Source organism: Zophobas morio, unplaced genomic scaffold (genome assembly GCF_036711695.1).
Source record: "Zophobas morio isolate AGI-343-1 ecotype UQ-CSIRO unplaced genomic scaffold, CSIRO_AGI_Zmor_V1 ptg000029l, whole genome shotgun sequence".
Taxonomy (NCBI): Eukaryota; Metazoa; Arthropoda; class Insecta; order Coleoptera; family Tenebrionidae; genus Zophobas; species Zophobas morio.
Genome location: NW_026972134.1, coordinates 2,919,716 through 3,193,711, shown reverse-complemented (window position 1 = coordinate 3,193,711; position 273,996 = coordinate 2,919,716). Strand labels below are relative to the sequence as shown.

Genomic DNA, 273,996 nt, shown 5'->3' with positions numbered 1-273,996 from the left:
AGTACAATTTTTTTTTGCTTTTTCTCGACCGTTCATGGCCCCTATAGTACCAAAAATTAGGTCCCCCGATCCATCTGTTTGTCTCTCTCTTTGTCTGTCTGTCTGTCTGTCTGTCTGCCGTCTGTCCGGATTTTTATTAGAGAGATAATCTCCGAAACTACAGAACCGATTGTTCAAAATTTTATATGTATATTAGGTATCGTGTATATGATATTTAGCACCCTAACCAAAATTTGGATAATCATTTCCAGAAACAATTTCATGACATCCGCTCATTATATTGCACAATTAACATTACCGATTTTGTATAAAATAATATACTGCTGTACTTGTGGTACACGAATAAATCTTGGTGTTGTTAATTATTACTATATTTTTTTATTATTTAAACCACCTTGTTCTTTGTTAATATAGAACGTGACCGTTTTGTAGCAAGTGTAACTCGGTGGTAGAGTTTTTGCTTCACAGACCCCGGGTCGATGGTTTGAACGCATGGGCGCATTTCTTTTTTTTTTTTGTTAGATAAGAGAATTACTCTCTAATTTTTTATTGATCAAATTAAGAACGTATCACCCCATTTTCTCCAAAATGTGAGAATAATACGCACTTCTTTATTTAATAATGATTAAATACGAATAATTAAAATTTTGTTCGATTTTCCCTCACTTAATTAATAATTTTAATCCTCTGTTTTGAGGCGACAAACTAATTTCTTCGTGACATTCTTCCGACGTATAGACATACACAACACTTTCAATTTGTTTTATTTATTGGGCGTAAGTGAAGAAAGTATAGTAATGGAGTCCATCGAGCAACTTGGTACTTTCAAATTTTCTCGACGTTTCATAACCATGACCGTGGATGCTGCGCCTCCCCTATGCTTAGACAAGTTCAAGTTATAGTTAACCAAATGTGAATTACAACATCGAAAATCATAATAAAATGCAATGTTTTATCTAATATTTGAACATTACATACATATCTTTGTTTTAACTTATAATCGCTGTCAAAAAAAATCTGAAATCATATCTTTTAATTTTTCGAAACAGCTGCATTTGGTGGGCGAGGGAAGTTCTATCGAAATAATCTGCGACCTAAAAAGCCTAAAGATTGAGTCAATTTATTTTACTACTTTATTTTGCCTACAAAATACTCAATGTCAATCTCAAAAATTATGAAATTTGCGTTTTTTGTATTGTGATAACCCTTTAAAGCATAAACCACTGGCGTCAATAACGCTTATGCATACCCTGGGCCTATTTAAAGCAAATAACCAACGGGAAACAATAAGTTCTTAATTTCTCAACACCTGAATGAAGAAAATGAAATTTTGTTGATATTGTCTCCTTAACACCGAGAGGACTAATTATTATTCATTCTTAATGGAAAGTTCCCCTTTTGTTTAGTATAAGAGTGAGTATGTATTTTAAGGATAGCCCAAAAGTAAAATGTAAAAGAAAATGAAAAATTAAGCTAAAGATGCAAAACTTTGCACTCTGTCTTGAACCGGCAAAATGGTACACCATAGAAATACAAGTCCATATGGCAATTTGTTTCTCGCACTATTCGTGCCAGTGGTCCTATGGAGCTGCATGTAAAAAAGTGGATTGCTTCGATCTTCGATGGATGCTGTAATCAATAGTACCATTAAATAATTTCTAGTTTTAGAAAATTTTTAATTTTCACGTAAGTATTGTTACGAATTAAACCCATGCGCCGCCCCGATACGACGCCTATGGGCTTTCTAGTATGTGTGGCGATGATGGGTGACTCATCATCAGTGACGACGGCCGGACAGTGTTCGCTAAAAAGACCTTTGAGAAGGACTGGGAACCACCGTCGGGAGCAGGCAGTGAAGTCCAGACAACTGGAGAAGTAGAGTCTAGTCAAATCTATTCCAGTCGAGTCGGAGTTATTCTGTACATAATCGTTGTATAGTTAGTTGTGTAAATTCGAGTTACTAAGAAATAAATTGTTGAGTTTAACCCACGCCGATTTTTAATCACCGATCATCGTAATAGCATATATACATATTCTCCTCTGTGAAATCCCAACTTCCAAACACAAGTAAGTAAAAAGAATTTTTGAACTCTTTCAATATTTTTGATGTCTGTTTATATATAAAGATGACCAAATAATGCAAAGAAATTCTAGATTAGATTTAAATAATGTGGAATAAACCATTTAATGAGTGTCAAAACCGAAATCTGACAGACACCTAGTAATTAAATTTAGCGTTTTAGAAGGGTTACTACTGGTTTGTTACATATGTTGAATTAAACTCAGGTAAGTTTCGAATCAAATATAACCCCTAAGCCCTTTATTTCGAATACCACTTTTAAAACTGTATTATCAATAGTACAGTAATTGAAGTTTCTGTATAGTTCTTCAGTCTGTAACATTTGTAAAGACTTAGCTTCATAGCGTTCCATTCATTCCATCGGTGCCAGTTGACTGCGCTCTGGATAATTTCACAGTCTTGTATAGGTGATACTGATCTGAAGATTTTTAAATCATTTGCAAATATTATCAGTATAAAATAAAAATATGAGACGTAAATACAGTTCACCATGTATTTATTTAATTATTTTATTTTTATTTTTATTTATTTTTTGACTGACGTGAATAGCAGCGCGTTCCTTGATATCTCATTAATTTATTAGAACTAGAAAAAAAATCAAGGTCAGAGTTGTACGGTTTTTTGAGGACTAGACTGTAAAATTATTTTTAACAATACAGAGTTTTTTGTTTTTAAAGCTTAACACACAACTTAGTTTTTTTAATCCTTATCTATACACATATTATTTTCATTGACCTCCTCTAGACTTTGCAACCACAGTTTATTTTTGAAACCACGATGTGACGTTACCACGTTATTGCAATTTTATTGAAATTTTTTAGGAACGGAATGGTTCACAGTAGGGTTATTTTAAAATCTGTCATAACATTATATAGAGAGTTAAAGAAAAGTACACACTCTGTTATAGTATAAATGAGATTGAATTTTCACATACAGTGTTTTTAAAAATGATTTAATTATTACAATTTTCAAATATCGAAATTTCAGTTTTTTTCAAATACAAGACCTATACTTTTATTACTGCGTCTTATTTTATTTTTTATTCTCTTCCGTTTTTGCTGAGTATTTTCTATATTTGAAATTGATAGTTCCTGCGATTTTTTACTTTTATAAAGGACACAATAGAGTAAGGTATAATAATAAAATACAGGGTGTTCCATTCGAAAAAACGAAATATCGATATTTGAAAATTGTAAAGTTCTAGATTTTTTTAAAACACACTGATTATTAAAATTTGACGTATTTGATACCACAACACAGCGCGTGTCTTTGTTTATCTTTCCCAAAATATTGTTAACAGATTTTAAAAAGAATCCTATTGCCAAAAAAATTCAAGAAAACTGGAATAACGTGGCAACGTCGCATCGGAATTTCAAAAGTAAACTGTGGTTGTGAAGACTAAAAAAAGGTCAATGAAAATATATAAATCAATTTAAGAAAAGTTCCGACGTTTCATCTACTTTTGTAAGGAAATGAAGGGCGAGAGAACTCAAAGTTCAGTGAAAAGAGAGAAACTGAAATTAAACCTCCTATGTCTTTAAGTCAGTGACTCTGGCCGCGAAAATCTCCGAATCCGTTTATATATACTTTCAACTGTAGCCAATATAAAGTAGGCCACTTGTCTTTCCCTAGTGTACCTTTCAAATTTTTATTGACGTTTAAATATCATTGTTAATGGATACCTTTCCCACTGAGTCCAGTTTACACAACTAAATTTATTGAAAAAATCCTTTCAAGAAGTGTCCTACTTTATCTTGGCCTCCACGTATATACTAAAAATTCGTAGTCATGTTGCCTCCAATACTATTGAGATATGTTGGGGTACATAAAAAAACGTACTTTATGCAATTTTTGGAAATACATACTTCTCGAAATCAATTTAGATCACAATTTAAAATAGGTTACTTACTTAAGTTAGTTGAATTTAGAACAATAAGCAAATACATAGTTGGCTAAATTTGTATGTCAGACATTCGTGTCACGAAACAGTGTTTCTAAAATATAATGGCTCGTTCAAAGGTAGCATTTCTTAATACAGTACCATGTAATTACCTATGTTGTATTTATTACTGTCCAGACACGTTTAATTCGGTTTTGTTTCAGCTGAAAAAGAATTTTTAGAAGAATATGACAAATATAATGCAACTGTATGGTTCTTGTTGATTTTTATTCTTAGAAGTACAACACCATTTTGCCTAGCGTTACAAGTACGTAATTCAAAACGTTTAAGTTGATTTTAAAAATGTCTTTTCACAGACAGGTTTATTCGAATACTCTGACGGCATTGACATGTATATGAAAGCATTTAATATACACAATATGTAGGTAATACTCCATTCATTAAAGAGTTTAACTGCAAACATATAAATTTAGCTCGTATGAGATTCCTTACTTTGCGTCAGCCTGTGATAAAGAATACTATTATAAAAATAATACTTTAGGAGGCAACTATCTTATGGTAACCATTGTTTCTTTGCGCAAAATGTAATTGTAATTTGTTTCTTACCGTTTATTAGACAGTCAAAAATTGCAAAAGAAAAGATCTTATTTTATGGATGGCCTTCATGAAGAGTGCAGGTTATTGCCTAGGAACAGTCGTGGGAGGTATTTTGTCGGATATGTAAGAACATGTGCCTTATTCTATTTTAAATTGCTTCATTAACAAATATTAAATCATCTAGCTTCGGACGACGAATTATTTGTCTCTACTCATGTTTCATTTGGAACATTTCATCTTGGGCTATAATATTTATTCGAAACATCGTCATATATGAAACGATATATGTTATTATCATTGCCAGCAGCAGCATTGTGGATGCCATTACATTTGTATCCTGTTAACTTTTTTCCATACGTACAACAATAATTCTAAACGATTTTGTTTACAGTTGGCGAAATTTCCAATAAGAAATATCGAATTTTGACTGCCTACACCACATTTTTCTGTGTACCAGGTTATATAATGTCGCAATATTTGACAAAGGCTCTTTGTATGTGGAAATATTTAGTCTTTTTTCTTGCTGCAGTTAACAGCTCTATAGTTTTTACCTGTTGGTACATACCCGAATCGCCGAGGTGGTTGATAAACACTAACAGAATACAAGCCGTATATCAACAACTAAACGAAATTTCTGGAAAAATTTACTTCTTTGGGGAAGAAAATGCAGCAGCACAACCAATAAGACAGATAACTTTAGCCAAAAACATGTTTGGTTTTCTGTTTAAAAATAAGATGAAAAATTTGATAGTAATTTGCTATTTAATGATATGTTCTTGCTTCAGTTATCACACAGGAAGTACAATTTGAAACATATAATCCATAATTCTTAACGAAGTAATCGTATTTTTTGGTTGTTTCAGAGCTTTACGCAATTCTTCAACGTGTCAATAACAGCCACAATGATTTTATTAGTCCAGCTGCAGAAATTTTAGGGTCAGATTTCAAATCGATAAAACAACGCTGTAAAAAAACTTTTCTAGATATCTTTTTCTTCTTCCGATTTACATCTTCTTGGGAAAACGTTACGGTTTATTGTTTCTCTTCGGATCAATGTCTGTCAAGTCTTTAGTTGCACTTTGCATACGTATGATAACAGTATTATCTGTTAGAGTTGATTCCCCCAGATTTTTACTTTCAGCCGCATCCGAAGAAATTTATTTTGGCATATTTGATATTGTGCTTGGAACAGCAGCAATGTATATAAATTGGCTTTATGTTTTGGAGATCTTTCCAACGTTTCTAAGGGCTACCACATTAGGATGTGCTTACTGGATTTCTGGCTTAGTTACCGCTGTCAGCACACTTATTACAAAAAATGTTGAGTCAAATAAATACATATAACAATAAGTTAAATATGTTAAAAAAAATATATTTCAGGTATATACACACTTTTATATTCATGCTGCTTTTTTGATATTTGGAATTCTGGGAGGAATTGTTTTACTACTGCCAGAAACAGCAAATCAGGATTTACCAAATTTTAAAGTGTTTTAGATGTATTACTATTATAACCAAAATAAATGAAGATATTTCCTTAATGGTAAAAACACCCTTCTTCTATCCTTACTATTTCCATTCTTTTATACTTAATTTAACTAATTGTAATATCCCGATTTAAACTTAAATTTTGCGCAAAGAACTAATAACAACGCTGTGAAATCCATTTGACTTATTTGAATTTACATAATAAATTAAGAAAAGTCTCCTACACTTAAGCACAGATTACGTATCCGTAATCTGTGACTTAAGTCTCTGTGTCTCTCAAAACGTCTATGTGTGGTTGTCTGACTAAGTCTCCTACACTTAGGCAGACAACCACACAAAGAGGTTTTGAGGGGCACAGAAAATTTTTTAATTAGGGAATGTCATTGCTTTAAGCTGGCGGTGCTTAGGTAGGCAGTACGATTGATAAGAAATTTACCTGAGTAGAAAAAAAAGTGTTTTCATCCATTATAATCTCACCTCTAAAGCCATCAACACATGTAGTGGAGTGCCGTAAGACATAAGAATGTAAAAACCTCGGAACCCGGTTCCACTGAATCGATTTTCGTGAAACCTTTTCGATTGCATTGTTAAAAGTTTAAATCAAAAAGTTTACCGATCAAAATTTGCCGATCTCTATTACAACAATTTATAACAACAATTAATTGAAGAATAAGAAAAATATGAAGGAAAAAAAATTTGTAGTAAAGATTTCAATTTTATATACAATAAATGATATTTGTATAGTCCCTTTAACATTAATTTATAATTTTTTAGCTAAAAATAACAAATTTACAAAAAAAAAATTGATATGGCAAGTTGCCCAAAATCGTATACATATCGGACCAAAGATACAAAAAATAGGTAAAATATACTGCATTAAATATTTATTATTTCATTTTATAAAAACTGAAAAATTTTCAGTCAATTATCTACATTATCATTGTCGTCATCCACCTTATTAACTTTGATGATAGGTGATGGATTAGTACAACTGTTGCCATTGCATTTTAAGCAAGCTACAGTGCATTGCAAGCCACTCTTCCTGCACCCACAAGATGCTACACATCCTGTTTAGTGTGTGTAAAAAATCATTTTTGCACTCATGACCTTTTTTGATAGCTTTCGCGCATTCACCAGAGTGCGGGAGGTCGAACTTCCCGCACACGTGCATTTAACTTCCCGTTGCCATGGTAACCTTAAAATACTCGGGTAGTGTCAACATTGTGACGTGTTGACGGCGCTGTCAATGGCGTTGTTTATAAATAACTCACAGTTAATCTCTTCAGTTTAAGGGTTTATTCGTCGCAAAAAATATTGTACACAACACGTTCGTGAGCCTGCTTCCCGCATTCACGCAAATGCGGCACTCCCTTCGGTCGTGCCTCAAACAAGCGTTCATGCGGGAAGCAGGCTATCCCGAACTAGTTGCGTAAATTACTATTTCAGTAAGGTCTGTGCAGCTGAGCTAGCTACGTCCTTATTTCTGGTATCAGTACTTCGCTTTCATATTTCCAACCCCAGTCTTCTGGTAATATTTCTCCTCCTAGCCATGTTTGAATTTGCAGGTATACTCTTTTGAAGTGCCCAAAAGCAGCATTTGCAGTAGGTACCAAAGACGGTTATTTAACGCAGCTATTTTGAGCGGTTGCTTTTACAAAAGTGTTGTAGCTTAAGATATTTAGATTTTTTATTTTTGAGGGGCAACGTATAAAGCAAGGGTACATGTAACACCAACGTTAAAAATGTTGTTGGCGTCTTTGCATTCATTTTCAAAAAGTGCTGCAGCATTTTGTAAGTGCAGTCGTTTCTCCAAATTTTTTTCAAAGACATTTTTTCCCCAATTTCTTCCAAAAAAAAGGACGTCGTGTCACAGCCACTGAAATAATCTAAAAAAGGGATATGCTGTTTACACTTTGGTAATACTGTTTCCAAACTTTTAGAGAATTATACTTTTTGTGGTGTTTTGCCTTTTATTTGCAAAATACCTAATGTCTAACGACATATCACGCATACATACTACCCCATTTACTATATTTTCAATCTGTGCATTTTTTGCTTCATTCGTAGGAGCCAAGTAAGAAGTATCAGTGAGACCGGCGGACTTTCAATAGCTCGTAAATGAAAAGATTTAGTAAAGTTTCCTAGAACAGTCTGTCTCTTCATAAAAAAATTTAGACATTTTTACTATGAAATATAGGTACAATACGGTATATTCCACTGTTTGTTTTCTTTGAGATACGACTAGTTCTTGTGCCGAAGTGAAACACCAAAAAGTCTAAAGTCCGGAAGTCAGAGTGAATTTTAAAACACATAAAACGACTTCTTTATTTATTTAAATATTGTCCTGTAACGTCCTGTGACGTGGAATGGAGTTTCTTAATGTACAAAAGTATGTTAGATAATAACCGAAAAATTTTCTTGATTAAAACTAAAGGAAACACAATTATTACTTGGAATAAAAATAAAGAATATCAAGAACTTGTGCTATGTATTAAAAATATTTAATTTCAAATAAGTAAATTATGTTAATAAACCATAAAACCACAAAAATCTTTTTTTAACACAAATTATATTTCAATAAATTTTCAGTAGCGAATTATCGATATACTCAATTGTATTTACATCATAATAGTTATTTATTATACAAGCGGTTAAAGTGAATGTTTAATGAGCGGCCAGTTTAAGGCGAGAGCGGCGTATGCCGCGAGCGCCTTAAGACCACGAGTTACACATTCATTTTAACCGCGAGTGTAATACAAACTTTTATTCAATTTTGACAACCCCAAGTCCCAAATTGTGAAAAAATTGGTGATTCAAAGTTCACATTCGAGAAACGTCAGAATTGACAGCGACCAAATAAAAGTTTTATATGCGTAGAATTTAGGTTACAATATCAGGTGTGTGTGTGTAGTATGTGACTCTGGCGACGGTGTTTGTTTATTTTAAGCAAACTAAAATTATCGAAAAATTGCAAAATCATGCAAGATTCCAACGGCAAAACTTGCTCCCAAAAAAGAGCAAATCAGAAAGTGTATCAAAAGTTCCTTAGATGGAAAGAGCAGCAAGGCATTGGAGAAATTACAGAAATGGTAACCATGGTTTTAAAACAGCAAAATAAAAATTTTATTTCGCTAGCGGTTTAAAAATTTTATGGTGCTACCGGATAAACCAAAGCTTTAGTGGCCTACTGACGGCAAAATAAACGTTTGTTTACATGTCAAAATTGAATAAAATTTATTTATTTTACTTTATACTATGTCAAGTTTGACGTTTTACTGGATCGAACGATTCCGGTAAAATCAAAAAAACGGACAAGTCCGATAAAATTGAGCCAAAAAGGACAAGTGTTCCATTTCCGGAAGCGGCCACTGACCCTTTTGGGTCTCTTTTGCTTTACCTGTTATTGTAAATACAAATGTAAATTTAGTATTTCTGTAACCGTCCTGTATTAAACATCGAAACCGAACGCTGTCTATTATCTCGCACGCAAGAAAACAAAGGTCCTTGGAGCAATATCAAAGTACAATTCGGTATCACATTGTCGTATCAACCAGATTACAAAAAATACTGGTAGGACGAGCCGAGTTGCACAAACATTGGTCCTTCGAGACGGATTGCACAAAACATTCGTCCATCGAGTCGGATTATACAAAACAATAAGTCCTGTAAAGTGTTATAAGTACTATGTGTTTAAACATATGATGCTGATTTGCACGAATAAACAAATTAAAACATTGACCAAAGAGCGGTTGCTAACGATGTCAGAAAAAGTGACTCGATTTGGATTTTTTCTCAAAATAATAATAATATTATCGAATAAAAAAGTATGTTGACAGTATGAAATAAAATACATAACAACATACGTCCGGTAACTCTTTTCGCAGTACTCGTTTCGAAATTAAAGACTCGGCTACCTACTCGTCCTGAAACATATCACTCGTACTGTAAAATTTGAGCTACCGGACCGGACCGTATTTAGAATAACTTTAATTACCATTTATGTTTTCATCAACACTAACAAGTATTTAAAATAACAAGTAATAATTTGTTTGTATTGTTTATTCATTATAATAATTCCATTTATTCACCAGAAACTTTTAAACGAAATAAAATCTAATCGACTAGAAATAACGGCAAAGTTGTGCTAGGCTCATCTGGCAACGTTGCAAATTATATAAATGGTTACTATGAGATTTTTACACATTGTTTTCGTCGCCCTCTGTCGAGTGGTAGCTTTATTAAATGTATTGTTGCTGCGATTTGGGTTATCTACGCGCGCGATTGGTGTCCAAGCTTTTCGCCGGCGTTTGACGGCCGACTGTTGGTGCGCCATCTCTTGTTCGCCGGCCGTTGGCCTGTTCGCTCCAAACAATAGCATGGGTCTATGTATATGTATTTAATCAATGGATTACGATAGTGTTTATAAAATTGGAAATTTGTACAATCTCGCTAAACTGATTTTACGATTGCTTCTAACGATTATCGTTTGGGAACGAGATCGTTCCGGAGCGATAAATTACAAAATAGACCCCTAAATCTCTTTTGTACATACTCATTTCTAAATTAAATATAATTATTCATTTAAGCAAAATGCATATACTTGAAGTAGTCCCTTTGTCCAGTCACTAGAATGTGTTACCATCATCACGAACCAGCCTACGAACAAATAAATAATATTTTCACTATATGTTGGGCACAAGGTCCACGACAAGAGTTTTACAGTTTTATATATAATAAATTAACAAAAGTTAATTTTGAAAATCTCCCAAGCCCGTCACACTGGTATGTTTTTTTGTTGTTTATAAATACTTGGCGTACTAGCCTCGTGCTTGCTTAAGAAGACGAATATCGTTCCTGAGGAATCTACTTAAATACAAAAGCTCTGGGAAACCTCGGTGGAAACACCCATGAACGCTTGCTGAACACGTGATTTAAACTTTTACAAGAGGGCGGCGTTTTCGGTTATTTTTGTTTAAATCTTTAATTTCTATTTTAATCCGTGACAGTAGAGAGTTTAGGGAATGCGGTTTCGTTAGAACATATTTATATTAGCTTCTTTATGTCGATAGTTTTTGGATGGCTATTTTGGAGATATTATTTGCATAACATAACTTTATCATACGAAAGTTAGAGCGAAAAACATGTGCGAGCCACCTTAGTAGAATTGATAATATCGTTAGAGAACATGTTCTCTGATATCGTCAACTGTGTGATTTACTTTGCGCCATTTTTATTTAGATATCATCACGCTGGATTTTAGAGATTTCAATCAGATCCCCGACTAATTTGGACCTTTCGACCGCATTTTATGTTTATTTCTCGTGTTTGTTTTTTTTTTTGTGTAAAGAGGAAACAGTTCGCGATATAACTTGTTGAATTAGATGTGGAATATCCAATAACTTGAATTATTGTATAATTTAAACCCTTTACTGATTAAAATTGTTGATAAAGTGTGACATAATTTAATATCATGTAAATTCTTTGTTTGAATTGTCGATAAAGTGTGGTACAATTTAACTTCATGAAAATTCTTTGTTGGTTGAAATCCTTGACTACGACGGAATTAAAGGTTCTGTTGATGGAAACGTGGAGTATGCTTTGCCTGTGTGTGAGAGTAGAATCATTTTCATTGGTTGTAGCGTCATTTTGATTTGTTGTTGCCCATATTTAAAGCTGAAGTTTAAAACTGCCACACAATATAATATCTGGGGTGTAGCCATCCTTTTACTTCGCTTAGAATTTAGCGGCTTTCACACTGTTTATATTATCGCTATTATTTGCGATGTTTCTAAAATTCGTTGTTTGTTCTTAAGTTCAGAATACAGATTTTTTTCTCTGGGAAATAATCCGTATGGGTTTATTTCTCATTGTGTTTTTTTTTTATTTAGAATTTTTAATTCCTTCACTCTCCCCACTCCCGAGTGTGTTAATTTGAATGAACGAACCCGTGCCGCCATTTTTTCAAAGTACAATGTAGGTTCCGCTTTTGTCGACAATCACAGTCGAAGACAAAATTTGGAAATTTGCAATTTACGCAAGGGTAAAGAAAATTTAAAATTTAACATGTCTCGCGAAGAAAATTCTCGTATTAAGAGCTGCATTAATAAAAGACTTCCAACGACATATTTTAAATTTAAGGAAGCCAGAAAGTAGCAGGTTTACAGTTATCACATAACAAGTAACTTAACTTGGCTTTGTTTTTGTTTTCGACTAAAAATTAGTTGCCATTTTGCCGTTCATGTCATTATTTAAAAAAATGGTCGAAGAAGTTCCCTCACTTGTAAAGTACAGTACGTCAAATCCAGCTGTTTTGAAAAATTAAAAGATTTGAATTTGCGAATTTAATTTTTTTATGATAACCTTTATAAGATATGTATATAATGTTCAGGGTAAAGTACCGTGCTGCGGGTTTGCTTCAAGTGAGTTCGACAGCGAAGAACGTAACCTATATACTAGACAAAGAGAGCGCAAGACTAGTAATTTTTTTTTACAAATACCTAATGCTTAGCACCCATGAAAGAACTCTGAAAGAAAGTTTGCTTTTACGATTTGAGTTTATGACAGACTATAAACTAACTCCAGTCCTATACAACAAGAAAGCGTCACCGACAACTGGCAAACAGTCGTGGAGGACGTGTTACCAGCAAGACACTTGACAACCAAATGACAGTAACAGGATCGCCATACTGGAAACAAAAAATACCTGCTGTCAAAAACCCGGAGCGTAAGAAGGATAGAGATATATTTCTATCTCATAAAAGTTACTGTTTCCCACACATTTTAAAATCGAGGCACATTATCACTATACGCTACTTGCGCCCATCTATTAATAATAAACAATTGCACTTAATAATTTTGATAAATTTTAACCTGACTTGAAATTATCAGACCCCAAAACGCCTAATTGTACAAGTGTCGCTCTTTTTAACATATTTTCCGTGAAAACTAGATTGACTTACAGCTTTACACAGAGTCTTGATCCGACGGAGGGTCAGAAAATTATAACACCGCATAAAGTAATTCACTGCGTTTGCCTGTAAGTTTAGACATAATATACTTTACTCTATTTCAAACGTATTTCACACACGAAACGCATAGTTTACCTACTTTCTACAGATCGTAAGAAGTTTGTTTACAAAAAAGACAGTTTTTGAAAAAAAAAAGCAAAAGAAATCACCTTTATTACTCTTGCGTTTTAAATATTTTTCTACTGGAGATGTCTGAATATTCCGAGGAATATTCAAAATTCTGTAAGGAAAACAAGGTTTACTGCAAGAAATAAAGAAATATTGTTGGAACGGCCTCTTTTTCTAGATGAAGACTTTTTCCGCTAAATTTTATGCATCCTTCATCAAAGCGATTGCTATAGAATAATGTGGTATCTGTTACTTCCGGTGTATTCACAGGAAAAGATAATTTATATATTAAAATGTAGCTGCAGTTTATTGCATATGACCTCTGTAAAAATTCAAACTTTTTACTTCTAGTAGCGGGTTTACTAGGCACTTGAAAAAATGAGGGATTTTCCTTTTTACACAGAAAGCTAATTCTACTCATTTTAAAGCCGTGGTTTATTATTTCCGATTATTTCGTTAGTGTGAGTGAGTTTGTTCGTTTCAGAAAATTTTAACAATTCCTTTGCCGCTTTTGAATGTTCAGGAAGTTAGTGCTAGATTAGTCAAAATTATTATTAATTATAATTATTATTGATAGATGACAGCAACTAGTGTACCTCTTACCTCTTGGACCTTTATGTTAGTGGCCCATGACACAGACCAGTAAAGAACACCATGATGAGAGCAAATCGTCTATATTACAGTTATCTGTAGTAGTAATAGGACAGTTGACACACGTGTCATATATTTGCCACATCAAATAAACTCCTGTCAAAAATTAAAAATGCGAAGGGTCAATTTTGAACTAGGTGAACCATGTAAGCAATGAACTTCTATACAACTAGAACTTATTGTCGAGTAACTCAAATTTCAAAACTACAGATGTCACATTCCCAATTTGAGTGCAAACTCTGCTGCATAGTTATAATTTGAAATTGAAGTTGCTATCTTAAGGTATATAAATTTTTCGACATTAATCAGCAATATTCTCTAGCGGAAAAAGAATATTTTGAAGAATATGACAAATACGCCACAGTATACAGTTGGTGGTTTTGCTTAATTTTGATCCTGAGATGTTGCATACCGTTTTGTCTAGCTCTGCAAGTACAAAATATACACACTACGAGACACATTTTACATAAATTAATTACCTATGTGTCTAGGTAGGCCCTTATGAATATTCTGATAGCATTAAAGTATACAGACGTGCCTTCCTAAACAAGTAAGTACTGTGACGATGTAGAATATTTCTTACTAAAATGGAAACTTTGTTATACTTTGTATGTGATATTGTAGACAGAATCATCAAAATATCACGCAAATTCAAGTGGTGGTGAGTTGCTATTTTTTTCACTTATTCTCACTGTCAGAATTTCCCTACATACATATATCTAATAGTACTATATTGCTAACTGGCCTCAAAAGATTCCGAAAACATAACGGCAGAGCAATATATCGGACCTCTCTGTCTCTCTGTGGTACTAAACAGTACTGCGCATACACTCGTATTTGGTTGATTTGTAGTCGATAGCGTGATTGGATGCGTTTTGACACTTCGTACTTTCGCTTCTATTTTGTGTACATGCGCACAGACCCTCGGTACTCTTATAGACAGAAAACAACATCTTCTGTCTCTCTCTGTCCGTGAACACCGTTTCTATGTTACTTCTGAAGAGTTAGCAATATAGTAGTATTAGATATATGCCTACATACAATGTTAAAAATTTTAAAACTGCTCTTTTATAGGGTGGTGAGTATAATGTGCAAAAATCTATTATCTTGCAAATGATAATCTTCAAATCTGCTGGATTTGGCGTGGGAGCAGTTCTGATTGGAGTTTTTGCGGACGTGTAAATCCATTCTATCTGCAAACTATGTTTTTAAATATAGTTGGTTATAGAATTAACAAATATTTCAAGTATTTACTTTTGTAGATATGGAAGATCGGTTACTAGTTTTCTAGCTTCCATGCTATGGGCCACTACTGCAGCTATTTCCGTCCTATTTCAACATGCAACGTTAATACAGGTATGGTACTCAGTAATTACTGCATGTGCTAGTGCAACTTGTGTCGTCACATTTGTAAGCTGTAGGATTCTAAAACTTTGTTCTATACCAACGTAAATGACACAAAATTCAGTTGCAGAAATTATAAACAAAAAGCAGAGGGTATTAGTTGTTTACACATGCTTAGGCTATGTCGTTGGAGACATACTCCTCACTTACATCGTCGACAACTTACAGACTTGGAAATACACTATTACTTTCGCAGCAACTGCAAGCACATGTGCAATTTTTGCAACATGGTACATCCCAGAATCACCCAGATGGTTATTCAATAAAAACAAAAAAAGACAAGTTTATGATCAACTAAATGAAATATCAGGCCTGAAGTATGAGATTACACTAGCAAATGCACCGCCTGAAGGAGATTCTCATCTGCGGATCTGCTATGATATGTTTCGATACATCACAAGAGAGAAGTTAAAACATATTATCATATGTAACATATGTATAGGAGCTGCCGGTGCAAACTTTTCTACTGCAAGCATGTATTCTTCCAAAAGCTGATTTTGATGTTTGGCCGCTCAAATGCGATATCGTTTCGCACCTAGTTAGGCCAACAAAAGTATCAGAACTAATCAATTTTTTAACAATTTTAGGACTTAAAGTTACTTTGTATTACAATAATGCTGACGAATTCAAACACATTGCAAATGTTGCGGAAGTACTTGCTTACTTACTTTTGATTCCGATGCTAATTTTTCTTGGCAAACGAAATAGTTTATTTGCCTGCTTCTGTTTGTTGTCGACATCGGCAATGATAGGGATAATACTGCCAGGTGAGTCATTACTCCAACTGAAAATATTTACTACAGTCAATGATTTTTTAGAGAACACACAGATTTTTTACAATATTTTCGCAGTGCTGCTCGGTCAAACAGGTTTATGCTTTTGTTGGTTTCTCTTTTTGGATCTTTTTCCCACATTTTCAAGAGCAACGGTAATGGGTATTGGGATTTGTACTTACAACATAGCTTCTGCTATCACAATAGTAACAGTGAATCTAATAGATGTGCGTATATAACCATTTTCAAGGTTATTGATAGTATAACAAAATTTGTTTCAGGAATTTAGTTATTTCAATTACTGTATAATGTTTTTTCTAATATCGCTATTAGGCATGTCAGTTTTGAGTTTGTCTGATTACTCTTCGCAGGATCTGTTAAATTTTAAACTATATCGCTGAAGTTTAAACAAAAGTTGATATTTTTATTAACAATAAAATTATATTAACCCGTGGTATTTGCTATGGTCTTACGAAAGAAGGGTAATGTTACTTACAGTAACACACAAGTCAAATATGCGTTTCATTTGTTCCACTGATCTGCATTTGTTGATTCATCAACCAGCCCAAAATATGTCAAGGTATAATATAATTGTTCCTTTGAAATTTAAGTATTATGTTTTATAAACAAATTTTACACATCATCGAGGTCTAGATAAATTTAGAAATGAAGGAAGAGAGATTTCTCAAAATTTCCAGCAAACAAAAAAAGAAACACCTCAAATAAAGACCAGATAACATTTTAATAAGCCTTTTATTTCCCGAGCGTACGAGTAAACTAGTAAAATATAGTAATAGAAATTATTTGACGACTAGCTTATTTCATGCTTCCCCGGAGTTTCATAGCTTCTAGAATATGTAAAATTAAGTCTCCCATTTCCATTTGTTTATCTGTCCTCAATTCGCGATTTTATTAGACAAATAATCTCCGAAACTATTAGAAAATTAATGAAATTCTAGATGTATCTAGTTTAATGTTACCACATAGATAGTAATGTGGAAACAACACGTTTCCCAAAAAAACACGTGGAGCTATCTGAGTGCATGCCAATTTTTAGTACAATGTAAGTGCTTCCGTATCTAATCATCTTTTGTCTACCTGCCCTATGCTTCCAATTTCTAGAACTTCTAATTTCTTTTCTTTAGGTACCTCCTTCCACTTCTCCAAAATTGAACCCAGCTATCAACAAATTCAAACACTCTTCCTTCTTCTTCCTCGAGCGCTCGAACAGTACGTAACGTACTAAATCTCTAAAGCATAAACGTCGCGTTTTCTTAAATCACTCAACGATACCCACAATAATAAAATTAAGCTCGACTGTACTTAACTGTTCTTTTTACACAAATTCTTTTATTTATTGGAATATATAAAAATATTACATTTCTCAATCTCATAAAAATAAAAAAAAATTCAAGAATACAATCGCAGCCAAAAAATCATGAGATGCCATTCAGCTGTAATAAATTGTGAAACACTTTTACGAATAGTGACTATTTTTTTGTTTTGATATTTTTGGTACTGCGGGCTTGCTGACGCTGGATGCAACTTCAAAGTGACAGAAAAATAATCTCTAAGATTTTCTGGCCCCGACTGTACTTTTTAACAAAACACACTTAAATATTACACTAAGTTTAGAATATTTGCAGCGTATATATGTATACTGATGAGGTGAGTTAAGAATGGAATAATTATAAGAGACTGCTGATATACTTGAATAATTCTACATGTGCCTATCCTTACTTTTTTGTTGTCTAGAAATAACTTTATTTCCTAAATTATTATGATGATACATACATACGATATGTTATAAAAGGCTTATAACAATTTATTTGTTTTTTTTTTGTTATGTGACTGTAACGTCAAACACTGTTAGTGCAAAAGTAAAATAGTATTTAAACTTTTATACTAATGGACAAACTAAACTTATGAATTTTGCCTACAATACTTACCACATGTCTCTTACTGACATATTTATTTTTCGTTGATAGTTAAAAATTTGGGAGTTACCTTTATTAAATTCAACAGGACTCCCTGCAGTTGGGGTCATTGAAATTATTAAATATTTTATAAAAGTTGTGAAAACGAATTTTCGATCTCACGTTGGGACTGCAGTGTGTTAAACAGAAATAAATAGAGGACGGTAATTTGATGGTTAGGTACTGTGGCGTCACAGTACTTCCTATCCATGACAAAATTGTTCTTCTATGTTGTGTATGCTGTCAATCTGAAGTATGAAGAAAACCGGCGGTGTTGCGATTACTCCTATTTCGGACTAGTGTTCCCGTTGGGGTCACCAATGGAGAAAACCAGGAAAAATGTCACGACAGGAGTGAGGCTCGAATCCACATTTTCCCATTTGCCGGGCGATGATTATTTTTTCTCATTCTCCATGATTATACTGTGCAAACACAATAAACCAATAATGATTAATTATTATAATACTTAATATTTTTCCGTCATCTATCGTAGTACAACATGCACTTATTCATCACTATTTGAACACATAGAACTATTTTCTGGCACATTTGTAAATTGTGTAAATTTTATTGATTCCCAGGTAAACAGAGAGGTATTCAAATTCGGTTTTTCCTTAACATATTAAATCGCAGGTACCTAAGGGGGATCGTTTTCTGCAATATTTTATAAAAAATAGTCATCCCAATAAAATAAATTATAAAGAGAAGCAACTGATGGGCAATTTTTAATCTAAAATGAAAATTATTATCAAATAAAAAAATTCGTTAATATAACTGTGGATACCTTTTTGCTTTAATTCTAGCACTAACAAGATTCTGCCAAGGCTCTTTCGCCAAATATGATCTGATCCCTTTAAAGTAATTCCTAAAATATAGTATCCAATTAAATGGTTTTAAATCAAAGGGAAATATAGCTTTGTCCGCTTCATTCATTTTATTCCATATTGTTTTTACGTTCGTATTAGTGAACGTCCACTCGTGAGCCATAAAGTATTCCATCTGGTAACGCGAAGTATTAAATTTTCTGTATTTCGATATCATACGCGGCTTTTTAAAACAAAGTACTGAAACTGCGTCTACCAACAATGCTGGAAGGTAGTGGTATGTCGTATTTAACAAAAAATTCACAATTGTGGATCTCCTCAGTACTGTCGCTCTAGGCGTCCATAAACAATTGTTAAAAGGATAACGTTCAGTATGAACCATAACGTTTAGCTTGATAAATTCATCGTAAGTGATTGGATTGTCCACAGACGAGACGTAATTGTAGATGGGGATGTTATTCTGTCTGGAACGAATTAACTATATTAGTGTAGAAATTTTGTTACAATCTGTATATACCCTTGCTTGTAATTCTGATGTACATCCCAAGCACTTGCTAATAGTGCTGCCACCGACATATCCACTGGTACTAAATCAACCACAAACCTAACGTCGCAACAAAAAAATCGTAAAAAGCCCGAAGCTATGGTGGCCACGAGAATGTTGGGTCCTCCAAGGCTGTCAGTCCACCCTTCCAAAGGTTCCTTATACGTGGAAATGACTGAAATTTTCTTTTACGTTTACATGTATACGTTTTAACTCGAAAACCAACCTATAGAGGGTCGAAATATTCCCGTAGGCAAATTATTGGCGAAGTCTTTAATCACGAGTTCCGCAAGAGCTTTAGTGAAACTGTAAGTATTTGGCCACTTCTGCAAAATTCTACAAAACAGACCAGTGTGAATGAGTATGGAACAAGCGTTTTGTATACTTTCTAGTTAGTTTTTCTGGTCCGTCTGGTTCATTTAGTATACTTCTTACTTCCTTATAGTCGAAACCTAAATTATCGTAAAATACTTCATCGATGTTCTGAAGATAACAGTTAGAATATGCTGTTGACACATACATGAACGACTAAAAGTTATCAAATTTAAAACATATCGTTTTAATACGTAATTTTACACTTACCTTTATGTTCTTCATCTGTTTGCATAAATCTATAACTGCCATAGTCATACCTACGTTCGTGTCATACGCAAATTTGATCTCTTCTTGAAATCGAACAGTTGCGGCGACGTGAAAAACGATGTTCACTTTAGATATAAGGGTTTGATAATCACTAATTGATATCCCCAAATTTGGCAAGGTGTTATCGCCAACTATTACTTGTATGCGGCGTTTAAAATCAGCATCTTGCTCCTTTAATTCATTAAAAATCTACATGAACAACAAAGATCATATTAAAATATCAAACGATGGCTGAGCGACGGATACCTCATTTTTCAACAACTCTTCGAGTCGTGTATACACATCTTTTCCTTTTTTTGTTCGCATTAGAAGATAAATAATTGCCACGTTCGTACTCCTGAGAAGTTTTTCTACAAGAATTTTGCCTATGAATCCATTACCTCCAGTTATGAAGACGTGCTGACCATCGTAGAATTTACATATCTGCGACTGTGTCATATTTTTTCTGAAGGTACCTAAAGTAACAACAAATAAATATGAAAGAATGTTGACGGTTTTAGACATGTAGAATCGTACATGTGGTGTAACAATTAAATAATGGAGATGAAACCACTTTGGAAAAAATTAGTACCTTTAGGAGGGTTACCTAATAAATTAAATTTGTTTCGAACGCATCTAACAAATTTTAAAACACCCTCAAAAAATTTATTAAATACAATAAAGAAATATTAATACTGATTCATAGTAAATAGAAAGAACACTTTCTGGTCACAAATGCAGTAGTACCACGTTCACTGGGGACGAAATCCAAAAAATATTAATACTGTGTTTGTAAAAACAGCCCGGTTTACTTCTCTGTATTGAGAATCTTCTGAATTCCCTTTTTCAACAGGACAGTGATCATCCTCATATTGCCCACAGAACTAAATATGTCTTGGCCCCCTCGATCTCTCGATTTCGACCCCATAGAACATGTGTGGGATATGATGGCCCGCGGATTAACAAGTTTACAGACTTTGGCTCGATTTCAGCAGGAAATTCAAGCTGCCTGGAACGAATTACCCCAAGTAGACATTGACCACCCAATTTTATCGACGCCCGAGTTGAAATTGTCGAAATTGATTTTAGGGATTTTATGAGTTTCATACTTGTTTAACTGGACATAATATTGAATGGATATCTCAATGATGCAGTGGTCAGGAATAAAGATTGGGGCACAGTAATTAATTTCACCGAGAAGATTGGTGTCACTAGTCAGGATTAAATCAATTAAAGAAGGGGTTTGATGCAAGTTGTTCTAAGTTTGCGTCTAGCAACACGTCTGTAAATAGGGTTTGGGCCAAGAAACTTTGGGGAAGTTAAAATCACCAAATATTAGTAGGTTAGGATGAAGGTTACAAAATGGTTTAATTTGATCAAACAGCAATTGATCATCTGCAAGATGATTAACTCCGAATTACCAGTTTTTAGTGAAGCTTGTCACAACAAATTTCGTGAAAAATGCTCTTATCAGAAAAATAAGACTCCTCTCCATGGGAGGTGCGATCGATCCGATAAAGATCATAATCGTTGGGGGCAATCACAGAATTGGGAATAAGAGACAATTGTCAAGTTTCAGCAATGTATAGAATAAGATCATCTAATATGGCTAACAAAAATGCGTTGTTTTGTACACAATCGTGAACTCTGAAACTTTTTTTCAGGGTCGTGTAAGAGAACATTTGGAGTTCGATTTGAGGAATTAAGAACCATTAGAAAAAAAAATCAGTTTTCAGCTTTTCTAGAGCCCATTGCGTACAGGGCAGGCTGATCCCATATTGGATGAACAGTGTCCATTTCTTCACATTTACATTTTAGCTTTTCAGCTTTGCATTCACTAAGTCCATATTCGCCGCTGCATCTTCGGCACGAGAATTTTTCTTTGCAGACACAAGACGAATGGCCGAAACTATTACATTTGAAGCATCGATTAGCCTCCAACCCGTCAAATACAGTGCAATAATCATATTCAACTAGCAGAGCACCAGATGCCATTAATCGTAGGTATTTTTGTCAACCTCAAGAAGGTCTTAGTACACTTGTTTTTTTCTTCGTAGGCCAGTATTTTAAAATTATTCATCCTGATTTAGTATCTATTACAGATCTTAAGTTCAACCTTTGTTATGTTATAAATTCTGAAAGCTTATTCCATTCATTTTCTTCGTATGCTTGAGAAAATCCAATAAGTCTAACACCTGGAAGTATACCTTCAAATTCACGTATAACATAAGATTTAGCAAGTTTTTCTTCAGCTAATCGTTTGAAACGCAAATTTTGTTCCATACCGCCATTTTTTGTACCGACCACTTTATCAAACTGAATTTGAACTAAGGCACAAAAACCCTTGTCTTGAGCAGTTGTTGTTGTCTTAGTGAAGTTTTCTTCAGGGTTTTTGGTGCGATTAATACAGCTGGTTCGGTTTTATTCTTTAGTAGGTACAAAACAAGCAAACAGATTTAGACTTCAGGAAGTGTATCTTCAGTTTGAGATTTGACACTTTTTACAAAGTCCGTTTTAAGCTTGAAAAAACATTTTTCACACTACTAATCATTTCATCGAAATTTTGTCCAAGGAAAGTGTTTAAGTCGGAATCTAAACAGAAACATTTTTTTTAGACTTCCAGCTAAGACCTGGGACTGACTCAAGTTGTTCATGTAGGGTTTCGGGAACGTTGACGCATTCGTAATGAAAACGCTTGCTAGGTACATAATCCGGAGAGTCAGATAGTTACGAGGTTGGGTGGTTTTTCATAATTCTAAGGCATGTACCACAAACGGACAACATTGTGACGATTAGGTGACGTCACTGCTGAGGAAAGTAGGAAAAATCTCAAATGTTCGGTTTGGAGGTCAACGGATCGTCAACAAAAAAAAACCTGTCTCTGGCCAAATCAGCGACGAAAAACGACTTGTAGTTTTCAGCTGTTCTGCACTAAAAGCTTATGAGTCGAAATCTACAAACGGCTGTTGCTGTTTCACAACTGGCTTCTCTCCCAGAGTGGAGAGAAATTGAGAACGGTTCTAATAGTATAAATTCAATATCTGTTTTCTAGTAATTACCTTAAAATCGACGATAAACTGCAAAGCTCGCGAACAACGCACTCCACTCCACACACCCTGTTACACTTTGTCAATGTCATGGTTTAAAGTTTGAAAATCAAATGTGCAGCAGAAAGTGCCAGTCATAAAAAACAAAAAATCCGACGGTCACTCATTTAAATAGTAGGAGTAATTTTTAAAACTATTCAACAAATTTAAATGTACAGTCATGCTCACATAAATCCCGTACATAATGGCAGTCTGAATTTGTATCCATGCTATTGATTTTGTATTGATTTTGACAGAACGTGAAAGTGAGGTTGTATCGGGATTTATATGAGAGGAATTGTATGTCGGTATGAAAAATGTTGTGGATAGCCGTCCAAAAAATATTTTGCTAGTATTCGTGTTGCTCGACTAGCGTCTCGGTTTACAATATCACTCAAACACTAAAAACTGTATTTTCAAGCAGAGAGAGTATAATATATGTATATTTGGAAAAAGTAGGTTGATTATAATTAAGAACAAATTTACTTATGTAGACTTAGCCTTTAAATCCGTACTCTTTGATAGGAGTGACAATTATTACTTACAACGAAATGAGCAACATTTTCAACATTTAATGAATTGAATGTTGTTTATTTAATAAAATTCATTAACCTTATGACAATTTTCCGTGTATTTTCACACTTCTTTTATTAAAAATTTTAGTCGCCATTTTTGCTTCCGCATTTATCATTTTTGGACATCTATGAGTGTAGTTTAATTACCAACATGCAAAATCCCTCCTCCAAGGTTGACTCGATTGTAAAATATGTATATTTCATGTCCGATATACTGGTGCAAACAAAAATTATTATCACTATTGTCAGTAAACAGGGACAAATGTCATATTACGTCTTTTAGCCGTAATGTTAGCATAATCATTTAGATTATAATATTGAAAGTACGCCACTCACAACATGTTCCAAATGAAAAAATTTATTAGGTACAATTATGCACAGTGTGTTGTCATTAGGCCTGATATTAATACCATCAACGCGATGCAAATGTTAGTTTTTATAATTAGAAATACTTGAGACTTCTTAAATAACTGGATTGTACAGGGTGGATAAAAAAAAGCTAAAAACAATTCTAAAAAAATATTAATCCAGTCTTAAATTATATTTTGTACAATCTCGATAGAATTAATTCATTAAAATTTTGAGATGACGTCATCAATTTTTTGGAGGGGCTAAGCAAATATATTTTGATTAAAAATTTATTCTGCTTACCACAGCTCTGTAGGATTTCAAAGCATTCGGTTTGAACTTTCAAAATTAAATTGCAAAATGTTGTCTTATAATTTTGATTTTTTTTCCAAAAATCTGGACGTTTCACAGACTTCACACCATTCAGTTTTACAATTCCTGAATTAATCGATAAAATCAATTGAGTCATTCTTTAATTTTTTTGAGTCACCCTGTATAAGCAATTCCAAAAAATGGAAAGCAATGATAGAAATAACGATCATAATCTATGCACAACTTTAAAATAGCAAAATAATTAATTTGCCTATCTCCCAATTCTGGAAGTAATAAATACAATTAACCGTCTCAAGAATACAAACTCTGTTATTAATAGCTCAGTCGAACTGGGGCAATATTCTGAAGATTTAAAAACAACAACAACTGTGACACCGGTATTAAAAAATTGAGATTGCACTAAATTAGAAAATTATAGATCCGTGTCAGTAACCAGTATTGATTGTCTCTAAAACAATAGAAAAGTGTACTCATAATAGTGTTTAATCAAAATATATTTGCTTACCCCCCCCCTAAAAAATTTATTACGTCACCCCAAAATTTTGCTGAATAAATCATATCTTATAATGTGCAAACTATGATGAGTCTTGTGATTTATCACTGCATTAATATTTTTTAGATTTGCTTATACAGGGTGCCTCAAAAAAATTAATGAGTGAGTCAATTTATTTTATTGATTAAATCAAGAATTGCAAAACGAATACTATGAAATCTTGCAGACATTTTGAAGTTATTGTAATCATGGTAACTTTTCAATCAAAATGTACCTGTTTATCAGCCCCAAAAAATTGATGGCGTCATCTCAAAATTTCGCCGAATAAATCTAAATGTGCATAAATAATCAGTCTATACTTATAATTTATCACTGCATTCAGACTTTTTAAATTTGCTTAAACAGGTCGTTCAAAAAAATTAATGAATAAATCAATTTATTTTATTGATTAAATCAGGAATGGCCCACTCCAATTTCCCAGAAAAATTTGGGAACACAATATCGTTATTTTTAGTGTTACAATTGACAGCATCACAAAATTGTGTAAAGAAAAACTCAATTCGAAAATGCTGGATATGTTTCGTTGTACTTTAGGTGCGAGGAAAGTTCTGACGAAACAACTTTCGACAAATTTTTTTCATTAGGTTACACACGCGTTATTATCTAATGCAATGTTTCCCTTTGTTTATCTGCTTTAAATATATTTCATCTTGTCCGCATTTGTACAGGCCGTGCCCCCTTGGAATTTGCGCTCTAGCGACGCAGGGGCTGAGGGGATGTTATTTGCCCCACTGGAGCTAGGAAAGTTCTGTCGAAATAACCTTCGACCAATTTTTTTTACGCTGCATCTACAGAAACTAACGTAAACGTAATATAAATTATTCGAAAAATAAAAATATGTATTTATTAAAGCATACTTAGTTCAAAAATATTAAACTCAGAGAAAAAGACACATTAATAATTGTGTTAAAAATTCGGTTAGTCGGTATAGAAATTTAAAGATATTTTAATAGGATAGACAGTGGTATATACATATTTTTAGCTTACGTAAATTAGCATTAATTTTACCTTTCATCACATATCCATATCTCTGCTAATAAGCGAACGATTGTGCGTTACGAGTTCATGTTTAATTAAAATCGGTTTCCTTTAAATTGAAACTAATGAATCTAGGCGAAATGACCCAGTAGCTTTAAAATAATAAAATCAATTTGGGCAGATATTAATGCAACACATTTTAGCTGTCGAATAAACACTGCAGTTAAACATTAGACTAACAATTGAACCCAAACTATTAGTTATTTCTGCAATAGATCAATCACATCAATCCCCAATACAAAACATGGTAATCACTTGATCAGATAAAACTACAAGTGTTTACTAATTCCACGCACACCTAACACTTACAATCATATTACCTACCTAAGGTAAACAATCTCACACTAAACACACATCACTGTACAAAAGACAATCTATTTCCACTGCGGTTAAACCTATTGAGAACTAATAATAATATCAGAACTTTATTGATCAGAATACTTGGTACTTAATAATTTACTCCCCGTATACTTGGTACCCTACTTAAACAGTTTTATGGCATCCACAAATAAACTGTCCTATATCACGGAATCATATTCATAGCATGCAGGGGCGGCTTCTGACGTACTAGTGTAAATAATTAAACAATTATAACCATCATTACGCATCGCTATAGACCTGTTAGAAATTAACGTCCACAAAAACATTTTTTCTGGTATTTTTACTTCCCGAGCGTAGGCTAATAGTAATAAGGAACCATAGTAACCGAGTCTATCGGACGAATTGCCACTTTCATATTTTCTCGGAGTATCATGACCTACAGAGTATGAAACAAGTGGCCTCTGAAGTTATAATAGTTTTTTTTTTTTTTCGATTTTATAAAATAAGATTATCCTGAACATGTAGTGTGTGAATCCGTTGACTAGACATCCAGATTTTTAGAAAAAAAATCAAAATTGTATAACAATATTTATTTTGCAATTTAATTTTGAAACTGCAAAACTGAATACTCTGAAATCTTGCAATTTGGTTGATCATACCCACCTACAATTTGATGACGTAATTTCAAAGAATTCTATTTTCTCGACCTTTTATGACCCCTAGAGTACGAAGAAATAGGTCTTCCGTTTCCATCTGTCTGTCTGTCTGTCTGTTTGTCCGTCTGTCTGTTGTCCGGATTGTTATTAAACTGATAATCTCCGGAAGGACTGGGCCGATTGTTATCAAATTTTGTATTTATATTAGGAGTATCATGTAGATGGTAAAACGCTGACCAACATTTGTCTAATCATCCCCACCTCAATTATATGATGACGTTACTTCAAAATTGTGTATAGTAAATGGGTTTTAAATTGTATAAAATAACATTGTTCTTCACAGGTAGTTTATGAATTCGTATTGAATTTTTACCCGAAACGACCAAATTTTTGGAAAAAATCAAAATTATAAAACATTTTGCAATTTAATTTTGAATCTGCAAAACCGAATGCTTTAAAATATTGCAGATGTTTTAAAGTTATGATAAGCATGATACATTTTTAATCAAAATATATTTGCTTATCCCCTCCCAAAAATTGGTGACGTTAGCTCAAAATTTTGCCGAATATATCGTGTATAAAATTTCCAAAATATGATGAGTCTATACTTGTGATTTATCATTCCAATAATATTTTTTAGATTTGCTTATACAGAGTAAAATCGAATGCTTTGAAATCTTGGAGATGTTTTAAAGTTTTCATAAGCATAGTAAATTTTTGCTCAAAATCCTATATTAAATATACAAAATATGATAAGTCTATGTATATTTGTGATTTATCACTATTATCACGTTGACAAGCAATTTATTGCAAAAAAACTGAATGTTAATGTGCCCCATTAACATTCAATTAAAATAAAGTGAACAGAAATGTCAATGTATTGTTGGTTGCGTACTACACTCGTAAAATATCTGCGGATGTCACCTTAAGTTTTAAATTCAGTGGAATGAACAGAGCTTTCTTTAAAAAAAAATATCGCGTGAAGAGCTCACTTTAACTCCTCCAGAGATTCTGTAAACCGCAAATAACGCAACGGCGAATTTGCTTCCTGAAAAAAGCAGACCTCTATATGAGAAAACATACAAAGCATTTGTCATAGCATTTATAGCAATTTGTACCTTGGTGCGAACAAAAAAATAGAGTGTGTTACTCAGAGTCCGTTCTTTGGGCTTATTTTTCCGAAATTGCCGAAAAATGCCTGATAAGTATGCTGTCACATCTATCACACAAAAACAGATTTTAATAAGTAGTTATGTATGTTTGGTTGCATATCACACACATCAAAAATAATCTGTAGCTTTTTATTGAAAATTACGATTGTCGAAAAAATTTTGTAACCAACACGTAGTGTAATGGCGACTAACGACCTCGGCAATTAATTAGGCGCGAGGAAAGTTCTATCGAAACAGATTGTTATGATATCAGCATAAGTCCACAATGGACAATCATTCTGCAGACCTATATCCTGCCACGTGCAAGATGCGCTTCCACACTTGCATCAATATCAACATAAGAACCCCAATTCAGCAGTTTTCCTCCTTATAAAAGACATCGGAATAAATCATTTTTCAGTTCAAAAGCATCCGCCATCCGCGTAACTAAGTTCAGAAGCATCCGTCATCCGCGTAGTTTAGAAGCCTGTCATAATCGCGCTCTCCCAATAAGTTGTAATTATTTTGAATAATTGTGAAGTAGAAATAAGTGAATAATCAAGTAATCGTGAATAATCAATCAATATAAAATAATCCAATAATTAATAATCAAGTGTAATAACAATAATTGTGAATAAAAGAAAAGTTCTTTTTAAAAACAAGTTGATTAAACCAATAAACTTAACTAGCTTTCGACCAATTTTTTTCTCTCGCGCTGTGTATTATCTATGTTTATGACGACATAACAAATTTGTATTGATCAAATTAAGAATAGTTCACCCTATTTTCTCGAAAAGGTGAAAATGCCCAAGTCTTGATGTGTTTTGAGGCGCCAAAATCATTAAAATCAAACAAATTTATACGTGACATTCTTTCGATATGCAAACAAACATTTAAAGCTAAAGCTAGTTATTGCTGAGAGGCCATTTTTCCCGTTTTGGTTATCTGCTTTAAATATATTTTACAGTGTATATAGAGTATAGAGGTTATCACAAAACAAACATCTCAAAATGTAATTTTTCAAAGAAGCGGGATTTTTTGGACTTGTGCTTCAGGAGCGAGGGAAGTTCTGCCGAAATAAACTTCAACCATTTTTTTAAAATTCTTTAATATAGGTGCTCATGTAGTTGCAAATTTTTTACGTTAAAAGAAAGATCTATATAATGTTAAAGTAAATGAAAAGAAGCGTGCTACACGTTTGTTTCAAGTGAGTGTTTCCATTACAAAACAATAATGTATTCCCAAATTTTTGGGAAAATGGAGTCGTTCTTGAATGAATCAATACAATAAACTGCCTCATTAGTTTTTTTTTAGTCACCCTATGACTAATGTGCACTAATAAACCACAACTATAAGGCCATAATATTTTTCATACTTCAGAGAGGATTTATTCCGCAAAATTTTGAGAGAACATCATCATTTTTTTGGGAGGGAAAACGAATAAATTTTGAATAACCATTTGCCATGCCCACGATAACCTTAAAACGTTTTGCAGTTTCAAAGTTAAGTTGAAAAATGTTAAATTTCGATTATTTTTCCAAAAATCTGGACATCTAGGGTGAAAACACAACACTGATTCTTACACCACAAGTGCAGGAGTATCTTATTTTATAAAATTAAAAAATATATTGTAAATTTTAGAGATGACGTCATCCCATTGGTGCTTTTTGTTAGCGTTTTACCATCTACAAGATATTCCTAATATACGTATAAAATCTGATAACAATTACGCCGGTAGTTTCGAAGATGATCTGCCTAAAAAAATCGACACAGACAGACGCACAGACGGAAACGGGAGACCTATGTTTTCGTACTCTAGGAGTCAAAAACGTCGAGAAAACATGAAATTGGCAAGTTGACCGTTGGACTCTATTCCTTTTTACTTCCTTAGCCTACGCTGAAGAAGTAAAAAATCAGCAATTTTATAAGTGAACCCCTATCTCAAATACCTAATCAGTGCTTTTTAGATGGTTCCTTTCAAAATGAGTTAAAACTCATATAAAATTGTGAAATCTCACATAACTATTTGTTCTTAGTATTTAGCTGTTTCGTACAATAGCTCCACCACCATCTGGAAATACTGCATCGTCATGAAGAATAATTTCGTTTCTGCTATTGGAATTTTATTAAAATAATGATACAGAATGCAAGATAAGTATATGACAACGTTGTGGCGATCTGAATTTTGAAATTAATTCCAACGAATTGCACAAATTTTAATTCAAGATGATTCTTCGCGATTACGTTTTCGTTTTTCGAGATCTTGCCTCTAATTTTCTTAAACTTTACGTAACCTATTGTAAGCTTGCGTTTTCTCAATTAATCTTCGCTTTTTTTCTGAGGGTATTATTCTCTTTAAAAAATTTGTTTAGTTTATCAAATGATTTGATTTTTAACAATTTGTTTAACTTACCAATGAATTTTTCCAAAGTCGAATTAATCTTGATCATGACAGTTGCAGTGTTCTTTGCCAGTCTGCGAAAAATTTACTTTTCACTGCAAACTGCATCATACAATGTCAAAACGTCAAAATATCCAAGCCGATAGAGAACACTTTTTGTTTGATATAATCAATTCCTCCATAACCCCTGCTGACTAATAATTCCATTACCTATTAGCGATACCTTTAGAGATGGAGGTCGCCGCTGTTTTAGGTAGCCACAAATGGAAACGATGCTAAGAAAACTAGTCCCATGCACAAAATGGTTACTCCGCCTCCGATAAACAACATAGATAATCCTACAACTGTTTCGTCAATTTGGTGTACAGTGTTTGATGTTCAAACCTACATTTGCAAGGTCCGCCGTCTCAGCAACGGGAGAACATTTTGCCACATGGAGTGTCGTACATCATCAGGCTCAGATTCTAGAAATCTGTAGATATTCTAGCTTCGATGACCATGATCTTGTCCTGCAGGCTTACATTCAGCTCTTTGATATTTTCTAGCTGCAAATTCAAGCAACACAATCTTGACAGAAGGTGTTTTAAGAAAATTTTGTCTTGTTCTTTTGGGATTAGATTGCTCATAAAGCTAGAATTTATTTAATCTTTTATGTATTGTATTTCTTTTTCTATTGGGATTCTTGGCTTCTTTAAACTCGTTTATAGACTTGGTTTCTCAAGACTTGTTGAAAATGTCACGATATAGTTCCTTCCTTCTTCGATTTCGCCCTGTTCCAAGTAGAAATCTGCCAGGTCAAAGGCTTAATAAGGATTGTGATTGATCTCTCCACGGAAAGACGTCTGAAACATAAAACGCCCAAAATTGTCTCTCCGAACATATACGTATTTTTTCGAATTAGGAAACTGCAACTGTTCTCTGTACAACTTAGCGAACAATGCGTACAAAGTATCTTTAAAATATAGCTCTTTAACAAAATTCTTTCCCATTTTTTCTGACCTTTTCACTTCAACGTAATCCCTGTCATCCTTGATTGAGCCATGTAAACCGCCGTTTCTTTCTACAATTTTGTCTGTTTTAAAATTTGTCACCCTGCCTGCGATATTTGTAGTTAATAGATATTGCCGACTTTAACCCTTTCTTGCGTTTCGGCAGCGCGTTCTTCTCGATAATAAAGTCGAACTCTAAACTGCTCATCTACCAAAAACTGTAGGTTGTATTCGACAGTCATTAGATCTTCTTCTGATTCGAAAACAACTAAGTAGCTCTACCGTCATCGATGAACGAAAGGATTTCCACAGTTATTCGATCAGTCCATTCGTCATCCTCGACTACGATTCCCGGAAGTTCGCGAAATTGTTTTGCTTTATACGTTGGAATTTTAACGAAATAGATGTGGTATATCCTAAAAAGAAGGTCTTGTTCAGCTTCAGAACCGAGCGTACCTATCATTCCATATATATGTACGTGTTCATATATGTTAACGTAGCCGAGGTTAGAAAAAAAACTAGTCGTGAGCGTTTCGTAGGTGAGCTCAATATTTTGCTTGAATTGCACAAATTGATGCAATCCTTTACTCCCAACTGTGTTCATCATCGCTACACCTGTATTTTGATGCTCGATTAGTGTCATTTTTTTCCTCTATTTTCGTCCATTATCAGACGATATTGTATATGCTCATGACATTGATATTTCGCGTGTAGCGCGCTTGTAAGTTGCGTCTCTAGTTGGCTAGTTACGTACTCCTTTAGATGTTTTGGTAGGAACAGGATGTTCATCGGTTCGGTTTCTTTGATTTTTCCTTTAAAGATTTTATTTTTGTCATTGGATTTGTCTTCCAGATACTCCTCGTAAAGGATCTGAACCTCCTCGGTGGGATTATTCAACACAAATGATTTGATTTTCTATTTCGACTCGTCAGCGTACACCTCTACTTGGCATTCTAGACACTTATCGAAGTTTTTGGTTCAGTGAGGCAGCCCCTTTGGCGTTTAGTTTCTACAACAAAAACAATATTTTACTGATAAGTATAAACAATTTGAAATTATTGTCAGCTTAGGTGCATGACATAGCTGAAAATTAAAATTAAAAATTTATTAAAAAAAAAAATGGTTAAACAGAAAAGAGAAACGAACATATTTATTGAATGCTTAAAAAAGTGCTTGACATGAACCTCTTCAAACTCTTAACGGGAATAAAACCTGTTATTTTTTTTATTTCAACTAAAAGTGTTCGGGAAACACGGTTTGCACATAATAAGGTCCTTTATATTATTTTACCGATTTTGTCAAATTATTTGTTTTTTGCTCTTTTTGCATGTGAAATTTTTCACTAGTGATTACTGTAACAATGTCCACAGAGCTGTTAGTGAAAACTATCACAACTGTCTGGTTCAGAACTTCATTAATCACTAACAAGAAAACCCACTAATACTTACTTCGAGTGATATTAGCATCTAGCATCACGTTATGTCGAAACTGTGTGGTTGGTGATTTTTTGTCTACTGGAAACAATTTTGAGACAAAGGTCTGAAGATATAAATTTTCAACTATAGATGAGTCTGTTGCAACAGTAAAAGACGCTGTTGTTTCATTAACGGTAGGTAGCTAAGTATTTATTTACATCGTGAGCAACGCTATTTTTGTTGATTTTTGTCCTATGCAGCCAAAAGTTAAAAACGAAAATCTGAAATTCAGAAATTGTTAGCTATAGATTAAAAACTTACCACAAACGACTGTTCTGAACAAACCAAATTGGCTAAAACTAACCTACGGATGAGTTCTAATTTAAGGAAACTAGCTATGGAGAAAACTACGCCGTTATAAGGTGAGAAATTAAGTCAAAATTGTTTGGAATTTTTTTAGGCAGTGTTGGTTCAGTGATGAAAAGGACTGACTGACCAAGAACATTTGTATTAGAAATGACAACTACGTTTTGCGCATGGGACAACAACCTACTTTAATACACAGCCTTACCGAATATTTGTTAGAGTTAGAAACTGGTACTAGAAATTTTGAAATTACATAAATCTCTTAAAAAATTTAATAAGAAACGTCAAAGTTTACCATGGCTACGATTGTAGAATAGATAGGTTGATACACTAGCATTAATATCCGTATATCCCTGGTCAGCAACGCTAATTGCCGATCGGATCGCCTGGTTTTAGAGGACCAAGAGACTCCACTGGTGCTATGGACCACGACCTATTATAGTAACCAGTTATTAATTGATTTGTACTAAATTTCATTGTTTTTTACTCATTTTACGACTCCCTGTTGAGTTTTACCCGAAACGTCCAGATTTTTGGAAAAAAAGTCAAAATTATAAAATAATATTTTGCAATTTAATTTTGAATATACAAAACCGAGTTCTGAATGAAATCTCTCAGATGTTTTAAAGTTATGATAAGCATAATAAACTTTTAAACAAAATAAATTCACTTATCCCCTTCAAAAAATTGATGACGTCAGCTCAAAATTTTGTACGATTGATTTTGTCTATGTATTAAGAAATCTCATGCACCTAGATGGTTAAATGCTAACCAAAATTTGGATAATCATCCCTACTAATAATTTGATGACGTCATTTCAATGAATGGTATTTTAAAATGATTTGATTGTTACACACAAAAATATATTTGTAGTGTCCGAATCCGCTTTCAGTTGTTTCGCTAAACGTTCAAATTTTCACAAAAAAATTTGCAAGGTTGTGGTGACCGAATTTGAATCAAATTTTCGCGCTGAAATTAATTAACAGCGGCGCAAAATCACATTTGAATAATTTCCGATGATGACACAGTTTTCTCCCAACATGTGTACCTAATTCTTGCGGCCTTTTAATCGGAAAAAAGTGCGGACTTTCGTTCAACACGTGATCTAGATTAGTTTTGTTGTTTGTAAATTCACCAATCAAGTTAGTTTTTTTAATCGTCAGCTAGTGCTAACATAATTTAACAATCAGGATTATTTAAATAAACCACTTGCTAGAAGATTTCATGAAATTCGCTTAGTCAGGGTAACAATTCTTTGTTTAGCAAATTACGAATAAGTTTCTGGATGCATATACGTAAGTGTTACATTATAACAATAATTCTTCACACAAGATTACTAATAGTTCATTTACGGCAGTTAAACTAACTAATTCATACCGCGAACTGACGGGGGGTTAAAATGATTTCTTCCCTTAGGCGGTTATCATCGTTATTATCATCGTTATCATGATTACATCACTGAGGCATGTCCTCACAACGCTAAAGATTGATTACATCATCGAGGCATTTCCTCGCTACGTTAGAATTTACATCATAGAGGCATTTCCTCGCAACGATAAAATTTACATCACCGAGACGCTTTTTCCTCGCAACGATGACTGGATATTTTGTGTTTATTTATTATGTGTTTTGTTGGGGTAACCAGTTCGCGGTATTCTAAACTCTCAAAGTAAATTGTTTTTAAGTAACCAATCACTTGGATTATGACATAATTTGGCATAGAAACATTTTTTTTTCAAGGCCATAAATTCACTAGAGAGTAAATGGCGCAAGTGCGTTGATGTAGGCTAGGGGGTGATTATATAGAAAAATAAAATTATGCACAAAATCGTATGTCTTTTGTTTCATAGTCAGGTAGATAATATATTTAGTGGCCCTCGTACTATAGCCTTCGACCAAGTTTCTATTGATCAAATTAAGAACCCCATTTTCTAGAAAATGTGGGAATAACTCACGTTTTTATTTAATTATGATCAAATAAAAATAATAATCAACATTCAAAACTCACTCAAATTAAACAAATTTCTACGTGACATTCTTTCGATGTATAAACATAAACAATCGAAGTTAAGGCTGTACGACACCGCGAGAAAATTTCATCTCCGGGAAATATGCAACTTGTAAAACAACCACGTTATGATAGCTGCCACTCATCTCTAATGGTTAAAATCGTTCGCTTCGTTAACAATAATTTTATTACTGCTATTGTAAGCTGGGCACAGTGACGTAAGTAGCACCCCAGCAGACCCCTCAATGCGGGGGGGCGCAGACTGTAACTTTACCGATATATTTTTTTAAAATGTGCAAAGGAGTAAGTACATATTTATATTACTTTTTAAATTTGGTGTATGGGGGCGCTTACTACATATAAACTGCGGGGGGGCGCAGTGGAAGTTAGCTACGCCACTGGCTGGGCAAGTGTAGTTCTCGGCTTGAAGGTACAGCAGGGTAGGGAACTAAATTATTATGAAAGAAAACAAACAATATTTCTTAGCTTACGCTCGGGAAGTAAAAACGCAAAAACACATCGATTAGTATATAACAATTGCCATTTTGTAACATTTGTTTCAAAATTTTTGAGCCATTTTTGACAGATGTATGACGTCATCGATAATTTTTTTAAATAGCACCTCCTATTTTTTAGCATACTCACTAGTCCTATAAAAGAGAAATTTGTGATATGTGGTTTAACCTAATTTACTGTCATAAAAAATGAAAAAAAGCCAAATGTGTGTTCTAAAATAAATTAATAAATTCATTGTCAGACTCTAATGAGATCTTTACTTGCAATACACGTAAGAAAAAAATGTTTGTTCATATACATAATTCTCCGACCATAATTCTTACCACAATTCTTACTCTTATTTTTAAACTCCTGTTTCCTCAAAAACTGTATGTGTACATTTTCTGTAAGTAGGTAGAAAAGCAAAATTTGCAAGAATATTTTATTGTAGGTAGCTTGGTAATCTTACGTTTTTCCAACCCAAGTTTAGTGGTAAATGGTCATCGAATTGTTGACATAGGGTTATAAAACTTGTTCATTCACTGTTGCTGGCATAATTAATGAAACACGTTTGTTTTCAAAAGTATTTTTATTTAGATATGTAAAATTGTCGTTTGGTAGAAAAATTTAGCACAGAAAATTGCAATATAATTATTTAAAATTCAGAACTGCTATTGTGGAGGCAATAAAGCATCGCAAAAATGAAAATGTTCCTTTTCTCCAAAAAGTAGAAAATTTAAAAGCAGATATTTTAAGTTGCGCCTCATAGTCTTGTCTAAAATTTGGACAAATTGAAAATCCAATAGAATATTCCAACTTTTTGAATAGTGATTTATATTCTCATTTTATGGCAGCGTTAAGAAGAATAGCAAATTTATCAAACAGCCGTTTATATGACGTCGATAAAAATCCTGTTGAATCATTTAATTCCATATACCTAGACAATAAATTTGTGAGGAACAAAAGAATTAACTTTTCATTAAGGGGTTCCTACCTGGGAAAATGCTTTGCTGCTGCAGTAAACTATAAAAACAAGAAAACATTTTATTTAAGTTACTGCAAAATATTTTAGGAGTAAATTATGTAGGCACCTACACAATAAAATTTTCGGAAAATGTATTTAAAAAAAATTAGAACGAAAGACAAAATTAAAAATATTCGTGTTGAGCATACGAAAATCAAATTGTAGAGAATGAAATTGTTGACATGCTTGCTGAAGAACATGAGAAAATTAAAGCAGATTTTTTGGACGATATTAATAAAACCAATGTTACAATCATTCCACATATATAACAGGTCAACGCGACAATGATGAATGGAACAAGCATACTCGTAGAAACAAGAGACTAATAGCTAGCACTTTTGGTACAGTGACCAAAATGAAACTTACGACTAATACAATAAATAGATTAAAGATTTATTAAATAAAGTTGGTCGTTCAAAATTTAAAAAACTGCCCAATTCACTCCAATGGGGTAATGACAACGAAGAAGTAGCAAGAGAAAAATTTATACAATCTACAGGTGAACCAATTTTTTTTTATAAAGGAGGTTGGATGCAACATTAGTTGCATACTTCTAATGCATGAACAAAGTATAGATATCATTATTATCATTCAGAAGGGACAACTCACTATTTTTACTGACCCGTTTTCATGGATAGTCGTTTGTCTTGTGAGCATATGAGGGCGCGCAACGCAAGGTACTTCTCTTTCTTACACATTGTACTGCGGTACTTTGATGATCTAGTGACTTTAATGTGAAATATTTGAAATTTGGCAGTTTAGTTGCATGGATTTTGATGATTTAAGGCTGATCTGCCGGTGTAATTATTGCAGTTAAGTGTAATTTTCACAGAGACATTTTAAAAAGCATTGTTCATGTTTTGATAGGACCATTGTTTACTGTTTAATTTTCTTGTAAAAAATTAAATGTACGTATATTAGCGTTTTCTAATAACGTTGAATTATACAACCATTTACAGTCATCATGAAAAAGAAATTAATGAAAAGTAAAATTCTAATCAGAGAAGCGGGGCCAAATCTAAATTTCAACACAGCATCTCTGTTATAGGGCGCTTAATTCATTATTTATTATAATAGTGTGATAACCCAAACTTCCCGCCTTAAAATTTTGACCTTGAAACAGTTTGAAAGGCCCGCGAAAAATTCAAAAAAATTCAAAGTTTGGCCTTGGCTATGATCGTCTAACAAATGAGAACCTACGTTGTGTGTTTTTTTTTTTTTGCTTTTGAAAAATGGCGGGAAGAAGTTCTTTCATACAAGTGCATACACTGTCGAGAGCGCAAGAAATAATTAACAGAAATTGTTTTGGAGGGGGGGGAAACGGCACCACCCTCACAGGGGGAAATACGCTGCGAAGATTTACCCCTCAGCGCAAAAACCCCCTTGGTTTTATTCCCGGACGACATTTTATTACATTTCAAACACCTTAAGATATGTGAAAGAAAAACACTCGCGAATTGACTGAAAGAAAAACACTCGCGAATTGACTGGAAGAAAAACACTCGCGAATTTACAGACATACACATACGAAAAACGAACAAACGGAAATTCTGTACATCTGTTTGGAATCAATGCAAATATTGGAATATCACAAGTTTAATAAAACAAAGCAAAAACCGAATCAAGTAACTGGATGCAAGTACACAAGTTATTACAGGCGTGTGGCGGCCGACCTCTTTTCCCTTTTTTTTGTTACGGCAGTTAACAGGAGCACAAGAAAAGTACCCCTGGAGCGTTGTGGCATAAGCGGAGTCTGAGCTACCGGTCTGGAACTGTTCTCCCCCCGCGACGGTGATTCTATCTATCGCAAAGCCTACCCCACACGCATATCCCATGACGAACTTTGCCCTGCGGAACTAGGCCATTACGGTCGTCCAACCCGCAAGAGATCTAGGCTATGTACAGGAGCCTAGAAATTTACATATTTTACATTTTACATTTACATTCAATCTCTTATAACTCTGATGTTAACAACAACTGAACAAGTGTTAAAGTTTCAAAGAGCAATAAACAACATTTAAATTCGCCATACAATCTTGTGAAATCTTAAACAACAAATAATTCTTATGTGGGATTAAAGTTGGACATCAAATAATTTATATGATAGAAAACATTCATCAACAAAGTATTTACAAAACAAAACTTAGCAAGGATTTATGAGACGAAAGATCTGGTGTGAAATAAACTTGTACAAATAGAAATGTTATGTGAGGTTAGAACTGTAGAACATGAAATTTACGTTCAATTAAATTTATACAACAAATAAAATTACTGAGGTTAAGATTGTGAGATTAAGAAATATAGTATGATGTGAAAAATTGCAGAGTTAACATAATTTACAGGAGATTAATATTTGCCACACTTTATCAACGGTTCAAACAAAGAGTTTACATTATGCCAAATTATATCATGATCTAAATGATTGGTTACTTCAAAAATAATTTACTTTGAGAAGTTAAAATACTACGAACTGGTTACCCCAACAAAACACATAATAAACAAATACAAAAATATCCAATCATCGCTCCGAGGGAAAAAGCGTCTCGGTGATGTATCCAAAATCGTTGCGAGGAAAAAGCGTCTCGGTAACGTAAATTTTCTGTAGCGTTGGGGGCATGCCTTAATTAATTAATCAATCTGGCGTTGCGAAACATGCCCCGATGAATTAATCGTGATAACGATGATAACCACCTAAGGGGAGAAAATATCATAACCCCCCGCCAGTTCGCAGTATAATGAACTTGTTTAACTGCCGTAAATGAACTATTAGCAATCTTGTGTGAAGAATTTAGAAGTGTTATAATGTAACACTTACGTATATGCATCCAGAGACCTATTCGTAATTAAACATAAGGTGTTTTTCCTGACTAAGTGAATTTCATGAAATCTTCTAGCAAATGGTTAATTTAAATAATCCTAATTGTTAAATTGTGTTTGCTCTAGCTGAGTATTAAGAAAAAGTAGCTTGATTTGTGAATTTTCAAACAAAGAACAGATTCACAACACGTGTTCGCGTCCGACCGGAAGTCTGCAATTTTCGATTTAAAAGGGCGCAAGAATTTAACACGCGGGTTGGGGACAACTGTATCATTATGAAAAATACGTTTGATCGTCGTTAAACAAAGGCTTCCTCCCGTTTTATTAACTACCAAACCAACTAATTTAAACCTAGTTCTTACCACGTGGTCACACACACACAGCCACATTCATAATGAATCTACCATGCGGTTTTTCTACCAACCCTCTAACTGAAATTACCCTAGCGCTACGTGCTGCCACCTACTCAGAGATCATGCAAACTAACTCCTAAGCGCTACGTGCATTAGACCATCCATGCATATTTGGTTGCCTATGTTTAAGGATTTCCTTTTTGTGATTGAACTCTTTTTTTTTTTTCAAATTAAAATTATTCAAATGTGATTTCGCGCCGCTGTCAATTAATTTCAGCGCGAAAACTTTGATTTAAATTCGGTCACCACAATAGATTGTGTGGTTTCTAAGATCAACTAGTTACAAAGTGTTATTGTTATTAGTATTACACTATTTTAAATTCTTTTCCAACAATTCATTTGCACAAAGTGTAGTAAATTGTGTACACGAATCAATTTTAAAATGAAGCGTTTGTGATACTTTTTAAATTGGGTAGCGACATCTAGAAATATTTTGTGCAACGACCACCGCTGACGGCTTAAAATTCGGGTAAGAAAGATGAAAGGCGCCGACACGAGTTGTCCCTACTGATTGATCTCTATACTGTGGCATAAATGTGTGTTTTTTTAAAACTGGACACAGAGATTAAACCCATACAGAGGGTTAATAGTGTCCCGGTATATTTTCGTTGAAAATTGTTCTTTTTTTATAAAATCTAATTGCTAAAGGCTGCTTTGAGGCCCTTGGTTACTATTAAAAAACCGTTAACGGCGCCGACCGTAAAAATTAAATCACAATAATGAATACAATAATCTAACATAAGTTATGATATAACCAATTAAAACCGAAATGCATAACACTTTTAATAAACAACTGTTAACAATGACAACGTCCTGCTTACACTTAATCATTCAGTTTTTTTCAACAGTTTTGAAATTAAAAATTAATATGAACCTATGGCAAGTACATTACAAAAACCATTGTCCAATTCACTACACCTACACTGCTTTTATGTAGATGAATGGATAAAATAACAAGAATTTCATCAACTACATATGAAAACACGGGCAAAATTTATTCAAAATACAGACAAATTTTACAAATAATAACCTAACTTAAAAAACTGACACATGTGAAATACCTTATTTATTCAAGACCACAAAAAAAAATGAAAATGGAGTATTCAACAAAAAAAATCCTAACTTTAACGACCAATAATCAGTGACCATACCTGCAAATAATCCATAATTATTTCCATCAATACCTACTTAAAAAAACTTACTTTTGGAACTCCCATTCTCTATTATCTAAAGGACAAACCTGTCTAGTCTTCAGCCATCGTGAGATGCAGTGAAAATGAAACGCGTGCTAGATAATCAAAACAATATTAAAAAAATTAATCTCACTCCAAACATTAGAACACTTACATTGCAAACCCCCCATGCCACTGTGCACTCTTCACTAGTGGCAGACGCTTGATTGGCTTGACACTCAATGCACAAGTCCATTATGTGGTTTCGACAGATCGCACAGTTGTCAACAACAATATCTAAAATTATTAAATTGTATAAAAGTAACACAAAGTAAATGGTTCACATACCCCATGCCCACAGTGCCACAGCATTCCACTAGAAAAATGAAAATCATTACGAAAAGTCAGGTTATGTTTAAGTATTTACCTTTTTTACTTCGAAACGTTTCTTCTCGCCCTTGGAACTGCTGGAGGTTGGAACTTCGACTTCGTCTACATCTACATCCATTGCCGATGCCATCGTTATTTAAAAATACGTCTTATTTAAGCAAAAAGTTTTTTCTGAAACCTAAATTTTCTTTCAAGTTGACAGTTCAACTAGGGAATTTGACCAATGACTATAATGAGTTGCTGTAATGCTAACAGTGACGCGATATGCGACAGTGGCGTAGAGATGCGAACATCGCATAAAAAACGTTATATTGCCTTTCTGATGTCATTGGAAAAAAGTATTGACGTTCGATACATCCACGTTTTTTATTTAATTTATGAGCAAATAATATGGAGTATGTTCTAAACATTTTGAAGAAACATGCTAGAGTACTGGAATAGCCTATGGCTAGACTTCGCCTATTATTATTTAATAAAGTCCTATTATTATTATTATTATTATTATTATTATACTTCCCTCGCTGTCGGAAACATGATGACAGCATCCTATTTTTTTTTTCTCATTACATTTTTGTAGCGGGGCAATTTAAAAAAAAATTGCAAGGACACGTATATCAGTTTGGATAGATGTAGTGTAATACTAAAAATAAAAGTACTGTATTGACCCTTTTACTGTAAGCAAAGTGAGTAGAGATTATATAAATTCCAGTGATACAGAGTGAGACAACATCGCGCAGGCGAAGTCAGATTTTTGGAGCGCCAAGTTAAAATTAACCAATGAGCGACAGGTTACGTGTGTTTCCGGTTGCAGTTTGTCAAAGCGGTTTGTCGTCACAGACCTTTGCTCTGCTGCCGGAGTGCCGGATACTATTTCCAGCGTGGTTTTGAAGATGCGTGCGCACGAAAAGTCACTACGGAAGTTTTACGATCTTACAGGAAAAAGGTCAATTCCCAAATTTTCGGGAAAATGAATTGGGTTGTCTTGAATATTGATTTATAATAATCAACAGAAGGACACACAGACGGGCAGACAGACGGAAACGGGGGACCTATTTCTTCGCACTCTAGGGGTCATGGAAGGTCGAGAAAACGTAAAAGTAGAGAGTTGGTCGACGGACTCGATTACAATACTTCCTTAAAGTAGTAAAAAATATGAATGGAATGATAAATCACAAGTACAGACTCACATTTTGTCCATTTTAGATAGGACATATTCAGCAAAACTTTGGAATGACGTCATCAATTTTTTAGGGGGGATGAGCAAATACATTTTGATTAAAAATTTACCATGCTTATGATAACTGTAAACCATCTCCAAGATTTCAAAGTATTCGGTTTTGTAGTTCCTGATTAAATCACAAGTACAGACTCATCATATTTTGTACATTTTAGATAGATTCGACAATCTTTTGAGGTGACGTTATCAATTTTTTGGAGGAGCAAGTAAATATATTTTGAATAAAAATTTATCATGCTTATCATAACTGTAAATCATCTGCAAGATTTCAAAGCATTCGGTTTTGCAGACTCCAAATTAAATTTCAAAATGTTGTTTCATAATTTGGATTTTTTTTTCAAAAAATTTCGGGTAAAACAGACGGACAGACAGACGGAAACGGAGACCTATTTCTTCGTCTTCTATAGGGGTCATGAAAGATAGAGAAAATGTAAAAGTAGAGAGTCGGCCGACGGACTCAATTACAATACTTCCTTTCCTGGTCTTATCATAAGTTAGTAAATGTAATAACTTTTGGCAAGTTTTTTTAGATCCTTTACAAATATATAATTACTACATCCTTCATCAGCAGGCACGTGTTCCTTGTAAGATGGCAAAAATTACTTTCAATTCCCACTACTACAATTCTCTATCATCTACTAGATTTGTATTTGGACATCTTTGATATATTGTTACACTTAAATAGTACAATTAAGTACCACGTGATGGCGGTCATCCTTCTACAATCTACTACGATATCAGTTTTAGAGCGCCCGTTTTAGGAGTGGAGTTGAAACACCTGAGTTATACCACCGTGGTCATTATTCTGATGCGATGTACCAATTCGGCTATCTAACTTTGGAAGTGTTGTAGAAATCAATCTTGTGTCCTCATAATGGCTGATGGGAAAAAAGTGTTTACAGATAGTGAATTCGTAGAACTACAGATCGAACGCTACAGACCGCGATATCTGAAAGATGAAAGTGAGTTCAAGAAATGCACAACTAACGCTAAACGAATGAATTTTTTTCTAAATAACGAGAAAGAAGTTGCACATATAAAATCCAAAATCCAGCAAATTAAACCCCACGTTACTAAATCTGATGTCAGGGCATCCGAATTAAGAAAATTAGGGAATGTTCAATTCCAAAACAAAAATGGTAAAGATGCACTGAAACTTTATACACAAAGTCTCAGTTTCGCTAAGAGTGATGAGGAGGTGTCATTTGCATATGGCAACAGATCTGCAGCACTTTTTGGTCTGGGTTTATATGAAGAATGTTTAGAGGTGAGTCTTTAATTAATTTGCTGTGTACTTTGATCATGCCTGAAAATCATAACATGTAGTTGTGGTCAATAAATTTGTGTACTTACCGCTCTTATCAGTGTTTGTAATATGAAACTGTTGGGTTTTATTTAGCTTTTTTTGTTAACTGTATTTTTACAAATGTTTTTGTTGCGAATTTTTATAAAAAGCCCTAGAAAATTGTTCAAAAAATTGTAGTGCTAAGTGTGTCCGATTAAACTGCTTCAAAAATGTTTCCAATAATAATTAAATGCGTAATTTTCCGCCACCAGCCGACTGATTGATGCTGGAGGCCTTCATTACGTGTATCCATAGAAAAAAAACTCTTTCTCATAAGTCATGATCTTCAGATTTCCACCGTTACTAAACTTAACTTTGATAATATCCGATGGGCTTTTCATATTTGAAAGATATATTGGTAGTCGTCATTAGGCCCATAATCGGTGTCGGGTCTTTAGACGTTTTATACTACCCATAATTTTAACAGGTGTTTTCACTGCACTTACAACTCGCTAAACGAGAAGTGCACACCAAACACATGAATAAATAGGTGCCTTTTTGGCATTTTCCACGTCTTGTCTTACGAAATTCCATTTATCTACCAGCCTAAGTGTGATCGCTATTCTCCCAAACGCACTGAAACATGGGTGATTGTCTACGTTACTGAAATTATTTTCAATTTTTCTTTTCTTCCTCAGCGCGAAATTTAAATTTTCAACTGAGGACACCAAAATACCTAATATCAGTGAATTCAAATAGATTTAATCAATTACAGGAAGTAAGTGACATCATTAAATTCATCAATAGAACAAAAAAAAAACGGTTGAATGCTATTGTTAGAAGGGTTAAGATCTAACTTAACTAATGATTTTATTGTAATTAAATTTTTATTGTAAAAATAAAACTATATGTAAAAACATCTTTTCTTATAAGTAGCAAAATTCTTTAATTTAAAGAATTACAATTTTCCAAAGAGGGGTGCATGTTTGAATCATTTATATAGTATAGACTCATTATGAAGTCGCGTAAAGTTTTAAAAAGGTTTAGGGGTGGTTCTATACTTTGTGAACGCCTTATGTTAATTAAAAAATATATGCAACTACATATTTAAGAAACTGTAAGAAAAGATATTGAAACCAAAATTACAGACCTTTATGTATAAAGTCTAAAAAACAAGCAGCTAATAAAATATCTGTAAGATCTGTATAAGTATTTGAGTGTAGATTTATGTGCGAAAGTTAGATTTTTTTTCTTTTACACACTGCGGATTATTGACCAGACTAGAAAGCAGAGTAGTTATTTGGTCTCGTTTTTGACTTAGATTTTGACTCGAAATTTGAATTTTCGCGAATGCACCGGTGGGAAATTGATCAGTTTGCAAATATTAAACAAATACAAGTCAAAGAATTATCATACGAACGGTAACAGCAATGAATCTTTTCTTGGAAATATATAGCGAAAATATATCCACCCTCCATGGTATCGGTAGAATTTCCCGTTTCCAATAGAAAATCGAACGCAATGTGCAGCGGAAATGCACAAAACCTTTTCTAAAGATATAAAGTAGAACACTAAAATGTAAGAATGTAACTGTATTAATTTTTGCAGGACATCGATAGAGCCTTCAAGCATGGTTATTCTGAGAGTCGAAGTGCCAAACTCTTCAAGAGAAAGGAGGATGCGACAAAAGCATACAGTAGTCGGAAAAAAGTCGTTAAAGTTAAAACATATGAAATTCCACAATCGGAAATGAATCCCTCAATTCAGTCGGCAAGAAACTGCATCGAAATACAAACGAACGAAAAATACGGTCGTCACATAGTAGCTTCCAGAGATATCGCAATTGGCGAAGTCCTAGCCGTTGACAAACCATATGCGGTTGAATTACAAGCTGATATTTCGTCTGATCCATTCTTGTTTTGCTGTGAGTGCCTTAAGAACTGTTACAATGTAATTCCCTGCCGCAATTGCAACGAAGCATTGTATTGTACTGAAGCATGCAAAGCAAAAGCTTTTCAAAATTATCATAAGTACGAATGTTTAATTTTGCCTTACGTAGAAGAACTGTTAGGAATCAAATTTGATTTCTGGTTGTTTTCTTTAAAAATCACTCTTTTGGCAATGACCGAAGAGAAAAACGACGAAACGATGTATCGTTCTGACAGGTACAAAGAGATTTCAGAATTAGAAGGTCACAGTAATGCAGATCCACCAGAAAAAACATACGTTTGGACTTTCTTAAGTGCTAGCATTTTTATTTTGATTAAAGAAAAAATTAAAATATTTAAAGAGTTTGAAGTATTTGAAGAAAAGTTTAAAGAGCTGTTTCTTTATCATCAACAGGTGTTGAAAGTAAATAATGTAACAATCTTCAGTTGGCATAAAAATGGTAAATTTTATACTTCTGTGACTGGACTTGCGTTATACTCTTTATATAGTTTATTTAACCATTCATGTTATCCTAATACCTTTTGGAATACTTGTGGATCAACGATGGTAGTTCGAGCCAATTTACCTATTAAAAAGGGGGAACAGTGCTTCATCTCTTATGGGTAAGTTCACTTTGAAGCGTATAATTTAAATAATTTTTCCATGTAAAAAAATTGGTCTAAAGAGTTTAGACAGTACTTCCCTCGCTGTCGGAAACGTGACGACTGCATACCTATTATGTTTTTTTCTTGCACATTTAAGATAGCATCGCATTTGCACCGGTCTGCAAAACGATGATGGAATTACAAGGAATAAAGTAGGCAATGTCAAAATTTATTGTAATAGATGTACAACTATTGCTGAACAACGTACAGCATTACCACAGCTATTTGATAACCTAGCCAAAGACCTTGTTAACAAACTTGAGCAAAAAATTAATGCCTTCTAATCCGGAATTGTTTGAAGAAGTTGAGAATGAGGCAGTTGAACGAATTATTCGCTCAAAAAATGTAATTATACGCGGTCTCCCTGAAAGTGTTGGAAACGTGGAAGCTAAAATACAAAACGATACAGTCAAAGTTAGTAATATCCTAAAAACAACATCTACAAATGCGATTCCTGAAAAGGTGATTCGTTTCGGTAAACCTAGGGCGTCAGCACGTCCCATTAAAGTTGTTCTCCCTTGTGATGCTATTGCCAAGAATGTTCTTAAAAACAAAACAAAAATATTCAACACTGGAATTATTGACAATATTTCTATCAGCGATGATAGGACACCAAAACAAGCTGCGTACCTGAAATCTCTCAATTCTCAACTGAAAAACAGGCGTGATGATGGTAAAATTACCATAAAATATGTTAAAGGTATACCCAAAATTGTTAAATCAAAAAACTAGATGTTTCTTTCTCATTAGTGTACCAAAATGTCGGTGGTATGAACACAAAGCTCAATGATTTTTATAAAAATGCCTCCTCATCTGATTGTGACGTTATTGCTATTCGGGAAACTTGGCTTTCGTCTTTAATATTCTCTATTGAAATTGTCGCTAGTAAACAGTATAACGTGTATTTCGTTGTGACAGAAATTTACAACAGTTAAATCTTACTAGAGGTGGTGGTGCCATGCTTTTGACACGCAATTCATTTCAGTGTGAACGTTTGAATCTTCAATTCATATGTGAACTTTCACCTATGATTGATGTGGTCGGCTGCAAAGTGAAAATAAATGTAGCAACCTCAGTTTATGTATTAGTTTTTTATATTCCTCCGCAGATTTCTGTTTCTGATTTTTCTCTTGTTTTGGATTGTATTGATCAACTAAATGTTCTGTGCGAGTCTAACGTTGTTTGTGTGGGTGATTTTAATGTTCCATGCTTTAGGAACTTCCGTTCCACATCATACAAATTCAAACTCTCCTGCAAAGTGTGACATTTTTCGCTATAACTTCAAGAAGGCTGATTTTACTGGTTTATATAATACCATGATTGAGGTGAACTGGGATTTTTTAAATAATATTAACTCTGCCGATGAAGTTTGTGAGTTGTTTTATCTAAAATTATATAAACTATTCGACAGGTTTGTTCCTAAAACAAAACCTAAAAAGGGTTATTTTCCTGTTTGGGTCACAGCTGATTTAATTCAGAAAATCAAATCAAAAGACAAACTCTTTAAAAAATACAAGAAGTTTAAAACTCAATCTTGTCTTGAGGAGTGTAAAAACTATATAGATAATGTCGAACAAAAATTAATCAATGATTCCAGAAAGTTTTGGATGTTTGTCAATAACAAACGTAAGGATATGAGTACTCCGGCTTCTATGTCTCTAGATAATGAACGCTTAGAATCACCACAAGAAATATCGAACGCTTTTTCCAGTCATTTTTCAAAGTCTTAGGTCCAATCTTCAGGTGGTTATCAGGGTCAGTCTTCAGACTCTCGCATTTTTGCAGGCGTTAGTGTAAGAACAATTTCTGAAAGTGAAATACTAAAAGCTATTAAGAGACTTAGACCGACGTTTTCATTTGGTGATGACTGTGTAACTTCATTTTTTTTGAAAGACTGTGTTAGCGTATTAGTACCTCCACTTCGGAAAATTTTTAATTTGGTAATTGATACGTCCGTCTACCCTGTAAGTTGGAAAGTTGAAGGAGTATGTCCCATATTTAAATCGGGAGACAAAGACAAGATTGAAAATTATAGACCTGTAACAATTCTGTCCAACATCTCTAAAGTCTTTGAATCTATATTATATAAACAAAAATATTAACCTCATGCATTACACAAAAAATCTGTCAAGACTGTTTTAACTCTGACATCATTAATAAAGAACAGAAAGGATGTATTAAAGGATCCTTTGGTTGCAAAGAGCAATTAATCATAAATTCCATCATCTGTGAACAAGCTAGAAAAGAAAACCGAAACATATATACTGCTTTTATTGATTATAAGAAAGCTTACGATTCTGTCCCTCATTCCTGGCTATGCAAAATTCTAGAATTATACAAAATTGATACTAAAATCTGCACTTTTCTCAAATGTTCCATGGAATTTTGGAAGGCCACCCTCCAAATAACCTTAAATGAACAAACAATTCAGTCAGATCCAATAATGATCCGAAGAGGAATTTTTCAAGGCGATTCTCTTAGCCGGTTATGGTTCCGCTTAGCAATAAATCCCCTCTCCGATATCCTGAACAGCTGCAATTATGGGTTCAATATAAGAATTAACAAACAAAGAGGAAACAGAATAAGTCACTTGCTGTATATGGATGACATAAAAATATATGCAAGTACACAAAATCAGTTAACAAACCTATTAAATCTGATTGAACAATTTTCCGGTGATATTGGTGTGTTTTGGTATTGAGAAATGTAAGACCCAAGCAATCAGAAAAGGCGTCCAACACCAAGTACCACATATAACCCAGAATAACGAAATAATCGAAGCCCAAGAACGAAATGATACATACAAATATCTGGGTTTCTGTCAATCCTCCCACATCAATCATACCAAAACGAAAACACGGTTGAAAGATCAATACCTAGCGAGATTAAAATTAATATTGAAGACACAGTTAAATGGAAAAAATTTAAAGAAAGCAGTAAATACATTCTGCGTTCCACTGCTAACATATTCTTTTGGAGTGATTAAATGCTCCAAAACTGATCTTGAAAATTTAAACATCGCAACAAGGAAAATCTTCACACAGTATAGAAGGCATCATCCAAAATCGTCGATTGAAAGATTCTCATTCCCAAGACAGAACGGAGGAAGGGGTTTCCAGAACCTAGAAAACTTATGTCAGAGGCAAATCTCAGATCTGAAGAAGTATTTCTTGAAACGAGCAGAAACAAATGAAATGTTTCGCACCATCACAAGAGCAGATTTGAACCACATACCCTTAAATCTGTCGAACACCGAAGAAATCCACACCCCCCACACAATAGACAAAATAATAAGTGGGCTAAAACAAAAACAACTACATGGAAAATTCTACAAAGACTTAGAAGAAACTCATGTCAATAAGAAGATGTCATTGATTTGGTTAAAAAAATCAAGTTTGTATGCCGAAACAGAAGGATTTGTGTTTGCTATTCAAGACCAAGTAATCAATACCAAGAATTACAGAAAATACATCATCAAAGATTCGAATATAAGAAACGACTGCTGTCGCCTCTGCAAAGCAAAACCTGAAACGATCCAGCACATAATCTCCTCCTGCAGCATCCTAGCACAAACTCACTACAAAGCTAGACACGACAACGCAGCCAAAATCATTCACAAAGAGTTAGCAACACTTATGAACTTAATCGAAGATACGACACCCTATTACACTTACATCTCCGTTCCTTGAAAATAACAAATACAAATTATACTGGGATCGCACAATACTTACAAACTTAAACATTAGAGCTAACAGACCAGACATCATACTTATCAAGCAACACACGAACGAAGCCATTCTCATTGACATTGCTATTCCTAAAACAAACAACATTATTCAAACATAACACACCAAGATTTCAAAATATCTACAATTATCGATAGAAATGAAATCCATGTTGAATCTTAAAAAAATTTCAATTCTACCCCTAGTTATCTCTAATGTAAGTGTAGTCCCAAATAGCTTAGTTGAGAATTTAAAGTCTTTGCATTTGAAGTTAGGAACATGTCATATTGTTCGTAAGTTTCTCGAACAGTCTGATCATGTCAGTCAGATTAGATTAGCACCAGTAGGTCAGAGTAGTCTAGGTCACTTTCCAAGTGATGCGCGGATAAATGATCGGTAGTTACGCTAGACTTTTTGGGATGGGGTGAGATTAGAGAATAATAGCAGACTAATTTGTATGCTGTAATTCTAGAATCTCGAAAGTTGTTTTGTTAATTTAATCAATGCATATCATTACTTGGTCTTAGTACCCGTAATGATAGAAGCCTTGCCTGAATGCCGGTCATTTCCGGGTCAGTGGTGGGTCTTAATAATAAAACGTCTGCAAGGTTTCAAAGTATTCGGTTTTGCAGATTCAAAATTCAATTGCAAAATGTTGTTTCATAATTTTGATTGTTTTCCAAAAATCTGGACGTTTCGGGTAAAAACTCAGTTCGGAGTCATAAACCATATGTGCAGGACTATGTATTTTATGCAATTTAAAACCCATTTACCATGTACAATTTTGAAGTGACGTCATTGCATTAGTGGTGGGGATGATTAGACAAATTTTGGTTAGCGTTTTACCATTTACATGATATTCCTAATATACCTACATTCACATTAACCCAAGAATGTAAAATCTGAGAAATACCATCTATGCGACAATTTTTTATGCCAAACTTTTATAGCTTTGTGAAAATTTGTTAACTTTGTTAACTCTGCAGCTACATTATCTATCTTTAATTTAAATTTCTATATCCCACAATTCTGCTGCTATGTATGTATTGCAGCGTCTTAAATTAACACCAATTACTGGATAAGACAGTGTTACTGACTCATCCAGTAACTTCCATTGTCTACAAATTTACCAATATTTCTTTATCCATTTTGTGTTCTAGCCCCTACTTCGCGGATGATGACAAAACTGAACGACAAGAAAGATTTCAAACGCTGTATAGGTTTACTTGTGAGTGTAGAGCATGCCAAGAAAACTGGCCAAAAGTAACGTTTTCTCCAGCTATCGTCGATCGTAAATTCATCAAACAAGTAATTAAGAAACTTACTGAAAATCAAGCACTCCCGCCTCCAAGATACATATTGAGTCTTCGTAAGGGGCTTGAAATAGCTTATGGAATTTTGGATGGCACCTCTTAACTTTACTTTAATTTTAGCAGTTACAGATATATGTAGATAGTACATATACATTTTTTTAATGTATCTTAAAGCGTGTGTTGTTTCTAGCCAAATTACCAAAGACATTCAAGAAACAGAGAATATATAGTTCTGTGTCATCTAACGTTCCAGTCCATGTTATATTAAAATCAGATGTACACATTATAGAGTGTAGTTGAAATTTTGCACTTTAATCTCTAGAGTTCACGCTTTAGTGAGCTGTATAATTCTAGATCACTACGTCCTATGGTACTTATTCAAATGTAAATAAAAGTGCAGTAAATACTGAAGCATATGCATTAAAGAAACAAGTTTTTTAATTTAAAAGTTACATGTTTTTATATTAAAGTTTAGTTTTCGAATTTTGAAAATGTACTTTGGTGGTTTCCTGCACTAAAAATATTGTAGGAAGTTACTGTGGCCATGGTGCTTTAAATTACAATTGTTAAATACAAGTTTCCAGACCAATTTTTTTTTGTTCTTGCCTTTTTAATTAAGAGTTTTACTTATAACTAGCTGACCCGGCGAACTTCGTACCACCTTAGAACAGTAATTGCGACTTCATCTATTGTTCCAGCGAGTCGTTTATCTGCTCTGATCACGACTTTATAGTCATCACTTGGCATATGATCCAATGCAGTTTTAAACGACCAAATCAATGCATGATGTTCATGAAGTATTTGTTGCAAATCTTGAGTAATTTCTTTTTTCATTCCGTTATTGATCGTTTGACGCCGATCAAGTTGATCCTACGTATTGCCCATGAAGTAAATTTGTAAGAATTTCTGCTGTGAGTCTTCAACCGGTTACAATGATCCAGTTCTATGGAGAAAATGAAGATTATTCTCTTATTAACAAAAATTACCTTAAATGTCGGATTGAATCCACGTTCTTCGATAATATTTGCTCCAAATAAAATTCATTTGGAAACATATGGTACGTTGTATCTTTGAGCGTTCGAATGAAAATGTTGTGATTCTTGAGTTTCGCCATGAAACAATGAATGTAATGGTTCAGGTGGCGGAGGCAACAGTGGCAATTCAACTTTCCACTTAGACAGCACAATCCAGGCGTTTCTCCAGCGAACTTAAATGCACCGCAATGGACACACATAACCTCTTCCTTCTTCTTCTTCTTATTCTTCTTCTTCTTCAATTCGAACGAAAGGGTGCCAGCAAATTAACACTTGACGCATTTCTTTTTACGGCTCGACGTTGTTGATCACTGTGTTCTGCTCGACGATTTCTCCTTGCCAACCGAGGCGTTTCAAGTATGGCCTCTCTGTGTTCTTGTATTTGTGAAGCACGAAGTCGGGCCTCGATTTATTCTTCATCTGCAGTGGATTAATTCGCATTATTCCGCAGTCTAATTGCATTAAAGCTTCATTGTGAAAAACTTTTTCTTCTCGCTGGCAGCATTGAAAAGAACACTGTGGCGGATATTGCTGACTTTGCTTCTATTATAATTAGAGAGCGGATATCTGGCGGGCTAGACAAGGCCAAACTCGGTACGGCTCGTACGGGATGGGAATTCATTGCAGTTACCGGCTGCACTTCGTTTATTTGAGATTAGAATAACGCTGCTTCGTTGCACTCTGCTGTTAATTCAAGTTCTCATTTACTTAGCCGTTTGATTAATAAATCGTTAATTGTATTTATGGAATCAAGTGACAATTAAATTCAGTGATTACCTATCACCCGCTACTGAGTCCCGGCGATGCAGCGCGTCCCCACCTATAATCGTGACGTAGCCCGACAGAAATTCGCTGTCTAATTATAATGCAACATACACAATCACAAATGTCATAATCTGAATTGTCTTTGCGCGCAGCGTGACAACCGTCATAACCTAACAAACCAAACGTTGTCAATTTGTTTAATCTTTTTTTTTTTTTTCTTAATTTTCCAAATGTTTTAATACTTATCATCGTATTCCCGAGGAATGCAAATCCAAAAATTGATCTAAAGAGTTTAGTTTCCAAAAATCTGGACGTTTCGGGTAAAATCTGAATTCGGAGTCTGGCGGGCCAATTTCAAGTTGGTTTGCAATTAATTGCCGTTGCTATGGTGATCTCGTAGAACTCTTAATACAAACCATTATATTTTTGCGAGGTTACCATAGCAACGCAGCTTGCAATTAATTGCAAACCAACTTGAAATTGGCCCGATAAACTACATGTGTAAGACTATGTTATTTGATACAATTTAAAACCCAATTACTATGTACAATTTTGAAGTGACGTCATCACATTAGTGGTGGGGACGATTAGACAATTTGGTTAGCGTTTTACCATCTACATGATATACCTAATATATGTAAATACAAAATTTAACAACAATCGGCCCAGTACTTTCGGAGATTATCTGTATAATAAAAATCCGGGACGGCAGACAGACGGACGGACAGACGGAAACGGGAGACCTATTTCTTCGTCCTCTAGGGGTCATGATACATCTGGCCCTAACAATGTTCCGTCCTTTGTAATTAGAGAGTGCGCTGATGCTTTTTCGGAGCCGTTAACTGTTTTATTCAATTTGGCATTAAGATTAAATACTTTTCCGGATATGTGGAAGTCTGCAGTTATTATACCTGTTTTCAAGAAAGGCGATCGTACAGTCTTGGAGAACTACAGACCAGTGTCCTTAATTAACAATTTTTCCAAAATTTTTGAATACCTTCTATCTGAATACATTTCATATTATCTGATACACAGCATTTCTGATTATCAACATGAATTTATTGCAGGTAGGTCCACGGTTACTAATTTGTGTTCTTTTACGCAATTCCTTGCTACTCACCTAGACTTAGGCTTACAGACTGATACTATATTCACTGATTTTTCAAAGGCCTTTGACAAGATGAGACATGAGGTTCTTATTGAGAAACTTGGTCGTCTAGGATGCTCTAGTGATTTTTTAAAATTCCTCTTGTCGTACTTAAGTGGTCGTAAACTTTGCGTTTGTGTTCATGGACATTACTCGGATGAGTTTATCGCTTTCTCAGGTGTGCCGCAAGGGTCTGTACTGGGACCGATACTTTTCAATATATTTATTAATGACATTGCTTCTGATATATCAGTCCCGTGCTTGCTGTATGCTGACGATATGAAATTGTTTTCTGTCATTAGATCGGTTGAAGACTGCAGAAGTTTGCAGCTGAATATCAATAAGATAGTTGCTTGGGGCGATGTTAATGGTCTACCACTTAATGTCAATAAATGTGTTGCATTCACCTTCAGCAGTAAAAAGAGGGATATTTCATACGATTACGTAATTGACACATGTATTTTACATAGACCTGAAACTGTCGATGATCTTGGAGTAACTTTTGATTGTAAATTAAGTTTTTCGAAGCATATACTTAAGATCTGTAAAAAGGCATATGCGGTATATGGTTGTATCATGAGGAATACGAAGGATTTTAATGTTAGTACGTTATTGCATTTGTTTAGGACATGTAGGTATTAGAAGCATTATAGAATATGCAAATATAGTTTAGTTTCCGCACCATGCTAAATATATTGCGACTTTGGAACGCATACAGAAAAGGTTTCTGAAGTATCTTTGTTTTAGGGAAGATGGTTTCTACGCTCCAGTTGGTTACGAAATGTCTTTATTGCTTGAGAGGTTTTCAGTTATCAGTATTTCCGATAGACACAAAATTTCTGGTATAGTATTCCTTTATAAAATTTTAAATTCTAAAATTTACTGTCCTGAATTATTAGGTCAAATTAATTTTAATATTAGCAAGCGTCTTATTTTATCCAGAAATCAACAACTGTTTTATGTGCACACACCGAAGACCGAGATCCTAAAATTAGGTAACACAGCACAAAAAATGGTTGATTTATTTAGTTCAAATATCAAAGTAATAAGATTAATTGATGTACGTGATTTATAAAACAAGTTTCTGAAGAATTATTAGTATGTACGCATGTTCCGTAATTGGGTTCTCACCTGTGGAACATCGCAACTTATAATAATAATAATAATATTAATAATAATAATAATAATAATAATAATAGATAGACTGAGAAAATACAAAAGTAGAGAGTCGGCCGACGGACTCGATTACAATACTTCCTTTGCTTACGCTCGGGAAGTAAAAGTGTTTGATATTTTTAATTCAAACAAATGTGTTAGTCAAAACTTACTTTAGATTTTGTAAATAAAACAAAAAAAGGATTGTTTAAATTTTATTTTAATAAGCTACAGCTGGTTACACAAAAAACGGGAAAAGATGAGCTAATCAGGTTCTCATAGATCAATGTAAAACAATGGGAATATGACGTTCATGTCACTGTCATTTTTCCCGTTTTTTTTATGAAACTAGCTGTATAATTTGCTACTTTAATAAGAATTGTTATTTCGAGTGTATGGAAGTAATAATATCGAATGAGCACGTAAAACCCAACAGGAAACCTTGATATCAACAAACGCAACTGTCAAATGTCAAACGGTTCTTGTGCTCAACATTCAAACTTGTATAGTTCTTTTGCTGCAAGTATTAATTAAAGTTTTACTAGCGGTAAGTTTTTCAAACAAAAGCGCGATAGCAGTCATTTTATTGAACACTAATTTACAGAAATGAAGAGTGACAGCAACGAATTAAACAGTACCTACGCCACCAGAGGCACAAATGAGAGCACAAAATGCACGAGCCGCCATGCATTTCAGTACAATCGAGTCATCCGCTTCATTGATGACACAAAATTTAATAGTACCGTCTTTTAGAGCTGCTTAAATTTTTTTATTCCGGATAGAAAAAGTACACTTAATTTCTATAATTGAATCATGACTGATTACTCCATCTGAAGATACTCCCAAAAATTTTTTTTCGTTATTTATGAATGGCCGGGAAAAAAATTGTTGAAAATTAGTGTTGATGTTCGGGAGAGAGGTATACTATTCATGTTTCAAAATAACACATATATAAAGCGTTTGATGGGTTTGACATAGAAAAATACTCTAAAATATTGTTACGAAATAAACCCATACGCTCCCTCGGTACGACGTCAATCAGTTCTAAGCGCGTACGTGGCCGATGGGTCATTGTCGGTAGCGTAGGTCGGAGAAGAGCCCGGAAGCGGAAGTCGCGAATGGGTGCTCCAGAGAAGTCTAGAAGCGGTGACGTAGGCGTTTCGAGAAGGACCGCGTGCTGTTTAAATGGGAACCGCTGTCAGGAGCAGTTAGTGAAATCCGGGCAATGGGAGTAAAGTCTAGTCAAATCCATTATTCATTCAATCAAGTCCACGAGAGTACAGTCAAGTTGCGCCGGAATTATTTTGTACATAATCGCTGTGTAATAATCAGTCGTGTAATTTGAGGTATCGAGAAATAAATTGTTGAGTTTAACCCACACCGATTTTAATCACCCGTACAACTTAACAATTTTAAAGACTGTTAAATTTTCTGCTTGTCAAGCTATTGAAATCTAGAAAACAGCTCAGCGATAAGTTAAGGTTGGAAAATTAGACTCCTTTTAAATTTTAAACTGCTTTTTAAAGATAAAAGGAACATTAGTTTCTTTTTTTATAATTTTTACTTAGATTTATTAAAAAGTTTGAAATTTCGATCAACTATTTACGTTAATGTTTCAAAGCATGAAAATATTATAAAATCTATTAAAATAATAAGAAATATCTAGCGAACTACATTATAATTTTGGTAAAAAACAAATCTGAAAATAAAAAAATGGCCATTTGGAAGTAAAAGTGGGAGATTTTAATACCAGTACACTTAAAGAAACTAAAAAAGCCATTAGAAAGACCAGATATTTGTCTTTACAACAGAGTTATGAAAATCTTCATGAAATTTGTTTTGTAATATTCTTTTTTGGGCAAAAAAGAAAATTGTTCAATACCGAAATTTTTTATGTTAACAAAATCAACAATTCAAAAAATAAAATGATGGTAATATTCGGTGTTGCCACCCCTAGCTCTAATAAACCGCTCGCATTCGTCTATTCATGGAGTCAATTATGTAAGGTGACGACAACTTTTTGCGGGATATTAGCCTATTTTTCTTCAATGGCTATTCTGAGTTCTTGGGGAGAATCTGTCATTTAACGTATCACAGGAATGCCCTACATAGTATGCCCGTCCACACCCCCATCCCTTAAATTTTGAAATTTTTTTCAAACCATAATTCGTTATAAATTCTAAAGATCTCCCACACTAAATTTCATCGTAACACAAACACTGATGTGCGTACCTATTACAAACGTGCCGTGAATGTTATAAGCCTGTACACACCCTCATCCCTATATTTGACTTTTTGTTTTAACTATATTTTATAGTAAAGGGTAGATAGCTCACACACGTAATTTCATAGTGTTATAACCATATAACCAGTAATAACGGTATTTTTGAAATATATTTTTGTGTGTGCCGCCTGCATGAAATCACGGTTGGAACTAAAATTGTTGCTATCTTCACACCGGTATGATATTATCAGGAGTAAATTCGCAATTATTCTTTTAGAAAGTACATATCTAATATCTCCTTACCTACACTTTCATCCTTATTAAATTTGATTTGGGAGTGAAACTTATTCTACGTTGATCCATCAAATAACATTCTTAAAAACGGTTAATATGGATTCAAATTCTGTTATTACATTTATTTATCAAAATTTCTTGAAGATTAATCCAAAAAACACGATATTGAAAGTTCAGGTAAATTGACCTGTAATTACATTGTTAATTTCTAATTGATAGTTATTATAACTAAACTGCGTTTGTATCAACGTTTTTGGCTAGACTGACCGCCAGAAGGTATCTCAATTCTTCCACTCTTTTCAGTCTTTTTCAAGACATTGAAGAAACACGTAAAGTAAGATTCTTCAACAAAGATTTCATTAAATTGGCTAGACTTCATAACAGACGAAATTTTTTCATTAAATATAAACATTTGGGTGTGATGCCGTTGCACTTAAAAAATCATTTTAATTGTACAAACGAAATTTTAGCCGTACAGAATCCCAAAAAATGAAGCGGACAATTATAAAGTTAATTGACCAAATAAAACTTAATATTTTAAAAACAGAATTAAGAGTTTACACACTATGAATTCGGGCGAAAAGAAGAAAGCATTAACAACCCAATTAAATTGATTATATATGTAGTAAGGTTGTCTACAACGAGTTATTTAGAACATTTGCTATAATGGTAAATTACATTGTGAAGAATTTAGAGTCAAACAACGTCTTATTGACAAATGAAAGAGTTTAATTAAAAAACAAAAATCATTGGACACCATTTCGAAACAAATAAGAAAGAAAATATAAACAATAAGAACAATAACAACAATAAAAATAATAATGGTTGGATTGAAAATTTGTCCAGCGTTAATATTCCAGAAGATATTTTTGACTTTCTAAGTTTAGGGCCTAAATTTCCTTTGCTCCAAGCTCATAAAAGATATTGAAAACGATAACGTTTCATAAGAGCCGTACATAACCGTTTTGAAGAATGTTATTTAATGGATCAACCTACGTTGATCCATTAAATAACATAATATTGTACATGTTTCACTCTCAAATCCAATTTAATAATTATGAAAGTCTATCGAGTATTGCTCTGATGAATTTTATGCTAAATATACGAAACTAGTCGTTAACTTCATTAGAAGTTTGTATTAGTGTCCCTTCTACACCAGCAATAAGTCCTTCCTTGTACATAAAAAATTAATAATAATAATAATTAATGGTTAGTTCTTTTAGTTAACAAAAAAAATTCTGTCTATACGCTTTAGAATTATAAACCCCATTAACATAATATGTTCGGATATCTACTGGTACCAAGCTTAATGAATTTACTGCTATATTTTTCTAAAGATAAGTATGCAGTATTTGGTGCTAGTGCTTTGAAAAACAAAAAAGTGGCTGTTTGAAATTAAAATGGTTATTGTACTTTTTTTAACACTATACTATTTTTTTTACAACAAGTATTAGAGTAAAATATTAGGCATTAGAATCATGTAAGTATTTATCTGGTCGAAAATATTAAGACAGTTGTTCCATCATAAGTTATTGGGTGCTCTCTAATCTCATACGAAAAGCAAACGATGTCAACAAAATAATACCGTACTTATAAACTAAAAACCGATCGGATACCCACACTTAACAGGTTTAAGGAAATTATGGTGTTAGCTTCAAATTAAAGATATTTAATTTAATAAAGATAAGTTTGTAGTAGTGATGCGCATGATAGAATAACAAGACACTGAAGAAAGGGGCTGTTTAAAACTAACATTTCATGAGAATATATCTATATAGGTTAATGAAAAATGATATAGATTAATAATAATTTATAATTTTTAACACAAAAATAGGGGTGTTATATAAATAGCTTTGACTCCTTGGTCTCTCTCTCTCTGTGTGTGTGCGTGTGTGGCACCGTAGCTCCCAACCCATTTTAATGCGTTTTTTTGTTTGAAAACTGGTTTAATCGGGATGGTTCTTAGTTATATTTGATGATATCCTCAGTTATTTCAAAATTATTTACTCATTAAACAGTCGGTGTAGGAATCCACTTCATACGCGCGAAAATGGAGACACCGCGTCGACCGTCGCAGCGAATATTAACCAATTTTTAGGGTTCATTTTTTTTGTCTGGGTTTTTCAAGTACTAACACCTGTTCTGTACAGTTATGGAGTTATTCCTTTGTGACAGACCAATTTTAGCTATTTATATACCCTTAAAATCTTCTGCCAACAAACAGCAAATTTTTATTCACTTATACGTTTGCTATAAATAATGTTAAGAGCGTGTTGCCTAAAATTGCGTTCACTGCTTTCACAAAGATTAATTCCACAATTTCACTCTCTGGATCTCCCCCAATTTTCAAACATGCTTACTTCGAATTGCCTCAATAGTCCTTGTGCAAACTTTTATGCTGCCATGATTACGAGTCAATCCTTTCAGGAAGAATAATAATTTGAGATATTCCACCCTCAATTTTTTAATATGATCTTGTGAATTGCCTCAACCTCGTGCGTTATGATGTTGCAAGAATGTTCCTTTCAAAAAGACTGATTTCAGATATACCACTCTCTGTTTCCAAAATAAGAGAGGCTAATTCTCAATTTTTAATAAGTTAATTTTGAATTGCCTCGGCAGCCTGTATCTAATCGTCATTTTTTTAGTAAGTTATTCTGAATTGCTCCAACAGAGTGTGTGCAAAATTTTATGATGCTGCAAGTGTACTGTCTTTTAAACGACAGACAACTTTACTAATATCACCCTCTGGATTTCCTAAACAAGAGAGGGCTAATCCTTAATTTTTTAATATATTATTTTAAATTGGCTCAAAAGCATATATGCAAAGTTCAATGACGCTTCGAGTATGCTGACATTCTTTTAGGAAGACTAATTCCGACTGACGGTAGACAGACAAACAGACGGAAACGGGAGACCTATTTCTTCGTACTCTAGGGGTCATGAAAGAACGAGAAAACATAAAAATAGAGAGTCGGCCGAGGGAAATAAAAAAATATTTGGAGTATAAGGCAAAAAAGTACGATTAAGTCATAAAATGTGTGTTTTTTTAAACAAATTAATAGCAGGTAGATTTTTACCTTGGCAATCCTGATAAATGAAATGTAATATGTATTAAGTACTGGAGTTACAATATAATTACTTGTAACTGATGCTAAATTCTTGTAGCTACATATTGTTTAAATGATTAATATGATACAATTTGAAGGTTATATAAAATAAAAACAACTGCTTTGTTAACTCAAAGATGTGGTTATCACTAAAAGTTTCAAAATCTACGAAATGTTCATCCAAACATGAAAAACCGAATTCTGTAAATTTAAAAAATACTGTTTATCAATGGTAGTAAATCTTCTTGAAATGTGTTGGTCTTATCATTAGTTAGTAAATGTAATAATTTTTGGCAAGTTTTCTCAGATCCTTTACAAATATACATATAATTACTACATCCTACATCAGCAGGCACCTGTTCCTCGTAAGATGGCGAAAATTGCCTTCAATTCCCACTACCACAACTTTCTATCATCTACTAGATTTGTATTTAGACATCTTTGATCTATTGTTACACTTAACTTAAATAGTACAATTAAGTACCACGTGATGGCGGTCATCCTCCTACAACCTACAACGATATCAGTTTTAGAGCGCCCGTTTTAGGAGTGGAGTTGAAACTCCTGAGTAATACCACCGTGGTCATTATTCTGATGCGATGTACCAGTCCGGCTACCTAACTTTGAAAGTGTTGTAGAAATCAATCTTGTGTCCTCATAATGGCTGCTGAGAAAAAAGTGTTTACAGATAGTGAATTCATAGAACTACAGGTCCAACGCTACAGACCACGATATCTGAAAGAAGAAAGTGAGTTCAAGAAATGCACAACTAATGCTGAACGAATGAATTTTTTTCTAAATAATGAGGAAGAAGTTGCACATATAAAATCCAAGATCCAGCAAATTAAACCCCATGTTACTAAATGTGATATCAGGGCATCCGCATTAAGAAAATTAGGGAATGTTCAATTCCAAAACAAAAATGATAAAGATGCACTGAAACTTTATACACAAAGTCTCAGTTTTGCTAAGAGTGATGAGGAGGTATCATTTGCATATGGCAACAGATCTGCAGCCCTTTTTTATATGGGTTTTTATGAAGAATGTTTAGAGGTGAGTCTTTGAATAATTTGCTGAGATTTTGATCATGGCTGAAAATCATAAGATACAGTTGTGGTCAATAAATTTGTGTACTTATCACTCTTATCAATGTTTGTAATATGAAACTGTTGGGTTTTATTTAGCTTTTTTTGTTAACTGTATTTTTACAAATGCTTTTGTTGTGCATTTTTCCATAAAAACACTAGAAAGTTGTTCAAAACAAAACATTGTATTGCTAAGTGTGTCCGATTAAACTCTTCCAAAAATGTTTCCAATAATAATAATTAAATGCGTAATTTTCCGCCACCAGACGACTGATTGATGATGAAGGCCTCCATTACGTGTATATAAATTACAAACTTTTATGTACAAAGTTTAAAAAACAAGCAGCTAAATAATATATTTGTAATATCTGTATATTTGAGTGTGGATTTATGTGCGAAAATAATTTTTTTTACACACTGCGGATTATTGACCAGAATAGAAAGCGGAGTAGTTATTTGGTATCGTTTCTGACATAGATTTTGATTCGAAATTTGAATTTTCGCGAATGCATCGGTGGAAAATTGATCAACTAAACAAATACAAGTCAAGGAATTATCATAGGAAAGGTAATAACAATTAATCTTTTCTTGGAAATATATAGCTCCCTGGTATCGGTAGAATTTTCCGTTTCCAATAGAAAATCGAACGCAATGTGCAGCGGAAATGCACAAAACCTTTTCTAAAGATATAAAGTAGAACACTAAAATGTAAGAATGTAACTGTATTAATTTTTGCAGGACATCGATAGAGCCTTCAAGCATGGTTATTCTGAGAGTCGAAGTGCCAAACTCTTCAAGAGAAAGGAGGATGCGACAAAAGCATACAGTAGTCGGAAAAAAGTCGTTAAAGTTAAAACATATGAAATTCCACAATCGGAAATGAATCCCTCAATTCAGTCGGCAAGAAACTGCATCGAAATACAAACGAACGAAAAATACGGTCGTCACATAGTAGCCTCCAGAGATATCGCAATTGGCGAAGTCCTAGCCGTTGACAAACCATATGCGGTTGCATTACACACTGATATCTCGTCTGATCGATTCTTGTTTTGCCATGAGTGCCTTAAGCATTGTTACAATGTAATTCCCTGCCTCAATTGCAACGAAGCATTGTATTGTACTGAAGCATGCAAAGCAAAAGCTTTCCAAAATTATCATAAGTACGAATGTTTAATTTTGCCTTACGTAGGACAACTGTTGGGAATCAAATTTGATTTCTGGTTGTTTTCTTTAAAAATTACACTTTTGGTAATGACCGAAGAGAAAAACGACGAAACGATGTATCGTTCTGACAGGTACAAAGAGATTTCAGAATTAGAAGATCACAGTAATGCAGATTCACTTGAAAAAACATACGTTTCGGCTTTATTAAGTGCTAACATTTTTGTTTTGATTAAAGAAAAGATTAAAATATTTAAAGAGTTTGTAGTATTTGAAGAAAAGTTTAAAGAACTGTTTTTTTCTCACCAACAGATGTTTAAAGTAAATGCTGTAACAATCATCAGTTCGCATGAAAATGATAAATTTTATACTTCCGTGACTGGACTTGCGATATACTCTTTCTATAGTTTATTTAACCATTCATGTTATCCTAATACCTTTTGGAATACTTATGAATCAACGATGGTAGTTCGAGCCAGTTTACCTATTAAAAAGGGGGAACAGTGCTTCATCTCTTATGGGTAAGTTCACTTTGAAGCGTATAATTTAAATAATTTTTCCATGTAAAAAAAGTTGTTAAAGACCCAAGAAAGTAAAATCAGAGATCCTATCTATGCAATAATTTTTTGTGCCAAATTTTCATAATTTTGTGAAAACTTGTTAACTTTGTTAACTGCAGCTATATTATCTATACATCCCACAATTTTGCTGCTATGTATTTATGTATGTATGTATGTAACTGTTTATTTCTTTCCCATTCGGGACTTGAAAGAAGTCCGGTTTACATTTTTCCCTTAATATATCTATATATGTACAAATATATATCAATTAAACATATTTTAACTTAAACTAATATTCTTTCTCGAAATGCTTCCTTATTTTCGTTTCTTTTCTAATATCATTTTCATCCATTCCAGACCATCACCTGTTTCGTTCAATAGCTCATTCCTATCTTTCTCGACTTCCCGTAACTCTTCACAATCCTTTAGCCAGTGTTCAATCGTCTCCGGAAATTCCCTACATAATCCGCATCTTTTATCCTCTTCCTCTTTCCAGTAACAGTTTTCTCCTTCTTCATTTCCCACCCTAAATCTGGCTATTGTCTTTCTGTCTTCATTCTTTCTCCCTCTTATTAGATACTCTGGTAATTTTAGACCTCCTATTATTTCTCCATATTTTGGATTATATCTGGACTCTGCTATTTTTTTCCTTTGCTCTTTTCTTTGTAACTCTTCATCTAGATTTAAAATTTCCTTCCTAGGCTCTGCTCCCTCTATCCTTTTTCTCTCTACTTCTTCTGCCGTTAGACCTCTTACTTCGTAAAATTCTCTTCTTTCTTCCGCTGTCTTCTTATAATTTACCCTTATCTCTTCCCACATTTCTTTCATTATTTTGCATTCAACGTTCTGCCTAATCTTCTCTTCAAATTTCATTGCCCTTCGTGCTGCTTCTATTCTTAGTTTTTCTCTCTTCGTTTCCTCTAATACAATGTACTCTGGTGTCACTTTTTCCAACCCTAACGTCCATTTCAAATACTTTGCCTGTACTCGTTCTAGACTCTCCCTTTCCTTCCATCCCCAGATTTCAGCACCGTACATAATAACACTTTTTATTAAGCTGTCGAAGAGCCATATTCTTCTAACGAAATCGTTCTTCAACCTTCTCTCTGCCAGTCCCCATACCGCCTTCAACAATCTATTTGCCTTCTTTACTGTATTTTCCAAATGTTGGGTTCTTCTTCCATTTCTTTGAAATGTATACCCTAAATATTTAAACGTCGCTACTTCTTCTATCGTCTTTTCTTCCCATTGCCAAACCTCTTTCTTACTTCTCCCTACCGCCTTTCTGAAAACCATCATTTTCGTTTTTTCTACATTCATTTGCAGTTCTCTCCTTCTTACAAATGTTTGTAGGGTTTTCATCATCTCTCTTATTTCTTTACCCGTTTTTGCCAGTAGGACGATATCGTCTGCATACTGTAGTGACCAGATTTTTGTTTTCCCTAAAGTGACCCCTCCCATCTGTGCCTTCCTAAAATTTTCTTCTAATTTTGCTATATACAAGGAAAAGAGCGTTGGACTTAATGGACATCCTTGCCTAACTCCTTTCTTCGTCCAGAAATTCATCGACGTTTCTCCATTAACTCTGATTCTATTTTCTGTCTCTCTGTAGATTTCTCTAATTCTCTCTATTAGTGTTTTACTGATGCCCATGTCTTTCATTATCTGCCATAGTCTTTCCCTATTAACCATATCAAAAGCCGCTTTCAAATCTACAAAGAGCGCGTATACCTTTCCTCCTTTTTCGTTTAATTCCCTTCTTACTATGTGATCCAGGGTCGCTATGCATTCGATTGTTCCTCTTCCCTTTCTAAATCCCATTTGCACCTCGCTGCTATGTATTTATTACAGCGTCTTAAAGTAATACCAGTTACTGGATAAGACATTGTTATTGTCCAGTAACTTCCATGGTCTACAAATTTACCAATATTTCTTTATCCATTTTGTGTTCTAGCCCCTACTTCGCGTATGATGACAAAACTGAACGACAAAAAAGACTTCAAAGACTGTATAGGTTTACTTGTGGGTGTAGAGCATGCGAAGAAAACTGGCCTAAAGTAACATTTTTGACAGCTATCGTCGATCATAAAGACATCAAACAAGTAATTAAGAAACTTACTGAAAATCAAGCACTCCCACCCCCAAGATACATATTGAGTCTTCATAAGGGGCTTGAAACAGCTTATCGAATTTTGGATGGCACCTCTTAACTTTACTTTAATTTTAGCATTTACAGATATATGTAGATATAATTCTTTTTTAATTTGTCTTAAAACGTGTGTCATTTCAAGCCAAGTTACCAAAGACATTCAAAAAACAGAGAATGTAAGTATAGTTCTGTGTGATTTAACGTTCCAGTCCATGTTATATTAAAATCAGATGTACAAATTATAGAGTGTAGTTGAAATTTTGCACGTTAATCTTAGAGTTCACGCTTCAGTGGACTGTATAATTCTAGATCACTACGTCCTATGGTACTTATTCTAATGTAAATAAAAGTGCAGTTTCATGTTTTTATATTAAAGTTTAGTTTCGAATTATATATAGAGATAGGTTTTCGAATTTTGAAAATGTGCTTTGGTGGTTTCCTGCACTAAAAATATTGTAGGAAGTTACTGTGGCCGTGGTATTTTAAATTACAATTGTTGCATACAATATTCCAGACCAACTTTTTTTTGTTCTTGCCTTTTTAATTAAGAGTTTTATTTATAATTTAATAAGTATTATAAATGAACTAGCTGATAAAGAAGTGTAAAATATATAAGTAAAATCCACACAAGACTTGTAAAATTTTATGTTTTATAAATGTTGTTAAATTTTCAGGGTTTCAGATGTATCTGTTAAAATATTACTGTTTTGATAAATTTTAGCCGTAATAAAAAGTATAACTTTTGTGCTAAGGAGCGCTTCTAATTTCAAATGAAATAATTAGAAAGTTGTTAGTCGGAAGTCAACATTAATATTGCGTCGTATTTAATATACGATTTTCAACCTGTGTACACAAAATCTATAATGCAGGGTTCGTTATGTACAATTGTAGTGTTATCTGTGATCTTATTCAATTTAGTAATCTTCTTTCTCTCATCAATGTTGGTGTACCTAAACTTAAAATCCTTGATCTGACCACTTATATTTCTACTTGCCGAGCGTCAGCTAAGAAAGGACTGTAATTCGGCGACTGGTTGTTTTCAAATTTTCTTGATGAGCCATGACTCCCAATTCCGTCTGTCTGTCTGTCTGTCTGTCTACCGTTTGTGTCAATTATTGTTAGACAGGTAATCTCCGAAACTACCCAACCGATTGTTGTCAAACTTTGTGTGCGTTATCTTATGACTATCAGGTAGATGGTAATAGGCTAACCACACTTTGTCTAATCATCTCCACCAACAATGTGTTGACGTCATGTCCAAATTATACATAGTAAATGGACCTTGAATTTTGTAAAATAACATAGTCCTATAACGTGTAGTTTATTAAAATCCGTGTTGAGTCTTAGCTGAGATATCCAAATTAAAAAAAAAGAATGAAAATTGTATAACAATATTTTGATATTTAACTCTGAAATTGCAAAAACCGAATGCTGTGAAATCTTGAAATATTTTAAGGTTATTGGAAGCATGCTAAATCGTTAATCAAAATTTGTCCTTCATAATTTTTCCAAATTAATAATGTGAATATCCTCGTCATCTCCGCCAATGGTCATGATTTTCATTGCATACTTTGTGAGCGCCCTCAGTTACCGAGAAAATTAATGTTTTTTTTTTATCTAATAGTTTGAACAAAACATTTTTTTTCTCGTTACTTTAGAATTGCCAATATTTAGCTTTTCATCTGAAAATACAGAATTCAAATTTCGCGTAGGATTTTGGATTTGGAAATAATTTTCTTTTTTTTTTAACATAAGTTTCATTTCTGCACTGCGTCTGAATTCCGAATCCACTGCCCTTTTTTATCTTCTTTTCATGATCTTTGCATCAATCGAGATCTCCTAAGACGTAATTAGAGAAATTTTCAGAAAAATATGGTCTTTTCTAAATCCAGAGTTACAATAGTACTCGCCTAATCTAATAAAATTAGATTAAGGTTTGGAAAAGCACCGTATGTATTAAATTTCAAAAAATGTATACTGTTACAAATCTTCTTTGTGAGCGCCCTCAGTGACCGAGAAAATTAATGTTTTTTTTTTTATCTGATAGTTCTAAGATCACACTTTTTTTCTCGTTATTGTAAAATTGCCAATATTTAGCTTATCTGAAAACACAGAATTCAAGTGCCCACACTACCACGTACACGATGCAGAATTACAGATGCAGATTGCAGAGTTCAATTCAATACTCAATTTGATTTTCGGTGCTAAACACCCGCTTCAAAGGTGCAGAAGAAGGAATTGTATGTTGTATTTGTATTTTTTGACAAAATGATGATTAATGATGATGATTGGGTTAATTAAAGTAAATATCCATGTATTGTCAATCGTGTAATAATAGCTATTTAACGAACAAGTTTGTTAATAAAGGCGATTAATAATCGAGATATTTTAACGTGCGAGGAACGAGCGCGTTAATGGTCGAGATTATTAATCGCCTATTAACAGTCGAGCTAGTTACAATACTTTTAAAAATTTAAATTATTGAAAATTCAAAATATGAGTTATGCAACCAAACATACAAGTGAAAATTTTTCTGAATAAACATTAGTTGGATAGGTTCAAATCATGATGGATGCATAAAGTGGATCGAAGCATAGAATACTTTGGCCACAAGCGTGCTATTGAGCCTTTTTGGGAAATTTCGAAGAAGGATGTAAGTAACACGAATTCCGAATACCTTACAACCAGCTTTCCGACGCACCAAGCAACAGACTCATCGTAGGTTTTTTGGTAAAGCATCTTGGCTCTTTCTGGAAGTAAATTTAGTGACCCCACATTTGCGTTTTTCTACTTCCGGAGGAGTTAAAGAATCCATTTCCATGCAATTTCCCATTTTGAATCTTGACTTGGGAAATATTTGACATTTAGAATTATGACATTTCACATAAGGACGTGTATATCTGGTTGCCTAAAATCATGCATTAATAGCCCTTATTAATAAACGATTTTCGTACATAAATCATGCATTAATCGCCTCATTAATAAACGATCACCAGAAAAACTAGTAGATTGTTTTATTAGGATTAAAAGTGCCATTTTTTGCGACGAGCAAATTTTGCATTTGCGAGGCGGAGCGAAGCGAAGCCGAGCGGATGCAAAATTGCGAGTCAAAAACTGACTTTTAATCCGAATGAAACATACTACTTTTTCGCCAGCCAAAAAGTAAATCTCAAAAAAATTTTAACTTTTCAAGGCTAGGATTAAAAAAAACAATTAATGCTAGGATTAAAATGGCAAAAATGACGTTGTTACTTTAGTAACGCAACTTTTTTTTACTCTCACAAAAACGTCAAGTTTTCCGTCCAAAATTGACGTTAAAAGTGACATCTTTTAAGACGGCTGGCGAAAAAAAGATTTTCCATTGCTTCAAGCTAATAAAAGATATTGAAAACACTATCGCAGCGTCAATTGGTCGCAGCGACAACTGGTCGCAGTCACAATTCATCGCAACACAATTCGTCGCATGCGACAATCCGTTTATAGAGAAAATAAGTAATTATTATGAATGAGGAAAATAAAATGAAGTGCTATATTCTCAAAAATTTCATTATTTTTAAAAAAGTCTCAAAATTGTCACAAAAGGAATAGGCATAGCATTTTATTATGGAATATAAAAATGTAAAAAAAAGAGAACAATAACTATACGTATTAATTAAAGTCCAAGTACTTTTGCATACAATGACATCAAATGTTCAAAATGTACCTACTCTTTCGGTGTTTTAGCAATAATTATAATTGGTCATTAAAATGTCTCAAGGTTGAATTTTTTTTTATGTCAATTTTTATAGCAACAAAACTTTTTATTAGAGATGTACCGACTACAGTCGGCCGACTGTTTATAAATGCAACAGACAGTGGTTTTTTTTTTCTATTTCTCTGACTACCTTAAAAACTTGTTTTATTTTAATAAAAGGAATAACTGAAGTTTCTTTTTTTGCCAAAAAATGTGTTAAATTTTTTTGGATAATTTTAACATTTAATTTTTTGTAGTAACTCAGTACAAAAATAAAGAATAACACAATTTAGGGCAGTTTATACAATACTTAACCAATTTTAACCACTTTTTTGGAAAATGTTTGGAAATTTTGAATTCGCTTTGCGTGGTTATTGGACCATATATCGTGACGGCGATTTCAGAATCGTAACTAGCCGAAGATTATCTACACTTTGACACCAATTTTCGGTCGATTAAACTAATTTTAACCGGTTTTGACAAAGCCGACTAGTCGGCCGACTGCAGTCGGCACATCTCTACTTTTTATAAGTGTTAATATTTTATTGGTTATTGTGTTCTTAAATACACATGAGTTCCATAAAGACAGTAACTATTAGGTTCATGTCCGACTAAACCAAAGTGCAAAAAAGTGAAAAAATTGTAAAATAATGTTTTTAATGCTGACATTTTGTCGGTATGCTACTGTAATGCTCATTTTCATTATTCGTCTTATTAATTAGACACTTAAGTAAGTGATTCATGCTTTTTTTCTCACAAGTTTAAAGTTTGTCGATTAAACGAGTGAAAAAAAATAGCATTCACGTCATTTTTTTTTTAATAAAATAGCTATTTTTGCTACAAGTTGCGAAATGGTAGTGTTTGACGCACTAGACATGAAGTTTGTGCAACGAGCCCGTCCCGTAGGGCGAGTTTGGACAACAGGTCATGTGCATAAGATCCATTTCGCACGTGTACCAAACAAGATTTTTTCTTACAATATTATTCCATAATACGTATGTAGCACTGTGTTAAAATATACATTAATTACTTGTAACCTTAGATCATATAATAAATAGATACCACCATGCCGTGTTCTTTCCCTAGGACAGCCTGTGACGACATCCTCCTGTCACACATCTCTCTCGTGCATGGAGGAATTACAATGAAACTATCCTTGCCTGATCACTATTTGAATTTTGCGCGCCTAAATTTTAGGAAGTAAGTCTGAACTAACTTCGGAAGAAAGATGTTGACAGCTTGATTTTATAAATAATTCACAGTAGATAACGAAAGAAATAGTAAATTATTGGGCAGCAATTGTGATCCTTTATGACTACATCACTTAAAATAGCATTTTTGTTCTAAATTCTAAAATTGTTTTTTGTACAACAACTCGAAAGAGAGGTTAGAAAAAACATCTGTCAAAAGCGATTTGTTGCGCTGGTGCGGTACAAGGATGGAAGTGAAATAGACATATACTGATGAAATGCATATAACAAAGATGAACATGTGGTGATCACACAAGGATAGCATTATACTACTCCCCTTGACGTAGAAAACGACAACATACACCTTCATGTCTAGTCACAGCTTTCAGTTTGAGTATTGGTATCTATTTATTATATGATCTAAGCTTGTAACTGATGCAATTATTGTCTGACGTTAAATTCTTGTAACTACATATTGTGTAAATTATTAATATGATAGAATTCGATGGTTATCTATATAAATAAAAATGAATCTCCGAAATGTATGTACTCTCATATCTTCAGAACGACTGTACCGAATTGGACGATTCTTTTTTTTACGTGTTCCTTATTGTCAGGAGAAGGTTTATATGTAAGAATATTTATAAAAAATAAGACGGCTAAAAGATAAAAAAATTTTAACAATTTTGCATGGGAATCGCCACTTTGAATGAATTTGAATAGTTAAGTTCCAGACGGACCTGTCGCCTAACTGACGTGTCATACAAAACTATTTCTTCCGTGCGATTGTGAAAAGTATTATTGCATTTCAAATCGTTTTTTGTTTTTTTTTTTAACAAAAAACGTTGTTTATTTTAAGAAAAGTGTTCGTTAAAGGGAAATTAGTTACTCATTGCGAAAGTTTCTTATTAATTTTGATCTGTCGTTCTATTTACCTATATTCACTTTGTTGGTTTCGACAAAACCTCAAACTTTACCGTTATTCGAGGATTTAATTTGAAGTTTTCAATATTTTAAAATTCTCAAGACAAAATTTACAGATTTGATTGACTGTGAAAATAATTCTGTGTCGTTTTATGAAGTTCATTACAATGCCAAGAAGACGACAAGCTGGTAGAGGTCCACGAAGTCAATCAAATGTGCGACGAACTACCTCAGGTGCAAATCGCAATGATTTATTTCATGGGTAATTCGGATACGGAAGTTGATTAGCGTTGTGCTCATAATCAACATAATCAAACATTGAAGCGAGACATTGGGTGGTATGACTAAAACTGAGTAGATACTCATATTCGAAGTACGAAGTACCTACTTTATTATTACTCTTACATACCTGAGCATCTACTCTATGTACTGAGTACCTACTTGGAAACATTGTATCTTCCCGGACACAAATTGAATATCTACGCGTTTTGTGAGCATTTAATCTAAAAATGAGCATCGGCGTGGCAATGACTATTTGTCCTTATAAATGATAAATTAAATGTAATTTTTTTTTTTTCCTTAAGAATATAGAGTTAACAAAGTTAGTTGAGTTACAAAAGTCTCTTTTGCTCCACGTTGGCCACCAACAAGCGATTTTCATGATTTTTGTGAAACTTTGCTGGCTTTGAATTTGAATTTTCTGTCCTCGATAGTTGATGCTCAACAAGAACCACGGGAAGGTTGGAGCAGATCTCGCTAGGAAAGGAGAGGACTAGGAATTGTTAATGAAGGATAGAACGTTATACAGTACAATGCAACGGAAATACAATACAGGTACCTACAATCTAGCTACAATACAGAATACACTACAGATACAGATACAATTTAGATACAATACAAATGCAAAGTTAGTATCCAATACACCACCGGAAGAAATTGCACCAAAAATTGAGAATGTTGCAAAATGAAAACCCAAGCAAGCACACCGATGGAATTCGGGACGAAATCTATTGGTCGCAGCGCTCACACGCCCAAGGGAGAACGCAGCCGCATAAATCCAAGGTCGTCTTACCTCATTCTCAAAGAACGATGCAACCCAGCGTCTAAGGGCCAAAAAACCCCCCCAGGCCAAAGCGTCTGACGACATGGAGAATTCAAACCCGGAACCAAAGAATGCACTGTTGCAAAATTAATACCCAAGCAAGCACACCGATGGAACTCGAAACGAAATCTATAGGTCGCAGAGCTCACACGCCCAAGGGAGAACACAGCCGCATAGATATAGGGCCGACTGACCTCATCCGTTTAGGATGATGAACCTCATCCGTTTAGGATGATGACCCAGCGTCTAAGGGCCAACAGAACCCCCCCAGGCCAGAGCGTCTGACGACATGGAGAATTCAGTCTCGGAACCAAAGAATGCACTGTTGCAAAATTAAAACCCAAGCAAATGCACCGTGAAAACAAAGCATTTGCACCACTGGAGCTAAATTGGCAAGACCCAAGTTAAGTTAATAACACATACAATATACAGTACAAAATGCTTCAATTACAAAAGTTACAATATACAAATTTCTCCACGTTTGCCAACAAAGAGCGATGACTCTGCTCGCTCGTTGCTGTTGCCCAGCAAGAACCAAACAATACGAGGAGGTCTGGAGTGCGTCTTGCCATTAAAAGAGAGGACTAGGGTTTGATAACATGGGTGAAGGACACCGTATTTTGTAAATTTGGACGCCGTAGTTTAAAAATGATGCATACGGTATTTTGTGAATTATGAACGCTGCACTTTGTATATTCCAAAGCCGTACTTTATCATTCCTGAATGCATGTTATTAACAACATATTTCAAAAAAAATCGGGCATTTTTGGAAAAATTTCCACTTTCCTTCGTGTTCACAGCATGTAACACAAAACATTTTCGCTAATATTTATTAACAATAAATTAGAAATTCGCGAACACGTGCTACTTTTAAGCCAAAACGGAGCTCCAGTGTTGCTGCTACCAGACCGGAATCAAAACTAAACACAGAGGATGGAAAAATTGACCTTTTATCAGGTAGCTCACGTGACAGTGACGTCATCGTACGTCACGATGAGATTGCAAAAATTATTTTTCATATTTTAGATCAGAAATTGTACATTTTCGGGGTTAATTTAACAATGTTTAAACAAACTAATTTGTTTTTGCTAACCTCGTGTTCTTAGGAAGATGGATTTCGGTTTAATTATCATATATTGATAGTTATCATATTTGAACATTATGAATTCTGTTAATTATGTTTAAATTTTATTTAATTATATCGCGAAAATGCTTTACCCACCAACTTCAATCGTTTCGAAAATTTATACAAAATGTAAACATTGACGACCAAACGAATCACGGAATCCGATAAATTAAAACTGAAGTCGTACTTACCCTGTTTTCGGTCTTTTTCGAAAAAATATTCATTTTCGTCCGTGTTCACAGCACTAACACAACAAATTTTCCTTAATATGTATTAATAATAAAATTGAAATTCGCTAAAACGCTCCACTTTTACGGCAAAATGAAGCGACGACATTGCCGCCATCAAACAGAAATTAATACTGAACACAAAGGACCGTAAAACGTGGCCTTTATACAGGTAGCTCACGTGACATTGACGTCATCGTACGTCACCATGAGACTGCAAAAATTATTTTTCATATTTTGGCCGGGAAAATGCACATTTTCGGGGATAATTTAACAATGTTTAAACAAATTGATTTGTTTTTAATAATTGTGGGCTTTTAGGACAACGAGTTTCGGTTTAATTATCATATATATTTATGCTTATCATATTTAAACATTATAAGTGATATTAATTATGTTTAAAATTTATTTATTTATATCGTGAAAATGTATAGCTTCGATCAACCGATTTCAATCGTTTCGAAAATGTCCCCAAAATTTAAACAAAGTCGAGTGAACGAATCACGGAATCCGATAAATTAAAACTGAAGTCGTACTTACCCTGTTTTCCGTCTTTTTCGGAAAAATTTCCATTTTCGTTCCTGTTCACAGCATTAACACAATATATTTTCCGTAATATGTATTAATAATAAACTAGAAATTCACTAAAACGTTCCACTTTTACGCCAAATTGAAGCGACGATCTTGCCGCCATCAAACAGAAATTAATACTGAACACAAAGGACCGAAAAACGTGACGTTTATACAGGTAGCTCAGGTGACAGTGACGTCATCGTACGTCACGATGAGATTGCAAAAATTATTTTTCATATTTTGGCCGGGAAAATGCACATTTTCGGGGATAATTTAACATTGTTTAAACAAATTGATTTGTTTTTAATAACTTCGGGCTTGTAGGACAACGAGTTTCGGCTTAATTATCGTATATTGATACTTATCATATTTAAACATTATAAATGATATTAATTATGTTTAAAATTTATTCATTTATATCGTGAAAATGTATAACTTTGATCAACCGATTTCAATCGTTTAGAAAATTTTCCCAAAATTTAAACATAGTCGACCGAACGAATCACGGAATCCGATAAATTAAAACTGAACTCGAACTTACCCTGTTTTCGGTCCTTTTCAGAAAAATATCCATTTTCATTCGTGTTCACAGTACTAAAACAACACATTTTCACTATTATTTGATAATAATAAATTAGAAATTCGTGAAAAGAGCCCTACTTTTAAGCCAAAACGGACTCTGATGTTGCTACCACCAAACCAACATCAAAAGTAAACGCAGAGGACCGAAAAATGTGACTTTTTATCAGGTAGCTCACGTAACAGTGACGTCATCGTACGTCACGATGAGATTGCAAAAATTATTTTTCATATTTTAGATCAGAAATTGTACATTTTCGGGGCTAATTTAACAATGTTTAAACAAACTAATTTGTTTTTGCTAACCTCGTCTTCTTAGGAAAATGGTTTTCGGTTTAATTATCATATATTAATAGTTATCATATTTAAACATTATGAATTATATTAATTATGTTAAAATTTTATTTAATTATATCGCGAAAATGTATAGCTTTGACCCACCAACTTCAATCGTTTCGAAAATTTTTCCAAAACTTAAACATTGTCGAATAAACGAATCACGGATTCCGATAAATTAAAACTTAAGTCGTACTTACCTCGTTTTCGATCCTTTCCGGAAAAATATCCATTTTCGTTCGCGTTCACAGCACTAACACAACATATGTTTCGTAATATTTATAATAATAAAGTAGAAATTCGCTAAAACGCTCCACTTTTACGCCAAAATGAAGCGACGATCTTGCCGCCATCAAACAGAAATTAATACTGAACACAAAGGACCGGGAAACGTGACCTTCGGACAGGTAGCTCAGCTGTCACTGTCACTGTCATCGTACGTCACGACGAGATTGCAAAAATTATTTTTCATATTTTGGCCGGGAAAATGCACATTTTCGGGGATAATTTAACAATGTTTAAACAAATTGATTTGTTTTTAATAATTGTGGGCTTTTAGGACAACGAGTTTCGGTTTAATTATCATATATATTTATTAGGGTGATTAAAAAAAAAAAAATAATTTTTTTTTTCGTGTCAAAGAGGTTCAAAAGTTTCTTTTCAACGTAAAAAAATACCAGTTAAAAGTTGAGCTCTTAATATTAATATTAAGACCGTCCGCATCGCGTTTTTCTATTTCCCATAAGAATAACATGGGAAAATTTTTGTTTGCACCTTCTGATTTTTATTGCTAGCCCGTCGTGTGTCGTGAAAAAAATTCAATCACATATTTTTATAGAGAATTGAACGCTCTACAAAAAGTGTCTCTTATGATTTTGCGAGAAACCTGACTATGATTTTTTAACCCACTGATGCTGAAAATGTTCGGAAAGAGTTTTACTGGCCTTATTATAGCATAAAATTATAAACAATTACTGTTTAAAAAACTAAATTTAAAATGTGTATAAATTTTTGTGGTGATTTATTCCAATAAGACCATCAAATTTATTGTAATGCATCAAAAACGTCAAAATTTGGATAAATTTAACTTTAGCCTAAAATAACTCTTCAACTATCAGGTTTCTCGCACAATCATAGGAGACACTTTTTGTAGAGCGTTCAATTCTCTATAAAAATATGTGATTGAATTTTTTTCACGACACACGACGGGCTAGCAATAAAAATCAGAAGGTGCAAACAAAAATTTTCCCATGTTATTCTTATGGGAAATAGAAAAACGCGATGCGGACGGTCTTAATATTAATATTAAGAGCTCAAATTTTAACTGGTATTTTTTTACGTTGAAAAGAAACTTTTGAACCTCTTTGCACGAAAAAAAAAATTATTTTTTTTTTTGAATCACCCTAATATTTATGCTTATCATATTTAAACATTATAAGTGATATTAATTATGTTTAAAATTTATTAATTTATATCATGCAAATGTATAGCTTTGATCAACCGACTTCAATGGTTTCGAAAATTTTCCCAAAATTTAAACATTGTCGAGTGAAGGAATCACGGAATACGATAAATTAAAACTGAAGTCGTAAGATAATTAGCTTTTATTTATGCATAAATTGTACATTGCGTTCTTTCTAACACTGACCATAGAGATTCCCAACTCAAGGTGTCTACCCCATACTAACTTATATTTTGGTGACTCGATTTTTGCCTTGATGGTTGAACACTGTCACTGTTTTCCGTTTTTGTTGTATCGAGATACTACTTGAGCATCAACTGTTACCTACTGAAGTATTAGCATCATCTAGAAAAACTAGAAATATTTTGATTTGATATTCGAGTAGATACTTCGTATTTCGAGTATGAGCATCTACTGAGTTTTATTTATATCAACCATTGTCAAAAATTTGATCGAACGTTGTTTCGACAGAACTTCCTTCGCACCAAAAGTATGATGAAACATATTCAGCATTTTCGAGTTGAGTCTTTTCTTCATACAATTTTGTGATGACCTAATCAACATTTACGATCAACAGGTATACCACCTTGGATTGGTGCAGTGTAATACGAAAAATAACTGTATTGTATTCTCAAAATTATCTGCGAAAATCGAGTGGGCCGTTCCATCAATTTTTTGGGGGGAATAAGTAAATATTCTTAACAAATTACCATGCTTACAATAACTTTAAAACGTCTGCAAGATCTCAAAGAAGTCATTTCTTCAACTCTTGAGTTATTCTCTAAAATAAATTGAATGATCCATACATTTTTTAGAGTCACTGTAAAAACAAATCTAAAAAATATGAATGCAATGATAAATTACGAAAATATACTGATGATGTTTTGCACATTTTAGATAGGATTTGTTCGGCACCACCAAGATTGAGATGACGTCATCAAGTTTTTGGGCTTGATAAACAGATATATTTCGATTAAAAACCTACCATGTCAAACAGTAACTTCAAAACGTCTGAAATATTTCAAAATTAAGTTTTGCAATTCTTGATTCAATCAATAGAATAAATTGACTCAGTGATTAATTTTTTTGAGACACCCCCTATAAGAAAAACCAAAAATTATGAATGGAATGATAAATCACAAGTATTGTCTCATCCTATCTTGGACATTTTAGAGAGGATTCATTTGGCAAAATTTTGGGCTGACGTCATCAATTTTTTGGAAGGTATAAGTATGTATATTTTGAATAAAAATTTATTATGCTTATCATATGTTTAAAACATCTGCAAGATTTCAAAGCATTCGGTTTTGCAGATTCAAAATTAAATTGTAGGTGAAACGAAGTTCACGGGGTCAGCTAGTATAAAATAAAAACAACTATTTTGTAAACTCAAAGATGTGGTTATCACTAAAAGTTTCAAAATCTACGAAATCTTCATCCAAACATGAAAAACCGAATTCTGTGAATTTAAAAAATACTGTTTATCAATGGTAGTAAATCTTTCTGGAAATGTGTTAGTCTTATCATTAGTTAGTAAATGTAATAATTTTTGGCAAGCTTTCTCAGATCCTTTACAAATATACATATAATTACTACATCCTACATCAGCAGGCACCTGTTCTTCGTAAGATGGGGAAAATTGCTTTAAATTCCGACTAACACAATTCTCTATCATCTACTAGATTTGTATTTAGACATCTTTGATCTATTGTTACACTTAACTTAAATAGTACAATTAAGTACCACGTGATGGCGGTCATCCTCCTACAACCTACTACGATATCAGTTTTAAAGCGCCTGTTTTAGAAGTGGAGTTGAAACACCTGAGTTATACCACCGTGGTCATTATTCAGATTCGATGTACCAGTTCGGCTATCTAACTTTGAAAGTGTTGTAGAAATCAATCTTGTGTCCTCATAATGACTGATGGAAAAAAAGTGTATACAGATACTGAATTATTAGAACTACAGATTCAACGCTACAGGCCACGATATCTTAAAGATGAAAGTGAGTTCAAGAAATGCACAACTAACGCTGCCCGAATGAATTTTTTTCTAAATCAAGAGGAAGAAGTTGCACATATAAAATCCAAGATCCAGCAAATTAAACCCCACGTTACTAAATCTGATGTCAAGGCATCCGAATTAAGAAAATTAGGGAATGTTCAATTCCAAAACAAAAGTGATAAAGATGCACTGATACTTTATACACAAAGTCTCAGTTTCGCTAAGAGTGATGAGGAGGTGTCAGTTGCATATGGCAACAGATCTGCAGCCCTTTTTTATATGGGTTTTTATGAAGAATGTTTAGCGGTGAGTCTTTAAATAATTTGCTGTGACTTTGATCATGCCTGAAAATTATTAGATGTAGTTGTGGCCAATAAATTTGTGTAGTTATCACTCTTATCAGTGTTTGTAATATGAAACTGTTGGGTTTTATTTAGCTTTTTTTGTTAAGTGTATTTTTACAAATGTTTTTGCTGCGAATTTTTCCATAAAAAACCCTAGAAAATTGTTCAAAAATTTGTATTGCCCAGTGTGTCCGATTAAACTGCTTCGAAAATTTTTCCAATAATTAAATGCGTAATCTTGCGCCTCCAGACGATTGTTTGATGACGAATGCCTCCATTAGGTGTATACATAAAAACCTCTTTCTCATAAGTCATGATCTTCGGATTTCCACCGTTACTAAACTAAACTTTGATAATATTCGATGGGCTTTTCATATTTGAAAGATATATTGGTAGTCGTTGTTAGACCCATAATCGGTGTCTGGTCTTTAGACGTTTTATACTACCCGTACATATAGTTTTTTCAGGTGTTTTCACTGCACTTACAACTCACTAAACGAGAAGTGCACACCAAACACAGGAGTAAATAGGTGCCTTTTTAGCATTTTCCACGTCTTGTCTTACGAAATTCCATTTATCTACCAGCCTAAGTGTGATTTTTTGGCTATTCTCCCAAATACACTGCAACATGGGTGATTGTCTACGTTACTGAAATTATTTTCAATTTTTCTTTTCTTCCTCAGCGCGAAATTTAAATTTTCAACTCAGGACACCCCAATATCATAATACCTAATATCAATAGAGCAAAAAAAAAACTGTTGAATGCTAATATTGAAAGGCTTAAGATCTAACTTAACTAATTGATTTTCTTTTAATTAAATTTTGATTGTAAAAACATCTTTTCTTAGAAGCAGCAAAATTCTTTAATTTAAAAGAATTACAATTTTCCAACGAGAGGTGAATGTATGAATCATTTATATAGTATAGACTTATTTACGAAGTCGCATAAAGTTTTAAAAAGATTTAGGGGTGGTTCTATACTTTGTGAACGCCTTATGTATAATTAAAAAAAATATGCAACTACATATTTCAGAAGCTGTAAGAAAAGATATTGAAACCAAAATTACAAACTTTTATGTATAAAGTTTAAAAAACAAGCAGCTAAATAAGATATTTGTAATATCTGTATATTTGAGTGTGGATTTATGTGCGAAAATTAATTTTTTTTTAAACACTGCGGATTATTGACCAGAATAGAAAGCGGAGTAGTTATTTAGTTTCGTTTCTGACCTAGATTTTGACTCGAAATTTGAATTTTTGCGAATGCATCGGTGGGAAATTGATCACCTTGCAACCACTAAACAAATACAAGTCAAAGAATTATCATATGAAAGGTAAAAGCAATGAATCTTTTCTTGGAAATATATAACTAGAATATATCCAGCCTCGTATTGGTAGAATTTTTCCTTTCCAATAGAAAAGCGAACGCAATGTGCAACGGAAATGCACAAAACCTTTTCTAAAGAATGAAATGTAAGAAAGTAACTGTATTAATTTTTGCAGGACATCGATAGAGCCTTCCGGCACGGTTATCCTGAGAGTCTGAGTGCCAAACTCTTCAAGAGAAAGAAGGATGCGACAAAAGCATACAGTGATCGGAAAAAAGTCGTTAAAGTTAAAACATATGAAATTCCACAATCGGAAATGAATCCCTCAATTCAGTCGGCAAGAAACTGCATCGAAATACAAGCGAACGAAAAATACGGTCGTCACATAGTAGCCTCCAGAGATATCGCAATTGGCGAAGTCCTAGCCGTTGACAATCCATATTTGGTTGAATTACAAGCTGATATGTCGTCTGATCCATTCTTGTTTTGCTGTGAGTGCCTTAAGCATTGTTACAATGTAATTCCCTGCCTCAATTGCAACGAAGCATATTATTGTACTGAAATATGCAGAGCAAAAGCTTTCCAAAATTATCATAAGTACGAATGTTTAATTTTGCCTTACGTAGGACAACTGTTCGGAATCAAATTTGATTTCTGGTTGTTTTCTTTAAAAATCACACTTTTGGCAATGACCGAAGAGAAAAACGACGAAACGATGTATCGTTCTGACAGGTACAAAGAGATTTCAGAATTAGAAGGTCACAGTAATGCAGATCCACCAGAGCAAACATACGTTTTGACTTTATTAAGTGCTAGCATTTTTATTTTGATTAAAGAAAAAATTAAAATATTTAAAGAGTTTGAAGTATTTGAAGAAAAGTTTAAAGAACTGTTTCTTTATCATCAACAGGTGTTTAAAGTAAATGCTGTAACAATCGTCAGTTGGCATGGAAATGATAAATTTTATACTTCCGTGACTGGACTTGCGTTATACTCTTTATACAGTTTATTTAACCATTCATGTTATCCTAATACCTTTTGGAATACTTCTGGATCAACGATGGTAGTTCGAGCCAGTTTACCTATCAAAAAGGGGGAACAGTGCTTCATCTCTTATGGGTAAGTTCACTCTGAAGCGTATAATTTAAATAATTTTTCCATGTAAAAAAAATGTTAAAGACCCAAGAAAGTAAAATCAGAGATACTATCTATGTAATAATTTTTTATGCCAAACTTTCATAACTTTGTGAAAACTTGTTAACTTTGTTAACTGCAGCTACATTATCTATCTTTATTTTAAATTTCTACATCCCACAATTTTGCTGCTATGTATTTATTGCAGCGTCTTAAAGTAACACCAATATCATGTTACTGTCTTATCCAGTAACTTCCATGGTCTACAAATTTAGCAATATTTCTTTACTTATTTTGTGTTCTAGGCCCTACTTCGCGTATGATAACAAAACTGAACGACAAGAAAGACTTCAAAGACTGTATAGGTTTACTTGTGAGTGTAGAGCATGCCAAGAAAACTGGCCAAAAGTAACATTTTCTCCAGCTAGCGTCGATTGTAAATTCATCAAACAAGTAATTAAGAAACTTACTGAAAATCAAGCACTCCCACCTCCAGGATACATACTGAGTCTTCGTAAGGGGCTTGAAGTAGCTTATCGAATTTTGGATGGCACCTCCTAACTTTAATTTAATTTTAGCAGTTACAGATATATGTAGATATAGATTTTTTTTAATTCATCCTAAAGCGTGTGTCATTTCAAACCAAGTTACACATGTTATTTAATGTAAAAGTTACATGTTTTTATATTAGAGTTTAGTTTCGAATTATGTATAGAGATAGGTTTCGAATTTTGAAAATGTACTTTGGTGGTTTCCTACAGTAAAAATATTGTAGGAAGTTACTGTGGCCGTGGTGCTTTAAATTACAATTGTTACATACAACTTTCCAGACCAACTTTTTTTGTTCTTGCCTTTTTAATTAAGAGTTTTATTTATAATTTAATATATATTATAAATGAACTAGGTGATAAATAAGTTTAAAATATATAGGTCAAGTCTACACAAAACTGGTCAAATTTTATGTGTTATAAATGTTATTAAATTTTCGGGGTTTCAGATATATCTGGTAAAATATTACTCTTTTGATAAATTTTAGCAGTAATAAAAAATATCACTTTTGTGTTAAGGAGCGTTTCTAATTTCAAATGAAATAATTAGAAAGTTGTTTGTCGGAAGTCAACATTAATATTGCATCATAATATACGATTTTCTTGCAATGGAACATGCAGGCACACAGAATCTATATATAATGCAGGGTTCGTTAGGTACAGTTGTGATGTTATCTGTGATCTTACTTTTATAATTGTATATACAATTTCTTATTTAAAATGCATTTCGTCAATGAAACTTGTTTATGTTGCGTAATTATTTGTTTCGTCTTAGCAGGTAATAAAATACACACCTTTTTGGTTAACCGAACAGTGAATAATAAATAACAAAAAAAGAATCTTAATTTAAAGATTTTTCAGCTCCTCAAATACGGTGTTTTGCATTTCGTGATGTTTGAAACTTGTAATGTATAGTTTGGGGTTCGATAATAATAATCCATGTTTAAGTTATCATGTAGGTAAGTGTTTCACAACCTTCTCTGTTGCGTGCCCCCCTATCTAGTGCACCAATTTTTGTCGGCGCCCCCCTCGTAATGTAATGTATTATTTGAGCTATAGTCTACAAAAAAAGTTACTTTCAAGACACTATATTGTTTTCAAACTTTTTGTGAATATCAAGTTAAATCGAAAAATAAATAATAATAAGTTGATGCTTGAGACTCATGTTCTGTGTATTTGATTTCAAAATTTTCGTGTTAAATTTGGAATACTTTGAACCAGAATAGGAGCAATTCTAAATCACACCTAAAATTTAAAGGTTGTTAAAAAGTAAACAACCAATCAGATTTACGAATTTAAATAGTTATACTATGGAAATTTGTTAAATTTAAGTTTTTATAGAATTGCCCCTTATGGGTCTTTAATACGCTTTGTACTCTTGTAGTAGCCAATGATTCGCTTATCTATAATCTGTGGTTTATAATACCTTGCCCGACTGCGTCTGTCCGAATCCTCGCTCAAATTTTGAGGCTGTTTAAAAGTACCGATTTTCTTTGCTAAGAAATTTTTCTGCTCGGTCAGTAGTAATATTTTATTTATTTAATATATGGATCGGCACATTAAATACGTCAATAGTAATAACTAAATAACTGTAGGTACTATTACTGTGAACATTCTATGGATCAGTTTTTAATTGGAAAGCGAACATTAAACGACGTTGAACTTCAGCACTAAAGCAGAGTACCACAGCTGGACCATGGGTGAAACTAGGAAAATATTGTGAAGAACTTAATAGATATTGGTTTTACAAAAAGAAAGTAAATAGTGAATAAAAACCATTATGTGTTGTTATTTGTTTAAAAATATTGGCCGCTGAAAGCATGAGACCAAATAAACTTAGGCGACTTTTAGAAACACTTCATAAAGAGAACGTGAACAAACCGAGAGATTTTTTTTTAATTTAGTTCCAAATTATGATATTTATTTACCTTTGCAGAACAGGCTCTAGGGAGTCAATATAACTGTTTTTTAACTAAGAATGTTAAGTTTAAAAAATATAGATTTTGTATATTCTTTATTTTATAATATTTTGAATATATTTTTTTTATTTTTGTTATATTTGAAATTCTCGCGGCCGCCTTCTGAATATTAGGCGACCCCAATCAATGATGTAGGTAATGGCCTTATCAAAACTGTAGAAAAATATGTCGACCCCGGAGCCATTATGCATAGTAACTTCAAGCAAGACTGATACCAGAAATCAGGACAGCAGAAAATTAATTCATAAAAACAGTTGATAATAAAATTGGACCACTTTTTATTACATTAAAAAGATGTTATAAACTTACTAAGAAATTATGGAACCAGAAATAAAATGTACGTATTTTTTCATAAAAAATTATTTTTTAACTCTCACGTATGGGACATATGTGAATTGTGAATTAAAAAAAATCTAATTCAACAATTTTAATAACTGGTAAACACAGAACACACCATAATGACAAAACTAAACATAAACAACAACAAACAAATAAATTACTACAAACTACATATATACATGACTTTAATATTTTTTTGAACTGTCATACCTGAAAAAAAAACAAATAGGATTCTACGACAACTGGTCACAAACAATTGATCGCAAACAACTTGTCGCAGCACAATTAGTAGCACGCGACAATTGGTCGCACGTAAATTTATCGCAGCATCAATTGATCGCAAGGTAAAACTCATCGCGAAGTATTTTCTTTTATTAAAACTAAATATTTTGTATTCTGAATTTTTAGTTGCAATAAATTTAGCAAACAGGTAAGGTGTAAACATCGCATTAAAAACAATTTGATTGTAGCGAAGTGATGAAAGTTGTTAAAAAATACAAGCGTAAACCACTTGTTACATGCGATTTTTTATTAATAAATTGTCATTTTATTTATTTCCTTTTTTTAAGAAATTGTGGTATGGTTGCTTATTTTACCCATTATTATAGGAACTAACTTCATTATAATAAGTACTCAACAAAAAAAAGTAGTTATTGTTCTTAACTAGATTTAGTATACAATTATTAATATATATATATATATATACATGATACTCACAGTTTGGGTTCACGGAAGCAAATTTATTTAGTTCCGGCTTTGTGATTTCAAAGTGTACAAGACCGTTTGGAATCAGTACTGTATTTCAAAAATATCTGTACAGTTGGTTGTATGCCAAGAAAAATTGCTATTATGCACATTACGCTATAGTTGTAATACATTATTTAAGTTGTTGAGTTTTTACTAGTCGTTTTTACTGTGCATTTTTTTAACGCTAGCATAGAGATTTACGTGCTAAAAATTTGAGTCGTGTTAGTAAGTTGTTAGGAGACATTTTTAAATGAAATTTGGATAAGATTAGTCTAACATTTTATAAATCAATCTGAGTTTTGTTTATCGTAAAGAACAAAATATTATAATATAAAAACATTCAATTTGTTACATATTGCTTGTCAGAAGGCCATGTGCCAAAATAATTGTTTGCAAAGCAATATGTAATGAACTTAACATACATTTTACTTTCTGAGCATAAGATAAAGAAGTATAGTAATCGACTTTATGAGGCCACTTGCCACTTTCATGTTTTCTCCACGGTTCATGACCCCTAGTGCATGAAAAAAAGTGGTCTTCCGTTTTCGTTTGTCTGCCGTCTATCTGTCTACCCGTCCGGTTGTCTGTCTTTCTAGTCGATTTCTATTAGACAGTTCTTTTCCGAAACTACTGGACCGATTGTTGTCAAATTTAGTATGTATATTGGGATTATCATGTATTTATGACAAAATGCTAACCAAAATTTGATTAATCACCCTCACCACCAATGGTATGATTGTGTATGTCATGTCCAAAATTTATAATATATTTTTTTAATTTTATAAAATAAGATATTCCTGCAATTGTGATGTATAAATTCGTCTTGAGTTTTCACTTTAAATAAATTCAAATTTTTAGCATTGCTGCACTTGTAGTTCAGGTGCGAAGCAGTTCTGTCGAAGTAACTTCGACCAATTGTTTTATTGTATACTGATTGTATGTTGTTATAATTCCGTAATTTTTTTGTTCTGTACGATAAAATAAACTGGAATTGATTTTTAAAATACCAACCTGGTTCCTATTAGAAAACTTAACATGACCTAAGTAAGTTTTGTAGTAGTAGTTTATCTGCTCAATGCAAAGTCTGAGGTCTTCGAACGTTTCAAAGAATATGAAGCCATGGTCAACAGCCACTTTGAAAGAAAAATAAGCAGATTTCGATGTGACAATGGGCGAGAATATCTTTCAAGCGAAATGATTAAATATTTCAAGAACAGAGGCATTCAGTACGAATTAACCATTAGATATACTCCACAACAAAACGGAGTAGCGGAGAGAAGGAACCGCACTCTGATGGAAAAGGAGAGATGTATGCTACTTGGTTCTAAGATGGAAAAATACTTGTGGACTGAAGCCATCTTAACAGCAGCGTATCTAATAAATAGGTCTCCAACTTTAGCCTTAAAAGATCAAGTGCCTGCAGAGCTATGGTACGGTAAGAAGCCTAATTTGAACAAACTTAGAGTGTTTGGATGTATAGCATATTTACGACTGCCAAACGAACTCATAAAGGGGAAGCTAGACTCTAGGACCAGAACCTGCTTCATGCTAGGATATTGTTCAAATGGCTATCGGCTCTGGTGCTCAGAAGAAAAACGTGTTGTTTTTGGTAGAGATATTACATTTGATGAAACGAAGTCTGCAGCCGAAGAACCAACATTCTATGAAGAACAGAAGCCTGAAGAAAAAATCGAAGAAGTTGCACAAGAAACTATTGAGGAAGACATGGAGCAAGCCACTGAAGATTTCGAAGAAACATCAGAAACTGAACGTAGACACAGTAGCAGGAAGAAAACTACACCAAAGTATTTGGAAGACTACGATACTTCCACAGTTGCCCTGGGTGCATCCGTTGATGATGTACCACTGACATATGACGACATCCAAGGAAGACCTGACTCTGAGAGCTGGTACAAAGCAGTTAGTGAAGAAATGACATCACTATTGAAAAATGAAACATGGACACTTGAAAAATTACCTGAAGGAAAAAGAGCAATAGACTGCAAATGGGTGTTCAAAATAAAACAAAATGGGCTTGGAAGTTTAGGCAAATATAAAGCAAGGCTGGTCGTTAAAGGTTGCTCCCAGCGACCAGGTCTTGATTATGGCGAGACGTATGCGCCAGTAGCTCGTCTGAACACTGTGAGAATATTGTTGTCACTAATAAATGAAAAGGGTTTAGTGGCTGAACAACTCGATGTGAAAAATGCTTTCCTACATGGCTACATTGATGAAGAAATCTATATGAAACCTCCCCCAGGACTCAACACTGCCTCAAACTCAGTGTGCAAGTTACAAAAATCCCTGTATGGGTTGAAGCAAGCCCCTCGCGCGTGGAATTCACGTTTTGACGACTACATAAAAAAGCTGTCGTTTAAAAGGTCAGAGAACGACAAGTGCCTTTATATGAAGAAGACTGACCAGAATGAAATTTATCTTCTTCAGTATGTTGATGACATTATCCTCGCGGCAAACGACTATGAATCTCTGATTACTGTTAAGGAAAAACTTAAAGAAGAGTTTAACATGACAGATCTTGGAAAACTGCGAATGTTTCTGGGCATTGAAATAAATCGATCTGATGACGGTATGTTCCTGAGCCAGCAAGTGTACACTCGACAAATACTGAAGAAATTCGGGATGGAAGAGTGCAAAGCAGTAAGGACTCCCATGGTAATAAAACCTGGAGATGACGGTGGAGAAAATGAATCTGTTCCAGAGAAGCCCTATCGAGAGTTAATTGGAAGTCTCATGTTCCTCATGCTAAACACCAGACCCGACATCAGTGCTGCGATAAATTTCTACAGCCGATTCCAAAGTAATCCAAAACGTTATCATTCTGCGATATCTCCAAGGTACAGCAGATCATGGTCTCTTCTACCCAAAAGAAGGGAGACCACCATTAACCTGTTATGCAGAATCCGACTGGGCAGGAGGAGCAGACCGGAAGTCCACCTCAGGCTTCCTAATTGAAGTTTTTGGAGCCACCGTTTGTTGGGCAACCAAGAAACAGACCACTGTCGCCCTATCATCTACGGAGGCTGAGTATGTAGCCCTAGCAACTGCCACTACTGAACTCCTGTGGTTGAGAAATATTGCGAGAGATTTAGGCAACATGTGGAAGAACCAATTGTAGTGTACGAAGATAATCAGTCCTGTATTCATACTTTGTGCAAGTGGGAACACCAACGTCTGAAACACATTGACGTGAAGTACAACTTTTTGAGAGATTTGTACCAGAACAAAACCATTGATGTTCGATACATCCCATCCGAAGATCAGAAGGCCGACATCCTTACTAAGGCGCTGGGAACGAATCAATTTAGTAAACTTTGTACAAAAATAGGTGTTAGGCCGCGGTAAACGCAATTACGTTTCTTTTTGTTTGTCTTAATTTTAAGGTTAACTGTTAACGATAAAATGACATGTAAATATTATTTAAGGTTATGAAAAATCAAATTGTGGGAGGGTGTTGACAGGTGCATGTTTGGCGCCACAATTTGAATTTCTGTATTTAGGAACTTTAGTAATAAGTAACTGGTGTAAGGATGCCCTGTGATCGGCACCAATGAAATTACTTCCCTCTCTGATATATGGTCCGTTGTAGAAAGAAGATGTAACGGGTGAACTGCTAAATTCTGTTTCTTACTAGTATATTGTTCTTTTACAATTCACTGCCTCTGATTCTTATCAAAAACTATAATATCTATATTATAATATATTGCAAGTAAATTGTTTCATATCTACCAGCGGCTGCAGGCGAGGTAATGCTCATTCTTCAATTATGAAACCAACAGATTTGCAAAAGCAAAGAACACTAGTTTTGCATTCTAAACAATTTTTAGTTAAAAAAAAACAACAAAGTTTAAAATTGCTGTTCTTCTGTTTCGAACCATTATTCGAAATTGGTTTAAAAATGTATGTATGAATCTTCATCAAATATGCATTATATATTTTGCCTCAACGGAAATTTCCATAGTAGACTCATTTGTAACCAACATTTCTTTATTCATGTCATGTCATGTCATGTCATATTCCTATGAGTCTTATGACATTTCTGCAGGCGAGGTAATGCTCATTCACCAGTTACGAAAGCAACAGATTGACAAAAGCCGTGAACACTAGTTTTGCATAACATTCTAAACAATTTTTAGGTAAAAAAAAACAAAATTTAAAATTGTTCTTCTGTTTCGAGTCATGATTCGAAACTGGTTTAAGAAAATATGTATCAATCTTTATCAAATATGCATTACATGTTCTGGTACAACAGAAGTTTTTACTCTAGACTCATTTATAACCCACATTTCCTTTTTCATGTGTTCTTATGACATCTTCTTGCAAAATTTATTGTTTTATAAATCGTATGCTCTGAATAAATTATATCAATCCCTCAGACGCTGAAGGTGAAGTAATGGTAATTCGCCAGCCAAAGACATAGTTTCACAACAGTTGTGAATACTAGTTTTGCATTACAGTTTTTACAATTCTTGTAACTAGTAAATTTTTTTTCTGTTTCGAAAGTGTGTTAAAATATTGGATTGGATTTCCTGATGCAACAGAGGTTTGCACAATAAATTTATTTTTTTATTCCATGTTTTTCATTTGATGTGTCCTTCTGACATCTTGTTGGAAAATTTATCGTTTTCTAATAAACATACTCCAGCTAAATCGTTTCATATCCATCACAGGCTGAAGGCGAAGTAATGGTATTTGTCAGACATTAAACAAATAGCTTTACAATATTGCTGAAAACTAGTTTTAGATAAGATTCTACACAATTGTTGGACAAGGAAGACATCGAAATCTAAAGTTCTTGTTTTTCAGTTTCGAGTCATGATTCGAAACTGTATTTAAAAAAATATATGTCAATCTTTATCAACTCTGCATTACATGTTCTGATAGAAAAGCAATTTGCATAAAGACTCATCTTTAATCCATACTTCTATTTTCGTGTGTCCTTATCACATCTTGTTGGGAAATTTGTCTGTTTCTAATAAATATGCTTTAGGTAAATTATTTCATATCTACCAGAAGCTGAAGACCAAGTAATGGTCATTCACCAGTCATAGAACCACAATCTTTAGAACTCAGGTGAATAGCAATTTTGCGTAACAGTTTGAAGAATATTTGCGCAAAAAATATGTATAACAATGTAAAATTATTATTCCTCCGTTTCGAGTCATGATTCGAAACTGTATTAAATAAATGCATACGAATCTTTATCAAATATGCGTTATACATTCTGATGTAAAAGAGATTTTTACACGAAACCTATTGAAAAAAGTCGTAAACACTAGTTTTGCATAACATTCTAAACAATTTTTAGGTAAAAAAAAACAAAATTTAAAATTGTTGTTCTTCTGTTTCGAGTCATGATTCGAAACTGGTTTAAGAAAATATGTATCAATCTTTATCAAATATGCATTACATATTCTGGTACAACAGAAGTTTTTGCTCTAGACTCATTTATAACCCACATTTCCTTTTTCATGTGTTCTTATGACATCTTCTTGCAAAATTTATTGTTTTATAAATCGTATGCTCTGAATAAATTATATCAATCCCTCAGACACTAAAGGTGAAGTAATGGTAATTCGCCAGCCAAAGACATAGTTTCACAAACAGTTGTGAATACTAGTTTTGCATTACAGTTTTTACAATTCTTGTAACTAGTAAATTTTTTTTCTGTTTCGAAAGTGTGTTAAAATATTGGATTGGATTTCCTGATGCAACAGAGGTTTGCACAATAAATTTTTTTTTTATTCCATGTTTTTCATTTGATGTGTCCTTCTGACATCTTGTTGGAAAATTTATCGTTTTCTAATAAACATACTCCAGCTAAATTGTTTCATATCCATCACAGGCTGAAGGCGAAGTAATGGTATTTGTCAGACATTAAACAAATAGCTTTACAATATTGCTGAAAACTAGTTTTAGATAAGATTCTACACAATTGTTGGACAAGGAAGACATCGAAATCTAAAGTTCTTGTTTTTCAGTTTCGAGTCATGATTCGAAACTGTATTTAAAAAAATATATGTTAATCTTTATCAACTCTGCATTACATGTTCTAATAGAAAAGCAATTTGCATAAAGACTCATCTTTAATCCATACTTCTATTTTCGTGTGTCCTTATCACATCTTGTTAGGAAATTTATCGTTTTCTAATAAACATACTCCAGCTAAATCGTTTCATATCCATCACAGGCTGAAGGCGAAGTAATGGTATTTGTCAGACATTAAACAAATAGCTTTACAATATTGCTGAAAACTAGTTTTAGAGAAGATTCTACACAATTGTTGGACAAGGAAGACATCGAAATCTAAAGTTCTTGTTTTTCAGTTTGGAGTCATGATTCGAAACTGTATTTAAAAAAATATATGTTAATCTTTATCAACTCTGTATTACATGTTCTAATAGAAAAGCAATTTGCATAAAGACTCATCTTTAATCCATACTTCTATTTTCATGTGTCCTTATCACATCTTGTTAGGAAATTTATCGTTTTCTAATAAACATACTCCAGCTAAATCGTTTCATATCCATCACAGGCTGAAGGCGAAGTAATGGTATTTGTCAGACATTAAACAAATAGCTTTACAATATTGCTGAAAACTAGTTTTAGAGAAGATTCTACACAATTGTTGGACAAGGAAGACATCGAAATCTAAAGTTCTTGTTTTTCAGTTTGGAGTCATGATTCGAAACTGTATTTAAAAAAATATATGTTAATCTTTATCAACTCTGCATTACATGTTCTGATAGAAAAGCAATTTGCATAAAAACTCATCTTTAATCCATACTTCTATTTTCGTGTGTCCTTATCACATCTTGTTGGGAAATTTGTCTGTTTCTAATAAATATGCTTTAGGTAAATTATTTCATATCTACCAGAAGCTGAAGACCAAGTAATGGTCATTCACCAGTCATAGAACCACAATCTTTAGAACTCAGGTGAATAGCAATTTTGCGTAACAGTTTGAAGAATATTTGCGCAAAAGATATGTATAACAATGTAAAATTATTATTCCTCCGTTTCGAGTCATGATTCGAAACTGTATTAAATAAATGCATACGAATCTTTATCAAATATGCGTTATACATTCTGATGTAAAAGAGATTTTTACACGAAACCTATTGAAAAAAGTCGTAAACACTAGTTTTGCATAACATTCTAAACAATTTTTAGGTAAAAAAAAACAAAATTTAAAATTGTTGTTCTTCTGTTTCGAGTCATGATTCGAAACTGGTTTAAGAAAATATGTATCAATCTTTATCAAATATGCATTACATATTCTGGTACAACAGAAGTTTTTGCTCTAGACTCATTTATAACCCACATTTCCTTTTTCATGTGTTCTTATGACATCTTCTTGCAAAATTTATTGTTTTATAAATCGTATGCTCTGAATAAATTATATCAATCCCTCAGACACTGAAGGTGAAGTAATGGTAATTCGCCAGCCAAAGACAGTTTCACAAACAGTTGTGAATACTAGTTTTGCATTACAGTTTTTACAATTCTTGTAACTAGTAAATTTTTTTTCTGTTTCGAAAGTGTGTTAAAATATTGGATTGGATTTCCTAATGCAACAGAGGTTTGCACAATAAATTTTTTTTTATTCCAAGTTTTTCATTTGATGTGTCCTTCTGACATCTTGTTGGAAAATTTATCGTTTTCTAATAAACATACTCCAGCTAAATTGTTTCATATCCATCACAGGCTGAAGGCGAAGTAATGGTATTTGTCAGACATGAAACAAATAGCTTTACAATATTGCTGAAAACTAGTTTTAGATAAGATTCTACACAATTGTTGGACAAGGAAGACATCGAAATCTAAAGTTCTTGTTTTTCAGTTTGGAGTCATGATTCGAAACTGTATTTAAAAAAATATATGTTAATCTTTATCAACTCTGTATTACATGTTCTAATAGAAAAGCAATTTGCATAAAGACTCATCTTTAATCCATACTTCTATTTTCGTGTGTCCTTATCACATCTTGTTAGGAAATTTATCGTTTTCTAATAAACATACTCCAGCTAAATCGTTTCATATCCATCACAGCCTGAAGGCGAAGTAATGGTATTTGTCAGACATTAAACAAATAGCTTTACAATATTGCTGAAAACTAGTTTTAGAGAAGATTCTACACAATTGTTGGACAAGGAAGACATCGAAATCTAAAGTTCTTGTTTTTCAGTTTGGAGTCATGATTCGAAACTGTATTTAAAAAAATATATGTTAATCTTTATCAACTCTGCATTACATGTTCTAATAGAAAAGCAATTTGCATAAAGACTCATCTTTAATCCATACTTCTATTTTCGTGTGTCCTTATCACATCTTGTTAGGAAATTTATCGTTTTCTAATAAACATACTCCAGCTAAATCGTTTCATATCCATCACAGGCTGAAGGCGAAGTAATGGTATTTGTCAGACATTAAACAAATAGCTTTACAATATTGCTGAAAACTAGTTTTAGAGAAGATTCTACACAATTGTTGGACAAGGAAGACATCGAAATCTAAAGTTCTTGTTTTTCAGTTTGGAGTCATGATTCGAAACTGTATTTAAAAAAATATATGTTAATCTTTATCAACTCTGTATTACATGTTCTAATAGAAAAGCAATTTGCATAAAGACTCATCTTTAATCCATACTTCTATTTTCGTGTGTCCTTATCACATCTTGTTAGGAAATTTATCGTTTTCTAATAAACATACTCCAGCTAAATCGTTTCATATCCATCACAGGCTGAAGGCGAAGTAATGGTATTTGTCAGACATTAAACAAATAGCTTTACAATATTGCTGAAAACTAGTTTTAGAGAAGATTCTACACAATTGTTGGACAAGGAAGACATCGAAATCTAAAGTTCTTGTTTTTCAGTTTGGAGTCATGATTCGAAACTGTATTTAAAAAAATATATGTTAATCTTTATCAACTCTGCATTACATGTTCTGATAGAAAAGCAATTTGCATAAAGACTCATCTTTAATCCATACTTCTATTTTCGTGTGTCCTTATCACATCTTGTTGGGAAATTTGTCTGTTTCTAATAAATATGCTTTAGGTAAATTATTTCATATCTACCAGAATCTGAAGACCAAGTAATGGTCATTCACCAGTCATAGAACCACAATCTTTAGAACTCAGGTGAATAGCAATTTTGCGTAACAGTTTGAAGAATATTTGCGCAAAAGATGTGTATAACAATGTAAAATTATTATTCCTCCGTTTCGAGTCATGATTCGAAACTGTATTAAATAAATGCATACGAATCTTTATCAAATATGCGTTATACATTCTGATGTAAAAGAGATTTTTACACGAAACCTATTGAAAAAAGTCGTAAACACTAGTTTTGCATAACATTCTAAACAATTTTTAGGTAAAAAAAAACAAAATTTAAAATTGTTGTTCTTCTGTTTCGAGTCATGATTCGAAACTGGTTTAAGAAAATATGTATCAATCTTTATCAAATATGCATTACATATTCTGGTACAACAGAAGTTTTTGCTCTAGACTCATTTATAACCCACATTTCCTTTTTCATGTGTTCTTATGACATCTTCTTGCAAAATTTATTGTTTTATAAATCGTATGCTCTGAATAAATTATATCAATCCCTCAGACACTGAAGGTGAAGTAATGGTAATTCGCCAGCCAAAGACATAGTTTCACAAACAGTTGTGAATACTAGTTTTGCATTACAGTTTTTACAATTCTTGTAACTAGTAAATTTTTTTTCTGTTTCGAAAGTGTGTTAAAATATTGGATTGGATTTCCTAATGCAACAGAGGTTTGCACAATAAATTTTTTTTTATTCCATGTTTTTCATTTGATGTGTCCTTCTGACATCTTGTTGGAAAATTTATCGTTTTCTAATAAACATACTCCAGCTAAATTGTTTCATATCCATCACAGGCTGAAGGCGAAGTAATGGTATTTGTCAGACATGAAACAAATAGCTTTACAATATTGCTGAAAACTAGTTTTAGATAAGATTCTACACAATTGTTGGACAAGGAAGACATCGAAATCTAAAGTTCTTGTTTTTCAGTTTGGAGTCATGATTCGAAACTGTATTTAAAAAAATATATGTTAATCTTTATCAACTCTGTATTACATGTTCTAATAGAAAAGCAATTTGCATAAAGACTCATCTTTAATCCATACTTCGATTTTCGTGTGTCCTTATCACATCTTGTTAGGAAATTTATCGTTTTCTAATAAACATACTCCAGCTAAATCGTTTCATATCCATCACAGCCTGAAGGCGAAGTAATGGTATTTGTCAGACATTAAACAAATAGCTTTACAATATTGCTGAAAACTAGTTTTAGAGAAGATTCTACACAATTGTTGGACAAGGAAGACATCGAAATCTAAAGTTCTTGTTTTTCAGTTTGGAGTCATGATTCGAAACTGTATTTAAAAAAATATATGTTAATCTTTATCAACTCTGCATTACATGTTCTAATAGAAAAGCAATTTGCATAAAGACTCATCTTTAATCCATACTTCGATTTTCGTGTGTCCTTATCACATCTTGTTGGGAAATTTGTCTGTTTCTAATAAATATGCTTTAGGTAAATTATTTCATATCTACCAGAAGCTGAAGACCAAGTAATGGTCATTCACCAGTCATAGAACCACAATCTTTAGAACTCAGGTGAATAGCAATTTTGCGTAACAGTTTGAAGAATATTTGCGCAAAAAATATGTATAACAATGTAAAATTATTATTCCTCCGTTTCGAGTCATGATTCGAAACTGTATTAAATAAATGCATACGAATCTTTATCAAATATGCATTAAACATTAAGAGTAAGTAAGAGTAAGGGAGGTTTGAACAATAGAACTATTTTTTAGCACATAATTTTCCTTTTATGTACTCTTATGATATATTAATTGTAAAATAACTATACCATAATATATTATAATATACTGCAGGTAATTTGTATCACATCTACCAATGGCTGCAGGCGAATGCTCATTCACCAATTACCAAACTAACACATTTGCAAAAATCGTGAATACTTGTTTTGAATAACAATCTAAACAAGTTTTAGATAAAGAAAAAACAACAAAATTTAAAGTTGTTCTTCCGTTTCGAGCCATGATTCGAAATTGTTTAAAAAAAATATGGATGAATCTTTATCAAATATGCATTTATAGATTCATGCCTTTACAACAGAAGTTTCCATAGTAGACTTTAACCTACATTTCTTTTTTCATGTATCCTTACGACATCTTGTTGCGAAATCTATTGTTTTCTAAAACGTATGCACCGACTAAAAAAATAAAATAAAAAACAGTGATGAATACCTACTAGTTTTGCATTACAGTTTGCACAATTGTTATGCAAGAAGAACAATCATTGTAAAATTGTTATTTTTTTGTTTCGACTCATGATTCGAAAGTGTTTGTGATTTTTTATCAAACATTTATTAAAAGTTTGAATTTTTTATTCATCTTTAACTTATAATTCTCTGTTCAAGTGTTCTTGTAATATATTCTTGCGAAATCTATCTTTTATAATAAATAAGTATACTCTGGGTAAATTATACCATATCTATCAGATGCTGAAAGCGAAGTAATGGGAATTCGCTATCAAAAACCTATAGTTTTACAATAGTGGTGAATACTAGTTTTGTGTAACAGTTTGTAAGTAGAATTTTTAGGAAAAAAACATGGAAACTTAAAATTGTTGTTTATCAGTTTCGAATCATGATTCGAAAAGATATTAAAAGAATATATAAATCTTTATCAAATATGAATTAGATACTCTCATGTAACAGAGATTTGTACAATGGACTTATCTTTAATCCAAATTTAATTTTTCATGTGTTCTTATTCCATCTTGTTACGAAACCTATCATTATTAACAAATATGCTCCAAGTATTTTATTTCATATCAACCATCGATTCAAAGCGAAGTAATGATAATTCACCATTTATAGAACCAAAATCTTAATAACTAAGTGAATTGTATAAGAGTTTGAACACTACTTAGACAAAAAAAACTTCAACAATTTTAAATTGTTATTTCTCCGTTTCGAAATTGTATAAAAAATATCTTTGAATCTTTATCAAAAGTGTATATGTCACTTTTATGTGTTACGAAATCTATTTTTTTAACAAATATGACTTGAATAAATTATTTCATATCTACCAGAGGCAAAAGCGATCCAAAATCCTTATAGCACATGTGAATACCATTATTGCACAACAATTTGGACAATACTTAGATAAACAAAAATATTCAACAATTTAAAACTGCTATATCCCAATTTCGAGCCATGTTTCAAAATTTTATTAAAAATATCTTTAAATCTTTATCAAATATGCATTGTAGAGAGCGAGTCACTAAGCGCGCGGTCCTCGACTTCTCATTAATTTTTAGAGACAGAAAAAAATTAAAAGGCCATAGTTGTACAGCATTTGAGGATTCTAGACTAAAATTATTTTTAACAGTTTTGAATCATGATTCGAAACTGTAAATAAAATCGGTTCCTTACTTCCTTATCAACTATGCTTTTTGTATGTTGATAAAATATAAATTTACAACGGACTCAAGTTTAATACAAATTCTTCATAATACATATTTAAAGTATTACTTCTCGTAACAAAATCTATCTGTCTTAGATAATATTACTTCCACTAAACTACGAAGGAAAACGAGAAAATAATATTTTCTCAGTCATAAAACTGATATCTTCGTGATACCGCTGAATTAATTCAGATTCTGATATAATGATTCGAAATTGCATTAAAATAAGTTGTGGTGCTTTTCTTTTAGCTGCTGACCGGAAGTTATAATGCGTGAATTGTTTACCTATCTCTCTCTATCTAGGTACTTATTTATTTTATTTTTAATTTCGCTTGATCTCTCGGCCCGTGTACAAACCATGTTTCATGATCTGCAACCAGTATTACAGCTGAGAAGATGGACCGGAAGTACCGGAAGTTATGGGTGGGGCTAACGTGTAGATGAAGCCAAAATGTAAACTCGTAATTTGTTTCGTGATGCAAAACTGTTAGTATAATATATATATACTTTCGCCTCATGATGTAGAACTGTAGTTGTGATGTCAAACTGTATGTAAGATATAAATTTTGAAGCAGAACTGTAAGTATAATGTATATATATGTATATATATTTTAATAACCTTTAAATTTTAACATTTTTGATACAGAATTGTCCCTATTGTCTACTAAAATACCTTGCCTTTATACATATCACCAAAGAATAAAATTTATAAACTAATAGTAAGTACATCTAGAGTATCCATATGCGGCGAATGTAAATTCCACTGGACGGATATAATACTTATTTTAATCTCTTGTAAATTGCAGCGGATCTTTTACAGAGTTCGAGAAAAGTTTACGTGTATTGTAAATATACAAGGTGACTGCGAAATACATGCAAAAAAAATGGGGAATAGCTCACAATATGATTATGTCACTGGCAAAAATTCACGGTCCTAAGTGGTAGCAGTGTCTAGAAAAAATTATTTGAAATTAAATGTAAATTGTTATACGCGCCGCTGGTAATGTTTCGTGACCTACATAATTACTGCAATGAATGGGCAGGCGACTCGGATTAAGAACCAAAAAACTAACTTTATTAGGCACTTTTTTAATCGCAGCGTGAAAAACACGAAAAGGGCCAGTCATTATCGAGCGGTCGTTGAAATCGGTGTATGGTCCAGTTTTCCAATGCAGAGTGTATTGATATGGTAATTGGTGTGCGCGAACATTTGCATCAGTGGTACAGCATCTCCTATGTCATGGTACCTTCAACCTCAAACTCACGATCGTGGTCGTGATGGGGCAGAAAGAAGTAGTTGGAGTTTCACAGGACAAAGTGCAAGGTTTGGAGGCTGCTGATTGTCCACGTTGTGTAATTTTCTGCAAATGGTTGCTACCGCAGTTTCGTGAACGCCCTAACTTTTAAAAGTGCATCATGTTTACGAATGAAGCAGAATTCAAACGTAATGTTGTCTTCAACAGCGACAACACTCACTTTTTGTCCGATGAGAGTCCACATGTTCGTCAACAAGTACGATTTCAAGAGACGGTTTTTGATAAATGTGTATCGGTTGGATGAAACAGTTAGTTTGTGGAAATCAACAGTGTCCAGAAATTATTGAAGAGCTTCAACAACAAGTGAAAGTGGCAGCCGCTACTCCGGTGTTTTTTTTACCCATCAACAAACATGGCTAGTCAAGGACAACATTTTCAACATTTCTTGTAAAAAGGTAGTATAGTAGCATTCTAAGTTGCTCTTATTTTTGTTCCAATAAACAATGTAAAATCGTTGTGGCAAAGACCAAACATCCGTCAGAATCAAAAGTCGGTCATCATGAAGCATTACCAAAAAACTTTCGAACTGACCTTTAACGATGAATGAACGAATGATAAGCAGCAATAAGTCGGTTTTACTTTTAATTGAAACTGAAAGTGTTTAAGTCGTTTTTATTCGAACGTTTTCCCAAGTCTGGTTACAAGGTGGCTCAGTGCAATACAGGTTATATTATTATATTATTTTTTGCATATTTCTGTCAATCCTTATCACTTGAAACTGGTTTGGACACAATTCAACGCCCAAGACAGAAGAGTTTCAGATAGACAGATAAAATCATATGGACAACAGTGTATGGAATTCCGTCGTTGTATTAATTTAGTATTTAGTCCTCTGACGTGTTCATAGTAAATCAGTATATTGGAATGATAAATAATATTTAAAGAATTATTTGTACAGATAGAATATAATGAAGACGAAAGAGTACTGCCTGAGAACATCTGATTATAGACTTGGAGGGTATTTACAGTGGTAATGTCCTTGTCCGAGGCTTCAAGACCTGTTGATTGCTACATGGGTAGACCAAATATATCTTGCTTGATTTTATTAACCGCTTAATTATATGCATGGCAGCTGTTATAATCCCAAGCAGCATAATTTATATCAACGGCTTTTACTATCCCGTGTTAGATTTAAACAGTTAGTTAAACACAAATTTTCTACTTTACAATCTTATAATATATGTTTATCAGAACACTTAGGACAGGATAGTTCATTGTTACACTTAGATGACGCAGTATACATATAGAGCAACCATCCAGACCTATGAGACAGTGATCCAGGCTCAATGCCCTTTTGTATGTAGGAATATCCACTTCTTTTAATACCTGGAAACGATCCTCTTTATTTTTTATCTTAGAGAATTTTACTTCCCGAGCGTAAGCAAAGGAAGTATTGTAATCGAGTCCGTCGGCCGACTCTCTACTTTTACGTTTTCTCGATCTTTCATGACCCCTAGAAGACGAAGAAATAGGTCTCCCATTTCCGTCTGTCTGTCCGTCTGTCCGTCTGTCCGTCTGTCCGTCTGTCCGTCTGTTGTCACGGATTTTTATTAGACAGATAATCTCCGAAAGTACTCGACCGATTGTTGTGAAATTTTGTACTTATATTAAGAATATCATGTAGATGGTAAAACGCTAACCAAAATTTGTCGAATCATCCCCACTACTAAAGCGATGACGTCACTTCAAAATTGTACATAGTAAATGGGTTTTCAATTGTATAAAATAACATACTCCTACACATGTAGTTCACAACTCTGAATCGACTTTTCACTCGAAACGTCCAGATTTTTGGAAAAAAAATCAAAATTATAAAACAACATTTTGAAATTTAATTTTTAATCTGCTAACCAGAATGCTTTGAAATGTTGCAGATGTTTTAAGGCTATAAAGAGCATCATAAATCTTTAGTCAAAAAATATTTGCTTATCCCCTCCAAAAACTTGATGACGTCAGCTCAAAAGTTTGTGGAATAAATCATATCTAAAATGTACAAAATATGATGAGTCTGTACTTGTGAACTATCACTCCATTAATATTTTTTGGATTTGCATATACAGGGTGACTCAAAAAAATTAATGAATGCGTAAATATATTTTATTGATTTAATCAGGAACTACAAAACCGAATGCTCTGAAATCTTGCAGATGTTTTAAGGTCATAAAGAGCATAATAAATGTTTAGTCAAAATATATTTGCTTATCCCCTCCAAAAACTTGATGACGTCAGCTCGAAAGTTTGCCGAATAAATCATATCTAAAATGTACAAAATATGATGAGCCTGTACTTGTCATTTATCACTCCATTCATATTTTTTGGATTTGCATATACAGAGTGACTCAAAAAAATTAATGAATGCGTAAATTTATTTTATTGATTTAATCAGGAACTACAAATCCGAATGCTTTCAAATCTTGCAGATGTTTTAAGGTTATAAAGAGCATAATAAATTTTTAGTCAAAATATATTTGGTTATCTTCTACAAAAAACTGATGACGTCAGCTCAAAAGTTTGCCGAATAAATCGTATCTAAAATGTACAAAATATGATGAGTCTGTACTTGTGATTTATCATTCCATTCATATTTTTGGATTTGCATATGCAGGGTGACTCAAAAAAATTAATGAAGGCGTGAATTTATTTTATCGATTTAATCAGGAATTACAAAACCGAATGCTTTGAAATCTTGGGAATATTTTAAAGTTATTATAAGCATGGTAAACTTTTGTTCAAAATGTATTTGTTCATCCCTCCTAAAAAAATTGATGACGTCACCCTTAAATTTTGCTGAATAAATCCTATCTAAAATGCAAAAAATATGATGAGTTTGTACTTGTGATTTATCATTCCATTCATATTTTTTAGATTTTCTTAAGAGGTGGTTCAAAAAAATTAATGAAGTCAATTTATTTTATTGATTAAATTAAAGGCAACACTTATTATTAGTATTACACCCCAACCAACCCAATTTGGTAGACACAAAATTTGTTAAAGGAAAAACTCGGTTGAAACATAGGGTAGCACGCTTATATACATCGACTTTAACATTACAGACCTGCATTTGTTTTATGCGTTCACTTGATTCCGCGAATGTGAAATAGACATGTTTATAATCAACCAATTGTGAATTTCACCGTCAAGAATTAAAATAAAACCCAATGTTTTATATAATAAGCGGAAGTCGAAGCAATAAAACCGACGGTCGTTTTGTTTACAGTTTCTGTGTTTGGCTCTCACGTATGCTGTTACGCCTGTCATCTTAAATTAACAATGTTTATACATACACGATTTTCAGTTGCCTCTGATACGTAGGTATACGTGAGTAAATTGTTTCGTTATTTTATTGATTATTACAAATCAATATTCAAACGACCCAATTCATTTTCCCGAAAATTTGAGAATATAATAATTTTATTCTTAGTATTACACTACATCTATCCCAACTGATATACGTGTCCTTGTAAAAATGTTGATGACGTCATCGCAATTTTTTTTTAAATTCCCACTACAAAAATGTAATGAGAAAAAAAACACAATAGGCATGCAGTCGTCAAGTTTCCGACAGCGAGGGAAGTACTGTCTAAACTCTTTAGACCAATTTTTATAAACTTATGTTAGCTGTCATTATCAAAAATTATTTCATTCTGCTTAATCAAATAAGTTATTTTCATCAACACTATCAGAGACTCTTCGCAATTCGAATACGGGGACGCAAGGTTTTAACTTCTTTAAAATCATAGTCAGTGCATAATTTGTTAGTTCTTGAAAGATGTTTAAATTTACTGATGTCATCACAACCCAGTAAAACGCTTCCATTTTTAATATTTTTAACCCTCCGATCTGGTTTTATTAATAGGTTGTTTTTTGTCTTTCGACTTCACAATCACAATTTTTTACAATCTCATCTGCGTAAGACGTTTTTGTATTGACACCGGTAGGAATATAATACAAGGTGATTGCGAAATACATGCAAAAAAAAAATGGGGAATAGCTCACAATATGATTACGTCACTGGGTAAAATTCACGGTCCTAAGTAGTAGCAGTGTCTAGAAAAAATTATTTGAAATTAAATGTAAATTGTTGTACGAGCCGCTGGACTGTTTTGTGACCTACATAATTACTACAATGAATGGAACAGAGCGAGTCGGGTTAAGAACCAAAAAAGTGATTTTATCAGGCACTTTTTTAATCGCAACGTGAAAAACACGAAAAGGGCCAGTTAGCATCGAGCGGTCGGTGAAAACGGTTTATGGTGGAGTTTTCCCATGCAGATTGTGTCAATATGGTATTTGGTGTGCGCGAACATTTGCATCAGTGGTACAGCAACTCCGAGATCATGGTACCTTCAACTTCAAACTCACGATCGTGGCTGTGATAGGACAGAAAGAAGAAGTTGGATTTTCACAGCTAGTAGTGCATCCTACATTAAAAGAATACGGCCACATCCATACCATGTTGACAAAGTACAGGGTTTGGAGCCCGCTGATTGTCCACGTTGTGTAACTCACTTTTTGTCCGATCAAACTCCACATGCTCGTCAACAAGTACGATTGCAAGAGACGGTTTTCGAAAAATGTGTATCGCTTGGATGAAACAGTTAGTTTGTGAAAATCAAGTGTCCAGAAATTATCGAAGAGCTTCAACAACAAGTGAAAGTGGCAGCCGCTACTCCGGTCTTTTTTTACCTATCAACAAACATCTTGCGACGCTCTGACGCCTGTATGGGTAGTCAAGGACAACATTTTCAACATTTCTTATAAAAAGGTAGTAACATTTTAAGTTGCTCTTATTTTTGTTCCAATAAACAATGCAAAATCGTTGTGGCAAGGACCAAACATCCGTCAGAATCAAAAGTTGATCATCATGAAGCATTACCAAAAAATTTTCGCACTGACCTTTAACGATGAATGAATAAATGTATGAACGAATGATAAGCAGCAAAAAGTCGGTTTTACTTTTAATTGAAACTGAAAGTGTTTAGGTCGTTTTTATTCGAACGTTTTTCCAACTCTGTTTACAAGGTGGCTCAGTGCCTTCGTATCGAGGGTGGTTCATGGGGGTTTTGCCCCATTCGATTTTTAATTTGTTTTTTCTATATTTCGACTCTACTAGGGTAGGGGATGCCGTGATTAAAATATTTGCACTTATTTCGCAGTCACCCTGTATATAATATAATATAATATATATAATATATATAATATAATAATATATATTTCCTTCCAGACTTACAGTCTATAGCGGAACTTAAATACAAATTAGAATTCGCTATAATAATATGTAACTAATAATTAATAAATGACGAATGTATAACAAAAAAATAAAAAAATACAACAGGGTGGTACACAACGCTCTAATTAAGCGTGCATCATATGGCCATCATACAAAATCGCAAATAATTTTTTCCTTATGTTAGCTTTACAGAAGTTATCATAAAATATGTCTACAACTTTTCCTACACTGATATTATAAAGCCTAAGACTAGTTATTAGTGGACTGTTGAAATGATGTTGTGTTCGCGGAATATCAAAATAAAAAGTTATTGATGTTCGATTATTTGTTCTTGGGCAGACAAAATGTAATAAATCTAAAAGCACTGGGGAGTTTATTTGGCCATGAATAAGTTTTTGTAAAAAAATTAGAGATGCAACTTTTCTACGAGCCCATAGTTGGTCTTCATTAACTGCACTGCATAAAATATCAGTTTCACAATGAAAAGGGGGATACAAATGAAATATTTTTAAGTGCAAATATTTGCAAAATTTCCGCAATACATTTTCTAACATAGTAATATAAACCTGGTAATAGGGTGACCATATAGTACTACAATATTCTAACTTAGATCTTATTAATGTGTAAAACAACAATTTAATACAATGGATATTTTTAAATTCACTGGTGTTTCTTATTATAAAACCTAGATTTTTTAAACATGCTTTTACAGTTGCTTCAATATGCGGTATAAACGTTAGCTTCTGATCAAATATAATACCAAGATCCTTATACTGATTGCAATGCTCTAATGGTATACCGTTGATATTATAATAGTAGTTATGGCTTATTCATTTCCTCGTATAACTCACTTGTTTACACTTATCTATATTGATTTCTAGAGCATTATCAGAACACCATTCAATCAATTTGTCTAAACTATGTTGTAATTGCAGGCAGTCATTAAAACAATTAATTACATTTATGATTTTTAAATCATCTGCATAGATCAACGTTTTGCAGCCTGTATGTCTTGCATCATCATTGAAAAATATAACAAAGAGCAGAGGTCCAAGTGTGGAGCCTTGTGCGACACCACTTTTTACATCAACATCAAAGGATTTAAAACCACCATATTCAACAAATAGCTTCCTCCCCGTAATAACAGATCTTAATACTGTAGCGGCACAATAACACATGGGTAAGCAGAGCAAAGATAAGTTGTCTTGTGGTGTAGCGGTTAGCATACCAGCCCAGAATGCTTGGAGACGTGGGTTCGAATCCCACCGAGGCACAACATTTTTCTCTGCTTACCTATATTGGTGACCTCCGACAGGCAACGCGCACGCAACATCCTTCTGCCACCGCCCTGTGCCCGCTGTGTTCGGGGTCCGCAGCACCGCCAGGGTTCGAACAACAACCGTAAGAGTGGTAGGGGCGACGCCAGCATCTATCTCCTTCGCACCCCAGCACGACCGCGCGCTGTGTCGCTGGGGGGGGGAGTACTGTAGCGGCACAATAACACATGGGTAAGCAGAGCAAAGATAAGTTGTCTTGTGGTGCAGCGGTTAGCATACCAGCCCGGAATGCTTGGAGACGTGGGTTCGAATCCCACCGAGGCACAACATTTTTCTCTGCTTACCTATAATACAAACAACAAATTTTTACAAATACCGTACATTTCTAATTTTCTCAAAATTATGCAGTGGTTTACCCGATCGAAAGCTTTGGTTAGATCAGTATATATTACATCCACTTGCATTCGATTATCTAAAGCTGACGAAACAAACTGCGTGAATTCATATAAATTAGTTGCCGTAGACTTTCCTTTAACAAACCCATGTTGCTCCGGTGTAATATAGTTAATCACATGTGAGCAGATCTTATCTCCTAATATAGTTTCTAGAACTTTCGAGAAGTTTGACAAAAGAGCAATCGGCCTAAAATTACGCACGTCAGAGTTGTCACCAGATTTAAAAATTGGACTTATTTTAGATTTTTTCCAAACAGCCGGATAATTACAGGTGGTAAGTATTAAAATGTATATAACGGATCAATAAAACAGTTAATACAGTCTGCTACTAGAAAAGCAGGGATGTTATCTGGACCGCAGACATTATTGCACTTCAGTTTCTTAGCGGCTTTTATATATCTTCATCATTAATTCTAAATGAATGCAGCACAGCCAAATTATCACATAAATTAATCGGACGAGCAATACAGCACGTTTTCCTACAAAATGTGCATCCTTCATTATCATTATCACAGTCTTGATCAAAATCCTCGAAGAAAACAAGTTTCAGCTGTAAGATTTCGAAGCTCTGACTCCATAAGATCTATTTTATTAATTGTAGCGTTTAATTTAGCACGAATAATTGATTTTACCAATTGTTTAAATTGGTCCACCAGGAGGTTTATATTTTGGAAGCTGCTTAGAGTTTGTATCAGAAGGTGCAGTTTTTTAATTTTCAGAATGTACAGTTCCATTTAGTAAGTATATCACCTTCTTGGATTTTATCAAGTATTTCATCAATTAATCCTGCACATACTAGATGGTAATTGTATTTACACTGCTTGCATCTCCCGACTGTACGTGAACCTTGTTGCATTTAACCGCCATTCTAATTAAACCAGCAAGTTATCAATTGGAAATAATAAACGATCTTCAAGAGGAGGTAGCACAAGAAAAAAAACCACTCCGCGAAAGCACTTCAGATAGTAAGTACTCTGATAAAAGACAAGGTATAAACGATGACTAACTGTAGACCAAATTGTTGAAATTTTCAACATTGACCCAAAACATCCGAACCCAAAGTAAAAAAAAAACAACTTACCGACACCGACCCCCAAAGGGGTCAAACCAATCACTCAATTAGAAAAATCTGAAATTGTTTTGCTCAAAACAACCCAAGCAGAAACTTAACACATCCGTCACATTCACTCAGTGAAGTTAAATAAAAGAAGATAATTGTTGAAATGACTTTAATTATATTTAATAATACAAATTTAAACGTGTTACATTCCTTTTTAGTACGCCTACTAATATTGCCATTTCCCATTTTAGACTATTAACAATATTAATTAACAATTAACATAACAATTTTAACAAAACCTGTCCCCTACATTTGGATAAATCAATCCCAAATTGTTCGATTTCATTTAAAATTTCTCTTTCAAGTCCTACTGCAGTACAATCGGCTGCAGATCTAGGCCTCAAAAAGCACTCACAGATGTTAAATTCCGTAGATGTACATTGTTTTCTGTTATCGAGATATGTAGAACAACTACTGAAGGTTGCTCAGTTTTTGATAGATCTTTTGTTGTGTCCAAAATAATCGACAAAAAGGAGCTTTATGAATTTCAAAACAATATTTCTCCTAACATTGGTTCCAAGCAAATGAATATATTTTTTAATTAATTTCACCCTTGAATTGTAAAAGGAGTTTTTTTAAGACAGGATCAAAATCAGATAATAAGTGTAAAATTGACATGAAATTTTCGGATGTGCAATCATGGACTCTTAAAGGTAGATCGCACGACCCTAAAGTAATTATAACATTAATCAGACCAAGCAGTACATTTCGCCAGGGAGCAGTTCACTTTCATTTTCCAAATAAATATCAACCGTATTGCCTTAAAGCCAATTATTATAAGTCACAACCGAGTTAATATGTTGTGATTTTTCATGGCCAATAATAGTGTAAAATTGCTTCTGGTGGAAATGCCATTAATCCATGCGGCAAAAGTGATAACATGCTTGGTTTAAAATCATAAAGAAACCAGCTACAATTGAAACGAATGCCTTATTTAAGAGTAATGGAACTTTCAAAATCATGGCTTTGTTTCTGGATTCTTTTTGGAAATGGTCCTTCAGGTTTAAATGAGTCCAACTTAACAATTAGTCTTCTCTCATTTTCTGCAAGGAAATCCTCTCGTTGAAGAAAATATATAATCAGATTTTTGCTAATTTTAAGGTGATTTCGAAAGTAATTCAAAATGAGTTGCTTGATTTGATAACTGCTGTTTGTCAAGAAAAAACTGGTCGAAAGTTTTTACGACAGAACTTCCCTTGCTCCTGAAGTACAACGAAACATCCAGTATTTTCGAGTTGAGTCTATCTATCCTATCTAAAATATACAAAGTATTATCAGTCTATCATTGCATTCATATTTTTTAGATTTGCTTATACAATAGGGTAACTCAAAAAAATTAATGAATCAGTAAATTTATGACGTATACTTTTACTTTGAACTCTTGCAGGCATTTTAAAGTTAATGTAAGCATGGTAAATTGTTAATCTAAAAATATCTGTTTATTCCCCCTAGACAATTGATGACGTCATCTAAAATTTTGCCGAATAAATTCTACCCAAAATGCACAAAATATGAGTTTTACTTGTTATTTATGATTGCATTCATATTTCTTAGATTTGCTTAAACAACAAATGAATGTCTCAGTTTATTTTATTCATTAAATCAGAAACGGTTGACTCCATTTTCCCAGAAAAGTTTGGAAATACAGTATTGTAATTTTTAGTATTACACTGCACGAATCCAAGTTGATATAAAAAGTAAAGAAAAAACTGAACTCGAAAATGCTGGATATGTTTCATTGTACTTCAGTTCTGTTGAAACAATTTTCGACCAATTTTTTTCTATGTCCAATAATTGATTAGATATCGAGGATCGCACGCTCAGTGACTCACTATGTATATAATACCTAAATAGGTAACAATATAAATATATGTTCCTGATAACAAGAAATGTAGAAATTCAATTAACACACCAGCGTTTGATAACAAATTACAACTGAGAAAGGTGAGAAAGTTGATAGTGAGATGGAATAAATCCTTAATACTTATTAATTCTGCCAGGGAGGGCAGAATAGAGGAGAACATATTCTCCCCTTCCCGGTTTCGCACGTTGCTTTGTTCGCAGTCCGCCTGCGCGAAAAACAAGTATTGCAGTCCCTGTTCCCTTGTTGCAGTATTTCACATTTCAGTCAGGGAGGGTATTCTATGATTTCAGTCTTCAGCTTCAGTATTTGTGCTATGCCGTTGGCTTTGCCATTGATTGTTACGACGAAATCGTTGGTTGCTACAGAAAACGTATGTCGATATACATATTGCGGATTTCATTCACTGTTATTAACCTGTGTTAATAGCAATAATCGATTTTGCAAGAACGGGAGACGAAAAAAGCATCGCAGAACAATTTTTTAGAAAAAAAGAGACGATAAGCTCTACGTGAATTAATTAATGGCTTTATTCTGTTTAACATTTTGGGTACCTGTGTTAGAAAGGTATTGTCATAACTTTTGTGACACTGATGAGATCGTATTTTTGTAGGTAGCGACATTTTATCAATCAAACAAGCAAGGAAACTAAGCTATTGAAATTAAAGAACCAAAGCCTGTTACAGAAATCAGTCTTGTGTCCTCATAATGACTGATGAGGAAAAACTGTATACAGACCGTGAATTAATAGAACTACAGATCCAGCACCTTAGACCACGTTATCTTGAAGATGAAAGTGAGTACAAGAAATGTACAACTAACCTTGAACGAATGAATTTTTTTCTAAATGATGAGGAGGAAGTTGCACATATAAAATCCAAGATCAAGCAAATTAAACCCCACGTTACTAAATCTGATGTCAAGGCATCCGAATTAAGAAAATTTGGAAATGTTCAATACCAAAACAAAAATTATAAAGATGCACTGAAATTTTATACACAAGGTCTTAGTTTCGCTAAAAGTGATGAGGAGGTGTCATTTGCATATGGCAACAGATCTGCAGCACTTTTTGGTCTGGGTTTATATGAAGAATGTTTACAGGTGAGTCTTTAAATAAAATGCTGTGACTTTGAACATGCCTAAAAATCGGGAGATGTAGTGTGTGAATCTGTTGAGTTTTATTTAGTTAACTGAATTTTAACTTAGTGTTTTTGCCGAAGAAAAAACTTGTAACAACAAATATGCACAGGTATTATCTGCTTTAAAACAACATTCGAATTTTTTTATTAAAACTGCAACCGAGAAAAACGATTTGTCTTGCACCTACTTACCGTAAAACGATCCACTGAATGAATAATAATATATATTGTTCGCGGTCGTGGACGGACGTGTGTTGAGTGTCTGTGTCAGAAGTTTCAATTTTTTTATTGTTTGAATCCCTATGGGCCAAGGATCATGCCATAAGCTACTCCAATAATTTTGTCGTATCTCACACATCTAGTGCAATGGCGAGCTCGCTATTCAACTATAAATGCTGTGGTAAACCTCTTAATCACAATTATATCGGTATCAATTGTTTAAGTGTCTTCCATAAAAGTTGCTTGCCTCGAATTAAAGCAAAACAATTTATAGAAGGCAACAAAATAATGTGTTGCCCCACTAATGAGGTAACTAATATTAGTGAGAGTAGTCTTAACTCTAGTACGGATTTAGATTTGTTAAAGAACCAGATTAATGAGACAAAGGCTGACGTCATCCTAAAAGATAAACAAATCCAAAGAATGAAATCTGAGTTTGAAGTTTTTCAAAATGAAGCCATTAAAATGGAACAAGATTTGAATGTTCTTTTGTCTGAACAAAAAGCTAAAATTGACGAATTAACATGTTTTGTCAATAATTTTAACGCTAACTCTAATACTGTGGATTCAGGTAAAAAAGATCTTTTTACACAAACTTTTAATACACAAAAATTGCAGCTAATTGAAAAAGCAACTAACACAAATGCCAATAATCTCATATCGACTTCTTTTATTGATTTTAAAAGTAACGATTTTTCAAGTCACTACGTAGCCGATATCAGCTTAAATTCTTTTGTTTCCAACAATGGAATCAATGACACCTACCCATTACATGGGAAAACTAGGTTTGGAGATAACGTAGAGAAATTTTTACTTTTTAACGAACTTAGACTGAGCCTATCAAAAGACAGTAAAAATAAAATTTTAGACAATCAATTATCTCCCAAATTAAATCGCGATAAAATCTTAATTCTGTCCGACGAATCTGGGAAATTATTCATAAATAAAATGCGCACATTTGTAAACAACTCGTTTGAAATCATATCACTCGTCAAACCAGGGGCATTATTAAATAATGTTATTTGTGATATTGAAAAATTAATCAAAGACTTCACAAGTAATGATTTTGTAGCATTATTTGCAGGGAAAAATGATTTTCAAAATAACCAATACCCAAAACTCGAGAATATACTACACAAGTTGAAACTGTGTTCAGCAACTAATATCATTATGACATCAGTCTCTACAGGTTGGTAATAAACCTCATTTAAATAAGAAAACCATAAATTTTAATCGCAAATTAAAAACTCTTTTGGACATGACCAATAAGAGATTTCATAACTCTGTTTCTTTTGTTAACCTTGTTAAATGTGAAAATGGTAACCAAATACATAGAATAAAGACAGCTAAAGGAATTCTAGAAACAATCCACAAGGAACTGTTAAATGTAAATATTAATGGTCTTTTTTTATCTTAAAATCTCATCTAAACCATAATAAGTCTTTGATCTCAAATTGTATAAATGTTTTGTCCCAGAACTAAATCCTCGCTAGTTCTCTTCTATATAAATATACAATGTCTTAGAAACAAAATGTACGAGCTTGAAATTTTCTTAAAGGAGAATAGTGTTGATGTCTTATGTATAAGCTAGCACTGGCTAAATTTCGAAGAAAGAAACCTTTATAATTTTGAAAACTTTTTGATGAAAGCGTGCCACTGTAGAGTGTCCATGATTCACGGTGGAGTGTGAATATTTATAAAAATCTATACTTAATATTAAAGATATAGAACCAGATGCGTAGTGTGAAGAACTACATTTTGAAATTGCTGCCATTCATTTAGAAAAGATAAATACAATTGTGGTTGTCATTTATCGGTCACCCGATGGAGACTAAAATATTTTCTTTAATAAATTAACAATGTTTCTAGAGTCATTAACCTCTAAATACGGAAAAAAACATCTCGTTGTATCTGGAGATTATAACATAGATCTGCTAGTTAGCAGTAATAACAAAAATACATTTATGGACATAATCAATTCCTTTTACCTACATATTACTATTTTAGAACCAACAAAAATTAATTCAAAAAGCGCAACGTGTTACGACAGTATTCTTACTAATCAAATAAATGATTCTTCTTCACAGGTGGTGAAGTAAAAATTTGGAGACGATTTCGGCATTATGATGTACTTACCATACTGGGTTCAGACAAACCGCTAATTAAGTTTAGACCTATTACAAATCGGACGCTGTATCTTTTTTGTAAAAAGGTTTCCAGTTTTGATTTTTCCGGAATTTACTGTAGTAATTTCTCAGGGGAACAAGCGTTCGAGTTGTTCCTAAATTTACTACGATCTTTATTTTATGATAATTTCCCAGGAGTTAATAAGCGTTGTAGCGGTAAACTTAAGTCTTTTAAATGGTATACTCAAAGAACAAAAACGTGTTATAGACGCTTTAAGGGTTGTGCAAAATTGCGTAAATGATGCCGAAACCGGCCAAGTTATTAATCTGTTAAAGAATGTTTATAGGAAAAATCTAAGGAAAGCGAAAATTTTTGCTAATGACAACTTTGTTATGTTGGCAACTAATAGGTCTAAAGCTGTATGGCATATTAATGTCGAGAAAAAAAATCCACTAACTGCCAGAACAACATTAGTCCAAATTTTACAATAGACTTGTCAGATGATACCTACCAACCTCAGTTTTGCCAATTCCGGATACATAAATAGCAGCCCTCGTAGTAGTTCCAAACAAAAGCTCAGCTGGACTGTATCCAGTAACTATGTGTTTTATACTGTTTAAAGACAACTGGACCTCACCCAAACTATCTTACCAATTTTGCTCACTCGCGGTTTCTAGAGTAGTCAGAACATAACTGGGAGCCATCAAGAGCTGTCGAAATGTCAGAAGTTTTTAAGTTTTTTCAGTAAGGCTCTGCTAGTGCTGTAATTTCTTCTGAAACCAAACTGAGGTGAAGGTAGAACATTATATTCATTAATGTATTTCATAATTCTGCAGGCTGTAATATTCTCAATTATTTTTTATGTGAGTGGCAGTATACTAATCGGACGCAATTCTGTCAATTTAGTCGCTTTCGTAACTTTGGCCAGCGGAACAACAACTGCTTTTTTCCACACTCTAGGAACCAAAGCTGATAAGAAGGATGTACTAATTAAATGAGTATTTCTGTCACCACAGAAAGGAAAAATAAGTTTAAGCATATGCAGACTTATGTTATCTAATCCGGTGGAGTTAGATTTTATAGATAATAGAGCATTTTTGATTTCTTCCGTAGTTCTTAATGTAAGTTCTAAAGTTTGATGTGGATTGTGGTATTTATTGCAGTTAAAGAATTCCACGAAATTGGAGTCAATAGAGGTTGAAGAAGCGTTGCTAAAGAAATTGTTTATGCGATCTGGATCAGTAGTTCAGATGCTATTTCGTTAGATTTTCGTTGATGTACGCCAAGATAACTAAACGTGTTTTGTCTTTGAGTTATTATTTCTTTTATCGTGTCGGTTATTTAAGGTTTACCAGCTCTCTTAGTGGTGATGGTTTTGAGAGGAGCATGAACGTCGAAGAGGGCTATTATTGCTGAGTTAAAAAAAAAATAAGTTTTCGTCAGTAGATTCAAGGTTAATAATATGATTCCAGTTTATAAGGGAGGCATCTCGGGAAAATTCATTTGTAAAGGGGAAAGGTAAATCGCTTCAACTCCTATCTTTCCCTTGATGAAAATTTGCAGCCCTAGGCGACTAGATCAAAATTATTTTGAAACACGTATCAAAATACTTAAAACTTCTCTAGGTAACCGTATAAATTTTATGGTTTGGAAATTGCAAGTTAATTTCACAAAAAGTTAGCATGTGATCCGTTACATCTTGTAAGTCTACAGTATCATGATCTAGGAGTTCTCTGGATGTCTTTAGGCATATAATATCAAGAACAGTTGCTGAATGTTTATTAATCCTTGTAGGTGAATTGATCACTTCTTTGAGGTTAAAAATATCCAAAACACGATTTAATTTTTGTAATCGACTACTTGAAACTAGGAAATCTAATATAGACTCATAGATGAGTAAAATTTAGCTCATACTAGGTCGACAAGTGATTATTGTCCTTGACTTACTCCAGTTATAATCACTAGTCTTGAATTAATGATTGTATGGAACTTCATCAATACTTTAATTTTTGAATACCTGTTATCGCTATAAAATACCCAATATACGTAATGGAAGTCATATAAAAGTTTTTCTAATCTTTCATGACAAAGTTATTTGCCAGTAATATGTAACGAATTTCATGTATATTTTTGTTAGTAATTCCGTAATTATTTTGTTCTGTCAACTGAAATTGATTTATAAAATACTAGTAATATTCTGTCAAATTTCAGAAAACTTATTTACACGACTCAAAACTAAATCCCTGTGACCAGCGTTAAAAAAATGCACTGTATATGTTGGTATTGATAGAGATGAGTTTGGTATTTTTTAAATCTAGTTACTAGCGCAGTCGTGTGAAAGTTTTCGAAATATTTAGGCGTGGTTGCATACCTTTATGATCGTCTTATCAAAAATTAAGAAAATTTTGCACTTATATATTTATGAAGTTACATATAAGAAAATATGTTAAAATCAAAATTGCAAACTTTTATTTATAAAGTTTAAACAATACGCAGCTAAATAAAATACCTAGGAGGAACATATCGTTTTTGTCAATTTAAAAAACTACCACGTGTTGATTACAGTTGTTAACACAAAAACCGTAAGTGATGATTTTCATATTCTTCGGACGGCATTATGTGTTATACTTAGATCATATAATAAATAGATACCACCATGCCGTGTTCTTTCCCTAGGACAGCCTGTGACGACATCCTCCTGTCACACATCTCTCTCGTGCATGGAGGGATTACAATGAAGCTATCCTTGCCTGATCACTATTTGAATTTTGCGCGCCTAAATTTTAGGAAGTATGTCTGAATAACTTCGGAAGAAAGATGTTGACAGCTTGATTTTATAAATAATTCACAGTAGATAACGAAAGGAATAGTAAATTATTAGGCAGCAATTGTGATCCTTTATAACTACATCACTTAAAATAGGATCTTTGTTCTAAATTCCAAATTTGTTTTTTGTACAACAACTCGAAAGAGAGGTTAGAAGAACACGTGTCAAAAGCGATTTGTTGCGCTGGTGCGGTACAAGGATGGAAGTGAAATAGACATATATAGATGAAATGCATCTAACAAAGATGAAGATGTGGTGATCACACAAGGATAGCATTATACTACTCCCCTTGACGTAGAAAACGACAACAGATAACTTCATGTCTTGTCACAACTTTCAGTTTGAGTATTGGTATCTATTTATTATATGATCTAAGGTGTTATACCATTGAAACTTCAACGAACGCCAAAGTTGTTATCACAAAACATGCAAGTATAAATAAATTATAATTCAATTATTTTAACGTTACTTGAATTTGAGTTTATTCTCTTTAAAACGTTTTGAAACGTCAACACTTCCAAAATCTGCTATTAAGTCTGCCATCGGTATAAGTTAGTTGCAGTTTCCCCAGTCCTAATTCGGTTTTATGATAGTACCCTATTGTGTAAAAGTTAAATTCCTTAACAATAGATTGCTACTGCCAGTGATGGGACAGTCATAAATAAGGAGTTAACCATTATACAGTATACGGTTAAATCCTTATTTATGACTGACAGTAGTAATCTATTGTTAATGAAGATATCTTTTACATATCATAAACTTTTATGATGTGTAAAAGATTATGATGTGTAATATGATAGATTCTCCAGTTCTAATTCACTTGAATTAGAACTGGAGAATCTTTACCACCTATCTTGTTTGTTCCCCATATCAAACTTCAAATCTAATAATGTCGGTAATATTTTCAAGGTAGAATGCAGTGTTGGTTGCGTTTTAATTTTGGCAAATACATATTTACTATATTTGAGTGTACAACCATGTGTGAAAATTAGATTTCATTTATTTTACACACGGTAGATTATTAACCATAATAGAAAGCGGAGTTAGGTGGTATCGTTTCTGATTCACTTTTTTTTTAATATGATGTCACTGGGAGAACAGCTTGCAACCACTAAACAAATCCAAGTCAAAGAATTATTATCGCCGAAAAGGTGACGTGGTAATGAATCAGTTTCCAATGAAAAAGCGAACGCAATGTGCAACGGTAATTAATAAAAACTTTCTAAAAATACAATGTACTCGTATAAAATTAAAATGGAAGACAGTGTCTGTATTAATTTTTGTAGGACATCGAGAGAGCCCTCAAACATGGTTATCCTGACAGACTGAGTTCCAAACTCATCAAGAGAAAGGAGGATGCGACCAAAGCATACAGCGGTCCGAAAGAAGTCGTTAAAACATATGACATTCAAGAATCGGAAATGAATCCCTTAATTCAGTCAGGAAGAAACTGCATCGAAATACAAACGAACGAAAAATACGGCCGTCACATAGTAGCCTCCAGAGATATTGCAATTGGCGAAGTCCTAGCCGTTGATAAACCATATGCAATTGAACTACAAGCTATTCGCTCAAAGAACCCATTCTTCTTTTGCTACGAGTGCCTTAAGCATTGTTACAATGTAATTCCTTGCCTCACCTGCAACGAAGCATATTATTGTACTGAAATATGCAGAGCAAAAGCTTTCCAAAATTATCATAAGTACGAATGTTTAATTTTGCCTTACGTAGAACAATTGTTAGGAGTTATTTATCATTTGTGGTTGTTTTCTTTACGAATCACACTTTCGGCAATGACCGAAGCGAAAAACGACGAACCGATGTATCGTTCTGACAGGTACAAAGAGATTTCAGAATTAGAAGGTCACAGCAATGCAGATCCACCAGAAAAAACGTATGTTTTGGCTTTATTCAGTGCTAACGCTTTTACATTGATTAAGGAAAAGACTAAAATATTTAAAGATTTTGAAGTATTTGAAGAAAAGTTTAAAGATCTATTTTTTTGGCATCTACAAATGCTTAAAGTAAATGCTGTAGCAATCACCAGTTGGCATGCAGATGATAAGTTTTATAGTTCCATACATGGGTCAGCGTTATATTCGTTATACAGTTTATTTAACCATTCATGTTATCCCAACGCCTTTTGGAATAATAGTGGATCCACGTTGGTAGCTCGAGCCCTTTTACCTATTAAAAAAGGAGAACAGTGCTTCATCTCATATGGGTAAGTACTTTGAAACATGGTAATTTAGATAATTTTCTATAGTAAAATGTACTCATAAGTTGTGAGAATCCCAAGAAAGTATAATCAGAAATACTACCTGTGGAATAATTTCTTTGTGCCAAATTTTCATAACTTTGTGAAAACATTTCTATTGTTAACTGCAGCTAAAATTTGATACTTCTGCACCCTACAAATTTGCCACTATGTACTTATTACAGCGTCTTAAAGTTGTTACAATATAATTGTGTCTGTTTTACGCAATAACTTCCATGGCCTATCATTTAACGAATATTTGTTTTGTGTTCTAGCCCTTACTTCGCGGATGATGACAAAAGTGAACGACAGGAAATACTTCAAAGGCAGTACAGGTTTACTTGTGAATGTAGAGCATGCCAGGAAAATTGGTCAAAAGTAACGTTTTCTGCAGCCATTGTCGAGCAAGAAGTCATCAAACAAGTAATTGAGACACTTACCAAAAGTGAAGCAATCCCCCCTCCAGTAAATATATTGAGTCTTCGTGAGGGGCTCAAAAGAGCTTACGAAATTTTGGATGGCACCTCAGCTTTCTTTTAGCGGGTACAGGTATATAAATTTTTTGTAAAAAATCTGATTATCTCAAAACATTTTACATGGAAAGTTAGATAAACTGTCAAGTGTTTCCGTAAAGGGAGAAAAGTCTGTATGATCTCCGTATTCACAATGTTAGAGACATTACTTTTTTTAGGATCGTATTTAATTTACATATTACTTAATACTATAAACAGGTTATAATAGGCTTTGTTCTAAAAGAAAAAATGGTTCTGTTGTAAGGAAAAGGAAATTATAGTTGTTGTCAGACAAAGTAGGAATAAAAATATGAGCAATAATTTTTAGATTCCTAGTGTGGTATTCATGGTGGCATCATATCGGCATGTATCATTTCAAGCCAAGTTACCAAAGATATTAAAAGAAAAGAAGATGGAAATTACGGTCCGTCCCAACCGGTCCCCTATTATATTAAAAACAAGTAGAAATAAACTGTGAATGCATACACTACAAATTTTTTAATAATTATTTAAGAATACTTCAAGTGCCAAAAATGCTTAAGTGCAGAAAGAGTGTAGTTAAAAATTTACAAGTAATCTCTACAGATTGACGCTTCAGTGGACTGCATAATTCTAAACCATTACGTCCGAAGGCACTTATTGTAGTGTAAATACAAGTGGAGTAAAATCTATACGGTCGGCTCAAGCATGTGCATTAAATAAAGAAATTATTTTATGTAAATATTAGCAGGTTTTTATATTAAAGTTTAGCTTCGAATCATAGAAATAGGATTTCGTAACAATTACCATTGTTACATACAAGTTTCCCGCACAACTGTTTCTTGTTCTTGCCTTTTTTAATTAAGGGATTTATTTATAACTTAAATGTTATCAATTAATTGCTGATAAATGATTGTAAAATATGTAGGTGAACTCTGCACAAAACTTATAAAATTTTGTTTCATAAAAGTTGTTAAATTTTTAGAGTTACAGATTTATCTGTTAAATATTACTACTGTTTTGACAAATGTTACCAGTGATAAAATTTCACGTTTATGTTAAGAAGGTTTTTCTAATTTTAAATAAAAGCAACGGTTAAGTTCAAGTTGTTTTCCTGAAGTCGACATTAACATTGCACTTTAGTGTACGATTTTCTTGCTATGGAACCTCCACGCACACATAATTTAATGTAGGGGGTCGTCATTAAAGTACAACTGTCACGTGATCTGTCATTTTACATTAATATATAATATAATACATAATTTTACATACAATGAAACTTTTTTATGTTCATAATAATTGTTTTGTCCCAGTAAGTAATAAAAATCAACTTTTTGATAAACTAAACAGTGAATAATCATAAAAAATTTAGATCTTAATTTAAAGATTTTTTTACTCTGCAAACACGGTGGCTTTAGAAACTTCAAAATATAAAATTTAATCCACTTTTCTCGCGGGAGTAAACTTGCCAAAATTTATAAAATCACTTGCCTAAACTTCCTTCACCTCTGAAGGAAAACAGCGGTACGTGCTTGAATTAATTTTTTGGACATCAAGTGAGTGATAAATACAGGGTGTTACTGAAAGGTACGTACAACAAAATTGACAGTCATTCGCAAAGTCTAAGAAGTCTGAAAAACTTATTTTGTGTTATCAAAATTATAAGGGGAAAATTAACCCTTATCTGACCTTTTTAGGCTCTACTGAAGGATAAATAGGTAAAATTAATTTATTTTAGTAAATCATAGCAACTGTAGCTATAAAACTTTTGTCAAGACTAAATGTTGCTATAGAAACGAAAGATGATCTTTTTATCAGAGACGTACAACGAATTTGGACATAAATTTTAATAATTTTTATCTCTAAAAGGAGAACACTTTTTACGTGTACTTTTTTTACTTTTAGCACCCATACTTCGAGACCAATTGCCGATTTTATTTTGTACGTACCTTTCAATAACACGCTTTTATTTTTTATTTATCAATTCAAAGTTTGCGTAGTAGCACGAGGGAATTTTTGATACAAAGTACACTTAATTGACAAAATATCGTCAACGACTTTGGAAGTTCCCTTCCACTTATTTGCTTTTCTTGTTGTCAGGAGAAAAATCAGCGGTTTTACGTATGTTTTTAGACGTCTCATCCGAATATGTCAAAATTATTATGTGAAAAGGCTTATAAAGTTTTTCCTGATTGGTGTAAAGAAAAATGTTAAGAAAACGACAAAATATGTACTTATTCTGATCTGTTGTGGAGAAAAAGCTAAAATTTACAAAGCCTTTAGTCTTTGGAGTGCCTTTTCAATGGTAAAATTAACTTTAATGTTGAATGGTCTCGATATTAAGAAATTCTCCAAGTAAGTTGCCGTTTTTAAAGCAAACAAATGTAGGTTTTCAACGTAAACAATTGAAACTTTTTTCTAGAAGTGGAAAAATCTTCAGACAATTTCTTCTGATGAAGGTCTATACAATAAATTCGATTTTTATTCATTTTTGACAATATGTACGTATCAGTTTCTAAATAAAATTCTGTTGTTGCCATGTATATTTTGATTATTTTGTGAGATTTCAAAAAATTAGCTTATTTTCGATTGCATATACTACTGTAACTGGAACGAGTGCGGTAAAATCTTTGTAGTGCTAGAATATTACGGCAATGGTCAACTTTCTTGAGACTTTCGTGACGGTTTCAGGAAAACTGTTTTATCGTTAAATCTAGTAATTCGGTCCTCTTGTAAACGATGTTTCGATAGGGTCGGAGGTGGCCTGTGGAAGACTTAGACGAAACTAGTAGTGGTATAATAATAAACTTTATTAATTTCCAGAAAACATATATACACATACAGGGTTAGTCAGGAGAGAATTACTTCTGAAAATTATTTTTACGCAACCCAAAATACTAATACCCTGTACCACTTGATATTATCTAAATTTAAAATGAAATGCCTAATCCATGATTGCTTTGACTTTGGCAGTGTCACTTTGACGTTAATTAATTTTTAACGTTTTTTTTTTCATCGTTGACTCGCCTCTAGAGCCCCATTGGATCAACGACATACAGTCAGATCAATCTGGGCCATACTGAAGCCGTAAGTGCTCTACCAATGTTGTTCGCCGCTAATGTGCATGTGTTAATTCGCCATCTCTGCGTCACCTAGAGCCTCTTTGAAGTGCAAATCTGTAACCTCTGGACTTCTTCGGCCATCCATTTACAAAAAAGCCGTAGCATCCCCCCAAAATGCCCAACATTTTCAACAGATTAGTAGTTAAATTATTTACTTACTTGTTTGAGTTTGTGTTGTAACCTTTGAATAAAATGCTGTAAAAGGAATTTTTAGAAATAATTTTCTCGTGATTAATCGGTTGCAAAAGATCAAGAGGCACACTGACAAATTTATTAGCGGCGCCGGAGGAGATTTCCGACTGGCTCCGGTACCACCATGGACACTCGCGTAACCTTCTTTTCCACAATTGTCAAAATCAGATTGCCAAACTCAAAGCAATCATGGATTAAGCATTTCATTTTAAATTCAGTTAGTATCAAATGGTACATGGTATTCGTATTTTGGGTTGCGTAAAAATAATTTTCAGAAGTAATTCTCTCGTGACTAACCCTGTATATATGGAAAAATTTTCAACATTACAAAGAATGAATAAATAAATGCACAGCATGGATGTTTGTGAGTCAAACATCACAAAAGAACTCATTTAATGTACAATAACTTTTTTGGCAGCGCATTAAAGAACTTATCTCCGTTATAGAAGCCAGCTTTCTCATACATTGATGTTGAGTGTTTGTATGGTAACAAAGTCACATTCTTATGTCTAATTCGATATTGATACTTAGCTCTATTGATGGTAAAGTTTGAAAGATTTCTATGTACCATACAAACAAGTTCGTAAATGTTATCCGTGATGGATGCTAAGAACTCATTTAATTTTTCAGAAGCCTCTTGATCATTTACGAGTTTTATTGTTGTCGGTCAGTTTTATTATCGTAGTCTCCTTTTTGTTTGGTAGATTAACCGTTTTATTAACCATTTTCCCAATTGCTTTATTTTTATTAATATGTTTGAGTACAATATTGTTGAAACTGCGTTTTAGCTTCCGTGTATTTAGTTTTAAATTCCGCATGAAGTTGCACTTGTTCTTTAACCTGTAGCAAGTAAGGAAATCTTACATTAAAATATAAGAAAGCTTTATTGATTACACAGCCCATGCAACAAGAATTATCACACACACACACACACAATCTATATCTAAGGGCGGATGCTGAGCGGAACACCCGTGGATGATGTCTAACGGCGGAAGGGAACGATGAGGTTGGTGCAGTTCCTACACTACATCAGTGCCTAGTAAACTTTTACAACGGCTACTTTGAGGGGTTGTCGGACAATGCAGGGGGATAATGACGCCAACAAAAGGAGCGTGCCACCAGTGTATAGTGGGCTAGAAACACCCAGGGTTGCATTGAATTTGTAATTTATGGTTTTGGGAATCCAACCTTCATGGTTAACTTTGAAATACCAATAAAATTTTATTAGGTACTGATGTGGTGTAGACCTCACCAAAATTTCAAAGTATCTAGAAATGAAGCCTCGTCGGTTACCTGTTTCCTAAAAATTAAGTGCTTATGGCCTATACTATAGAGTAATGGATACGAATTAGACGCATATTACAACATGATCGAGTGTCCTATTGGGGATAAATGCCTGAGCTGACAGAGTGAGGTAGGTAGAATGAGATATCTTAGCTTGTTTGGAATTGTTATATCATTCATAATACAGATAGTGTAAAGTAGTAAAATAAGAAGTAGATAAAAAATAATTAAGAAAGTTGAGTTTAGGTAGAATTGCAGAAAAGTTGTAAAAGTGTCGATTAAGAAATTATTTGGATAAAACATTTTAGATTATTTGAAAATAAAAAGAAGAGCCTAATGGCTCCTTTATTATAATTATTACAACATAGCACGGCTCCTCCATCATATGTAGTTTATTAGCCCGGCTCCTCCACCATATGTAGTTTATTAGCCCGGCTCCTCCACCATTCGTATCTGTCAACCTGCATCTCCGCCATTTATGCCTGTTAGCTCGACACCATACATATCTGATGATTCCATCAGTTGTGAATTTTTAAAGAGATTATAATATGGTTGGAAAATGGAAGTGTCTTTAGGGATTCTAATAGAAGACATAGGAGAGAACGACGGTATCGCAACGACTGTGTTGAAGTAATACAGTTTTTTTTAACACGGTTGTTTAATATAGTAAATACAGATAAAAAAAGTCAAATTATTCAAAAAGAGAGGTAAAATGCTGATAGATTAAGGGTAAAGCAGGTCAACTAGTGCACCGGATCCGATTCTTTCGTTATTTATGTTGTAGGGTCTCTCCCTCTTCTTCTTTCAAAGGCTCCATTATAGAATGTACGAAATTGATTGTATAAATCCTCTTCCAAGAGGAATTGTTCTAGGGTGGTATTAAATAAGGGATCTCAGGATCTTTGGTCTTCTTACAACGGGAATTCTATGAGCACATAGTAATAAACGTCTTTATTTCAGTTATATGTACAGTACCTCTGCAAGGCGAAGTTTAGCTTACACATAACCTCTGACAAAAATAACCTGTAATTTAGACTACATAAATATACAAGAAATTATAAGAAATGAGATAATGTTTATAAGAGAAAGCAAAAGTTATGAGACAAAAAACAATTTTACATTTAAAGAAATTTACATAAAAAATAACCAAATGTTTCATAAGTATAAGATAATCCAAAACTTATGAAACCTATAAATATATACTGGGATGCAGGTTAAAGTTTAAATATAATAAGTAATCTAATAATTTAAGAATTCTGTTTTAATAAGTTAATTTGCCCGATTTAATAAATACTTATTTCTTAAATCGGGCAATGGGAGGATTCTTAATGTTATGGTCTAAGCATTGTATAACTTAATAATTGGATTGTAACCAAAAGCTGGTGTATGTTTGTGGTTTAGGTATAAGATGTATGTTTTATGATCATGACGAATCGGTAATGGTTTGAATTTCTCAATCAAGTAATCCGGCTTCCGAGACTCAAGGATATGATGCATAGAAGTTAAAACCCGATAGTAGTAGGTGTTCTGGACGTTTAACCAACATATTCTTTTAAATTTTTCTCCCAAATAGTCATATTTTCTAATATTAAACACATGGTTATATTACGACCTGAAATATATTTGTTGAAGGATCTATGACCAGTAATAACAAATGACTGCTCCAGCGTTGGTTGGAACCAAGGAATCACTTTACTAGCACTCACAGCTGGCAAGAACTTATACGTGACCCTACCCTTGTTGACCTCGTCCCAGTTGGTTTGCCATTCTTCTAGACATCTCCTTCTAATGTATGTTTTTGCCTCGGATTTATTCAGACCTTGTACCTGTACGTTGTCGATCGGGAGATTCTCTGGAATACTAATTCGTCTCCCGACGTTGTATCTGGTACCCAACTCTATGGCTTCATGTCTCCAGGGGATCTCGCCCAGGATCACCTACATTGCGACTGTCTAGAAGCTATCAATCATATTTGTGTCTTATGCAATTATCCCATCCAAACAGCCGCGCCATATATTGCAATAGCAGAAAAGAGACCAGTCCACCATGTCCTTATTAAAGAAAGGCAGAGGCCCCATCTTTTTCTAAGAACGCTTTCGGACGGAGCAGTTGTTTTCACTTGTCGTTCTTTGATGTCCTTAAAGTGTAAAATAAAACTTAATCTTTCGGACACGGCGATTCCTAGGTACATGATATTCTTCACATACGGTAACGCTCCATTTCTTATCTTTATCCAAGGAGGACGGGTCGTCGACAGGATACCCTTGAGGAGCATACAACCACTCTTGGATTTGGAGACTTCCAAACCTACACTCACGGTCCGCCTCAATTAATATTAGCAAATCGTCTGCGCAGGCTATGCAAATGCCCCCCTGGTCGCAGAAATTTTTCAGAAGAATGCTCATGAGGAAATTCCAGATAATGGGTCCACAAATCGAGCCTTGCGGGCACCCTTGACTCACACCTCTTGTTACCGACTGTGTGTGTCCAAATAAGGTAACTTCTCTCTCTAAAGTATGAACTCCAGAGCCCTATGTATCTTATACCTAATTCGACCAGTCGTCTTAAAATTATTGTCCAAGAAGTGTTATCAAATTCACCGGTGAAGTCTATGAAGAGGCCGAGAACATACTTTTTGGAGGATCTTTTAGTTTCAACCATCCAAGACGAACAGATCACAGGATCTAGATATATTTTGGTTACAGTCATCTTTCAGGCGAGCGACCTAACACCTTGCTCCACGCCGGGAGTGGGCATATAGGTCTGTATGATTTGACGAAATCACTTGGTTTATCGGGACTTTTGAGCAATGTACTTGCTTTGGCCGTTTTCCACTTCATCGAATTCGGGAGCTGCTCTGAAAAATTCTATTATCATACTACCGGTGGAGCCGTCTAATCCAGGGGCCTTCCGACCCTTCAATCCACTAATAATACCTGAGACTTGATCTAATGTGAGTTCTGATTCGTCATGGTGTATGGGTTGAATTTCGGGGTATATGATCCTCTCCTCCTGATATTCCCCAAAGAATGTGTTAAGGAGTGCCACTGCAGATGCACTCCACATGGTATAGTCTCTCCTATTTTGATTGCAGCAACATTCGTGTTACTCTTTTGCCAGTTGCATATTTTGTAAACACCACCCCATAGATCTCTGTTGTCCCTGGTTGTGTTTTGAACATAGGTGTGTCAGTGCTCGAATTTAGTAGATTGAAGTTCTTTTTTGTAAGTAATCAACCCTGCACCTTCTTCTTGATTCGTTTACTTCACCTTCAACACCACCCAATCTTAGTTTCCATTAATAAATACGTCTTAGTCTCCGTGCTTATTGTCTGCTGTTGCAGGTTTCGCGTCCACCATCGTGGTTTACGCTTTGGCGTATAATTAGGAGAGATTTAATAAGCTGCTTTTGTCCATTGCTTTACGTTGTCCACCATCTGCTCTAGGGACAGTTCGCGAAATGACTCTATTCCGCAATCTTCTACACTTCTCATAACGGTAGCGCACGTCTACGTCTCTATTTTTAGAAGGTCCCGCAAAAGCAAAAAATATACTGGATTCATTGAGCACAGCCAGGCCCTTTCTAACGACGTATTCCACTAGGTTATCACCTCTAGTATCCCTTTCTCTAGAGGCCGACAGCTTTTTACTATGCCACAAAGCAGAAGAAGCATTAGTTAGCATCCATCCCTGTTAAAAATGGCATTCTTGCAGCTCCCTCAACCACCCTATTAAGAGAATCTAGATCTTGTTTTATGTCGCCAGCGCATTGAATATAAAGGCTTACAACGTATAACGATGTATTATTTCCGGAAATATGTATTACACACATAGATTCATGAAACCATTCATACCTAAGAATAAAAGCTTTTGGAAAAGCACCTACCCGGTACGTGTCTAAGGTATTACCCAGATCGCAAATGTGTCCAAATGTGTGTGGCTCCTGGAGCAGATACACATTACCCCACTCTAGATGTCAGCCATAAGATTTTGCGACCTTTGACAATTTATCTGCATCATTCTTACCATCACATCCCCTTCTGAATATCTAACCTTTTTCTTTTCGATTTGTAGTTTTCTTTGGTAAAGAGGGCATTCCGATCGTTAGCACCATGTCTTCTATTTCCAAATTTAGGTACCGCCTGCAATTAGTTAAACAATTACGTGCATGAACGTGGCCTTTCCAACAGGATTCGGTTTTGGTCTGGGACGTGTTTTATTTACCCTATACATATCTGACGTAAGTTACTCATTAAAATCCAATTACTGTTTCTTTGTGGACGACCTTGAAGTGCCTAATAAACCTAATAAGCATTATAACATCCTGACCAACGATATAAATACGTAATTAAACTGGTGCCAAATTTGGTTGGTTTCAGTTAACAGAAAAAAGTGTGGAGTTCTACATTTGGGCTCCAATAAACCGTATTGAACTTATCAGATAGATCGTGACCTCATCGACCCCGGAATCTTTGCACACAGTAACTTCAAGTTTCCTGAGCAGATTAAAAAGGCTAATGTTAATACCATAATATGTCTACGATCAACAAAATTGTTAAAAGTACAGAGAGATCGAAAAAGAAATTAGTTAAAGTTGGTCATGCCCGCAAAGCCGTTTGTCTTAGTTCAAAATATTTTTTTATTAAACGTCACCTTGACAAAAGGTTGACAGAAGTAATTTGCATTTTAAACTGTCAATTTGACATTTAATAAAAAAAAAATAATTACGACAAACAGCTTGTCGTGCATGCCACCTTTGACTAATTTCTTTTTTGCACTCATGACCTTTTTTGATGGCTTTCGCGCATTCACCAGGGTGCGGGAGTTCGAACTTCCCGCACACGTGCATTTTGACTTTCCGTTGCCATGGTAACCTTAAAATACTCGGGTAGTGTCAACATTGTGACGTGTGACGGCGCTGTCAATGCCGTTGTTTATAAATAACTCACAGTTAATCTCTTCAGTTTAAAGGTTTACGAGCCCTAACAACTAAATGTTCGGACACGTATTCTTTTATACAAAAAAATGTAATTTAATGAAAAAAAATGTATTTTACAAAAACAAAACTAGAGTAATATATAAGTACGTATCTTTAATGCAATATTCTCAACAAAAATTGTAATATTATTAACTTAACAAGATTATAACACAACGAGAAGCTGATGTGAACGAATAAACTTGGCAACTAAATATTCGGACATGAGTATTTTTTTTTACTTAGTATGGTGTAACATCTCCTTTTGCTTTGATTACTGCGCGTATCCTTGCAGGCATAGTACTTACAAGACTTCGCAGTATTCAGGAGTAAAACTTGCCCAAACTTCGTCGATTTTTGCTTTTAAACCTAAGAGTGTTCGTTGGGGGTTGTTGCGCAAAACGGATTTTATGTCGTGCCAAAGTGTCTCAATGACATTTAAGTCAGGGCTGTTCGCAGGCCATGAAAGGACTCTTATATCATGATCCCCAAACCATTTCTTAGTACTTTTTGCGGTATGACATGATGCACCGTCCTGTTGAAAAATATAATCGTTGTCCGGATACAGTTTTTCAACAGAGGGCAACAAACTGTTTTCTAAAATTTGTTGGTATTTCATGGCGTTAATAGTCGTTTCCAGCAATTCATAATTCCCCAACCCTTTAGCTGACATGCATCCCCACACCATTATTCCTTTAGGAAACATTACAGTTCGTTTTAAACAGTCTTTATTGAACGCTTCACTTTTTGATCTTATCACTCTTCTCCGCAAATCTCCCACGCACACATCAAATTTTGACTCGTCACTAAAAATGACCTTTGATCAATCTTCCATGGTCCATGCCAGCTTAGACTTTGCCCAGTTGTACCTATTTTTCTTTTGATTTGCCGTTATTAAAGGTTTTTCTTTGGCCTGTAACGGCACGGTGGAACAAATGTAAACCAAAAACTTAAAAATTACCTTATAAAAACTTAATCCTGACTTGTGAATCCATTTCCTACAACATTCTCGTGACAGCTTATGCCCCATTTCATCCGTCCATTGTGCTGTTATGTCCCGCAATGTGTTTCTTCGATTTTTTTTACAAAGTTTTACAAGGAGCCTTTGACTTCTTTCTGAAACTAATTTCGGTCTTCCCGAACTTTTTCCTTTAACGTCTAGTCCACCAGTTTCGCGATAATGTGAGATTATATCCGCTACAGTGAACTTTGCTAAATTCAGTTCTTCACTAATTTCCCGAATTTTTTTACCTTGGCAATACTTCTTTACAATAAGTGCACGTAATGATTTTTCAAGTGGACGTCCACGAACCATTTTGTTAAAGAATATATATATTTTTCTACGGATCTTACAACACAGTTAGGTAAAGCAGGAAGAGGAGAATGATATTTATTAACAATCAAACAATTCACACCGCCTACTTAGTGAAAATTAATTTTTTTATTTATTTGTCCGAATAATTAGTTGCCAAAGTGTATTCACTTTTTCTGAAAAATCCACAGTCATATTTGAAAATTCTATGTAAAGTAAAACATTCAAGTTTTTTATTAAAAACTATTCTTTGAAATCTTAGCTTCCTATTTTTATGTGATTTGATAATAAAAATTAGAAATTAATTCATAAAGAGTGGTTTTTGAACGCTCCGGTTAGTTTGTCCGAACATTTAGTTGTTAGGGCTCGTATTCGTTGCAAAAAATATTGTACACAACACGTTCGTGAGTCTTCTTCCCGCATTCACGCAAATGCGTCACTCCCTTCGGTCGTGCCGCAAACAAGCGTTCATGCGGGAAGCAGGCTATCCCGAACTAATTGTGTAAATTACTAATTTCGATTTCGCGGTATAACTCATTTGTCCTATTCCCATAGAGTGTCGGAATTAAAGATTTGTCCTCTTTCGGAAAGACACGTGACAAACGATTTTATATGTGTTCCGGCTCGATATGGACCAATGTTCCGGCTTGAAGTGCCAATGTTTCGTACAATCCGAATCGTAGTACCAACGTTTTTTGTAATCCGGTTGATACGACCATGTATGGTCTTCCGAATTGTACCTTGATATTGTTCCAAGGACCTTTGTTTGTTATAATTGAAATAATGGACAGCGTTCGGTTTTGATGTTTAATGTAGGACGGTTACAGAAGTACTAAAATTACAGTGATATTTACAAAAGCAGGTAAAGATACCCAAAAGAGTCAGTGGCCGCTTCCGGAAATGCAACAATATGGATTTTCAAAATTTTAAAAAAGCACTTAGGAATTGATTTAACTAATTTATTTGACACATCACGAATAATATAAAACTAGAATATGTGAAAACTGTGGTTGTAAAACCTAAGAACAGATCAATCAGAGTACGTAAAAACAGATAAGGTATTTCATTTATGTGTGTTGTGTGCTACGCCTTAAAAACAGAACACTCGTATACACTAAAAAATATGTAACCATACATAAATGTAATAATTACCCATAAGGTGAAATTTTATGTTACCTTAAAATTAAGGTAAAATCACATGTTTAATATCGGTAATTAAATTAGTAATTACGTATTATATTTACATACGGTAATAGTTAGTTACGAGGTAAGCCCGTTATGTAAAACTTTACGTGGGTTTGTCATCTGTGCGAACACGTCAAGTTCGATAACGGGCGAGCTTTGTATAATGTTTTATAGTATACTAAATTGCATAAAAATTCTTACATTTTTTGGATCAATGCGGAGTAATTTGTTCAATCAAAGTAGCAGTTGAAAACGTCTGACGAATGTTAGCTTGACAATGAAACTTGTAAAAACAAAACAATGTTTTGGTGTTGTTGGTTGTGTTTATGGTTGTGTTTTTGTTCGAATTATCGAAAAATGGATCTTCCCGATGAAATAAAGCAAGCAGCAGAAGAAGCGAAGGGTCATGTAGGTTTTAAACACATACCTATTACGATGTTATTAATGATTATTGTTAAATCGTTAAAAAAAGTGATAGCCTGGTAATTTTTTTATCGTTCACTTAATAGGCATGTTGGCGATGGCCGATTAGATTGAGCAACTAGTTCAAGGTGTTTTTTTTTGATGCTGCACCTTTTCGTAAAATCCACATCATCATACAGCTCAAATGGATTCTTACGAATCAAAATTCGCCTTGGACGGCGCATTCTTACTGCTTGCAATCTCCTTTCTTCATCACTGTTTTCACTTAGCGAAGATGAACTAAATAGTGATATCTTCTAAAATTTGCATGAGCAATTATAATAAATACAACCATTACTACCCAATTACGTTTCCGTTATTTCAAAAACCTAAGAAATCTTGTCCCTAAAGCTTTATACAAACACGAAGTCGGAACTTAATTGATGGCGGATGACTGATTAGCTGACAGAAAGTTAACTAAGGTTTGACATGATGTTAACATTGACGATAGCTTTATACAATCCAAATCTAGAGTTAACACAAGTTTGACATATTGTTAGTTAACACGTTGTTAATCGATTGTCAACTGATTTATACAACACTTGACATTAGCAAACGAATTTAACATTGATTTGACAAAAGCTTTATACAACCGGGCCCTAATGTTGTATAAAACAGTTGACAATCGGTTACCAGCGTATTAACTAACAATATGTCAAACCTATGTTAACCCAGGATTTCGGTTGTACAAAATTATCGTTCGACTTAACATCATGTCAAACCTTAGTTAACTTTCTATCAGCTAATGAGTCATCCATCATAAAACGCTAACCAAAATTTGTCTGATCATCCCCACCACTAATGCTATGACGTCACTTCAAAATTGTACATAATAAATGGGTTTTAAATTGTATAAAATAACATAGTCCCACACATGTAGTTTATGATTCCGAATTGAATTTTTACCCGAAACGTCCAGATTTTTGAAAAAAAATCAAAATCGTGAAACAACATTTTGCAATTTAATTTTGAATCTGCAAAATCCAATGCAGTTATAATAAACATGATAACTTTTTGTTCAAAATATATTTACTTATCCCCTCAAAAAATTGATGAGTTTGTACTTGAAATTTATTATTCCATTCATTTTTTTTTAATTTGCAGAAAGAGGGTGACTCAAAAAAAATAATGAATGCGTGAATTTATTTTATTGATTTAATCAGGAACTACAAAACCGAATGCTTTGAAATCTTGGAGACATTTTAAAATTATCATAGGCATGGTAAATTTTTAGTCAAAATGTATTTGCTCCTCCCCCCTTAAAAAATTGATGACGTCACCTCAAAATTTTGATGAATAAATCCTATCTTAAATGTGTAAAATATGTTGAGTCTATAGTTGTGATTTATCATTCCATTAATATTTTTTGGATTTGCATATATAGGGTGACTCAAAAAAATTAATGAATGCGTGAATTTATTTTACTGATTTAACAGGAACTACAAAACCGAACGCTTTGAAACCTTGGAGATATTTTAAATTTATAAGCATTGTAAAATTTTGATCAAAATGTATCTGCTCATCCCCCCTAAAAATTTGATGACGCCGCCGCAAAATTTTGTTGAAAAAATGCTATCTTAAATGTGTCTAAAGAATGATGAGTCTATGCTTGATTTATCACTGTGTTAATATTTTTTAGATTTGCTTATACGGGGTGTCTGAGAAAAATTAATGACTGAGTCAATTAATTTTATTGATTAAATCAAGAATTGCAAATCTGAATACTTTGAAATCTTCCAAACGTATTTGCCTTAAATTACAAGTACTATACAGGGTGTTCCTTTTATCTGTTCATGCCTGACAATTTTTGCATAGGCAACATATTATAGACCCCAAAGACGACTTCGTCCAATTTTATTTTTTTTAATAAGGAATCATAACAAACGCAAAAAAATGACAAAGATGTCGATGCCAAATAAAGACAAAATTGAAGAAATTAATACTCAAATGTGAAATAAGTCACAGCATTAATAAAAACATTTCCGCACAGAAGAAACTATTTCAGCATTTGTAAAAATGAAAGGGCAATAAATAATGCAATTTAGAATTATTTAATTATCTAGTGACTTTAGGGAAACCTACAAGTGAGAATATTCGATGGCCAAGAGCCAAACGAAAACGTGCTTGATTCCGCTAGTGCGCAGGTGCACTGAAGTGATTGGTAGTCTTCGTAGGTTTCGTTTGTGTTGTGTTGTGTTCCACAGACCACACACTTTAGACAAGAAAGTCTTATGGAGAGAGCGCAAACAAAATTTCAGTGGTTTGCGTCTCTACTAAATGTTACTCTGGCGTCCGATATGGGGCGCTGTTGCTAATTAAAATTGCACAGTGAGCAATACGCATGTCGATTTTGGTTGATGAATCATTTTAAACAAGCCAATTTGGAGAAAGTTCTACTGAACGGTATTTTGTCTTTTCGTCTTGTGATTTCGTTTTGTGATTTCCCAAAGAGGAACAGCTCCTGAAAAAATGGATTGAAAATGTCAACGCGTCTCTTTTTAGTTCCATGGAATCAAGCGAAATCTATAAAAAATATGTGTGTGATAGACATTTTTCTACCGATTTCAATGTTCCTGGAACAAGACGGGGACTTCGTAGAGATGCTTTTCCGAATATTTGTTTATCAGCAGGTATGTACAAACAATTACAATTGTATTACAAAGTGTCATCAGTAATAAGTAATGAGCGATAAAAAATATACACTGCCGAGCATAAAATTCGGGTCACCCGTAATTTTTTTCCGATATAACATACTCTACGAACTGATTGCTTTAAAAAAATGTTGTTGTTTCGATAAGCGTTTGACAAAAAAGGAGTCCTCCAGCCAAATTCTTAAAAACCATTATCAGCATTGTTTTTTTTGGTGTTATCTGTCAATTGCAAATTCATCTGCAAAAAGTGAAAAATGTAAACATAAGCGAGTGGACAGTTCAGATTTAAATCCCATTCAACATGTTTGTGATGAGATAGGGAAACGTTTACGCAGACATGTGCCGGCCCCCAGAAATTCTAGAGAGCTTCGCAACATAGTGGTGCAGAAATGGAACAATCTTCCGCTGAATATAATCCAAAATCTTATCCAAAGCATGCCTCGTCGTTTGCAATTTCTTTTGTTTCATCGAAAAGCATATCAGCGTAAAATTGTTCACTTTCATTACTTTGCATATCAAAGTAAATTTGTTCATTCCCATTACTTTCAATAGACTTTGAACAACAACTTTTTGTATTGCAGTTGTCCTACAAGGGAAAGAGAAAGATGACGTCCATTTGACGTCAATGGTTGAAGAAGCAGCCTCAGTAACTAGTGATTTTATTCAATCACCAGTAATCCCAAGTGAGTAACCATGAATTACAATTTTATTGAATCTAGAAATACCTACTCATTATCTCATTATTTATAACATCATTTCATTGTTACAGATGTAGAAGATGAAACTTGTTTCATTCAGCAACAGCTAAGAAACCAGAAACTTAAACCCAAAAGTCGCAGATTTACGTTAAAAGAGAAATTATTGTCTCTAACACTTTTTAAGGCCAGTGCGAAAGCATACCGCTTATTATCCAAGATTTTTTGTTTGCCGTCACCTGGGACATTAATTAATTTATTAAATAAAATTCCACTCCGCCCTGGCTTGAATAAACGTCTAATGGACAGTTTCAAGCAGTCAGTGGCAAAATTAAAAGAAAACGATGAACAAGATGAAGGTGTCATTGATGGCGCAAGTGTTTAGTTTTAAAGTGGGATCCTTGATGAAACGCATTTCACAATGGGGTAAGTAATATTGTATTTACCAGAAAATCTTAATACTAATAATTTTTCTTTTCTTTTTTTTTTTTCTAGGTCTTCAGTATGACAACAGCTTACCTGCTGAAGCAGTGCAAACTGCAGATTTCATCTTGTTTATGGATATGTTATTTGACAGCCTCAATGGTAATGCAAAACAAGCGCCAGTAAGTAAACCATTTAAAGGAGGGGTTTCGACTGATTCTGGACATAAAAAGTGGTGGGAAGAATCTGTGAAAGTAATTAAATCAATGCGTTTTTGGAATAGTAAAAAGGGCATATATGTAAAAGTCCCATCGACCAAAAATTTAGTTAAAACAATTGAAGGTTTCTTGTATTTACGAACAAGATTGTTGACGCGAGTAAAGTACTTTTTGCCACGTGCTTTGAATCAAGAACACAGATTTGTGATCTTGAAATGTTATATTATGTTGATATAGTTCAAAAGAAAAATATATTTGTAATCAAAGTATCGACGCGGCGGCACTGGATCGAGCGTCTGAAACATCATTCCGCCCGTTGATAATAAGACAAATTTGATATTATCGTTATCTCTTTTTTATTATCAACTTTTATACAATTTATTTCACAATAAATTAGACTGTATTGATTTAATATATAGTTCTGTTTTATACTGATTCTAGCCGTACAAACATCTCAGTTTGCTTTTCAGTTTCGGCTATATCAAATTTATTCAACAAAATTGCACATTTATATGATATTAATTTAGATTCTAGTTGTAGTATTTGTAATTGCATTGTAAATTTGGTTTAATGTTTAATTAGTTATAAATACTTTTGTTTTTTAAATATTTATACTTTTTAGTTGCTGTCATGAATCAGTTTAGTTAGTCTGATATTATTCCTGTAATTGGGTGTTACCTGTAGGAATAAATATTATTGTCTGTGTGATTTAATTAGATTAAGTTTTAATTAAATCGTTTCAATAAATATTATTTTTTTAACAGAAAAGTTTCATTTCAATCTTCAGTAAAAAATGTTCATTATGGTTCAAGCTATTGTCACCCTAACAATATTTCGGTGACAATAGCTTGAATCGTAATGAACATTTTCTACTTCACTTTCACATGCTTTTATTAATAGCGATTCCTTTAAAATTCGCGCAATTTTTGATTTAGTTGTCCCCACCTCCACTGGCGGCGCGCTATTTCTATTACCATTGGTAGTACAGTAGATTCCCATCTAAAGTGTGTGGTCTGTGTTGTGTTCTGTGGTTTGTGTGTTATAGGAGACGTAACAGAGTCGATCTAGTTCCCGGTTTCCATGTGACAACAAACTCGTTAAAAATATCCGAAATAAAAGTGTAATACGAATGGATGAATATGCTCCGGCAGGTCCAGGTTGGTGTGCTCCACGACTATTCAATAAAAATCAATCCGAATTAATACCGAACGTAACGTGGTGTGGTTGAAACGCACACATTCGGAAAACAAACAACAGCTGATCCGGTCGAATTTTGGATATAAGTGTAAGTTTTGTAGATTTTGCTATAATTTAATTTTGGTAATGAAAATAGCGGTTTGAGCATTTTTCGACAATTTAACAAAAGTGTCAAATCGTTTTTTAGCCTAAAAAAATGAAAAGTCGCCACACAATGTCAAAATATGCCTACCAATCCTACCATATCATCGGTAAAAACATTCATAAATTTTATAAGAGAAACAGATGAATTTGATAGATTCGGATGCTAATTACCGTAAAAATCGTTAAATAATTCCATCACGTACAATTAAAAAAAAAAACAAAAATTTCATCCACTCATTATTGTTATCGCCTTGCAAAAAATATGATAGCCTTCCATTGGTACATTTGAAGTGCGTTGCACCATTCAGATGTTTGAGCAAGTCAAAAATGAAAAAGTAGTGTCAAATTGAAGGCCGAATCATGAGCACCACAAAAAGTTCAGGAGAAAAAAATTAATGCTAACTTTTGAGGAGAAACGGCAACGATTTCATAAAGATTTTTATTAAGTGGATAAAAATATGTTTGTTAATTTATAAAAAAATACAGAATAAGTAGCATTTTTCTTTAACCCTTAATTACTCGCATGCGTGTATAAAATACACGCAGTTGACGTTTTTGTCGGCCATTTGCTAAAAACTATTTCAATGCGCAAGCGCTTCTAGGTATTCCTCATTTATCTTTCTTATAAGCATTTGAGGTTAAGAACAGCGACCGTACAGTGTGTTATTGCTAATTAAATTAGTTTGATTTTGTCCTGTGTACAAATTACACCGTGCGACTTAATATGTAAGTATTAATTGTGTAAAGTATAAAACATACATCGAATAAAATTTGATCAAAAACTGATTACAAAAATATTTTTTCACTTGAAAACAGGTTTCCAATCCAAGTGAGGAATCCCAATTGTTTGACTGATGAAGAATTAGCTGCTTTTCATGATGAAGATCTATCTGAAGAACAAATAGTGGGTGGAGACGATTCAGCAGATTCCGAAGAACAATTCGAACTTAGTGAACATGAAAGCAATTCAGAACAAGAGGCTAGTGGCGATAACAATGTCGATAATTTGGTAAATGAAGATGAACATTCAGATTATTCAGTTACGGCAACAACAGCTCTTCAAAATGCAAACGATGGCGATGGTCCAGTTTACAAAACAAAGCATAACTTGGAATGGAGCAAATTGCCTCTGAAGAAAAAGTCAAAGACACCTGCAAAAAACATTTGTAAAGAACGTTGTCATCCCCTCGTCCCAAAAAGTGAGATATCAAACGAAATATCTGCTTTTGAGAAATTTATAAATGCTGCGATGGTTGAAGAGATTGTAAGATGTACAAATATTTTTATCAGAAGAAAACAGGAAAATTATGCGCGAGAGAGAGATGCACGTGAGACAAATAAGGAAGAATTTTTGGCATTCTTGGGACTGCTGATTCTCTCCGGTGTAAAAAAACAAGGTCATACCAATTTTCACGAATTGTTTAGCGCCGACGGAACGGGAATAGAAATATTTCGAGCTTGTATGAGCGCAAACCGTTTCTTGTTTCTTCTTTCTGTAGTCCGATTTGACGATGTGGGCACTAGAGAAAACAGACGCATAACCGACAAAATGGCAGCAATACGACATATATTTGATGCATTTGTTGCAAACTGCAAGGGCTCTTATTGCGTTGGAGAGTTTATGACAATTGACGAGATGCTGATTCCTTTCCGAGGAAGATGCAGTTTTATTCAGTATATGCCAAACAAGCCGGCAAAGTATGGACTAAAAATTTTTGCTTTATGCGATTCCAAAACATTTTACTTGTCTAATTTAGAGCTTTACTGTGGCAAGCAGCCAGACGGACCTTATGTCTGTGAAAATTCTCCACAAGCAGTTGTCAGTAGGTTGACAAACGACTACGTTGGAAAAAATAGAAACTTGACGACTGACAATTGGTACACGAGTTACCCACTTGCAGAGGATTTACTAAACAAAAAAACCACATTAGTTGGCACATTGAGAAAAAATAAAAAAGAGATACCTGCCGAACTATTACCTAATAAATCACGACCAATTCCATCTTCAATATTTGCGTTTCGGAAGGATATGACGCTAGTATCCTATTGCCAAAAAAAAAATAAAGCTGTGATACTACTCTCGACTATGCACGCCGACGATATTGTCGACAGATCTTCAAATAAGCCTGATATCGTTTTGTTTTACAATTCTACTAAAGGCGGAATTGACACCGTTGACGAAATGTGTGGTAATTATTCGGTACAAAAACGAACAAGACGCTGGCCTCTGGTTCTTTTTTTCCAAATGATTAATATTGCGGGAATAAACTCTAACATAATTTATAAATACTTTCACATAGACTCCAATAAACAGCCACGACGTATTTTTCTGAAAAACGTTGCATTGTCTTTGATGAAGCCTCATCTGGAAACTCGAGCAAACATTGAGACGCTTCCTATAGATATAAAAGGCTTTCTTTCTAAATATAAAAAAACTTCAACGAACATTGAGAGGAATGTTACAAGAAATCGAGGTAAATGTGTCTTTTGCGAAAGTAAGAAAAATCGCGTTACAACCATCACATGCGACTTGTGTGGTAGACTAGCATGTAAAGAACACGTAGTAAAAACACAAGAATGCGTAAGCTGTCGTAAAAGTAGAACAGAAGAGCAAGAATAAAGTCTTATTCTCATTGTTTTAGAATTGAATTTTTGTTTTTTGTTTCTCATTTTTGTGAATTTAAAGTTATTTTATGTTGTATGTTCTAAATTTAAATAAAACCCTAGAGTATTTTTGAATTTGAATTTTGAATTGTTGAATTTTTCTTATTGTACAAGTTGGTTAAAATCATAAAAATTATAAAACTGAAATAAAAGAAAAGCTTAAAAAGTCCAAAAACGTGATGGTGTATAAAATACACTGTGCGACCAATTAATAAACAAGACAAAGCGCGAGTAATTAAGGGTTAAAATTGTGTGCTTCTTAAAATTTAGTTTTTCGTAGTTTTGTCCAAATAAATCTTACGTGATAACAAAAAATGAAGTACATATCCGTAATGAGGAATACTTAATATGCAAAAACATCGTTAAAACAGAAACAGGTTTTTAACATTTAAATTTTGCAGGTCTGTTTAATGTTTACATAGGTAGATGCAATAAGATCCGTAGTATCATACTTAATTGTTACTTCTACAGTCAAATAATGTTTAAAAATTGTTTGCTGTTTCAACAGCAAAACTGGAATTACCCAAGGGTTACATGATCAGTAGAAAACTAGTTTTGAAGCTTTTTTGCATTTTGAAAGAAGAGTCAATATTCATATTTTCTAAGTATGCATTCCTGAGCGTACGATAATCATCATTGTAAAAGTACAAAAGTGAAATAATTGTTTACTCTAAATACCGAATATTGTCATAAAACGGATAGTAATAGCCTAATAGCTGGCTAAGTAAATTTTAATTACCTACTGAGGGTGATCAACTTTTTTCTTTTTACTTCCCAGCCAGCGTAAGCTTCTATGGCGTTATTAAGAATGGCATTCTAATTTAATATCATCAATTTCAATTTTATTTTTTCGATGGACAAAAATTTTGTACATACCTACTTATTTAAGTACTAACGGAACCCACCTCCAGAAGATATAATATCAAGAAGCTCTTTTGCACTTTCGTCATTTCCATCATAAATTTGGTACAAGTCATTGTGCTTAATCATAATCGCAAAGTTCCAGCGTGACAAAAACTCTTTCAGCGTTTCTCCTTTGGCAAAAGTGCACATTTGTAAAAAAAATACTTTTGAGGACCACTCGAATATGTACATTCTCATATTTTAGGAATATCGTAGTCACATTAAAAGTATGACGAAGGTTCAAATGAACTAGCGACTTCAATCAAAAAACAAACAAAACAAAGTCAACAGTAATTTTATATGGCAGCTGATCGTAAGACAAAATAACCACACACAAAAGTATCGATAAATGAAACAAATAAATTCGCTGGAAACTATTACTCTATAAAACCTTCTTAATTAACCCACAATGCAATATATGATTTGGCGATTAAAAGTTGAATCGGTAGGTTTAACTGAAATCAAAGGTAGTACGAACCCAAAACTCTGATTCTACATTTGTTTTGATAAATGAAAGAATGAGGCGAATTTGCATATCAAAGAGTTGCGATTTAGTAGATATAATTGTTTTTACTTCCCAAACGTAAGCTAGAGTACGAAAAAATAGGTTTTTCGTTTCCGTCTTCATGTCTGCCTGTCTGTCGGTCTGTTTGTCTATATGCCTATGTCTATATACACACAGAAGAGTATAATTTATGCTTTCATGAACCTAAAACGTAACGTGCCAAGGAAGTACACTTGCTGAAAATAAAGCAGAAAACGACTTATTTGATTTATACGAAAACGTTCCATGTGTAAAACAAGTTTTTTTGTTCAAAATTACAAAATTCCATGTCGACAAAGATTAGTTGTTTTAAGTAATTGTAAAGTGTCTTGGAATAATACAATAACGTTTTGTTCAGAATTTTATTCAAAAGAAGGATCTAGCTTTAAGACATGATTTCTTCAAGTTTGGTAATTGGACTTGACATAAGAAAACTTCATAGGGCTAAGATTATTTTCTTTTCATTTACAGATGCTGTGGGACGTTTTCCAGTTTGAGTCTAGGTGAGTCCGTAGTAGAATTTAAAGTTTTTGTAGTTTAAAACCCCATATATGGGGGTTTTGCGTACATTGTGTGTACAATTAAATGGTTAAAATGGACAAATTATCCTAACTTAAATCTTTAAAAATTTAATATACTGACCGGCAAAAAAACGACCACCTTTCGCAAAGTCGCTTTAAAAAGTATTAATTTATCTTGTAATGGTTATTTTATTTAGAGAACCATTCGCTGTACACAGGATGTACAAATTAGCTAAAAAAAGAGACAAACAAATACAACCGCTAGTTAAAATATGATTTTTAAAGTGGTTTTTCTTTTTCCGGTCAGTGTATGTATAAAGATTATTCGTTAATTGTAATGACGGTCTCAAATTTTGTAATTTTGGCATTGAATTTTGTAAGTTGGCGACCAAACCCCAAACTAATTTTTTTCGAGATTGTAGGCTTTTGATTGTCGAAACAATACATTTGTTGAGCGATGTCTCATATTTTGAAATAAAATAAATTTTCACTATTTTGTCCTTTCAACAAAATTTTTGTTTTCATTGTAATGTTTCATCCTACGTGGTTTGAAGTGATCTCCCTCTTTGCGAATCCTCTTATTCAGTTTTTTATTGGTCGGTCAGTCATTTCGAGTTTAACATTTTATTTAACAGGACGTTACAATTCCATATAAGCTTTACGGATTTCTTAATATTTAGAAAGTTAATAGTTATTTATAGAATATTTATTTTTATGACAAACAAAACGATGAATGATTACGGGACAAAGAATTTAATCTTTGAATTCACAAATAGCGATAAATCTAGTGATGGAATAGATGCAAACATTTGAAGAATTAATATTTATAAAAATGGACAATAACAGGAATTAATATACTATATAATTCGTATCACATAAAATATAAATGAATCATGAATTGGTGCAGATGAATGAAAATTTCATTTATCTTTCTCGATGGGATCTGCTACCTATCTATATCTTTTATTATTAATCAAAGTGTGTGGTATCACAGAATTTGGAATAGTTATATATCAATTTTGGATAAATTTCGGTAATTAATATACAATTAACAATGGAAAAGTTACAATTTACAGAATCTTTCAAAGACATCAACGTATCTAACAATAGTACATTTAGTAGATTTAGGATACGTCTGGAACACCTCCCATCTACAGAATTTTGATATAGGGGAGATGTGTGTAACACTATTGCCAGTAATTTCATACTTTGTATTTTCCATTCCAATAAGTGCAATTCAAAGCACTGGAGTAAACAATAATTATTATTTCAATTTTTAATTTTCTAGAAGTTAGCGCTTCTGGATATTCCGCTCCACATGCTTTAACTAGACATCTTAAACTTGAATAACCATCTATTTATGTGTATTTTTTCACTGTAGCAAGTAAGAAAGAATTTGTTTCTGGTACACATTTTTTTTGCCATCAACAAATCAATGAATTGTGCAATTTCTTTGGAAATAAGAACTGGAACGGTTTTGTGACATTTTCCTCTAATGCGAATTCTTTTTTTTTTCAGTCACAGTTTTTCCCTGTGTTAAATTTTGTTAAAATTCTTCAGAAATGATATTATTTTCTTGTAAATATCTCTCCAACTGAAGCCTCTCCAACTCTTCAACACATCATCGATTTAGCGTTATAAGCAATGTGTAAGAACATTTTTGTAAATCGTAAATCTTGGTTCTATTTCAAATTCTATACGCATTGTTTTACTTTTGCGTGCACAAAATTATTTAGCTTTTTAATGTCTGAACGAAAAGGGGTTATTGTTCGTTTATGCCACTGATTTTCAACTAAATTTTAATTCTCCACACTGTTGACTTCCGCGTCAGCATGATGAGTGTTTATAAAATGTAACAATTTTGGTAAAGAATGTTTTGTATACACTGTTGTGTGCCGGAACGGAATAATTGTCTTCAAAAACTACTAAATTTAATGCTGCTTGATGGAAATACAATGTTGGACTCCTTTCATGATAGGAATCAGCCGTCTTAAATATGTTGGATGGCTTTTGATAATGAAGAATTGTTTACAGTTCTCATGGAAAGCGCAATTATTGATATTTACGAAAGAATGTACATTCCGATGATTTCGGCTGTATGCATATTAATATTATTGATATTTGAACATGATAAAAGAAATTATGCCAATACATATAACAATACATAGCAGAATACAAATACAAATATTCGTCACATTGGTGTACGTAACAACACATTGGCACTTATAGCTTCACCTCTTGCACGCCCTACGCAGGGTGCAGACATTCCAGCGTTGGAAATGGCACACCAAAAATTTGTCTTCAAACTTCTTTTTTTCTTTGAATCATTCATTTGGATAGTTTTCCAGGTCGTTCGTGTAGAAACCCTCATTCCCCTTTATTTCTGAATGAGATAATGTAATAGTATATTCTTTAACGAGCATGTAATGAAGGCTATTACGACACGAGGATGAAGAGTTTCACACGAGCGAAGCGAGTGTTCGAATTCATCCGAGTGTAATATTAGCCCATTACATGTGTTTGGTTCTTAGTCGTTGAAAATAAATAAGCGGACTGTATTTTTACTTTGTTTTATTTTAACTTCCTTCGATGGTTACATTGCAACGATCCGACTTACACTGCTAATGTCCACACAAAAATGTCATGATATTAGGGGGGAAATAGCCCGTCCAAACCCCGCCGCCAGAGGTGGTGCGAGCCGCACTTCAGACGGCGGCCGCCTTACAAGGTTGAGGGTCCGCACACGTGCAGCTGCCTTACAAAGACACCGCCAACACGTGGAGGCCGCACCGACAAAATATAAAAAATGTCTTAAACAACATGCGAGTAAAAGACACTATTTTAATTACGACTGAATAAAAAGTTCTGCAGTTAAAAATTTATTTTTTATTTTCCAACATTTATTAATTACAGTTAGTAATATTGATGCAACGGGGAGATGCAATATTAACATCATTATTCACTTTTGAATTTGATATTCCAGCTTCAGAATTAGGTCTTGATTCTTCCGATTGCGTTTTACCCAAAGAGCAATGTGGGTCTAATTGACGTATAATTTTTGTGCACTGGATTGTCATCCCCCATGCATTTTTAAATCTATGATATTTGGTCCTCCATCGGTAAATATTGTTGCTGAAGATCTTCACAGGCAATAGCCCATATATTTTTCAGGATTTGGTAAATTTAAATAAGTGGTTATTTGTTTGCTAAACGATCTAAATTTATTAATTACAATTATTTGAACGGTGCATTTGCCAAAGGAAATTTAAAAAGATTGAATTTGTAGTTACTTTTGATGGTTGCAACGAAATGTAGTTTTTAACAATACCATAAAATGAACTAGTAATTGAAAACTGGCGTGTTGCTTTATTTTTTGTTTCCGGAATGTCAACGAGAAACGCTGTTTGATGGTCATGAACATAATCTGTTTTCATTACATAAAGATCAATGGAACAACCTATAACTCCCATAATCAGGGTAACCTTCAAAATGAAAAACGTTATTGATTAATTATTAATTTTTAGTTTTTGAAAAGTTGCTACCTTAATGGCCAGGTATTTATCATCAGGAGCTTTGTCAATGAATTTCCGTATTTCTTCCGTTGTGAAGCTTTCTTCAATTTGTTCTTTTTAAAAAGAAATGGAGCTTTCTGTAATTTTCCATGTTCACGTCCTGATGGATACTTAACGTTGCCTTTAACATTGAGTATGTCTTCCACAGCAAAGAAGGCTTGTATTTTTTTTTTACAAATCAATAAAATACGCCAAGATAAATATTATTTTCCGAAAACGAATTGGTGTTTTTGTGAGTTCTCCAGTTCATAAATGTATTGGAAGCGGCTTCGTAGTTTTTTTTTTTTTATTAATTTTTTGGGCAACAAATTTAAAATAGCAGTTGAAGCACCTTCCCTAATTTCAGGCGGTGTACAAATCATCACTGTCGTTCTCCATTTTCACAAAAAGACAGGGAAAGAAAACACTTAAAATACCATTTGAAATAATCTTATTTGTTTGTAAAGTAGCTAGATTATTATAAGAGTTTTAATTCAGAATGTTTTGGGAAGAAACGAAACTTAACAAATTATTTACAAGCTATGTATAACTATTCTTTGCACAATAAGCAAAGGTAATGTTTTGTTATCTGGGACGGACTGAGTGTACTCTTTATTATTGTCCCGTACATTTTGTTATTTTTAACTTAAGTAATTAATTCCTAATGTAAGGTGTTACCTCATATTTTTGTATGTATTTACATTTTGTTGAATAATTTATTAAATTGTTACTTATAGACCTATGCGCGTTAATTGTATAATAACCGTTTGTGGTGTACGACGTCCAGCTTCTCCTCGCGGATGCGGCGGACGAACTCGCTGTTTCTGTTTGTGGCGTAGAATTTCTTGGTGTAATCCTTGATGTAACTTCTAATCAGTGATAATCCCGTGGCTTCTTGGAGTTCCCTTATTCTTGTGTATCGCGCTGCCCACGTGATAGTCGCATGCATTTGTTTTGTAGTATTTCTAGTGGTTCCATGGCATAATTTGACGAGTGACTCCAGGCTGGGACTCCATATGTTAGCAAGGGGCGGCTTGTCTGTTTGTAAATGATGAGTTTATTCTCTTCAGAGTTCGCGATATTTTTGGCCAATAGCAGGTATAGTGTTCTTATCGCGATGTTTCCTTTGGTTACGGTCGCTTTCCTTTCCGATTCGGTCCAGTTCTCGTACCAAATCTGCCTCAGCCTTTCACGTATACAATTACGCCTTTGTTTTGGAGTGGTACTCTGCAGTTCATTATCACTTATATGTCTATTCACCGGAAGTTGTCTGTTTTTCTTTAGAGCAAATGTTAAGCTCCACTCTATTGCTTGTAGGTGTCATGGGAGTTCACCCAATAACACCTGCAAAGCCTCAGTCGACATGGTACTACACACTGGGAGAACTGTAAACATCATTGTTCTTTGGCATCTGTCAATAGTTCTTCCTATATACGCCTTCTCTAATTCTTTGAACCATACCTCTGCTCCATACAATACTGTTCAAGCTAAGAGTCCACTCCGCCAGCTCCGGACTGTCACAAGTGAAGGACCCCATCATTGACCCGTGAGCTTAATTAGGCGAAGTCTCAGTTCTTTGAAATGAGGAAGAAAGCCCAATATTTCAGAGCTCGCAATCCCTAAATACTTGGTAGTGTTCTTATAAAGGGGGTTTTTATCATCATTTGGCACCCAAGGTGATCGGGTATCGGATAGTATCCCTTTCAGCAGCCACAGCCAAACTCACTCTTCTGGCTCATTCTCTCACAAGTTCCATACTCTCGTTGCCTTTCGGCTCTAAACCTATTCTGCTGTTTGCGTCCACCATAATGAAGAGATCGTCGGCATATGCAACGCATACCACACCACGTTTTTCTAACCGACGCAATAGAGATGGATCTTTGAGGGCAGCCTCTGCTGACCCCTCTAATGATCGATTGAATATTGCCCTCCGTTTCTCTAAAATAGGATTCCCAGAGCTCCAAATCTCTAGACCCTGCCTCTACGAGCCTCCTAAGAATGGAATTCCAGGAGACATTATCGAAGGCCCCTGAGACATCAATAAAAAGGGCGAGTATATATTTAGAGGGACATCTCTTCACATAGATCACCACTACCTTCCAAGCATCCACCGTTGATCTGCCTTCTATAAAGCTGTGGTGTATTTGGGAGATAACCGTGGCATTGTTCATGCAATCTTCTCTCAAACATGTCACTATTATTTTTTTTGACAGAAAGTAAAGCTGCAATTTCTCCCCAATATAGATCTATACAATTCACGATGCTTTCGGACCATCCCAATTAGTTTATCGACTTCATCAACGCTCCATGCTACATCGATGCACGAAACCGCTGCCATATTATTTATTAGTTATTACCGGATCGAATCTTTCGCAGTGACCCCTTCAAGAACTGCTAGATAGTGTTTAATCGACACCTAAAATTTTCGCTTTTAATCACCAGTAGGACATCTGGATAGTTCACAAACGGCTGTTCAATTATGACCGGTACTATTTGTTAGGTTATCGGCAGTAATGAACACAGGAACGGCGACCTACTTCAAGTGTAGCGCTCGGTTCTCCGATTACCGGGGACACTCCGTCGGCGAGCCCTCATATTATCGCCTGTGACGGTTTATAATCAACCTAAACCTCGTCAGCTGTGAAACGAGCTTGTACCGTGATCGTCCAACTTCCGGCCTCGACATAACCCCGTGTCGCACAACCATTTATCTTACAGTCAGCAAAATACATACGCTGGCCACATTGTCATTTTGCGTGGTCAGCACCTTTTTTCCTTTGGTACTTCAGTACAAGTTTCGGCTGTATGTCCTAAACGAATGCAGCGTTTATACTCTACCTTGGCTTTCCGGCGCTTTGCCGCTACATGATCCACGCTATGAAAATTGTAAGATCTTAATCTCTTGATTGTAAACTTAAGATCACATCCGCTTATCTTGGTACGTTCCCCTCGGAAGTGCCTATTCGGGTCAACACGACTCTCTTTTCTTTGCCAATGCATCTTATGTTTCTCCCATTTGCTTTCGTTCGTTTCATCTTGGACTGGAGACAGATATTCTTCGTATGATACTTCTAGCAGATCATATCTGCCCGCTCGTGCCTTATTTTGTAAACTTAGGGTTGCCAATCCGTCTATTACACAAGAAACGGCGTTCTTTGCCGAGATATGGCGACTAGTAACAACTCCATTTTGTTGTAATAATACTATGGGTTCGTTGGGGTCGTTTATCCGTTTCAGCATCTTATGCAACGAGGACGCATAGTCGGTGTGGTTGGGAAAAACTCTCAATAGGAGGTTTTTCCACTCAGCCCACGGATAATTAATATTACCGAGGCTATTATATCAACTTTTGGCTACACCATGGAATCCATTCTGCATGTGGTACCCCTTTTCGACCTCCCCTATCCTCGATCAGCCAACGGGTAATTGACATATTCGGATTGCCCGGAACAAATTCTGGGATACGGTCGGTCCTAGTAAATATACCTGATATGGTTACCCAGTCCCATGTTCATCCCTTTTTCGACGAGATCTCGACTGGTAGGTTTTAATCATAATCTTACTTTGTGCATTTTTTTCATTTAATTTTTTTCTCGTACTGTCAAAAAAAAGACTCCTACAAAATACTCACCTCCCTCTCTATTATCGAACGTACGCTGATAAAGCAACCGTTTTTTCCCACTATATTATTTTTTTTACCCTAGAAAATACGCTCCTCTCTTATTATCGAACGTAAACTGACAAATAAAATAACTTTTTTTCAACTATGTACTCGTACATATATTTTGTATCACAATCATACATCGAAATACAAAACTGGTTTTTTATTTATTTTGTCAAATCGTATATTAATCATAATTATAATCGTTATTTTCTCTAAAATAGGTAATCCTATTTTGCACATGGTCTCTAAAAGTTTGAGGTAACTTTAAAAATATTTCAAATGAGACACGACTGCTCTTACAACGATTAGTGATGATATCCAACACGGTGTCGTCAAATTTTTTGTCATCGCCACCACCGTTCTCAATGATTTCTAAGGCTGCAATATGAATAAACACATCATATATCGGAAACACTTCGCAGAATGGAACACTGTTCTAATAAACTTTTGAAAAAATCGCTCAAACTTACAAGATTTAGACCACTTTCTACACTTAAATATAAAACATCACACGCGTGTTTAGCCATGCGGGGTTGACACTGTAACACTTTGTTTTTACACACGTAAACATCGTATTTGGTTAATTCGCACAAAAACACTGCATTTTCAATGTTCCTCACTAACTGTATAGAATCCTGCAATTTTTTACTAGTTCATCGAGCTCGGTTGTCGTAAACGTGGCCACTCCTGTTAATTACGGGTTGTAACATACACTTGATAGTGGTGAACGGACACAAACGCGTGCTTGTATTTACTAACTTTATTTACAACTATGTACAGGAATATTATATATGTATGGTATGATCTAACTCAAAAGACGGCGCGGCGCGAAGAAAGGCGGATGGAATCTCCAAGGTCCAATATCGGCCGTATTCACAGCGCGCTTATCGAAGCCGAGGGATTATTCCACTTCAAAGCCCAGTTCGACTACTGCCTTTTCCAAATAAAACCTTAGGTCGACCACCGAGTAGTGCAGTTCAAGGGGATGGAGCGAGTACGGGTTGAATTCCGCCTGGTGGTCGTTCCGAGGCCCTCTTCTAGTCCGTTTGAATTCTACGCTGCGTGCGCGGTTGCCGAGAACGTCATCATTCGAGCGTAAATGGCACTAAGCGCTTGGGTAGCGGACACAGTGTACTAACGAATACGCGCGGAGTGAGGCCGTGGTTGAGCTTCAGCGTGGCGTGGGATGATGGCGTTAGGTGTTCCGTTACATCCTCCCCCTCAGGATCAAAAGTATCGTCCCGATCATTGGTTCTGGACCGCGGGGTTTTTCCTAGGACGGCCCCGTTTCCGAATGGGCATGATGGGTGCAGGCGGCGCGCCTTCCTGGGTGGTACTGAGGTAAGGTCTTAGTTGGGAGCTATAGTATGTCCCCAGTAGTTGCGAAGGATCTGCGTCTTCTACGATCTCGTATGAAGTGGGACCACGGGCTTGAAGTACTCGATAGGGCCCATCTCGCCGAGGTGCAAATTTAGAGCTTATTCCAGCGCGGGTTTTGCTGAGAATGTGAGTTGTTACAAGTACTAAGTCACCGGGGTTGTACTCTGGGGCGGGCCTTCTTCCTTTGTCAGCCTGACACTTTTGACGAAGCTGTCCCTTTTCGTGAGTTTCACGGGCTTGACTGAGGTCGTCGGCGAATCGTAGAAGACGAGGGGTGATTTCTTCAATAAAAGTTTCGACGACGATGAGGCCCCGTAGGTCCTGGGTGACGTCGCCGATGGTCCGAGGCTCGCGTCCGAACATTAGGTAGGCAGAGTTGAATCCGGTGCTGCTGCAAATGGCAGTATTCATGGCGAATCGGATTGCGGGGAGCTTATCGGGCCATTGGGTATGCGGATTTTTCCCTATCTGAATGGCAAGGAGTGTTTTCATATCCCTATTCTTCCTTTCTATTGGGTTTGCCTTCATGACAACGGGGGATGCCCAGGGGCTATCGCACTCCCCTATGATGTCTGCCTCGAGCATTCCGTCGATTTCGGCCTTAAGCTGCACCTTCTTTGCTGGGGTCAGCCGATATGGTGGCTGGGAGATGGCAGTGTGTTCCCCAGTGGGAATACCATGCTCCATATACGGGGTTGGTGGTCCTTGATCTCGAAAAACATCTTCGTACTCCTCGAGTATTTGGCTTAAGTTTCCGCGCTGTCCCTCTGATAGCGACTGGGCTTCGTTTGCGCGGAGGTGTACGGAGAACAGGTGAACTCGTGTAGTTCTACGGGGTTTCTCTGGGAAGAGGTAGTTCTGTTCGGTACTGACTGCGTCCCAAGCTAGGCATGCATCGTGCATCATATACTCAGTGGCGTAAGGAGCCTGATACACGTGCCAGCGACCTTGTGGGGATTTCTTAGCAATCGGCGGCGGTGGACCAAAGCAATCGTCGTCATCGTCTACGTCCATTATTTCTGGCGCCATCTTTCGAGGGTTGGGTGACCCCTCCAGAGAGTCGAGTGGATCTGGAGGTCGCATGGACGCTAGGGCAGTTTGTACTTTGGCGTCAGTGGGCACCTTTGTATCGTAGACCGCTTGCTCTACGAATGGAAATTCTCGTTGGGGTTCACCTTTGACGTGGTAGCTTCGTCCTGCTAGGTCCAAGACTAAGCGTGCATCTTCGATGAAGTCGGCGCCTAGCAATGTCTTCGTACCTTCATGACCCGAAATCATGGCGAACGTGGTAGGAATATTTCGGCCATCTAGACTGACCTGCGTTCTTACCGGTTTTTTTTTAATATAATTCCTTATAATTGACTTTTTTGTTTACGTTTCTCGTTTTTTCTAATCCTAGTACGGCGCGATGTCCTGGCTCTCGTCTCAGGCACAGGCTGAGTGACTGGTACACTTTCAGGATCCGAATGAGGAGTCGGTTGAGATTGAGTACCAGAACACCCAGGAATAATAATCTATACGTACTACAGTAATAAATGTGTTAATGAAGATATTACACACTTTGGAGACTAAAATATGCTGTTACCATCATGAAAATAGTTCGCAGCATCATCGAAAAAATTTGGTAAAGGTTCCACTTGGGCTTCTATTATCGCTAAAATGTGAGCGCTTGTTTCATCTAATTTCGGCTTACAATTGCCTCCACCGGTTCTATTAAGTTTGCGCCTGTCTTCATCAACCACCTTTGCCTTTAAATATTGTTCTTTCTGTTAACAATAAGTAAACGGGTAGTATGTTTTTTTGAGAATATAATTCATGTATCACATGACCCCATTTCTTCCAATAAGATTTGTTCATGCCCTTAGTTACATGTCTATCACAGCGATAATAAATTTATTGCCTTATTGTGGTCTGTTGCTACCTAAATTTAAAAACTGTCAAGTTGACAGATTTTAGAATTTCATAAATTTTTTCGTCTTTTATGGCTTGCCAACGTTGGAGGCAAGCTCAAAACGACGAAATCAATTTTATTATCAAAAAATGTGTTCATTTATTATATTCTCATGTTGAATATAACTCGTGATATGATTAATAATCGAAGATATGGCTCGTGAAACCGAAGCAGCACATTCAACTCGTGCTTCGCACTCGTTAAATCTGCTCGGTTTCACTCGAAATATTATCGATAATAATCATATCACTTGTTATATTATAATTGATAATAATTTAGTTTTTACGTGTTCCTCGGCAACATCTTTTCGTGTTTTCGGTTTTAAATTAGCGTAGAGCAATTTCAAATGCTTTACGGTTCTGCTAACTTCAGTCTCTGCATTAAATTCATTTGTTATATTTTCCCACGCTCTGTTTTTTTTCTAATCGGTAACACGTGACGTGTCTTTATTTTCAATAATAGTTTTATACCTGAATCAAGGAAAGAGGAGTGGATATAGCAGACATGTAAAACCGTTGAACGAGGTTATACTTACCTTTCAACTATGTCCAAAAATGTAATTTTTTTCTTAGCAGAAAAATTAGGGGTTCTTTTTGTTATATCTCGCATTTTTCCTTCCAAAAACGGCAATACCACACAATGCAAGTTGCAAATTGAAGCTACGCTATAGAGAAAACGTCAACAACGCTGGAACTCTTACCAACATAATTTGGTAAACGCGTTCGAACGTGATTCGATGTTAATTTGTTGTCAAACGTTTGTTAGTTAACTGGCGTGCGCAAATTGTTTATACAACCGCGTCACAAACAATCCAATTTTAACAAGCGTTTAAAGTTGAGAGAGTGTTTGCCGACATGCAACTTGCTTTCATACAACCGGGCCTTAGTGCGTGATTTCGTCAGAGGAAATATTCGCTCAATCAATAGACGGTATTGTTCATTTTTAATTTTCTTCAATTCACCAGCTCTCAGGACTTCTTCTAATTCAGCGGCATCATACATCTGAGCCTCCAACAGGGTTTCTTCTTCTTCTTCTTGCGATTTATTCGTTGCTGCACACATCTGCTCCCCCGTCAAGTCTCTTTCTCCTAGTTTTTCTTTCACTTGTCCATAATATTCTCCCGATACCTGGTAAACTCCATCTCCGGAGGAAGTTTGTTGCGTTATTCCACCAGTAGGGCTTGCGTCGGCAGTACTCACTTACTTGGAAATCTTGCGACTCCGATAGACGAAGTTTTTTGTGACGGTGTTGTTCGGATACATCCGAAATGTTTCTGTTTGAGAGAGATAAGAGAAGTGCACGACGCATCTTATCTAATAATATAATAATATAAAATCATCATTAAAAAATTTTCTTTTATTTACATTAAATTTTGTTGTAAAACACACTGGTTAATCACAAGAACACTTATACTTTTGTTTCAAATTTGACACCACTTTTACACCACGAAGGGACAGGAAATATACACCTGCGCACACAAAAGACAGAAACAAAAGTAGAGGAATGCTTGCAAAAGTAAGTAGACATCAGTATGTTTCCCATTGTCTGTTACTCATCAATCATCATCAACAATGCTGCATTGACATTGATTGTTGAAAAGTTAGTCCGCGGGAGTTTAGAGAAATTTACTTGACTTTTCGAAAACAGTTGGTTTTTGTATTCCATAATGAACAGACTGTGTGTATTTGTGGTAATTGAAATTAAGGTTGAACAAAATGTGGTTTTGTGAATGTTTTAACAATATTGGAGAAGGTGAGCGCTGATGTTGCAAAAATGTAAGTGCATTAGGACATATTAAATATGTTTTTGTGTAAATACATTTTTTGTTTAAAAATTAAAACAGAATTGTGCGTATTTTGAAATGCGTGTTTTTTTCTGAACGTAGGTAGGTACATACCAAATTCACATTTTTGCTTCTAACAATTATTTTTTTAACAATTAATTATTATATTGAAACCTTGAAATAATTTGCCTTCTCCATTTGGTAAAATAGTACGGAAGGAAGTGCCTTCATGGCGTTGAAATTAACTTATATAAAACTTTAGTAGATTTTCTAAATTTAACCATTTCAAAAAGAAGATTGAAGATATCGTGAAGGTATAAAAATTTTAAGGATCTTGAACTGGGTGAGCGCTGATATTCAAAATGTAAGTACAATAGTAAATAGTAAATTTTTTTGTTTAAATACATTTTTTGATAAAAAATTAGGACATAGAATTTGACATACTTTAAAATGCGTATTTAACGTAAGTGCATACTAATTTCACATTTTTGATTCTAACAATTATACGAGTATTTAAGCAATATTTTTGTTTCAATTATTATATTTGCTTATAAATTCCTCATAGCAGTTCTTGGAATTTTGAAATGCATTTCTCTTGGCGACACTTTGGTCAGACAAATTATCTGCAAATATGCAGACATCAATTAGTTCCCCATTATATATATCTCTGGGGTTAAGACTGCTAGTCATCATCGACAATATTGTATCGATATTCGTTGTTGAAAAGTTGGTCCGCCGTAATTTTTACCAATAATTACCAGCGCTTCCACTTTCATATTGCTCTGACGTCATCAAATGAAAGTGCAAGTGGAAATTGGTTGAAACTTGTCACGAGTGCACGTGTGATATGATTATGGTAATTTAAATAAATTTTGGCTTTTTGTGAATTTAACAATCTTGAAAAAGAGGCTGCGGTTGTATTACATTTTGCTTTCGCGAAGTCCACCAAAAATATATTTTAGCTGTGTGTATATTTGTCGTAATTAAAGTTAAGGTTGAACAAAATGTGGTTTTGTCAATATTTCAACAATCGTGAAGATGTTGAAAAATGTAAGTGGAGTACTACATATTCAATATTTTTTTGTTTAAAAATTAGGACATACAATACGGCATACTTTGAATCGTGTATTTTTTCTCAACGTAAGTGCATACCAGTTTCACATTTTTGATTCTAACAATTATGTTTAACCAATATTTTTCTTACATCTGTTGTCTTTGTTTATAAATTGCTCATAATAGTTGTTGAAAAAGACAAATTACTTGCAAATATGTAGACCTGATTTTTGAAATTCCATTTACGCCACAAAAATTACCAGCGCTTTCACTTCCTAATGCTCTGAAATTATGAGTTGAGGCTTTGCTTAAACTTGTTGAAATTTGTTAATGAGGGGAGGGGAACTTTACCGAAAGTTTTAACTGTAGTTCTTGTTCGGTCTTCGTGAGGTGTTGACGTGCGATGTGTGATTTTGGTTTTTAAATAAATAAATGGGACTTTTATGTGTTTAACAATCTCGAAAAGGGGGCTGCTGTAGTATTCCATTTTGCTTTCGGTAAGTGCACCAAAATTATAATGTAAGTAATAATTTTAATTATTCCAGAAATTGTTTTCAAAATTCTGCTAATTTCAATCGTGATAACACTTATGTACCGAAATTCGAATCGCCTAGAAATAATATTTTAATTTGTAATTGTTGTAAAAAGCCCGGGCACCACATCAATGAGAGTTCTAATACCTCTAATTCTCGAAATTTTAATAACAGAGCGCAAACTTCAAATTCGGGATATCAGAATAAATCCAATGTTTTATATTTTCAAAATTTAACCAATGATCACTTATGTTAAAACTCGGAATCTTTTGAAAGACCTTGTGATTTTCTAGTGGACTCTGGCGCGGATTTAAACATAATAAAAATAAATGTGGTAACCGATCCCACTGTTATTTACAGTGAAAGTACATTTTTAGCGGATATAAGCAAATATCCCGTACCTACCCTCGGTTATATTGAGGTAAATGTCAATAATCAAGCCGATAACGTAAAATTTCATATAGCCAAACCATCATTTCGGATTCTAAAAAATGGTGTTGTCGGTAAGAAATTTCTTAACCATAATGATGTGAATTTAAATTTAAAAAGGCAAATTCTTTTTGATAGTAAAGGTCTCGATAAACTGGTCACGCGCAAGGGTACCACCCAGATGTGAAAAAGTTTTTAAAATTGACGTAGTAATCACGGAAAATCGGTTTTAAATGCCGTATATACGAGTATAAGATATCTTACATGGTCTTGTTCAGTCCCTCAGAGTAAGAAGAAAGAATTAATGTTCTAGATTTACAAGTGAATTCTGATAATTTATATAACTGTTTACCGTTAAAAGACACCAATAATTCTCATAATAATGAGAATAATTTAATTTCTAAAAGGCAAAAAGTCATGGAAAATTTGCGCTTGGATCACTTAACTTCATAGGAACAAAGGCAATTAAGAAATAAATATTTGTCCAGATTATTGGGATTTATTTACGTTTAAATCTGAGCCATTATCACAAACAGATAGCGTTAGTCAGACAATTCCCATGTCAGTGAAACAATTTCTAATTAAGGTCAAACAATATCATCTACCCCATTCTCAACAATGTGAAATTAATACTCAAGTAAAAGCAATATTATGTAATGGGTTGGTATGGGATTGATAACTAGACATTACACTAACTGTAGTTTATTTATCACTTTTGGTTTTTATAACAACACGGTAAGAATGACTATATCATGGTCTCTTGCTCTAATATTTTTTATTTATGACTTACTAGATTCAAATTTTCCGCGTTCAATTTATTTAGCGTTAGTGGTGTTACGAAAATGTTTTGTTCAAAACCACATCTGGAAAAGTAAAGTTTCGAGTTTGTAGTTTCGGTAAAATATGAAGATAAATGTTTTTTGTGTAGGATTGTTGGGATTTTATATTAGTATGATGAGTGTATAATTTGTAATTTGGTGCTAGTGTAAGAATTCCGGTGTATTTTAGCTTAAGAACGATGGATGATGTCTTGTCTGTTGTTGTGGGGTTTTTGGTCGAGAGATAATGAGGGCAGCTTTTAGGAGTTTATTAGCAACGGACGAATGTACAATTGTTCTCCATTATGAAAAATAGCATGCTTATATAAGTTGGTGATAATGAGACTGACCAACGAGGGGTGGACGATAACATGATGATTCTTAATACTAATGGGTTTACAATGAGATTACACTGCCGTATTAAGAATTGCAGTGACGAATAAGTTATTACCATCAACTTTTATCAAACTTGGGCAGATATGAACGCCCTTTAATAGATTTAGTTTAGGATAAATGCCTTCTTTGATTTCTCCATTCAATGCATAAGCTTTTACTATAGTTTCCCAACGTGGCTCTAACTGAAATTTGACATTAGGATTAGAATGTGCAATTGAATTTGAGGTTGAACTTAAATTTGAATTTAAAATTGAGAATGGGTTTGAATTTGAGCTGAAGGATTGACTTTGTTGCGCTCGGCGCAATGAATAATAAAAATATTGCCGGTCTGGTCATACTACGTTTATTGTACGAGCAAAATGAGGTACCTACTTGTTGTTGCTTCGGCGTTTATTTGTATTCTATCGTCTATTTACAAAATACTTAAAACTAACCCGGCACTCGGCCGTCCGAAGGTGGTGGGGTGCACATCCCCAATAGTTACTGCTGCGGAGACGCAACAGACTTAATTGTTTATTCTCTTCTATAAAAGGCTCAGTGTGATGTAGCTTAAAAAAATTTCTTCCGACATAAAAAAATCGTTACCTAAAAGATACCAAGATACAAGGAACTTGGAAAGAATCAGGCACTACATAGAATATATGTCCTATTGGTCTCATTGGTTTGTTCGGATCTGAATCGATTCCCTTTAAAGTTACTGGATCATCAGTATTGCACCAAACATCATCCCTAAGTTTAGATAATTTTACTAATGAAATATCAGCAGCAGAATCTATGAGAAATTTGTAATTATTGTTTAGTAATTGGTTAGACTTCAAATAAACATAAGAAGTTGAAAAAAGATTTAAGGTTGAGGTTCGGCCTGAAGATGGGTGTGTTTCAGGGCGGCCGTTTGAGTCCCTGAAATACCTGTTAAGTTTAAAGAATCATTTTTAAATTGCTCTTATTTTGATTATTGTTAGTGAAATTTTGATTTCTTTGATTATTATATTGTCTCTTTCTACATTCGTGAATTAAATGACCTGGTTTTTTGCAGTAATTACAAAATTTAGATCCAGGAGGAGGAGGGTTATGTTTTTGCTGATAAGAAAAATGGTTCAAACTCGATTGTTTGGAAGTGTTTTTATGAATATGATGGATGTTTCGATCATAATTTGTTAAATCATGTCCCGTTTTCCGACAATTTATTGTATGAATTACTTGCAAAGTTATTAGATTGAAATTTCCGGATTTCGTTTTGAGATTTCAGTTCTTGCTCTGCCGACACAGCCAAAGTTATTGACTGCTTCTTTAAAACATTCTGGTTTTTGACATTTGACTAACAATTGCAGATTCTTGTTCAATCCGCTTAAAACTACGTTTAAAACTTGATCTTTTAAGAGTTGCACGTTGGCTTGTCGGTTAAATTTGAATCTAGGCAGCTTATTAATTTTACATAAAATTTTCTACTCTAGTAGAGAATTCGGAAGATAATTCATTTGTTGTGGGCCGGAGCGGAATAAAACTATTGGCTTGAAAAACTACTAAATTTTAATGGTGCTCGACGAAAATACAATATTGGACTGTCCTTTCTGATGGGAATCAGCCGTTTTTAAATATGTTGATAATGGAGAACTGTTTACAGTTCTCTTGGAAAATGCAATTAAGTATTAATATTTACAAAAGAGTGTACATTCCGATAATTTCGGCTGTAGGCATATTAATATTATTTATAAAGGAAATTATGCTAATACATAATATAACAATACATACAAATACGAGTATTAGTCACGTTGGTATACGTAACACATGATTTTCTTGAGGACACGAGTTTAGTTTGAGTTGCCACTGTCCCATTGTCCTTTTATCTCTGTATAGATCAATTAAATAAGATTTTAAATCTTTCCAATTAGTAAATTCACGATTTCGTGTTAGGGCTCTGGCATTTCCAATCAATTTAATTTTGATTAATTTAAATAATTTATAGTGATACTCGTTCTGAATTAGTTCCATGGCTTGATCGGAGTAATCTATGAATTCGTAAAGTTAATCAGATGAACCGTCGAATTTACAAATCATACATATCGCGAAGAGTTTCTGGATTGCGAGGAGTTTCGTTACTCTCTAAGTTGATTTCCGGCGTGTTGTGATTTGCAGTTTTCGACCGTGTTTCGACCATGAGTAGTAAGAAAAGAAAAACAGCAGTATGTTGGCGTACTAGTATCCTATAATATAACTAAACACCACACAATTTGTTTTTGGAATCATCTTTTTTTTTCGTTATCCCACCGCTGCCACCAGTTCTTGTAATGGCTTGGTATGGGATTGATAACTAGACGTTACACTAACTGTAGATTATTTATTACTTTGGGTCTTTATAACAACACGGTGAGAATGACTACATCATTACAATGCACTTATTGTTATTGTTGGTTTTACATTTTTATGGTTCCTTTTTATACTTTTTTGAAAATGCGTTTTTAATGGTAAAAGTATGTACGTCACTGAACAGAAGGTCACATTAATTGACTTTCACACTAAGTGGATCTTAATAGCTCTAGATAGGTACATTACAAACGTATACAAAATGCAATGACTCTTTGTAACTTTGTAAATGTTGAAAATTTAGTCATCAGCGGCCATTCCCAAAGCGAGTCGATCAGTTACACAAGTACCGACACGAACAACAGACGATCGCATGTTGATGTTTATCGTCGTTGGAGGCGCTACTCCAAATTTTTCAAAACTACGTTGACATTTTCAATATTTCACAGGTGCGTACCTTTTTAGGAGCCAAGCCTGTTAACGGATTCTTCCAGTTTATTTAACTTTCTTCGTTCAAAGTACAATATTACGTATCTGATTATAACGAAAGAGAAAAAGCATGAATTTTTTGTATGTTTACATTTGTGTTGACGTTTGCGATGCGATATCGACAGTGAGGTGGGAGATTAAAGAGAAGGCATGACCACTTCTAAACAGGTAAAGCTTGCGCGCAACTTGGATCGACGAGGAGCACCGATATTTTCTATCTCAACAAGTTTTCGTCGACTAAAATGGTCGTGAATGTACTACGGTCCAATCAGCAATGTGCGCGGGTCATTTAAAATTGAATCAGAAATATATATAATTGATTAAAACATCTGAATTTGTAATCGGTGACAGTTTTTATGTTCGAATAATAATAATAATTAGTGAATAATGTAACAATTAAATTGCAAAATTTTATAGGTGTTGTTTCAAGTTCATTAACACTGTTTTCATATATATGATAAAAAGCAGACTTATCATAAGACTTGTCGAATACTTACATATATATTTTATTTATTTTATAAATTGCGTGATTTTTAGTTATTTCTGCCCCAGTTTTTTTTTTCTTTGCTGCAATGTTTATCACTTCAATGTTCAGACATTTCTGGTGCACATGAAGCTCAAACGTTATTCTACTTTTCTAATTTTTCTCCATTCTGAGACTGTAATGCCTACACCATAACCTGTTGCTATCGGATAATCCGGAGTAATAGGATAGAAAAAAACAAATAAAATTTTAAAATTCATATGTACAATAATATTTATTTCTACACTTACACAATACTTATATTTACTACTCATTTGAAAATAGAACTAATTTATTTAGTTTCTGCCGAATACCACTTTTTTTTTCTTGAGTGCGCGTAATGTGATGCAATCTCACATTTAAAAAAATTGTATAATGTAATTAATCAATAAATTTTTGTGATTATCCACACTGTTTTGGTCTAAAATATGTTGATCCAATTCTGCGAAAAGAGTACAATCTTTTAAACTATTGTTTACATTAATAGTTAGTATCAATAAAATACGTGGGTGAAAAATATTTACAGCCTGTCTTATATGTTTTTCTGCCGTCTGACTTATTTTAAATACGGATTTAGATGGCTTAATTAAACCGCCCCTATTTTTTAAATTTATTAAATGATTATTTGTGTATTTTGTTTCCAACGCTTGGAAACATACGTCACAAATAATTTTCGTTTTAATTTTTTTCACAACAAATCCAGCTATATATTCCACCACGTCGTCAACATAGATGGTGGAGGAATATATGCTATGAATGTAGTCATGATCGATGGGCTGGCAAATAACTGGGCCGTCAACTATCCCACCAGATGTGCTGGGATTTGCATTTTGAATGGAAACGGCTGTAGTACTGTATAAAACAGATATATTTCCGTTTGGTGACGCAGAAATTTGGTTTTGTTTCAGCAGTCTTTTATATGCGGCTTGGAGCTGTACGCAGTTCGGGTTGTTGTTAAAACCGCCCCTGCTTGTAATGCACCCAAAAAACATTTCCAAGTGATCTTGCGACAATTTATATGTCAATAAAAATGTAATTATATTCTTTCCGGAAAGAAATTTAAATATTTTAATAGAATTTTCTAAACCTACAACCATTCCTATAAAACCTGTTTGTCGTTGTGATTTCACTACTTGTTTTCCATCTGCCATTTTTAACTCTGAAATATACTTCTTTATCTTTTCCGTGCGTTCTTCATAATAATTAACTGTTCGGTCACAAATCGGTTTTTGATTAATTTGGTTACTGAACTTGCTGCGGATATTTAATATATCAAAAGCCATATTGAAAATTTCGCAGAATTCAGCTGTGGCACCTGCACCTCTAAATTCAACAAAATTATGCTCGCAATATCTTAAAGCCTTTGCCACACTATCGCTCAAAACTTGGACTGCCAAACGCACATTCATTATATTATTTTTAAATTCAATATGACGTTTAGTCAACCTTGTAGCCAGTTTCAAACTTTCAGCACATTCCCATTCAAATAGCTGTTTAATGAAAGCCCAGTTTATTTTTTCATTTTCCCCATTAATCAAAAATGGTGACTCTGCCAGAGTGTTCCTGATCAGTTTCATCATGTGACAAATATCCAAAATTAAATACACTGGATCATTTGATACTGGATGCTTAATACAAGCATTCAAACTAAAAAAACTGAATGATGCCCCTAACAGTGTGCACATTGTTTTATTGGTACTTGCCCCATCAAAAGTAATGGCACAAATTGTCACTCCTGTTTGATGTACTATCGTTAAACATTTTATAAGAATGTTTTTACGTTCACGGCCCGCTAAATTTGAAATGAAGAAATAGGCAATAGGTAATTTCCATCTCTTGTTAAGCCCAACAGCATAAAAACCAGAGCATTTTTTGCCCGTGGCATTTCTTCACTGTTATTCGGTACATTGTTGTCAGTGCCTGAATTGACAAAACCAACATATGTTTTGCCTATCCAAATTAAATACTTGCTCCCTTAGAGACATTTCATCCACAGAAAGACTACAGGCCACTACATCTTTTTTGCCATTTCCTTCAAGGTATGGAAAGCTTCTTTGGTAAAACCGGGAGGCCCATCTACAGTTAAATACCAACGAGACAGTGTTCTAGGGTGCGGTAACACATTTTTCCCAAAAATTTTTCTTACATAATAGTAACCTCTAGTGGAATAATACTGCAATGTCAGAGCAAATCTCTTCAATTCTCGGTTGAAAGGTACTCTTTTTCCTTTGAGTTTTCTTCTGACTAGTTCGCCAAAGGTATCTGTTTCTAATCCCTAATATAACATAAAAAAAGTAGTGCTCATACAATTAAAATGATTGATAGTTTATAAACAAGGAATACAAGACAGTAAGTTCTTTGAAATAGAAATTCATGAACTAACAATCAAATGTAATGTAATCTCCCATTTTGTTTTTTTTTTTTTTTGGTGGAGGGGAAATGTCTACGCAGACCACCGTAATGGTTCTTGGCCTCTTCTGCGGCCTACGGTGGTACTGGGGGAATGGTTACCGCCCTAAAACCCCTCCTTCTTCTGCTCGGGTACCAGGACATTGTCCCTTACACCCACAACGCGCATCCCGGTAGACACAGCGGGGGCTGCGCTACCGAGCTCGGTTGAGCTATTGATTGCCTAGGAGTTGGCCCCCATCGTCGGCTCTTCCTCGCGGTCCTGCGGCCGGTGGAGAGATCTGAAACAGAAAAAATGCGCTATGCGCTGGCGTTAGATGTGCAACACCTTGGAGGCGATGCGGTCGGGAAGTTGGGAAGGCCGGGAAAGGCCGGTCGGTGGAGGCGGCAGGTGGTGTTACTTGCCGATTCGGTCTTCAAGCACCGCCCGTAATCTCCCACCTCACTGGATATCGATATCGCATGAAGCCGTTGCGTAGTGCGCCCTCTGTGTTGAACCTGCGTGCGACATCTTCTTGAGCTTATTTGAAATCAGAAGTATACATTGAGTGGGAGGGACGAATCTGCGATGTACGAAGAGTATAGACGAGTCAGTGGCGGACCATTAGTTGTTGTTATTGGAGTTTGTTAAGTCTGTTAACTCATTACCAAGTGATATTGTCAGGAACGAAATTAAACAGTGCATATTATTTTACAGTGGTAATAAAATATTCCATGTTCAATTTTGTACCGCATTTAAATTTTTGACAGCTACAGTACGTTTTTTCCATACGGTGACATTTGTAATATGTAAATTGTTGTAGCGAAAATGTTAAAAGAGTAAACTTGTTTTTTATTAATAACACTACATTAATTAATGAAAATCTGAATCATAAACTGCAGAACAACCTAAATCATAGCCGTCATCACTTTCTGATTTATCAGAAGATGTATTTACAATAGCATTTAAATTGCGACGAAATTCCGGATGAGAGGGACGGACGGTCCGGTGACGGTCCGGAATCTCGCCGATAACGTATGGGGTGGCGGCGTACTTGGGTGCCAAGCTTTGGGTCGACTAGTATCGCTGATATCAGAAACACGTCTGGTCGACCAAGCTTATGCGGCTACCTTCACGCCGCCGGGGGTGGCGCCTTCGGTCAGGAGCGGCGGTCGCTCGGGCGCCAGCTCCCTCTCCGGGGGAGGGAGCGCCGGGGTGCTCTAAAGCCGGAGACACGGAATTCAGGTGATGAGCCGCCGCGAAAACTCGAGAATACGAAATAAAACGGCGAGGATGTGTTATAACAAAAATAGGGTTTATTCCCTGCCACCAGCTACACGGTCTAAGATAATAAATCTTACGGCTAAATAACTTAAATAGCTAACAAAACGGTTTTACAACAAATTAAATTAAATGTCCGGCACGGTCGTTCCTCCTGGGCGGCGACTTCCTTCAGGCCGGGCTCCTCTTGGCTCTGGGGGCGGCGACCTTGAACCTGGAAATCGCGCGAAGACGATACGGCGACCCGGGAGGGGAGCGCGGTGACGATAACGACGCGTGCACGACGGTGTCGACTTTCGACGGTGACAAAAAAAACGCGGTGACGGTGACACGGTCTTTCGCTCGGGGGCGGCGATTCCAAAACCGGTACAAAACAGGCAGGCGACCCAAAAAGGTACTTACGGAGGTCGGAGGGTCGAACTGCACACTTCTACCACACTTCTCAAAACTAAAAAACAGCAGCCACAAACTTCCGCACTCTCTGGAGTTTCAGGCAAGAGTCCTCTACTTCCGCCGCGGCGGCGCGGCGATCGCCAATTTACCCCCGGCTTTCGCGGTACGCGTCACGGTTTCCGGCCCGCGAAAATTCGCTTCGTTACAAAATTATTGTCATCGAAATTGTCGTCTATTATGTTTTTTTTTATAAATTACTCCTTTTCCTCTTTTTTATACATATTCACGGTTTTGGCGTAATTTCCTTAAATCTATTATTAAAAATAGGTAGATATTACTAATAATTGCACATCATATAACTTACTTGTTTCAGCCAGTTTCTTAACTTTGGACATTTTGAATGTGACGCGACTTTGGACCACATATTTTTTCACCAAAACCCATATCTTTTCGATTGGGTTAAGTTCCGGGTGGTACGCTGGTAACCGCAACACAGTGTGACTATAGTCTTCCAGTATCTGATCCACCCTAAATTTTGAATTCCTATTTTTATTTCATTTTACAACAGTATGTAATTCTGGTTTGGTCATTGCAGTATCGTACTCTATGTTTTTTGACCTAAACCACTGTTGCATTTCGGCCTTTTTAGTGCCGCTAGTGGCCCCCTTCTCAATTTTAACCGTATGGTATGACGCGTTGTCCCAACACAAATACACAATTCGGGGGCAAATTTGGCAGACACATTGTTGTTAACCATATATACTATATCCGCGGCATTATCACTCGAACGAACATGATTCCAGTCATCTCGAGTACTGTAACCTTGTATTTTAGCAACGCGATTATCCACATACTGTTTCCAATGATGTGGAGCTTCTGCCAACCATGCTAAAACTATAGGGCAAGTCCGAGGTAATTAGCCATAGTTTTTTTAGGATTTTTTCTAATAGGATCAACTTTAAAAATAATAAAATTTAAAAATCACGGCTGGTTATCTCTTCCAGAGCGTCCAAGAGACATGGCCAGTATTTTATGTCTACTCTTTCTCTCTCTTAACCTTCCAATTTTTGACTTTCAGCTCTTTTTTTTCTTTGCATTCTGAACACATGTCATCAAATTCAGTGCAATGTTCATGCAGCCAAACTTGATACATGTTACACTGAAACCAGTCTTTAATAAGATGTGTTTCGGAATAATTATCTCCACAGCCTACGCAGTTACATTCTTCATTTCCTTCACCATCTTCATCTGATGAGTTCGTCAACGTTGCTACCATCAGAGGTCCTTCTTAAGGCTTTTATCTTTCTTGTTTTGTGTTGTTATGTTGTTATAGCTCTTGGAGTACTTTATAACTATGTACTCGTCTATGTATTGTACTAACTATGTATTCGTCCGCAAAGACATAAAAAGCCAAGGAATCCAAGAAAAAATTAAAAATTTACATATATTTCTGAAGGATTAAAAACAACAAACAACACGCTATACATCGCGATAAGTTAGGAATGTTGACTGGAGGGCCACAACATTAGTTTGGTAGCAGTTTCAGGCCTACGATAGCAGCCTTCTGTCTCAAATACCGATTGGTATATTCCCGAAGGGGAAGGGTGTAATTTAGTAGCATCCCTTTAAATACTTTTTCGGTATGGCTGCAAAAATACCCATGTAAAAACTGCCCAGTCATTTTTTTAAATACGAAAATGAAAAAAAAAAGTCCTCATACATGTTCTGAGGGGACGTGTGCTAGTATCGTATCATTTTTTCTAATTTATATCTCGCAAAGTTTGTTAAGAGAATTTGGCTCCTTGCAGTTTACTTCTTTTTTATCGTTCTGTCCTGTCTTTGTTTATCTCCGTCGGGATTTCTATAAGATTACAGTAGTATTATCATTTTACTACTCACCACGACCTTGTCTGGAGATCGTTCTTACAGCTAGGGTTAACAAGGTATACCTATCCAGATGGGTCCAGGTATAATTAAAGGTGAATTGACAGATGTTTTTTATACGGAGTGACTATTAGTACACACAGTACATACGAACTACAGCGCTATTCATACACACATATACGCTCACACATGAATGATTCTAAGAATGGGATTTTAACCACGAAGACAAAATTATTATTATGAAAGAATGAAATTGTTGACGCGACATCAAAGATTAAATGAGAGTGTTCCTCCTCATCGGATGTTGTTGGAACTTCTAAGCCGGCTGGTACGTTTTTTTGACTCGATTTTAATTGAGCGACAGTCTCTGTGGGTGATAATATGAAAGGGTGTAGACAGACTACCACGGCGAGCGTCAAGAATTGATTGCAAAAGCGTTAGAACATCGAAACTGTATTGACTCTAAGAATTTACCGGTAACTTATAGAGTTTCGTTAACTAATGCTGACATACCCTCGACTTGAAAAATAAATTGTGGAAGGGACGATTTATCACCGTCAAAAGGTGGTATCAAGTGAATATAAGCAATGATATCTTTGTTTTCCTTGACCGTTGTAAATGGTAGAGATAAAAATAAAAAGGGATTTCGATTTGTACAAGTTTGTCATAATATAAAAGTAAAATTGTAAATACCACAAAAATGCGTACGAAAATTTGGTACTCAACTCAACATTTCTTCTATGGTCGCTGTTGTAAAACTTAGTAGCACTGTGTGACCAGAATGTTGTGGTGTTTTTTTTTTTAAGTAATACTCAAGGCAACTTCTCAGATGCGTATTAGAGAGAGATGAAGAGAGCACAAAACATTTCATGCCAATGGTATGTGTTTATATAAACTCGGACGCTTGATGATAATGAAAATGACCTATGGGGGGTGGATGATAACGGGATAATTCTTAAGACGAACAGTTTACATTCATGGCAGATTTTTACAAGTGCTGCACAACTTTTATTTTTTGTTGTTATTGGCAGCTGGTCCCAGGTTAATAAAATTGAGACTTAAAATTAAATTTGGACCTTGTGGCAGGCCTTGTCTTTTTCAACAATCGCCTGTTGGGTTACAAAATGAGTTAGAAACGACATATAATGAACAACTTTTTATAATAACATAGTCGAAGTATAGTTATCCTCTTACTAATTTATAGCTAGAGATCGCTAGATCCAAGTGACAAAGAAGAAATAGTCCATCTAATGCAAATGAAAGCCAATTCGAAAGATGTACAAAACTATATTATGTAAAAAACAAACAAAAACGTAATCCTGAAAGACATTAGAAATAAACCTACGGTAATAGCAGTCTTCACTTTTATTTTTAATTCAAAATAAAATTCTTCAAAAAACTGAACATTAAAACAAAACAATTGAACTTTATAAGAACAAATAAAAAAAATTTAATTATTAAAACATTTTCAAGTGTTCAGTACACGTACTAAAGATTCTCGTTTTCACCGCAAACGGTACCTTTCAGCATTCGCTTTATACTAACGCATTTCTGATTACACCGGGACAGTCATGACGCTCAAGAAATAGTACTGTTTCTACTCGAGGTCTTGTTGCAAATTTTGCAGTGCCAGTTCTTAGTTTTCTTCGCAATTATGAAAAAAGGAGTAGAGCGAAACAACCGGGAGCGGAAAAATCTTCCTGAACTAAAGATATATTCGCTTCATTTTCAAACATTTCTGATTTGACTAATTTTGTTGCTTTTAATTGAAATTGAAACAAGAGTTCTTCATTCACGTTGTTTTTGGACGATGGAGCAGTAGTTCTTTTTGGCAGAGGACACTCGTTCGTTCTTTAAAAAGAGGAACTAGGTAAAATATCATATTTTTCATTTTGATTTTACGAGATGGTACTACTAGTAGATTTTTGTGTATTCAGTTCATTGTTAGCAAATAATTTTTCAGTTGTTAGTTGAATAATATTACCTACGCCATCATATAGGTGTCTAACAGTCTTTATTTTTATTCTTTATTCATTTGTGTTTGTTGCAGTTTCTTGGTGTTCATCATGTATTACTGCACTTTTCATATTGGTTTCGCGTATTTTCTATTAATTTTTTACTGTTATTGTTTACTTCTTCTACTGCATTATTTTGATTGTCATCAAAGTCTTCATAGTAAATAAATTTGCTCCTCCATATTATTTTGACTACTGGAATAACCCGCATCATGCATTTTGTTTTGTTTAGTGACTGCATTTTCATACGAACTTGCCACTCCACATATAAGTACTGTTACGTCACCCTTTGTGCCGACCGACCTATGCTCTGGTGGAGATGGGGTATACAAAAATATGACGGTAACTTTCATACATCTAATGTGACCGGAAGTACAAATGGACACGACACAGCGCCCTTCTAATCACAGATTACCAGAATACACTCTTACACATCTAATATAACATAAATACAGATGGTCGCAACACAGCGCCCTTCTCGACACAGATTACCACAGTACGGTGTTTTATTTCCTCCCTCCTTTTCTTTTGTATGCAAGTCCTGCGGGTGGATTCGTGGGGGGGGGATCTGGCGGCTCCTCTCGTCTACGATACATTGTATAAATTTCACAAATTCGGAGTGAAGCTCCGGGTGTACGACTCACCCAGTAGATTATAGTACTACCACACTGAAATTTCCTCCCTCTTAACCTAACTTAACCAAGTAAAAGATGAAACATTCGAGGCCGTTCCGGAAGTTCCTCCAAGTGCGCGCTAGTCGCTAGGGCGGCAACTTCTCGATCCGTCAGAGGCTCGATCCGTCAACGACTTCCTCGCATATAGATGGTAACGACGCGTCGTGGTCGGTCGCTGACGTGGATGATCTCCCCTCGAGGAATCGAGACAGCCTCCAATCTCCACGCAGACCTGCTTCACACCCAGATTCTCCACCAGCCGACACCCCTCCTGCCTCACCAACCTCTACTAAACAAAATATCACGAACTGATCCAGACCACACCCAGACATCGTGCTTCCCCTCAACGCCCTTCAGCGCGTCCTCGCACCCGCTCTTTCAACCACTCACACCACAACTAAACCGGACCATGCACCTCCCTGGGTCCCCCTCTGGATCACTCCGGCCCTCGCCAAATGCAGGGTCTTGCGGCCTCTTAGGACCTCACCGTCGGTAACCTCGTTGGAAAGAACACCGGAGTTTATCTGACCTTTTATTACGCTCCTGTCTCCTTCCACCAATTGTCAAACTCAAAACCATCAGTCTAGATTCACTCTCGGTTCTCTCTCAACAAAAAAAGTCTATCGGCAGGACACAACGCCCCGCTACGTCTCCATCCGATAACTGTACAACAAATTAAGAATTTATCGAGGTCTGTCGATATTCCGCTTTCACCTTAGCTGGTGACCATGTTGGTCGCTGCTGAACAACTTATCCGCCAAAATCGCGACTGGCTCACCCATTCCTACGTCTGTACCACTCTCTCTCTCTACAGGTCCCCGACGTCTGCCCTCATGAACCGTAGTCATTCACACACCCCTTTCTGCGCTTTGTCTCTCGCCCTCCTAACCCGAACAACAATCCGCTTTCGCGTAACGGCATCACGCCTCCCGTCCAGGCCAGCGAGCAAGCGGGAGCTGCACGTCCGGACAGCCTCCTTCCTTTTACGTCATTTCCGAGTTGTCATCGCCGAGTCGTCATTTCCACGTGTCAAATCCGAGTAATCAATTCCGAGTCCTCATTTCCGAGGGAGTCGTTCGACGGACTTTTACCGTCGCCAGTACCCGGCCTTGGAGTAGTCTTTCGCCCCGCCCAAGAGAGCACCAACTCGCCTCCGAGTACTCTACTCTCTCAACTCACTGAGATCGGCCGATGCCCTACCTTCCTAACCCGACTGATTAATCCGCTTTCGCGTAACGGCATCACACCTTCCGTCCAGGTTAGTGATTCCTCCAGAGCTCCACGTCTCGGCCCTTCCTCAATCACGTCGCCTACGCCTGGTCGTTAGCCCCCTTCACGAGCGCTTAAACCCCCAACTGCGCTAGTCGTTCGACGGACTTTTACCGTCGCCAGTACCCGGCCTTGGAGTAGTCTTTCGCCCCGCCCAAGAGAGCACCAACTCGTGGTAATCACTCGGATATTTCTTCAAACCGCGCCACGAAGAAACTAACCCTCTCAGAAGACCCCTGCTTACACTCCCTCAGAGTTTCCAACACCCCCTCTTCGTAATCATCCGGCAGGAACTCCTGCTTTAACCGCTCCTTCAATTCCCGCCAACTACTCACACTGTCCCTCACGCACTGTCGATACCATGTCAGAGCCGGCGGCTCCAGCAATTGAGCAAACCCCCTCCGCATTCTCTCCTCATCGATCCCGTTCATCGATCGACCCTCCTCCACTCGTTTGAGGAATTTTAAAACCGCCACGGGTTCGGTTTCCTTCCCTGAGAAGGTGACTCCCCACTTGGAGATCGGTATTGCGTCCGGGTTTTCTCCCACCGCTCGTGCTCTCTCCCCGCTATCGCTTGACTCTGGCCGTTGAACTCCCTGTACCGCACCCAACCGTAACCGTTCCCGGTACCACCGCTTGCTCTCCCTTAATCGTAGCTGCAACTCTGCCCTGTCACCTTGTTGTCCCTCCGTTAGGGCCGAAATCCGGTGAACCCGGCCGGATAAGTGCCACAAAAGCGCCTCGACACGGTTAATCAAGTCGTTCGTTAACCTGGCTTCCCGGAGTAATTGCCTCAGTCGGTGCTCCTTGAAGCTACACGTCTGCAACTCTCTACCACATTCACGCTGCCCACATTCCTCCAACTCTACCCCTTGTCTCTCAACAATCATCCGCTCCCTCAGGAACTCACACAACTCGTCCGTCGAGTCTAGATCGCTCGCTATTGCCCCCCTGAGCTGTAGCTCATAAATGATCTCGTCCCTCTCCAGGTATTCCACCATTACGCTATCGTTATCCATCTTACCAACAAAACAATTTTACCAACCTCAGCCAAGTTTTCTCCTCTCCTCTTTTTTTTTCTTTTCTTCCTCTTCTCTCTCCCCGATAGTCGCCCTGGTTCCTCAATCTATTACGTCGCTCCTACCTCTCAGGTCCCTCCAGCTCCCGCCTCGTCTTCACCGCTAGAGATCGATCCTCACATTCCAGATTTCCCCTCCATACTATAACCACAAGTAAATCACTATCGAATACAACAACAGATACCCGACCCGATCTCCTCCAGCTCCACGCTAGGTCGGATTTTCCTAAATCCCGGTTGAGCCCCCAAAATGTTACGGCACCCTTTGTGTCGACCGACCTATGCTCTGCTGGAGATGGGGTATACAAAAATATGACGGTAACTTTCATACATCTAATGTGACCGGAAGTACAAATGGACGCGACACAGCGCCCTTCTAATCACAGGTTACCAGAATACACTCTTACACATCTAATATAACATAAATACAGATGGTCGCAACACAGCGCCCTTCTCGACACAGATTACCACAGTACGGTGTTTTATTTCCTCCCTCCTATTTTTCATTACCAGACTCGAATATAACAAGTCTAGAACATAATTTTGTAACTTTTGCGTATTTTTTGTTGGTCTGCAGGTGTTCGAGATACGAAATCCAATAATGTTACTTTAAGTTTTGAAGTTTAGTAATGGTTTAATTCGTGTAGGGACAGGAAACTCCGTCAGACCAAAAAATATATCTGCTGTTTTGATGGTGTGTTTCAGTGAATGGCTTCAAGCGTTGCTCTTTACGTTGCGTTGAATAAATTTCTGCGTTTAGGGCACAATTTGCTCCTAGCGAACTGAAATCCCAACCGACACACACAATATTTTTGTCTTGTACATAATAAGGTTTACTTGAAAACGTTCTGTCGTTTTGTAAAGAAAAATAGCATTTATCATCATAAATGATCTTTTTTGCCACTGAGTTTGATACCACCAGAAACTAAGGCATTTAGTTTGGCTCTTTGTCGTCTTGTTGTTCAAGTGTCGATTTTGGTGCATCTGTTTTGTTATAACGCTTAATTCTCTGTGACACATGATATTTCTTTACCAACTTCGATGCAGTCGTCCCATTTTTTTTGAAAGTTTAATAACAGTCTTGCAAATTTCCCCTTCTGTTAATTTTCTTCTTGTTTTTCCAGACCCTTATTTCCTCTCTATTCCACCACCTCCAGCCAGCGTTTCCCAAAGTCGATACACAGTGGTTTTCCCAATTCCCTAACTTTTTAATTCCTTAGCCGCCAGATATGAAGTAATCTTTGGTTGCCCGTCGTACATGTAGTAATTTTCTTTTTTCAAGTTCTTTTAGCGGGGCCATAGTTGACATTGACAGTTTTACTTAAAAAACATTAATAATTAAATCATAATTAAATTAAATTATCATCTTAACCAAAACCTTATATATTATGCAACTTGATTATTTTGACAAAAACCGTAGAAATTAATTATAGACCCGATTTTAAGTTCGCATACCTTATAGTTATTAAGGTATTTAGGGCGTTATGAAATAAATAACGTACGAGGTCGACAGTGTACTCGCGAGGGCGTCCCGCGTTTAACGTGCAAAACTATTTTTGCACGTTAAACGCATATCACAGACAGTACATTTTATTTTAATTTTTAATTGAAATCTTAAAATGTCATCACATAAACAAAGATATTATAGCTAACCTAATCTAATTAGCTTCTATAGTCGTATGGTAGAGTATCAAATCTGCCCTGTATGCGGCGTCTTTTGATGTAACTCATACCATAAGTTTTATGCGCAGTTTGGCTAGGTGCATTATTATTGTACACCGAGCAGACATTATGAAACCTATTTTGCTCAAATTAACGTTGCATGCAAATTTAAAAACGATCATCTTCATGTTTTCTATTATTACGTCCTGTTGATTGTCACACACCTACCCGCGATGTGGAAGGCGTGACTGGTACTTCAAAATCTGATGCGTCCAGCTGGCCACGTTCTAAGCTTCCTCAATTTCTGTTTCTGGACTGAGCATCGTGGCCATGGTCGACCACACTGAGTCGTTCGCTGAAGTTGAGGCCATCGAAAATGATCGGCTGTCCCTTTGTTTCATATTGGACAACGGCTTTCTTGGTTTGATGGGTATCTCGACAATCAATTCGTCTGCTGCATACTATTAAGACGTTGCATTTAGAACAAGACACCCTGGTCAATGTATGTATGTGCCCTATCCACATAGCACCCTTGTAGTTCTTTGCGCAAAAATAGCAAAGAAATTTTTTTCGCAAGTCGTTCCTCGACGGGGTTTTCCGTCTAATGAAAAATAATATAAGACATTGATATAGAAAAAGAAAAAAACTTTTAAGAAATGAGAATAAATTACATTCTTAACAACTTACTATGGGCCATCTCGTTCACACGAATAAAACAGACTACGTCTAGATGAAGATAAACGTTAAAACAAGAACGTACGCATTTCGTAAAGCATAAAGTAAAACTAATTTTTCAGAGGGATGACTGGGGGTAACGACAGGTACAGTCGATGCCTTTAATAATGACCGCCTCCCGTGGCCATGGTGCTAGCTATGGACTGCCGAAAGTACCCGAGCCCGTAGAGAAAGCTGAATTTTGATAAATGCAGGTCTGTGTTTGCAGTTGTAAACCAACTTGTCTTTCTCAAACCGCTCGGATACTTTCGGCAGTCCATTGCTAGGACCGGGAGGCGGTCATTATTAATGGCCTCGACTGTACCACCCTTAAAATTTTAGGGTAAGTTAAACTTTCTTAGTGAGCAACATCGGGGTGCCACTCTGCTAATACCTTGTCGTAATAATCACACAGAGTATGTTAAGCCCTCTAGAGTCTTGCAGAGAAAATTACCTATGTATTTAAAGAAGTACATGATTTAAAGTTAAGATAATCTTTCTGTCTACGCTAATGAAGAACTAAAACAGGTATGACTTCGTGTTGTTATATTCATATAAAAAGCACTTACTATGTTTTTTATCCAGTAAATTTACTAAAAGCAATAATTTCAGATACCATTTTTTAAAATTGTTATTTGTGCAGGAAAATGACAACAGAAGCATAAAAGACGTTTTGACAGAAAAATCGTTTTGTTTAATAAACATGTGTTTCAACTTTGATTTATAAAGATGCGTTTCAACGACAGAAATATGTGTGCTAAAAATAATCTTTCGTATTTAACCATACTTATTTATACAAAATAATACATATACATTTTAATTTTATATACTTAGTATTTCAAATTAGGAAACTGCACAAGAATCCCTGTACGCCGGCGGTGTTTTAGGGATGGCATCTTCAATTATTTACTCTATTTCAATCTGTCGAGCTAAAAATATCGGGGAAGATTTTTTTTTATTTTTCCGCTAAACCAAAATCTTGATCACTTATTAAAACTTTGTGGTCAATTTCTTCTACTGAAAAGAAATCTGATGGTACAATGTAATTGCATAACAAGGTTATTTTAATGTTCCTGTTTTGTCTTCCACATAGATCTGAATACATGTAGCTTTTATACAATTTCCGAAAAGTCACAACGTTGAGGTGTTGTAACCAAACGATTGCTAAAAGTTCCTTTTCGGTCGTACTATAATTCAAGTCAGCCTTGTTAAGTGATCGCGATGCGTACGCCACTGGTTGATTGCCCGTTTTGGTTTGTTGTGACAGAATGCCAGTACCGCTTGCAAAACAATCCTAAATTTCTTTTCTCCCGAGGAATCTGGTTTTTTCGCCTCTAAGAGAAGTGGGGAATTCCAGAGGCTATGGACTTCAGAGTTCTATGAGACCTTGATCCAGCAGACTTTGCACTTGTTTATTAATTTCGATCTTTTGCGCTTCTGGAAGTCGATACAGTCTTATCTTAATGGGCTGCTGCGTTTTTGACGTTGGAATTGCGTGACCAATGGGCTATACGCGCGGACGTCTTCGTTTTTATTTTGCTTACAAGAATTTAACTGAAGCTGCAAAAATAAGATTCTTTTCTTACCCCCAAAACTTTCTTCTAACATGAATTTTAATTCCTCCCATTTAGATATTTCCCTATATTTAACAACATCAAGGGCTCTACCGATTAATTTCGTAGTAACATCTTCTAGAAAAATAGATATTACGTAAGGTTTAACGCGATTTAAAGCGAATTCGCACTTGTTCAGGACAGAGTACAGATGCGATGGTTGTCCATCGTATTCGGCAACGAGACGCAGGGCGTTGGCAAAAGAAAGTTCGGCCTCGCTCATGGTTGATAGATTTTTGTTTGAAGAATTTCTCAAGTTTGTCTAAACTGCGGTTAAAATGTGTGAAGTGTTTGCAAGCAATGATCGACTTAAAGTGCAGGCAAGAGTCCTATCTTCATGTTCTGGAGTTGACCTGGGTGTTTGCCTTTTTCTCTCGAGAAAAAGATGACGAGTGCTTCTGTCGAAGTGTTTTTCCAAAAAATTTTGGAATCGATCTTTAATCGGATCCCACCGCTGCCACCATAAATGTTATTCCTCGGCACAACTTGTTACACTTTTTCGAAATGAAACGCAGCACAAATACTATTGACAGGTTTTATTAAACTGAAGACAATTAGGATGTTTTACATAGTGTAGTCGATAGCGGAATCACTTTAGAATCACAATAACTTTCCGCAACAAGACTTGACTATATTCTTAATGAATTAATGATTACTCCTTTATATATCAAAATTATAACAAAGAAACTAGATGGTTCAATTTAAATCGAAAACAAGAAGTATTAAAATCCACCCAGAATCTGATCAGGTGAACTTACTATACTGTCAGATAGAGGGTAGTATTTTATTTCAACTGGCGAAGCAGTCTATTGACTGTTCCGCTGACACATTTTAAAAGGACAGAATTTAATATTTTGTTTCTTAACATACATACTAATAATAACAATAGTAAATGAACCTAAATGTAACAATTAAAATCATTAATTTGATTATTATTACAACGGTATATGTCACGGTATTGTTACCGGTCCCGGTCGGCGGCAACATCACGGAGAACACTTGGGGGTCGAGCCGTGAAAACGGCTGGTCCGAGAGGTTGCGAAATATGATGGTCGCGGTTCCGTGAAATAACACAACGGTTTTTTGCGGAAAAGGGGTTCCCTCGACCTCGGTGGAGTCACCGGCAGCGCCAGTAAGTACTGCTGGATGCTCCTGCCCTGGTCTGCTTCTCGGTTCCGACTACCGCGAGTCTCAGCTTTAGCGTTCTTTTACCTGTGCGGTCGGGTAACGCCTTCCACGGTCGTTACTCGCGTTTCTCAGCGCCCGGTTGGTCGCCGCACGTAGAAGAGCTGAATCCAAGCCGCCGATTGGCTGGTATGACTACAACCGCAACTTCTTTCGCGTTTTATTCCTCCGGTAACAGTATTTGATACATTTGGTATTAGAGAACTAGTTTCAATTAACTTATCAGCTTTTTGCATGAGTAAATTTAATTTATGGCTGACCAGATTTAAACTTTCTTTCTTCTATGCAGTTAAACTTATTTGTGTTTGAGGAAACGTTTCAGCTAGCTTTGTATTACAAAAGGTAATATTTTGGAGTTCTAAGCTGGTATTATAGGTGTGTGTGGACTTTCTGTATTACTCTTTGCTGAAATTATATTGGTATGGGATGTCTATAATTTACAATTTTGTGATAATGTAAGAATTTCTGTATTTTCTAATGTAACAATTTTGGGTGTCATGTTAAGACAGTCAATCGTTGCTCCACTATTTGGCGGTACCACATAGACCCAACTGTTAGCAGTTGCTAATTTATGCCATACTTCTAAATATGTTGTTATTACGCGTATACATCACATGTTACAGGTATTTGGTTCAAATGTTTAAATAGCTATCCTTGCATTTAACGAAACGTCCTCATTAAATCTTTGTTTACAAGAGTTTAATTCTAGTTGCCGTTGCGCCTGTGTTCTCCTATCAGCAACAATTTCTACTAAATGGTCTTTTAATGAATTTCAAGTTCTCAATTGCCTACTTTGCGTTAATTGTCTCGCTTTGCCTGTTAATTTAGTTTTAATTATCGAGAATAAAATTGCTTTTTTATTGTAGGGCCTATCACAATTAACAATAAATTCATACAGTAAGGACCGAGTACCGTTAAACTTAATTAACATACTTTCCGCAATTTCTAATGGGAGAGCCATTATTGGGTTCGAACGAGAACTTTCTTCACTTGTTCTTAATGAGGTGAAGGGAACAAGACGCCTAAAACTTATACATTTGATGATATTTTGACGAGTACAAGGAAAATACCGAACACCTATAAGAAGAGAAAGACAATCGTGTTTAATGAAAAAACATATAAAATTACGAGTACATTACAACACGTGCAACTATTTTCTTTTCTGCATCCAATCCAAGCACAGGAGGTTGCCCAATTCGCCTCTTTATCAAGTTGTTTGATTTTACATAAGTTCGTAATTTTTTTTCTGAGATGTTAGCTTTCGCTGCCCCTCGTATCGACGCCCCGTTAACCACTGATCGGGTCGCATTTCGTAGGTCTGTCTCCGACCATTTGGCTCGAATTTCTTTCGATTTATATTGACTAAGCATATCTGAAAAACGCGCGTCAAACGGAAGAAATATATTGCACGTAAGCGCTAAAAATCTTACAATAAAACTTCAACCACACTTACCTACAACTGAGCTCTGAACACAGAACTTTTTCTCCACAATGGACGACACCATACTAAAGGTAAATGGCGTAGCCTAGTGACAGAGACAGGAATTAACAAGCACTAACAAGTCTAACGTTACCCGAGGTATGGTTCATGAGAAAATGGCACCACGGCATATTCCTCGATTACCTTATTAATCTTTTTGATAGTGAGGTTTGCAATTGCATTTGCTTTGACATTGATTCATGGGTTACAGATAATGTTTTAAGAGCGTGATCATAGCGCTCGTCGTCGTCTCAATCTAATCTAGGGTACCAAATAATCATTTTGAGCTTGTACCTATTAAATTTATCAAGCCTCTTTTTTGATGATGTGGGGTTTAATGTTGTTTAGTTTTCTTCTGGATTCTCGAATGAGGAAATGGGCATGTAGTAGTAAGTTTCTCAAGAAGCTTTTCAAAGGTTATTTGAGATTTCGCGGATGGTTGTAAATGTAGTGTAGCGTTTATTGCATTGAAGTAGGAAATGGTGTTACCAAGCAGTGATATTAATTGGTCGATTTCGACGTAGTGGATAAACGTATGTTTTGTTTCTATTACTTTACCAACACATAGATGGAATGGGAAAATCTGTGAATGGATAGGGGTGATAGTGATTTCCTCCACCGCATTGCTCAAGGTTGATCTTATGACTCGTAGAAAGAGAGTCCTAAGAATTGGTGTCATCCTGCAACAATTGCTTATCGTAAAACTTTCTAGGTTTCTTAGTAGTTGATTTATGATAAAAAATTGTCATCGTCGGAGATTATTTTAGCAGCGTGAAATTTAAGCTTTGCTTTATTCCGTTCTTTTGATTTAATATAAGCTGTTTCATTTGGGCTATAGTTGATAGCATCCTCTCTTTTAGAATTTGACTTGGCGTTTTCTTTATGATTTTAAATGTAATTGGATATGATCTTAAATCGAAAAGGTTTATGCGAGCCTTAATTATTTTGAAAGGTGTATGTCCCGTCACCGAGTGGATGGAGTTATTGTATCCTTCAATCGCGTGTTTTATTAGCGTTGTGATTTCTTCACGTGGTTTTCCTAATTTCAAACATCAAATTTCTTCTGCTAGTGTAGAATGAAATCTTTCAAGCGGGGAATTTCTATTGCAATTTTTGGAGTTGTATAGTGGAATTCCATTTTATGTAGTTTGCAAAAATCGTCTAGAAGGTTATTTTTAAATTCGCCAACGCTATCGGCTGTTATTTTGTAAAGCATATTGTAATAACCCAAACCTGCCGCCGAATATTGCGCATGCGCGCTCTGGAGACAAGAAAACCGCGCAAATTCAAACGAATAATTTGGCCAATGCTCACGAACGTCTAGCAAGGTTAGGACCTACGTTGTGTTACGTTAATATGGCGGCAGGCGGTTCAGATCTATAGCGAAGTGAGCAAACCAACGAGTGACGGAAGAACTCAGGTATAAACACACATACATTTTTAACAGGAGGGCGCCTTTAATGTTTAACAATCACACAATAAACGAGTTATACACATTCCAGATTACAATTACAATTATTATACGACACATTTCATGTTGTTTACAAAGTTTAATATCATTGTGGTTACAAATTGGTAAAGCAAGGTTCGGGTCCAAACCTCCCAGAAAGACACCTAACAGGCCCATTAAATCACGCCTTTTCCAACAATAAACTTTACGAATAATTTTTGCATGCGGAACAATGACTCCCATTCGCATCTTCGCCGTGAAAAACAAAAAAAACGTAGCGCTTCGGAGAGAGAGAGAGAGAGAGAGAGAAATTTCTCCAGTATGTATATCTTGTAATGTTTGGAAAATGGATTTAAAATTTTGATTAAAAATTCTTAAAGACTTATACTTTGCCGACCATCGTGTCTCACACAACATAGGAATATTAGGAATTAAATTGCGTCTAAGTACGCTTTCGCGGAAAAAATTAATAATGTCTTTAACAGTTCCTATCGTGTTTCTAATTTGAGGATCTTTGTTAATATCATTTATTACCAGATTTAATTTATGAGAAGCACAATGATAACATAGGGCTTTTTTGTATTTACTGCTTATAATTTTTTGTACACCATGTATTTCTCCTGCCATTGTTGCACATCCATCGTACCCCTGTCCTACAAATTTGTCCACATCTAAACCGGAATTTTCCAAAAATTCGATCAATTTATGGGCTATATTTTCCGCACACAGTTTATCCAGTTTAATGAAAGTTAAAAATTCTTCTTTATTAAATACGTCTCCATTATACATTTTGACAAAGCGAATTCCTACTGACAATTGTTCAGAACCCGAAATGTCCGCGGTTTCCTCCGCTAAAATACTGAAATAGTCGGATGCATTCACTTCTTGTATTAGATCTCTAAACAATACATTGCCACATGATACTACCAGCTCATTTTGTATTCTGTGAGATATATATATTTTGATTTCCCACCCGAATTGTCTAAATGATTTTTTAATATTATATCTCCAGAATGTACCCTAAAATTTAATAGATCCGTAATAAAATTTCCACTATCACCTCTTTTGCCACGTAGTGGTAAATCGTGTGTCCCGCAAAAAACAATGGTTTTAACAATTGGTTCTAACTTCAATCTGTTTTGTTTTATTGGTTCTTTTGCGAATGAATCAACTGAACTTAATACATCATTCTGTTTGTCAGACATGACTTTTAAAAAATTTGTGGATTTAATTAAAGCACTTGAGTGCCACTTAGATTTTGCATGAGCTTTGGCGTGTATATGGAAATCTCTGAATTTTTTAAAAGGGGACACAATAAATGCACCTAACATACTACCGTGACATATGTTTGGCCGAAATAAAACACAGTTTTTACATAAAGCGCCTTTAAGTTTCAATGAGTAGCTCAGCCAATCGTACTGATCCAACCAGTTATAGATAAATGGTCTTTTATTTTTGTCTACATCATTTTTAAAGTTATAACTCTTTGGTGGCCGATATGCATTCACGAGTAGTTGATACCTAATAGGGTCAGGAACCGACTTGTCAATATAATTACCTAAATCTAATTCATGATTTACTTCTAATAATAATTGATTAGTTGTGATGTGCCGTTGATCGCCCGCTGGTGAAACAGTTCTTGAGCAACCGAAATTTCCACTAGAAGTCGATGGCTGCTCTAAAAAACCGTCATCAGTAGTAATTACACCACTAGTGCACATTGTTACGTTATTACCACTATCACGATCAGCCTTGTCACTTATTTTATACTTCTTATTAGCTGAAGTATCATCATCACTATTTGTAATTTTTCTCTTGAAGAAATTTCGAATATCCATATTTCTCCGTTTCTAAATAAAATATTGAATTTAAAATTTAAGCAGACATTTAATCAAGAGTACTTACGCTCGAAGTTTGAAATAAAGGAATAATAAAAATTATAGTTAATAAAACGCCGGTTCAACAACTGTTCGTCTTTACACGTCACTTCACCACAGATAAGAAGTGAAAACTGAATAAATTTTTGGGCATAAGCAATAAAATGTTTGCTCTTCTAATATAATAACTGTAAAAAGCAAATAACGAAACAACCCGCAATTCAGTACTGCTAAAAAAGGATAGATTTATGATGTTTCCAGGCAAATCTGGGCCGAACGAGGGTTTCAAAACCAGATGGTCTAAGTTTGTCACATTTCTGTGTTTGTGTGGCAATAAAACTGAAAGTGTAGGGCATGTACCTACTCTTACAAATGTGCTGAAGTTTAATTTTGGCAAATAAAAAGGAAATTGACGCAACATCTCAGGGGGGGGCGTCGCCCCCCCCCCCCTGTCCTCCCCCCCTTTGGGCGCCCATGCCCTTGGAGGTAGTCCTACTCTAAGTGCCCTCTCTCCCTTCCTTTTCACCTCGTATCACCGCATCCCCCGGTACGTCTCGTACCACCTAACAGATGGCGTAACAAGTATCGTCCTGAGATAAATTCAGATGTTGCTTTGGTGCTGGTTTTGTTTCTATACAAATTTAAAGCGGGCTATTTCAATACCATGCCCATGATGTGAAACGAAACTTAATAATTATTCTATCACATTTATCTGATGTGAGGACTTTAGGGGGTATGCTTTGCCATATCTAGAAAAAGAGTCAATTATAGATAGAAATGAGTTATTTAAAATTTTGAATACGTCTATATGAACATGCTCGAAGGGTTTACTGGACGTTGGCGTTAGATTGAATTTTATAACAGGTGGATTCCGTCCATATTTCGCGACTTGACATATTTTACAATTATTCACATAAATAGTAATATCTTCGATCATTTTTTGCCAATAGGTACCAGTTCGGCGATAATGAGTTTTTCATTTCATTAATACCTTTATGACAAGTTTTTCCTTGGTGGTGATACTCTGGTAATTTTTTTTTTTTGATATTTTAACGTTATGACATCAGTTACAAAGTTATTACATTTTATAAATTTGAACGATGTATTTCTTAAATTCATTTGTACTATTTATATAAGAGACGGGTTCGTTAGAAATTTATCGATCATTTCGATGTTGGGAACTACGGAAAATGAATCGTCGTAATTTTCAATCGCGATAGCGCATTACCGTTCATATTTTGCTTTCCTTTTTTGTACACGATGTTATAGTCAAATTCTTCAAGTTTTACCTCCATCATACTAGTCTAGAGTTAGGTTGTTTTAAGCTGAATAGCCATTGTAACTACTTTAGCTAATAATTCTTTTTCGATGGTAATTACATTCGGCCGGGTTTAGAGTTCTGAACTGCTCCTATTATAGCAAAATTCGAAGCGTCTGTTTTGAATTAAATGGTTTTGTAGAATATGGGTTTTGAAGAATGGGTTCATCGCATAATATTTCTTTGCAATATTGAAAGACTTTAATAAATTCAGGAGTATGTTCTATCTTTTCTCGCTTTTTTAAACATTTAGGAAATGGTTTTTAATGAATCTTCTGTAGTAATCTAACAAGCCTAAAATTGATTTTATTTCTTTAGCTGTTTTGGGAATAGGAAATTTTTTTATTGCTTTAATTTTTTGTGGATTCGATTTAATGCCTTCAGGAGTAACTACATGACCTAGAAATCCAACTTCGTTTCTAAAAAATTCTGACTTATCGAGTTGGATCTTAAATCTGGTTTCTCTTAGGCGATCAAATATTAATTTTAAGCTAAAGATGTGTTTTTGTAAGGATGTTGAGAATATTATTATGTCGTCCATGTAAACAAAACAAATTTTACCTTGCAAGTTTTTCCAAATTTTATCCATTACTCTTTGAGAAGTTGCGGGTGCGTTTTGAAGGCCAAAAGGCATTCGCACGTGTTCGTAGTGACCGTTTTCCACATTGAAAGCTGTTTTCGAGATGGATTGAGTATCCATCTCGATTTGGTGAAAACCTAAAGCTAAATCGAAAGTAGTGAAATATTGGCATTTTCCTAGTTTGTCGAGTATATCTGTGGTGTTAGGTAGTGGATACGTATCATCTATTGTTTTGGCATTTACTTTTCTATAATCTACAACGATTCGCCACTTTTGTTTACCGCTAGCATACATTTTTTTGCAACTACCCATATGGGAGACGACCATGGGCTTTGAGAAGGTCTGATTATCCCGTTATCTATAATAGCATTTTTTTCTTCGTTGTTAAAGTGTTCTGTTCTAATTAAATTAGTAATGTTTTAAATCTTTTTGTTCATTAGAAAAAGTCTCGAAATGGAAAATTTGTTTTTTCGTTTTCCTTATGGTTAAAATGGGAAACTTTAATTGGTTTGTTTATCGTTATGGTTATATATTTCGACAATGGCAAAGTAGTTTTCCCCAATTGTGAGTGTTTCTAGAATATAGAGATCATTAATTTTGAGTTCCGGTATAATTAGTTCGGCAGAATAACAATTTACAGGAAGTTTACATTTTGAGATTTCATTACTGTCAATATTAAGGGTGACTGAGGTATCGCTTGGTTATCTATAGAGAAAGGAGATATCAGCAGGATTATTTTTTAGTGTATTATTTACCAATTCTATTTGGAAATTTAGTTTCCTTAGATCCCTAACACCTAAAATTCCATCGAAAAAATCGTGAAAATCGTACAGTAAGCAATTAAAGCGCTGTTTATGTTTTAATTCTTTAAATGCGGGAATGTTTGCTTGATATCTTAATTGTTTTTGATGGGTAATATTATTCTGCGATTGGGGGTCTAATAAATTGAAGTATAGCATCCAGTGTCCATTAGCAATTTCATTGGAGGGTTATCAATTTTTATATATGGCAATTGTAACATACACTTGATAATGGTGAACGGACGCAAACGCGTGCTTGTATTTACTAACTTTATTTACAACTATGTACAGGAATATTATATATGTATGGTATGATCTAACTCAAAAGACGGCGCGGCGCGAAGAAAGGCGGATGGAATCTCCAAGGTCCAATATCGGCCGTATTCACAGTGTGCTTATCGGAGCCGAGGGACTAGACCAATTGAACACCCAGTTCGAGTACTGCCTTTTCCAAATAAAACCTTGGGTCGACCACCGAGTAGTGCGGTTCAAGGAGAATGGAGCGAGTACGAGTTGAATTCCGCCTGGTGGTCGTTCCGAGGCCCTCTTCTAGTCCGTTTGAATTCCACGGTGCATGGGCGGTTGCCGAAAGCGTCATCATTCGAGCGTAAATGGCACTAAACGCTTGGGTAGCGGGACACAGTGTACTAACGAATGCGCGCAGAGTGGGGCCGTGGTTGAGCTTCAGCGTGGCGTGGGATGATGGCGTTAGGTGTTCCGTTACATCCTCCCCCTCAGGACCAAAAGTATCGTCCCGATCATTGGTTCTGGACCGCGGGGTTTTTCCTAGGACGGCCCCGTTTCCGAATGGGCATGATGGGTGCAGGCGGCGCGCCTTCCTGGGTGGTACTGAGGTAAGGTCTTAGTTGGGAACTATGGTATGTCCCCAGTGGTTGCGAAGGATCTGCGTTGGTTTCGATCTCGTATGAAGTGGGACCACGGGCTTGAAGTACTCGATAGGGCCATTTCGCCGAGGTGCAAATTTAGAGCTTATTCTAGCGCAGGTTTTGCTGAGAATGAGAGTTGTTACAAGTACTAAGTCACGAGGGTTGTACTCTGGGGCGGGCCTTCTTCCTTTGTCAGCCTGACACTTTTGACGAAGCTGTCCCTTTTCGTGAGTTTCACGGGCTTGACTAAGGTCGTCGGCGAATCGTAGAAGACGAGGGGTGATTTCTTCAATAAAAGTTTCGGAGACGATGAGGCCCGGGCCCGTAGGTCCTGGGTGACGTCGCCGATGGTCCAAGGCTCACGTCCGAACATTAGGTAGGCAGGGGTGAATCCGGTGCTGCTGCAAATGACAGTATTCATGGCGAATCGGATTGCGGGGAGCTTATCGGGCCATTGGGTATGCGGATTTTTCCTTATCTGAATGGCAAGGAGTGTTTTCATATCCCTATTCTTCCTTTCTATTGGGTTTGCCTCTAGGTGATACGTTGGGGTGAAGGACTGCGTGACTCCCAGACGGTAGAGGGCTTTCTGGAGTATAGCGCTGACAAATTGGGTGCCGTTGTCGCTGATGATGCGTCTGGGCACGCCATACCTCACAAATACTTCGTTGATGAGGGTCCATGCGCACTTTTCAGCAGTAGCCTTGGTGAGGGCGAATAAGTCGACCCACTTGGTTGCGTAGTCGCCAATGATGTATATCCACCGGAAACCCTCTTCGGAGGTAGGAAGTGGTCCGAATAAATCTATGGATGAATTATACGATTCTAAGGTGTTGATTTCACAAATTATGTTGTCTGATCTAATAGGTTCATTAAGCGTGGATTCTTGTTCGAAATAGTCTTCGTCGTTATGGTTTTGGATTTGATTTCTTCTGAAATAAAGTTTCTGGGGCCTGAGGCCTGAGTTTAAATGATGATTGTTGATGTTTTATTTTTGGGACTCTAAAACAGACAAACATAGGGCTCGGGTCTGTAGAGGGTCTGTGACCATTAGGCTTAAAATCATTTTTTGGATTCTTGGACGTTAGAATTTGTTGGGAATTTTCGTTGAGGTGGATTTGTGATTGAAAATTATTAGGGACGAATTTGTTTGGCATACAATTGTAATGTTTAGTAGTTATACCAGTGGATCTGTTGTTTGTAAATGCTTTTTGTGGAGATCTTTTGTTGAAGAGGTTTGGTAAATTTTGGGTATATCTGAGATTTTCCTTTTCAATTACGTAAGACATTGCTTGCTCAATACTTCTAGGGTTTCTTAATCTGATAATACTTTGCAGATTACCTGTAAGTCCGCGAATAAATGTTTTTAAAGCGACATTATCATCTTGTTTAGAGTATATTAATTTTGTGGCTTCTAATAATTCGGGGGATTCGTTTCTATTAGGGTAAAGAGTAATAAGGTCTTGTTCTAAACAGTCTAAATTATGTTGATCCCCAAAACTAAGTTTTAATGAATTTTTTATTGATATCCAAAACTATTAAGATCAGTTCTGGAAGCAATTAATATCTGAGCTCTCTGATTAAAGGTTAATAATAGAAATTAAAGTAAATAATTCATCGCAAACTGATATAAAAATTTCGAGAGTATCTGGATCGCCATTATAATGAGGGACTGTGTTTACGTACAGTTTTAATAATTCGTAATTAACTTGTTGATCTAGCATGCTTGACAAATTAATATTGTGAAATGCGTTAGTTAGAAAATCTAAGCTCATCAAACGAGCGTGACGATTATTATTATTATTAAAAAGGGGTTTATGAAGGTAAGAACGAATACTCGGACCAACTTGGGTATTGCCTGTCTTCTGTGATGTCTTCGATAGACTGTCCAATGCAAGTGAAAATGAAATTCTTTTAGGTACCGCCAAAAGAATTAAAATTCCAAATTGCAATTTGTACTTTGCAACTGCGATATCCTACCGACTGCGCCAATTAAGTTTATTCACGAATAAACAACTAAATTGTTTATTATTTCGACCTGTTACACTTTTACACTTTTGTTACTTATTAATGTACTTAATAATACAGCTGATGATAGGTTGTTTGACATTGGATCATCGAAAGTCCATCATTAGGTTGTTTGGAATTTCCCTAATATAACTCGGGCACCGGCTTCATTTGTGGGGAGTAAAAAAAATATTTCCGAGATTTTATTACGAAACAAATTAAAAATTTGCACCAGTATTCCTAGCACAATTGAGGTGGGCACCAGGGTGGATCTCAAGTTTTTTGTTGGGCCAATTCGGTTTCAAGATTTTCATCAAAGGTGACTCTTTTAGCACATAAATATGCTTTTTTGGAGCCAATCATGTGAATATTCTGTCACATTATCATTTAACAAAGCAATTCTTCAATTTATCTTTATATGAGGGTAGGGGAATAAAATCTACTGCAGATATATGTGCACTGACCCAGTCCAAATCAGTTGGTGGCGGTGGCGGGTTTAAGTTTGTGATTTTCGGTATGCTACCATAATTGTTTTCGCATGCTGTTTTAGGCGAAAATACAACATCTTCAATTTTGCTGACTCTCGATTCTTCCCCAGTTCCCTGAATTTTTCGGATAATGTCTTCCACAATTGTGTGTTTTTTAAATTGATCCGCGGATCGCTCGCCTTCGATTCTAAAATATTGGTATTGTCTACCAAAAACTACACGAGGAACGTTCTATCCTTCTCTGAAAAATTTCCCCCTCTAACGCTCTTATCCTTGTTGCCGACGTCTAGGTACATTAAACGGAAACGTGGCCAATAAATACCTATGGGATAATAAACTACCATACATAAACAAGGTAGGCAATAAAAATACATATGAAATCCTTGTTTAAAACAGGTACGTTTTGACAGAACTTCATAACATTTTATTTATTAGAACAAGAAAGCGAAAAATGGCACTTAGAATTGCAACATACATTGTCTTTTTGCATCTACAACCGGAATTGTAAATTTTTTCTCACTACAAATTTTCATTTTTGTCTTTGTCTGCTTTAAATCGTAAGCTTTGAATCTGTTGAATATTATAATGTCGGTGCCTTCCAAATTTAACGTGTATAACATTTTGCCTTCTTCGTGCCCCACGTTGGGCGCCACTTTTTATAACACGCGGTTTGCTCAGTGGAAACTTTATTCAAGAACACATAATATGTACACTGCATGAGACATAATAGGGTTTTACACGACTTCGTAAAACAGTCACTCCACGGATAGACAGTCCTGCCGTACTTATGGTAACTCGTTCACTCGCGATCAACCGGGGTGTTTTCCAATGGCCGGACCTGCGGGACCCCTCGGATGCGCCGCTGATACTCAAGCCGTCTTGCCGCTCAATCTAGACCTCCAAGACCCCGCGGATACAAGGTGATACACAGATGAGTGGCGAAGTTTCGTAAATGGAAAACTTGCCGACTCTGGCCGCTCGGGTCCTATGTAAAGGCGGCCGGAAATGCGTCGCGTGGGAGTGAGAGGGCGCACCGCCCTCTGGTAAGGGAGCGAGCGAGTACCGGGGTGCTGCTGCATGGCAGTGGTGGTGCGTGGGCGTGACAGAGGGCGCTAGGGGTACTGATCGCGCTACAGTCTCCCCCTCAGGACCATAGGGTGCGTCCCTGCCTATTGGTCCTGCTGGATTTTTCTTGGGCGGCCTCGTCGTCGCAAGGGTTGCACCGGTGGCATGGGCTGGGTGGCTTCCTGCGTGGGAGGCTGGTACGGAACGAGGTCAGAGGCGTGATAGAGCCCTAACACTACATCGGGCTGTTGGTGGGCGGCGATCTCGTAGCTCGTGGGACCGTGCCTTCGTAAGACCACGTACGGTCCGTCTTGCTTAGGGGCGAATTTTGACGTGAACCCCTGGGAGGCCTTACTCAATCGGTGTGTTTTTACCAACACCAAATCTCCGGGGGCGTAAGTAGGGGAGACCGGGGCTAGTTGGCGCACTTTTTACTTTAGATCTTTTATTTCCGTTTTGAAACCGTTTATGGAAGGTTTATCAGTGTTAGAAGAAAGGTGGAAGATCCAGCAACATTTAGACACTGCTAAACCACGTCTACATTTATGTAAAAATTTGTTTTGATTTTTTTTAAAACGCCTTGCAATTGCGCCAAATTACCCCATTGCCGGGGCAAGTAGGCGCATGTTAAGAGGCATGTTGGCATATGACTAAATTGATAGATAATTAAGTCACAGAAAATTTATTAATAGATAAAACAAAAACCAAGGTTTATTCTTTGGTAAAAAAAGCAAAAACAGCAAAACACAAAATTTTTTCTAATTTACTGACTGAAAATGTCAATCTTCGTCAGATGTGCAATTATGGCACACATAATGATTATCACCATCGGTGCACTTTTCATGAGCCCACATATGGCATTCAGTACACTGGATCCATTTCTCTTTTGAAGCGCTGTTAGAAAACCTATCTAAACATACAAGACTGAAAGTATCTTCTTCATCGGAATCAGTTTCCTCGTCAGCAACTATATGCTTCTTAGTGTTAACGCTTTTCATTTTTTTTTTTTTTTTTAAAGACATTTCTCTTTATTCCTTTTTCTTTGGCTCCACTATTGTTTTTTTTCCTTTTGTTTTTCTGCTCTTCTTCTAATGTGTCTTTAATTGGCGTATCTGTTAATATGGCTGTTACTCGTCTTTTTCTGCTAGTACTTTTTAGCTTTTCTGGTGCTGCTTTTGGTAGCGGTCGTATATTTTCTGGTGTAGGAGGTGGGGGGGTATTCGATGGAGATCTGCGAGATGAGGGACCAGGTTGTGGCTCGCTAAAGTTTATTTCAGCTGGATCTTCTTCAATGGTCACGTTAGCTGGAACATCTTGAACATTTTCTGGGTTCGGTCTGTCTGTGACATATCCAGGCATATACTCTTCATCTTGAAACACATGCGCATTATATGGAAAAATTCCTGTTACTGCAAATCCGGCTTTTATGTTAGCAGGAGAAGCAGCAAGAGGCAAACAAGAGTTTACAATTTCAGGAATGTCATAAATAGTCATCGTATGGCCAGGGTGATTGGTCATCCATGCATCGCAAGAAGAATTCACATATTTCTTTAACGGCCCATAAACACTTCTGTCTAATGGTTGTAGTTTATGGCTACAGTGAGGTGGAAAGGATAAAACCGTGACTCCATTTTCTTTGCAATAATTTAAAGCATCTATGGACAGATGTGAGTCGTGGTTATCCAGTATAAGCAGGGAAGGCCTTTCCCTAGATGTTTTTGAATGTTTAACAAAATGTTTAACAAAAGCAAAAAAATGTTCGGCGTTCATCCAGCCTGACGGATTTGCACTTCCTGCACTGCTTGGTGGTGCATTTCTTAAAAAGTGATCTCTAAAGTGTACTCGAGGGAAAATAAAAAAAGGTGGAATAGAATTTCCCGTAGCGGAAACTGCTAAAGCCAATGTCACTAACGTTCCTCGTTCAGCCGAGACAATCTTTCCAATTTGTTTATACCCACGCCGGCCAATCACTCTGTCCGGTTTTTGCACAGTCGTTATTCCCGTCTCGTCCATGTTCCATATATCCCCGGACTCAAGCTTAAGACGATCTAGCACTGTCTTTAAATTTTCGAAAAATCGGTTAACATTTCGCACTCCGGCGAGAATAACGTCACATCTAAAAAAACATAAATTGTCAGTATTAGCAAAAATCCAATTGCTTAAACTGTAAACGCGCTTACCAGGCATTTATTGATTCTGGGAGCTCAATTGCTATTATAATCATTTATAATTCTACTATTACTATAGTAATAATAGACAATATAAAAATTGTTCCTAACCAGATGTTTCCCAGGGGTAGAATAAGCCAGGTACTTTGAGTTGTGTCACTTTTCTTGCTTAACAATATTCTATATTCTGACTTGTGACATTTTCTTTTCTAGTTGTGTCAGTTTTCTCGCTTCAATATTTCAAAACTCTATCATCTTCTGCAGCACTTTAAAAAAAAAAACTAAATTTATCACTGTCAAGTTATACCTAATGGAGGGAAGGTTGTGAAAGATTTTATGACAATATTTATAAAACGTAAAAAACACGTTTTTATTGTGAAAAAGTTATAATAACACCTTATCCTTATATTAAAATTACTAATTTAACCATTAATTTAAAATTGTGTTATACAATGCTTCATAAAATTTAGGAATGTGGTTCCCATTTATGAGATCCTGTATGTCGGTTTTTTTTCTGTCGGGAATATTAATTTTTCTTGAATATGCTGGTTTGCAATTCAGCGTTGTGAAATTCACTGGATGCTTTCGTTTACCAAAAACATTTATTTTCTTAAAAAACTCCTGCTCATACGATGTTTTTATATAAATCACACCAGGCTCGTCCTTCAAAACTTTGATGATCTTAATGTCACCCATTTTAATAGATTCGTTTTCAGTAGTTTTGCTAAAATTAGGCCCAATCTGCTGCGCAAGATCTTTCAGGTTTGTAAAATCTGAATGTGACATTTCCATTACCTTGTAAGGTACACCTGTTTTTTTAGCTGAGCGGATTATTCTGGCATATTCCATTGGATGGTATATTGGTCCTGACTTCAAAGCTTGTTTTACAGATTTTTCAATGACAGCATGAACATTGTCGCCCTCATTTTGAGTATGTCCTTTTATTAGGAAGTTGTGGGTTATCGATTTAACAGTAAATTTTTGAACTGCATACAAATACATACTTATAATAAATTTATTTTTTTGTTGTCCACAACAATTATCGGAAAAAAAGATCATTTCGACATTTTCATCATTATGTAATTCAGCTGTCTGTTTTATATAATTCATCACACATGTCCCGATCTCGTTTGCACCCCGGTTCGCCTCTCCTTCGTGCCAAAAGTAACATGCGACATTCTTGAACTGCATGTCACTAATTGTGAAATTATAGCTGTTAATTTTGGACTTGTAATAGAAAACAGAAACTTCTCCACGTGGAGCGGGTAGAACTGCTTGGAGATCATAGGTTGCCAGTATAATACGTTTATTTACTGCTGTTAATTCTTTGTATTTTCTCTTCTGTTCTCTAGACAGTTCTTTTTCTCTGAGATGTGTCTCATACTTTTCTTTGAGTTCACATTTTTCTGCATCTTGGGCATTGTTATAAGCTACGCAGAGCTCGCATTGATCCTTCTTGGGAGTGAAGAAACTTAAATTAAATTCATTATTGAAAATCCTAGAGTATTGTGTCAAATTTCCATAAGAAACGTTGTTTTGAATGCATTGCTCCATGTAGTCACGATGTAATCCTGCAATTGTTTTTCCGCCTTCGATGTACTCTCTTGTGGTTTGGGCTCGTAAATAGTGGCTTTCTATTTTGGGTATACTATTGATGTGTTCACGAATGCTCGCTCCCAAGTCAGGATTTAATACTCTATGTTTTCCATGTTTCCCTCTTTGGTCAGCAGCTACAAAACCATCCGTATTTTTTTTAATTACCGTTCTGATTGGCCGGTCGGTTATATCTAGTGTAGCCTTGAAAAACATTTTGCAGACACGTATGAGTTTTCCAGAAATTGTGAAATAGAAAGCATGATTCAAACCTCGATGACTTCCTTCTCTCGGGTACCTATACGCGGGCCGAACAACATTCATACTTTTGGAGATGTATTCTCGCTGCAGTTGAAGATTTGCTAGATTCCAGTACTGATCAAATATTCTTTGTCGCATATCCTGACTGATCTTATTTGCACATTTTACTTTGCATTTGTCGCCACAAGGTTGCTGAATGGCCCTCCCTCTTACTTCTTTTGGAACTTTTGCAGATGAAAGGTAACCTTTTCCGCTGTTTCTAAGAATTTTTGCTTTTTCTTTTTTCCACTCTGTTGGATTTGCTTTTCTCTTTTTCGTTTTTTTTGGCAGATCTTGATTTTCTGCTAGTTCATTGAGTACTACTCTAACTTCTTCCTCAACAACTACATCTTCAGCCGTACTGCGTTTTCCACGTTCATGTCCTATTTCCGTCAGTTTCTTCTCTTCATAGAAGCTGCTGTCGCTTGTTGAAGAATTATTTGATGTACCATTAAAATCCGGGTCTGCGTCTGAATCATCACCATTTTCTGCCGAGAAAAAGTCATCGGATTCAAATGCCTGCTGTTTCCCGGTTTTCGTAATTTTTTTTAACTTTAATTTTGTTCCATGTTTAATACCGGAACTTTTCCAAAATGAACATTGAGGACTCTGAGGATCGATTGGACTCCTATTTTCTTTATTCCGACTAAACTTCCTAACATTCTCACTTGCAGTCTGTAAACCTTTTGTTTTTTCAATCTGGTTTAGATTTTTTGTTACATTCAAAATTGTACTTTCACAGGATTTTTCCGGTGACATTTTACAGAATTTGTTTACTTCAGTTTTATTTCGCTTTTCAGCTTCATCTTTTGCAGCTTCTCCAATCTCGTTTTGAACCTTGGCAATATCGTCAATCATGTCGTCGAAAGCGGGTTCTAAACGTATTTCATCGATTGTGTGTTCACTGTTGATGTTTTCTTCACCTTTATCTTTTTTTCTATTTGCTAATTCCATTTGTAACAGAGCAGCATTGACAATTTTTTTCCCTCTTGTAGTCATAATAATTGGTCTAAAGGAAAACAAAATGCATAATCAATTAACTATTACAATTCTGTAATAATGAATACAGAGCATCAAGCATAATTACACAACTCTGAATTCTACAAACTTTACGAATGTCAACGAAACACAACTAGAAATTGACTCAACACGAAATAAAACAACGTGACACTCATTTTCTAAGAAAAATATTAAGGGAAATAGTGATCAATTGAAAATTGGGTCCAAAGTACAATAATTGTTCTATCTCAAAAGTTGATTATCTTTTCTGTTAGAAAATGAATCATTTACTTGTGTATTTATAAAATAAAAGTGACACTTTTAGACTTCGGACGTACTTAGAATTATTAAAGATTAACTTACCTCCTGCAACAAAAGGGTACTGTTTTAAGTTGTGTCGTTTTTCTTGACTAACCGTCATGAAATTTCGTGTACGAACTCAGAAGTGACACTATTCTTGCTTGATGTAACGTAAAATCTGTCAAGCGGAAAAACGACATATCTGCCCTCTATTGGTGTGTTTTGCTAGTTGACAAATGACACTTTTCCACCTTGAAGATAATAATTACACACATCTCACTAGAGTATTAACTCAACATCACGTTTTTTTTAGTTGTGACGTTATTCTCGCCGGAGTGCGATTTGTTCTATTAAAATTTGAAGCTCTTGCCAAGCTGGTAGCCTCTGGTTTTCTTATGCTAAGCTCCACATTTCTTTTCAAATACCCGGAGAGCCAGTCTTCTCCTGCTAATTTATTTGTTTTCCAAGATTCAGGTATTTTTATTTTTAACGCAGTTGCATATTGGAAGGCAAACTGTCGAACTTCTTTTGGAGTGAGTCCATAATAAATATCCGACGCTTTTTGCAAGTATTTTTTCAAGTTATTTTCTTGTTCTAAACTGAACACCTGTAGAAGCAGAAGAGTGGGTAGGTATGTATGTATGTATATGCCTACCTAGGTGTTTAAAAAATTTCTTACCTGTCTAACTTTTTTATAACCAGGCTGAAGAACGTGACCTAGTGTGGCTTGTTTGTAGTACCTTGTTAATGTTCTAGGAGGAATATCAAAGTCTTTTGCTACACTTCTAATTGATCGTTTCTCATTTTTGATTATTTTTACGGCTTGTGCTACAATATCCGGTGGAACATTTGCTCGTTGTGTCTTTCTTTTGTAGTTACGCATGTCTGCCAATCAAAGATGTTCACTTCAACAAGGTTTTTTAAACCTGACTATGTTTTAAACCTCCTGGGGTAACTTGGCTCAATGAGTCAACTAGCCCCTTAATGACTTAGCCAACTAACCCCTGGAGTATTTACTACATTGAACACTAATTTACAGCAACAATTGAAAAATTATTGCATACTGTATCAATGTATCACATTGAGAACACTTTGAACTACTTACCTGATTAAAATTATTTAAACAAATACCGTTAGATCTTAAAATTTAGCAACTTTTCTAAGGAAGACGAAATTTACTCACTGACTACAAACACAAAGAAGTTGCTGTGTTTTCTAACTTACCGACTCTACGATGCTATAGAGTTTTATCAGAGATTTCTTAGTAACCTAGATACGGTGATCCTATGCAAAAGCGAACATACGTTCTTGGCCAACATGTACACTATGCGTTTTGCTTTCCATCTTCTTTTACAGCATGGGAACGCAGGAGTATGATTTTGTAGGTCTTTGTTTAAACCTAGCAATTTACGATTTTGCGCAGTAAACCCTTAAATTCTGCTAGCGCAAGTCGGTTCTTAATTCATACAATCGCCGGTGTTTGTGTGTTTGTTAGTTTGTTCTAAGAGATTTCTTAGGTTATAAGATTTATATCACGGTTATAAGTTTAAATTGCATAGAATTTCTAAAAATGGGTTACAGAGTGTGTGTTGTATGCAAAGAAAGATCTAATAATTCTTTTGTTTCGCAAAAATATTACAAAGATTTTTAATAATCCCGACATGAACAATCAGTGCATTTCTCAGGGATTACTAGATAATCACAAAATACAATTGATGAAGGCAATAGCGCAAATTTAAAATTATTAATTTAAAAGTCCGCTTGCAACACGAAACAAAACTGGTAAATTTTGCTTCAAAACAAGCGAAAATAAGAAGTAAATTAGTAAAATACATTTTATTTAATAATGAGTAACTAAGATTACATTAAATCACCAATATTTAATAATAATGTTAATAAATTTATACCACAGCTGTACGTCTTTTCTTTTTCGTTTTAAGCTCTCAACATTGTGCATGCAAATAAATACAATACGATTCTCTATTTATGTTAGAAACGTTCGTGGCAACAAAAACTTTTGACTATAAGAAAATTGCCTTATGTCATTTTTCAAGAGTTTCGCCGGTGTGAATGATAAAGAAAAAGTACGAAAAAAGGGAAGTCGACAGTCAAATTTATTCCAACGATCTTGTCCGTGTAATATTTTAATCTTAACATTACAAATCATTTTGGAGATTGCTTAGAAACTTTTCGTTTGCCACTTGTTAAAAAACTCGAGTTATGATTCTCTTTTATACCATTTTAAATCAGTGCGCCAAATTATCAACCAATGTTAACAGTCGCTAGCATTAGACGAAGATAACACTAGTATGTAGTGCACATTACAACGAGTAAGAGAAAGACAGAGAACTGAAAGTATGTCGACACTATTTTCATACATGTTGTTCCACACTTTGCTGGCCATAGCCGTATCTAGGTTACTAAGAAATCTCTGAGTTTTATACAGTTGGAAGCAGATGTCAGCATGACACAGTGCAATTTTAAAAGAATTCTGTTACGATGTTTTTTAATTATTGCCACCGAGTCAACTTACCCCTGTAGCCAACTAGCCCCGGTCTCCCCTAGTGCCTGCTCGGCGGTAACGGTCTTGGTCGCGTTTTCGGTGGTCTGGCTCGGACTCGATTGGGCGCTCCTCAGGGCCCTCCCCCTGGAGTAGAGCAGCTCCTAGGGCGTAAGCGCTGGCGTCTTCGTCACTAATTTTCTCCAACAGGCTCGCGGTTGTAATAAATTCCTCTACACTCGAGGCGTTGCGGGAGCCGTCTAACCGGGCCGGGCACTGGCTGAAGTGTCTCGTCCCTGAAGGTGGATGCAGGTCGGCTTCTCGGGGCCTCGCGACATCCCTGATGCCGTTTATCAGTTCGTTGAATTGTTCCGTGGACATTTGAATCGTCATCCCGATGTTGGTTCGCGGGCTTCTTCGCGTCGGAATCTTCGTTTTTCGCGAAATTGTGGTCGTTTTCGGGCCGCTTCGTTGGGCGTCACCTTTTATAACAGACGCCTTCTTCGAGCCACTAAGTTGGGCGCCACTTTTTATAACATTTTGCCTTCTTCGTGCCCCACGTTGGGCGCCACTTTTTATAACACGCGGTTTGCTCAGTGGAAACTTTATTCAAGAACACATAATATGTACACTGCATGAGACATAATAGGGTTTTTACACGACTTCGTAAAACAGTCACTCCACGGATAGACAGTCCTGCCGTACTTATGGTAACTCGTTCACTCGCGATCAACCGGGGTGTTTTCCAATGGCCGGACCTGCGGGACCCCTCGGATGCGCCGCTGATACTCAAGCCGTCTTGCCGCTCAATCTAGACCTCCAAGACCCCGCGGATACAAGGTGATACACAGATGAGTGGCGAAGTTTCGTAAATGGAAAACTTGCCGACTCTGGCCGCTCGGGTCCTATGTAAAGGCGGCCGGAAATGCGTCGCGTGGGAGTGAGAGGGCGCACCGCCCTCTGGTAAGGGAGCGAGCGAGTACCGGGGTGCTGCTGCATGGCAGTGGTGGTGCGTGGGCGTGACAGAGGGCGCTAGGGGTACTGATCGCGCTACACGTGGTATAATTGACCAGTAAAGTGAATGACGCGCGAAATTTGAACTCAGTTCATAACACGAGACCCGTATTTCAGTTCCCCGTGTAATCCTTATGGGTGAAATCGAGGCGTCACTTTAACGCTTAAATTGTACCATTAAAGTAATTTTCTTATATATCCCACTACCTGTACCATTAAGACTGATATTTTTACTGTTGATCTTGATACCAAACATGAACGGAACCGGTAGTATTTAATAAATATTTAAATTCAACTTTTACCACTACATTTGCCTCGAACGTATGTCGTACAGTGGTTCATACTGCCATTGACTTCCCCCTCCACATAAATGGCTTTGATTTTCAGATGCTACAGATACGGCTGTGAATTTAAAATAATACACAAGGAGATCTCATATTTGCAAATGTTTTCAATCAATTGCCAAATTTTGATTTAAGAATCATCATCAATCCCAAGCTTTTTTCTTTTCACACATTTTTGCTAGAAAAGGAAAAACTTAGCATTCCTGATTAAACCTTTCATGTACAAGTAAAAATCACTCTCATTTTAGTACGAATTGGGTCTGAAACACCCATTAAAAAAAAAATCACAATTTAAAGAACAATTTATTTCAAAACAAAAAAAAAGTATTTTACAATAAAAAATTGCACTTCCTAATGCAAAATCTGATTCACTTTTGGTGAAAAACTGACCCACAAACTGTTTTCTTGATGGGCCATAAAATAGTCCTCGGACACTAATAGTTCTTCGACACTGTGAAGTAGATTTTCTTCAGATCTTTCTAGTTCAGGGCCCAATAGCAAAAGCAGTGCTTCGCTCCTATCAGTTTGTCCTAAGCTTTCATGAAGTTGTACCTCAACATTAGCTGTTTTTAGGCTGACTTGGGGATTAAAAGAATTTTCAGAGACAACAGCTCGGACCTCAGCTGATTCACTTTTCTTCAGATGTACGTCTCAAGCACGCAAATTATTGGTCCACAATACATTATAACGTCCGTGTAGGGCAGGTGTAGCCATATGATGATATACAAATGCACCTCTTGGGGTTTCATATGTTGCCTCTCTTAAGGAATATCTATGCATAATAAAACAAAATACGTCATAATTTTACTTGACACAGAATTTATCAATATACATTAACTTACCATAATCTTCTCGCATTCTAGCTCGAATAAACTCTTCAAGCACATTTAATTCAGTATACCAATTGACTTTCGCTACATTATTTGACTGTAAAGAATTTTCTCCAACAAAAAAAAATGGCAATTGCCCCTATTGTTAACACATGTCTTTCTGTCATTATTAATAACAAATACAAAAAAACCAGTCCACAGATACATACAACCCAATGTGAATCAATATCACAGAACTAATATATCATCCAAAAATTGTGATTATGATTGTTTGTTGTGATGAAAATACGAAATCAACTGTCATATTTTGGGGATTTTCACGATCTAAACGTCACTAGTACCGCAAAATATTCGCGTTCTTTTTCTTTCCCAAGTGTTTCTGGATTTTCCGTTTCACTCATGCGCAAGACGTTAGAAACGATGTACGTTACTTCGATGGATAGCGTTGTTTTTAATTTGCAATATATCTTTAACAGAAGCTTTTTATATAGTTAAACCTTTAGTAACAGGAAGATAATTGTACAGTCTTTATCGCTTGTAGCATGAACTAGTTAAGATTTCTACCTATGCGGCGTATTTTGTCTGTAAAATCAAGCTCCCATAAGAAACCCATAGTAGAATTTTTGAATTATGAACTGCCGCGCATTCTAAATTCTAACCTTACTTTACTGGTCAATTTACAGAAGAATCTTGCGAGCGAACTGTATAGCACCAAATAGGATCTAATTCTTTTGAGCGTCCACGTTGGACGGAAAATAACTGCCAATTTTTTGGAGCGGATGAAAAAATTAGTTCAATCAGCAGTATTGATGATAACCTTAATTTGAGGTCAGTCGGCTTTATGTTTGCCAAGGTAACCGCAAAAAAATATAAATAAACAAATTACAAGTATGAAGTCATATTATTTTGCAAATTCGGAATAGATTTTACTTAGCAAAATTTTAAGACAAGGTCACTAAATTCTTTGTGGAGATGAAAAGTAAAATTTTAAAATTTTTATTGTCGTTTTATAGTGTACCCTGTAATATTACTGCCCGCTAAAAAATTCATAGGAATCTGGCCTATAGTTTCGAAGATTACTAGCCTAAAAGAATCACTAGGAACTCAAACAACTGAAACATGAGAAATACTCTTTCTTATTTTACAAACAATGAAACGTCGCTAAACCTGAATTGGGCCATTCATAAAACAGACGCTACTACAATAAGATCTTTCTCGGAAAATTAAAATAGGTACGATAATTTGATTAAACATTTATTACATTCGGGAATTTATATTGAGATTACATGAATTGATTGAGTATAGTATACATGAATTGTTTGACATAACACAGTAACAATCAAGTAAACTAGTTAACGTAAGAACAAAAGAACAGAAACACAAAAAAGTCACAAGCCCTCGAAATTATTGTGTTGAAGAATTTTGACGATTTTCATTCTGCACACACATATTTCTTCTGTTGTGGGCCGGAGCGGAATAAAACTATTGGCTTGAAGAACTACTAAATTTTTAATGGTGCTCGACGAAAATACAATATTGGACTGTCCTTTCTGATGGGAATCAGCCGTTTTTAAATATGCTGATAATGGAGAACTGTTTACAGTTCTCATGGAAAATACAATTAAGTATTAATATTTACAAAAGAGTGTACATTCCGATAATTTCGGCTGTACGCATATTAATATTATTTATAAAGGAAATTATGCTAATACATTCTTAACATAACAATACATACAAATACGAGTATTAGTCACGTTGGTATACGTAACACTTCGCACTGTTAAAAAATTTGATCACATATTTTCAGTGTTGGTTGGTCTTGTTTTCTTGGACAATTCCTCTTTAAACACATCACGCATGATGTTCTGTTCGTCATTACTCCACCTCGTTCGTCCAAAACTTCTTCTCGTTCTTATGTGTTCATCTGGGTCAGAAAGCTTCAACAACAAATCTTTCGAAGTCGGCGATTTACGTGGAGTGGGCTTCGTTGACGCTGCTGCACGTGTTACTTTTCGTGGGGTACCTAGCGCTAAAACTATTTGAAAATATCTTTATTAGAAAGTTTATCAAACGTAATTATGTACATGTAATAAATTGCGCGTCAAAAGGATATCGCAATTAATTTAATTTAAGCCTAGTGAATTGTTTGAAAATTATCAAAAAACTAATAATAAACATGTCTTTCATATATGAAAATTAAATTTAATTACTTATGAAAAAAATATTTTTATTTTGATGTTTATACGAGCCCTAACAACTAAATGTTCGGACACGTATTCTTTTATACAAAAAAATGTAATTTAATGACAAAAAATGTATTTTACAAAAACAAAACTAGAGTAATATATAAGTAGGTATCTTTAATGCAATATTCTCAACAAAAATTGTAATATTATTAACTTAACAAAATTATAACACAACAAGAAGCTGATATGAACGAATAAACTTGGCAACTAAATATTCGGACATGAGTATTTTTTTTAATTAGTATGGTGTAACATCTCCTTTTGCTTTGATTACTGCGCGTATCCTTGCAGGCATAGTACTTACAAGACTTCTGCAGTATTCAGGAGTAAAACTTGCCCAAACTTCGTCGATTTTTGCTTTTAAACCTAAGAGTGTTCGTTGGGGGTTGTTGCGCAAAACGGATTTTATGTCGTGCCAAAGTGTCTCAATGACATTTAAGTCAGGGCTGTTCGCAGGCCATGAAAGGACTCTTATATCATGATCCCCAAACCATTTCTTAGTACTTTTTGCGGTATGACATGATGCACCGTCCTGTTGAAAAATATAATCGTTGTCCGGATACAGTTTTCCAACAGGGGGCAACAAACTGTTTTCTAAAATTTGTTGGTATTTCATGGCGTTAATAGTCGTTTCCACCAATTCATAATTCCCCAACCCTTTAGCTGACGTGCATCCCCACACCATTATTCCTTTAGGAAACTTTACAGTTCGTTTTAAACAGTCTTTATTGAACGCTTCACTTTTTGATCTTATCACTCTTCTCCGCAAATCTCCCACGCACACATCAAATTTTGACTCGTCACCAAAAATGACCTTTTATCAATCTTCCATGGTCCATGCCAGCTTAGACTTTGCCCAGTTGTACCTATTTTTCTTTTGATTTGCCGTTATTAAAGGTTTTTCTTTGGCCTGTAACGGCACGGTGGAACAAATGTAAACCAAAAACTTAAAAATTACCTTATAAAAACTTAATCCTGACTTGTGAATCCATTTCCTACAACATTCTCGTGACAGCTTATGCCCTATTTCATCCGTCCATTGTGCTGTTATATGCCGCAATGTGTTTCTTCGATTTTTTTTACAAAATTTTACAAGGAGCCTTTGACTTCTTTCTGAAACTAATTTCGGTCTTCCTGAACTTTTTGCTTTAACGTCTAGTCCACCAGTTTCGCGATAATGTGAGATTATATCCGCTACAGTGGACTTTGCTAAATTCAGTTCTTCACTAATTTCCCGAATTTTTTTACCTTGACAATACTTCTTTACAATAAGTGCACGTAATGATTTTTCAAGTGGACGTCCACGAACCATTTTGTTAAAGAATATATATATTTTTCTATGGATCTTACAACACAGTTAGGTAAAGCAGGAAGAGGAGAATGATATTTATTAACAATCAAACAATTCACACCGCCGACTTAGTGAAAATTAATTTTTTTATTTATTTGTCCGAATAATTAGTTGCCAAAGTGTATTCACTTTTTCTGAAAAATCCACAGTCATATTTGAATTAAAATTCCATATGTAAAGTAAAACATTCAACTTTTTTATTAAAAACTATTCTTTGAAATCTTAGCTTCCTATTTTTATGTGATTTGATAATAAAAATTAAAAATTAATTCATAAAGAGTGGTTTTTGAACGCTCCGGTTAGTTTGTCCGAACATTTAGTTGTTAGGGCTCGTATACCTACAACTGAAAAAAACCTTGACCACCAAGTTATTTTGGAATTTATTTCATTGATTCTATAATGTTCTAAGTGAACGCTGAAGTCGTGACCCATAAAATCGGACAGCTGGTAGAGTTCATTTTGGTTCAAATCTAGAAGTTGTGTCATCGTGGCAACTTGTTGTCTCAGTTTCGTGCTTCTCAGTGAACCAGGAAAATCTGCATTACACTGACGTGAATATTCTCTTAGTACTAGTGAAGCGTCTAAATAACCATCAACATTGGGATATCCAAATAAATATGAGTTACTGGAATCTACACCAGTCAAAGTCCTCATTTCAATGAACATATCCATTTGACTGCAAGAGAAGAAAAAGTGGTTTAAAAACATACTAGGACTGTTACAAAAATAAGTCTAATAACGGGTTTAGATAGTAATTTCCTCGCCTACACGAATGAAACTCGATTTCTCACACAAGATTTACTTAAAAAAACATTAAGGTAATTACGTATTTGGGGGAATCAGAAAATTACTTCTCATCAAATCAAATTAAAGTGGCTGTAAATTTTCAAAACAGGGCTCCTTACATTCTAAAATATTTTATCAAATTTTGATTTTTATCAAAAACTTACATTTAACTTGCTTGGATTAACAAATCATAGATACAGGAGCATTTTATAAAACTATTGGACCGATTGTTGTCAAATTGTTTGCGTATTTTAGGAATATGAAATCATCCATTCGTCAAATGGAGTGAATTACAATACTTTCTATAACTACGGTCGGACAGTAAAAATTACCAAAATATGTTCAAATATGGTTCAAATTATGATCATATACTCACGTGACGATATACGGTTTCAACATAACCGGAACGATTCTTCCTCTTTTCGCTGATATATGCATTATTGCATAATATTTTTTGCGATCTTCTTCTTCGATATTTTTTCCACAAATAATCTGTCAGTAAAACACGAGAAATTTCCCCCACGCGTCTCCTATTGAATACTAAAATTTGACATAAAAGGCTCTTGCCCAAGTCTCGCCAAGTTGTAAAAGAAAATCCGCCGTTTCTAAATTTCTCGTAATGAAGATCGCTCTCCTTCCTTAAAAATGCTATTAATTTTTCTATATCACCAGCCTTCAGCATGACAACTTGATTCTTCTTTTTTTCTTTAATACCAGTCAAAGCCGATCTCGTAATAGCACATTTGAAATCAGCTAAGTGTAATTTTTGAAAATATCTGATGGTAACAATCTGTGGATCAGTTTCTGAAAAGTCTTGACGCAAAAGTTCTACTTCAGTTCGCCTAGACAACCTGATAAAGAACGGACTATATTGTAAAGCCAAATTATAATGGCAGAGTCCTTCTTCTGAGTTGTTAGAACAAACAGTTCTGATAGCCCAAGTCAATTTTTTATATTTTTCTGGTGTAAAACAGTCCCGGAAGGAATGTACTGACGAATCAAGGTTCCTCATATCCAACAACACTCTAGCACATCTTCGCATTTGAGCCCTAACTGTCTTTAATCTTTGTTTTTTTACATCATTACTGACTAGATCTAGTGCTAACATTTTAATTGTTTCATCCGTTCTCGCAACTGTAAAAGTTTATTGAAATTTTCATTATCAGAAAGAAATTCATTTCGTTCAAATTGTTGGAATTCGTACAGTCGTTTTCTATAATCGGACAACCTATTAGAAGATCGTCTTTCATGTCTAGAAAAACTATTACGAGAAAATAATCCCTTACAGTGAGGACAATGAATATTATTGGACACAAGAGAGACCAATTTTTTACGGGGTGTAATTCTACTATTTGTTCTGACGGTTGAATTGTAGAGCTTATCCCCTTCGCAACGTAATTTACGAAACGAGGAGTGCGTATCGCTTTAAGTTTCCACCGTGGTTTAATGAGGAAATAAGGCGTCATATTAGACAAAAGGATAAGTTTCATAAGTTGTATAAAAAGTATAAGTCGGATTACTATTACCACTTATTTAAGCAACAGAGATCTCTTTGTAAACAACTTGCAGATGCTGCTTATAAAAACTACATTTCTAATATTCAGAGCTGTATCTCTAATGATCCTAAAGCTTTTTGGTCATTCATTCAAAATAAAAAGGGTGGTACGAGAATTCCTTGCTTCATGAGATATAAAGATTCAGATCTGTCCTCGCCCACTGATATAATTAATGCCTTTGGGGAATTTTTTGAAAGCGTGTATATTAATTCTGATCCTTTATATGCTGATAGCTTAATAAGTGATATTGCTCCGCAACTAAATGTTTCTGTTGACTCTGTTACTGAGGAGGATATTCTATTTGCATTGAAAAAGTCAAAAGACACCATGACTGCAGGACCTGATGGTATACCCAGTTTTTTATTGCGTGACTGTGCATGTCTTTTTGTTTCACCTCTTCTAAAATTATTTAATCTTATATTGCAAAAGAGTAATATGCCCGCTCTTTGGAAGCAAACATGCATTTGTCCTGTGTATAAATCAGGTGATGTCACGGAGATTAAAAATTATCGTCCCATTACCCTGTTGTGCAACTTTGCGAAGATTTTCGAGACAATTTTGTATAAACATATTTATTCTAGAGTTAGTCCTTTCATTAATTCCTGTCAGCATGGTTTCGTTCAAAAAAGATCTACTGTCACTAATTTAGGTTGTTTTGCACAATATGTTTCAGAAATAATTGACAATAGAGGTCAAGTGGATTCAATTTATATGGACATAAGCAAGGCTTTTGATCAGATTGATCACTTTATATTACTGAGTAAATTAAAAGCGTATGGGTTTTCTGATCAACTGATTTCATTTTTTCGTGAATATCTTACCAAAAGGGAACAAAGAGTACGATATCGAAATTTTTACTCGAGTCCAATTTATCCAACATCCGGAGTACCCCAAGGATCCAACTTGGGACCACTCTTGTTTCTTATATTTATCAATGATATCACAGTTGAGGTATCTTGTAAAACACTACTTTTCGCTGACAACTTGAAATTATTTTTAGAAATTAAAAGTGAAGAAGACTGCATGACACTTCAGAATAATATAAAGCACATCGCAGAATATTGTAAAAAAACTGTTTAACTCTTAATAAAGATAAATGTTATATAGTCACTTACACCAAAATACAGGAACCTATAAGTTTTTCTTATGAAGTTACCGGCAAGAGTTTGGTCAGGAAAGAAAGTATAAGAGATCTAGGTGTCATATTTGACTCAAGGTTTATGTTTGTGGAACATATGTATGACATAATAGCAAAAGCATTTAAAATCTACGGTTTTGTGAATAGAAATTGTAACGAATTCACCAGCTTAAGAGCTCTTAACAATTTATATTGTACAATGATAAGATCACGACTTGAATATGCGTGTATAATATGGTATCCATTATGTAATACTCATATCACTCATCTGGATCTCAATTTGCAATTTGAAGGAACAATGGATGCTTACATGTGGTTCAGCGGACGCACAATGCAGTATTAAGTAAAACGAGAGTTGTAATTGAAAATACTTTTGGTCAAATAAAAAATAGATGGCGAATTACACAAAAAATAAACGTGTACACTATTGGGACAACTGTGTAGATCGTAAAATGTTGCTGCATGTTACATTATTTTTGCATTGTACACAAGGATAGAATGGATTTTGATGCAGTTATTGCAGATGAAGTAGATGGCATTGATGAAGATGAAAGGAATGGTGTAGGAAAACGAAATCAAATTGCTAATTGGTTAACGCAAAATATTTAATCATTTTTATTGTTATCCACTTGTAATAACAAATGCAGTACATATACTGTTTACAAAAATAAACTAAACTTTTAAATGCACACCTTCTGTTTCAAATACTGATATAAACTATAATAGCCAAAATAGAAAGTGACCACCAACATATGAACTACCGTACCTAGTAGGCACATAACAAACAATACTACTAAAAACAATAACGAAAAAATAAAAGAAAAAAGTCAGTCGAAATGAACCAAAATACTGAAAAATTTATCACAATTGCTATAAAATGCAACATAGCTAATCCGAGTCTGAACTTGAATGGTTTTGTTTTATTTTCTTACTAGATGCTTTTACCATGTCATCAAGGATAGTAATTAATTTGTCCCACTGTCGGTTTTGTTCTTGTGTTGTGGACCTCGATCACAACAAAGGGTTCTTCCAATTTGTTAGAAGACACTTTTATTCACCACGTTACTTTTATTCGCGTAGGGAAAATTTAGTAATTAAGACAGCTTCTTCACCAATACTACTTTTATTCAGGAACGAGTCGACAAGTTATGATCGCAAAGATCAGGCGTACCAAACAGCACCGACAATAATTAACATTTATCTATTATTGAATGTCTTCACACTGATCACCAATTTATATGTCTTTAAAACAAAGAAAGTACAATACTTGATCTCTGATAACAGTCACATGAGTTACGGAGAACTACAGCTATCAAATACAAATACAGTCATTGAATACAAACACTAAATGCAAACAGTGGAAATTTGTGAACTCGATTTACATTAATTTAACATTAATTGATTATATTGTAACATATTCGTAATAAAAATGGGAGGTCCGTAACACTTCTAGCAGTGTATTTTGCTCTTTTAAAATGCTTAAAAATTTGTCAGCATTGTCTTCGTGAACCTTCACACTGATCTTGTTGCATTCTACAATTTTTTTCATAATATCAGCTTTCGTGATTGACATTGAAGTAGATGGCTTAATTGATTGTTTTTCTATTATTGTTCCTGGCTGTCTCTGGACATCACTTTCATTAATAACAGTGGGATTATTTGGTACACAGTGATAGGTGTCCAATATTAAGGTATCCTGGACATCAGACAATTGGACTTTATCTTTGGTGCCCAGAATGGCTTGCATTTCATCATAAAATGGAGGCTTGTTGTTTGAATTCACTGTATTTTACGTTTCACTGTCTTTCTACTTAATCAACAACTTCGTCCACTGGGAGCACACAGATCCGATTAACCGCACGTTTCACTACACCGCTGCTCGTCTTCAGCGACACTACTCTCATTACGTTGTCTTTTCCTGGGTGCAGCTCTACGACACGGCCTAGTCTCCACATCAGCGGCGGGGTGTTCTCGTCACGCAAAACCACCATGGATCCTTTGCTTATGGAATTCGCGTTTGGTTGACTCCAACGGTTCCGTGGCTGTAGTTGGGTCAGATATTCTGCAGTCCACCTTCTCCAGAACGTTTGACGCAACTGCTCGACTCGCTGCCATCTCGTTAGTCGGTTTTCTTTTATCGCAAGTAGGCATGGTTCAGATAGATCGGTTAATGCAGATCCGATGAGGAAATGACCCGGCGTCAGTGGTTCCAAGTCATTGGGGTCATTGTTAAGGGGCGAGAATTCAGAATTGACTCAATTTGGGTGAGAAGTGTATACATCTCTTCTGCCGTAAGCAAAGAGGTTCCCGCTATTCGTTTGTAATGGTGCTTAAAAAATTTGACGCCTGCTTCCCAAATACCACCCAAATGTGGCGAATTTGGCGGTATAAATTGCCATTTAATTCCCTGCTCTGTGATATGAATTACTGATCTTTGAAATTCATCGCTATCGAACAATTCCTTTAAATCTTTTAATTCTCGATTCGCGCCTACAAATTTTGGATTGACTCGATCAAAAGGTAAATTCCCCATCAATTGCTCATAGTTAATGGGTTTCACTCGACGACATTTTACGCAATTGTGTATTATCTTTTTGATAGTTGTTTTGCCAAATACGGACCAAAAGTGCCTTCTTACTACCTCCAGAGTTGCCTGCGTTCCTGCGTGCAGTGTGTCCGTGTGCGCGTCACGTATGATAATTTTTGTTACATAATGATTTTTTGGAAGGAGGATTTGATGTTTCATATCGTAATTTATTTTTGCCTTTTGCAAGCGCCCTCGCACTCTCAAAATGCCGTTGTCATCCATAAATATATTTACTGGTTTCAAATGACTGTTGTTGTTTATGAACCCGTTGTTTTGCAGTTCTTTTATTTCGGATGAAAATTGATCTTTTTGAACTAACTTTATGGTATTAATATGCGCTGCGTCTAATTCTTCCAGTGATAATTCACCTGAATAATTACACTGTTTTTTCTGCAATTTATTAATAAATCTGTAACAGTATGCTACAGTGCGTTTTAATTTTTTAAATGTACTAACTCTCGTAAACAATGAAGAAAGCGAAGATTCGTCTGACGTACAATGTGAAACTAGTGAATTTTTGCGCTCTTCAGGTAAATACTATTTAAAACGCTTTTTGGTACTGGCCATTCGTTTGAATCTTTAGTTAAAAAAGACGGACCGTGCCACCATAAGTCACATGATTTTAACTCACTTGGGTCCATTCCTCTTGAAATTATATCTGCGGGATTTTCGTTGCTGATTACATGACGCCATTTACAATAATTATTAGTAAGAGTTTGAATTTCTGACACATGGTTAGCAACAAATGTTTGCCAACGATTTGGTGATGCCGCTATCCAGGATAATGCAATTGTTGAATCGCTCCATAAGTAACAGTCGTCAAAATTAATTTCCATTGCATTTTTGACTTTAGACATTAATTTGGCAAGTAAAGTAGTGGCGCATAATTCTAACCTAGGTAGGGTAATTTGTTTAACTGGAGCAACTCGTGTCTTCGAACAAAGAAGTTTCACAGTATGCGAATTTGATGTATTAGTCGTTCTTATATAAATTGCCGCCCCGTAGGCCTTTGTACTCGCATCGCTAAACCCGTGAATTTGTATTTTTTGATACAGATAATCTGCAACTACGTTCCGAGAAATTTGGATTTCATTTACATGCTGTAGTTCAGCGAGAAAGTGCTCCAATTGTTTATTTAGTTCAGGTGGCAATTCGTCATCCCAGTCGGATTGTAATTGCCATAATTTTTGTAGTATTAATTTTGCTGACACTAGGACAGGGCCTAAGATCCCTATGGGGTCATACACCGTGGCTATTGTGGTTAGAACGGATCGTTTAGTAATTTTAATTGGATGTTGTAGTTTGAAGTCATATTTTAAATTATCATTCGCACAATCCCAACTTAGACCTAACGTTTTTGTTTGCATATTTTCATCTAAACGCACGAGTGCAGTGTTGTCACTGTGACATTGTGGCAGAAGAGCTTCATTATTAGAAGCCCACTTTGTGATTTCGAAACCGACATTACCTAAAATATTTATTAAATTGTCGGGAAGTGTGATTGCTTCGGTTTCGTCATTTGTACCCGTTAGAAGATCATCCATGTAAAAGTCTTCCAAAATGACCCTACTAGCGTGTGGATAAGAGTCCGCGGTTTCTACTACTAATTGTCGCAAACATCGCATGGCTAAATAAGGCGCACAAGCCATGCCATATGACACTGTTTTCAAGCAATATATCCGTATGGGTTCGTTTGGATTTGAACGCCATAAAACTTTTTGATGTTTCCTCTGGTGCCACCCAAATTTGCCGAAACATTTTTACAATATCAGCAGATAGCACAAACTGGTATTGTCGGGACCTCACCAATAATGCAAATATATCGGTTTGAAGATTTTGTCCCGGTAGTAGATAATCATTGAGACTAAATCCGGATGACGATTTTGTGCTGGCATCAAAAACGGCTCGTACTTTTGTCGTTAGGGTCGAATCCTTAATCACACCGTGGTGCGGCAGGAAACAACCTTCGTGAATATTTTGATCTGTTGCCAGTTGCATATGATTAAGTGCAATGTAATCGGCCATGAAAGTGCAATATTGATTCCTAAATTCATAATTGTTTTCAAATTTCTTTTCGAGAGACCTAAATCGCTTGTAGGCTACTTCCTTTGTAGAACATAAATTGGGAGGATTTGCCTTAAATGGTAAGCGCACAATAAATTTCCCATTGGAATATCTGCTGTGTTGTTTTACGAATAAATTTTCGCACAACTGATCTTCAGAACTTAAGTTGTCGATATGGTTGTCATAATTTTCGACCTCCCAAAATTTTGTTACTTGTTTGTCTAAATGTTCTAATGCACAGGTGTTTAAATTATCGCAAAATATACTATTAATCTGGATTGCTGCCGCTGTAAATGGTCCACCCAATATCCACCCCAAACATGTGTTATGAAGAAAAGTCTGTTCGTTCGACAATTTCATCCGTCCGTCTCGAAGTAGTTCCCAAAACAAAGCCGCACCAATTAAAATGTCTATAGGACTTGAAATGTTGTAATTAGGATCTGCTAAATTTAAATTTTGGGGAACCGGAATCTCGGATTTGTCGAACGTATCTATGGGATAATTTCGATTTATATTGGGGACTACCAAACATGCATTTTTTCCGGTATAATTATCGTGCAATGATTTAAAGTGAAGCGTAGTAGCATGTTTAATTTCATTGTATATAACTACCACAGACCGAACTTATGCCTGCATGCACAGATTTTGTAGTTAAGTGTAATCTTTTACACATTTCTTCCGTAATTAGATGTTGTTGCGATCCTTGATCAAGTAAAGCTCTACAGGTGTAAACCTTTCCATTTGAATCTGAACACTGAACCAATGCTGTTGACAAAATTACTTGAACATTAGAATTTAACTGACAATTGTTTATGCTAAGGTTTGCTGTTTGACTCTGATTATTATAATTAGGACCTCTTGATTGATGTAGTACGGAATTGTGTCGGTTTGAACATATCTTGCACGTCATAGAACGGCAAGTTCTTGAATCATGGCCACCTTTTAAACAATTGAAGCATATTTTCAATCTTTCAACGTGCTCAATACGCTCGTTTACGCAAAGTTCGAGAAATTTTGGACAGTGAAATAAATTGTGATTGCCTTTACACATAACGCACGCGACTGTATTTTGATTATTAACAAATTGATAGTTTTTCCTTACAGGAACTTCTGCATTCGGTGTTTTCTTTAAAGGTGCAGAGTTCACGCTATGGTTGCTTAAATTGAATTCCATTGATTCTAGTGTTAAACATCGTTGTTTTAAAAATTCGACCATTTGTTTCCACGTCGGTAATTCATTGGCCTTTAAACGTGACTCCCACTCGCGTTTAGTTAAAAAATCAAATTTTGTTGTTGTTACGAGGATGGTCTGAGAAATTCGCGGCCTGTCAATGAAAGAACACATTTATAAATTTGACACTATTTTTAATTTTCTACATAATCTCCTTGGAGTCTACTACACTTGGACTACCGATGCTCCGATGCCATTATACCCTCCCTACAATGGTTTTTTGAAAGGTCTGCAAAATAAGCCTCTACAGCTTCGATAGCTTCAAAATTAGACCCCAAACGCTGTCCACCTAGGAATTTTTTGATTTCTAGGAATAGATGGAAGTCCGAGAGAGCCAAATCTGGTGAATAAGGCGCATGTTCCAACAAATCGTACTTTAAATCTCTCAATTTTCCCATTGCAATAACATTTTTGTGCACAGGCGGATTGTCTTGATGAAAAATGATTTTTTTTTCTGTAAACCGGGCCTTTTTTCTCGATTTTTTTTATCTAATCTATCTAGTAGATTCGTATAACATTCCCGCGTTATGTTTTACCTTGTTCCAGATAATCAATAAGTAAAATTCCTTTAGCGTCCCAAAAAACCAATGCCATAACCTTTCCGGCCTATGCAACGGACTTTGCCTTCTTTGGCGCTGGATAACCAGCTTCTGTCCAATGTTTAGATTGTTGTTTTGAATCTGGTGTAAAATAGTGAACCCAAGTTTCATCCACGGTTACAAATCTTCGCACAAAATCAACTGTATTTGCTTTAAAACGATCTAAACAGTGTTCCAAAATTTGCCTGGGAATCCGTTTTTGATCCACCGTTAAAAAACGCGGCACTCATCTTGCACAGAGCTTTTTAATATCCTGTTCTTGGTGCAAAATGTGACCGACCCGTTCTTTCGAGATGCCAATAGTCTCAGCTATGTCAGGAACTTTACTCGTCGATGACATAATACCGTATCATGTATTTTTCGAACGATTTCCGATGTTGTCGCAGTTTTTTATCGTCCCTCACGTGGGTCAACTTCAGTGCTTCTACGGCTACGCTTAAATTCGGCAGCCCATTTCTTAATGGTTGAAAATGAAGGTGAAGAGTTCCCATACACCTTTAAAAACTTTGTATGAATTTCGGCCGGTGTTAACCATCTTTAACAAAAAAACTAATTACAGCCCGATACTCAATTTTCTCCATTTTGCGGAATGTCCATAACACGCAGCTTTCAAAAATGGATTTGAAGAAAAGTTTTTGACAGAATCTTTAGCAATTGTTAATGTAAGCTTATAATACATGTACCTATTTGGGAAAAAAAATCAAGGTGATAGATTCATTTTTTATGACTGAGGCCGAGAATTTCTCAGACCATCCTCGTAGATATATTAATAGGGCATCCCATGACGTTACGTCGACATTTTGTGTTGTTAGAGCCGCTAAGTCTTTTATTTTTGTAACGGTCAGTTAAAAGATTCCATGCAGATTGGTAACTTTCGGCCGAAATCGGTAATAAATCTATGGTACGTTTTGCATCTCCTAACAGGCAACCCTTTAGGTAATGGAATTTTTGAATATTAGAAAGATTACTATTTTCGTGAATAAGAGATATCAAACTGTCGTAAAATGTCGTCCACTCTGTATATTAGCCGCTGAATTTAGGCAGATTAATTATTATCGGTAACTGTACGGCGATATTACCAGAATTTTGAGTTTGGTTAGGAGCTTCGGTCTCCGGAGTTCGTGCACCGGGTTTTGTTTTTAGTTCAATAATTTTTCGTGCTCTAACTAATAATTCATAATACCTATCTTCAAATGCTTCACGAACATCTGTTTCTTCATCAGATTGACGTAAAATTTAAATTTTTTATTGTACTTCCTCAAACTGTTTTAATAATGGCTTATAATTTATTAATCGTTCTTCCAATAGTAGATAATTGATGTCATTTGCCTCAAATTTGTCTAAAAATGATTCAAAACGCGTTACTGCGGATTTCGTTTGTTAACGAGTTTCCTTTAATTCTTCTACTGTTGGCATTTTGATATAAAAATTAAATCTGAGCAACGGAATGAACTGCAAGCCTGCTGAACTGAAATGTGCGATTTCTAAATCGTTTAAGCACCGCAAAACGAATTAAGTACGTATAAAATTTGAAATACTGATGTTTAAACTATCGCACGAAGAAATGTATACGATAAAAATTGGACTAGGACTTGAAGGAAGCAATGACAACTAACCTGATGTGCTGCTGTTATCCACGATTTTTCTCGTGATTTTTCCACCTGTTTCGTTGTGGAAATCCTGCTGTTGATACTGAATTCGCCACTAACACTGTTATTCTTGCTGCGGGTTTGTTTCGCCCCAAAACACAATTGCAAATACGGGATTATTTCACCCGAAACACAAAATTGTTGAAGTATGGGATTGTTTCACCCAAGACATAAAATTGTTGAAGTACGGGATTGTTTCACCCAAAACGAAATCGCTGATTCACTGTCCGGCTCGAAGGACCAAAAATATGTTGCGATAACTCGAAGGACCAATTGTAATAAATACAATAAAAATACAGTGGCGCTTGAATATGTATATTTGTACGATGTTGACAGTCTCAAGTCCAAATTCTTACTAACTATTTTTACAAACTATAATTATAAAGACTCGGCTCCACAAAAGGGTGCCGCACCCTCACATTGGGTGATTAAGAAATTCGCTGCAGTCCACGTTAAATCCGTTTACTCTTAACGTTGCCGCAATTTTTCCCATAGCCCTACTTTTACAGTTTTTTTATCGTCAAATTTTCTCTTATACACGTCATAACCTCGTAAAATCAAGAGCAAATTGGAAGCATTTTTATCATTATGCGAAGCTTTGCCTTTTGAGGTCCATACAGACATTAGAGTTTTTTCTGTACTGCATCTTTGTCCAGTATTAGGGTTATTAGCGAGGACATCCATAAAAACGAGGTCATCATCATCCTCATTTATGTCAAAGCATGTGTCCCCTTCAGGCCACAGATTCTTAGGAGTATTACGAATATTGCAATTTTGTACATTCCATGAGCCATTTACATCATAGTCGTCATTAGACTCTTCATTGACGTTCAGTCTTTGAATATTGAGAAACCCGTTGATGTCATGGGGGCTGACAGCGGACCTGGTAACCATCTCGAGGAGATAGTTTCACGTTTTGGTGATGTGTGACGTCATGGTTACGAATGTTCGCTTCAAAAATATGGTTGGTTTTTTGACGGTATTCTCCGGTTAGCAGTGGTTACGTAAAAGAAATTCGCCTTTAAATAAACACTATTACAAAACTCTCGTCGATTGTTTCACATGGTTTCACTCTTTCGGCATATTGTGGTTAGGAGGTTAGGTCTGATCACGTAGGTATGTATTTTCAGTGCTACGAACGCATTGCTTCAGTTTCTAGAGCATTAAAAACACCAAGTTCTAGTTACATACACACGTAAAATGTACATAAAGTTGAACAACTCTCAACCAGTGAGTATAGAGTTAAAAGAGAGGCAACCTTATGGACAAGTGCGGGGCTAATGCTCCGTCTTACCCCTCACTTCACTTCATCCACAAACGTAACAGTGGATAGTGGCTCTCCCTCCTTTTTTCTTGTGAACTACGTTAACAGTAGTCTGGACGAACACCAACTCATCAGACTTGTGGCCAGTGCGATTACGTTAAAGCAAAATAGCCCATCCCCAAATGAACGGTGGACTGGTGAAAGGTTTTTGTCCAATTTTAACCAAATTTCAGCTTTTCTTTAATTATTATTGTTATGATAAGCACATGTTGACAACATGCCAGTAAATCCCAATTTTTGGAGGATGCCTGGTGTATGCGTTTAAATTCATCCTTTATTTAAATAAAAAAATGAACGGCCATTATAGTAGATATAGTTATTATGATATTTTTATTATTTTTCAGTTTTTCGACCGTTTTATATTTCGATTTCTCAATTTTTCAACTTCTCGATATTGTAATTTTTCATTTTTAAAATTCTAGATTTTTCGATTTCTCGAGTTCTCAGTTGTTCTATATCAGTGGCGTAAAAATCAAACTGCGGGCCTGTGTTCTACAACACTGTGGGGCCCCTAATGAACAGCGAAATAAAAATATTTAAAAATACCAGTATAATGAGTAAAGAATGAGTAGATTGCAATTAGCGCTAACGTTTTATTAAAATCATTCTACCTGAAACATTGAATTAAAAAAATAAAATACAATAATTACTTGAAGACATATAATTAAAATATGTACAATATTAGAAACTAGCCGACCCGCCAAACGTTGTTTTGGCATTTCTAGTGAATATTTTGGTACATAGTTAAATAAAAAATTAAATTAAAATAAATGCATAAAAATTTATCGTACGACAATGATTATATTCAATGGTCATCTTGCAACCCTATTGCGCATCTGTGGATGAAAGCAAAGATACTCATATCGTTATTAAAAAATGGGGGTTGGTGGTAGAAGGGTCAAAATTTAGGGTTATATGTATTTTTTGATGCCAAATCTTAAAAAAATAAAAATAAAAAATGTCTAAAAAATAAAAAAAGTTTGGTGGGTCACCCTTATCACTTAGGGGTTTAAAAAATAGTTTACTAGACCTACCGAATATACACAAAAAATTTCATAAAAATCGGTCAAGGCGTTTCGGAGGAGATTGTTTACAAACACTGTGACACCAGAATTTTATATTAGATTATTTTAGAAAAAAATTCATTACCATAAAAAAGGTTATACTGAGTCGACCTTAAAATATTGACGTATGCTGTCGCGGACTTTTTTTAGAACTTTTAGAAGGGAACAATTCCATCATACATGATTTTTATGTAACTTTAACCGTTTAATAAACAGCGTAAGCAACGGAAGCTGTCAAAGGACGAATAATTTTCCCGTTTTTCCGATATTTTTCATTGCTGCTCCGCTCCTATTAATCATAGGGTGATGTTATATATGCCCTATAACGTTCCTCGATAAACGGACTTTCCAGCACAAAAAGATTTTTTTAATTCAAACCAGTAGTTTCTGAGATTGGCGTTTCAACCAAACAAACTCTTCAACTTTATAATATAAGTAAGTATAGAAGTATAGATAAAATGCCAATTTTTTTTTATCTCAAAATTGTTTTCTTCTTGCTTTTCAATGGGCAGAAGTTGATACAAAATTTGACATATCTAAGCTTCTAGCAATTTGATTTCCATTTGAGAGATTCAATGAAGATAATCTGCATTGGCTCATTGTTTCTTAAAAAATTTTTAGTCATTTTTAATTTCGAAAAAGATCTTTCCGCTGAAACCACCGAAAGAGGTATTGTAAGAAAAGTGAAACATGCTGTGATAATTTCAGTGACACTAGTACAGGTAGGTCATTCTGTAATAATTTCCCAGTCCAGTTTTTTTTTTTTTACTTAAAAAATTAGTTGTAACATACGTCAGATATATTTTATTATTCCAAAAAAGCACCACAAGTACAAAATTAAAATAGTTTTGAAAATACGAAAATTTTCATAAAACACAACTGAAACTGATTTTTTTTTCACGTTTTACTACAGCATGAAGTTTCACTGTATAACTGAGGACAAAATTTAAGTATTTTGTGGTCTTGCATCATAAATTAGTCATACTTTTGTCGGATAAAGATTGGTAATTTACTACATGGGGTGTTAGATTTGCTACAATGGGATTGCGACACTGCGACAGGTTTATTACAAACAGATGCTGCTGCATTTTCGACCGCCGCTGCCGGTCGCTAAAACCCGAGTTTATTGAGTCTATGATATTGAGATGCCGCCCTTTGCAGCAAAAAATTCGTAAATAGCAATGAACGATCGATCCTGGGATTACAGCACATTTTCGAATTTTTTATTTCAGGATGTAATTTGGGCAATAATATAAAAAAAAATCTAATAAAAAAATGTTCGTGTGACCGGACCGGGCCCCTTGAAGCAGCGGGCCCGTGTTCCGCCGAACACGTGGAACACCGGTAGTTACGCCACTGTTCTATATTTTAATTTTTTTATTTTCCCAATTTTTAAATTTTCGATTTTTCAATTTTTGAGATCCTGAATTATCAATTTTTCCATTTTTAACTTTTCGATTTGTCGATTTTGGCCTATTTCGGTTTCTCAATTTTTCGATTTTTCGACTTGTCGACTTTTCGACTCCTCGATTTCTCATCTTTTGATTTTTCGATTTCTCGATGTCTCAGTTTTTGAATTTTTCGATGTTTCGATTTGTCGGTTTTTGATTTTTACTTTTCGATTTTTCGGTTTTTCTGTGTTTAGATTTTTATATTATTGGATTTTTCAGTTTTCCAATTTTTTTTAGTTTTCGAGTTTTGATTTCTCGATGTGTTGATTTTTTAGTTTTTCGATTTTTATATTTTAGATTTTTCAATTTTTATTTTTTTTTTTTTTTTTTTTGATTTTTAGATTTCTCCATTTTTCAGTTTTACGATATTTTAATTTTTCAATGTTTTAAATTTTAGGCTTTTCGATTTTTCAGTTCTTCAATATTTTTTAATTTTTCAAATTTTGACGTTTCAGAATTTTCAGATTTCCGATTCCTCAATTAATCTACTTTTTTCGACTTTGCTTTTTGAATTTTTGATTTCTCAATTTTTCAATTCTTTAACTTCCTAATTTTTGAATATTTTGTTCAATTTTGTGATTTTTCAGTTTTTCGACTTTTTACTGTTTGAATTTTAAATTTTTCGTTTTTTAAACTTTTAGTTTTCAGTTTTTAAAATATTAGGTGTTTCAATTTCTCGACTTTTCAGTTCTTCTATCTCAATTTTTCAATTTTTGGAATTTTTAAATCTCTGATTTTCCATTTTTTTTATTTTTCGATTTTCCGTTTTTTTTAATGTTTCGATTTTTAGAAAAAGCGACGGTTACGGTTTTCAGATTTTATTTAGTTCCTTTTACTGTTTGAGAGTGCCAGGGAGAAGAAGATCGAAGGGTGTTTGAATGGTCGACAGGTAGGCTCGGTTTCAAATAGGTGGTAGTAGGTAAAGAAAGAGTTTAGAAAATTCTAGAAACGGAAAGAGAAAGTATGTAGGAGCGTAGGGCAGGTAGACGAAAGATAGGACGTATTTACATTTGTACAAAGATTATGAATGCGCTCAGGTAGAACACCTGATTTTGTGGGAACGGTTTGTTCCTACATTTTAATTTTTCGATTTTCCACTTTTTTTTAATTTTTCAATTTTCCAATTTTTCGATGTTTCGAATTATTCAATTTCTCTGTTTTTAAATTTTAATTTTTTTTATTGGAACGAAGTTCCTTACGGCAGGCTTGGAGGAGATAGGAATTTTGCTGCACGACCGAACTGAAACAAATGTGATCCTAAAACCGTAACGAAAACTCCGTGGAAAAATGGCCGCCTTACAAATGTAGGTAAGCAGAGAAAAAAATGTTGTGCCTCGGTGGGATTCAAACCCACGTCTCCTTGGTCTCCAGGCACGAATGCTTACCACCACACCACGAGACGACTTATTTATTTTCTGCTTACCGACGTGTTATTGTGCCGCCACACAAGGTTGAAGGTCCGCACACGTGCAGCTGCCTTACAAAGACACCGCCAACACGTGAAGACCGCACCGACAAAATATAAAAAATGTCCTAAAAACTTTTCGTTCTCTCATCCCTTCTCTCTCTATTACCACTCCACCCCGCCAATGCATAGTATATACTCATGAATTCATGGACAAGCACGTGGCGAATACGCACATTATAGATACATTTTACTCGTGAGTAGCCACGTTTATTTTCATACAATTTCAAATCGTCAAAACAATAATAAATATAGTAACAATGGCAAAGCAGAGTATCAAAAAGCGTATAGGGAACGCGAAAAAGCTAAAAAAAATGAAAATAAGCAAGAAAGTTACGATATAAAGCAAAGATATCCTCTAAACTAGTGACAATATTTAAAAAGTTTATTGATTATTTTTTTAAATAATTAAAACAAATTCTCCCTTCAATTCCAAACATTTAAATATATATATATATTTTGATAATTCTACCTATTTTACGTAATTTATTATTTCCTAAAATACTGAATTTCCTAAATATTTTCCTGTACTTAAATAAAAACTAATCAGCAAAATTTAAGAGAAAAATCGAGAAAACCTACATAAAATTGAGCACGTTTTTTTTTGCAAATTGTGTCGATTCTACATTAACCGAAGGAACTTCGTTCCTACCTGGTGTCCCACGACACCACATTTCTTTTTTTCAAAAATTGTAATCGCTAATTCCACCTAGAAGTTTTAATATTTTGTCTGATAATAATTAGACAGCGGATTTCTGTCTACGTCACGATTATAGGTAGGGACGCGTAAATCGCTGCTAATCAGTAGCGGGTGATGATCAGTGCATTTAATCTTCACTTATCCTATAAATACAATGAATGAAAACTTAATTCCTAAAACAGCTAAGTAAAGGAGAACGGGAATTAACAGCAAAGTACAACGAAGCACCGGTATTCTATTTTAAAATAAAAGAAGTGCAGCCTGTACCTGCACTGAATTTCCATCCCGCACGAGCCGTACCGAGTTTGGCCTTGCCAGGCCGGACAGAAATCCGCTCTTTGCTGATAATAATGTGGTAATGGAATACTTAAATGAAAATGATTGGCGAAATGTGTTTGTCGAATTTTATGCAGACCATATGCATCTAAAAAACCCCTTCACAGTTAAAACGCCGTGTTAAGTTAAACATTTGCGAAGCAAGTAGATATGGTGCAGATTGTATTTTTAAAGTTGTGTTATATATGTTAACAATTACATTTTTAATTCGTCAATTAATAATAAAGTTATACTAGTTTGAAGCTTATGGAGAGATTTTGTTCCTACATCCTTATTTGATTCGAGTCGCAAAGTGTCGGTAATTTTCCGCGCCGTCCGACTTGTTAAATTTCAAACTAAAACGGCTGCAACAGTGATTCTCTTACAGTAGTTGTGCTGTACGAGTTCAGACAACAACCCGTGAAATGGTATTAGTAACAACCATTGAAGGTTAGAGGGCTTTTGTCGCTTTTTGTGGCGCCCTCTAACCGCGAATATTCTCTCAGTGGTACGCATAGGGATACGGGGTTGCCGGTCTTTTAAATATATAGTCACTGTCTCAACTCTACGTTAAGATTTACGGTCATCCGTAATTTGCACGCAAACGTAATTTTTACGTCATCTATTGTAGACAGTCCCATATCATTTCACTGGCTCAACTTTACGAATTGCGTATAGTTTACGAATGTTTTACGAATTACGTTCATTGTGAATAGGCACTTACATGGTTACTAATAAAAGGAAAAAACAAATACGAAAAAACAAAACTAAGGGTAGGCGAAGACGGAACACTTGATCTCTGATAACAGTCACCTGAGTTACGAAGAATTACTAGCTATCAAAATTATCAAACATTAAATACAAACAGTGGAAACTTGTGAACTCGACTTATTAACGTTAGAGATTATAACTTAACAATAAATCACAGTAGAACAGTGTTTTTGTTACATATATTTTCTAAACATGGTCGGAAAGGTAATTTTGTGCTGAACAACTCTTAAAAGAGATAATATACTCATGTCGTCAAAAAAACAATATTCAAATTTTTATTCTCGTCCGGTGAACTATTAGAAAAAATGAAGTGAATTCTAATTTTACATAGAAAAACGCCCAAGAAGCACTAAAAAAATGTTCCAAAGATTTCTGTCGACAGATATTTAATTATGTCTACGAATATTTAACCTACCTAGAATATGTAGAAGGATCTAACTCTTTATAAAAGCCTCATGTATTCGGAAAGAATGGTTACTTGGGTCTTTTTCTTAAATCTTTCTTCGACTTTCTTGAGCAAAGAAATTTAAATGAGACATAATTTGTGGAACGTTTATTTCCTAAAAATTCACTGATCAGTCTAGACAGCGGATTTTTGTCGGGCTACGTCACGATTATAGGTGGGGACGCGCTGGATCGCCGGGACTCAGTAGCGGGTGATAGATAATCACTAAATTTAATCGTCACTTATTCTTTAAATACAATTAACGATTTATTAATCAAATGCCTAAGTAAATGAAAACGGGAATTAACAGCAGAGTGCAACGAAGCAGCGTTATTCTAATCTCAAATAAACGAAGTGCAGCCCGTAACTGCAATGAATTCCCATCCCGTACGAGCCGTACCGAGTTTGGCCTTGCCTAGCCCGACAGAAATCCGCTCTCTACAGTGATTACTAAGCTAATTGATTCCCAAGTAAATTTTTCCATATCATTCAAATAGACGTAGAACATTTTTGATCCTTCATTCGAATTTCAGGCTCAATGAAAATTCCTAAATATAAAAAACGTACATAATATGAAAATTGAAATTCACTCTAACATTTTAGTTTTTACCTTGGTTTATGTTAGCAGCAGAAAGCTTAGGAAATATTGTTTTCAGATGTTGAAATGCTTTCTCTCTTGTACTACACTTGCATAACAAGCACATATGCTTGGTATATCCAGATTGGAAGCCAGTTACTAAAGCTACAATTTTTAAATCGCCTATCAAATTGCACTCAAACTTATTTTCGTTAATACAGTTTAACAAGTGTTGAATATTCTCATATGTTTCTGCAGTTTGTATGGAGTATGCAGTCGGCAGTACTAGATATTTATTCCCATTATGCAATAGTACACATTTAACTGAAACTAGCTATGAACAATCTCCAAAAAATTTTTTTTTTGACGACGAAGGCATAATGTCTTATTAGATAGTTATTCAGCACAAAATAACCTTTCAGAATATATTTTCAGAATGCTTGTAACAAGAATTTTTTCTAAAATTATTCGACTGTGATGATTGATTATTACAAAGGTAAGCAAAAAATGAGGGTCCGTAACACCTTCCCTGGTAGAAAAGAATTCATCCAATTTATACTGCTGGGTGAATTCTTGTTGTTTTCGTGCGCTATGTCCAGTAGGAGAGTTATGTAATAAATAAAGGAATATTCAACAAAGAATTTTTATTCCCTGCCAATTATAAAATTCTAACCCAGACTTAAGACTAAAATATTATAATAAATTTTGAGGTTTTATACTAACGATAATAATGGTAAATAGAGACAATTGAGCGTGAGAAACCACACAAATATGAGTGAACAAACAATATAAATTAAAGTTTTACTGATTAATGTAACTTGCGAGGAGAATATAGCTTGTTTTTGTTTACAGATTTTGTTATTTCCGAATATTTTACAATGGTTTAATTGATTTTCTGTAATTGGCAAATAGTGTTGTTTATCCTTATCAATTAGCAGATGTTCATAATTTGGTTCTATGTATAAGTAAAGATTATTATCAGTCTGTTTTGAAGGTAAAGGTAAAAGTACATATTTGGAGAAATTAAAGAAATATCAATTATGTAAACTAAAGTATGTTTACTATAGTACACATGCATATCAATAACACTCACGATTTTATTAATATCGTTAGTATCAAATGCTCCATAAAACTGTGTTCCTGGAGGAAGAAATGGAACTAGGTAGTGTTACAACCCAAAATACGGGCTGCACTCGACTTACGCTATTTTCCTACGCGGGCGGCTTACCAATGCTATATGTTCCGTATTCACCTGGGGTCGGGAGGAAGTAAAAGAATACTTAAAATTAACAGTTTAATAATATAGGTTCTAGACTAGGATCAGAGAAAACATTTGAAGAACACTTACTGTATATGAGTATGAGTGGGACCTTGAACAATTCTAGGTTAATTATTATTAGAAAATCTACTTAAGAGGACGCTGTGAATATCACTTCCTCAAGCAACACGACCTACTAGCTAATTACAAGAATAACACTTATCTGACTTCCGATCGTCCGCAGGACGAGGTCTTCTTTGGTGAACCAAGATTTCTTATCGTGCCTATTTGTTTAAATCTCTCCAGTAGGAAATATGGTCTGAACCTATGCTCCGCTGCTCGCACTGGTTTTGGTATTCGACCTGATGGTATGGCCGATTACAAAATGGCCGTCGCCGCCATCTTGGTGTAATGATCACCAGAAACTCTCCAGCCTTACTCCCGAAGGTGAAATACTCCGTAGTGTTGCCGTTACGGGAGGGAGATTACTTAGCTCTGCTTTTTGGTCAAAATCCACCGGAAGGAACCCTGGTCCCCTCCTGTAAGAGACTTTAGCTTCCGATCCCTGACCTTCGTTTTTACTTACGTTTAACCCACATGAACCTGAAATTATTATTTATCAAAATTTATTATTTTTATTGCTTTTTTCGACTAAGACAATGTATTAGACACTATTAAAATCACCAGTAATTTTTTTTTCATTTCCACCCTTGATTAGGGGATGTTCCTTTAACGGAACGGTAGGACAATGGACTACTGAGCGTATTTTTTTAATTCAAGAAAGTTCCAATTCAATATTAGGAATTATGTAGTAGAATGTTAATTAATAAATCATTCTTCAGGATATAAGGCCATTTATTTATATCTCCATTTTATGGGCTTGCTCCTAATAAACTCTTTGCAATTGAAACGTCCAAAGTACGGTACCATTGTTTCATCGACACTGTGGTATTGTTCTACACGAGCCATTTTTAAAATTTTTCGTTTAAAATGGTGAATAATGGCCTCATTGTAAAAAACTTGTTGTTTTGGCATAATTTTGTGTTATCAATGCAATGAATGTTAGACATGATAAACTGAAATCTAACCCTTGAAATTGCATCACAAGCAAGATCGTTTTTAGTGTCACTTGAATTTTGCCAATACATTTTTCTTCGACTTACAATATTGCATCCGCTTAGAATTAGAACTCCTAAGAAGCACATCATTTCGTCAGCCGTTATATTTCCATTTAGACGTTTTTATGCGACATAAGTGTTACTAAAATTGACCAACATTTCAATAACATCATTGTCAAATATACATTTGAACTGATCTACAGGGGAAAGGTTGTTTTTGCAATTGACATTTCTTGTCATTCTGGAAACTTATACTCTAAATCTTCATCTGTTTACTTCATTACAGTTTTTTTTTTTTACGGCTGACGAATCTACAGTTTTGGCCTTTCTTTTTTGCTCACAATTGAGGACAAGGGTAATCCATCTTCTTTATCCCAATCATCATCAGAAAGGACATGATAATCCATATCGTCATCATAAGAAAACTCAGCTTCATTCTTCAACTGACTTCCTGGTAGATTATTTAGAACAACATTGTCTTCCTCTCCAGAATCCTCATCAATATTTTCATCACAAGCATTTTCGGGTGGTAAGAAAACTATGCCATCTGGAGCAAGGGGAATATCGTCTATATTTTCTAACTCTTCTTTAATATATACCTTAAAAACAGGGCAAAATGATTAAAAAACAAAGTGTTCTGAAGTGACCCAATAGAAAACTGGACAAAAAAGCGAATTTCAATTTTTAACGAAGGTACCTTGAAAAATGGGGAAAATAAAAAAAAATGGTGTGTGCTGAACAAGCCCATATAGTTTTACTTTTTTAACCCTTTCAGGCCTGAATTATTTGAAGTTTTCCCAAAATTTTAATATTTGAGTCACACGTTGTTTGATTTTTTTAATGATTTTTAAGCTATGTCAAAACTTCATGCGCCAGCCTGTTGGCCCTTTATACCCTGTACACATATGTGCACAGTTGGTGCAGATGGTTATAAGACAAACAATATTACTTACTTGAAAAAGCTTTTTATTTCACTATTTTGTATGATATTTGTAATAACAGTTATTTTTATGTGTCAAGCACAAATGTACGTTACATTTTTCACACATGATCCGCGATCTTGATTTACATTGCGGAAATTTGCATCGGCTTGCAAAGCTTTTACCGTCCACAATGGGCAAATGGCTAACGTTATCAAGTCGTACATCAACGATAGGTCTTACTTCCTGTCTTCTGGATGACGTTGGTGTTGCTGGAGGGGATGGTGTACTGGGTGGTGGTGTACCCGCCGATGGACGCCCTGGTTTTTTTTTTGGCACTTTGTTCATTAATATAAGAGCTTCAGCCACTTGAGCTCGAAAATGTAGCAAGTCCAAAATATTTTGGGGACTAATTTTCAATTCCTGCGCCTCGCGTCGATATTCGAACCAAGCGTTGACACATGCTAAATCAATAGCATGTGTAAACATTCTAAGGGTCCATTTTTTTGACCGTATGAATGTTCTGTAAATTGTGATCAAAAAGTCAATTTTATCTACACCACCCATGTGTTTATTGTATATTTTAATGTATTCGGGTCTTTCTACTTCCGTATATTTCTTCTCATTTCTATTCCATCGTCGACACTTGTCCATTTCCCCTTTCCCTATGTAGTTTGATCCCACGCAGACAGGTTTATTGTCGTACCATTCGGTTAGAATTACTTCTCCATCTCTGCTTATGACTTCTTCGCAATATCCCCGACCTTCTTTTTTCATAAGTTTGTCAGTCATGAATGGAGGATTTTTAAATCTGTTAAGCCGTATTGTCCCTACAGCAAAAATGTTTTTCTGGCGTAGATACTGCAATAGGTTATAGCTGGTAAAATAATTATCAAAAAATAGTCGGATATTATCTGCGTGAATACGCTCCGCCAATTTTACCACTACTGCAGCGCCTTGTCCAAAAACAACAGCTTGAGTTGCATCAAGTTCTGTTGTCGAGCCCTGGTATAAGAGGAAATCATACATTTGTCCGCTCGATCCACAAAGTGCAAATATTTTTATGCCCCAAGGCTTGGGCTTATTTTTCACATATTGCTTGACATTTTAACTGCCTTTAAATGGTACCATCTGCTCGTCAACACACAAATGGCTTTCAAGATCAAGGGAAAGTAGCCTAGCGCGAATGTTATCATATAAGGGACGTACCTTCCAAAAGCGATCGCTTGCATTTGGAACAGTTACGTCCACAAAATGTGCATTTTGCCTGAGCTTCGAGAACCGTTCCCTGGGCATTGCATCCGCGATTTGTGGAATTCTTAGGCTCGGTTCCCAGTAGCACCGCACTCTTGCATAATGTAGATTCCCCATCAACAAATGGAGACCCACAAAAATTTTCATTTCTTCGGCATTTGTCGGTGGAAAACGTGCCACGTTATTTTGTACAGCGTACAAATTGGTAAATTCTGCCATGCTACAGAACAATTCTTCCATAAAATATCTTTTGAAGTTAACAATCGGGGTTTCCACCTTGTTCATTTGTTTCGGCGGCGCACAGTGGTTCCAAATGCTGAAAAACTGGACAAAAGTCTCTACAGAATTGCCATTTCGTTAAATGATGATGTTATGTAGTGTTCTTGACGTACTTTTTCACGCTGAATCGAATGAAAACGATCGCATGTCTTTACGACTTACCGTTCTTGAAATATCGCATGTTTTCTGCGACCGCGAAACAATAGCGAATCAGTAAAATTCAAATTTTCACATACAGGGTCGCTAAAATATATGGAAACCGTTAAATATTTCGAGAATCAATTGTACAAATTATCTGAAATTAGGTATAGGGGTACAAGAAATTGTGCTCTAATTATTCGCCAAAAAAAAATGTTTTTTGCTTCATTTGTTTTCGAGATGCAAGGCCAACTTGATTTTTTTTCATTGGCACTACCATGAATGCATTTTTGAATAGAGCTTTTTTTTCTGAATTCATTGATATAGCACAATTATACTTTCTTTGTAATTAAAATGGAAAAAAAAGTTGCTTAATGGACACATGTTCCGTGAAATTAAAAATTTCGCTATCAAAGCCATTTAAGCGTAAATTACTGATCATTATTATCTGTATTATTTTAATGCACGACCTATTCGCCAGTTATTTTCATTAGTTTAGGTTTTACTTAAACTGATTTATACATTTTATTTTTAATATTGTTATTATTGTGGAGGTGTTGTAAAAAACAAACTAATATTATTGACTGTTTGACACTAGAATAAAATAATAAGCAAAACTCGATATTTGAAATACGAAATGTATCTATAAATATAAAGTAAACAACAATACAAAACTTTTAAGTACGAAAATAATAATAAAATTAAATGTAGCATTCCCGAAATGTACATGTACTAATGTGCATTATCTTCCATTTCATAATCATTTTCAGCATCATAGGATTGCTGTTCCGATTCCGAGTCTATGTTTATTGCATTAGGAGACGAAGAAAGAAGATTTTTTGCATCTTCTTCTAGGTCTAAATGAGGAGAGTTCCACTTCGCTCTTAAACTGGAAATAACGGGATCTGAGGACACCAGTAAATGATGTATAAGGTCTTCATTTGTTAGTGACCGTCTAGTTTTTCGCGTATGCGATTGTCGGAAACGCTTGAAGTCTTTGTTCCTAGACTCTTGTGCTTCTTCCGACAATTTTCCAATTGGGAGTAATGTCGAATCTAAGACAGCTTTGCAGTGAATGAGTACTCTATGGACAGCAGAAGGCATGAAGTACCAACCATACAGATCAACAAAGTCATATGCGGTCTGTCTGGCAAATTGTTCAAAGTTGGAAGAGTCAACTAATTCTCCACTTGCCAGAACCTGTAAAATGATGTAAAACCTATATATAAGGTTTTTATCGACACCCGTTATTTCTGCAACAGTCTCCCAATTTCTAAAAAACCTTCGTGCCGTGTTTCCATCGTTGGAAGTACCACTCCCTTGTCGAGGGATGTCCACAATTATACCAAGTTGTTGTTTAAGCTGTAGCTGGATTCTTTTTTTTGTCGACTTCATCTTTAACTTATCCTCAGGACTTCTCACACTCCATTTTTTCTCATGCAGATCCAGTCGATAAGCAATATGCAAGATGCATTCCATGAAACGTATCCATGCGTGAAGAGTTGACAGCCCATACTCCGTTGATCCTTCTGATATAGGTCTTTGACGAACAGTATCGATATCGTTCAGTTCGGATGGCTTGGCACCACATAAAGGACAACAAGCAGCTGAAGGAGTGTTAGTCAAGGTCTGGCACACTTTGCCATCCAACATCGTCAAGACTAAATTATGTGTTACAGAAAACTTTTGGTTTTCAATTGGAACTTCGGTAGGAGATAAGGAGTTGATCTCGTTCTTTATGACATTTACAGTATCCAGTATTTTATCTTTCGTCTCTTTACAAAACTCAAACATTACTGGTCGACAAAGTTTGGTCGAGGAAGGGTGAGGATTGACCCAAAAAGGAATGCGCTCATCCCCGCTCGAAAGCTCCAAGGGCACAAGTGATACCATAAATACACTTTCATCGGAATGTTCAACGTTTTCAAAGTTTTGCTTGTAGAGACTATGGCCAGATGACCCGTCACATCCCCATTTTGAAATCATTACCAAGTTGGTATGGAGTGGTAGGTTATTCTTTAGTTCGAGAGATAACAACAATCTCGAAGCTGTTAAATCAAGTAAGCACTGCAATTCCAGTTTCGACTTTTTGTCAGATATATACAAATTTGGGGGGTAACACTTTGTCTTTGCTGCGAGTAGGTTTTTGTAAGCGGGAAAGATGGAACAATGTTTATTTATAGCGGCAAAGCGTATTCTATTGTATTGGTATTTTGTGAGCTTGGCGTCCACAAACAAAGCTAATGCTTCCTCACTAGACAATTGTTCATTTGGCTCTGAGTCGTTTGCCAAGCAATCTTCGTCGATAGATTGCAGCAGTTTGTGAAGTTGGTTTGCAATATCCTTGTAGCCAGAAACTCGCAGGTTAAATTCTAAAGCGTTCTGTAACTCACCTGTGAACAGATGCAAAGTGTTGAGTATGCACTCAACAATTCCCCGTGGCATACAATGCCAAGTTCAAATTTACGATATACAGAAAATTAAATAAAAAACAAACCTCACCTCTTGTGTACTTTTCATTCATCTCCTTGGCTCTTCGTTTTTTGGTTTTATCAGAACAGTTCTCGTCAAAGTGTTTTAATGGTCTTCCCAATTTGCTCGTTTGAGGAACATTAAAAGTTGTATCATTCCACACATAAGAACACTCATTCAACCAAAAGTCATTTTTTGCGAAAAATCTAGTTTTATTTCTACTCGAGCTAGCCCATTTTGATTTGAAGACGGGCATAAATTTTTTGCGAAGATGCGCTTCTAATTCTGATAGGTTTTCGACATTGAATTTATTCCTAATATAGGAAACTAAACACTGTATACTACACTCTTTTTCAAGAAGCACAGTAATTAAGTCAATATTTTTAATAACAATTCTCATGTTGATAATAATTACTAACCGACAGAAAAGCAACTTATATTATTCACACATGGAATGAATGACATACACAAACTTGATCGAACATTATTTCTGCTTGGTAAGTAAAAACAGAGATTACGCTCACGGTCGCAGGTGGTCGCAGCTAATTCCTGCTGGACATTGTTTATTAAGATATATTTAATCAAAAACCGTAGAAATTACAGATAGGGAAGGATTAGATCGAAAGTTATGTCCAAATAGAAAACACCTTTAATTTTTATCTGCTATTTTCTATTATTGTCAAAAAATTTTAGGCATTAAAAAGGTTTTTGTAGCAGTAAGATCGAGTTATGTTTTACAAGAAGCCAGTACAACAGTCATTGTACAAAATTGTTTGTATTTTTCCATTATTCTTTTACTTGTGTATTAACGAACTTATCATGTTGCATTCTGGTGTCGACTGCTTTGGCAACGCATTGCGCTTCAACAAATGGTTTGTGTAGAAATACCTTTTGGATTCAACACCTGTAATAATCTAAAAAGAAGCATCCACAATCATTTTTGACGAGAGACAATTTCACAACAATCGACTTTTGTCCCGTTTTTCAGCTTTTGGAACCACTGTGCGGCGGTTCATAAATTGAAAATTGTGGTGTAATATATGTAAACTTCGGACGCCACTTTGGACAGCACGATGCCGTCTTTGGGGTCAACTCATTGTTCGCTAAATATTCGGCAGGCGTTTCATCCTCTCTTGAAGTACTCGGACCGGCATTCGGATCGCTACCTGATTGCATGGGTGGTACCAGTGGTAGAGTTGCATCCAAATCTGAGTCAACTTCTTCTTCTGACACTACTTCCTCGTGGTCTGAATCCTCAGCATCCCATCCATCGTCTTCATCCGTCAGTTCAAGATCAGATATATTTTGGTCCATTAACTCTAAGAGTTCCTTTTCAGTTAATGGTCGCTTTGAATTCATTTTCTATTACTACATCAAGACAAAAACCAGTAATTAATAAGCATTCAATCCAAAAATTATTTTTCACTTACTACACATCACTACCCGTTCAGACCAACTGTACACAAGTGTGTACGCAAATAATTGAAAGATATTAGCAATACCAATAGTTATAATATACACAAGCAACAAGGTCTCAACAACACTATCAAAATGTTTCTTGGTGTCACGATGTAAAATGGGGTGAACACGTCATATAATATCCGGCCGTGTTCAAGGTTGCCCAAATATCTAGAGTTTTCTTGACATATGTATTTTTATACCTCTGCGATGCGCTCACAGATGGACTAGCGTCTATTGGTTCGAAGCTGAAATGGTGCACAAATGTGTACAAGTGGTTTCTATGGGTCAAAACATAAATAAGAAAAAAATGGAGGGGTCAAAACGCGGTGTACACAAATGTGCACGCCAGGCCCGAAAGGGTTAAACATACCTTTGAAAACAAAGTCAAAATGATTAAAAAACAAAGTGTTCTAAAGTGGCGTTATATGTCTAATTTGTTATTAAAATTCGCTTCACACACTAGTCCACTGTGTGGACGATCATGAGGGCTTTGCCCGAATTTTTTTTCAATGGGTTGATTTCTAGAATCATTAAATTTGAACTGTTGTGTTGAACAGATCCATCTACATGAGTTTGTATAGCATGCCTTCTGCCTTATAAAAACAGGGCAAAATCATCAAAAAAACAAAGTGTTCTGAGGGGGCCTACTAGTACAAAATTCAGAACATGGTAAAATCTTTGAAAAATGTTAATTTTAAAATATACTTTAAAAACAAGGGTAAAATGCTTAAACAACAAAGTGTTCTGAAGGGGCCTTACTAGTAGTGTCTGATACTTTGATGCTCACTTGCTTAATTCAAAACAACCTCTCTTTAAAATAGTGAATAGTTGGTTTCTTAATATTATGTCCTCGCTTTCCGAATTTACTCCCGTGAAAAGATCATCCGTATAAAAATCATTTAATATCACTTGACTGGCAGCAGGAAATTCTATACCTGACTCATAAGCTGATTGATGTAAACATCGCATTGCTGAGTAAGCAGCACTAGTTATAATAATAATAATAATACTTTATTACGGAATTTCTCCAATTTACACAAAATATAACTACAATATGTAAGCTATAATAAGAAAAAATATAAATATAATTTGTCTTTACACTCAATTCAAATTAAATTTAAACCCAAATATGAAATAACTAATAAACTACATTATATTGTTCATCAATTTTTTAAACACTCCAAGTTTTGTATCAAAGATTTGAAATTTCTGCTCTCCAGCTAGATTATTGGCAGATTCCATCATTCTCCGAAGTGGATGATTAACTGCGTTGTTGGTAGAAACAATAGCGGTTTTAAAGATGGTACCAGTTCTAGTTGATCTACTATTTAAATTAATTAATATTTAATTAACATTAAATATATATATAGAATATAAATATCTATATAAAACCATTCCTATGTCGATTACAATTAATTTCATGCATTTTAAATCTTCTTTTTTGACGGCGTTGTTTTTGACTCCTCTCCCGTTAGTTCGGAAAATAAGAAGGATGTCTTTTTTTGAGCTGTTTTCCCGTTCAGGTCGTGGAAATTTCTTCAGACATTTGAAATGATCTCTATACGTGTAAATAACACAGCCAAAAATCAGAAGTGCCAGAGTTAGCAACACTGATAACAAGGTTGATGTCATATGCGTCTGAATGGCTCGCTAGAGGTCTCATCGAGGTTGATGTTCTCCAAGTGGATGTGATTACTGTGTACAGGAGGTTCATTTGCACCTCACAAGGGTATTTCGTGTAGAAGGAATGGCTGCCCAAATATCAAGTCATCTTTGTTGTTAAATCTGAAACTATCACCAGATGTATTACAACGTTGGGGAATTTTAATCAAACTCGGTTTATGTATAAGTAGGTATCCTGGGTGTTCGCAAGTCTTCTTTTTGGTCGATGGAATGGTCAAAGCATAATTGTCGCTGATCTGTGTAACAATTGGATTGCTAAAGTAGACTGAGGTAGCTCGACAATTTCCGAACATTAGTGTTTTGTATACAGGAGATAACACAATCGTTTTTTTTTTATTTAGGATAAGTTTGTCGACGCATATAACGGATATCTGTGACATTCTTCGTCTTCGTATTAATGACGGTGAGATCTGAGAAGGGAAGGTGGAATAATTGTTAGGTTTTTTGTGGTATCGGATATAAATTTTTTGAGTTGAAAATAGGCATTTGTATAGCGAAAAGGATTTTGTCATAGCTAAAAGAAACTTTTCAATTTACTACTTGATAATAAGAAAAAATACTTTTAAATTGGGGAATTTTTTGTTTGTACATAACTTGCCTAAAGTTTTGAGGATCTGATTTAAATCAGTAAGAGAACTAACGACATAATGTAAGGTATTTAATTTTACAAACGTTATGGCATCCTCTATATTATCAAGAAATCTTATCAAGCTCTGACAGTTCAGATTAATTTGATTTAAAACAGTTTGTGTTTTAATATAATCGCCCAATGTCTTACAGATACTGTCTTGAAACAAATTTAGTTTTTTCTGTATCAATTTTCAATTAATCGTTGAGTCAAAGAAACTTGTAGCTGAACTTGTTTAAAAGTAGATTGTTGGTTATCTGATAATATTTAAAAAGCTTTGTCGTAACGTTCTGCGTCATCAGAATCTAAAGTTATAATAATAATAATAATAGGACTTTATTAAATAATCGGCGAAGTCTAGCCATAGGCTATTCCACTTAACCTTAGATTTTCAAGGAAATAAAACTAACCAAACAGTTTGTACAGAAAAACGGATTAAATATCTAGACAGGAGTCAGCTAGGTAATGATCAAATTAAACTAATTAAATCTAAATTAAATAATCCATAATTAGACGCTAAATTTATACAAATAATAATAATAATAATAACAAAAAGTTAGCAACAAGCAAGAGAATCACAATAATAAACTTAAACCTAAGTATTAACCAAGCACGTTTTAATTTTTTTCCTAAAACAATTGATGGAAGAACTCGAATTAAACTCTAATAAAAATTTATTGTAAACTTTGATAATATTATACGTGAAAGATCTCTGAAAGATAGATGTATAATGCTTTGGCATTGACAGTTCTTTAAGATTCCTTAATGGAAGACTTAAGTTTAACATATTTTTTCTTGTATGAAATTTACAACGCAAATACGGCGGAGAGGCAGAGGAAAATAACTTGAAAGCAAAGATAGATAGATGATACTGAAACAATTTATCAATTTTCATCCAACCGAGCTCACAGATTTTCTGAGACACATGATCATATTTCCTCAAACCAAAAATGAAACGACAACAATTATTTTGGATTTTTTGAAGACGGTATTTATCAATACTGTCAAGACATGGGTAATATATTACTAGGCAATAATTTATATATGACAAGACAAGAGACTCACATAATTTCTTCCTCAATTTAAAATTGAGTAAAAGGTAATTTGAATAAAGAAGTTTCAATGCTACATAAGATTTTTTAATAATGTTAGAAATATGGGTCTTAAAACGAATATCGTCATCAATCACCAATCCCAAATTTCTTACAGTATGTAAAACTGGTAGTTTTATATTATCAAATTTAACATTAATATTGTCAAAAAGAACATTTTTAAATTTTCGGGGAGCGAAGCAGATAACTTTGCATTTATTTATATTCAGTTGGAGGTTAATATCAGATGAAACATTTGCTATATTTTGTAAGTCATTATTTATATCGTTAGATGCTATATCAACTTCGTTAGGTAGGAAATGATGCTGCATTTGGGTGTCATCTGCAAAGGCTCTCTTTTTAGAAACTGAAGGTATCTGCAACAATTGGGAAGTATATATAGTAAAAAGAATTGGGCCTAAGACCGAGCCTTGCGGTACGCCTGATGTTATTAAGCCAATTTTAGATTTACCAGACTCGGTTACAACTTGTTGATGTCGATTTTGTAAATATGATTTAAAAAACGAAACAGAAATTTGATCGAACCCATAATATTCCAGTTTGGTGCAGAGGAGGTGGTGGTCCAAAGTATCAAAAGCTTTTGAATAATCCAAAAGAGTTACAATACTTGCGTGGTTTCTGTCAAGTTCAATTAGGCAATCATCGATAACAGAAGCTAGAGCTGTCGTTGTGCTATATTCCTTACGAAAACCAGATTGATCTTCTGATAATATCTCTCTTTTACTATAAATTTAAAGATTTGATTATAGATACATTTTTCTAAAACTTTAGATAACGTTGGAAGAATACTTATTGGTCTTAGGTCTTCTGTAGAGTTTACCTCATCGGTTTTGGGAATAGGGTGAATTAAAGCCACTTTCCATAATTCTGGAAAGTATCCAGTCTCCAGACAGCAATTAATAATGTGAGTAATTGGCTGAACTATATATATTAGGACAACATAATTTAATCATGTAAGCAGAGATACCATCAATACCCATAGCATTCGATTTCAAGCTATTTATGATTTGAAACAGTTCCTCCTCAGTGGCCAATGAAAATTTAAAGTTACTATTTGGTTTATATTTGATACCTTTTATGTTATTAGCAGCTTCAACACAGTTTTGGGGAGGAGTGAATACTGACAAAAAATATTGATTTATTTCATCAGCACTCAATGTAGATAGATCACATCCTTTAACTTTTTTTTTAATATTTAACTTTTTTAGAGCAACCCATAGTCTTTTTTTGTTTGAAGTATTACTTTCATAATCTAAGTACGCTTTTTTTTCCCATTTCAGTGCAGCAACCGTAGAATTTCTTAGCTGTTTATAAAATAGCCAGTGCTGTGCAGATTTTGTTTGCTTATACAAACTTAATGCTCGATTTCTTTGTTTCATCAATTCTTTAATAGAAGGGGTGAGCCAAGGTGCATAGGGCTTTGAAATGAACGAGGTTTTGAACGGAGCGTGATAGTCAAATAATTCTAACACAGTTGTGTTAAGGTACCTGATTTTATCTTCAACCTTGAAGATGTAATAAATGTTATCCAAAGATTTTTTATTTAAGTCTAACATAAATTTATCATGCAAGAAGTTTTTAAAGTCTCTGTATGTAGTATATTTAGGAGTCATTTTAGGAATATTTATGTCTAATATGCAAAAGGCTAGATGATCAGATATTAGATCAGCATTTATAACTCCGCTTCTACGAAATAATGCATTTTTTTTTTATAAAAATAGGATCGATCAACGTCTCAGAATTTCGCGTAACTCTGGTACTTTCAGAGATGATTTGTTGAAAACCATAGGCAACAAAACAATCATTTAACTTATTATTGAAATGAAAATCTTCATTCAGGTCACCAGTAATTAATATATTATCGTACTGTGGAGTAACAAAAGATAAAAAGTTGTCAAAGAATTCGGTGGCATCATTTAAAGAAGAAGCATATTTATAGAATACACAAATGAGCAGCGAATGTTTATTTAGTTGAAGTCTGATACACAAAAATTCGATACCAGCAACACCACAATAGTCATGAAGGACTACATCGCTATTCAAACAATTCTTCACATAGATACCAACACCGCCGCCCCGCCCGTTCTAGACTGATCAGCTCTATATAATTTGTAACCATCAATACCAACCACAGCAGAGGGGATATCCTCAGACAACCAAGTCTCAGTTACAGCTACCAAATCAAAATTATTGAAAGTGTTGTAAATTCAACAAACCCCGTAAAAAGCGATCTTACATTTAGATGTGCAATTTTCAGACAATGTAAATTTATTTTTGTTGAACCCATATCGTTAATAAGATCTGAACCATAATCAATTCGGTCGCGTAAGTCTTTTAGCCTATTCCTATAAACAATGCACTTCTGCTCATCTCCAGCATGTTCCGAACAAAAATTTCGTTGTTCTTCCTACCAAGTCTCGAATATGAGGAACAAGATTATTTATTTTATTTTGTGCTTCTAGGATCAAGTAATGAGAATGTGTTAATGATTCTTTTAATGTTGTTTCATAAAAGGTTAGTGGTCTCTTGGATGATGATGATGATGATGAGTTATTGAGTGTATTATTAATAAGGTTAAAATAACTGATGCTGTTATCTAATAAGAGATTAATTAGTGATTTAATTTTGATACAATGCATAAAGGTGTGTTTTGTTTCAATAATTTTACAAGTACTAAAATGAAATGACAAGATTTGGGATTTTAATTGACTAATTTCTACATCGGAATCTAAAGCTAAAGACGAATTAGGGATTATTAGAAACAGGATTACTATCGCTATCACTGTTTGTTTCCTGTAACAAAAAGTGATTATAAAATTTTCTTTTTTCTTAAGGGCGGATTTGTGGTAAGAGCCATGTTTAGTAAGAATCTTATCATTTTCATCACCTAATATTTTAATTTCCTTAAATTTAGGTTTAGTCTTATCTCGGTGAATGATCCATAATTGACTGCGAATAACTCAATGCATTAATATCGTTCGCGGCATTTTCTGAAAATTGATTCAATTGATTTATGTATATTATCATTTAATTGTCGTTCGTTTAGTTTCAAAGATTGAACTGACTTATTGTAGTTAGTTAATAATGGCGTCTGAAATAACGTTTATCTGTTGTGTCATTAGCATCTGAGTGTCATGATTATTTTTAAGTAACATTTTTGTAGAATTTGAGGGGTAATCGGCGTCATCCGAATCAGGGACCCCGAATAACCCCTTTAAAGCATCAGATGCACCATTTAACTCAGATATGCCTAAATGTTTTCTGGGAAAGACCATGGCCGACTTCATTAATATACACTAACGTGTATATACGGCCGTTTCAATTTTTTAAAAATTTGTTCCCGCGTAGTAATCCATGGGTACATAAGCATACGCCACCCACGGCAATGTCTTGAACTAAACTGTCACTACTCTCAGAAATCTACGTACCTCACATAATCTATGAATCTTTGTCATCATTCCAGAATCCTACTGATCCTAACATTTCTAGTACCCAACCAACAAATCCTTTTTGACGTGACAACGTCTTATAAATCGATGGAGCCGGCTGCACGCTCGAAAAAGCATGACTCATGCGCCGTTACATCGCTCTGAGGCGTCCCATGTAAGGCTTGAAGTGCAAGCGAGAACGCGGAACGAGCGACAAAGAGGCACAATCGGCCTTCGCGTTCGGCAGCGTTCGCCATCCGTCTCTCTCCTACTTGAGTGAGCGATGCGTCTGCGTGGACAGCTGCTATATTATAGTACATTGACATGTTTTGGTCGAGTATCAAGTGCAGTAAAAAGTGAATGTAGTGTCAATTTTGACGTGACAACGATAATATTTTAAGAATTTTATTTAAATTGTTTCGAACGACGATTTATTTTGCAGAACTGCTTACAAACGCACCATGGAAAAAAAGCCTGACAAACCAGAGGATGTTACGAATAAGCCTTTACCTTCAATGAGTGAACCCATGGAGGTTCAAGATGCTGTAGCATTTACTTTAGCAACGCCATTCGCGCAGCCAATAATCGCTGCTTCAAAATCAAAAGCCCAAAACCATTCCATCAGTATTTTCTTAAGACGTTGTCACGTTCAACTATCGTCAGTAAACCGACTTTACAGACAACCGAGTTTTTTAGAAGACACTCATCCAAATTCCGTTTCCTCATTCCAAAATGCTAATAAGGAAACTAATGTTTCCACATGTGATGATTTAAGTGCAAAGGATAAACAAGAACTTAAAGATCTCAGGTACCACAACAAAGTTTTAAACCAACAATTGAGTAGAATGAAACGAAAGAATTCTGAATGTTTATCAAAAATAAGACAGTTAGAAGAAAAAGTAAAAAATTTGGATGCTTTAAAAATAACTAAAATTATAGAACACGCAAACAACGCAGATGAAAAGTCAATATTTCTTTTGGACTTGATAAAAAATCACTATAAAAAATTACCTAGGTGGTCAGAAATGTCTCTTCGTCTGTGTACTGTCTGGAGATTTTGTTCGCCTAAAGGTTACAGATTTTGCCACAATAATTTACTAAAACTGCCTTCAAAATCGACTATATTCAGATTCCTTGGAGACTATCATGGTGAAAATAAGCTGATCCAAGAGCGATTGTGTGCAGAAATTGGTCAATTAAAAAAGCCAGTTGAAAGGATCTGCTCCTTAATTATGGACGACATGTCCATAAAAGAAAAAGTTCATTACTGTAGGGCAGAAGATCGAATTTATGGCCTAGAGACAAGTTCTACTCGTGTTGGTACCAAGCTAAAAGTAGCCAACAAGATGCTTTGTTTTGTGGTGTAGGGATTGAGTACTAGATATACAATACCAGCAGGATATTTTTTCCACTCGTCGTTAACAACTCAGGAATTATATTTATTAACAAAAAACATTTTACAACTTCTGACAAACTGCGGCTACATTGTGATTAGATTTGTTACAGACAATATTTCAACAAATGTCGCCCTCTTTAAAAAATTTGGAAACGGATCACTGAAAAATTCCATTAATCATCCCATTCTGGAACATATTCCACTATTTTTGAGTTTCGATTTCTGCCATGCTCTAAAAAATGCAAGAAATTTGTTTTTAGACCATGATATGTATTCTTCTCAAGGCAAAATTTCATCATGGTACCTCAAATTATTGTATGATTTGCAGAAAGGAATGCCAGTAAAGCCTGTCAGATATTTAACAAAGAAGCATCTATTTCCATCAAACTTTGAAAAAATGAATGTCCTAAGAGCAATCCAAGTTTTTTCACCTACTGTAACCTCTTCTCTAAAATTTCTAAAAGCTGCAGGGGACGATCGCTTTGTAGACGCTGACGCCTCTATATTCTATATGGAAAACATGTACCACTTTTTTCAGGTGCATAATGTTTCAAGCAGAGATCACTATCTTCGTTCACTAGATAGCAGTATTGCACCATATGTGCATATTTCAGATGAACGTCTTGACTGGTTAAATGCCACATTTCCAAAGTATATTGACGATATCCAGAAGACTTCTGTAGATGTTGGATTTAAAGGTGTTACTAAGGAAACAGCTCATGCGTTACAATTCACGGCAAAAAGCACATACGTCTGCGTAAAATTTTTGCTAAGCCAGGTTGGCTTCTATTATGTTGTAACGCGATCCGTCAGCTCAGACGCTGTAGAGGCCATGTTTTCACATGTAAGGTGGTTCTAATGATGCCACAGATGCCAGAGCTGCAGATTATGCATTAAGGCAAATTCTTCGTTGTGGGATTGTTAAAGCTTCCCATTCCTCAAACACTGCTGAAAATGTTAACTATATTAGTCCTGCAAATATTTTAAATTTACAAGAAAACAGAGAGAGCTTTACTAAGCAGACAGAACAACTCATATTTCCAATTGAAGTACGAAGAAATATTCACAATCTTAAGAAGTGCATCATACCTGATAATAATATTTTCTTATCATCAGTAGCTTTCTTGGCAGGATACATCATAAAAAAATTAGAAGATTTATTTCATTGTGATAAATGTTTAACACCTCTATTATGTACTAGCATTCCAGGTCCTTTGCTACAATTGATTGCCATTCAAAACCGAGGAGGTTTAGTCTATCCCAAAGATATCTTTGTTGGTATTATTCAGCAGATAGCTGAAAGGATTCAGCAAATGTTGTCATTTCTACAACATGATAATCCTGGTAAATACATACTTGAAGAACTGTATCCACACCTTGTGCAAAATCCCATTTTTGTCTGTGCAAATCACAGGGATTCTGTGTGCAAATATATAATCAAAATTACTGTAAAGCCAGTTCTCAGTACCTAATCTTTGCTTGGAGACCACAGATTCTGTCAAGAGATTTGCATTAAACTTTAAACCTAAAAGTCGAAAAGTATTGAAATTGTAACTTTACGTTAATATTATTGTTTTACTTACTGTGTTTTGTGATAAAATTAAAAAAAAAAACATTATTATCTTAACCAAACTGCTTTTTTTATGCTTCGAGTAAAATTTGTTGTCAATGTCAGTTTCAACTCGACAATTAATTTGACAGAAATAGCACAAGATCTGTCGTTTGAGGGCGCCACAATATGCACTAGGCGGCGCGGCGGAACATTTTTTTAATGGAAAATCAAAAATTGAAACGGCCGTATATACAAGTTAGTGTATATTAATGAAGTCGGCCATGGAAAGACATACGATCGTAGCGTAGATCTATATCATGCGTACTGCTGGAATGGCGTTTTTGATATGTTGGTATTTTTTATTTTGGGTAAGTAATGCTGTGGCAGTTCTTCATCTGAAGCTTAGTTGATTCATATTTCCACCAGTTTTGCGATGTAGGTGCCAAGCATTCTGGATTGCCATGTCCACGCAGTGTTATTAGTAGAATGTACCATTTCTTACCCCGAATTGAAATTCGATACAAACTAATGTTTTGGTCCGACCGATCAACACCGCCCATGTTAGAATTGTACATATTGATAAAATGTGGTTGTTCCACTTGAATGTTCTTTTTTTCTGTTTGGGAATATCTCTTAACCATATGTATTGGTGCAACTCCCGCAAAATTGAACTTCACAACATTGATGCCGCATGTGATAAATTTTATGAAATTCTTAATACGAGTAACCTATTTGAAATCGCTGTTCGGAAATACAGGTGCAGTAAAAATAAACGTTCTTATCCCCCATGGTTGGATATAGAAATCATTAGTTGCCAACGTAGTAAATCAACTTATCTTAAAAAATTCAAAAGATATGGCACTAATCACCGCCGTAACATGCATTCCTCTATCACTTGGGGCTACTTTAAGTAGTTGCTTCTTCGTGCCGTTTAGTTGGTACGGGGGCACTGCGATCGGGACATGGTCGCCTGTATCCATGCGGTGCTCAGCGTATGGGATAGGCGGACCGTATGCATCGAATGCGTCGGCGAAATCATCCACCAAGTCGATAAAATTCGTCACTTCGTTGGTCTGCAGATGTAGGGATGCTACGAATAGTCGTCGGGGGCCATCGGGAAAGAGACCCGTCCCGTACTCGTCTATATCGTCCCTCGCTGCAGCGGTCGCCGCGTCTTCCCACGTGTGTTCGGTCTCGCATGGGGCCTGATACGTGGTGTATACGCCCTGAGGGGTAACGAGTCCCTTGGCGGCAGCAAGTTTTAATGGTGCTGACGGCCGGGCCCGTAACCTTGTTCAATATCTTCCTCTTCCATGGGTTCTGCTGTTTGCGTTATTCGCACTCCATTTACCGTCGTGGGAACTTCCTTCCTGGCAGGCGCCTCGACTCTGTCGATGTTGATGAACGGGTAGGTTCGTGTGATGTCGCCGCCAAAATAATACCGTCCTCGTGCCAAGTCAGGGACGATTCTCGCGTCCTCTATGAAATCTACGCCCCGCAGAGTGCTGGTGTCGCAGGAATTGGACAGCACGATGAATGTGGTTTCTATGTGTCGCCCTTGTACGCCTACCTTGGTTGTGATGGCCGGTACCTCTATGTGCTTGCTCGTGCCGTCTGCAAGGGTGGCGATTACGTTTTCCGTCTTTGCTTCGTGCCCTGTCTTTAGTAGATGGTGGTACAACGTAGCGCTGGCCCCGCTGTTACATGCGGCTGTATCTAGGTAACTGGTGCCTTCCTCTCCGGCGATCTTGATGTGGATGGCCGGGCGGAGCCGTGGCTGGATCGTGCCGGACCTCAATGCACAGAACACCATGTTACGCGTAGGTTGGGTGGAATCGGTTGTGTTGCAGTTTCTTCTAAACACCTCAGAGGCATTGTCACTGTATCAATGCACTGCCTCGGCGGGCGTCCCAGTTGTCGGTATGTTTTTCCTTTGTTGTTCGCTCTCTTCAACAGCGCGTGCTTTGCAGAGGAGATCCGCGCAGGTGTCTACTTCCGTACGGGCGATGCGATCTCGGAGTTTACGTCGTAGCAGTCTGTAGATAATATCCAACTGTTCGTTCAGCTGCGGGGACATCCGCGACAGCCGTTCTCGTTGGCGGGTGATGAACGTGTCCGCCTACCACCGCTTGTCAAATACTTCTTTGAACAAGCGGTGGTTGGGGACACTTAGGACGAAGGCGTCCCTGATTAATGGGACTGCTGCTGGTCATGTGTTAACGGAATTCTTCACTCCGTTCCACCACGTTAGTGCCTCCTCTCGTAGCAAGATTGGCAAGGTTTCCAGGACGTCGCTGATTTTCTCCAACCTCTTATGCAGGCTCGCGGTTGTAATGAATTCTTCTACACTCGAGGTATTGCGGGAGCCGTCGAACCGGACCGGGCAATGACTGAAGTGTCTTGTCCGTGCAGGTGGGTATAGATCGGCTTCTCGAGGCCTCGCGACATCCCTGATGCCAGTTCGTTGAACTGTTCCGCGGACATTTCGATCGTCATCCCGATGTTGGCTCGCGGACTTCTTCGCGTAGGGAGCTTCGTTACTTATTTTCGTGGCATTGTCGACGTTTTCGGGCCTCACGTTGGGCGCCACTTTTATAGCAAACGACTAGCTCAGTTGGTAATATGTACTTTATTTACAGTACGAAGTAATACACCAAAAGGTATGGGTTATTTGTACATTAACACTTATGATATGCACTCTCAACGCAGTTTGACGGTTTTAAAGTTCAATCTTTTCACACACTCACGGTACAGTCTCTCTGGTGGCACGGATTACAATCCATATGCGCCGCTGATGCTCGTACCGTAGTAATACTCTATTCGGACCTCCAAAACCCCTCGGATACAAGGTGATACGCAAAAGAGTAGAAGCTTGGGTTAACAATTCATAATATTTGGTTTCAAACTCATTACGTGCCGCGTAATCTTTTTCTTTAATTGCGACTTCTATTTCGTCTTGTACGTTGTTAAATTGCTTTAGTAGATGTCTAAAATCATTTAGTCGTGCTTGTGAGGTGAGAATATTTTCAGACTCCACAGATCTTTCCAAATAACTGTTAAAGCCGGTTTGAGAAGACTTGATTAATTTACGTTCCTCTTTTAATTTGTCTAGTGACATGGTGATGGCGCCTTTATACTCGTAGTAAATTTTAAATAACAATCATTAGGTAGCAAATTTTCTAAAAGTTGTTGCTTGAATTGGTTTTTTGCATTTTTTGTACTATGTTGATGCTTTTTAATAGAACTATACGAAAAATACATTTCAACAGTCAAGACATCGAGAAATAGACCATTAGTAATTTTTTTCCAAAAATATACTGAAATCACTCAACATAACACAGGTAATAATTACACAAATCATTCTTACATTAATAAAAAATCAAATAACCAAGAAGAAATAATACCGCACATGATTTTCTCTTAAAAATAGTTATTTGAACGGCACTTTCTTTGTAGCACCCATTCTTGCTTCGCACCAAAGTCCAAACATAATGCCCTATCATTACCTCGTCCCATCCCCCTTGGTAACGCTTTTCCATCTTGTGGATGTCTTGATGGAAGCGTTCTCCATGTTATTCACTAACGTTTCCTAAATTGTCTTTAAAAAAATCTAAATGCGAATGTAGTACATATAATTTTAAAGACATTCTAGCGCCAAGTTTTCTAAAAGTTTTTAACACTTCATCAACAATAGCTACATAATTGTCACTTCGATGATTGCCAAGAAAATTCTCAACAATGTTCCGAAAAGCCCTACATGCATTTCTTTCGACTCTTGTCATCACATTTTCCAAATCTTTAAATTTGAGCATTTGGCGAATTTGATGTCCCGTAAAAATTCCAGCTTTCACCGTAGCTTCAAAGAGTTTGGGAAACATTAAACGGATGTTTTGAAATGTTTGAGATGTATGATTAAAAAATAAATAAAAATTACGAATTGTTTTGAGGCCCAATTTTACGTGTAATGGAGGGAGCAACACCTTCTCTGCTGCAACTAACGATTCATGAATAATATTGTGTTCTCCTAGAACTGCTATCAACCCTACTATTCCAGAGACATAGATAGCAAGAGTGTTTTGTGTATTCCCCCTGAAGACCACTTAAAAATCCTATCATCGCAAATCGCCGCAAATTTCCCATTTATAGCGACCGTAATTAATTTGTTCTAAAACATTCTTTACATTTTCATAATTTTCGTTCATATGAAGCGTATAAGCAACGGGCACCGATGGCAATTCATTTGTGTTATGGAGCAACACTGCCTTTAAGCTGTGCACAGAACTATCAATAAAAAGCCTCCAATGTTGAGGTTCATGGCGAATTCCGATTTCAAATAGATCATCCACATTTGCGCAATAACACAGATGTGGCATAAAACGATGAAAATTTTTGATACCTTTTTCGGTACGTTGTTATCTTACAGCTGGGATGTAACAAATTTCACTCTTTTAACCCCGATCCCAAGAGATTTAGTCAGGCCTAAGTCTTTAACTAAATCATCTAAATCGCTTTGCTTTGGGAAAATAGCACTTTAAGTTCACTGCTCTCTTCATAAGGTTTAAATTCTTCGACGCTTCAGAACTAGTAAACGAATGCTTTGTGAAGTTATCGGCAAATTAAATTCATCGTTATGCTGAACAGGAGCACTTGAAGTAGGAATATTTGGATAAATTAACTTATTTCGGTCCGCGGTTTTTTTAAAACGAGTTATGTCCACCATACAAAAATAGTAATCATTTTGATGATTTGTATTGAAAAATGCTTGGTAGGCTTCCCAAAACTTCATACCTTGTTGAATTTTGCTTTTTACTTATTTTGGCCCAATATAAAAGCCGCACACATAACAAAAAAGGTCTGCGGACAGCTTGCATTTGCGATTTTGAGGCATTTTATGTAATAATGCTGCATTAAAATTTTAATTTTGACATTACAATGTGATATCTCTTTCTTGGATGAGCGCCGTGATATTTTACCTCTGATTGAATGGTCAAATTGAATATAAATTTTTGCAATGTGTTTATTTTAGTTGGTTTTATTCTCCCAGTCTACGATAATACTGATTATTCTATTCTTTTTGATGTGCATGTTTTTTGTATGATTCTCAATTATTTATGTTAGGGGACTTTAACATTCCCGAATTTGTACTTCAACAACAAAGTGTGTTTGTTCTCTCCACATCCTTAAAACTTGTTAATAATTTCGTAAGTTTTTATCACCTGAAACAGTGCAACGCTATTCTAAATGAATACGGTAAGTTATTAGATTTAGTATTAGTCAACCAGGATTTACCCTGCTCTGTAGTTAGATCTATAGAACCATTCTTGCATGAAGGCGATCACCCCCCAGCCCTTGTAGTTGATGTATTAATCTCTAAAACCTGTCACAAAAAATTTCCAGCAGTAGCATCCTCAGAACTTAAGTTTAGGAAGTCTAATTTTATCTCACTTTACGAATCACTCATCTCAGTAGATTGTCCTTTCTTGAATCCTATTCAAATGTGGACAGTGCTGTTACTAGTTTTTATTCCGTATTAAATGACATCTTCAGTTGCATGTACCAACAAAGATAAAACCGTTCGGCTATTATCCCTGCTGGTTTAATTCCAATATTATTAAAAATTAAAACGCAAAAATACCACTCGGAAACTCTATAAACAAACAAAATCACCTCATGACTATGAAATGTATAAAATTTGGAGGAAAGACATTAAAATTGCATACGCTTCTTATTTACATGAGATAAATTTTAATTTAAAATCGAACCCTGACAGATTCGACTTTTAAAGATGGATGCAGCGAAATTATTAAAATCTGGTGACCGATAGCCAAGCGTTGAGGTGGGATTCGAAATCCGAATAGGCCATTGGAAATAATGTAAACGATGTTAACGATATGATCCCATTTGATGCTTCAATCCGAGAGGGTGCAGTTTCCCAAAAAGGCTGCATTTTTCTTTTCTGACGACTGATTGGGAACTGTTTAAATTCCTCAAGTATGTGGGTTTTTATTCCATACCTCTTATGTTCCATTTTTTGTCTGTTCGAAACTCGAAACTATAGGGTACACCTGGGCAAGAGTGCGCACCTAACGATTAATATTTAATGGCAGCTTTCCTTGTGCGATTATCGATGTTTATTTTATGTTTTTATGTACATCGACTATGTGACTATCTGAAAATAGACATAAAATCCACAGAAATAATGCTAAAAAGAAATAATGCTAAACAATATTTATAAAGAGATACGTAACATGATGTATGTAGTACCTAGTTTTAAACAAACAATAAACCTTTATAGAAACTTAAAAATTTTCAATTTATTTTCAGAAAAAATTAAATTAAATTTCAAGAGTGGGTAGCAGTCATAATTATAATAAGTAATTAGATATAAACATCACAAATGAATTTGCCGGAAGTATAATTTGAGCATACTTCGTACCACCATTGTAGACACTTAGCACATTGTATCAAATCAAAATCCTAAGGTGGATCTTCAAATTCTTCAGAACAACCAGGACAAACAGGCTTAAAGTGGTCGTGAGTACTTTCCTTTTCAGGCTTCTTCTTAACAATTTTGGAAGGACCTGCTGTAAACTCGTCTTCCAAACTTCTGGTAACTAGTTTCACTGACTTTGTTTTTGGAGTTAATATTTTTGCTTGTGCAAGTCCTTTACTGTTTTCCCTAATCTTTTCAGAAGGGCCTGCCGTCAACTGGTCTTTCTGTTTTTTGGTTACCGGTTTCTCCTTGATGTTTCTTTTTGAGTTGTATTTTTTTCTTGCAGAGCTGTTTTATAAGGGGTAGATGTTAATATTTCAGATTTTTTAGAAAGTCTAGATTTTTTCTTCTCAGTTCTTTTTTTTTTTGGAATTGGATAAAGTTCTTCTGGAGTAACGCTAATGTTCATATCATTAGTATCCGGTATATCAACTTCGTCTTGATTCTTGACGCTCGCTACAGCTAAAACTTTAGAAACATCGTTTGAAGAATTTTCGCAAAGATACTGTAACACATCTTCTTCTACTTCTACTGCCACGTTGTCAACTATTTCTGCATTGCAAACTACAGTGGCTGTAAGATTTGCGTTCTCATCATTAATTTCAAGAACTTCTTTCTCATTATCTTCACCACTCATTTTTACAATTTCTGGAATATCCTCGGGAATATCAGTAACTTGGGCAGGAGCAAAATCTTCTTCTGTAAACATGAATGGATCGAAAGGATAGATTCCTATTGAGCGAAAAGCGTTTGCAGCCGTCTTAATAGATGCTACACGTCCATACGTTGCACCAAATAATTCAGCGACTTGAAATTGTGTTACACAGCAACTTGGATTGGAAACCATCCACTGATTAGTCTCTTGACTATAGGCTGTTTTAAGTGGGCTTAAGAACCCCTTATCTAAAGGTTCAACCTTGTGACAGTGTGGTTGCAGACTTAACATATGAATACCGTTTGACCAGACGGATTAACTCCTGCAATTGAACAATAGGGTGCTTTGTCCAAAACATCAGGACGCATCCTTGCTCGTGGGAATATAAACATCAGAGACATGCATTGTCCAACTGCGCTCACACAACGTACAACAGTGACTAGTTTTCCTCTCTCGCCACTTGTTAGGGCACCCACACACCTTTTTCCTTTTTGTGCAATAACTTTTCCTGGCTTATGCATTGTCGTATATATCCCGATTCGTCCACGTTAAATATATTTTCAGGTGGAATTCTCAAGGTTTCTGTATCATGATAGATTATTATTTTTCTTAAATTTTGAAAAACTATATCTACTTTGGTACGATTAAATCAATTGCTCTTTGCATTGAAGTGGTCTCAGGTTTTCTTACTGACAGTTTCGGATTTCTGCCGTTAAAATGCTGAAACCATTTTTGTCCAGCATAGCCTTTTTAACGATTGAATGGGTTTTTAATGTTGTTGTTTTTGCAATATTGGTAAACATATTTTTTAAGGTCCTTAACAATGACCCCAAATAATTTGTTTTCCATTTCCAATAATATTGCAGCTAGTTCTTCCTCCTGCTCTTTGTTTTAAACACCCCATGTTTGATACACTAGGTAAAGGAGAGGTCTGCTGCCTACAGTCCCCATACAATGGATTCCCTTTTTTATCCTCTCTATCAACAAAAGAAGAAGGGCAATAACTTTTTAAATCAGACGGTAAATTGTTTTCAGCCTTTTTTAGAAAATGATGTAAACATACTATTGCCAATATAATGAATTCAATCATCTCCAAATTAGTAATTATTGGTTTCCTGTATATTCTCCATTTTGCCGCCAATATCCCAAACGCATTTTCGATTACTCGCCTTGCCCTACTAAAAGTCTATAATTATATTTTGCAAAATCGCTCTATATGTTTCTCCCTGGCAATGGTCTCATAAGAAAATTGGGCGAACTGGTCCGTTCTCACAAAACGTTCGCCCCTGTAGTCGCTCTGAAAATACCACCATCACTCTGACGACCTTGCGCTCCAACGTCAATTAATATAAAGCAATAGTTTGCATAGATGCTGCCATCTGTACTACACTGTGAGCGCCTTTATAGTTGTAAAATGATGATCCTAAATGTGGTCGGGCTTGAATGACCACATGCTTTGACCACATGCTTGCCATCTATAGCCCCAATCAGAGATGTAAAATACTGTATTTAATTTTTTTGGTTTTTTGCCGAAGGAATTTACGAACAAAAAATACCAAAATAAAATACTCGGTACTTATTTTATTAAATTTTTGGTAAAATACCCAGTATTTTACAGAAAACTGTAAAATACGAAATAGGATACATACTTGATAAAAAACATTAACAGATAGGAACAACGAAGATTTTATTTGTAAAAATATATTATTATTATTATTATTATTATTATAGAAGTAGAAGTAAGGCGGCAAAATGCCGATGCACTTCATTACAAAGTCAGAGTGTGCATTAATACAAGATAATATAAATAAATATGAATACAATAATGATGAAAATTTAAAAAGAGCTAGAAAGAATTAGAAAAGTGGGCGTCAAGTCGGTTCTTGAAGGCATTGAGTGACGAGGCTGCGATAACATCATCCGGCAGAGTGTTCCACAAATTTGGTATTCTGTTTGTGAGGAAGTGTTGCCTACACAATTTGTAAAACCGTTCACGTACTAGCTTCAGATTGTGTCCTCGTAGGTGTAGATTAGTGCTGAGTACAAACAATGATAAATGACACGTATAGTGACCATGCAATATTTTGTATGTCTCAATTAAATCGCCACGAATTCGTCGAGCAGTCAAAGAAGATAAGTGAAGGGCAGTAAGTCGTTGTTCATAGGGGAGATGTTTTAAAGCAGGCGACAGTTTAGTGAAACGTCGTTGTGCCTGTTCTAGGACATGGATATCACCAGCAAAGTAGGGATTCCACACTGGGGCGGCATAATCAAAAATTGGTCTGACATACGATTTATAGATGCGTTCTAGCAAAGCAGGATAAATATTTTTAAAACTGATATCAACTAAGTACCGCAGCGAGTTAACCTTTTTAACCACAGCACCAATGTGGGATGCCCATTTGAGGTCACTTGATATAATAACACCTAGATCTCTTTGTTGTTTTACAGATTGCAATTCAATTCCGTTAAGATAATATGATTTATGTGGATTGTTTGACCCAATATGTAATACAGTGCATTTAGCTTCATTTGTGGATACTAACCACTTGTCACACCAATCTTCCACAAGTTTGAGATCATTAGAAAGAGCATCAGGATTCTCGAGAGGATTTGAAAATATCTTTGTATCGTCAGCAAACAACGCGGATGAACAGTTAAACAAGGAGGCAAGGTCACTAACATAGATGTTGAATAAGATGGGTCCAAGCACGGACCCTTGTGGAACACCGCTAAGAACCGGTGTAGCTTGTGAATGTTCAGTGAGAATCTTAACTGTAAAGGTACGATTTTGAAGAAATTCCGCTATCCACCTCAGTAAGTCACCGCGTACACCATAATGTTCCAGTTTTAGTAGTAATCTGCGAATAGGAACACGGTCGAATGCTTTTTTAAAGTCAAGATAAACAATGTCTATTGGCTGATTATTATTGTCTACAGCCTTGGTCCACTTGTTAAGGCACTCTAGAAGGTTAGATACTGTAGATCTACCGGGAAGGAAACCATGCTGGTTGGGCTTGAGGATATTATTGTTCACACAAAACTCAGTTAGTTGTTGGCTAATTATTTTTTCCATAGATCTACAAAGCAACGATGTTAAACTAATAGGTCGAAAGTTTGCTGGATTAAGCTTATCACCTTTTTTGTAGACTGGAATAACTGTAGCAGACCTCCAAACATTTGGTACAGAACCCACAGAAAGTGATTGTTGCATTATTGCAGCGATTGGCTTAGATAGAACTGAAGCACATTTATTCAGTAATATAGGATGAAAACCGTCTGGTCCAGGACATGAGTCTAATTTAAAGGACTGGAGAACTCTCAAAACTTCTGGTTCCGTAAAAATAACAGTATGAATATTGTTAATTGACCGGGTATTTGGACATAAAGAAGGCAAAGCACCGGGTGGTTCAGACACGTAATTATGTTCGAATTCAATGGCAAACGAATCAGCTATGGCTGATGGTAATGTCAATACATCACCATCAGCTGATCTTAAACGAAGTGTACGTACTTTACTTGTTAGGGTTTTGTTAATATATTTGAAGAATTCCTTGCTGCTTTTAGTTGCAAGATTCATCTCGTAGCTAGATTTTGAAGATCGATATAAAATATAAAAACAAAATTCATTCCAAAGTAACACAAAAAAGTTTCGTATTTCCTGTTGTTTCTCTTTACTTTTAACTGATGAAAAAAAAAAGAACATAAATAAGAAATTAATCAACAGTTTTCCACATCTTCCGTATCTTCTTCCAGAATTATATGGATCTGTTCAGTTTCCACGTCACTTTCATTATCAGTTGCTACAATACTGCTGTTTTCTGTACCACTATTACTGCTGGTAACTTGCATTCCAGAATTATCTATAGAAGTATAATTTTCTTTTAGTTCTAAAATTTTACTTGTGTTATAACGATAACACAAGTAAAATTTTAGACATTTCTAAGAGTGCTGCTCTTTTTTGTTTTAAATAATTGCAAGCTATTTTTAATAAATACCAACTTAGAAGCTCTGTCGTTCATCAGTCTGTTTCTTACTTTTGAATGAACATTCCCATATACAGAAAATGACCGTTCTGTTGACGCAGTGGTTGGAGGACAGTCGGCTTAGTGGTGGCACAGATAGATTGGTAGCTTCTAGTTTTTTATTACTTAAACTTTTCGATACGAAATCATTGGCAAAAATATCTTCTTTGGCCTTGTAAATTCCAACTTCTCTTAAGACGCAAACAGTGTCATTGCTCATTATTAAGCGAATTTTCGCGACTAACTTTCTGTAACTGAAAAGTATGATACTGGTAACATCCCCACCTAATGACAATGACGTAATCAACATACTGCGACGATTATCACGAAAATAATGTAGTATGATTGACTGTCAAGAAGTGTGACAAGAACGTAAGAAAATATAACCTTGCAATTTGCAAAAACTGTGCAGCATTAAAGTTTTGGTGGAAAATGGAGCCACTCAGCGTAATTAATTTATGTGAACAGTACTTTTTTGATGCTGATGAACTTCTGTTGTGTAACTGGATTCTCAATAAAACAAATGCCACAAATTTGTATATAAAATTACGTGAAACCTATTACAAAGGGCCGATTGAAGAAGATTGGTTAAGAAATTACCATGACATCATGTTTTTTCGGTTTTTTCGAATACAAAAGTCAACGTTTTTAAACTTATTAAATGTTGTTCTGGAAAATGACAACCATAAGTTAATGAGGAAAAAATATCACGGGGGTAATTTACCAATACCACCTGAGAAAGCTTTGCTTACGTTTTTAACATATATGGCAACCCAAGAAAGTTTATTGTCAATTGGGCAAAGATCTGGAATTGTTCCATCAACTGCAATGAATATAGTGAATGCTTTGCTTTATATTATGTTAAAAATAAAGAAGAAATACATATTTTGGCCTCGAACTGATGAAGAGGTAGAACATGTAATAAACGGTTTTACTCATTATCCAAGTAAATTTTTAAATTGTTTGATATTTCAAAATGATTCATGTTCATGTTTTTCTTTAGATGTTTTGGGTGCTATTGATGGTAGCCAGATAGATATAAAAGTCGTGCCACATACTCAACATGACAGTTATGTTAATAGATATCTTAGACATTCTATTAATTGACTTACGTTTTTATTGGATTCCCAGGATCGGCACATGATTCCAGAGTAATTTATATTTTTGAAATTATGGAAGTTGAACCTCAAGTGTAACTTATAGGTCTTTTCGATCTCAACATTTGTCCAAAACATTGCAACACATGGTTCGCAGTTCTATTTTCCTAATGAAGAATGTCATATATTAGGAGATAGTGCATTTCCATTAAAAATGTGGATGATGACACCCTATAAGCGTAGACCAGCTTTAAATAGAATTGAAAGACAGCACAACTATCATTTGAGTGCTGATCGTGTTGTGGTCGAACATATTTTTGCCCGCATTAAAGGTCAATTTAGGAGAGTAATATTCATTAACACCTACTCCATTAGCAAAGCTTTTGAAATAACCACTGCTGCATGCGTTTTACATAATTTTTGCTACATGAATAAAGATCAGTGGGAAGATGAGCTCTATGAAGATGTTAACGTACAAGAGTTCATTGCAGAAGACAATGATGAAGAAACTTGAGCACAACTCAAAAGCAACCAAATAGCTAGAGAATTATTAAACAATGTATAATATATATTATAGAAAATAAGAAAAGATAGATACAATATGTATTAAAAACAACAAAACATAAATTCTAACGAAGGAAATAACATTGTCTTTAAAATCGTTTCTGTTTTAATTTTCATCTTCACTGGAATCCATTTCGCGTTTTCGTTTTTTGGTCATTTTTTCTAGGATTGTCAGCATTCGGTCTCTCTGACGAGTTTGCTCTGTGAACAGCGTATGCATTGCTGCAAAATGCTGATTGCGATCCTGTGCTTCTTGTTGTAAGTGTTTTGTTAAGAATTCTAGATATATTTGGTTGGATGTTTTTGGTTTAATACCATGCTTTACTTTCTTAAATCGATTTTTAATGCCTATCTTTTCTTGTAAACAAACAGTACATATTTAGAAAATCTGATGAATGAAGTTATACCTTTACTTGACTATCAGTGCTTGCCATGGTAGTACTGCTTGTACTTGGTGTGGGATCGTCATAAATGCTAGTACTGGAGTCTTCACCTTCAATGTCCTGCAAAATACCATAACATATACAAGAATATTTAAGAGTTTCTCCAATGTGGTGCATTTTACTTGTAAATTTTGAGGATGACATTTATGTTTCTCCCCTAAAATCGCATCCAGCTCAAAATAAAATGGGGGGTTATTAATTCGTTCAGTGCCTGTTTTGCGCCTATGGTCTTTACACTTAATATAAGTTTTCTGCAAATTTGCGAATTTTTGTTTACATTTTTTTGCGTCCACATTAAACCCTGCTTCGCGCATTTCTTTGACAATTTGTTGCCATAAGGTTTCCTTATGAGTTTTTTTGTCATTAAAGTTGTCTTTTAATCTTAATCGAAGCTCCAACAATTTGCTGGTGGCAGTCATACATTTTACTGTGGGTCTGCTTTTGGTATACCAAACATTCGCAAGTTATGTGTCGTCGTTTTCATTACTTGTAACATTTTCAATATCGTCGTCGTTTCCATTATTTGTAACATTTTCAATATGGTCTTCGATAAACGCATCGGCTCGTTCCTGATCTGGAAGAAGTGAAAACAAATAAACTAATCTTTAAATGAGATTTATAAAAAGTACCATTTAATAGAATCTGGGCAATATGTAATGGGACTACACACGAGTAGTCTTCTCCCTTACTATTTATAGAAATCTCCACCAAGTTCTCTTCTTCATTAGCTTCTGGTTCAACTATCATGTCTACAAAATGCAACTTGTGACATTAATTAGTGTTAAAACTTGTTTTAATAAGTTGACCTTCTGTTGACGAACCATTTTTTTTTCACAAATTGATATAAAATTGCACAGTCAACACTCAATCAGTCTCAGAACGCAAATTAATTTATTAGGCGGCAAAGAAAATAACCTAACAAAACTTGAAACACATTAGACCCATTTGACAGATCTACATTTGGTTACCGCGAGATACATGCAACGTTAGGCCGTTAGTGCCAGTATGTTCATGGTAAGGTCGATATGACGTCACAACACCTTCTCCTCTGATACCTTTCCAAAGCGAAAATGTTAATGTTACACGTAATAAGATACCGTAACTTACTTAGTTAGTCGCGAAAATTCGCTTAATGTCTAAAATATAAGTAGACAAAGTGTTTGTATATCTTAGTGCGTCTATATATTCAGAATAAATTCGCACCCGCATGTATTAGTGTTACCACCATACTTTTTCGATTTTTTAGCAAGTCAAGAAAGAGGTCTTCATCATAACTGAACATTCTTCTGAAAATGTTTTTTCTAAATGGTGGAATAGCTCTACCACGTACGACATCCGTGATTTATTAATCTTCACATAATCTGTTTTTTCGAATTCTACTTTAGATGTGTCGAATAGTTTAATTGCATCAGTTTGAACTATTCCGCTAACATTTGATGCCCATTTGGTTAAATGAAAACCCCGTGAACGTAATATACTAGATACTTGCTTTTTGATTTCGATTACTTCCTAATGCTGTCGCTACCAGTGAACATCCATATAAAATTTTCTCATTATAATATGACTACCCAATGGATTACTAATTTCTGATTCTATTGCTAACTGATGCAAAACGCGAACTGCTTAAAACGGAGCGCAAGTCGTACCATACGTTAAGGTTTTTAACCTGTAAATTCTGATTGGTTGATCTGGATCATCACGCCACAAAATTTTCTGATAATCCGCATCGGCCGGATCTATTAATATCATCCGGTACATTTTAATTATCTTCGCAGACAAAGCATATTGGAATGTTCTGAATCGGCATAGAATGGAAAAGAGATCTTGTTGTATCGTCGGGCCGGTCATTAAAATGTTATTGAGGCTTAATCCGTTTGAGGATTTTGACGAAGCTTTGAATACAACACGGAGTTTGGGCCCTTCCGGTGTTTGTTTAAATACAGCATGATGGGGCAGGTAATAACTATTTGGGGATTCCAAAGTATTAAAAGGAACGAGCGCCATGTGATTTAAAACGTGATATTCTACCATAAATTCTTTGTACGAGGATTTTACTTGATGATCCTTGCCCAGTCTACTTTCTAAATTTAAGAACTGTTTTACAGCCCCTAGGCGTGACTCACTGTTATGACCGGAATGGTTAAATAATACTCATCATTGTGGGCTGTTCTGTATTCTGTTTTTCGTACGATACAACAACTGTCGGTGCTAGTCTACTCGAGTTGCTCGAGTTTGGACTCTGATTATGAACGAGTAACACACAAACAAAATACATCTCTAACAAATGACAATTATTAATACTAAACCTATAATTACAATGCTATTATTGACAATTCTTCTCCCCCCCCTCCCACACTATTTAAAAAAAAATAAGTTCTCTGCTCTATCACTACTTATAATCGGCCAGGTCGCATAGTGCGCTTGGATTGTCATATTTCGGGTTCGATTCTCGACGTATATATTGTGGCTCTGCTGTCAAATCGTTCTACTCATCGGTTGCAATTTGGAGCTCTGGGGTATCTAAAGCTATGCTCTCTCGATCTGGGTCAATAGATATACTACTGTGTTTTGAGTATCGACTGTAGGTTCTTCTGGTTCTGGAACCTCTGCTGTTGGACTTAGGAGGACTTGAACAGTACCTGGTTCTGGGTTGACAAATATTTCTGGAATCTCGTTTGGTTTAATATTTGAAGGCGCCAATGGTCTCGGCTGTCTCTTTTCAGTCTGTTGACTATCTGGTGCAGGTTTTGGTACTAATGTCGTTCTCATCTGATTTATGTATCTTTTGATTATTCTACCCGAATCCAAGATAATCATGTAATGCAGTTTTCCCAGCTTCTCTCTCACCTCTCCAAACTATCACGTGTTCTTATTCTTACTGAAAATCTGGGTAATGCTCTCGGTTGTTAGGTCTAGGGTTGTTATTTCATGAATACTGGAAAAACAGAGCTGGCTTACTTCTTGGTTCAATATCATGTCGGTTGATATTTTTGTTTGTTCTATGGAGGTATGCTCTACGCCCCTTTTATATTTAATGTCGTAATTGAATCCAGATAGGAATACTGCGTATCTTAATAGCCTCGCGGAGGTCATAGCCGGTAATTTTGACGTGGGATGGAAAATTCTTGTAAGGGGGTTGTTATCTGTAATTAGTGTAAATTTTTGTCCAAACAGGTACATGAAGAAATGGTTTATGGAGAACATCACTGCTAAGGCTTCGCGGTCTAGTTGGCTGCAGTTACTTTCACTGGTAGACAGCGATCTTGACGCAAATGAAATCGGTCTCTCTATGTTGTCAATAACATGGGATAGAACTCCTCCGAGCATCGCAAGCCAATACTAAAGGCGTTTAGGAATATTCAACCCGGTCACCTGGATCGGTGTTCGCTTATTTAGTTAAAGGAACCAGTTAGCGGATCGAGTTGGATCATTTGAACCTGCTCGAGAAGCAGGGTAGCAATAGCGATAACAAAGAACCGCATGCGCATTAAAAAAAAATACGATGCAGCTACAACTACAATAGAAAGCGAGAAAGTGATTAGAGGTTAAAGCCAGGCCATAGACGCCAGGCAGAACAACATTTATAACGAAAAAATGACATCAAGAGAAGATGAGTGTGATGATGGTATGTATATTATTAAATTGCATGTCAATATGAAAGTAAATTTTATTGCAGTATCAGAAATATCAGAAGAATCTCATATCCAAAGGCCGGTGAAAAACCCAACGATTTATATTTGGAATGACGCTTCAACAAAACTCTTCATAACTTTGTATGAGCAACATAAAATTTGCTTTGATTCGAAAAAATGTACAAACAGGAGTGTTTGGGGACAGATAGCAGGGGAAATGCAGTCGCATTCGTACCCATGTAACGATTGAGTAAGTGGAAAATAAATGGAAAAACTTAAAAAAAAACAAAATAAAAAAATAGTGGATCACAACAATTCCAGTGGAAGGGACAGGGCAGGCTGGCCGTACTTCTCTGCTATGGACAAATTATTTGGGCAAACACCAGAAATAAAACCCCCAGTACTGTTAGGCACAATGCCGACTGACAAAAATGTACAAGACATGCTGGTACTAGCGGAACGATACAGGAAAAGCAACCCAACAACTATAAAATCAGAAGAAACAAGCGTCAGCGGTCTTATCAGCAAACGAGTGATGAGCCAACATGGTTAGTTGATTATAAAAAACAAGCTGAGAGGAGAGATAACGAGAAAATGGCTATCCAAGCCAAATTGCTTGAGGCTGTTGAGAAGTTGAGTGATAAAGTGTAAAATTGAACTTGCATGTAAAGTAGAAAGAAAACTTTATTTTCATCATTTTTTTTTTACTTGATGTTACCAAGAAAGTATTTTATTTTGTTACATATTATATCATTGAATTGTTAAATACATTTGTCTGAATTTTTTTTTTTTTTTTTTTGTTAGTTAAACTTATCATAATATAATAAATTTACAATGTGTTCACGCTTCTGGTTCCCTTGCTGTTCAGGAACACCTTCCACTTCTTCTGCAATATTCTCATCCTTCTCAAACACCTCTATGTCATCATCCCCCATCCACATAGCAATGTTGTGTAAAACACAACCAGCTAATATGATTGTTGGAACCAAGTCAGTTCTCACCTTATTTATGGAACGCAAAATTCTAAAGCGTCCTTTCAGTAAACCAAAGGTCTGTTCAATGGCACATCTTGTCTTGGAATGAATTCTGTTGTAGTTTTTCTGAGGAGCTGTTAAATGCCCATTATCTTTAAATGGTGTTAATATATATGTCCTATTTGGGTATGCTGAATCCCCTAATAAATGCATTGTTTGAGGAAAACGGGCTTCACATTGAACCATTTGCAAAACTGTTGAGTTATCGAACACTCGTGCATCATGTACACTTCCCGGATACCCTGAAATGAGGACAAGTTAATAAAAATGTATGTATTGATTTTTGTTATATACCAAGAAAGCAGTCGATAAAGAGGCATTTGGAATTGCAAACTCCCTGTAAATGTATGGAGTGGTATTTATTTCTATTAATATAGGATGTGTACTCAAATACTGGAGTCGATATTCTAAAATTACACCCATCGATCGCACCAACAACGCCCGGAAAATTGCCCCGTAATTGAAAACCCTGAATGGTTTCATTCAGTTGCCTTTCTGTTGGCCAAACAATATGATCTTTAGAAATTTGACATAATATTGATACAATTTTATGCACACTATCCCAACAAGTAGATTTGGAAAGATCAAAACGATCTGCAATGGTCCTAAAATTTGACTTATATCCAAATGCTGCAAACTTTTTGTTAACTAAAACTACCTAAAAACTTCTTGGTTCGCCATGAACCATAAAAACACAAGTAGGGGAATGTGTGGCAAAGCGGACCCTTTAACACATAATAATTAATTACACACTCGATGGTATCCTAGTAAAGCTTTTGTTTGCGTGTACTAGAAGATATATGTGTTAAGTATCAATCCGTAATTTTTAAATTTAAACTACTGCGGCAGTGTTACGGTTTTTTTATTTTTTAGGAAGGTCTGCAAAAGTTTTGCTTTGCCCCATATATGGGACAATGAAAAAAAATGAGGGGCAAAGTGGAAATTTGAATCATCTGTAAAAATAGTTTATTGTAATAATAAATGATTGAAATGTAAAGAATAAACAAATAAAAAAAAATCTCAATGGAACAAATTAAACATTAAAAAACAAAAACAAAGGAACTCATTTCGCCTTTAGTTTATACTAACAAAAATAGAAACTACAGAATTCAAAAAACATTTTTAAAAAACAAAAACAAAGGAACTCAATTCGCCTTCAGCTTATATTAACAAAAATAGAAACTATAGAATTCAAAAAGCATTTTCGTGAATTATATTATTTGGATTTTGCCATGTCTTAGTTTGTTTATCTTTACCTTGCCTACTATTTCTTCATAAACTATTTCACTTTCATCTGCCACGTCAGGGAAGACAAAAATATCTGTAGTTTGCTTATACTGTCTTAGAAAGCTTACAAATATACAACCATTTTCTTCAATACATAGTTTTTGTTATGTATGCCACAAATTGTTTTTTTGTACGATATTTTTCATCGGTTAATTCAGTTAAAAGAAAATCTCCTTTTTTTAACTTTGTGCCTGGATTAACCTTCTCTACGTTAAAGGAAGACTTCTTCGACAAAAGTTCCCAATCGCTGTCATCACTAATTGTATTCTCACTGTCGTCGCTGTCGGATGAATCTTTCTTGTTGATTTTTTGAGATTTTTTTCTTTCGCTTTCTAATGATATTTTTCTTTTGGTTGACATTACTTTGGCAGGGCGTTTAGATTCTATTTGAAGTTTTATTTCCTCCATGTTTGGGGTAGACGTCAATATCATTGTCTTTCCTTTTCTTTTTCTCGTACTGAGTCTTTTCGTGGCCCTGCTCTAGGCAGAGGCAGCAGATCTTGAGGTGTTCAATGGTTATTCGCTTCATGTGAAAATACCTGTGGAGAGGGTGTTCTTTCTTTTGAGCAACCCGCACGAGGAGATATGGTTCCGTTTGCTTCAGAATTAGTAAAGGCATTTCTGTTCGCTTCAGAATGTTGCTCTTCTCTATTTGTTGTTTCGGACGGTTTGAATAAATCTTCTGGAAAAATATTGGGATTGTATGGATAAATCCCTGTATTTTTGAATCCACTGCAAGCTGTTTGAACAGTAGCAGCTCTTTGATATGCGCTTCCAAATAATTGGCCAATTTCGTATAATGTTATTACTTTCCCAGGGTTGTTTCTTAGCCATATTCGTGTCTCTTGTTCGTAATATGTGTTAAGAGGATACATAAATGAGACGTCAAGAGGCTGCATGCGATACGAACAATGAGGTGGCAATACGAGTATGTGAACATGATTAGCTTTTGCTTTCTCTATTAAATTCAAATTTTTGGTGTGCGTCGCGGGGCCATCCAAAATTAATAAAACGGGACTTTCTTCAGATGGCCGAGCATATTTTAGGAAATGTCCATTTGCATCCATCCAGATTGGTGACAGTGTACGATTGACTCGGGTGCCAAACCGTTTTCGAAAGCTGGGTTACGCCTTACCCGGGGAAATATCAACAACGGAGGCACGTAGGTTCCAGCAGCACTGAAACACACTTCCACCGAAACCAGTGATCCTCTTTCTGCTGAAGACAAACATCCAACCTGCTTTTTTCCTTTTAGGGAAAATATTTTTGTGGGCTTATTTGGGACACTCGATATTCCTGTCTCATCACACTTAAAAATTCTGCTAGCTGGAAAATGGAATAGTATATTATTAGCCAAGGTTGCAGAGCCAAGCATTCTAGACCGAGCACAAATTAGAACCCGAGACGCGCAGCGTCGAGGGCTCTAAGTGCGAGGTCTAGAAGTGGCTTTGCAACCGTGGTTAATATACTATTTTTTTGACTAGTAGAAACCATAAGACAATAAACTGAAAAATAAACGTTCAATTTTTTGACGCAACGTGATTTTGTTTTGATTTCTAATCAAACTTGATCTAAATCTTCAACACAAAGAAAACCGTTTATACTTGTCGCTGAGTTAATCATTTTATCTTCTACCGTCTACCAACTACCATGCGTATACTCAAGTAATGTTTGTAGCACACATTTGTTCATTTTTTAAGAAATAATCACATCAAACATTGCGTACATAACCTCAATTTTTCTTTTTGAACCCGTGGTAGCAAAAGTTGAATTTGCTACCACTAAATGAGTCGACATTTGCATGCGTCCAGGCTGCTAGTGAAAAATGTATCAAACAAACTTCCTAGCAGGTTAAAAAAATTTCCAACATTTGTCGGATTAAAAGCGGAAGCTCTTACCGCCGAAGTTTTTTCTGGAAGACGTAATGAGATATTTTTTTGTCTTTCTAAAAACTTGTACACCCAATCACGTCCCATCAATTTAGTATTGTGATTAAAACTATTAGGAATCTTGTTTTTTATAGCATATTGATATGCCAAGCTACGCAGTTCTTTAAAACTAAGCCCAAACAAACGACTTTCCATTTCTAATATGAATTACGCCAACTCTTTCTCCTGATCATAGGTAAATGTTGACTTAAATCTACCTAATGATTTATTTGAAGCTTCAATAACGTTTTTCCCTGACTTGACTCGTCGATATAATGTTGTCGCGGGAATCTGATACTTTAAAGAAGCAGCTTATAATTTTAATGTCCCATTTCGCACATCTCTAATTGCATAAGCCATGGAATCTTTAGACCACGATTCTTGATTTGTTGTTCGTTTGTAATTGCGGACCATTTTGATATAATTCTGAAAATATGAATAAGCTTTTTTATTTGTAGTTTTTAGCTCATATGGGGCATAGTGAAAAAATATTCATTTTGCCCCACATCGTAGTAGTTCACTTTACCCCATAGTACCAATAGCCAAGAAAAATTGAGGTTATAAATTTAAGATAGAGAAAACAACTGAAACTCACCTTCAACGGAAGACAAATGTCCCACAAATTGCACTCATACAGAAACAAATTAAAATTTTCTGTAATAGTCTCTATAAACTTTAGTAAAGCACCCCGTTTTTTTACATCCAACTGCAAGAATGTTTTGTTTTTACAATTATAGGTAAACTTGGGGAAGTTTTGGAGGGAAATTACACTAAAGGAACCTTTGGCATGTGCTTAACATAGTTTAGCACAGTAATCCCAGATGGCAGCACTTATTTAGTTTTTAAACAAAAATTTCACTTTGCCTCTACGTTCCACTTTGCCCCACATTCCCCTACTTGGTTAACTTGTAATGAACTCTCAAAAACTTTATTTTGCAAAGTTTGTATGGTCTACAGCAAAGAATTTAGTATATTTATGAGTGGATGAGCATGAAAAAAGTCAAAGTCACAAAAATTCTGCTGAAGCACATTTGATGCAATTGAAAAAATTAAATATACTGTCTTACGTACCAAAACAAGAAAATATTCGTCTAAGTCAAATTCAGATAGAAGAGATATTTTACTGCGAATTATAGAAGTAATAAAAGTAATTGGTAAATGTGGTATTGCCTACAGAGGTCACAGAAATGAGGATATTCTTTCTTTGGCCAATTCAAAAATTAATCATGGTAGCTTTTTGGAACTTATTTTACTGCTAAAAAAATTTGACCACTTATTGAATTCACATATTAATCGTATTATTTTAGAAAAACAAAAGCTATATACACATAGTAAGAAAGGTAGGGGTAATATTGTGTCTTTTTTATCCAAAACAACTATAACTTCCACTGTAAATATTACCAAAAATTTAATAACGCGTAAGATTTCAGAAAAAACTACTGATATCGAAATGTATTCAATTCAAATTGATTCAACACAAGACATTACAGTTACAAATCAAACTTCTATTATTATTATTATTATTAGATATGTAGATGATGAATCTGTGCATGAAACATTGCTTGCGTTAAAAAGTACAAGTTTTACAAAAGACCAAGCTCTTTATGTGTTAATAGCAAAAGTGTTGGCCGACAATAATATCAATTTACAATATTGTGCAGGTAGCAGCACCGATGGTGTCGCAAATATGCAAGGGCAATATAATGGTTTTAGTTCTTGGATGGCTACTTCTAATCCTGAACACATACAACTCTGGTGCTATGCTCATATTTTAAACTTAGTAATAACAGATATTACACAAAAACCACATCAGTGTACATCTTTATTTGGTTTGTTAAATGCTATTGCTGTTTTCTTTAAAGAATCTCACACTAGAATGGATATTTGGAAGGAGTCTTCTCGAAAAGTTTTAAGTACAATAGGAGAAACAAGATAGGATTCTAAATTTATGTAATGCAGTGTTAAAAATATTTGGAAGTTATTATGACCCAATTAATGCCCTTTTTATTACAATTATAGAGGTATAGAGCAGGGGCGGCTCATGACTTGAAAAATTGATGAGGCAAAGCACAAAACGCTCTAAAATATAAATAAATCAAGATTACTTAAATATTTTCTATTTAGTCAAATAAACAAATTTGTAAACTCATTTAACTGTCCACAAAGAACCAACGTGAAGGTGTAAGGAGGTCTTGCAAGGAAAGGATGAGAATGACAGGACAAAAGGAAAGGGAAGCGTGGTCAGAAAAAACTAATATAACTCCTAACAAAAAACAAAATTAAAATAAACTTTAAAGAAAACATATCGAAAAAGATCAAATACAACATAAAATAAAGCTAATTTGATTTATAATAAAAAACAAAATGAAAAAAATATAAATACGGATTTATTTTAAATTTTTTTTATGGATCAATTAACGATTTACTCAAATCAGGAACCGGCGGTTTTAATTCCTTAACTACATACAATTTATCATCATACGTGAAAGTAGAAAAAACAAAACTACCATTGTCATTTAACGTTAGTAGAGAAAAATTCCGATTTACTCGTAATCTTAAATAACGATTACCGAAATCAAATTATGATAAGCACAAAGCACCAACGCGACGCACGCAAACGTAGGCACTTTTAAGACAAAATTCTGTTAACGAAATTTTGAATCAATTTATACACACACAGATTTGTGGAAAAACAATCAACGGCCTAATTATGAATACTCCTGCGAATGCAGACTGCATTGTAATCGCACGTTCCCCGCGCGCAAATATTATAGTTGTCCATCTCTTTTGCAAGCACGGAAATGAGGCTAGCCTCAATTTTGTCTTTTTTCAACTCATACCGCTTATGAGTGTATTGCAGGTTGCTTGCCTATTAACGACATGATTTCTATATATGCTGTAGAGGCAAGCTTCGAGTCTGCCTCATTCGCGTCACAAAATACATGTTGTGCCGAGTGTTTAAGCGCGCTGTTTAATTAAGGGAGCAACGAGTACCTACCGAGATAAAAATAAGAATATAATTTTATTATTGGCTGAAATGTGTCCGTATAAAATAATAAAAATCCTAATAAGGGGTAAAATTCATTGGTGAGGCACTGCCTCACCTGCCTCATAGGACAAGGCGCCCCTGGTATAGAGAAATTTTAAGTTCTGACACACGATATAAAGCAACTTTCTACTTAAATTCACTTTCAAAATATGAAACCGTTTTAACCGCCAACATGTATTTGAGAATTTTTCAGCATACCCTAATTACAGCGCAAACAATGATTACTGAAACAAAAAAATTCTTTAACTGCAATCTCCAGAGATTTTGATCATTTAAAGTTAACAGACAAATTTGTAGAATGGGCAAAGAATGAATTGGGAAAAGAAAACAACGCGTCTACGGTTATCAATTATTCGGAATTAAATATTCTGCGAATTCGTAAAAAAAAATGTCCGGTGAAAGAACTTCAGACTATAGCATTGATAACTCCTACGAAAAATATAAAATTGATGTATACAATGTAGTTTTGCACGTTATTGTGCAAAGTTTTAGTACAAGATTTACTAAAAACTAAAAAAAAAATATTTTAATAAAATTTAATGCCGAAATTACACCGTCTCAAATACGAGAAGAACTTTGAGATTTTGCTGCAAAATGGGATCAATTAAAAGAAACTATATCCGAAGATTCAACTTTTGTGTGACGATTGTGGTAGCCCAAACCCCTGCAAATTCTGCAAAGAGTGTGCTTTGTGTTGTTATACAGTTTTAATGAAACACAACCTTTGTTCAAGTGCTTATGAAAATCTTTTTCTTGTGTATAAATTTTTGTTAACTTTATTTATTTCGTCTGCTGGTTGTGAAAAGAGTTTTTCGAAGCTTAAAATTGTCAAAAACAGATTGCGAAACAGTTTGACGGATGACTGATGATCGTTTGGATGCATTTACAATGATATTTGTTGAAAGTATCATGTTAGATGACATTCACTCTAATATTGTTATAGATACTGTTTCGGGTCAAAGTGCCGTTATGGCCAAATTATTAAAATAATCTGTATAATATAGATATATTGTATATCAATAATAAAACTGCTAAGTACAACTTTTTACTTCCTGGGCGTATTTCTAAATAAAATTAGTTTTAAACTTATTAATTGCTCTCGATGCACTCACCGGCACGAAAAACGGGCCACCTTATTTTTTTTTAAGATACGAAAATGTGCAAAATAAAGTACGATTTCGGTTGCAATACTTTGATGTTGTTATTATTATTATTATTATTATTATTATTATTGAAAACGTTGGGCAGAGGCAGAGCCTATTATGCCCATCCGCCGAAAACAATTTTCCAGCAACTATGCTACGTTTCTTGTAATATTTTTATCCAAAAAGAACTAAAAAATACACTGACCAGCAAAAAAAAACCGGACCCTGAAAAATTTCACAAAACCATTTTAAAAATTATTAATTTAACTAGTGATCGTTATTTTATTAAAGAATCATTTACTATTGGCAGACATGTTGTACAAATAAGCAAAAAAAAAGAAGACATATAAACGCAGAATTAAATTTAATTTAACAAAATAACAGAAACAGACGAAGTACGATATTTTCTTAATTAATTAATGTTTTAAAATAATAAAGGAGGGTGTTGTTGTAAACAGTGTTTTTCATCATTTGATTATAAGTTTAGCACGTTTTCACACGAAAACAATGCCGTTAACTCTTACAGACATCTCTCAAATTGTCGCTCTGTTTCTGTTATTTTGTTAAATTAAATTTAATTCTGCGTTTATTTGTCTCTTTTTTTGGCTAATTTATACATCATGTGTCCGTTATTGGCCGACCGCTCTCAATATAGAGTCATAAATAGCTCTTCCGTTGAACCTTTTTTAGCGAAATCTTTAACATTGATAAAATCAGATGTGTTCTCCGATGCCATTCTTATATACTCGTATTGATAATTTGCCATTCGATTGCGGTTCCGGTTGGGTTCTCTTTTGTGGGTTGTAACGTACATGATAATACAAAACTCACTTGACATACACCTTGTAAAACTTTTAGTTTATGACTTAAGCGGCTTAAGCCAAACCACCCGTAAGTCAAACTGGCTATTTTAAGCTTTATGGACCCGAACCGTAGGGATTATTACTGTCTATTGTTGGCATAATGGAGCTGTAAAGTTTTACTAGCTATATGTGAACTGAGTTAAGTTATACAATAGCCAGTTTGACTTATAAGGGTGCTTTGGCTTAAGCCTCTTAAGTCATAAAAGTTTTACAAGGTGTATGTCAAGTGAGTTTTGTATATTATTACGCATACTCTGATTATTTGTCCTGTAATTGTTAGATGTCGCTTTACTTGGGATTAAATTCTTCATTTTGATATCTTGTTTATTTTATTTTCGACATTCTTCAAGAATTTGCTCTAAACGTGGGATCAGTTTTATTACTCTTTAAAAAAAAATAAGAACAAGCAACAGTGAGTGAGCGTTTTTATAAGTTTATTCATAGTTTATATTAGATTTTTACAACGGCTAATTTATTTTTAGGGGAACATTGACGAAGAAGGAAAAAATTTTCTCCCGTCCCCTGATGAGGACGAGCTTTCTCTCGACGCAAGTACATCCGCTCCTCCCAGCGTCAGAGTCGCGGATTCAATCTCAGAAGTACCTATAAGACGTGACGTCGCGACGCGCACCTGAGTTACAACCAATATGCCAGCCTGCTCTTCAGGATCGGGGATCAGCCCCCTTTGTGGTGGGTGGTTGATTTTAGTTTTATAAGTATTTCATATATTGAATGTTAAAATAAAGTTAATAAAGAAAAATAGTTGTGGTATTTAATCCTTCTGATTTTTATTTCGTTCGTTTCAAAAAAAACTAAAACAAAAAGAACTCTCTAAAGCTTTGAAAGTACGAATAAGAACAGAAACAAAATTATGATGAGTGGAACGTAATAGGAAGCTTAAATTTGTTTATATAATGGTATTCTAGTTAAATAAATACTCAGACTTAATTTTTCAGAATTATTATCATAAATACACCTATATTAGACATAACCTCATAATTAAACACAAAAACACTAATGCCATTTATAACTAAAAGAATTATCTAAACTATACATCTAAAATTATGTCACTAGAAAGGCTCAAAAACAACTACAAACAATTAAATTCTTTTGAAATTATTATCTATTTTCAAATGATTCTAATGTCTACTTGCATTAGCTTTATAAAAAATTTATCTTATGAAAATGGTTTATCTAAAACATCCAATCGCTAATTTATTATTATCTAAAGGAAATTTGAAAAAAATCTTCTAAATCTACAAACAGGCCGAATCGACTAATTTTTATACCTAATAGGTCTTTTAAGGCTATAATAGCATCGGTTTCGTGATCTTTACTCTTTACCCCGCTATTATATAACACCGAACTAACAGTTTTTTCACAACTAGTATAGAGCAACATGTTACAATACATTCTATTCCACTCTAGCTATAAATAAAAGTTCGATGCTAACTGCAACAACTTTTAAACAAAAATTTGGAAAAAAAGTATAAGGATCTTTTTTGTAGATAATTTTATGACCTACAATTTTTGTTTGAGCTATATTTTTGATAAAACTTACCGTTTTCGAGAAAACCCCAAAAAACAACAAAAATTTTGACCTTTGATCTTAAATAGCTCTTTTAGCACACGTGGGATCTATGGGGACTTTTGGCACTTTATTTCTACTGGTGTACCCAAGGTTTCTACCAAAATGTAGCTCTGTCGGAGTTTTTGTTATTTAGAATGTCTATTTTGACCGGACTAAAATTTGGGATGAAGTTTATATGTATTTGCCTATGTTGGAATATCCTTTAGCTCACCCTTAAAATGATGAAGAGCTTATGTATACCTATTATGGTTACCTGGTTTCTTAACAAAATCTGTGCTAAACTCATTTTAGATTTTAACTCCCTACTGGGTTAATCTTCTCTTTGTGGAGACACACCAGGTATAATCCCAGCAGGTCAGGTAAACGATTCGTGGAGAAAAACAAAACAAAATTTTTGAGTATTTGGGTTAATAAAAGTAATTGAAAAAATTAATTATAAAAGTGACTAAATTACTCAAAAAGTACTTAATTCGTTGCAATTACTCATTACGTTTTTTGAAAAGCAATGCATTAGTTCTTGAAGAGATTACTTGAAGTCTCTGGTCGTCAGAAGAGATCGTGGGCGGTTGTGGTACACATTTTCGAATCTACTCCCAGAAGGAAATCGAGAAATTTTACGTCGTTGGATTGCAGCTAGTGAGTAAATGTGTGACAAAAAACCAGAGCAAAGTGCGTGCATATTGCGTTATCTACAAAATGGAACCCTACGTTGTGTTTTTGAAAAATGGCGGGATGCGTTCAGATGCAAATCGTGAACCCCAGGGTTGGAAAAGTACCACTCAATAAAACACAAAATTTATAGGGGACAGGGACACAAAATTATTGATTGCTCCACTAACAAAAAAAAAAAAAAACTGCGTGCGAGGGTGACTCGTGACTTGCCCTCAGGCTGCCCAGAAGGGGGCAAATCGCAGTCGCTGTTCAGCTCCAAAAAAAACTTTGAATGACGTGGAATGAAATCAAATTGAACGTTCTGAATCAATGCAAATATTTGAATATCACACATTTAATAAAAACAAATAAAAAGCTAAATTAAGGTAACTGGATGCAAATACACAAGTTATTACAGACGTTCTAGAGCACAACAAAAATACCCATTGGGGCGCTGAAGCATAAACGAAGTTTGGAACTCCTGGCCGCGGCTGTTTTTCCACTGCGACGGTGATTCTATTCTATCGGCAAGCCTACCGCACAACACCTCTCCATGACGAACATGCCGTGCTATCCAGGTCGTTACGGTCGAAAACTCGTGGTTGGAAGTCACGGCTATAAATAGCTGACAGCGTCACGTCGTCCAAATCGTCCCCTGACTTCTATTCAAACCCGCGTCCTTTGTGCAGATGGCGCGATAAATTCCGCCAGCTCGACTATGAACGGCGCCCTCCGCTTCAGCCACGTATTGTGGTGTTATTTAACTCAATTCTATTTTAAATGTTCAATTTATATGCCTCTGATATTAACGACAACTGAACAAGTGTTAAAGTTTCAAACAACATTTAAATTCGCCATACACTCTTGTGAAATTTTAAACAACAAATAATTCTTATTTGAAATAGTTACATAAAAAAAAAACTGGAAAAGATTTATGAAAAACAAAAGATCTGGTGTGAAATAAACTTGGGCAAACAAAAACATTACGTGGGGTTAAAACTGCAGACCATGGAAATTTGCGTTCAATTTAAAATATACAGCAAAAACAATTACTGAAGTTAAAATTGAGAGATAGAGAAATATTGTCTGACGTGAAAAATTGCAAAGCTAACGAATTTACATGATGAGATTAATTGATTAATATTTGCCACACTTTATCAATGATTCAAACAAAGAATTTATATTATGTTACATTATTCCATAATCCAAGTGATTGGTTACTTAAAATAATTAAATTTGAGAGTTTATCGTGAACTGGTTACCCCAATAAAACACATAATAAACAAATACAAAAATATCCAGTCAGTGTTGCGAGGAATGCCTTGGTGATGCAGTTTTTAAAGTTGCAAGGAAATGCCTCGGTGATGTAATCAATCTTTAACGTTGCGAGGACATGGCTCGGTGATGTAATGATGATAACGATGATAACTGCCTAAGGGAAGTAATTAATTTAACCCCCCCGCTAGTTCACGATATGATGATTTTGTTAATTTAACTGCCGTAAGTGAAGTATTAACAATCGTGTGTGAAGAATTAAGTATTATAATGTAACACTTACGTATTAGCATCCAGAAACTTATTCATAATTAGACAAACAATGTGACTCAGTGAATTTCATGAAATCTCGTAGTAAAGGCAAAGCTAAATTAAATTGTGTTGGAACCAGTTAACGATTAAAATCCTAACCTAATCGGTAAATTAGCAAACAATAAAACAAATTTACAGCACGTGTAGCGTCGGTCGAAAATTAGCACTTTTTCCGATTAGAAAGCTGCAAGAATTAGCTGCGCGTATTGGGGAAAACTGTGACGTCATCGTTACGATTAATTTTCGTTAAACAAAGGCTTCCTCCCTTTTTTTTTGTTTGATTTGTACAGGGGTGAAGATAATATATTGTCAATTATATTTCTTCTTTTTTTTTTCAATTATGAGACGGCACGAGGACAACAAATTTTCTCGGAAACAACAGATCACCAGATCATTTTATTAACTACCAAGCCAACTAATCTAACCTACCTAACTTACAGCGTCATTTTCACCATGCTCCCACAGACCGAACCACAAACCACCCAGAATAGGTGGTTTGTGGACCGAACCAAACAATAATGACGCTTTCACCATGCTCTCGCCATGCGGCTATCTTGTGTACTACTACCGCCCTCTAACTAACAAGCAGAACTACCAACAACCGCAAAAAGAACTAAACGTGCACAAGGCCTATGTTTATCGATTTTTTTTATTGAATTTTTTTATCAAATTCAAATTATGCAAATGTGATTTCAGTGCGAAAATTTGATTCAAATTCGGTCACCACAGTAATGAATCTGTTTTTTTTTTGCGGTCCATAAGGTAATCTGTTAATGCGATTTAATATCATGAATCACTGGAAATAACACCTGATTTGATCTTGTGTAAATTCTGTGTTGTTTAAAATCGTCGTTAAAGTGTGGTATAATTAAACTTCATGTAAATTCTTTCCATCAAAAAGGTTCCTCGGTCAATTTTGGCAATGTTAAGCAAGGGGAATTTTAGCTCGAGTTTGGCTCGTAAAACCTTTTAATTTTGCTTCGCGTGGAATACCTATTGCCTCGTAGGGTGTGCTTCCTTCCGGTCGGTAAACTGCGAAGAAATAGACAAGGCCAAGTATATGATAGTCTTGCACCGTGAGGGTGAGCAGTGGCGTAACTACCGGTGTTCCATGTGTTCGCCGGAACACGGGCCCGCTGATTCAAGGGGCCCAGTCCGGTCACACGAACATTTTTTTTTATTAGATTTTTTTATATTATTGCCCAAATGACATCCTGAAATAAAAATTCGAAAATGTGGGGTAATCCCAGGATCATTGCTATTTACGAATTTTTTGCTGCAAAGGGCTGGACTTTTGGCGGCATCTCAGTATCATGGACTCAATAAACTCGGGTTTTAGCGACCGGCACCGGCGCGGCGGTCGAAAATGCAGCAGCATCTGTTTCTAATAAACCTGTCGCAGTGTCGCAATCCCAATGTGGCAAATCTAACACCCCATGTAGTAAATTACCAATCTTTATCCGACAAAAGCATGACTAATTTATGATGCAAGAGAACAAAATACTTAAATTTTGTCCCCAGATCTACAGTGAAACTTCGTGCTGTAATAAGACGTGAAAAACATTTAGTTTCAGATGTTTCATGAAAATTTTCGTATTTTCAACACTGTTTTAATTTGGTCCTTTTTTGGAATAATAAAATATATCTGATGTATGTTACAACTAATTTTTTACGTAGAAAAAAAACTGGACTGGGAAATTATTACAAAATGACCTACCTGCACTAGTTTCACTGAAATTATCACAGAATGTTTCACTTTTCTTACAATACATCTTTCGATGGCTTCAGCGGAAAGATCTTTTTCGAAATTAAAAATGACTAAACATTTTTTAAGAAACACAATGAGCCAATGCAGATTATCTTCACTGAATCTCTCAATTGGAAATTAAATTGCTAGAAGCTTAGATGTGTCAAATTTTGTATCAATTTGTACCCATTGGAAAGCAATTAGAAAACAATTTTGAGATAAAAAAAAACTGGCCATTTTTATCTATACTTTTATACTTACTTATATTATAAAGCTGAAGAGTTTGTTTGGTTGAACGCGCTAATCTCAGAAACTACTGGTTCGAATTCAAAAACTCTTTTTGTGTTGGATAGTCCATTTATTGAGGAAGTTTATAGGCTATATATCACGCTACGATCAATAGGAGCGGAGCAGCAATGAAAAATATCGAAAAAACGGGAAAATTATTCCTCCTTTGACAGCTTACGTTGCTTACGCTGCTTAAACGGTTAAAGTTACATAAAAATCATGTGTGATGGAATTGTTCCCTTCTAAAAGTTCTAAAAAAAAGTCCGCGACAGCATATGTCTATCTTTTAAGGTCGACTCAGTATTACCTTTTTTATGGTAATGAAATTTGTTCTAAAATGATCTAATATAAAATTCTGGTGTCACAATGTTTGTAACCAAACTCCTCCGAAACGGCTTGACCGATTTTTATGAAATTTTTTGTATATATTCGATAGGTCTAGTAAACTATTTTTTATACCCCAAAGTGATAAGGATGGCCCACCAAATTTTTTGAATTTTTTTTTATTTTTTAGACATTTTTTACTTTTATTTTTTTAAGATTTGGCATCAAAAAATACATATAACCCTAAATTTTCACCCTTCTACCACCAACCCCCATTTTTTAATAACGATATAGGTTTGCAAAATGGCTATTGAATATAATCATTGTCGTACGATAAATTTTTATGTATAATTTATAATTTAATTTAATTATATTAATATGTATCTATTTTAATTTAATTTTTTATTTAACTACCAAAATATTCACTAGAAATGCCAAAACAACGTTTGCCAGGTCGCCTAGTTTCTAATATGTATAATTGTATATATTTTAATTATATGTATTCAAATAATTATTGTATTTTGTTTTTTTAATTCAGTGTTTCAGGTAGAATGATTTTAATAAAACGTAGCCCTAATTGCAATGTACTCATACTTTACTCATTACCCGTATTTTAAAATATTTTTATTTCGCTGTTCATTAGGGGCCCCACAGTGTTGTAGAACACAGGCCCGCAGTTTGATTCTTACGCCACTGAGGGTGAGTATGTGTTATAGCCTGAAAATTTCACAACACAACGTAAAGCTGAAAATGAGGAGAGTTCTATCACCTAAATAAGAGCCATCGATCCCGTAACCATGATCTACGATTTGGATTCCCAATATAGTCTTTGGTTTTGTTGACATTTAAATTTGCGGACGCACATTCGTAATAATAATAACTTGTGTATTTACATCCAGTTACTTTAATTAAGGTTTCTCTTTTTTTTTTAATTTGTGATATTCAAATATTTGCATGGATTTACTTTCATTTCGAAAGCTATGCTTTTTTTTGTCAGGATGGAAAAATAAACGATTTTTGTCCACCATATTTTGTGTTTGATTTAGGGGCGCTTTTCCAAACTTGGGGTTCATCACTTTGCATTTGAACGCATTTCAACATTAACAAAAAG

General features: G+C 35.0%; 9 protein-coding genes, 3 long non-coding RNA genes, 1 other non-coding gene and 1 pseudogene across 13 annotated transcripts; 8 read left to right on the top strand and 6 right to left on the bottom strand.

Annotated features, from left to right (window-relative positions):
• Positions 1-4,043: 4,043 nt before the first annotated feature.
• Positions 4,044-5,403, top strand: LOC135137296 (uncharacterized). The gene is made up of 9 exons (XM_064066917.1): positions 4,044-4,124; positions 4,184-4,287; positions 4,337-4,401; positions 4,454-4,538; positions 4,597-4,700; positions 4,762-4,916; positions 4,969-5,070; positions 5,122-5,327; positions 5,374-5,403. The coding sequence occupies exons 1-9, from the start codon at positions 4,085-4,087 to the stop codon at positions 5,401-5,403; spliced, it is 891 nt and encodes a 296-aa protein (XP_063922987.1). The 5' UTR covers positions 4,044-4,084.
• Positions 5,404-5,440: 37 nt separating this feature from the next.
• Positions 5,441-5,879, top strand: LOC135137679 (uncharacterized). The gene is made up of 3 exons (XR_010281903.1): positions 5,441-5,513; positions 5,561-5,664; positions 5,719-5,879. It is a non-coding gene; the product is annotated as an uncharacterized LOC135137679 (long non-coding RNA).
• Positions 5,880-13,952: 8,073 nt separating this feature from the next.
• On the top strand, positions 13,953-16,430 carry LOC135137295 (solute carrier family 22 member 2-like). Its single transcript, XM_064066916.1, has 10 exons — positions 13,953-13,998; positions 14,175-14,284; positions 14,344-14,402; positions 14,477-14,513; positions 14,927-15,030; positions 15,115-15,269; positions 15,321-15,728; positions 15,844-16,023; positions 16,075-16,256; positions 16,311-16,430. Exons 1-10 carry the CDS (start codon positions 13,965-13,967, stop codon positions 16,428-16,430), a joined length of 1,389 nt encoding a protein of 462 aa, XP_063922986.1. The 5' UTR covers positions 13,953-13,964.
• A 2,092-nt stretch (positions 16,431-18,522) lies between these two features.
• On the bottom strand, positions 18,523-23,142 carry LOC135137608 (fatty acyl-CoA reductase wat-like). The gene is made up of 8 exons (XM_064067302.1): positions 23,054-23,142; positions 20,262-20,470; positions 19,956-20,204; positions 19,759-19,901; positions 19,600-19,709; positions 19,347-19,548; positions 18,790-19,293; positions 18,523-18,735 (listed from the first exon to the last, which is right to left on the bottom strand). Exons 2-8 carry the CDS (start codon positions 20,451-20,453, stop codon positions 18,603-18,605), a joined length of 1,533 nt encoding a protein of 510 aa, XP_063923372.1. The 5' UTR covers positions 20,454-20,470; positions 23,054-23,142; the 3' UTR covers positions 18,523-18,602.
• Positions 23,143-30,207: 7,065 nt separating this feature from the next.
• On the bottom strand, positions 30,208-33,486 carry LOC135137483 (uncharacterized). Its single transcript, XR_010281819.1, has 5 exons — positions 33,432-33,486; positions 32,894-33,141; positions 30,845-32,454; positions 30,469-30,794; positions 30,208-30,408 (listed from the first exon to the last, which is right to left on the bottom strand). It is a non-coding gene; the product is annotated as an uncharacterized LOC135137483 (long non-coding RNA).
• A 7,467-nt stretch (positions 33,487-40,953) lies between these two features.
• LOC135137428 (RING-box protein 1A) lies at positions 40,954-41,783 on the bottom strand. The gene is made up of 5 exons (XM_064067066.1): positions 41,583-41,783; positions 41,504-41,531; positions 41,331-41,452; positions 41,186-41,271; positions 40,954-41,134 (listed from the first exon to the last, which is right to left on the bottom strand). Exons 1-5 carry the CDS (start codon positions 41,673-41,675, stop codon positions 41,122-41,124), a joined length of 342 nt encoding a protein of 113 aa, XP_063923136.1. The 5' UTR covers positions 41,676-41,783; the 3' UTR covers positions 40,954-41,121.
• A 20,305-nt stretch (positions 41,784-62,088) lies between these two features.
• On the top strand, positions 62,089-64,199 carry LOC135137294 (SET and MYND domain-containing protein 4-like). The gene is made up of 2 exons (XM_064066915.1): positions 62,089-62,481; positions 63,252-64,199. The coding sequence occupies exons 1-2, from the start codon at positions 62,089-62,091 to the stop codon at positions 64,197-64,199; spliced, it is 1,341 nt and encodes a 446-aa protein (XP_063922985.1).
• A 15,355-nt stretch (positions 64,200-79,554) lies between these two features.
• LOC135137292 (SET and MYND domain-containing protein 4-like) lies at positions 79,555-83,008 on the top strand. Its single transcript, XM_064066914.1, has 4 exons — positions 79,555-79,642; positions 79,700-79,947; positions 81,489-82,432; positions 82,753-83,008. The coding sequence occupies exons 1-4, from the start codon at positions 79,555-79,557 to the stop codon at positions 83,006-83,008; spliced, it is 1,536 nt and encodes a 511-aa protein (XP_063922984.1).
• Positions 83,009-106,698: 23,690 nt separating this feature from the next.
• Trnas-gga (transfer RNA serine (anticodon GGA)) lies at positions 106,699-106,771 on the top strand. Its single transcript has one exon. It is a non-coding gene; the product is annotated as a tRNA-Ser (tRNA).
• A 3,865-nt stretch (positions 106,772-110,636) lies between these two features.
• Positions 110,637-120,189, top strand: LOC135137551 (SET and MYND domain-containing protein 4-like). The gene is made up of 4 exons (XM_064067244.1): positions 110,637-110,678; positions 110,741-110,983; positions 117,481-118,418; positions 118,727-120,189. Exons 1-4 carry the CDS (start codon positions 110,673-110,675, stop codon positions 118,989-118,991), a joined length of 1,452 nt encoding a protein of 483 aa, XP_063923314.1. The 5' UTR covers positions 110,637-110,672; the 3' UTR covers positions 118,992-120,189.
• A 9,148-nt stretch (positions 120,190-129,337) lies between these two features.
• Positions 129,338-129,829, bottom strand: LOC135137291 (uncharacterized). Its single transcript, XM_064066913.1, has 2 exons — positions 129,476-129,829; positions 129,338-129,427 (listed from the first exon to the last, which is right to left on the bottom strand). Exons 1-2 carry the CDS (start codon positions 129,827-129,829, stop codon positions 129,338-129,340), a joined length of 444 nt encoding a protein of 147 aa, XP_063922983.1.
• Positions 129,830-136,453: 6,624 nt separating this feature from the next.
• Positions 136,454-267,473, top strand: LOC135137485 (uncharacterized). The gene is made up of 3 exons (XR_010281820.1): positions 136,454-136,745; positions 141,384-141,415; positions 267,180-267,473. It is a non-coding gene; the product is annotated as an uncharacterized LOC135137485 (long non-coding RNA).
• LOC135137704 (uncharacterized) lies at positions 157,836-177,467 on the bottom strand (annotated as a pseudogene).
• Positions 190,974-194,101, bottom strand: LOC135137581 (uncharacterized). The gene is made up of 2 exons (XM_064067269.1): positions 193,840-194,101; positions 190,974-193,486 (listed from the first exon to the last, which is right to left on the bottom strand). The coding sequence occupies exon 2, from the start codon at positions 193,474-193,476 to the stop codon at positions 191,014-191,016; it is 2,463 nt and encodes an 820-aa protein (XP_063923339.1). The 5' UTR covers positions 193,477-193,486; positions 193,840-194,101; the 3' UTR covers positions 190,974-191,013.
• Positions 267,474-273,996: the final 6,523 nt, after the last annotated feature.

Coding starts and splice junctions, on each gene's coding strand:
- LOC135137296 (XM_064066917.1), top strand. CDS start 4,085: ATGGCTCGTTCAAAGGTAGCATTTCTTAATACAGTACCAT. Junction 4,125..4,183: donor ATTTCTTAATACAGTACCAT/GTAATTACCTAT, acceptor GTTTTGTTTCAG/CTGAAAAAGAATTTTTAGAA. Junction 4,917..4,968: donor TGCCATTACATTTGTATCCT/GTTAACTTTTTT, acceptor TTTTGTTTACAG/TTGGCGAAATTTCCAATAAG.
- LOC135137295 (XM_064066916.1), top strand. CDS start 13,965: ATGCGAAGGGTCAATTTTGAACTAGGTGAACCAT. Junction 14,285..14,343: donor CGTTTTGTCTAGCTCTGCAA/GTACAAAATATA, acceptor CTATGTGTCTAG/GTAGGCCCTTATGAATATTC. Junction 16,024..16,074: donor GATAGGGATAATACTGCCAG/GTGAGTCATTAC, acceptor ATGATTTTTTAG/AGAACACACAGATTTTTTAC.
- LOC135137608 (XM_064067302.1), bottom strand. CDS start 20,453: ATGACACAGTCGCAGATATGTAAATTCTACGATGGTCAGCACGTCTTC. Junction 20,205..20,261: donor AAGAGTTGTTGAAAAATGAG/GTATCCGTCGCT, acceptor TTGTTCATGTAG/ATTTTTAATGAATTAAAGGA. Junction 19,902..19,955: donor AACAGATGAAGAACATAAAG/GTAAGTGTAAAA, acceptor GATAACTTTTAG/TCGTTCATGTATGTGTCAAC.
- LOC135137428 (XM_064067066.1), bottom strand. CDS start 41,675: ATGGCATCGGCAATGGATGTAGATGTAGACGAAGTCGAAGTTCCAACC. Junction 41,532..41,582: donor AACGTTTCGAAGTAAAAAAG/GTAAATACTTAA, acceptor TCATTTTTCTAG/TGGAATGCTGTGGCACTGTG. Junction 41,453..41,503: donor TGTGGCACTGTGGGCATGGG/GTATGTGAACCA, acceptor TAATAATTTTAG/ATATTGTTGTTGACAACTGT.
- LOC135137294 (XM_064066915.1), top strand. CDS start 62,089: ATGGCTGCTGAGAAAAAAGTGTTTACAGATAGTGAATTCATAGAACTA. Junction 62,482..63,251: donor TTTATGAAGAATGTTTAGAG/GTGAGTCTTTGA, acceptor TAATTTTTGCAG/GACATCGATAGAGCCTTCAA.
- LOC135137292 (XM_064066914.1), top strand. CDS start 79,555: ATGACTGATGGAAAAAAAGTGTATACAGATACTGAATTATTAGAACTA. Junction 79,948..81,488: donor TTTATGAAGAATGTTTAGCG/GTGAGTCTTTAA, acceptor TAATTTTTGCAG/GACATCGATAGAGCCTTCCG. Junction 82,433..82,752: donor CAGTGCTTCATCTCTTATGG/GTAAGTTCACTC, acceptor TTTGTGTTCTAG/GCCCTACTTCGCGTATGATA.
- LOC135137551 (XM_064067244.1), top strand. Junction 110,984..117,480: donor TATATGAAGAATGTTTACAG/GTGAGTCTTTAA, acceptor TAATTTTTGTAG/GACATCGAGAGAGCCCTCAA. Junction 118,419..118,726: donor CAGTGCTTCATCTCATATGG/GTAAGTACTTTG, acceptor TTTGTGTTCTAG/CCCTTACTTCGCGGATGATG.
- LOC135137291 (XM_064066913.1), bottom strand. CDS start 129,829: ATGGTTCGTGGACGTCCACTTGAAAAATCATTACGTGCACTTATTGTA. Junction 129,428..129,475: donor CAGGATTAAGTTTTTATAAG/GTAATTTTTAAG, acceptor GTGCCGTTACAG/GCCAAAGAAAAACCTTTAAT.
- LOC135137581 (XM_064067269.1), bottom strand. CDS start 193,476: ATGACTACAAGAGGGAAAAAAATTGTCAATGCTGCTCTGTTACAAATG.